At 41.1% G+C, this 241,029-nt stretch overlaps 1 protein-coding gene across 10 annotated transcripts; it reads right to left on the bottom strand.

The window, feature by feature from the left end:
* Positions 1-20,359: 20,359 nt before the first annotated feature.
* Positions 20,360-239,638, bottom strand: KIF13A (kinesin family member 13A). 10 transcript variants are annotated; one of them, XM_070405671.1, is made up of 41 exons: positions 239,533-239,638; positions 239,199-239,289; positions 149,269-149,281; positions 121,896-121,956; positions 101,949-102,041; positions 100,770-100,950; positions 97,656-97,743; positions 96,407-96,541; positions 95,507-95,619; positions 81,769-81,880; positions 81,202-81,414; positions 78,017-78,127; positions 76,282-76,416; positions 73,837-73,967; positions 66,060-66,146; positions 65,795-65,961; positions 59,194-59,404; positions 57,634-57,796; positions 56,445-56,585; positions 55,316-55,465; positions 52,613-52,774; positions 51,911-52,084; positions 49,527-49,678; positions 48,410-48,542; positions 48,072-48,218; positions 44,672-44,710; positions 42,992-43,091; positions 41,640-41,766; positions 39,601-39,656; positions 38,210-38,334; positions 37,803-37,979; positions 36,987-37,079; positions 36,675-36,831; positions 36,161-36,234; positions 33,145-33,192; positions 31,966-32,077; positions 29,651-29,802; positions 29,049-29,153; positions 28,652-28,693; positions 22,604-23,395; positions 20,360-21,038 (listed from the first exon to the last, which is right to left on the bottom strand). In XM_070405671.1, the coding sequence occupies exons 1-41, from the start codon at positions 239,585-239,587 to the stop codon at positions 21,012-21,014; spliced, it is 5,445 nt and encodes a 1,814-aa protein (XP_070261772.1). In that variant the 5' UTR covers positions 239,588-239,638; the 3' UTR covers positions 20,360-21,011. The 10 variants fall into 10 exon arrangements, with proteins under 10 accessions (XP_070261772.1, XP_070261773.1, XP_070261776.1 ...); XM_070405672.1 differs by having other exon boundaries at positions 31,972-32,077; XM_070405675.1 differs by lacking the exon at positions 28,652-28,693.
* Positions 239,639-241,029: the final 1,391 nt, after the last annotated feature.

Below are 241,029 nucleotides of genomic sequence, written 5' to 3'. Positions count from 1 at the left end.
ACAAGATGTTTTAAGCCAGTACCTATAACCCATGGCCTATGTCCTCAGTATAGCTCACCTTGTTGGGGTCCATTGTAAGTATTGTAGGATACAATCAAAAATGTGGTTCTTCAAAACCAAAAAACAAAGAAGACTCTTCAAATATTCTCCAAAGCAAATACAAGTGAAGTTATACTTCTCAATATTAAACAGGCAGTATTGCCAAACAAACAAAAGGTAACACTGCAAATATTAAGCAAAGCCTACTGAAACATACCACCACCCCCAGTTAGGGAAAATCACCCTGACACAGGAAGGTTTACATATACCACGAATAGAATTAAAACATCAAAGCAAACCGTCCATCAGTCTTTACAGAGGCCCTAACCAAGCAACAATCAGCTTCTACCAGCCACAATTAAATCCAAGCCACTATTTAGATGCTTTAAATTAGTAATTGTTAAACCAGCTTTTTTCCCCCCACATGATTGTCATAAAATCTTGTGCCCATTGTGAGTCACCTGTAAGTCATAAGCACTTCCTCCAACAAGCACTTGCTTTTAGACCCATTCCTTTCAGCTGAAGTGCTAATATCATTGATGGATTTTAGCTTCATGCTTGTTAACACTTGAGTATAATCCCTTGTGTCTCATAGTAGATAGTTCTATGCAGAACTGCGGTCACTCTGCAAATAGGTCGTGGTCTACTGCTGGGTGGGAGGAAATAAATACACAAAAGGGCACTGGGAGGAGACAGTTGGGAAGGAAAGGCCATTTTTCTGTTTTCACCGTTGGCCGTTGTGGGTATTTCTGTCCCTTACCCCCCTCATCATATATGGGCCTACGCTTTGCAGCTGCTTTTCCACAGAGAGCAGCGTCTTCCTTCTCCGATGGTTTGGTTTGGGTTTACCAGCAAAAGGGAACTGACTTTTCCCTTTCATTTGCTTCATCACTAACTTTAGAACAGAATCTTTTGAAAAATATTAAAAACTGAGATGGAGGAGAAAAAATACAATAGTTCTTGGAAGCTTTCTTTCCCAATTTCAAGCTAAGAAGGAAAAAAAAAAAAACAACCAAACTACAGTGGCCAGTTGTGCATCACATCTAAAGAAGACAGGTCGGGTCATTTGTTAGATTTTTTTCCCCAGGAACACCCACTGAACTTCCTAACTATGCAAGCAATATAGAAAAAGAAAAGGGAAATGTTTAAGGAGTGATATAAGAGAGACGAAGGGAGGGCTGAGATGAGACTGGGGAGAGAAAATTTTAAATTCTGACCAGTAGTCACGACTAGCCATTTCTGAAAACTCTCAAAACTTCTGCCAGGTTCATGGCCAATCTGAACTCACCTTTGGTGTGTTCACCTTCCATAAGTCAGTCTTCTGAGTCCAGATTGGCTCCTCGTTGACCCAAATTCAAGAGCTGAAAAGTAGAGGAAGGGAAGATGAGTGATACTTTGCAGGAATGGTGCTGCCGAAGTGCAGGGTATCACTTACTGACGTCATAAATAATGAAGGACTAATAAATAACACATTAGAAAGACACGACCCTCCTTAGTCCCTCTTCCTGGTTTCCTAACAATTTATATCCAGAGCACGAGACACACACTGGATAAATGTTTATTGGATGGATGAATGCATACTCATAGGAGGTTTTGCACTTGGTTATTTTATGTTATGGATTTTTTCTGGGTATTTAAAAAATACCTTAAGATAAAATTTGTTAAAATAATCTTTTATTGTTAGAACACATTTACTCTCTCCTTTTCTTTTTTTAAAATATGTATTTATTGATTGATTTCAGAGAGGAAGGAAGAGGGAGAGAGAGATAGAAACATCAATGATAAGAGAGAATCATTGATTGGCTGCCTCCCGCATGCCCCCTACTGGGGATCGAGCCCACAACCCGGGCTTGTGCCCTTGGCCAGAATCGAACCCGGGACTCTTCAGTCCGCAGGCTGACACTCTATCCACTGAGCCAAACCAGCTAGGGCTCCCCTTTTCTTTTAAACACAATTTATCTGAGACCATGTGCTAATTGTAGTGTGAGAGGTAAACCGAGGAAAATGTAATCAGAGAAAAATAGTGTTTTCCGTTGGGGATTGTAGAACCTGTGAACTGAAGGGCGAAGGGTCCATACTTTAAAACCAGACCTTTGGAATATTAATCAAAAAGTATTTACTGTATTCTGAGCTGTATGTTCTGCAGTAAACATGACGACATAGATCCTGCCATTTAGGGACATATATAGAAGTGGTTTGTACTGTTACTTTATTTTTAAGTATTTTGAGTAAATACTCATGCAGATCAATTTCCTTTGGGAAATGTGTTGCATAATTGGCGTTAAGTTTACAATCTCCCACATAAACAATTCATCAGGTAGACAGACTAAAAGCCACACAGAAACCAGCAGTGTCCCCATTCCCAGGCTCAGTGGAATTGTGAACAGAACACTCAAATAGGGAACATGAGTACAATTTCAGGATGTTATTCCTTTCTTTAAGTATAAATAAACTCTTCAGTATGAAAGACCAGGTTACAAGAAGCTACTATAAAACTCTATGCTTTAGACAGAGATGCATAGACCTAAGGTTACAATAGGACAAATTGTGTCCCTAAATAATTGGAATAACTAAGTGGGATCTTCTAGAGAAGTGGTTCTCAACCTTCCTAATGCCGAGACCCTTTAATACAGTTCCTCATGTTGTGGTGACCCCCAACCATTAAATTATTTTTGTTGCTACTTCATAACTGTGATTTTGCTACTGTTATGAATCATAATGTAAATATCTGATATGCAGGATGTATTTTCATTATTACAAATTGAACATAATTAAAGCATAGTGATTAATCACAAAACAATATGTAATTATATATGTGTTTTCTGATGGTCTTAGGCGACCCCTGTGAAAGGGTCATTCGACCCCCAAAGGGGTCGCGACCCACAGGTTGAGAACCGCTGTTCTAGAGGCAAGGAAGAGACCAAGGAATATGATTTGAAGTATCCTACACTCTTACTTAGTAACCAAATGCATGACATGACAGCACCCTGGAGTGCCCACTGTGTGCCACACACACCACTGGGTGTTCACATGCATGCATTATCTTCCATCCTCAAAATGAGTCTCCTAAGGAATATTCTAAAACAGAAGGGTAAGTAGTTCATTCAAAGTCATATACCTGGTAGTTGACAGGGTGGGCTCCGAACACAGATCTGACTGATTTCAAAACCCCGTACTTCTTTTGTTACACCAGGAAGCATTCTAGAACTTCCCACAGCCAATGGGCAGAGAGAGTGGAGCCTGAGATGTTTACGGAAACTGCCGAGCCCACTGACATTCATGCCTCTTCTCGTGGAGGTATGCCCAGCTGCTTTTCCATAAGGGCCTTGCAGGATTTCTGGGTTAGAAGAGGAGCTCTGCTGACCATATCAGAGTACATCGAAGGATGTCTTATTGGACCCCAGATTCCTCTGAGTTCCCTTCTTTGCAAAGTTGCCAGATAACATATGATGCCAGTTAAATTTGAACTTCAGATAAACAATAATGTTTAGTATGTCTTCAACATCGTAAATGTTGCATGGGAGAACTTCTCTGCTAAATCTAGCAGCCCTATTTCAAAATATCTTCAATGAGAATTTGAGAGATACATGCATACAGTGGCTGCTGACTGGAATTGTGAGAAACTCATCTGTAAGCACATCACCCTCCCACCTCCATGCTGTTGAAGGTTTATCATGGGATGCCATCATCATTCATTTTATGAGTTTCCAGTGCAGCGGACATAAATTTGTGTCCACAACCCAGGTATGTGAGAAATATAAATTTATATTTCTTTAACTCAACAGAATTTTTGTTTCAAAACCCCATTTTTTCAGAGCAAACAAGCAGAACATAAACTCAATCATGTCTGAATTGTTTCTAAGGGTTCACATAGTGCTGTGGGGTACCATTTGTTTGTTTCTTGTTTTTAATCCTCACCCGAGGATATTTTTCCCATTGATTTTTAGAGAGAGTGGAAGGGAGAGGGAAAGCCAGAGAGAAACATCAATGTGAGAGAAACACATCGATTGGCTGCCTCCCACACATACCCTGACCAGGGCCCTGGGCCCTGGGCCAGGGAGGAGCCTGCAGCCAAGGTACATGCCCTTGATGGGAATCGAACCAGGGATCCTTTCGTCCACAGACCGATGTTCTATCCACTGAGCCAAACCGGCTGGGGTGGACCATTTGTTTCTTGATGTCCTCTGTCTATGCAAATAGTTTTCAAGGCCCCTCTCATTCATTCCTGGCCTTGGCCCTTTCAATCCAGGTGTTTCTGTTCCTTCATTGTTCTCCTGAGGCACAGGCACCCTGCAGGTACTATGCATACCACGCTAAGGCTCCAAACCCTTCTGAAGTCCTTTAAAGCTCTGCCTGCTTAGGTTCACAGTGTAGACAGTCATCCCCTGTCCAGGTTTGTATTGCCCTGCAGGGCTTCTGCCCTTGGGGAGTGAAGCATGATACTCTTTGTCATTAAACTGTCTCAGGCTCTTCCCCCAGGGAAGGACACATAGTTCCTCCAGAGGACACAGGGGCACCTGTGTCCTCTAGGCTTCCCCTCCTCCTCTCCAAATGCTCTCTGCTAAGGCAATCTTTCTCAGTCTTTTTCTTCTTCATGTTTTTTAATCCGCCCCCCCCCCATTTTTTTTTTTAGGGATGGCCCACCCTCCTCAACACCCCCACCCACCAGCTCTCAAAAATTTTTCTTGTGTAATTCCCCTAAGAATCTTAGGTTTTGGGAAGACAATGGAAGGTTATTTCATTTTCACTGGCTCATCCTTTCCGTGGGCAATGAATACAAAAGAGTTAGCACCTTGAAAGGGGGAGAGAGGTTAAAGGGAGAACAGAGGGCCCTACTGGTTTGGCTCAGTGGATAGAGCATCAGCTGAAGGGTCCCGGGTTCAATTCCAGTCAAGGGAACATACCTCCCTTGCAGGCTCAATCCCCAGCCCGGATAGGGGCCAGTGTGGGAGGCAACCAATCGATGCGTCTCTCTCACATCGATGTTTCTCTCTGTCTTTCCCCTTCTCTTCCACTCTCTCTGAAAGTCAATGGAGAAAATATCCTCCGGTGAGGATTGACTACAGCAAAAGAGAGAGAGAGAGAGAGAGAGAGAGAGAGAGAGAGAGAGAGAGAGAGAGAACAGAGGAAAGTATTCTAATCAACTAACTTTAAATATCCTCAGTCCTTTTTTTTTTTTTTTTTCCCAAAGCACCAACTGTAGTCACCAAATCTTCCCTACGCATCAGATGAGAAACATTTAAAAGATGGGTTGTCAGGCCTCACCCCAGACCCGTAGAATCTCTAGAGTTGAACCTAGAAATAAGTATTTTAACAAACTCCCAACATTTTTCTTGCACTCAGTTGCACTGGTCCTCTGACCTGCTTTTGGGAATGGCTCCCTTTTCTTTCCACATCTTCTGTCTTCTTCCCTTTTCTTTTTTACTCCTGGAGTGGCAACATCCAGTAAAGTTCCCTTGCACAGAACCAAAATCTAGTGTGGAATCCTGTATCCACCTTAAAGGGAAGATAACCTGGAGGGTGTTCGTAGGTCTTGTCTCCTCTTATTTATTTTTTCTCCCATTTTTCTCATCCTTTGGGGCCCCGTACAGTTTCCAAGAAGAAACTCTGAGTGTAACCGACCAAACAAGACCATTCCAACCCACATGTCCATCTTATGTCAAATGCAAAACTACTTCCCAGAGGCCTAAATGCTGCTCAGATCTTATGGAGAATCATCAACATATTTAAGCATCCCAGTTTTTTGAGGCTTAGGCATATTTCTGCAGGAAAAGCCTAAGCATTTAAGATGTATTCACAAAGTAGATAAATTAAAAAGATTTTTTATTTGCCTGCATTGATTTGTTGAAATGGTTGTTAAACACTCTCAATTTATTTGGAGAGAACAGTTCTTTTTTTTTTTTTTTTTTTTTTTTTTAGTGAATATGGCTAGGTAGGACATGCCAGGCTGGCAATTGTATTGGCCTATTTTATTCCAAAATGGGGTTAGGAGAGCTGAGCTAAATTGGAGCTCTTAAAGGAACATATCATAGGGAGTGACAATGGACATGCTAACTGAAAATCATTCACAAGTAATGACTGGGAAGACTCACCCCTTGAGATGGTAGTTGGTATTTATAAAAGCCAGCTATGTTTATTGACTTGACTCAACAAAAAGTCCTGTTTGGTTATTATGACATCAGAATACTGCTCCATTTTAAATAACAGAGCAAAGGGCCTGAAAAATGAGGGAGGTGGGCATGCTCATTGGCAGGGATAGAAGTGAATACGGTCTAACCTGTTTCCAATAATTCCTTTAGTTTAGGAAAGTAAATGTATACTATCTTACTCCAGGTTTAAATTATTGAGAAATATATTTTTTCCTTAAAATTGATTAAGCAGCTGTAGCTCTTCAAAGCTGATTGATCAGGAAGTATAACAGATGCCAACCGTCGGCAGAGCACTCTGCTAGATGCTATAGGGAAACTCGTTTTCCTGCACAGAGTCCTTTTTTTTCCTGCAAGGTGGACACAGAGGTTGGATTAGGGTCCAAAGTAATCACACTTCCTGGGTTGAGAGGAGCTACCAAGTTTTGCTGGGCCAGCCCACAGCTAACGGGCAAGCGCTGTAAGTGCCCCTTCTGTGGGGCTTTATCATTTCCCCTGAAGGCCCCTGCTTCCTGAGGGTTGGAGCGTGGATCTGGCTGGGGACAGCCTTTATCGGTATCTCTTCATCTCAGAGTGGGACTCTGGAGGAGCAGGGCACACGGGGAGCAGCGTGCCTTTGGCCGTGGGCTGCTCTTGGTGAACTCTGGGATCTGCTCTAGGGACTCGGCCTGGATGAACCTGATCAGCAGGTCCCTCCAACACGTGTTCTCTTGGCTAAAAATCTGATCTTCCCTCAATGCTTGTGTTGTTTTAGGTATTTTTAGTTTAGATCTCAAACTTTGCCCTTTGTGGTGGTTTGTCCAATTGGGAATCACTTTTTCCATTTTGTTATTAATTCATTTGCTCGATAAGCTTTCATTGAGCCCCTATTGTGTTTCATTATAGGAAACTGAGGCCCAGAGAGCTTAGGCTATATACTCAAAGTCACAATCTTGTGTCTTAGTGATAGGATGGCTATTGCCTGACTCAAATTCCGTAGGTCTTACACTGTCTGGGGTGTGTTTTTTCTTTGTTTTCATTGAGTAGTTTGTTTTTTAAAATCTTATTATTTCTTCTTAATCTTCATAGCTTGTTTCTCTCTCATTAGTGGCAGCAAATGGTTAACAGCAACAGGACAACAGAGGAATAGAGAGGACAAAAGAGCACTAACATACATTGAAATTTTGCAATAGGCCAGGTTCACCAACCTCACTAGTGGCACGTCATTTCATTTTCACAACCACCCTATGAAGTATGTAGTATTGTTCCCATTTTACAGATAAGGAAGTTGAGGCTTAGAGATGTTAAATAACTTGTCTAACTTCACTTGGCAAGACATCAAGTATTAGAGCCAGGTTTTGAACCCAGTTCTTTAAAACTCTAATGCCATTAAATTATACTGCCTTGCATGCCCCAAGCAGAATAAATTTGATGTCTAAATGGCCACTTACATCCTAGCTGGTTTGGCTCTGTGGATAGAGCACCAGCCTGTGGACTGAAGGGTCATGGGTTCAATTCCGGTCAAGGGCTTGATCCCCGGCCCTGGTCAGGGTGCGCATGCAGGAAGCAACTAACTGATGTGTCTCTCACATCGATGTTTCTCTCTCTGTCTGTCACACCCTCTTCCACTCTTTCTAAAAAAAAAAAATAATAGTAAATAAGTAAATAAATGGCCACTTAACTCCAATTAGCTCTGCCCAAATTTTTAATGAACTTTAAGCGCCTTTGTTTTGGTCCTTGGTCCTGAGTTTAAATGACCAGAAGACACTCATACTCCCATGTAAAAAAGTTACTCATTCAAGTAACTCAGCATATCTACATGTGTTATTACCTAGCTCCAAAGATAACTGAAGACAGTTATTTGGACAAAGGAGTTACGATGTTTCCGAAATGAGTGATAGGGGAAGAGATACTAGAGTTCACTGACCACCTGGAATAGCCCTCCTGGGATTGTTTCAAAAGTTATGTTGTGAAAATTTAATTTTTTCCTGAGATCTTCCATCCATTGATCTATACACTGAGAATCACAGACCATTCAAATTCCTCTTCTATAACAATGCTTCAAGTGATTTGCACTTGGCTTTCGAGTTTTCCTAGAGTTTGACATGAGAGTATGGTATAGAAAGCCAAGTCAAGGGCTTCCAGTTAAACATAGCAGATTAATCAGGCACCTTTGTATCTTCCTCTTCCCCACTCCCAACATGTGTGACAGTAATGAATTAATAAAAGTATTAAACCACAAGGAAAAAGAAAGGAAAAGAAGACAACAGTAGACAAAAGGGTTTATCACAGCTTGGCGAGAGGGAAAGCAAAAGGGAAAATTAACTCCTTTTGCAAGGCAGAGAAAATTATAGCCAAAGGGCCAGGAGAGGGTATTTCTGACAAAATAGAAAGAGAACCTCTTGGGAGTTCCCAGTCCTGTTGGAAGCTGGAGAGTGGCCATGGCTGAAATGAGGAGGTAGGTTCAGTCTAGACGTCTCCTCTCCCACCCTGGGCAGCCAGGGAGCTCTCTTTACCCCCAAACTCCCACCTTAATTAATCCAGGAAGAAGAGAGAACAGTGCATTTGAAACAATGTATAGGGGCAGAAAGTATCTCTTTGAGGGAAAGAAGTCTACCTTTATTGAGCACCTGTCTAAAATAATCCATCAATCATCTTCTCACTCAAAGATGTTCTTTCCTTTGTATTCCTCATATCAGCAGTAAGGGATTAATCATTAAATCCAACCCCTTAAGCTAGTATTCATCCCCCACATTCTAACAGTCATTTAAAAATATATCTCCTTCCATTCGTCCTTCAACTGAACCAGTTCATATCCTATCGTCTTCTTAGTTATTCTAAGAGGCTTAAAACTGGCCTCGCTATTTGGAATGTCCAATCCCCCACTCCTCACCAGGCCAACTCCTAATTATACTTCAGGTCTTAGCTTAAACATAAATGCCTTACAGAAAGCTTTGATAATCCCCTAGACTAGATTGGGTTCCTCCTCTTGTTCCTAGAGGTATATACCTCTCCTTTGTACCACTTGTAAATGGTATAAATGTGTGTATGTATGTGTATATACAGGGTGCCCTAAAAAAATTTACACACACTTTAACAGCTGATAGCTCAAATTTGAAAATGAAATGTATTTTTAGTAAACACTGCCTTTATAATTATTCAAAATGTGTGTATACATCTTTTGGGACACCATACACACACAGAGTAGGTTTACAGTCATGAGTATGCAAAACCAAGTTAAGAAAGCTATTGTAATAATCACTACCTACATGTGTACTCATGACTGTACTCATGGGTGGGTAAACCTATTTTTGCCCACCCATGTATTTTATATATATATATACACACTAGTGGCCCGGTGCATGAATTTGTGCACATGGAAAGGAAATTAATTAGAAGAAATATTTTAATATTGCTATTCACCCTTTCTCTATAATAGAAGTGTCAACTAAATTCATGATTGACAATGACAGATGGAAACACATGCATGCGGTTGGTGCCAGTGAGAGCTTTATATGTATCACACATGTGCGAGCCAACTTAGCCTTTTAAAGATATAGACTAAACTTGCTTAATTAGACCTGCTTTCTGATTTAGCTAAACTTTTTCCAGCCCAGTGAAGCACCCCAACTTCTCTTTCAGGTAATTGTCAGCAACATAGCAGTAAATATCAACATGAAGCAGATTATTATTGTAGATCACGCAGGGAGAATAAAGGGTAAAACATTTAACTGCAGCAGTGTTTGACTATATTTTGCGCAGTGAGAAAACCTGAAGTCATTCTCAAGGTCCACCATTTCTTACTTCTTTTCAGTCAGGTCAAATTTCTAAGCTTTCTAAATCTCTGTTTTCTGGCTAATGAAAAGAAAATAGGATTCCATTGAGTCTCCTATCTACTTACTCCAGGACTTCTGTGAGGATCAAATGAGATGAAGCCTGGGAAAATGCTTCACAGGCATTTGGTTAGTGTAAAATGTTTCCACCTGGCTATGAAGCAAGTTGTTTTCCTGGGCTGAAGAAACTGCAAGGAGGCTAGTCGCTAGGGAGAGGAAGCCAGGCATTGCTACGTGATGTCATTACCCGGTGCCCACAGCCACCATTTCTGAGCTGGGCTGGGCTCTGGGCTGCATTTTGCGCCATGGCAGTATTGGCTGCGATTTGGTGGACTGTTGCTCTGGAGTGGTGGCAGGGCCTGTGTTCCACTTGGGGGAAGCCGAGTGTTACTTTGTTGGTGCCAGGTCTGTGCTGCGGTTTCTTTGTAAATGGCTAGTGTACGTCACGGCAGCTCCTGCGTTGAGCATCTGCCCCCTGTTGGTCAATGCGTGTAATAGCTAACGGTTGGATGGGCAGAGGGACACTTAGCATATTAGTCTTTTATATAGATAGATGTGTGTTCCTTCTCTCACCAAACTGTCTACTGTGTGACAGCAGGGTCAATGTCATATATATATTTTAAATGTCATATATATATATTTTAAATATATTTTTATTGATTTTTTACAGAGAAGAAGGGAGAGGAATAAAGAGTTAGAAACATCAATGAGAGAGAAACATCGACCAGCTTCCTCCTGCACACTCCTCACTGGGGTTGTGCCCGCAACCAAGGTACATGTCCTTGACCGGAATCAAACCTGGGACCCTTCAGTCCACAGGCTGACGCTCTATCCACTGAGCCAAACCAGTTAGGGCCAATGTTATATTTTTCAACACTGTACTCCCATGGCTTACTGCAGTGTCCAGTAGTAGGCTTTCAGAAGTTAGTTGTTAAATGGAATATATATAAAATGGAACATGTATGTCAAATGGAATATGTGTGTGTGTATGTGTGTGTGTGTGTGTGTGTGTGCATAATCTGTATAATTTTTTAACTTAATTTCCATTTCTGTTCCAGGATCACATCCAAGATATCACATTATGTTACATTTAGCTGTCATGTCTTCATAGGCTCCTCTTGGCTATGACAGTATCTGAAGCTTTACTTGTTTTTGATGTCTGACTGTTTTGAGGAGTATGGTGCCCTTTACTGGAATTTGTCTGAAATTTTTATCATGATTAGACTGGGGTTTTGGGTTTATGGGAGGGAGACTAGAGGTGAAGTGCCATTTTCATCACATCATGTGAAGGGTACCTGCTCTGAACATGACATCGTTCTTGATGTTGACCTTGATCACCTGAATGTCAGGTTTCTCCTCTACAAAGTTTTTTTTCTCCTCCTTTCCATATTCTCACACATAATGAGTGGAGAATCATGATACCCTATTCTTACCACATTTTAACTAGAATAAGCATATTATTTCAAATTATTTTTTTAAAAGATTGACCTAACTTACCTCTTTACAGGATCTGTATCAGGGATGCCCCAACCTTTGGTTAAGAACTGCCTTTCATCTCCTTGAAGGCTAGAGATCACCAAATAATGGAGGTACAGAGAGCAAAGTAGCTGAACTAAGAGAAAGGAAGGATGCCTTTTCTCCTGGAAACCCAAGAAACGAAGAGTCAATTATAATCAGTGGCAACCACTGTGCAGTTGTTCGAACAAGAGTTTGAGACTGACAGAATCTGATTAAGACAGTCTTAGTGGATTTGAAGACTGTCTTAATCAGCTCTATCATTTTCTGGTTTTTGTAATCCTAACCAACCCGTAACCTCTCTAAGACTCAGTTTCCCCAACTACACAATGGGTGTAATGTCGGCACCTACCTAACTAGGTTGTTGAAATTATTTCAGGAAACAAAGAAAATAAAGCCCTTTACACTTAACAAATAACAAAACAATGGAGATATTTGCAGTAATTCAGAGAGTACCTTTCCTGCTTACAAATCATGTAACCTCTGGTTCACCTCTTTGCGTCACTGGCATGCCTTTCTTAGGCACTGCCTTGAGCACAGTTTAGCTTTCAGACCTCATCAAAATGGTAAGTAAATTTAGCCATGTTTTGTTGAATGAGAACAGTTCTCTTATTTCGAAAAGCTCTCCTTTATATGTTCATAGCAAAGCTTGAAGATAATTTTGTTATAAGCCAAAATGTGGAGACATTCTCTATGATATAAAGGTGGTTCCCGAGATAGGAAGGAAAGGAGAAGGGAGGAATCAGGGAAGGGGACAAGAGAAGAAACACTGAGATTCAGAGGGTTCAGGCTGTGATGAGGATGCTTCCAATCCATTAAAAAGGCCATTCTCCATGTCCTGGTCTGGGGTGACAAGTAAGACATTCATTTAAAAGCTAAGACAGCTGGAGAGAGAATTTGAGGGTGCCTAGGCTGGTGCTCTGCTTCTCCCCGTTGGCACCCTATCAGCCTTACTTTGGTAGAATGGAGGGAATAGACTGCAGTGATGGTGAACCTTTTGAGCTCGGCATGTCAGCATTTTGAAAAACCCTAACTTAACTCTGGTGCTGTGTCACATATAGAAATTTCTTTATATTTGCAACCATAGTAAAACAAAGACTTATATTTTTGATATTTATTTTATACTAGAGGCCCGGTGCACAAAAATTTGTGCACTTGAGGGGGTGGGGTCTCTCAGCCCGGCCTGTGCCCTCTTGCAGTCTGGGACCCCTCGGGGGATGACCACCTGCTGGCTTAGGCCTGTTCCCTGGGGGATTGGGCCTAAGCTGGCAATCAGACATCCCTCTGGCAGCCCAGCAGCCCTCGGAGGATGTCCACTTGCCAGCGGGGAGCAGACCTAAGCTGCAGTCGGACATCCTTAGCACTGCTGAGGAGGCAGGAGAGGCTCCCACCACCACTGCTGTACTGGCAGCCATCAGCCTGGCTTGTGGCTGAGCAGAGCTCCCCCGTGTGGGAGCTGACTGACCACCAGAGGGCAGCTCCTGCATTGAGCGTCTGCCCCCTGGTGGTCAGTGTGTGTCATAGTGACCAGTCATTCCCAGTCGTTCTGCTGTTAGGGTCAGTTTGCATATTACCCTTTTACTATATAGGATAAAGGTCTGGTGCAAGGGTTCGGGCCGGCTGGTTTGCCCTGAAGGGTGTCCTGGATCAGGGTGGGGGTCCCGCTGGGGTGCCTGGCCAGCCTGGATGAGAGGCTGATGGCTGTTTTCAGGCTGGCCACACCCCCTTCAGAGTGGTGGTCCCCACTGGGGTGCCTGGCCAGTCTGGGTGAGGGGCTGAGGGCCATTTTCAGGCTGGCGGGCGACCGAAGCTCCCAGCCTCTCCTTTTCTTCTTTTTTAACTCTGGGATTTATTTACCTTCTATAATTGAGACTTTGTTGCTTTTGGAGGTCCGAGCCAGGCCAGGGCAGACGGGGAACCTTGGCTTCCTCCATGACTGGAGCAAGCAAGCCTCCTACTCACTGCAGCTCTGTGGCCACGGCCGGCTGAAAGCAGGTATCTGGGGTTTGTTTAGCTTCTATAATTGAAACTTTGTTGCTTTCAGTGTAGCTTAGTGCTGGCCGCGGCAGGCGGGGAACCTTGGCTTCCTCCAACACTGGAGCAAGCAAGCCTCCTGCTCGCTTCAGCTGCGTGGCTGCTGGCCGCCATCTTGGTTGGGTTAATTTGCATATCTCGCTGATTAGCCAATGGGAGGTGTAGCGAAGGTATGGTCAATTACCATGTTTGTCTATTATTAGATAGGATATTTAAATGCCATTTAACAAAGAAAAATCAACCAAAAAAATGAGTTCATGTGTCACCTCTGACACGCATGTCTTAGGTTCGTCATCACTGGAATAGAGAGATGGGCTCCAGAAAGCACTCAGCTGATCCTTCTTGGGGCACGGAGGAGTTCCTGGAAAACCTCATGAATGATGCAGAAGAGAGCTAAAAATTAAGAGTCACTGCCCAGGTTCGCCATGCATGAGCATGTTATAGGAGCACCACGGCAGGGCTGCCTGGTGGTAGCCCAGAGCTGAGAGCCAGAGGCAGGCAGAGCTGAGCCTCACAGTTAGCAGTGCGAGGCCGGCAGGGGGGACTTGGTCAGCAGTGGGAGTTTGCTAAGCTTCTTGGGAGCCACTGTCCTGCCGAAAGCTTTCCCAGACGACAGACCATTATTGACAGCAGTGGTGGGTGAAGCTGGGTCAAATGTCTGCCCAAAACTGAAACAAGAAAAGCTGCTCCTCAACCAGGGGTCAGCAGGAGGCAGCAGAGGACACAAGATTACAGGCATGGACCTTGGCTGATAGGACAACTAATGGTGCTTTCCAGACCCATCCTGGGAGGCCAGAAAGCTGAGGGACAGACCAAAGGCGGGGTGGGGGGGTGCGTGAGGGGGAAAGAGCTCCCATGCTGAGTTTGGATGAATATTTGCCTGAAAGAGTTGAAATTTAAACAGAAAGAAACTATCCAGGAATCCTTTTGTACGTACCTGCACCATTCTTGTTAGCCTATTTTTAATTTTTTTGTTACCTGTTTTCTTTTTTAAACTATTTTTAAAAAAATCCTTTTATTTTAAATTTCTTTTTCCACTTATTCTGTTTTGGATTTCAAGTTTCATTTTACAAACTTCAAGAGTCTTGAGCCTCTTTCGCTTATTTCCAAACAATTGGATCTATATAACATTTTAATAATAAAACAATACTATCTTAGTCAATCTCTTTAGCAAAAAAAAAATATCTTCATTCATAAACTTATTGGCAGTTTTATTTCTAAAGCCAATCATTACTATTGCTTGCCTTAATAAGCAAAGATGTGTTTGAATTTCCTAAGAGTTAATTCCTATTTTGAGCAAAGCCATCCAATATATTTATGTGCTTGTGCCTCCAATGAAGCAAATCTGAAAAGAATCCAATGTGAAAATATAACTGTTAAAGGCACCTCTCACCAACGTCAGAGAGGTGTTACCAGACAGGATGGCCCCTTGAGCCAGCGGGAGAGGGCTGTCCTCAACCTCGATCACTGTCTTCTCATGCAAATGAATTTATGTGAGAGACCTTGACTGCGCTGTGAAAAGCCAATTTATGAAAGCAATTAAAGCATGCACCTTTATTGAAAAAGCAGAGCAAGCAAACCTATACATCTGGCTTATGAAGCACAGACGGGCTCTCAGCTAATCTAAAGAGCAAGTTGGGTGGAGGTCTGAGGTGTTATATACGCACCCCCCCCCCCCCCCCCCACGCCCCAATCTATAGGTCTCAAAATTCCTCTGCTGAACATTTTGGTACAGATTAATTCTCAAGGTCCCTAATTTTTTACTTTGTTGTGGCCTTCCCAGAAATCATGAGAAGCACCTGGTAACTGTATCTTGCCAAACCTTGAGAATGCTGGCTTCTCTGTTTAGGGAATAAAACGGCCTGTTTTTCCTTTCCCCTTTCCCTTCCCTTTCTGAGTTTTCTCATTAGGGAGAGTTTTTTGTTTGTTTGTTTGAACTATGTGCTCTGTGTCCTTGGTTGCAGAAGATAATAGCTTGTTAGTTACAAACTGGCTGCAAATGGCCCACACTGTCTGGCCTTGTTTTAACTTTCCTGTCTCATTTTCCCTATTCCTTCTGCTCTGGAATCCGGTAACGTAACTATAACAAGAAGCAAACTTAGGTTTCTGATCATTTGCCTCTACCAGGAATATTAGTGGTATTTGATTACCAGCCCAAAACTCACACATTCAGATCACCCTAGTTCACTTTTTAATTAGTATCTCCTTTTTCTTCCATGGAAGTGTGGCTTTCCTTTACACCCTACTGTTTATAAATAAGAGTTGGATTCCTGTATTCACTCAAAGGTTCCAGTGAGCTTTGCTTTATATGGTCTTGACTATATGACTGTTAACTAGTTATGATGGTTTTAAATGTCTACGAACTCTTAGACTTTCCTCTTCCCAAAAGGAAGAGCTAATTCCCTTTCCTTGCGGGGGAAGGAGGGAGCTGGACTAGTAACTCTTTCCTAAAGAATTGAATGTGGTGGAGGTGACCAAGTGTGACTTCTGAGACCAGGTCATAAAAGGCATTGTATTGTGGCTTCTGTTGGCTCTCTCTGAACCCCTCACTCAGGGAAAGACAACGGCATGCGTGAGGACACTCAGCAGTGTGGAGAGGGGTGCATGGCCAGGAAGCTCCAGTGTCAGGAGGGGGAAGCACCCACAGGTGGGTTTCCCCAGTCCTAGTCACTGCAGCCCCAGGTGACCTCTTTTTTTAATGCTTTTATTGATTTTAGAGAAAGGGAGAGGGAGAAACATCAATGGGCTGCCTCCTGCATGCCTCCTACTGTGGATCAAGCCCAGAGCCTGGGCATTGGAATCAAACTCAGAACCTCTGAGTGCACTGAACAATGTTCAACCAACTGAACCACACCGGCCAGGGGTCCAGCTGACCTCTTGACTGTGACCTTATGAGCAATCAGAGCCAGAATTACCTAGAAGTACTACTCCTGAATTCTGGATCCATAGAAATTGTGAGGTGGTGTTTTAGGCTGTTTTAAGCTGCTGGGTTTAAGGGTAATTTATTTTGCAGCAATAGATTAATAACTAGCTTTCCCACTATAGAAAAAAGGACTAGAAAACAATTTGGGTAAACTGGCATTTCATATCATTAAGACAGCCTTGGGTTCAAGTGGTACTGAGGTAAGATCTTATATCCTTCTTCCTGGTAATTGTTCTTCCAGGCACTTACTGCGGCTAAGTATTTTAACAGCGGGGTTTGTAAGCAGCTTGGCCTACATGTGGTTGACCACACACGAGGTAAAGATTATGCTGATTCAAGATGGGTGAGTCACATGAAGGTGTGGCTTTTGGCTCATATGTACTTTTCTAAAAATTTTAGTCAAAGAAAAATACATCTACTCTGCTTGATATTCCCCCAAACTCATGCTAGACGATGAAAAGACAAACAATAACAAAGAAACCTAACAACATCTTTAAGTGGTTGGGTTCAGGCAGGTGTTTAGAAGATGAAGGTCCAAAATAACTGTTGAAAGTTGTTACAAACACCATTGTTTTCCAGTTTTAAAGTCCAAAGTTACAAGTGCTTTAGGTATGTACTGAGACAGGGTCAAGTTGGTTTGTGCTTTAAAACCAAACTGGGCATTTTTTTTCCTTTCTTCCAGTTAATCTTTTCTTCTTCCAGAGTCTCCAATTTCAAAACTTACTTTTTTCTTACAAGACATTCATTGTTCTATTAATGAGCTTGTCACTGTCTCTATGAATAGGGTCCCATAAGGATTTAAGAGTTCCTTTCTCAGGGACACTCTGGTGCTGAGAAAACCTGCAGTAAGCTCCAAGGGGGTGGTTGCTGCCAACTGGGCTCAGGTTACAGTGACTGAGGCACCGGAGCACCTTCTTGAGCTGCAGTCTTCTAAGAACTCCATGCAATAACAGAGGCACCCAGTGAGCCTCAGAGAAGGGAAAATAACTTGTTTTCCTAAGAATGCACAGAGGTGAGTGTGTGTCCTGGAACACCTGAAAAGTAATGACTAGGTTTTATTTCAACTTAAATTAACTCGTGGCACTTAAATCTGCAATTATCTCTCCCGAACCTTGAGGGGTTAGAAACAAATGACAAGCAGGTTAATTTAGACTCTAGGATTTTGTCTTCATTACTGTCAGCACCAGTTCATGACAAGTTAAAGAGCAGAGCCCGTGTCCCAGGATTCTCATGGAGTCCTCTCTGGTCCAGGTCCCCCACCACCTGGGTGTTGTAGCAACTTCCAGATGTCTGGTGGGACGCTGCTGGGCACTGCCTTTCATCTAGGTTAGGAAAAAGTCTGAAAACTAGATATGACTGATTGAATTTTTGTTGTCATTTTTTAATTTAGGAGGTGCCCTAGAAACGCAAGGCTATATTTTTGTTATGATAAAATGTGTCCAAATAACGATAAACGTGATGACAATGGTAGTAATGTACTTTGGAAATTAACTGTTAAACCCATGCTTATACTTAACTATCCAATAAACTATGTCTTAAAACCAGTTTGTTCTCCCACGTCATGACAAATGACAATGCCATTGATCTCACACTAGTAAAGGGAATAATAATTTGTCCATTTTGTCTTGAACTGTGTTCACATTACAGAGACTTGTGCTAGTGTGACTATAACAAGTTCAAAGCTGAATACAAAAAGCTTTCTATGTGACTACATATGGGAGCATCCTTTTCTGTTTTTAGCTCTTGGTCCAGAAAAGGAGATAGCAAGAACTGATTCAATTATATCTTCTATTAAGACTTTTTAATTATATGAATAGAAAGCTTTACTTTTAAAAATAAAGCTTCATCATGTAATTAGTTGTTTTTTCCAATACAGTTCTAAAGCTTGAATATTGTAATTAAAAAAAAAAAGTATTGGCTAGTGCAGGATAATTTAATAGAAGATAGCCTCTTGCCCTTACCTAACCCTAAAGATACTTTTATTAAGCTAGTCATTTTAGGGGGTGCCCTAGAAACACAAGGCTATATTTTTGTTATGATAAAATGTGTCCAAATAACGATAAATGTGATGACAATGGTAGTAATGTACTTTGGAAATTAACTGTTAAACCCATGCTTATACTTAACTATCCAATAAACTATGTCTTAAAACCAGTTTGTTCTCCCACGTCATGACAAATGACAATGCCATTGATCTCACACTAGTAAAGGGAATAATAATTTGTCCATTTTGTCTTGAACTGTGTTTGTATTTGTAATAGTTTACTTAAATATTATATAGCTGCTATTCACACCAACCCCTATTTTGTAAAATCCAAAGAAGTTTTGGGCTTTTTCCTTTCTATTTTTTCTTGGCAGAATATATGACACTTCTGTCCAGAAGTTAGATTTAATTCTTGATACTTCAGAAAGGCTATTGTAAACAACTGAGATTTTCCTGAAAAGATTCTATAATAGCATTTGTAGGTCAGTCTTTCATATTAAGCTACCTTTAACTACTATTTCATGGATGGCAGGCACTCTACTTGCTCTAAATATTTGTCTAAGCACCATGAGCAGGACTAACACATTCTGTCCTTTCCGCTGCAGATGCCCCACCAGCGTTGGTCAGTCTGGGACTTTGACACTCACCACAGTCCTGCCTGGCCCTCCATGATACGTCACCAGACAGAACACAGGTCGGAGGAGCTGCTGGAAGTGTGAGAAAAATCCCTCTCCCAGTCACTAACCTCTCCACCTCAGTTTTCCATTCATCAAACACACGGTAACAACAGTACTTACGGCATCTATTGCTGTGAGGATTAAAGGAGATAATAAATATCATATGTTGGGAACAGTGCCTGGTACTAAACCCTCAATGAATGTTGGCTGTGACTATTATTGTTTAAGCTGCAGGGACATGAGAAACACAAATGTGAACAAGCAGATTTGAAACTAATGGCAGAGTATTAAAGACAAACAACTGCTGTTTTAAAACCTGAATTAGACCATCTGTATTCTAAAACACACACACACACACACACACACAATCTGTACCAATTAAATACGATCAAGTTGAAAGGGGATATAAATTACAGTTTTTCTTTTTCAAAACAGACAATAGTAAAATACTACAGTCAGCTCACTATACACAAAAATCATGAACAGCAGCTTTTCATTTAAGTCTCCAATATCTTACTCACTTACTGATGCTAAGAACTTAAAGAACGAAGGTGCAGAGGGGTGTGCACCGTCCCTCGCTCTCACACACACCGACTGCTGTCCTCCAGGCCAGCTGCACAGGCATCTTCAGAACAGGCACATAAAGCACCTTTGTAAGACCTTCTGCACACACGCTCCTCTCCATGTCTCCATTAGCAGGAGCATTTTCCACATGGAGACAGAGACAGCAGGTCATCTGTATTCAATCGTCTCCTGCAAACACGGTGAAGTGAGTACTGTACAGCTCATTCCAACTCTTCAGCATTTTCCAGAATTAAGTACAATAGCAACAGTAAAAACCATACCACAATGAAACCTACCAATCCAAACAAAACCACGAAGAGACAAAAATCCACACTCCCTCCCCCACCCCAATCCAATTCTTGGTATGCCCTTGTGTTTCTACAGTAATACTGCTTTCCGCACTCTGCCTGCCTTGCTGGGCTGGACCAAGGTATGAGAAATGCTGGAGGCAGAGCCCCAGTCACCGGCAACGGTTATAATACAATGTCAGGTCAGCAGGTGGCAGGCCAGGTGGAAGACCAAAGAACACAGCTGTGGGAGTTTTCAGTGTGCTTCTGAAACAGGACAGAACGGCAGCACGTGGCCTGGTAGCCAAGGGGAGTATGGCACCAAACTTGCAGTCAAACATATATGTACACAGGAAATAAGAGTGGACAGCAAAATCGGTCAGTCATATGGAAGTTCTTTGGTTATAAAGAACGGCATTCTGTAACCTTTTCTGCAGAGGGATTTGCAACCTCCTTCTTAGGCAATGAAATGTCTCTCATCTGCTCGTGTATATGAGGTCGCCCCAAGGTGCTTTGTAACAAAGTCCAGTACCTTATGATTTCTACAAACCATTTTATCTGCATTTTAGTGTGCAGTTCTGTCTGTCCCAGAACAGACATACTATAGATACATTTCATATACATAATATATATTATTTATAAAAAAACCCACATTAGAGTATTGACTCCAGATTCTACAGTAAGAACTGATTAAAATTGTACAAGAATAAGTCTGTTTGACTCTGTGGAGGTTTCTACACAGTGCGGTGTGTAGTAAGTGCAAACAAAAATACTGCCACTTAATGAATCCAGGATTTTCGGTTTTCTGGCCTTTTAGAAGAAGCAGAAGCTGTCGATTCACCCAGGTGGCAAAGCACTGCTGCTGCTCCTTGCTCAGGAGGGGAGAGGTGGTGGCCCAGGTAGTGCATGGCTTCTCCATGCTGGTGTGAGGTCCTGCTGGGTGCAGCATGTTTTAAAGATGAGGCTGGTGCTTTTGAGGAAGACCCGGGACGAAGGTGCTGGGGCCTGCGGAGGAAGTGCTTGCTGTCTTTCACCGCGTAGTCGAGGTCATGCTCGCCTGGAATTCAGAGGCTAATGAGTTCAAGCTCCAGTTCCCACCTGCCCTCCCCACCCACAGGGACCACCCTCAGCCAGACGCACCCACCCTACACAAGGGGCTCTTCCTAAAGGGGCCCACAGGATTTGGTTTAAGATGGAATCCAGTTCTAAAATTTACAGTATAAAAGGGAGAAACCTGGCCCCCAGGGGGAGCTTCCAGAAAAGGTAATGGAAAGCAAGACCCAAAGTTAAAGTAAAAAATTGTTATTTCTGGGCCCACAGACTAAGTCATATCCAGGTGAGAACAAAAATCAAACTTTAATACTTAAAAAGTTCCCAAACTGTTACAATGTCAAAGCAACTTATGAAAACTAAAATAACAAAAATAGTAGAGCAATGAAGAAAAAGAAAAACCACTATAATCCCACATCACTTTAATACAATAAATATTTTCCTAAATTCCACCTTTAATCCAAGTATCTGGCAGGGACACAGCTCAGGAGACTTTCAAAAGCAAAAAACGAGGCATGCTTCCTGTTTGCCTGGCAATGAAATGAGGGGGTTGTTGTCTCTCTTCCCTCTTCTGTGGGCTGTGTCTCCCAGTGCAGCCCTCAGACACCCTGCTAATATTACTTCAGTGGAGGGGTTTGTGAAAACTTATCCTCCAGGATCCATCCCAACGGAAGGAAAATCTTAGGTGTGGAGGGCAGTGGCTCCTGGGAATCTGAATTTTTAAGAGGCACCCTCTCCCAACACCCCCAAGAGATTCACTGCACATGTAGGTCCAGAAGCACTGTTCCTGGGAAGAGTTATCCTGGGTTTCTTGTCCAAGCCCTTCTTGGAAGAGGGACTGGAAAGCTGACGTAGGCCAGCAATGCAGATTCTGCTTGAAGGTCAGTGTAGAGGAAGTTGAAGACTTTTGAGGCAACAAGTGTTTGGTTTGTAAGAACAGTTATGAGTAACTTTATTATTCTTCTTAAGTTGGGGAGAGAAGTTTCAAACTTCAGTTGCTCAAGCAGTTCACCTGTACTTCCCCAAAGCACCTTTTACCCAATGGACGCCTAATGACCACATTTTAGCAATTCTATGATGCATGTTATTTCCCCCAACATTTAACATCTCTGAAACTGGATTGTGTTTTACAACTTCTGATATGATGCAGTTTACTTGGAAGCATTTCTTCTTAATGATACATAATAATGGTGTATCTAATAAGCCAAGAAATCACTAATTTGATGAAATATGGCAGACACTACCAGAATTAAACATTTCAGGGAATGAATGAGGCTGACTGATCCTTATCCACATGAATGCTTCCTTCAACAAAACCCACATGCCAGTTGAAAAAGCCACTGCTCCTATGTATTTCCTAGTTCTACTCTGAAATTATGCAAGCAAACTTCTCCCCATACACAGACCCTGGGCAACATGTGGGCTTGCTCGCCAGGGGGGCCCATCTTCCCTGTCAGAAATGTCAAAAAGAATCTCTCCTACTAAGTACCCAGGTGAAGGGCCTCTGGGGGTTGGTGCACAATCAGGTGCGTCACTGGTAGAACCCGAAGGAATGCCTCTAGAATTTATTACCTGGTCATCCTCTGCCAAGGAATGCGGCTGGCCAGGGTCCTGGGGCTCATCTGAGACGCTCTCATTGTCCATTTTATTTGGTAGGTTCTTCCTACTTGAAATCTCTCCAGCAGCAGAATCTGTCAGAGCTTCGAGATCATTCCCGTCTGACGCGCCCATGAACTCTGTGAAAGAGTGGTCCTCGAGGACGTGTGTGGTGTGCTCCACAGTCACCTCCCGGGGACAGAACTCCCGGGCGGCGTGGCCGTTCTTGCTGGAGCAGGCATCTTGTTCTGAACATGAGCCAGTCCTACAGGACATTTTGGAGTTTTTCTCAGGGATGCTTTGGGATGATGGGCTCCCTTTGGCTAAGGCACTGTGTTCCTTGAGTGGCACCATAATGATCTTATCCTTTACCAAACCTCTTTCTAGCTCTGTCAACTCTTTGTTTGAGGGTGGTCTGAGATCGTGCCCAAGCGCTAGTCCAGAATGCTCACTGGAGTCTGTGTCTTTCGTCGGAAGGGCTAGCTGATCTGAGCTGTCACTGGAGGGGACCACCATGTCGGACAGAGTGGCATTGGAGGCACTGTGGGAAAAGTAGCCACTGGTAATACTGCTGGTGGTAGGGCTACGGGATACTTCTTTCTCCAAGACCCTTGAGTTCGTCAAATCTACTTTAGAAGAAAGCCACTCTTTGTTCTCCAAGCTGGCATTGTAAACACTGAAGTCAGCAAACTCCACGGGTACATAAGGCTGTGAGCCTGCCAGCTTCCTGTTAAGAGCTTCCAGGTCACTGTCCTCCTCCTCAGAGTCCTATAGAAGTGAAGCAGAAGTCAGCCATTAGCTCCTTAGAGCAACTGCACTATTCAGATATTTAAATACTTTACTACTACAGGCATTCATGCTTAGGGTTTATTTTTTTCCTTTTCTTTCGAGCTTGGTTAAATCTTGTCAACAGTATGGACACAGGTACCTTGTTCTCAGAAATGTGTGAACACAAACCCATTATCTCCTAATGTGAAGATTTATTTCTTCTATGCTCATGCCATGCTAATTAGAAACTTTTGCTCCCCTGGCTTAAGAAAAAGGTTGGAACAAAGTGCAGCGGACTTGAATTAGTTACTTGCTATTGGTCTTCAGCTGGGATGTTGTCCCTTCTCTAATTAAAGGAGAGAGGAAGAGGGACAGCGAGGGAGGAGCTTCTGCTCTACTAGTTCTTACAATCCTCGCCTTGGGAAGACAGTGCAGATAAACCGTAAGGTGATTTGTGAAAGGTTTCTGAGCTATTTTATGGTAGAGAGGGCAGTAAAATAAGGCCTGACAGCAAAAGGGCTAAGATCACAATCTCCACGCATTCTCAGCACTATACTAAATATTGGAAGGCTGTAGGTACTAGCATTACCTTTCCAGGGGTTTGGGGAAGCATGGATAGAGGATTTGGTTAGAAGTTGAGAAAGATAAGATTTAAATGGAAATCTCCTTTGTCAAATAGCTTTAGAAGTCTGTTTAAAAAGATTGGTAAATATGCAAAAGTGGGTGTTATCAACTCCCCAATCTCTCTCCCCAATGAATGATTGTTTTATATTTTGTGGAAAACAATGTAAAACATGAGTATATTACATTCAAATAAAAACAAATGACATTACTATCTCCTTTCTAATTAACCTTATAAACATTTGGTGACATTGCAACTATTCCTTTCCTCTTTTAAAATATGACTTTCATTCAACATTAATCTAGCACCCTCTATGTGCCAGCCATTGTCCCAAGAACTGGGAATACCAATGTTGAGCAACAATCTTGGACACTGCCTGGTGGATGGAAATCTCCTGGAACCAAACATCAACCTTATTGATCAGAGTGACACTTGGAGGGGATGAGGGGGTGGGGGAAAGGGGCAGAGAGAGAGAGGGTGCGGAGGAGGAAAAAGACCACACCCCACTGATATAGCAGATGGTAGTTCACAAATCAACATAAATTTCATCCACTGAATTTTATTGTAATATTTTCTTTTACATCTTATTAGATGCTAAATACCTCAAACTAGTTTAATACTCTTCAGCACGTTTTAGTTTTAAAAATAACTTGAGTATAAATTATTTAAAAGCATCAGTAATCTTAATTCCTTGGCTATTAATTAAAGGTGAATATCAAATATCAGTGATAAAGTTCCAGAAATCAGCAAAACATTTTTTTGGCAACACTAATCTCTTGCCATCTTATCTTTAGCTGAATTCTAAATTAAGTGGCACTGCTAACCAATGTGTGGAGTAGACTGCTCTTTCTCCAGGGTTGGGGGAGTGTTTGTAAAGGAACAAAGATTGGGAATAATTGTCTGGATCAGTGGCCTTTCTAGATTCTTCACTTGACTTGTTTAGATTCAAAACTGAATTGCAAGTGTTTGTATCTCTTAAATTTCCTTTTAACTTAAGCAAAGAAACATAACTCTCCAAGCCCAAGTAACTTTACTAAAGAGTTAATTGTTGTGAAATAAATAAAATTTGGGGCCCTTTTTATGCCTGAAGTTATTTCTTCTGAAGACTGAGGAAAGGCCTGTCATCCTAAAATAAAACAAATGAAATATTCAATCACAAATCTAACATGTAGAAACAGGTGTACATTTGTCAAACTCACAAAGATAAAAAAATTAGTTGTAAAGGATTAGAATGACCTTTAGTAAAACTTTAGAGTCTACAAAAACCCCCAGATGTTAAGTTCAAATAGAGATGAGTACATAGTTCTGCACTTGGGGTGGGGCTGGGGTGGGGAGAAGGGCTAAAGCGGCAGGGACAACTAATTCCAGAAAAAGAAAACCGAGTATGGAGGAAATATTTAACACATAAAAGGAGACTGAAAGTTTATCAAGTTATTGTCTTCAAAAAGAAAAGAGAGGACTTAATTGTCTTAAACTGTATGTTAAGGGAATTCGGTTACATAGACTTTTTAGTCCAGAAATATTATTTATCATTGCAGCTTAAAGAAGACTAAACTAAGCACCTTCCTACTATGTCTTAAAGGCAAAAAGAATGAAAACTATACTTAAAAGTGGATCATGGAATTAAGTTCTCAAGCTTCTCTATAGCTACAGTCTTCATGATTTGATTTTTGCAATTTATTTTATGCAACTGAAATTTACGTATAGAAAAAACATCTTGATTCTAAGAAGGAATCAAAACCCACATAAAACAGTGACTCTGCAAGGAGTTTCACTTGTTAAACCCTTTATAATTGGCTCTGTGTTGTTCATCAGGGAGACGGTCTGGGTCTTCAGAAAGATTGTACCAGCCAAGGACCCCCAATACGTCTGTCCGTGGTGCTAAGGGATGGGCAGACCTGTTAGAACAGTGGTTCTCAACCTTGGCTGCACATTAGAATCACCTGGGAATCTTTTTAAAATCCTGATTTCTGGGCCTCATCCTCCGGAAATTCTGTTTCTTTGTTATGGGGTGAGGCCATAACATTAGTAACAAAGAAACAGAATTTCCGGAGGATGAGGCCCAGAAATCAGGATTTTAAAAAGATTCCCAGGTGATTCTAATGTGCAGCCAAGGTTGAGAACCACTGTTTTAGAAAGTACAGCAGAGGAGCGACTGAAACTGCACCATCTCTGGGGTCACGGGGCCAGCCCAGTTCTGCTGAGGAACAGAGCCTTTGTTCCTACATCTCATTAACTGTGAGACCTTGGGCCAGTCACTCAACAAGTCTTTTGTTTCTTCTTACGAAAAATGGGAGAAATAAGCCACATGCTGTGTATACAAGACCTAAGAGAGGGAGAAATGACTTCCTTGCTGCTCTTCTCTCTGCTTCATGACTTAGATTCCGAATGCATATCGTTGCCTTTATCTTATTCATACATGACACAAAGTACTTGTCTTAAGTGATAATAAAATACTGCTTTAAAGGACGAAGCATAGCTATATTCACTATATTTTTTGTGAAATTACAGGTTACTTTGGGAATTAGATGGGCTAAAAAATAAAAGGAACAATGTCTCAATATTGCTTCTCAAAAATAATTTCAAACTCCCTTGATGAGACTGAACCATTGATTCAGTCTCTCATTTTTCAAGAGTGGAAAAAGAAAGTGGATTAGGAACAAAGGAAGAAAGCAGTATATATCCACTTTTAAGGGGAGAAATAAACTCTTCCTAAAAAGAAACTAGAATCTCAGGTCAAACAAGTGATATCCTTAAAGTCCACCAAAACATCCTGGAAAAGCTGCTATCTGAAATAAAATAAATAGTTCAACAGCTTCAGAGGAGAGCAGAGGCCCATCTCTCAAGTAAGATGGTACCATCGAGTCCTGCTAAGGGGTCTGGAGGCTCGCTGCTGCTTGAGACTTCCTGGGTCAAGAGAAGCTGGTCCCAGTCTACCCCTGCTAGCCAGAGGTCCTGAGGTAGGTTTTGTTTTAAAACATTGAAGTATAGAAAATAACTATTAGGCAAACTCTGAATACAGTGGAACTATCTGCTGGGTAGCCCAGAAGGGTCACTCACTTGTCTTTTAATGTGTTCTACCCAAGTGTGCCTATTGTAAAAATAAGTTTCAATGTAGTGCCTGTGCACCATGTGGGTAAGGGCCATGTCAACAAACAGATCCTATCAGCCATAGAGCCAAGAAATCTGAGGGTAACAAAGCCACCTGGCCTTTCTAGCCCAAGCTGCAGCCCTTATTAATTAAGCAGGGGGTGGGCAACCAAGTGACTGAGCAGCTCATTAAGATTCAGAGGAGCAGCTGCTGTTGTGCATTCTCCTCTCCCGCAGAAACTGGATGGGGACTTGGGGCTAGAGCAGTGGTTCTCAACCTTGGCTGCACATCAGAATCACCTGGGAATCTTTTTAAAATCCTGATTTCTGGGCCTCATCCTCCGGAAATTCTGTTTCTTTGTCACTAATGTTGTGGCCCCACCCCATAACAAAGAAACAGAATTTCCGGAGGATGAGGCCCAGAAATCAGGATTTTAAAAAGATTCCCAGGTGATTCTAACGTGTAGCCAAGGTTGAGAACCACTGGGCTAGAGGGACAGGGAGAACACAGCGGCAAAGGCAGCAGAGAAGGACAGAGAGGAGAGGGGGAAATGGTGCCTATTCTCCTTCCCTCAGTGCACAGGAGGAATGAGAAGGTCATTTCCTAAGATCCCCTAGCACTCCAAGCATGCAGCAGAGCGGCCAACTGCATATCCGAACTAGTTAGTTTCACACGGTGTGCATTAGCAGCATATTCCAGGACTGTGAAAGGGCCTCACATAATGAGCCTCTGGAATGGATCTCCCGTGGTGCGTGGTGCAGCGGGGAAGGGAAACTGCCCACAGAGCAGCCCGCACACAAACGTCAACGCCAAGCAGGCCCTCTTGCTCAAGCTGCTTTCCTTTCTCAAAGTCAAGGAAAAGCCGCTCGAGAGTGAAAGTCTAGAGCAGTGATGGCGAACCTATGACACGCGTGTCAGAGGTGACATGCGAACTCATTTTTTTGGTTGATTTTTCTTTGTTAAATGGCATTTAAATATATAAAATAAATATCAAAAATATAAATCTTTGTTTTACTATGGTTGCAAATATCAAAAAATTTCTATATGTGACATGGCACCAGAGTAAAGTTAGGGTTTTTCAAAATGCTGACACGCCGAGCTCAAAAGGTTTGCCATCACTGGTCTAGATGCAAAATTAGAGAATTCTTTCCAGGTCTGTCAACCCAGTTGTTTTTTGTTTGTTTTTTTAAAATAGAAGTTTCATTTATAATCCAAAGTACCTGGTATGCAGTGTTTTAAAAACAATTTCTCAAATTTGTAAGTTGAAAACCAAGTGCTGGGGAATGAGGATTTACAGGCAGAGTTCCAACCTACCTGTGGTAAAATACAGATAAGCCACCGGGAAGCGAGACTGACACCAAGGGATGTGGAATATGTTTGGAGAGCAAATTTAAAAGGCTATCCGGGATGTAGAGACGACGATGATGAGTGGGGATGATGGACTGGAGTGTGGCTACAAACTACAGAACAATCTTGGCAATAGCATCGAGCAACATGAAGAAAGCTTGCAAACATACCCACAGCTAGATGCATGATTACTTACTCCAAGTAAGTGCAATTCCTCTAGGTAGATTAACTTCAGAATCTGGCCAATATGTACAGGCACATCAGAAAGATTCAACATTAGTTAAAGTGATCTCTTTGGTATACTTTTTATAAAGTCTAGAATCATGAAAAGTGCCTTTTCCCCTTTTTTCTAAGCAAATTTATACTAAGTAAAAAAAATAAATTCAATTAAGTAGAATAAACATTTAGGAAAAAAGCACAGGTCACAGCCATGTTCATGCAAAATTTCATTACCGATGGTCACATTTAAAAACAACAGCAACAAAACAAAGACCCAATACATATCTTAATTTTTTTTCCAAGTATTTGGATGATTGTGAAAGGGCCTTAAACCCACCACCAGGCAATATGACAGAAATGGTTCCAGAACTTACAATCTTCTTCTCACGTTTGCTATTGTGTTCTACTGGCATGCTGCTGCCATTGCTTCCTGAGGGGACAGTGCAGCCAGGGTTATGTGCCTGAGATGGAGACATGCTCTGCAAAGGTTAAGACACACAGATGCATCACACACAGAAGATGGTAACAGCCAAATTACATATTAAATACGTGCAAGTTAGAAAAGCGATGCAAACACCGTTATTACATGTGAGTAGTGCAGCAAACAATTTCAGAGGCTCGAGTTAAACTACTAATGAAATCTGACAAGACTACACAGATTCTATGGCAAATAGCATAATTGGTTTTATCAAATGAAAATAAAGAAAGTCTTTAATATTTTCAAAAACACCCCAGGAACATCTCTTTCTCACTTGAAAGATAAAAAAGACACAAAGAAAACAACAGCAATTACAACAAATTAAAAAATGACCCTGTGTGCTTGAGAAAGAGATATTCCAGAATAGGATCCATGAAGTGATCATACAGGTATGTCTACATGCAGCATTCAACTTGTTAATGCAAACTGTTACTTCTCCACAGGCAACATGATTGATTCTTTCCTATCGTACATGGTACAGACAAGTCAAGCATTTACCTCCTGGCTTAGAAGAGGTCTTGCTTCAAGAGCTATCCTTTTCTTATGCTCCTCTTTTACAGGCATTAGGGGCTTGAAAAACTTTGGTGGCTGAGGAGAGAATGCTTTAAAAGGGCTGACAGTTAAGGCATGAGGATTCTCTGATGTACAACCTGGGGAAGACAAAGTCATAGGTTTATAGGCACAGAGCGCTTTAACCAATACATAGGAAGCAAGGTATAACCTAGCCTCAGGAGTATCTGGTATAACGAAGACATTAATATGCTAATAATTGGCTAAGCATTAAAAAAGAGGTAGAAAAGAATGGAGATACAACTACAAAATCAAAAGAGTCATCATAGAAATGAGAAACCAAATTTTCTACCCTTTTCAAGATCCAGCTTAAGCGCCACTTACCATACCAATTTAGACCCATGCTTATTTTGTTTCTCTGAATTCTCAGAGTTCTGAGAATGCACATGCATTTTAGCACTTTATCATTTAGTATCTAATTTTCTACATATCTCATTTCCAAAGTTAGACTTTAAGATCTATAAATGATACCTTCTTGTATCTTTCATTGCATATAGCAAATAGAGGCTCAATAAATAATGAGTGAACACTGTATAAATTTTCTTGCAAGCCCCCTTTTGCCTCAAGACTTCTCCATATGACTAAGGACAATTTTCTTTCTGGCTTTTACTCATTTCTTTCATTTTTGGGTCTCTTTTCCTCCTATATTTTCTCCCCAGCTCACTGGTACAATGGCACTTAAGTAAAATACAAGGTGTAAGATAATAGAACTGATTTGCACATCCACAGAATGCTGTTCCCATCAGGGCATTGAAAGATGATAATACTTAGGTAATAATGTTATCACTGATTAAATTATTTTCTGGTATCATTTTAAAAATTGGTTTAGGAATCAGAGACATGTTCTCCTAAACAATCCTTTAATTTGAGTACAAAAACATGACAGAAGTGGATATTCTTTTGGGGAAGAATGAAATCTAATCATAATGTAATAATATTTGTGTATATATCTCAAAACTGACTTCCAACCCAGAAAATGATGTATGAAAAATGATTTGAAAATTCTAAAGTGTTACACAAAAGGCCTATTATTTGAATGATACACTGCATACAAAGCAAAAAGAAATAAAATAAGTGAACATATGTTCCATGCAAGAAAATAGTTTCAGATTATCTAGCAAACTAGAATTTCAGCTTCCTATCTTATTATTTGCCATCTATAAAATAATTTTACTCCCTGCTTTTCCTGAGGAATTATAAAGAAACTAATTTGTAAACTAATTTGGCCCAGTGCACAAATTCATGCACATTGAAAGGAAATTAATTAGAAGAAATATTTTAATATCGCTATTCGAACTTTCTCTATAATAGAAGTGTCAACCAAATTCTCGATCAATGACAGATCAAAACACATGCATGTGATTTGTGCCAGCGAGAGCTTTATACTAGTTTGTACCACTCATGCATGAGTCAACTTAGCCTTTTATAGATATAGAATAAACTTGCTTAATTAGACCTGCTTTCTGATTTAGCTCAACTTTTTCCAGCCCAGTGAAGCACCCCAACTTCTCTTTCAGGTAATTGTGAACAACACAGCAGTAAATATCAACATGAAGCAGATTATTATTGTAGATTACGCAGGGAGAACAAAGGGTAAAATATTTAACTGCAGCAGTGTTTGACTATATTCTGCGCAGTGAGAAAACCTGAAGTCATTTTCAAGGTCCACCATTTCTTACTTCTTTTCAGTCGGGTGAAGTTTCTAATCTTTCTAAGTATCCATTTTCTGGCTAATGAAAAGAAAATAGGATCCCACTGAGTCTCTTATCTACCTACTCCAGGACTTCTGTGAGGATCAAATGAGATGAGGCCTGGGAACATGCTTCATAGACATTTGGTTAAAGGGTAAAATGGTTCCACCTGGCTCTGAAGCAAGTCGTGTTTCTGGGCTGAAGAAACTGCAAAGTGGCTAGTCCAGCCGTGGGCAAACTACGGCCTGTGGGCCGGATCCGGCCCGTTTGAAATGAATAAAACTAAAAAAAAAGAAAGACCATACCCTTTTATGTAATGATGTTTACTTTGAATTTATATTAGTTCACACAAACACTCCATCCATGCTTTTGTTCCGGCCCTCCGGTCCAGTTTAAGAACCCATTGTGGCCCTCGAGTCAAAAAGTTTGCCCACCCCTGGGCTAGTCAGTAGGGAGAGGAAGCCGGGTGTTGCTAGGTGACATCATTACCTGGATGGACACTTAGCATATTAGCCTCTTATATATATAGATAACGTAGAAAAACAATCTCACCACTACCTTCTTTACTCCTTCGAGGTGAATCCCTGGGTAAAGTCCCATAACACGCTACATCTTGATAACTGGAGCTGTAGTCAGACATGTCTAACTGGTTCTCTGGCCAACCCTACAAGGTAAAATGTGGGTTAAGCTGTAATGAATCCCTCTGAAGTGAAAAATGAAGCCTGATTTGAGTTTTTTTTACTATTTTTTTAATGGGATGGCAGTATGTACTTTTCTCTATTTTTTATTATAAAATATTTTAAACAGATATTAAAGTCCTAAATGTGACCAGTACTGTCATACAAGTACAAGGTATACTTAGAGTGAATAAATGTTAATATTTTATTGCATTTGTTCAAATTTAATAAAATCATTACAAATAGCGTGACTTACAGGTGCCATTCATCTTCCTCACTCCCCCAAAGCAGTCACTTTTATGAATTTGGTATGTATCTAAGGAGGCTGAATCACTTAAAGACCAAACTGAAACACTTTTTAGAGAGAAATGGTTCCATTAATAATTTTTCCTGGGTAGCAGGCACTAGCTGGGACAGCCCCAGGCAAACTAGGTGATATGGTTACTCTATGTATACCTGAGATTTAAGAGTATCAAACTGGCATAAGATACTGGTATCCTAAGGGAGAAAATTCCTCTTGTATATCGTACAAGTTTATTTAATTTACTTCAACTTCTCAGGAGTTGGTTGCCTCTAAGAACTAAATTTTAAACTTCTTGAGGACATAATCTGTGTTTACACTCTGAATCATCCACAGTCCCTAGCTTAGTAATTTACATACAATACATAATTAAGAAATGTTTGCTGAATAAGATGATGTTGCAAATGCCCTTGATTTTAAATCCCTAATTTTACACACTTGAAATAATTGTGATTTTGTTATGGTGGATGTAACACCTTAAATCGGTTAAAGTTAGTCTCATAAACACAGATATTCAATTATGTGTGGTATTATCCTGGTATGGAAAGCAGTGTTATATACTAAGTAACAATGTAACACTTAGAGTGCACAGCAGCAGTTTCATATCAAGTATTTGAACTTGAAAATGGATATGGAGACAATGATCTGCATAAGGTTAAGATGGGAAGTCCAGAAATTTTAAAAACACCAAGATACCCTACCTTTCCCAATTTAGAGAATGTTAATAAACTAGCCATGCCCATGGGTACACACCTTATCATCTTCATCAAAGCCAGAAAGGTCTGGTCGACTGGAAGAGACCTATAAAAGATGAATGGTTTTACCAATGTGGCTTATGTATTTTACATAAATTTTATATATACATGTATAAAGAAATATGATGTTACATATACAAGTGAAGCCTGTATGATCACCTCCTCTCTTCTTCTAAATTTGGGGTTCATTATTCCCATACAGGTTTTACGTAATATTATACATATGCCTATAAATAATATATAGCATTATTTTGCACATTTTTATAATTTATATAAGTAGTATTTTATTATATATGGTCTTCCTCAATAGTCTAATAATTTATTTTGTTGTATTCTAGATGGACATCCAGGCTGCTTCTAATTGTTTTTATTATAAACAATGATGAAATAAAACTTGTTGCTTCTGCCCCTAAGCACCACTCTTTCTATACACTACCAGTACTAACATGTGTATTATTTCAGCATCCTTTAGTCCTAAAAGTACCCCATGTATCTGAGAATCTCAGAGCATATATTGAGGCATGAAGTCTCTGCCTGTTGATAAGGTACATGCACCTTCAGTTCTGCTCTTCCATAGGGATTTTAGGATCAGCTTATCAAATCCTAAAATAAATTATGTTGGGAATTATAGATCAGTTTAAGAAGATGTGCCAATTTTTTTGATACTGTGTATTCACATCAATGAACATAGTCTCCCCATGAGTTGAGGCCTTCTTTATGGTGATAACTGGATTCAGATTTCCTATTTCTTCTTGCTTCTGTTTTTTTTTTTTTTTTTTTGGTAGGAAATTTTCACTTTGTTTAAACTTTTACATTTACTGACATATTAGTATTCACTAGAGGCCTGGTGCACGAAATTCGTGCACGGAGAGGTGGTGTCCCCTCAGCCCAGCCTGCACCCTGTCTAATCTGGGACCCTTTGGGAGATGTCTGACTGCCAGTTTAGGCCCGATTCCGGGAATTGGGCCTAAACCAGCAGTCGGACATCCCTCTCATAATCCTGGACTGCTGGCTCCTGATCGCTCACCTGCCTGCCGGCCTGGTTTCCCCTAACTGCCCCCTGCTGCTGGCCAGGTTGCCCCCAACTGCCCCCCTTGCCAGCCTGGTCACCCCTTACTGCTCCCCCTGCTGGCCTGGTCTCCCCCAACTGCACCCCCCCACTAGCCTAGATGCCCCCAACTGCACAACCCCTCCCCCCAGTCACCCTAAATGCCCTCCCTGCTGGTCTGGTCGCCCCCAACTACCCCCCATCCCGCCAGCCTGGTTGCCCCTCATGGTCCCCCCACTGGCCTGGTTGCCCCACACAGCCTGCTGTTCAGTCGTTTGGTCGTCCCTCACTAATCCCCCTGCTGGCCTGGTCATAGGTAGCCATCTTTGTGAGGGTGTGAGGGTCAATTTGCATACTACCGCTTTATTATATAGGATGGTTTGCTCTTATGATGTCTAAATCTCTGTTCTCTCTGTAGTGATAAGTCCCTTTTTATTTCCAATATTACTATCTTCTCTCATAGTTTCTTTTCTGCCCCAATCAATAAAAATACAAGTCAATTCATGTGACCAGTCTTTTTAAAAAACTACCATTTTTCATAGTTTTGTTTCTCTTTTATTTAATATACCTCTGTTTGATATTTATTTCCTTCTTTATTGATTTATAATTCTGTTCTAATACTTATTATTACCTTCTTTTAAAAATATTGATTTTTCTAACTTAAAATTTTTTTTCATGTTTCTCTATGAGTCTCTTAAAAATAAGTAATTACTTCTCCTCCTTTAAAAACTATAAGTAAAAAATAAAAACCATAAGTATAATAGCGTCACCACATTTTAAAAAGTTAAGTGATTCCTGAATAGTATCAGATACCCAGTCAGTGTTCAAATGTCTCATAAACATTTCACAGTTAACCCTGAATCTGGATCAAAATAGCTCATACATTGCAATTGGATATATCTTATCTCTTTTAATTTATGAGTTTTCCCTTCTGTCTAGGTCATTCTTCCTGTTAAGTTCCCCAGAGTCGGGATTTTGCTAATTGAATCCCCATGGTGTCATTTAACATTTTCCTCTAGCCCTTGTAAATATTAATAGTTAGAGCTAGAGCAGCGGTTCTCAACCTGTGGGTCACGACCCCTTTGGCGGTTGAACGACCCTTTCACAGGCGTCGCCTAAGACCATCCTGCATATCAGATATTTACATTATGATTCATAACAGTAGCAACATTACAGTTATGAAGTAGCAACGAAAATAATTTTATGGTTGGGTCACAACATGAAGAACTGTATTTAGAGGGCCAGGAGGTTGAGAACCACTGATCTAGAGCCTTGATCAGATTTAGGTTCAATTTGTATGTGTGCGTGGGGGGAAAGATAGAATACTTTATAGGTGGTTTTTCTTTCTTTTGTAAGATAGATGTTCCCCTCATTGTTTTTTACTCTTCTTTTTAATATAAGAGCTACAAATTTCCTAATAGTAGCTCTCACGCTTTCATTTTCTCTACTGTCTAGCTCAGCCATGGGCAAACTACGGCCCGTGGGCCGGATCCGGCCCATTTGAAATGAATAAAACTAAAAAAACAAAAGACTGTACCCTTTTATGTAATGATGTTTACTTTGAATTTATATTAGTTCACACAAACACTCCATCCATGCTTTTGTTCCGGCCCTCCGGTCCAGTTTAAGAACCCATTGTGGCCCTGGAGTCAAAAAGTTTGCCCACCCCTGGTCTAGCTCTAGTACAATGGTTCTCAACCTTGGCTGCACATCAGAATCACCTGGGAATCTTAAAAGATTCCCAGGTGATTCTGATGTGCAGCCAAGGTTGAGAACCACTGGTCTAGTATTTGCAAGATTCCACTAACGGTCCATCACGTTATACAGCTGTGCCCTCAGGTGTGCTTCCCTAGGACAGAGGAGCAGGCGTGGCACTTTGGGACGCCCACATCGGAGCCGAATGTTCTACCTATAAACCCCTCCTGTGGGACATGCCCGCCGCCCGGACCCTGCAGGGTGTGCTCACGTTGTGCACATTCGGTGTGCTGAGGCTCCTCCGCAGGTGCCGGGCTTTGGTGGAAAGTGCTTCTTTGACTGTGACTGCCTGTAAATTTGGAAATAATATTATTTTCTCTCCTTTGATGACAAAAGCAACACACGTTTATTGCGGATGACTTAGAAATACAGAACTAAAGATCATTTCAATCCCACACATGCTCCCCCATATTTACAAAACTGGTAACTTTTTGTACCCACTAATTTTTTTTGCTTAATCTATCAAAAATATTTTTCATAAATAAAACCAGGAAAATTGCTGAATTAAAGAAATTTATGTGTTGTCAAATTTTTTATAGATGAGCAGAGGAAATGTAGAAGAAATACCTCTAACTATATATTTTGTCAAAGTAACTGTTTTTTCTAATGAGACCGCTACTCAAGCGTTCCTTCTCGGATAGGTATAGAGAGAAGGTGTTTGGTAAATAAATTCATCTTTGTCCATTTGCAGTGAAGACTGGTGACTCAACCTCTGACCCAGTTACTTGCCTGCCGGAGCCGCTCAAGGCTCAAAATGTTCTCCACCTGCAGCACGCCACGCGTGTACTTCTCAATGTACGTTTCTCCATCTGACGTGCCTTCGTTTTCACTCCTTGCTGCCATGAGGGCCAGTGTCTCCCGGTCCTCAATCTCCTCTGTTGCCTAAAGTGACAAGAAGACAATTATAAAACTTCTAGATGAACAGTATATTTTTTTCATCAAGACTCTGGTGAGAAAATGATTTAAAAGTTTTGAGAATGAACATTTTCCAGTACTTAACATTGCGATCTTTTAAAAAAAGTAATATATATTTTTACCTTTGGTATATTGGATACTATTTCATAGGTTACACCGCAGGAATAAAATATGTTTTTCAATGACATTCTCCTCTTCAAACTCTGGGTGAAACTCTGGTAGAAAAGGAAAACTGAATGAAGTGATCTGAAAATATAAGTTATTTAGTTTTGTATAAATTGTAAAAGCATTACCAATCACTGTTTTTGATACACCCACAATACTCAAAATAGAACAATAACAAGAGAAAAGGAATAGAAAAAAAAACAGAAAAAAATCTCTGTGTCCACCCCTGAAGCACAATAATGTCCTGCTATTATTTGGGCAAAATATAGAATTTGCAGCCTCTCAGGGTTTTTATTGTGGTTGCTTCTCTCTCCCATTTGCTGCCTTTCTTCTGATCATGCCAAGGTTGAATCAGTCTATCCTGGCATCATCAGAAGAAAGCTGGACAGGATCAGTTTTGTGGACAGTGCCTCTGAGTTGAGACCTGGGGAGGCATTCGGATAGGGATTTATTTGGGGCCTGCATTTTGTCCTGCTTTTGTCACTAATCCTTTTGGACCTGGCGCTTAACCCTTTAAACAGTAAAATCTCATAGCTCCATTGCCTGCTAGGATTATGGGTCTCAAATCGATCAAGGTGGAAAGTCCTTGTGGATGACATTAACTTTGCTATCCTCAGACCCCACTATTATGGATAAATGAGAATCAGACTGTAACATGGCCAGTATGGTAACAATCTGCACATCCACTGTATTAACATCACAAACACTACTTTGTGACAGAAGGGAAAACTTTGAGCTCATCTATGCAACTGCTGAATCAGGCCCCGTACTACCTGCTTGTTGTAAATATTGGCTGCAATCCGTTTTCGTAACACTAATTCCATGGCAGCCGGGTGGCTGAGCTGGACTGTGGTCTTCACTATCAGGTAAATCCTTTCATTCTGGGGAGTGACCCTATTCAAGTGAACAGAATCATGCACCGAGGAGTCCCAAGAGGCTATGGCTGAAACCTAGAAAAGGGAGAAGGATGGAGAGATGGAAACAAGACACAAGTCAGGTATATCACCCACTGGAGAAAGAAAGTAAGTGCAACTCAACTGAATAATATTTTCCTCAACCACAAGTTCTATTTTTTTAAAATTTCCCAGTCCTCCTCCCCAAAGCAGACCATAGGAGTTTAATGGGAAGACAGGCCCACAGGTACATGAAGTCCTTAAAGAGAACTGTAGGGATCAATTACCTCCTCATCACTGTGCTTTATGATGGGCAGGTAGAAAAACTGGCTGCCATGCTCCTTGGGCAGGATGGAGTTCACGCCCGAGGCATGGGGGCCCACAAGCTGTTCATTGGCACTGAGGTCATCCGCTAACCAAGACCAGGGCACAGAAACAAAAGTGGGGGGAAAGTCAGTTTTTAATTAAGACCAAATAGAAGTTTACATGTAACACGTTCAATTTTTCTTTCATTCCTTATCCTGCAGTTGATATAGACTCCAATACTCCTTCACAATCATGTTTATTCTTTACAGACTCTACCGTGGGGCCAAAAGTTGCCTTTGTGAGTCTCCTACCAAATGAATTGAATATATTCTATATGGAGTCCAAGGAGCAAATATTTTTATTACATATATACAACTTAAAATTTTGCTGGTTTCTGCTACCAATTCCTCCTGTAACTGAGTGTTAGGTTTGTTGTCCTACTTATATAACTTACACTAAATTAGATTTAGAGAAGTTCAATTATCAATTTAGAATCAAACTCCTGAGCACTTTGGAGAAATCTGATAATCTTCCAATGTCATATCAAATCGGGATTCACCATTCACAAATCTCTGTAGGTGGTCATCCAGTTTTTGCTTATACACCTCCAATAATGGGGAACTCACCACTTCATGAGGCACAGTCTACCTTTAGGCTTTTAAAAAATTCTTCATATGAAGAGCCAAAGCCAATCTCCTCATGTCTGCCATCCATCCATTGTTGGACTTCCCTCCAGAAGAGAGGTTTTGAGGCTGTGTGCTGAGGATCCCAATGGCTTTGCACAAGGACTTGCCAGAGCCTCTCTATCCCCAAACTCAGCAACTCTGCTTTTGTTTTCTATGCCTGGGGTTCCATTTAAGACTTCATTGTGAAAATGGATTTTACTATTAAAACATATTAAAAACCACTGTTCTAGATTCACCCAGTTTTGATCTAATTGCTACAGTAAATGACAATTCTAACGTAGGGGGACCGTCATGTTCTGGTACCAGCACCACTGTGGTGGGAGCAAAGGACACTAGTCAGAAATGCAGATGCCTACTCCCTTGCAAAGCCTAGAGATCCAGAGTCTCTGAGGGTGATTATTTTCTCAGGTAATTTCCATGTCTGTTAACATTTCAGAGCAATAACTGCAGTAGTGTTTCTGTATGAAGTTCTCAATCTCTCTTTTAAAGATTAAATATCCACACCTTTCTTCCAATGCTCTACATGTCATGGCCATATACATTTAGTTGGACTAACAGTATCACCTAGCTATGGCATATGAGTAATTAGAAAAGTGATTCAATAAGGATCAAAATCATGTGGGTCCGAAGAGATTACAAACCTTAATTAAATGTGATAACCCCTAGACAGTTAGGGGTCTACTTACCGTTCAAATCAAGGAAGAGAACTGGTATGTGAGTTTCCATTCCAGGTGGAGGGATCCTAAATTTAATAACAAAATTTAATCACAACCAAATATGTGTTTTACATCTTGATAGGTCATCAGACAGCACAGAGGCACAGATGCAGAGGAGAACCAGGCTCTTGGAGATACAGGTTCCATTAATAAAACATTTTCACATTCTTGTCATTTCTATTAACATAAACCATGGGAATTGTGTGACTTATATAAAGAACTACCAGTTGTGTATATGAATTACATGTAATTAACTGAGACAAAGATTATTTGAAGCCTTTCAAAAAATAATTCTAGTGATGGGGAAAAGAGAAGGGGATGTTGTTACAGTGGGAATAGGGGACAGGATCAAAGACCAGAGAAAGTATACAAAAGAGACAATATTCAAAAGCTCAAAGAAGGAGAGAATGAAAGATGGAGGGGAGGAGGTAGAGTTGTGTGCAGGAAAGACCAAAGCCGTGTTTCATCAAAAACTTGCCCGTGCATCGGAGTCAGCTCGGGGGGTGGGGGTGGGAGGCGCTCTTAAAATGAAAGTCCTGGCACATCCTTTTTCTTCCAAATCAGAATAATTAGAAAGGGGAACAGGACTCTACACTTACAAATGAGATAAAACAGTCTAAAAGGGGCCTCAAAGAGCATAACACAATGGGACTGGGCTGGCTGTTTATCACAAGTGGTGCCACACGCTGCGTGTGACCTATAGGATTCCAGCACAGAGGAAAATCTGCAGGGAGAAACATCAGATTAAAAATTCTGTGCCTGCAAATTCAAAACTTCTAGTTACATAATCCCATGAAATCAATTACACTTCCATTCATCATTACAGACACAAATAACATCACTAATGTTTCTGCGCCTATCCAAAAGAGATGATCTGGCATGTGTTCAAAAGAAATCCGATTTCTCCTAAACGCCTAGGATATATTCTTAAGAATAAGAATGAAAATAAGCAGCAGCAGCAGTTACCCTTTAATGAATGGGCCCTATATAAACAACATATCCTATATAATAAAGAGGTAATATGCAAATTGACCATCATACCCTCACACAAGATGGCTGCCCCCATGTGGTCAAAGATGGCCACCACAAGATGGCTGGCAGGGGAGGGCAGTTAGGAGCGAGCAGGCTGGCAGGGAGGGCAGTTGGGGGCGACCAGGCTGGCAGGGGAGGGCAGTTGGGGGCGACCAGGCTGGCAGGGGAGTGGTTAGGGAGTGATCAGGCTGGCAGGCAGAAGTGGTTAGGGGCAATCAGGCAGGCAGGCAGGCAGGTAGGCAAGCAGTGTGGAGCCAGCTGTCCCAGATTGTGAGAGGGTGCAGGCTTGGCTGAGAGACCCGCCCCCCCCCCCCAGGGGTCCCTGATTGGAGAGGGTGCAGGCTGGGCTGAGGGACACCCCCCCCCCACCTGCAGTGCATGAATTTCATGCACTGGGCTTCTAGTTTTGTATATATTATCTCTAATCTTCACAACAGTATCATAAAGGTAGTCCCATTAATGATTAAGAATGAAGCCTCAGAGAAGGTAAGTGAACAACACTTAAGAGCTATAGCTGGAAACCATATCCAGATTTATTGGACTGCAGAGTCGAGGATATCACCCTGTTTCTTATGAGCATGAGGACTGACATATCAATCAATTAATTGATTGTAGTTTAGATATATCTTCTGCCCTCTTCGACTACACCCTGGAAACACTCTTCTTTCGAGCCGAAATTAAGAGAATTTCTGGAGATCAGGACACCACATCCAAGTTGCTCATGCAGAGGAACTAAGGAGTGTGGTATTAGATTCCTGGCCAGGTAATAAATGCTCTCTGGCTTCCTGTGAGAGAAAGTCGTCTGCGGTAGGGAGGAAAAAATGGGAATGTGTCACTGGAGATGGGTGCCCCTTCCCTGGGCAGCTCATGCTGTTTAGCATTTCCCGTGATAATCCGGGAAAGTCACTTGCGTGACTCCTGCCACAGGCCCTCTGAACCATCCTGTCAGACCTGCACAGAAGGAAGGGTGGACTTACCAGTCGGCAGGTGCCCCGGGGATCCCACTGCCTGGGGCTGGCACCAGCACCGCATTCCTTTCCTCAGTCAGCCCCACCCACTGCTCCACAAGCCGGGCTTCCCGCTCCACTTCGTCCTCGGTTTTCTCTGTGGGGCAGAATGAGGAAATGAGTACCAAGAACGGAAAAAGTACAATTTCTACATTTAAAATAGATGAGTACTTGGTGATATCCATACATGGCTTGAACATCTGCTACATCACAAAGGATTTGAGGCTTTAAAGTTCAAGCCTGAGCACCCAGTTGGGCTTGGAGAGGCTAGGACACTAGCTAATGAACCACAAACCAGGAGAGTAGAAGGAGCATTGGAATAGAGATTAAAAGACGTGGGTTATTTTACTGGTTCTGTAAAATTTGAGGAAGTGATTCAATAGATGAGTCTAGTTTCCTACTCTTTCAAAAAGGTATAATCAAGCCATATCTACTTCATGCACGTGTTGGAACGATCAAATAAAAATGGATGTGACATTGCTTTATAAAAACTATACACCATTTTATATAGAGAATTAAAGAATACCATATGCCGCACCCTGCAAAGCTAACTTTATTTTCCTTCATATTCATTATGAAGAGATTTTATTTGATATATTTTGAAATCCTCTTACCTATAATACAACTCTGGAACCACGGGGACATAGTGAGTTTTCATGAGCAGGTGGAGCACATGCACAAAGGACACTATGAACGTTGAGCCGAGATGTTGTATTGGGGGAGAATTTTCGCTAACTGCTTCATGAAGGGGATTAAGTGTGATGTGTTCTTTGGTGCCGAATCATCCGCAATAAGTAAATCATAAAGTGCGGATGTGAGACTACGGGTTTCAAGAGCATATTTATACTCTGAAATCCAGGAGGCAGTTGCCAGCATAAGCGGACTGCATTCTTGGAGCTCAGGCAGTGGCTGCAGTTGCAGCCGGCTTTGGCTGAGTGCATGGCTACCTCCCAACAGTAGCTGGGGCTGACCTGCCAAAGGCTGTGCTTTTAGAAGTGACCCTTTAGCTGCTGTCAGTTCCATGTTCTGAGCCTGAAGTAGCTCATTACTGAGTTATAGTATTGATCATATTTGCATTCATCAAAACATAATTTCAGTTTAACATTTAATATCACTGTTAACTCAGAGTTTTATAAAGATATATTAATTTCAAACTCAGAGCCTTCTTAAGCTAACACTGTACAATATGACACACAAATATTTATAATTGTTATAAGGTTAAAAACTAAGATACAATTATCCAACAAAGGGAAGAAAGCAACCCACTGCAATTGTCTACAAGTGAAAAAGCTACTCCCGGGAAAGAGTTTAATCTCACATACCTTTTTTATTGCTGATTTTTTTAATCTGTTCATCTAAGTATTCTCGTCGCTTAATGAGTGCATCAGACCACCTCTCTCTTACACAGTTTAAGTCTTCTTCCTGACATGAGGGAAGGGAAGCATTTTTCTGTAAAGTGCATAAACAACTAGTATTTCTTTTTTAAAAAAAGATGTTTCATTGATTTAGAAACTTTTCATTAGGAAAGGCCATTGAACATTGCTGTGTGATTAATATGCAAGAAAGCAAAGAGGCCTTGCAAACACTGCATGCTGATCGAGAATCCCGTTACTCAGAAATCAGAGCCCAAGATTTTCCAAAAGGATAATTGTACCTAAAAGCAAGAGAGACTCAAACTACACCAGCTGTTGGATGATTCCTACATGGTGTGTGTGTGCTTGTGTGTGCTGAAGCTGTAGCTATTCATTTGAAAGATTTGCAATTCTCAGCTGAAGGACACCACGAACAGAGCCCAAACCATGTAACAGCAAATGGAATGGAAAATGACAGGTATTTTCATAGTTCACAGTTCAATGGCCTGATGACCTGTATTTTCTGAAACGCAAAGGATGATCAGCAGAGAACCTTCAAATTTTCCCCTACCATGAGGTAACAAAAATCTCCCATGCAAAAACCCAACATGCAGTCAGCCATGCTCTCAGAACTCCCAACAGCAAGCCAATGGACTTCACGTGTATACGTGGCAGGAAGCGCAGACAGCTGCAGGAGTGAGTTAATGGTGTTGCTGAGACCCAAGGGGATCTTTCTCTTATACTTTGTTTTTGCTTGCTTGTTTCCTTTCTTAGTAAAATTATGATGAGGGAAAGAACCCATAATTCTATTCAAAATGTGCTAACTTGCTTAATTCTAATCTAACTCTTAAGACATTACATTCAGAGCAGACACCTGCAGACTTCTGAGGCTCTACCTACAATGCACACACATGTTAAGCACAGGAAGGCACACCAGGAAAACATGCTTTTGAAGTTTATGTGGAGAATTAATAGAGAGAATGGGAACCAAACCCCAAACAGTCCATCCTAGTTTGCTGCCTTGACCACTGCTATTATTGCTCATTCCACGATAGCAGGTCAGTCAGCGATGACTGGGTAAAACCTCACATTTGCATATATTAAAAAGTTGCGATTTAAATTCTCCAGGTTATAGGTAACTAAGCTTGGCCTTAATGAGAGAAGAAAACTGACTAAACAAAACAAAACTGTGTGCATAAAATGTCTTCAATTTTCTTATCCAACAAAAGTCTCTTAAAGTAAAATGGCATATTAGGACAATACTACTCTCTTGAATGTAAGGAGCTAAGTGTAGTTTCTCACAGGAAAGACAAGAATCTACTTAGAGAACATGGATTGGATAACTGCACAGATTTTAATGTCACCAATTTAATACAACAATCATGGTCTTGCTTAGAAAGGCTTTATAAGCTAGTAATTTGAGATGGCATAGCAAAATAGCAGTATTTGGTTATAAATTTTAAGCTGACAGAGAAATCTATATAGAGGCAGTATTGTATCCCTGATTACATTTAAAGCAAATCAAAAGCAAGTGAAAAACTGCATTTTCTTGCTCTACGCTCCTCCTTCCTCCTCCCTGCTCTCTGCTTTGCGGGTGCTGGCAATTAGCAGCAGCTGTGCCCCATGCCACAGGATTGACGGCAGCAATACCTGATAACTATCCATATCATCACCATCCTCATCATCTCTCTGGCAGGAAAAAAAATAAACACAAAGGACATGCATTTTGTTTCTCAAACAGCACACTTAAATAATTCTTTAAGCTTAACACACACATTACAATGGACAGCACACACATCAGCATCATAAAACATTTAATTGAAACTCAAAAAGATTTAGTAGATTTAATTAACTTGTCTATAATTACTTAAGAAATTTAAGTTTAAAAAAATAAAGAAAGGAGCCCCGCTCACGTGGCTCAGTGGTTGAGTGTTGACCCATGAACCAAGAGGTCACCGGTTCGATTCCCAGTCAGGGCATATGCCTGGGGTTGCGGGCTCTATCCCAGCAGGGGGCGAGCAGGAGGCAGCCAACTGATGATGTTTCTCTCTCATTGATGTTTCTATCTCTCTATACCTATCCCTTCCTCTCTAAAAATAATTTTAAAAAACATTAAAAAATAACAAAGAAAGAAATCATTTAAAAACAAGAACTCTCTTAGATGGGACTACCTGCCTTACTGCATTGTTATGCAAATAGTTGCTGTGTATTTGTGGGTGAGCTATTTGAGATTTAGAGTAGGTTTAGAAACACAGAATGACAGAGAAAGGACTTTAGAGATTCCATGGCTTGGCCTTTGAGTTTTAGCCAAGAGGCAACTAAGGCCCAGAGGATGAAGTGATTTAATGCAAAAATCACACACATAATGATAGGGGCAGGCCTGTAGTCTCCCACATCACCACACCACTCTCACTGATGAAATCATCACAGTGAAAGCTCACTGGGGAACCTAAATCTATCTACATTCAAGGTTCTGCACCAGACTACTGCAATAAAAGCAAAGGCCACTATTTTAAATATACGGATCTATCATTATTCACTATTGTGTATATCACCCTCCATACCAAACAGCTGAGAAAAATCAGAACTGTATTGAACCCACAGAAGTGTTTATAATAACATAAAATAACAATTTTGGCAAAAACACTTGTCAAAATAAAATCACAGTGTTGAAAAATAAAAGAGTTTTAGTTGAGACAATTTTCCTAAAAATAAGAATATGTAATGAAATTCCCATTTGTAGAGAATATTCATCCATATGGAGGCAGGTTCTATTCAAAATGAATACTGGGTCATGTAATAACTTCCTTTCATTTTTTTTCTATGGTTACTGGAAGGTTAGTATTCAAATAGTGGTCTAGTCATAAAAAAAGACAAACTGTTTTTTTTCAAGTTTAAAAACATAATTACATTATCCTCATAACCTAGGTATATTTCAAAATATACTGCTACTTAAAAGTGCTTTAAAAATAGTTAAAATTATTCTCTGTCTAGACTTAAAAATACACTTTGTTTTAATTTGGCAACCACCATTATTATTTGTGTAAGTAATTCATTAAATGCAAGCCAAATACTGAAATAAGTTTTCTTGAATTAACTCCCCATATTAATGAATCATTTATCATTATTTTTTAGATATAGGAGATACTGAAAACTAGCCTGAGCTTCTATGGTGGATAACTGTTGTGACACCAACATATTCTGGATTGGCTGAGCTACTGAATCAGAAAACTTCTGAAGTATTACATCAACAACAAAAAGTTACTGGATATGTCCTTGATTGGCCATGGCAGTAAAAATAAATAAATAAAAGCTTTAAAATAGCCACAGTTTAAATTTGCATGACTGGTACTAGGCTCTTTAAAAAGAACATTTAGTATTGGAGAAAGGCTGATATTTGAGAGCTTAAATCTTGACAAAAATCAGTTTTAACTCAAGAGGTATAGCTGTTTTACAAAGTGCAAATAAGCAGTCCTTATAATATTCCTAGAATGGGGCATCTAGTCAGTTGATATTCCATATTCTGCAGGTCACAGTTTAGGACACACAGATTCAAAGTTTTATTTAAGATCAGAAACTTGTTAAGCCACAAAATTTTACTGCAGAAAGGGAGCTCAGAGAATTAATAAGTCTACATCATCATTTTGAAGAGAAAAAGGGAACTTTTTAAAATTACCCAGTCAAGGCAACTACGCAGGAAGGCCAAATTAGACTTACGCACACAGGTCTCCCTACTCTAATGGTTTCTACGAGGCCCCGAGGCCACCTCAAAGTTGACAGCCAAGTGAGGGACTGAACTGGGATGAGAATACAGACAGTCCAACTCCCTCCTCCACACACAAGGAAAAGTCTTGTGGAAAAGACTGTCCCCAGAGTTTCACTCTTACTCTCCCCCAGGCCTTGGGAACTCTGGCCTGAGATAGGAAAGCAGTGTTTAACAAAGTTATTCTTCCCTGAAGGCCCGTGAGTCCAAGAATGTTCTTTTTAGCTTCCAGAAAAGTCTTTGCCTGAATGCCATGAAACCAAAAGGAAAGAGAGATGAAGGTGAATCATTCTTGGGATGGACTGGGCGTACGCCCAGACTCCACAGAGAAGTGTCCCCTCTCTCTCATGTCAGGGACAGTGCTCCCTCTCAGCTGACAGTGAGGGAGCCCCAACATAATGGTCGATTCGATTTCTCCCAGTCCCTAATTCATACCTGAGAATAAACTGGGGACTTGGGGAGGCACTGCCTTCCTTCAGGCCACTGGGGACCATTTCCTAATCTTAAAGTTTCTTTTCTTTTTCTTTCTTTCTTTCTTTCTTTCTTTCTTTCTTTCTTTCTTTCTTTCTTTCTTTCTTTCTTTTCTTTCTTTCTTTCTTTCTTTTTTTTTTTTTTAGGAATATAACATTATTTAATAAACAGATCTAAAAAGAAAACAATGACTTTTATACAACACCACTCAGTCATATATTACATGTACAAAATCTATTAAAGGTGGATAAACCTCCCAATATTTAGAGACAATTAAAGTTTATTTTCAAGGAGTACTCCTGTAATCTGAAGGTCAATTCCTAGAGGTTTTTATCTTTTAATTTTTAAAAATGAAAACACAAGATTTAGCAAGTGGAGAATTAACGGACAAAAATGATCAGGACAAATTTTAATTTTTTTTTTTTTAAAGAAAGCTTTTAAAGAACTGATTATTTATGCCAGTGTATGGGGGCAATTTTATGTTAATAAAAGTGGATCAAGCCAGGCAGCAATGTCAAATATCCAACATAATTTGGACCAAATGTAAAATAAAACCTGCCTAAAATAAATGAATACTGTAGCATTAAAATGTATATTTATGAATAAAGTAATTATTAATCAACACTAAGCCAATATTGTATTTTAAATCTAGAAAAAGGGCAATGGATGGAAATATGAGGGCAGGGACAAATAGATGGTTAAGGCAAGGAATTCTGTTGTATTCCCAAATAGGTGTCTCCATCACAGATCACAAACTTCCTTAATTCTGCATTAATCAATCTTCGTTAAATACTGTTTCAAACCTGTTGGTCTTACCTGGTAACTGTCCAGCCCTCTTTGGAGCTTGGTGGACCGGGCAGTCACACAGCCAATAGATATTGACAGGATGGCTTCAACCATAAGTGGCAGTGTCCCTGAATGCTGTACAGGTTTTACTGTGACTTGCACTCTCCGGGAATGACCCTGTAGAGGTGAGGGTGCCATGAGGGAGTGATGTGGAAATGCGTGCCAGGAATGGGAATGGGGAGTGAAGGGGGAAGAGGATAAAGGAAGGGAAACAAATTAGGGAACAAAGAGTCAAATAATGCAAAAATTCCAGAGACTGTGTGCTAGCGTGGGACAAAGAAACCATGAGACAAAAACAACCTTAGTACCTGTCTGAGCTGAAAGATGCCTCCAGTGTTGACGTCTTTCGCCTGGTGAAGCTCCACTGCAGCATATTCCCCTAACTCGTTCAGTTCTAATATGGAGATCCACATTTCTATTCTGCGAGTCACTTCATTCCACCTGCAGAACGCATTCCAACATACAACACTCTCATTGCCCAGGGACTCTATTAGGAATAAGCCTCCGTTCACTGACCACTTACTATGTGTTAGGCACTGAGCCATGGATGTTGCATACACTATTTTCTATTAACTCTCAAAACCTTTTGGTGTACGTTCTTTATATTTTATTGAGGTATAACTTACATTCAGTGAAATGCCAGATCTCAAGCACAGAGTTTGATGAGTTTTGACAAATGCATACATCTGTGTAAGTTATCCCACCGTTAACCTCAGAAAGTTGCTCTTGCCCCTTCCCATTCACCCTACAACCACCCCTCCCTGCAGCAGCCATGAAAGCTCATAGATTAGTTTTGCCTTTTCTAGAACTTCATATAAATGGAATCGTGTAGTAGTATATACTTTTAGTTCTGGCTTATTTGGTTCTGCATGTTTTTGAGATTCAGTTAAATGGATGGCAATAGTCTTTTTTAAATTTCTGAGTACTATTCTATTATATGAATACTACTACAATTTGTTTATCTATTCTCACATTAAAGGACACTTGGATTATTTGCAGTTTAGGATATTATAGAGTTGTCATAAACACTTGTGTGTACAAGTCTGCTTGTTTTCATATTTTTGGGTAAATACCGAGGAGTGGCATTGCTGGGTCATAGAACAGGCAAATGATTGACTTTACAAGAAGATATTTTCCTGTTTTCTTCTATAATAAGCTTTACAGTTTTATATTTATGGTGATGTAGTTTTGTGTATGTTGTGAAGTAAAAATTGAAGTTTTTTTTTTCCATATTGATATATAATTTTTCAGTCTTGTTTGTTGAAAAGATTTTCCTTTCCCCACTGAATTTCTTTGTTGCCCAGTAGTTCCTTTGATCATTCTCATTTCACAAATGAGGAAACAGGCTCAGAGAATCCGTTTTCTTAACTATTGTCTAAGTGCTACTCTTGGCCCCGTGTCTGAAGCTCACAGGAAAGTACGAACCTGTCATGCAGCGTTCTTGTCTTAGCATGAAGAGAATCCACCTCCCAGATGGAGCTACCGTTTCCAGCACACCGGTGGCCCCACACTTCAATCGCCAGTGCTCCATCTGAAATGAACTCCAGGAATTCCTCGGTTACGTTCACCACATAGTCCTGGGGTAAGCAGGAGGAAAGACAGAGCGACAAAAATTATACTTAAAGAAATCTGTGACATTTTTCTTTTTACCTTTTAACTGTATATAGATTCACTTTGGAGTACTAGTATATGAACTCGATCCCAATCTTAAAAACTATCTCTACTGTTTTATAGAACACCATCAAGAAAAAATAATATAAAATCTGAAAGTGATATTATGAGGTAATTTAACCCCACCCCTTTGTTTTATAAATGAAGACAATGAAGAATGCTACTTGTTCCACGTTATACTGCTTGTTAGTTACAGAGCTGATTAACTCTACGTTCCCTCAGTCCTGGTTCATCATTTATAGCTCCCCAGCTGCTCTGACGTTCAGCTGGCATAGACCAGTAAGCACATCAAAAAAGGAACATTCGATTGCTCCTTGCTATGGTGTAGAAGACTAATAACATTTTACATGATCATCATCATGATTCTGAGCTCTTGCTCCTAGACTCTCCCACCCCAATTCCTCATTTAAAACACAAACAGATGACAGTGAGGAAATGAATCCTAACTGACTTAGTAGTAGGGAACAAAGCCAATTTTCTTTCCATTCACGGCTCAGAGGAATCCTGGGTGAACACAACTCTGTGACTAACTTCTGGCAAGAGCTGATCCAACCTCACATTATTTACCGTCTTATTCATTTCCCTTAGAGAAAGAGTAAGCATTTCAGAAGAAAAATAAACTTAATGACCAATTAGTACAATCTACACACTTTAAAGATGAAATAAACCCCAAGGGCACATAATGATTCCAGGGGCCCTGAGACCAGTATTTACTAAACCAGCTGTTAACTAGAATGCACTTGAAATTCAGATTTTATCATTCTGCTAAATAGCAGCTTTGTAGATCCAAAGAAACACGGGGAATACAGAAACAAAAATGATTAATGAAAAATTTGAGAAACAGATTGGTGAGAACAGTAATAAATATGGGTTATTTTCAGAAATAGAAAGACTTGATAGTCTTTACATATGTGAAATTTTATAGGTGGTGATATGGATTTGTTTTCTAATTGTAGAACTAAAAGGAATAGGCACAGTTTACAAAAAATAAATAAATAAAAGGTCTTGAGTACCTATTAAGGATTGTCCAAGGAAAAACAAAATTACACAGAAAATAGAGTCTGTCGAAAATGACTTGTTGGCATTCCAATGTGAAAACCAGAAGGGCAGCTAATGTCCCAAAGTAGGTTTATGCAATATTCCCCCAAAAGTTTCTTTTCCCATTTTATATTTTCTTTCAAAACTCATATGGTAGCCCTAACTGGTTTGGCTCAGTGGATAGAGCGTCGGCCCCGTGGACTGGAGGGTCCCGGGTTCTAGTCTGGTCAAGGCACATGCTCTAGTCTGGTCAAGAGCATGTGCCTTGATTGCTGGCTTGATCCCCAGTAGGGGGCGTGCAGAAGGCAGCTGATCAATGTTTCTCTCTCATGGATGTTTCTAACTCTCTATCTCTCTCCCTTTCTCACTGGAAAATCAATAAAAACATATATAATAATAAAAGCATAATATGCTAATTAGACTAGACAGCCAGACATCCTTCCGGACGAAGCCGAGGCTGCGAGGGCTGAGCCCCTTGCATGAATTTCGTGCATCGGCCTCTAGTATTAAAATAAAATAAAATAGAAGACATAGTGATTAAAAAAAACGAAAACAAAAAAACTCAAGGAAGAAAAAAACCCTCATCTGATACATTAGAATGCTATGCTTAGAATTCTATACTATTTTCAAAAGAATGAAAATAGCTACAGCAACTTACATGTTAAGATATCCACATATATCAAAGTAACAAGATATAATTTTGCAATATGTATAATATAATCACATTTTTGTAAAAAAGTGTTTTAAGAAGTTGTGTGCATGACATTAAGAGTGTGTATCTATGCCCATTCATATGTATGAGCATATGTTTACCACACATATAAATGTTGTGGAATACAGAAAATAGTTTATCAAAATATGTAGCAAACTGTCATTGGTCATCACACCTCGGGGGAGTACGATATCGAGTATAGGTTTTTCAGATTTTATTTCAAATACTTTTAAATTTTTTGAAATTATACTGAAGTACACTTTGAGGTTATAAAGCCCAATAAACATATTAAGTCTATAAGACATACTTATGGAGAAAATTTCTAAAGTGCAAGTAGACTTTTAAACTACACCCAGATTTGTTGCCCCCCACATAACTCATTTCATACCTTACAGTGAGAGAAGGTCACACTATACTGGGCATCCTTGGACTGTGGGGAAGGCACCTCTGGGTCCACTACTGGGGCAGCCACTGTGGACTCACACTGGTCCCAGAATGTGTATTGACAGAAGACAAAATTCGAGAGGTTTAAGGGCAGCCCAGTTGCTTCTTTAATTTTTACCTGAAGAGACAGATTTTTAAAAATGCAACTATAACTTCCATAAAGAAAACATTAAACTATGCATTCTTTTCTTATTTCAGCTTCCCCAAATTTAAGATTAAGCGATGAAATAATTAGTCATCCACCTGACATCTGAAAATATTTGGCACCGCTTCATTAGGGTCCTATCTGTAATGAAATCTGTACCGTAGTTCTATAACTAGCATATAAACTTGGCAACAAATACATACCATGCTCTAAAATTTTCTTAGTAATTGAGTTTCTGATATAGATAAAACCTGTACTAGAAAAGTATGCTTCAACAAACAACATACACTCCTTGCATGCCAAATACACAGCCCTTTGAAATACCACACACAGGTCATCAGAAAGCGTGCTATACTTCTGGAAAAAGGACTGTTCATCATTGTATTTATTGCCAGAAAGTTTAACTTCTACTTTGCTCTGTGAAAAACTCATAAAATTTTCTATAAAATTGTTTTGAATTAAGAAGTCATTTTTCTGAGCCTCCCACCACTGTCCTCTCACCCGGCATGTCAGTTTTTTGACTCGGTGAATGACTTCCCCACTGCTGTCTACGACTTCAAGACTCCCACTCTCACTGGAGTTCTCTGAGGAGTCGTCTTCCACCACGCGCTCCGGGACAGCCCCTGTGACCCGCATCACTTCCACGTGGAGACGCCCTGCAACCTGGGTCAGGGGACCAGAGGACGTGGGGTTAAAAGGCATCGTGGACAACACAGACGGAGACAGAAAGCATTCTACAATATCCCGATGAGCAGCTACACAGCTATCACTCGGCCATCTGGAGGAGCTCAGCACTCCCGGAGCCAGTCCTTTCCACGCTTGCCCCTCCAATCATCCTGCCTGACTCTGAGCCAAATTTACCTGCCTGTAACTTGCCTTCTGGAGTCATCTTCATTCTTACCCTTCTTGTACAGGATAGCCAACACACAGCTTAAAGACTACTATCATATTCTACCTGGAGTCACCTATTTTCCATGTGTATATATATTAGTTCACCTACTCATGCTATCAAATACCTGGCCTCTTGAGAATACCAAAATAAAGACGCAGACTCTGCTGTCAGGGCGCTCAGTCAAGTGGGGAAAGACAGAGAAGTAAAAGCCCAATAACAACAGTGTAGACTAGCTGCTACAACAGAGATGATGTACCGGGTGTTATGGAATAAATTTATCACCTCAACAACTATTTGCCAAGAACTGACACCGTGCCAGGAACTGCACTAAGTGTTGTATTGACAATAGTGAAACAAACAGACGTGGTCACTGGGCTCGGGGAGTTTCTATTCTCCTGGGAGTAGAGAATGGGCTGTCATTCCCACTGGAGCTGAGGGGTGAGACCGACTCCAAGAGAAACAGCACACACACAGCCAGGGAGTTAGAAGGAAACAGTTCCTTTAAAATGGTTTTTCCAAAAAATGGGCTTAAAATATCCTCACTATCCTGGGGGTTCTCAGAATCGGTGCTAGTTTAATAGTATCTCTCTTAAAGTTGTTGCAGAGAAACAAATCAAAATTGTTGATATTTGCATTCCCAGAGTTGTAATTGGCCAAGTTATCTTTTATACAACAGCGTAAGGTTGTAATCACTGCAGCTGTGAAGGGTAACACATGTTCTGGCCGAGCCACTGTCATCTTAAATAGTGAGCTTGTTTTTAAAGGTAGCTCAGACCCAACTTCCACAGCAATGTGCACTGGTGCCAGGGACCTGGGAGATAGTGGCTGATGGTATTTGGCAAGGCAGACAAATATGAGGAAGTAGTAAGGGGGAGGGAGTGAATAAGAGAAATCAGAAGATAGTGATTCTTAAGCTTTTTTCAATGCTTTTTGAGAACCTAATACATTTTTAAAAATATATATTTTATTGATTTTTTACAGAGAAGAAGGGAGAGGGATAGAGAGTTAGAAACATCAATGAGAGAGAAACATCGATCAGCTGCCTCCTGCACACCCCCTGCTGGGGATGTGCTCGCAACCAAGGTACATGCCCTTGACTGGAATCGAACCTGGGACCCTTCAGTCCACAGGTTAAAGCTCTATCCACTGAGCCAAACCAGTTAGGGCGAATCTAATACATTTTTAATATAATTTCAGGGGATTCCTAGAACTCTAAAGCCCTCCATGGACCTTAGCTTAAGAACCATGACTTAGCCATTGGATCCCTTTGCCACAGGAATTGTGCCCATTTTTAACATGAGAAAAAGCAACTCCAGCCCACTGGTCTTTCCAAAGCAGAATGTTCATGGGGAGTTTTGGGGGGGCGGGTAGGGGGTGTTACGACATGTAGAAGGTATGCTATGTACTTGCACACCACAACTGGGAATCTAGGGTTGATTTTCTAGGCTTGCTTTAGGCAGAATGGCATCCTATTCTAACTAAGCCTGCTCTAAATATAACAAAAAATAACCTTGCATGTTATTGAAGGACAAACTAGGAAATAAGGATATGGTTAAACTTAAAATTAAAACATCAGTTGATGGAATGGAAAAAATAAAAAAGTCTGAACTTGAACATTTTCTGAAATGTCTTAGGCCTACATAAGGCCATATATCTAAATAACTGAAATATGAGAGTTTAAAAGGGGGTAACAATCCTGGCTGGTTTTTCTCTGTGGTTAGAGTGCCAGACTGAGGACGAAAGGGTCCGGATTCGATTCCCGGTCAAGGGCCCAGGTCAGGGTGTGTGCAGGAGGGAACTGATCGATCTTTCCCTCTCTCTCTGCCCTTCCCCCCCCCTTCCCACTCTCTCTAAAAATCAATGGAAAAAATATCTTTGGGTGAGGATTAACCAAAAAATAAAAAATAATAAAAGGGGGTAACAATGGGATAATGAAGCTTGTTTCCTTTGAATATTTTGGGTTTCAAATCTTGTAAAGACCACTTAGAGGCCAGGGGGGAACTAGAGTATCACAGAGGTAACAGGTTAAAAGAAATGAATGCGGGGCACAGAGCAGAATCTGGTTTCCAAAGATTTCTAATTTAATTAAAACAAAAAACTTATGAAACAAAAATATGAAATGTGTTATAATATTCTTAAAACCATGACTTAAGGTTGATAGTTTCTATTGATATTAATAGAGAAAAAAGAATGAGGATTGTGACTCTTTTGCCTAGTTTCTGAATCAACCTCAAGAACTTAAATAGAAAAAAAACAAAACAAAACAAAAATTTGAACCACCATCATTTTCTCTGACGCTGGCTTGTCCTTACCTCCCCCTGCTGGCTGATGATAGGAACTGCATACTGAAGTTTCACATCACAATAGAGACACTCCAAAAACACATTAGCCACACCGATGAGGTTGTGATTCTCTTGGGCTTCATAGAAGGGGTCACCTCGTTTCCCATAAAGTCTCTTTGCCTGAATGATAGGATAGGCAAGTAGGCAGCAGAGAAAGAAATAACACATCAAAATGAAATAAAATGATTTAAAACTAGCATTAACAATTTTTAAAAAGCATTTATTCTAACAAATTTAAAAAGTAAAATTAGAATCACATCACATAAATAAAACAAAATTAGCACATTGTTAGTTGGGGAACTAAGTGATATCGGTGTAGGCAGGGGTGGGCAAACTTTTTGACTCGAGGGCCACAATGGGTTCTTAAACTGGACCGGAGGGCCGGAACAAAAGCATGGATGGAGTGTTTGTGTGAACTAATATAAATTCAAAGTAAACATCATTACATAAAAGGGTACGGTCTTTTTTTTTTAAGTTTTATTCATTTCAAACGGATCCGGCCCGCGGGCCGTAGTTTGCCCACGGCTGGTGTAGAGGATCCTTCTTCAGTTATTGCCTCATCTTCCCCCCACTTGCAGCCTGCTTCATTTCACTCCCCATGCTTCGCCTCATTTCCTTCACCGAATCGTTTTGATCAATAATGCCCAAAAAGTGAAATTACGCTCTCTAAAGTTATTCATAGGAATCTACCCAGCCGTGATCACAGCTCGGGGAGCATGAACATATGCCAATGAATATAAAATCCGCACAGACTCCATCCAGCTGACTTCTCACAACACTGACGCAGCAGCACAAATTCACTTAAAGCAGCACTTTATTTCACTTAAAATGTAGTAAAAAATGCAGCCAAGTAAGAATGCACTGTTTTCTTCATTTGGTTCTACCTGTGTAGGGACTACATGTTATGTTACTAATCCAACTTAGCATTCCTTTCAAGATCACTTTTACTTTACTTTTTTATCTAAATGTCCAGAGCACCAATATGATGATTGTCAGGTGTGTGCACATGAGTGTGTATGTCTGTGTTCTGACAATTAAAATCATTTTTACTTTCTGCTTCTAACATGACCAAGTCTCCTTTACATTTTATCTTTTTTACCTCGGGGACTTTTTCCTTCCATTCTTGATAAAGGTCTCTCATATCAATTAATCTATTCTCCAGCTTCTCAATGGTCCAAACTTGCGTGCCTTTCCCTTTCCTCCTCACTTGAATAGCTGGCTCACTCACTATTGCTCCTCTCTGCAGAACAAAGGAAAGCAAAAGCAAAACAAACAAAACAAACTTGTTATAACTTTTTGGATTGTTAAAGCAATACACATTATTGTAAAGCAGCAAGTTTAAGAAATATAATATATGCAAATGATGAAATTCTACCACCTACAGAATACTTTGGTTTATTTTCCATCGTTTATGTATATCAAGGCACACACTTAATTTTTATCAAAAGCAGAACCAAACAAAATATCAAGTTCCTATTTCAATTCTCTCTCTACAGTTTTCATATTATAGTCCTCTTGTGTCCATGATTCTTCATAAACATGAATTTATAGGTAGCACAGCTATCCATTATTTGGATGGACTACTTTTTTGACTATTCTACTGCTCAATATTATGGCTGTCTCATATTTTTGCTATTATAAAGGACACTATGATAAGCATCCTTATACAAAAAGCATGTTTACGCTTTAAGTTCACTTCTATGACCATGGACTGAGGACACATTTCTCAAAGGAGAAGAACTTGGTCAAATGACCACAACCCAGAAGACTGATGAGACACTCCCTCACTCATTTCTGGCTTGACAATGAATGGATGAAAAACTATTCTTTTTCAAAGTTTCTCATTAAAGAGAAAAATCTTCAAGTTGAACTGATGGGAAACATCCAAATGGATGCAGAGTGCTCTATGAATGTAAAGACAGTTAGCATACCAGTCTTCCTTTCTGATAGAATTAATTCTGAAACTGATACTGCAACAAAACATACACCGAACCCTCATTTCAGAAGGGGGCGTTTATACAAAAGAGACAAGCAGGTGGGATTACTTATATACATTTCTAGTTTTAAAGAAAGCATTTAAATTAGCAACCCCTTCAGGCCATCCAAATTCTCATATTCTGATCATCACATATCTAAGGGCATATATACAAGTGAAGGTCTGTAGCAGAAGTTTCAAGAAGAATGAGAACTCTGGCTCACTTGCGGATCTCCTTGGGGAGGTTATCTTGGAGGTCAGGTTTACAGTCCATCTTACAGGATTCACTAATGCACACCTTGCTCATTCTCACCTTTCTATTGGCACTGAGGTTTGTAGCAGGGATCTGCAGAGTCACCTGGTAGTCAGTGAGTTTGCTCATTTCCTCGGCTAAGAAGTTTGCCTCCCTCACCAAGGTGTTAGCCTTAACTAGCTGCTCGCGCAGTTTTGCCAGGCTCTGACGGAAGAGTTCATCCCTGTGGTGTAGCAGAAAAGGACATGAGAAAATGGAAAAGCAAAGGAAACGGCAGTCGGTTTCTAAGTGAGTCCCCTTTTCTCCTCCCAGGGGTCATCTTCCCAAGATGTGGCTCGAGTTAATCATCTCTTTGTTAGAGAGAGATGCAGCGTGACTGCAAGAGTTATAGAGTAGGACATCTGAGGTCAGATTGCTCTGCCTTTTATCTCATTGGCCCAACTTACTAGCTAAATGACTGGCAAGTCATTTAACCTCCTGCCTCAGTTTCCTCATGTGTGAGATGGGGAGTGAAAAATGGTAAAATACAGCAGCAGACGTGAAGATTAGATAAATATAGGTAAAGCACTTAGTGACTGGCACATGATAAATGATCAATAAATGTCCGATGCTGCTTTAGTCCTATTAATTATTATTATAACACAGGAGTTTATTAATGGGTCTATAGACACACCTGGCTTTTTCAAATTCTGGGCTTTTCATTTACTAGATGGGTGATTGAGATAGAATATTTAAACTGATTCCCTGATCTACAAGACAGAAATAATAATTCCTATGGCATAGAGCTGTTAGGAGCATTAAATAAAATTAGACCATATTTAGATGTGGTAAGAACACAGAAGTTGGCAATATTTTATTGCTCTTGTTGTTGTTGTTATTGTTATCACTACCATTTCTTCTACTACTACCACCTCAGTTCTTTTTTTTTAAAAAAAAAAATATTTTTATTGATTTCAGAGAGGAAGGGAGAGGGAGGAGAGTGTTAGAAACATCAATGATAGAGAATCATTGACTGGCTGCCTCCTGCACACCCCCTACTGGGGATCGAGCCCACAACCGAGGCATGTGCCCTTGACTGGAATCGAACCTGGGACCCTTGAGTCCACAGGCCAATGCTCTATCCACTGAGTCAAACTGGCTAGGGTTACCTCAGTTCTGAAATAAATGGTTTAAAGTCACTGCTTCTCAGCTTTTTGGCTAAGATAAATGTTTTAAAGTCATAATTTAAAAAATTCACATTTAAGAGACTTCTTAACACTACATTATATTTAAATAGAATCTAAAGTAAGAGAAATAAAAAATAAGGAGAAAGGTTTTTATGCTAAGAATTATTCAAATGGAGTGAAAATTTCTACCTCCATTTTAATACCTGTCTAAGCCTTCAAACTTGGGACCATTTTTACTGCAGGTGAGGGGGTGGTGGTGTGTCTTTAACAACTAACTACAAACATACTAGGACGGACAGTATCCTTGGGAAGGAAAGCCAATTGCTAACAACCCAGATATGGGACTAAGATCTCCCTCTGTGCCAGGTCTGTCTCCCTTTACATGTCTCACAATCCTCCCCCAAAGCCCCACGGCCCTGAGCCTCGACTCTGGCTGACCGGGTTCCATTCTTACCTCTCCTCTGCCCACTGGGTCACCTTCTGCTGAGCTGTCTGGCTGTAGGCCAGGCGGTCGGGGCTGCTGCTCTGGGGCTGCCTCTCCGGGGAGAGCTGCTGGCGGAGCTGCTCCAGCTCCCGCTCATACATGAGCCGCTGCTCCTCAAGCGCACTCCGCTTCTCTTCCAGGTATTGTTTCTCCAGGACCTGCACCACATTTTGAACTGGGTCTGGTGAGCCAAGGGACAAGGCAAGGTGTCTTCAGTGGTGGCTAAGACAGGTGCCTGCCTGTGCTGCTTCAGCAAGAACCATCGACTTCCTCCCCCAGAATCTGGCCTTTCCTTGTGCTTCTGAGAGAGGCCTGAGTGGCCCTGTCAGATGGAACCCTCTCAGTTTCCTTTTCACTAACATTTTAGATAAATTTCCTATATGTAAACATGTTACTTTCTTCAATTTGATGAGCTCGCCCTATTGTTAGGTCATTAACCTACTATAAGCAGAGAGAAGCGGAGAAGGGGATGGTGTCCTATACACTGGGGAAAAACGTCATGAAATCGAGGACAAGGGCATAGACAGCCACATGAGATTTGATTGTTATGGTAGAGAATTTTTATGCCCATTTAGCATTCAGTTTTGGTACACAACAAAGGGTTTATATTTCTGATTTTAACCACAAATCACTCTACTCCTGAATTTCTCTAATGTGAGAGGCTATTTTTGTGTGTTTTTAACTGTTGCAGATCTAGAGCTCAGCAATGTGCACGTGAGTGAACGGCATAGAGATACTGACAGGTCATGCTCAGAGGGCCATTCTATGACTAGAGGTGGCTGCGATGTAGGTAAGACTTGGTCCTGAGGAGTTCACTGCTGAGGGAGGACATTCACTTGGTAACGACTAATGAACTCAAAGCCATGGAGAAAGATTAAGGTACTGACCACACATACAAAAAAGAATGTTACTGGCCTCTCTAAGCAAGTAGGTCATAGGGAAACAGTATGTAAACCCTCTGGAAAACCAGCATCACATAAATATTTCACTGCAGGACAGGGGGCCTAGATGAGATGTGCCCGTATCCTCAGACTAGCCTGGGACTTAACTACCTCCTTGTACATGAACACACTTGCCTGTTACTCAGTGCTATTTGTGTTGTATTTCTACATATTGACTCTCAGTTTAACTTCCAAAATAAGAGTGGGAAATTAAGATTTTGTATAATACCTGATGATAGCTACTTTTCCAGATGGTCCTTAACAATTTGGGAAATAAATGTGTAAGTTGCTAATTTTCTACATGAGCATTAAGAAAAAAAAAAGCATATTAGATGAAAAAAATAAGGTTAAATCATACAAAACCAAAAGTAGAAAGCAATTAAAATATCACAATATGCACAGTGTATTAAGTTGTTTTAATACAAATAACAACTGCAATGACAATAATGATTTATTAGCTATTGGCTTTATCTCAAGTAGAGGGATATACCCTATGCGTGCATCATCTCATGAAAGCTTTGCAGAAAACCTAAGAGTGGTATCATTTCCACTTTAAAGATGAGGACATTGGGGCTCAGGAAGGTTAAGTAGCTGACCTAAGCTTGCATCTGACCTCAGACCAAAGCTAACTGGCTGGGATAGACAAAAACTTAATAATAAATTAGTGTAGTCTCCTCACCTCCAATGTTTTGCTCAGAATTAGTACTCTCTTAAAGAATATAGGATGGGGCAAAAGTAGGCTTATAATTATTCATACAAAAAAATACAACAATAACTATTAATACAAGAATAAATTCTGTGTTTCACGTACTCATAATTATAAACCTTTTGCCCCACCCTGTATTTTAAAAAAAATTTATATCTTTGCTAATATAAAATTCTCAAATTCAGCATTTTTTTTTTTTTCAAAGCAGAATGGTTTTCTTTATAGAGTCCTGACATAGAGTTAAAAAAAAAAAAAGACCCTACAGAAAGGCACACTCTGAGTGGACATTTCCTATAGAGTAAAAATATATGTACCCCAGAGCATTAGAACTGACATAACCTAAAACTTCCAAAAAAATGTGAATAATATGAATTTTTTTTTTTGAGGGATGCTGTAAGGGCTAGAGAAGGAAAGTTCTCTTAGAATTAAAAAAATATATTTCTCAAATAGTATATTTTGTTGCTCTATTTAGATTTTAAGTTTAAAAAGTACAGAACAAGGTCCTCATTTTCCATTTACATTTATGCACAGCCTTATTTTCAAGAGTCCCACTTGGTGTTCGCGAATCTTTTCTAGAGAGAGAAAACTGGAAAACACACCACTGTATAAAATTATATGCTAGGGTTTTTGCTAACAGACACCGAATAAGATATTTCATCTTTATTTCTACTTGTTGGTCCGTGGTGTGTAGAAATGCGCATGATCCCAAATGACTGAAGCAGAGGGATTTTGCCCCAAGGTTCCCCACCACAGAGGCATGTGACTGAGGCTGCTTAAACTGCTTTAGCCGCTGCCATGACCGACACCCCCAGCACTCACCAGGCTTTGTCAGTGGCCACAAATCAATGTGCAGATATGGAGGACGGAGCTGCCCAAAGCATCCCTCCCCTGCGCCTGCCCCACTACAGCTGGCCAGGTGAGCCCTGCCTGGGACTTTGGGTCTGGCCATGCCACACAGCCCTGGTAGAGGTACAGCGGCTGAGGGTATTCTTTCCAAACTTCTGATCCTAACACATGTCTGGAAACACCTTTCTCTTACATATATTTGACTAGAAGGCCCACGCACAAAAATTTGAGCACTGGCAGGGAAGGGGGGGTCCCTCAGCCCAACCTGTGCCCTCTCATGGATCACGCTGCCTCTCGCCCTGTCCGCCCCGCCCACCTCGCCCAAGACACTGCAGGCCTGGGCCCAGACAGCAGCTTGGATCATGCTGCCGCTTGCCCCGCCCGCCCCGCCCAAGACATGGCAGGCCAGGATCTTGCCTTGGCGGTGCAGCAGGATCTGCCTGCAGTATGCAAATTAGCCGCCATCTTTGTTGGCGGTTAATTTGCATACCTTGCCGATTAGCCAATGGGAGGCATAGTGAAGGTACGGTCAATTTCAATCTTTGTCTATTATTAGATTAGATAACATTTTCTTTTCAAATAATTAACCAGTTTCAAGCCTTTATCAGTACCCGTATTTTTAAAAAAATAGATCACCCTAATCAGCAAGTCCATCTGACTCTATAAGATAGCCTAGGACAGAAGCCAAAGAGTATTTGGTTTATTCTCAAATGACCAATCAACTACCAACAGATTGTCCACAGTTTTAATTCTCCTTATCACTTTCCTCCTATTGAATGAGCTGTTTTAAAACTCAGTGAGCCTGGCGCCTAAGGCCAAGATACCAAGAGGTTGGTATTTTAGGAAAAGAAAAAGGACCACAGTGACTTTGGCACAGCACTTCTCTTCTTCATTAGTTTATTGTTTCCCTGGTATGTAACTATGAAATGAAATGAACTCAAACTTACTTATCTGTCCCAAGATGGAAAAGAGAGACTGGTGGTGAAGGTGATGGTAATTGGAGGGTATTTAAGTGATAAAGAGAATTAAGATTCATTCACACCAGGAGGCTCAAGGCACTAAATTGAAGGGAAATAAATCCCTTTGGGGAAAAAAACCTTTTAATCCTAGATGGAATAAGTGGGCTATATGACCCTTCACCACCCCTTAATTGCTCTTTAGACCTACCGTCCACTCTGTGAAATCAGATGGGTGTCTGATTCCTAATTTTGAACCCTTAGGAAGAAAGCATTATTGTCTACAGATACTAGATTTGCTCTTCCTCTTAATTAGAATGAATTGAGTTTCAATCATTATTTCCCCTAGTGACTCGAAAAGACATTATTCTAGTCTGTTACTGGGATAATGCAGGTAAGTGTATATGTAGAAATAAGATATTCTGATTGCTGAGCTGTCAACAGTAATGAAACCATCAGCAACAGGAGCAATAATGCCAGTAACACTTGCGTTGTTGGATGCAGAGGGAAACAATAGCTACCAGATTTTAACCATGGGGAAAGTAGTGGAGCTGGGACATGGGGAGGCAGGAGTCTTAATTAAAATGGGAACATCCCTTAATCAAGAAACAGAGTACCGCTGGCAGGCAGAAAAGGTCAGCTTCCCAATCACATTAGCTTTTGCCAAAGCATGGAGCACAAGCATCGCTCAGCAGCACCGCCAAAACCCCGTCACGCTCCCTCATGCTAATGCCAATCAGTTAAAACCTTTATCCCAGTGTTTGTGGAGCAGCTTCGTCTGAAACCACAGGAGAGGGAAGAGAATCTTCAAATAGGACCACCATGGGGACGACCACCAGGCAGACAGGCTTATCATCGGGAAGCCACCTGGCAGCAGAGGTGCATCGCGTCAACACTGTCCAGCCGCCTGCATTTCAGTACTTGCACCAGAGCACATCTGTGTGCCTCACAGGGAAGCCCATTCACCAATGAAATTGGGTAATCCATGGGGAGGGGAGGGGGAAACATTACTTTTAAACAGACAAAATCAACACTGGAGAGCAAGGCCAGATCTGGAATACAAATGAGTAACTCATGTTAATGCCATGAGCCAGGCCACTGATGACTAATTGGTTTGGCCGAGGGTTGAAGGAATTGATGAATGCTGACTAAATACTCATTGGTTATTCAGGGGTTCACTATGCATATGGCAAGAAGGTAGTAATTAGATTAAATTAGAAACCTGTGATATGGGATGATACAGGATTCGATCGATACTCTGCAGAATTACAGGATTGAGACATCTAGATTTCTGCAACCTCCTCGAATTACAGAATGGGAGTTCCTCCACCTGGAGTTTGGAGCTATAGCCTCCTGTCACACCCTGTGTCTCTCTAGGCCTCTAAAAATCATTCCAGGGAGGCCTGTTGCTCACACAGATTGTTAAACGATCTGTCAATGTGATCCCCATGCCTGAATGTCTGGAATTTTCCCACCTGGAGAGCAAGTGGCAGAGTGGACTGAAGAGTGATTTGTAGCTGTGGTCCACCCTGTGCTGCAGTGTCAAAAGCTCCAAGAGCTAATTTAATCCCTAACTGTAATTAACAATGTTTAAAAGGAGAAATTATCAAACTTTAGTAATGAAGTTATCTTTCCCCTTCCTTTTTTTGCTATTGCTACATTGTGCTGTTTCTCAATCTGGCCTTTACTTCATTTTACCTATTTTTATAATTAAAAAGAGGGGTCCTTGAGGCTAAAAATCCAAGGAGATAAATAAAAATATTTTTAAAAATTTTTATTTATTGATTTTAGAGAGGAGAGAGAGAAACACTGATTTGTCATTCCATTTATACATGCATTCATTGGTTGCTTCTTGCATGTGCCCTGACTAGGGATCGAACCCACAACCCTGGCATATTGGGATGACGCTCTATCCAACTGAGCTACCGAGGTAAAGCCAAAGATAAAAATCTTTATTCTTGCAACAGAATCTCCAATTTGATATGCCAGAGATCTGACCAACAATTCACTAGCCATATTCAAATTCTCCCCAAATAGGCTTATTCAGAGTAGAGTGAGGAAATAAATATTTAAGGAGGAAGCTTGACTGTGAAAACCACAATACTCTTTAAGCACACTGGCAGATAGAGGTTACCCGTCATAGGGCTCTCGGGGCTCCCGGGGTCTGCAAGTATCCAAAGAACAGATGAATGGGAAAATGAGGTTGGACAAAGTCCAGAAACCAACTTGCTCAGGTGCTCCTGAATGTAGCCTCAACTATATCCCTGCAAAGAAGTCCTGGTCTTAGAATGCAGTCTGTGCCTGGTAGTAAGAGAACTTCCCTGTTCTGCATCTAGTTCCTAGGTACTAAGTGTGGTGATTGGAAGACTGGGAGATGGGAAAAAAAAGGAGCAGATTTATAAAATAGCAAGCAAGGGGAAAATCTGGTGTGTATTTTACTGAACTCACAAAAGTGTGTATAAGCACAGAAGAAGAAAGGAGGGAAAGAACTTTCTTTTACACACAGATAGGAAGAACCTTAATATAGTCATTGAAAAACTTCTGGAAGGAGGGAACTAGAAATAATGCTTTAAGGAGACTCTCTTCCTTAAAGATCCGAGACAGGCTGAGTGTAGGTCAAGCAAAGAGCCCATAAAGGCTTTTGTTTTAGCCATCATTTAAAAATAAGTCTCTTTGGAGGTATCATTTTCAATTGAGTTTATAGTAAAGTGTTGTGACTTTTATCTCTCCATCAGACTCTATTTGACGTTCCAGGATTAGTACTCTCCTGGTGATTTTCATGCTCTGAAGGACTCAGAAATTATAGGCTCAACAAGGGGAAATTTGATTAGAAATTCATCACAGTCATTCAATACTCTAGGACCATGGAAATCTTACCACAACTAGCTTGGAAACAAGAGGTCTCAAAAAGATCCCACCCTCTTCCTGGTTACACCTGAGGGAGCCGACCAGGTCCTAGAATACTTTCATTAGCCCCTCACTTATGGCCTTTTTAAGGAATTAGCAATTTGCTGTGCCCAAGTGTTCAGGATGGCACAATAACTTTATACATACTTATCCCTCATTGAATGCTGTGAGATAAGGAACTGCCCAAGACAAAGAACTCTGAAGTGAGGCCTTACCGTTACTATTCAGTGTTTTCATGATAACCTCCATCTGTGCAAATTCATAGTTATAGTCTGGTTCCGAAGAAGCTTCACTGGCTGCATCCAGGTCATGCTCTGGAGGGCCTGTTTCTTTTTCGAAGTCTTTCAACCAATCTCGCCGTTTCCTCTTAGGTAAATTAATTCTGTGGGGTTTTTCACCATTAGAGAGAATCAACTTGCTTTGCACTCAGATAACAGAAAAAAATGTATATGAAAATATTAGTGAACACAAAGATGTTACCTAAAAAAGTGGTTATTTCCCCACAGGATTCTATCACCGTGCCACAGCTGGGTGGTATTGCACACGAGGGTACCATTTACACAGGACCTGAAGGAACACCAGGGAAAATGTCAGCTGAATGGTAAAGAGCACAAAACCCAGCCACAGTAGCTAAAGAGAATACTGGGGAGACTTGCTGATAACAGGAAAGTCTAGGACCAACAACTAGGCATCTTCAACAAATTAAATGCAAGAAAAAAGGGGGGAGGTGTGAGGGGAAGTATTCACGGGCTAAAAGAGATCGAAGACACACAATAACCAATGACAATGGTTGACTCTTATTTGGATCCTGATTTCAAAAAACATCTGAAAAAGAACATTTATGGGGAAACCTGAATACTGACTGAATATATAATGATTAGGAAGAAATTACTGTTACTTACTTTAGGTGTAATGGTATTAAAGTGATGTTTAAGAATATACATATTTTATTTTCTTTATTTTTAAAATATATTTTTATTGATTTCAGAGAGGAAGGGAGAGGGAGAGATAGAAACATCAATGATGAGAGAGAATCATTGATTGGCTGCCTCCTGCATGCTCCCTATTGGGGATCGAGCCTGTAATCTGGGCATGTGCCCTTGATTGGAACTGAACCTGGGACCTTTCAGTCCGCAGGCGATGCTCTATCCACTGAGCCAAACCAGCTAGGGCAAGAATATTCATATTTTAGAGACACAAGCTGAGATATTTATGAATGCAAAGATATAATATCTTGATTTGCTTTAAAATAACCCAGAGGGGAGGAAGGAAGAGATGTGGAGGACATGTAAATAAAACAAAATTGTCTATGAGGTGCTCATTTTGAAGCTGGATTATGGATATATGGGGTGTATTATACCATGCTTTTCACTTTCATATCTTTAAAATTTTCCATAATAAAAACAAGGAAACATAAAAAGAATACCATGTTTAAATCCAAAATAGTAACCCAACATCTTGTAAAGCAAAACTAACAATTGGGAGTGGGGAGGGGCAATTCTGTTCAGTCCGGGGTCATAGAAGGCCCTCAAAATCATTTGGTCTGTCCCCACCAAGGCATTAGGGGTGAGTTAATTAAATGCTTGACCAAATATAACAAGCTAATTTTCAAGTTGACAATTTTTTATGGCCTGCGAATGATGTTATAAATATCCAAATGGCCGCTGGCAGAGCAATGGTTCCCCACTCCTGCTATAAATGGGTCTGTGTTGGCCTGTGCATCTCTGACTTGTCTAAAACAAACTTTGAATAGGTAACTTGGCCCTGTGGACCTTCATAGGTGATCTTTCAGCAGTGGCAGCTTTTCTGACATTGCAACTCAATTACAGCTTACTATCAAGGGGCTATGATGTCAGCAGCCTGCATAACCCACTGGAAAAGCTTTCATATTAGATCTTATCAACTGATCCTTTCACACGGTTAAAAAAGAGTCACTGTGACATTTTTTATGGGAAAAGGAAAAGTCCTCCAGAATTTTTAATGCTGAAAATCTGGTCTTTTCATAAATGTTTCCTGAGAAAGAGATTTTGGCTTTTACAGGAAGAACTTTGCTCTACATTCATGGTGTCTGCCTTCAGTCAAGATTCCAAATAACTTGATTTGGGGAAAGAAGAGGAGCCCCACTGTACTTTTTGGCAGCTGACAATGCTTTTTGGGTCCTCCATGTGACAGAGAGAGTTGGTAAAGTGATAACTATTTTTGGAAGGTAAGTAAGTAACTGTCCTTTGGCATAAACAAGGGAACAGGAGGACAGAAATGCAAATTCTCAGTCATAGCCCCAGATCTGTATTAACTGGCAGACTAATAGAATGTTTCATTAACACTTATAAGGAATTACAGAAGGGAATGAACATGGGCAGGTCTACTAAGACAGTATGGTCCTTGGATCTAGGGGGCAAAAAAATTAAAACTAAAATGATACTTGGCCTTTTCCATCCTCAAAGTTGATTTTCTAACTGCACAGCTGAATGAACAGAAAGCAGAAGCCCGTGAGGATCGGGATGTCTTTTATTTAATTTAATTAATTAATTTATTTATTTATTTATTTATTTTTTATTTTATTTTATTTTTTTAAAAAATATATTTTATTGATTTTTTACAGAGAGGAAGGGAAAGGGATAGAGAGTTAGAAACATCAATCAGCTGCCTCCTGCACACCCTGTACTGGGGATGTGCCTGCAACCAAGGTACATGCCCTTGACTGGAATCGAACCTGGGACCCTTCAGTCCGCAGGCCGACGCTCTATCCACTGAGCCAAACCGGTTAGGGCGGGATGTCTTTTAATTAAAGATCAATTTCTAATATGTTTATGAAGTATAATAAAGATGACTATATACAAAATAAAAAAAAAACAAAAAGAGACACTTTGCTGGTATATTAAAACAAAACAAAAAATAAGGGGGATAATTAATTAAAATTTAATGTACTAAAAACTGTCAGGTGATGTTTGGTGGAGAAAAATAATGAATATTATTTTGAGTTTTAATTTTTCAATAAATTATTTTTCTCCTATATCATTATCTGGCTCCTAATACTTATAGGACTCTAAAGCAGAGTTATGGAAGAAGTGAACTCACATATGGAAATCATAACTCCTCTGTAGTAACATTTAAATTCAAGTGGCTAGGTTTTTATTTATAAAAATACTCTGGAAATACTGTTTTAAATTTTTGTAATCTGTCATGCACAAACATGATAAAACCTTGGTGTGCATATTTTACACTAACATGTTCCCTCAATTCCTTTTAAAAAAATTTTTTTTTCAGAGAGGTAGGGAGAGGGTGAGAGAGACAGAAACATCAATGATGAGAGAGAATCATTGATCGGCTGCCTCCTGCATGCCCCACACAAGGGACTGAGCCGGCAACCCAGGCATGTGCCCTGACTGGGAATTTAACCATGACCTCCTGGTTCATAGGTCGATGTTCAACCACTGAGTCATGCCGGCCGGGTGTGGTTCCCTCTATTCTTATTAACCAATTGACTCTCATCATTGTAACTCAAGCTTCAAATCTTGTGTCCCATATATTTGGAATTATGGACTAATTTATTCATCTGCAAAACTGGAAAATGAGATAAGAATATATATGTATGTCTACACATATATACATATGTATACATATACATGTACACATTTTTGCCAAATGATGATAACAAGTTTTTTTTTTGAAAAGTTTTATGGCATACTTTTCTACCTAAAAAACAAAAATTCATTAGTCACTTTTTTTTTTAATCCTCACCTGACTATATTTTTTCCACTGATCTTTAGAAAAAGAATGGAAGGAAGGGTGATGAAAGGGGGGAGAGAGAGAAAAAGAGAGAGAGAGGGGGGAGAGAGAGAAACACCAATGTGAGAGAGACACATCGACTGGTTTCCTCTCACACTCGCCCTGATTGGGGCCAGGGATAGAACCTGCAACCGAGGTATGTGCCCTTGTCTGGGAATCAAACCCCAGACCCTTTGATCTGCGGGCCAATGCTCTAACCACTGAGAAAAAAGGCCAGGGCTCATTAGTCACTTTTTACAGAAAATATAGTTTCCTAAGGTATCTGAATTCCTTCAGAAATTCTAGAAATAGCAGTATGGTCAATACTAGAAATGTGTCACTCTGTGCACTTTATTATTTTAAACTCAGAATTATAATTTAAAAAATTCAGTTCCTCATTCTCATTAGCCATATTTCAATGCTCAAGAGCACCATGTCACTAGTGGTCACCAAAGTGGTCTTAACAGTTATAGAATCTTTCTATTATCTCAGAAAGTTCTACTGGGCATTGTTATTCTAGAATGAAACTAAGAACAGTTCCAGAGTAAATGAGAGGGGCAGACAATAGGCTTTGCCTCACATATTGCTAACTTTTGTGATAATCTTTAGAGGACCCTGTCTAGGTATATACTCACATGCATGCACACACACACGCACGCATGCACACACATGGGTGCCCCTGAACACACATATATCACTTTGCCATTTATAATATGCTCTTATTACAGTAATATAAAAAAGAAAAAGTTAAGGGAACTAATTGGTTTATAAGTGTACCTAAGCCAAGAAATTAGCATAAAAAGTAATTTCTAGGTGGACATATGCTTGGAAAAAGCAAATACTAAACCTCTTCGCAGGAATTTATGTACCCTCACCCAGTCATGATACTCCTACAGATAAACTGTTGAAGATGAATGAATCTAAGAAATCACAAACTGCTTTAGGAAGCCAACTTCTCAGCAGATATAACAGATTGAGGCCCCAACAACTTCAAAGAACAAAATTATCAATGACAATAAAATATGTGAAAATCATTAACGGCATACAATGGATCAAAAACAAGACTACCAATAGAGAACATATTTGAAAATGGATCTCCAAAACTTGTACAAATGAAACACAAAGACACTAAATTAAGAACTGAATAGAATGATTAAGCAGCAGGTAAGACAGAACTATAGAATCAGTGGACTTGAAAACAGGTTTGAAGAAATGACAGTCCCTTAACCCCCTGTCCCTCTCAGTATGTCCTCATTCCTATTTCCATCTTCACAACCAAGACTCTTGACTCACTTCCTTACCTACCATTCTCTTTTCTTTGCATTGTTCCTTCCATACCCAGAACTACATGGTACCTAAATACCCCAAGGTTGCTAGTGTCTTCCTAATTGCCACATCCAATAAAGTCTTTCTACTAGCTTCTACTTTGACCTCTCCTTCCTTAAAATGTTCTCTTCCCTTAGCTCCGAAGACTGTATCCTGCTGTTACCTCTATTGACTCCCTTGTCTCAGCCTCCATCAAGGACTATCCTCAGACCATTCCCAAAACATTGGTTTAATTCTCACATTACACAATCTCGAGAGGCTATACTGATAATGCCCAAATTCTCTATCCTTAGTAGCTCTATAGCCCTAAATCCAATGTCCTAGTGGATGTCTCCATGTCGTCATCACAATGACACTTCAAAGTATCCCAAACTGAACTCATTACCACTCAGACCTATCATCCTCCAAATGGATTTCTCCTCTTGTATTTTTTATTTTGGTTTAGTGGCACCACTGTTTATGTTTATCTGGTCTCCCAAGATAAAATCCTGTAATCGTTGTTGACTTTCCTTTTCCTTCACTGAGTCCCCACTCTGTCCCCAAGCAGATCACTGAAACTTGTTGACTTTCAAATAATTCTCAAGTACATTTTGTTCTTCACCTTTACTGCCACTTGCTGTGTACCCATAGCAACATTATAATAAATACCCTAACTGACCTCCCCACACTTCCAGTCCTACAAACACCCCACACTTCTGCAGTGATCAGATTTGCAGATTATAAAGATCACTTTAGAAAAAGCATTATCTTCCTGTATAATAATTGCTTCCTATGAAATATTGTTTCTATACATTCTCTTCCACCAGGCTTTGGATTCCTATAGTTGGGCATTCCCAGCACAGAGCCTGGAGCATGCTGAATGAGTGAACTGCTACCCTGAGGTTCCAGGAAGGGAAGAGATTGGGCAGGGTGGGAGGAAAAAGAAGAATAGGATAAAAAGACATGAAATTGGAATTAAAACTGGGTAAAATAATTTGCTGATTAAAATCATTTTTTAGATACAGTGTTTGAAGAGAATATGAATAAACCATCATGTTGCACATTGTACATATATATAATTTTGTTAACTAGAGGCACAATGCATGAAATTCGTGCACGAGTAAGGCCTGCGTTCCCCAGGCTGCCGGCACCGGCTTCCTTCTGGCACCTGGGACTCGGGCTTCCCTCCAGCCACCGGCAGGCACCCGAGACCCAGGCTTCCCTCGTAGCCCTGGCTTTGTCTGTAAGGTCGTCCAGAAGGATGTCTGGTCTAATTAGCATATTATGTTTTTATTATTATAGATTATCTATATATGTATAAAACCCTAACATGCAAATAGACTGAAGGATGGAACAACCGAACAACTGGTCACTATGATGTGCGCTGACCACCAGGGGGAGCACGTGGAACATGGCGGGTGTCGGCAGCAGGTGGAGAGCGTGGGACACAGTGGGATGGTGGAGCAGGTGAGCGGGGGCGCCAGACCAAGGCAGGGTGCTGGTCGCTGTCATCGGGGTGAGCCTCTTGTGGTTTACTGAAAATTCTTTGCTCCCGCGTGCTATGGTCCTGCCGGATGCTCACACCTGCTGCCGGTGCCGGCCCCGCTCGCACCCGCTGCCAGCACTGGAGCCACCACTCGCACTCACTGTCGGCTGCCAGCGCCAGCCCCGCTCGCACTCGCAGCTGGCACTGGAGCTGCCGCTCGCACCCGCTACCGTTAGCAGGTGTGAGCCGTGGCTGCCGGCCCTGATTGCCCCTGAGGGCTTCTCCACCTCCCCTGCTCCATGCTGTCAGCAGGTGCAAGTGGTGCCGGCACCATCAGCACATGGGAGCAGTGGTGGCAGTGGTGGGGCTGCCAGCAGACAGGGAACCAGGGGCCATGGCAGAAGGGGCTGGGCTGGGGCACGGAGATGGCCGAAACCCACCCCTGTGCCCACCACAGCCTTGTGGCCCACGGTTCCTTTCAAGGAGCACCAATTTGTGCACTGGCCCCTAGTATTTCAATAAAGCCAAAAAAAAAGGGTATTCAAAAAAAAAATTCCAGCCCTGGCTGGGTGGCTCAGTTGGTTGGGGTGTCGTCCAAAAGGCTGCAGGTTCGGTTCCTGGTCGGGGTCACATCTAGGTTGCAGGTTCGATCCCCAGTCATCAGGCACATACAGGAGGCAACCAATTGATATTTCTCTCTTGCATTAATGTTTTTCTCTCTCTCTTTCTCTCTAAAAATCAAAGAAACATATCCTCGGGTGAGGATTATAAACACACTCAGAGCCTCTAATAGAGGAGGATATAGTATAAGGCTAAAGACTATTTGAACTTGGAATAAGTAAAATTAAGGAATAGTATCATCTCACCATTAAATATTTTAATGATCATCCCATACAATAAAGAGCTAATATGCTAATTAGACCGAACAGCAGAACGACCATCTGGACAACTTTCCAGACGACCTTCCCCACGAAGCCAGGGCTGTGAGGGCCGGCAGGGACTGCGAGGGCTGAGCCCCTTGCACAAATTTCATGCATCGGGCCTCTAGTATCACTGTAAGATCTATAAATGTTCATGCATCAGGTATGCTATTATTAGTCTCAGTTTTTTTTATCACTTAGACATTTATATGGCCAATATTAAGAGAATAATTTGAAATGAGTAAAACATTTTTCTCATAAATATGAATGTTCTGAATTACAGTATTTGTGTGTTAATAAATATCATTTAATAGAAATAAAAATGTAAATATATTGTCTTGTCAATTCTCCAATTTTTACATATTATAGCCTAGTTTTATAATTTTTCAAAACAATGGAGCTGTTTAACTGGTTTTTACACCATGGTTAAACTGAGTAACAACTAATTTTATTTGATATTTATTATGTGTCATGCATTGAGCCAAGGGATTTACATGTTTTGTTTACCATTAGCCTCACTAACCATAAGAGAAAATTGAAGTTTAGATAAACAATGTGTGTTCTCCAAAGTCCGTCCAGCTAGTCAAGGCAGAATCAGCCTGCCCCAAAGCTGGTGCTGGACTTGATGCTATCCAGCTCCATAACCGGAAAGCGATACCCGAGGACCCACTGTAGCCTTAACTCTGACGTAAGTGAGGCAAAAAGATAGAAAGAGGCAGTCTTTTTCTTCTGAAAATAAGGCACACGTGATATGTTCAGTACCACTCACTTTCCTTACCTTGCATTTTCTTTCGGAGTAAGAGTGATGTCGCCGTCGGGGGCGATGTCAATCTCGCAGTGCTCAGGCTGGATTCCTATACCGAAGAGCTGGATGTCCTGGGAGGTATCTGCTCCCACCCTTGTGTGGTCCTAGGAACAGAGTATTAAAGAAAGTAAAAACCGCTGCTTTCAGGAGCACTCCTAGTGCATTTCGGTCTCCCTCTCCCTTTCCCCTGGTGCATTCCCTTTGCCTTTCCCTCTCCTAAGCTCCAAGGGCCCTTCTTTTGCTTCTGTAACTTGTTTCCTGAGCCTATGCAGCCCAACTAGCTCATTTCTACTACCTTTGTAACTTTCTACGTAACCTTTCTCTTATAATTTGAAAAAAAAAGTAAAAACCCACACTGACAAGTAACTTAACAAAAACTTATCAGTTTCAATAACCCAACAGCAACTACATGACAATATTAAATGAATCAGACAGGAGATGCAAGATGTCTAGAACATTGTAAGTAAAAGCTTACCGTAACTTAACATGCTATATTTTTTTAAAAAAAAATGTTAAAAAAGGATTGGGGCGGGGGGGAGGGCTGATCAACAATGATTAGATACTGCTTTAAAATATAAGGAACTCACACTTGACAGAATAACTTGTGTTCTGATTTTAACTTGACAACTTAGTATGTATGTGGCCACAGGCAAGCCATTTCACTGAGCCTCAGTTTCCTGTTTTACAAAACCGGATAATAATATCAACTTGATTTATTTAACAGGATTCTTCTAAGGATCACCTGAGTTAACAGTGAAAGTGCTTTGAAAACAATTATATAAATTCAAGAACCACTAAAAGTAATTTCATGGAAAGTTATACTTTAAAATATATAACTTTTAACATGTTAAAAATAGATGAGTATTTACTACTAATATTAATAGAGTAGTGAAACCTGTAAGTTATACAATGTTCAGTTTAGTGTCGTGTTAAGGACCCCAAACCTCACATGTATGTGAACTGTGATTTCTAGTTATTCAGACCACTGCTCATCCCCTTTGCATTTTCTTTTGCTCTAAAAATCATTTAACTATTATGATAACAATACTCTCTATTCCACCGAGAAAGCATAAGGCCTGACCTCTCAAAATTAAGATTTCAGAAACAATTCCTTTCCCCTAAATCATTTCCTGAATGAACAGATCCTTAAGTGTTCCTGGACTCTCAACAAGTCAGGTATTATTTGTGCTATAAGTAGAATTAAAAGGAGGATAGAAGACTGAGCTCCTTGCTTCAATTCTAGCTTATTGCCCATTGCAGATCAGAATCCTTAACAAGGTGCCTAATCTTCACAAGGGGTAATTTCTCTTTATTTAGAGATTTATGTGTATGGACAGTATATACAAGCTGCCTTCAAGTCTTTGACAATTATTTAAATATGTATATACATACATTTACATACCACCATAACTCAGAAATTGTTTGTATATAATGAAAAATGGCCTCATGCTCAGCTGAGTGCCCTACGTCTTGCCTTTTCCCTTAACAAAATATGCCAGCATTTTTAAAAGTATGATTTGAGAATATGTGGGGTCTCTGAGAACCATTCAAGGGGCTCATGAGGTCAAAACTATTCTAAAAAAATACTATGATGCAACTTGCCTTTGTGCTCTCATTTTATCACAAGTACACAGTGCTTTCCAGAGGCTACAGGAGGTGAGATGTTGTGTCTTTGAAGATTAATGGACTGTATATTTGTACATGTTTGTGTTTTTAAATGGTCTCTATATTACCTAATACAGTAAGTATAGATAGATATAACTCTGATACACGGAAGTTCTTTGGAGTCCTTGATACATTTTTAAAGAGTGTAAATGGGTTGTGCAGGTTTGAGAATGGATGCAGTGAGCTATCCAACATGGTCAGTGGATAACCTGGGGCCAAAGTGCCAAATTCAAAAGGCCCCATCCCTTCTCCACACTAAATGGTGATTATGGGACCAAACATTATTTTCTGAGGATGTATGTCTAGAAGAGAGAGATATGGAAGAACCCTAGCTGTCTACCACAAGAGTTTGTTTTAGCTTATGCTCATCTTGAGATTGCCTTAGAATTGCTCAGAAGCCTAACTGTGACTCTCCGGAACTTCTCGGGATCTCTGTGATTGAACCTGAATATTGTCAGCATCTGTGTCGCTACAGCCAGAGATCACCTACCTTGACACCCCCAGTTGCCCATTACTGGTCCTCTGATGCTCATGCTCACAGAAAACCAGTCCCAACTGCATGGCCTCAGGAAAATACACAATAGCTGGTTTTCATTCTCAATAGTGACCTGACCATACTATGAATCCTCTTACTTTTAAGGAGGGCGAAGCTGGATACAAAAATCAAAATCATGGGGACAGATCCCCAGATTCAATTTCGAATTGTACATGAATGAATCAGGATTGCAGCTATGTATTTATATACCCTCTTACCTTTAAGTAGTAAACCAGAAGTTCATTGAGAGCAGGGTCTGCATTCAGGTTGACTAAGTAGCACTTGTCATCTCCCACCTTAATACCAGACGTCTCCAGGGAAATCCCCATACTTTCAAGTTGTCGTTGTCTCTCCTGTGCACAAAGCAGACAAAAACAGGGAACTCTATTTGTTGTTCTAGTCACCAGATGTATCCATGGAAAGTGTAAGTCACTGTTTCTGGGGACAATGCCAATGAAATTACACATTCCACTCAGCTCAACCAAGTTTCTTACAGTCTAAAATGTGTGGCATCTTGTGTCAGTGTTCTGGGGGCACCAAGGGTGAATCAGACACCATCTTGCCCTTAAGGGGCTTACCATCTAGTAGAGTGGGAAGACCACATAACTGGAGTCAAAAGAGGAGAGAGAACCCTGTGCCACTAGAGAGGAAGAAGGTGCTGTGGGCTTTGCAGGAGGGAGGTCATGATGGGTGAAGAGACCAGAAAGGCTCCAGAAAGAGAAAAAACTTAAGGTGGTTCTTGAAGTGTAAGAAGAATTTCAACAGGAAGAAATCAGGGAGTAGCAAGATAAGGGCAGGATATTCTCGGGGAAGGGCACAGAAAAGCATAGTAAGGACTCTGGGAATACTGGAGGATTTCAGGTGCCAAGAACCCCTAGTAAACATGGGAAAGTAGTGAGAGATGGGGCTGGAAGAGCAGATTGGGTCCCTATTGCAGAGGGCTTTGAATTCATTCATCCATTCACTCACTCACTCACTCACTCAAGACATTTGTGTACTAGGTAATGATCTAGGGCTAAGAATACCACAGCAAACAAAACAAAGCCCCCTCTTTCATGAAAACTTATATACTAGTGAGAGGAGATAGGCCATAAAAAAAACAGATGGGTAAATATATATAATTTCCAATGGGGTTAAGTGCTATGGAAAAATATAAAGCAATGTAAGAGGGATAGGAAGATAGGTATGTGTGTGACAGAGACAGAGAGAAGGAAAATATATATAAGAAACATATAAGCAAACAGCTGGACTAGGTCCCAGTTACTGCTTTCAGGCTACTTGATTGGGAAAGACATGAGCAGAATGAGTCCTTGCTTTATATTTTATCTCAGGTTAAGTTCAGATAGCATCAAGCCAAAGAATCATATACACTGAACAAACTATGATGCTCTGTATGTTACCAATTCTCTGTCAATCAGGTAGCCACGTGCTATGCCAAGTGATCTAGAATCAGAACAGATTTTTGTTTAAATGTGAAAAGCAGGAAATATTAAAGATATTTCTGCCCTAGCTGGTTTGGCTCAGTGTATAGAGCTTCAGCCTGTGGACTGAAGGGGACTCGGGTTCAATTCTAGTCGAGGGCACATGCTCGGGTTGCGGGCTCGATCCCTAGTAGGGGGTGTGCAAGAGGCAGCCGATCAATGATTCTCTTCCATCATTGATGTTTCTCTCTCTCTCTCCCTTTCCCTTTGAAATCAATAAAAATATATTAAAAATAATTTCCTGTGCCATCCCTGTTCAAATTCAGTGCTATCCAATACTTCTAGCAAATGCATGGACCAAACTGTACTTGGTCAAAGATATAAAGCCAGTGTCTAACTGGTCTCTGCAGCCTGTAGTTCAGCAGAAGGAGGTTCTCAAAAGAGTTTTTGAGGATGGCAAGTGACTGACAGTACAGAAAAGACAGCACATGGAAACAAATCACAATGTTTTAGGCCTACATTATCAAGCTACCTGTGCAATTTCTTCTGTTTTCCTCAGCTTCTCTTCCCAAGTCACTGTTAGTTCTTTTATCAGCTTTTCAGACTCTTCAAGCTTCTCTTTCAGTTCAGGGGCCTTCATAGCCTTTAAAATGAAACCAGAGCGATCTGATTTTCTAATTTTTTTCCACCATTATAACAAGACAATCACTTATTGTCTTTCTTAAGCGGTTATCAACAGTCTGCTGGAAGCAATAAAGTCACACACTGCCAGGGTGGAGTTTAGACCTTGATTAATCAAATGAAATTAAGAGGCAAATGACTGCTATTATTTAAAGGAGAAAAAGAAATACTAGTGCTCTGAATTAAATTGATAGAAATCATTACAGAGTAATTTTACCCATCATACTTAAATTTCGCATTTAAAGACTTAAAAGATACTAAAGTTCATCTTCAAAACATAAAGTAAGAAAAGAGGTTACTTAAGCAGATTTCTTTTTCAATAAGACAGAGATCAAGGCACATCACCAATAAAGGCATTCCAGTTACATTAACTTATCAGGAAAGGTGAAGATTCCTCTCATTTATTTTAAAATTTGAATCAGGCCCTTTAAATTACTTTTCTTATTGGTGGCATAAACTTAGTGTATTTATTATTCACTTGGAAGCCAGACATCTGGTTAAAAAAGCAGTAATTTCCCTCTGAGTTTGTCCAATGAGAATAACTAAGTGGTGTAAATACAGATATATGCAGCTTGTAAATCTTGGGAAGCCTTTACTTGAAACAATACACTTCGACATCCTATGATAACATCAGTATAATTCTATGAACCCTATGAACAAGAGTTTGGAACAGAAGTTGAAGGGGCGATGATCTACCTGGGGGCTAGCTGAGTATGTCTGAGTCTCAGTATTAATACAGCCTGAGAGGGACATTTGGTACTGGAGACACACAGGAACATTCTAGGTCAGGGGTGGGCAACCTTTTTGTGAGTGCGTGCCAAAACCAGCAAAATCTCTGACTCAAAATTCTTCTGCGTGCCAACCCTAATTTTTTGAGACCATGTTACACCTACTTGATATCTCTTAAGGTGTACGTATGTGAAGAACCTTGAAGAAATAATAAAATTCATTCAAGCAACAAAAACACAGTATATGATGATGAAAAATACATTTATTTTTTAATGTATACATGTACACTGATAGTCCGACAGAAAACTTTATGACTCCGTTTGATATTATCAGTGGGACTTTTGCTGCTGCATCACTGATGACAGAGATTTTACATCAGGTTTATATTTCGTGACCTTCAGAGATATGCACGAGCTACTACTTTCATCCATCAGGCTACTCCTGTTACGAGACTTAACAAAATTCATCACTGAGAACAAAGATTCACAAGCGTATGTGGATGAAACCAAAACACTGGTCGGATCTAGGAAGGCAGGGAGAGTTAAGGCAGAGGCATAGAAATTGCTCTTCCCCTCTCTTGTCAATCCATGTCTATGGTCTTTAAGATAACTTGTTATGTAAAATTATTTATTTATCTAAGATGCACCTACACTGAATTTATCTGAAAAATAAAAAAGTTGATATTAAGAAAAAAATTATAAATGGAAGATTATAAGAGAGGGTTTCATGTGCCAGCAAAAGTTACTGGCGTGCCATGTTTGGTACGTGTGCCAGGGGTTGCCCACCCCTGTTCTAGGTGAACCTGCTGTGGCTCCTCTCTCCTTTGGCTAGGCACTTTGCTACCCACCAGGCCTAGATGACATGGTCACAGTGAAATGGCAGATTCAGAGACTAGAGGAAAAAAGTAGAGCATCCACCTTAAACAAATTCCAGACGCATTACACTTTCCTCCCAGGATCAGTACTCTCTTCAAAGGTTATCAGCATTTTGGTTTTTCAGGTGTTTGTTACCCTTCATGGCATCAATAGAAAAACATTATGCTTGATGCCCTGACTGATGATTATAACGATGATAATAATAACAGCAATGTGTGTTGAGCATTTATGTGCAAGGCATTGTGCTAAGTGCCTTCCACTATCAGTGTTTCACTAGGGTTAGAAATGAAAAAACTTAATAAAACAGGTTTTTTGAACTATAGAAGCTCACAGTCTGAGAGAAGAGAAAGACATGTAAACAAAAAATTATAATATAACTGCCAATTAATTAATGGAGTACTCAGATCTCTGGCTTTACTCCTTTTTGTTTGTTATCTCCTTTTGATTACTTTGGTGATTAGATACGCCAGTAGATAAAAAGTAGTATTTAAACAGTGCCTGGTACACAAGTACACAAATACTCCACCCTGATAGTCTCCCAACCACCAGAAGAGGGTGGTGTGTGGAATGTGAACTCAGAAGCCTGAGGTACACACCCAAATCCGGCAAGTGGACACATGTGACTTAACCTAAGGAACTTGGCTCCCCCTCAGGCACACTACCTATTTCAAAGGGGACAGTGTGACTTGCCTAAAGCAACAGCTATTTGGAAGAGGATGCGATTATTAAAGTCTGGGTACAGTGAAGGAAAGATGGCAACAATGCACAATGTTGTTTCCTCTCAGGAGCTAATACAAATTTTAAAAATATGTATTTCTGAATTTTCCTAATATTTAATTATCCTTGATCATGCTATCTTCCATGACTTAAGGTGGAGATGACACACAACTAACTTATCTGAAAACTGCAGAGCCCTTTGGGAATACTGTTTACAATCTTAATAAAACATCACAATTGGGTCTTAGGATTTCACATTGGAAGAGACCTGTGCTCTCAAGGTCCACTGATTTCCTGCAGCAAACAACTTGGTAGTAGCAACAACTCTCTCTTAATTGTCTGCTTCCTCCACTATAGGTACCCAGCACAGAAGTCTGGTATTACTCATGTTGTCCTCACAATGCTTAGCACGTAGCAGACGCCAATCAACACTGAAATGTTGAGCCACATGGAGATGACCTAGAACTGCAAGCAAGCATGTCCTTACCACTCAGATATCACAAGGCAGAAACTTCGGAAACAGGGAGCACCAGGCTGATTTTTTAATTTTAAATTATTGTTGACTTAAAATATTATACTAGTCTCAGGTGTACAATACAGCGAGTAGACATTTATATACCTTACACAGTGTTCACTGCAATACGCCTAGTACTCATCTGTCACCATATATAGTTATTACAATATTACTGACAATATTCCTTATAATGTACATTACCTCAGCCTGCGAGAGCTGCTCTCTCAGTTTCTCGACTTCCTCCCGCAGTTCCCGGATGACTTTTGCATTGGGATCCTCATTCACAATGGCATGGTTAACAATCCTTTTGGCTCGATCTGCATATCGCAATGTGGAGAGGGTCTCCTCATAGTTGTCTGCTGCTGGGCTAATGGTGGCTATCATAGAGGTCTGGCTGTTGCCTCCCAAATTGTCCTGCAAAATTTCAAATAGCATCTTAGGAAATAGCACTTCATGCACAACATGTATGATGAAAGCAGTAAACATGCATGCATGATACTATGGTAATGGATTTGTATTTCACAAATAATTTTATGACAAGATGAAATGTGGTCTCTCTATATTCATAACAATGAATAATGTCCATCAAACATTATAATGAAATAAAAGGCAATGGAAATTAGTTTTCATTCTGTCTTCCTAGGACTTGGGATAGCAATACAATATTGTCAGGTGTTCATTGTACATTTAGCTTTGCACACACGTTTCAGCTGTCACCTCTGACACAGCTAATTTTTAGTTGGTAAAACACACTGGACGCTGAATTACCTTAAGAAGCCAAGTGAGGACTGAATCTCGATAAGGCACAAATTTGTTTTTACCCTTGCCAGCTGCCTGGTCAGCCAGTGATGAGATAACCAACCCCAAGGTTGTCAGTGATCTGCCAAGAGAATAATTTAAAAATTAGTTTTATAGAATGTTTATTTTGTTTTCAACAATCCTTATAGGTAATAAGTATAAAATATGCAGAATAAAGCCCTAAAGTTGATACAATCAAGTCTACATTATTTTGTCAAGAAGCTGAGACAAAGAAAAACAAAAAGTAACTCCATTAATTTAGAAGAATGAATTTAGAATTCCTATAAGAATCTCTTCTGGTTAATCACAGGACCTGTAAACATTCATTTCAGAACCTAGAAACATACATTTAAAAGATCACAGTGGAAAACTTTAATTTACTCCAAATATTATGACACAAATCTAAACCATTTACTCTTTGGGTCTAATTTGGGCCATATTGGCCTCTGAGTTTGTTTCCCAGAATTACCATGTGATTTGCAAAGTCCCCTTCCACTACCTATTATAAGGTATATAACTGTTCATCTGCTTAAACCTGGTAAGTTTACTTCACGTAGTTATTAGATCACAAAAACAAAGATCTACCCATGCAGAGGACAGCATATGGCTACTCTTCCAACCCTGCTACTCAAAGCAGCATTGGCATCACCTGAGAGCTGGCTAGAACCAACTCTGAAGACTCCCAGGCCTACTGAATCAGGACCAGTTACAGGGGCCTCCAGGTGACACATATGCACATTAAATTTTAAGAAGGCCTCGTTGAAGGCTACCCAAAATGATAAATACATTTAGTTGTCTTGGCCTATCTCAAAATGTGATCCTGGGATCAGCAGCATCAGCATCAGTGGGAACCTGGTTAGAAATGCATTTTCAGGCCCCTCCCCAGACCAAATGAATCAGAAACGTATAGTGGGGACCCAGCACGCTGCACTTCAGCAAGCCCTCCAGGTGATTCTGATGTAGGTTAGAGTTTGAGGACCACTGGTTTAGGCTACTGAGCTCTCCCTTGTGGCTAATACATGTTCTCTGCACCTGGAGAAAAGAGCATCTAGAAACAACAGATCGGTGGTACTGAGGGATGAGGGACATCCTCTGGTGACACAGTTACATTCCAACTGCTCTTGTAAAAGCAACTCAACAGGATCCCAAATTTAGCAGCCAGAAAAGAGCAGCCTCAGGTCTCCAAGGATTGCAAGGAAGGTTACATGATATAGCAAAGAGAAAGTGCTTTCAAAATAGTTTAAACGATCAGATGTTACTATTTATTATAAAAACAAGGCAGGGTACAAATCAGCCATTAATCAGAGGTTAACAAGTGAAAGACTAGATTGCTTTCTTTCCAATGCCAACAGGTTTGAAAGGAAAAAAGACTATTCCCCACAAAACATAATTAATTCCCCAAAGGTGACTTACTGAAAAGTCATCGAAATGCAAAGCAAATGCAAGAGACAGAAAATGAACAAGAATTTTAATAACTACTAGCTATTACCACAAGTAATATAAATATATACATCATAATTGACAGATATAAAAGTTAAACAAGAGAAATGAAACATGTCCACACAAAAACTTGTACATGAATTTTCATAACAGCATATTCATAATAACATGTGGAAACAGCCCAAATGTCCATCGAATGATGAAGGATGAGTAAAGTGTGGTATGTCCATACAACAGAGTACTACTGACTATAAAAGAGGAATGATACAAGCTACATGAATGAACCTCAGAAAATTATGTTAAGTGAAAGAAGCCAAACACAAAGGCCAATATCCTGGGTTGAATAGTCCCCCTCCCTCAAATTCATGCCCACTAGAACCTCCGAATGTGACCTTATTTGGAAATATGGTGCTTGCAGATGAAAGTAGTTAAGATGAGATCATACGGGATAAGGGAGGGTTCTAAACCAAGGACTGGTGTCCTTATGAGAAGGCCATGTGAAGACAGACATGGAGAATAGCATGGGAAGATGGAGACAGATTGTAGTGATGCATCTACAAGCCAAGGAATGCCAGTGACCACTAGAAGCTGGGAGAGAGGCATAAAATACGTTTTCCCTCTGAGCCCCCAGAAGAAACAAACCCTGTCGATCCCTTGATTTTGGATATCTGGCCTCCAGAACGTAAGAAAGTAAATTTTGCAACCCAATTTGTGGTAATCTGTTATAAAAAAAACCCACAAAACACTAGGAAAATAATATAGCCACATATTATCCGATTCCACTTATATGAAATGTCCAGAACAGGCAAATCTATAGAGACAGAGGTAGTAGCTGCTTAGGGATAGGGATGGGGCCAATGGGGAATGACATAGGCATGAGGTTTCTTTTGGGGGTGATTAAAATGTTTTAAAATTAGATTGTGGTAATGGCTGTACAACTCTGAATATAATAAATTATTGAAGTGTACACTTTAAATTGGCAAATTATGTGGTATGTGCATTATTTTTCAAAGCAGCTTAAAATTTTTTTAATAATTAAAGAAAAATCCAGCAAGTTCAATCATCCTCCCAAAGCTAACAACTTTAAGAAAGAAAATTGCCATGTGATATGTAAGAAATAGAGGAAAGTAAGAATTCAATATAAGGCAAAAATACATTCCTGCTTTAATATAGAATATAGGGCATTTTCCACATTTTACAACTACTGAAATAAATTTTTTAGTTGAAAACAATTCTCTGAACTAGCCCAGATTTTTAATACCCCAAATGAAGCAGGAGTTGCTTTAATTCTTACAAACTATAAAGAGCTCAGTGACTGAAAGGTCATCATTAGCAACTTTATGGTTCACAATGGCCCTTTATATGAAAACATGTTTTGAGGTTGTCATGGATTTTTCATCACTGAACTAAATTTTATGTTGTCTTGTGGCAAATACTTGTAGTTCCTAATCTGACAGTGTAGAGAGTAAAAAGGGAAAGTTTCTGTCACTCCTAAACATAAAACATAAAATCAAATGATCTGAGAAAAACTCCACTGTACCATGTGCTCTCTGGGAGCCCAGTGCAGCATGTGAGCTCAGGAGCAGGGGTGGAGCTGGATGGGAATTACACAACTCCCGTTACTGCCTGCACTTTGTTCTATAACTTACCTAGTTCGAGAAGTTTCTCATTAGTTGAAACCACACCCTTTTATCTAGTAGTGTGCACACATTCAAAACAAGAACGTAACCTAAACCTATTAGAGTCTCCTTGGAACAAACCGAAACGAATTATAGGATGAGTGGGACTCCAGGATGAGTGAGAGAGAGCAGGTTGTGACAAGGGGTCCACACCCCTACTCCCTAAAAGGCCCCACCCAAAAGCAATGATCCAGGGGCTCCTGGAATTCTAAAAGCTGTTACAAGCTTAATGTGTGAAAGGTGAGCAACAGGCTTACATGTTTAATGAGAACTTTATTCCAGGGAACTTCAAAATATAACAGAATCACTCATTATGGATCCTGCTACTATTGTCTGCTCATGCTGGGGGCCAATGGGCAGTTTTTGTGCCTCACAGGTGTCCAGAACAAGGTGGGGTTGTTTACCAATTTTCAGGGCTGAAAAAGTTATTCCAGAATTCTAATTCTACCAAAGCACTGCTCCTTCCCTGAACCTACTGGAGGTGGAGACAGCAAGGAAGCTCCTAATCTTTAATCTCTTAGCACAATTCTTGGGCTGGGATGAGAGTAGCAGGGGGAGGGGCTGACTTGGAGGTGAAAGAAGAGTTAGGCAAGGTGATAACATATATATGTATGTATGTATATATATATATATATATATAATATATATATATATATATTAGCTAAGTCTCCGTCCAGGTAATGATGTCACGTAGCAACGTCCGGCTTCCTCCTTCTAGCGACTAGCCTCCTTGGAGTTTCTTCAGCCCAGGAACACAACTTGCTTCAGAGTCAGGTGGAAACATTTCACACTGTAACCAAATGTCTGTAACGCTTTTTCCCATGCCTTATCTCATTTGATCCTCACAGAAGTCCTAGAGTAGGTAGATAGGAGACTCGGTGGAATCCTATTTTCTTTTCATTAGCCAGAAAACGGAGATTTAGAAAGCTTAGAAACTTGACCCGACTGAAAAGAAGTAAGACATGGTGGACCTTAAAAATAACTTCAGGGAGAGAACCAAGATGGTGGCATAAGGTACAAACCTGTACGTGCTGCCCCCCACAACAACATTAAAACCACAACTATAAGACAAAACGGCTATCATCCAGAACCACGGGAAAGCTGATCGAGTGGAAGTTCTACAACTAGAAGGAAAGAAAAAAGCGCTTTGAGTCTGAGTAGGAGGGGAGAGGCGCCAAGAATAGAGGTACGGAGGCGCCCGCGAGGCTGCTGCACCTTGGTGCGCGGTTTTTTTCAATTGGAAGGGGACAAGCTCTTGAATGCACTGAACTCATTTACGGCGAGACGCTGGGGTCCCAGGCTCCTACGGGGAGAAACGGGACTGTCTTGCAGCGGGTCGGAAAGCGAGGGTGACTTTCTCACAGAGCTGCTCGCAGGGATCATTGTTGCTGCGGGGGTGCACAGCACTCGGAGAGTCGCGGAGTCGTGGGGTCTCTGACGACACCATTGCTGTTTGCCTTGCCCTGGGAACTCTCTGAGACCCTGCCCCACTACATCCCCTCCCAAGCTGTGCTCGGCGGCACAAAGGAGGCACCTGAGCTTTTGCAGCCTAACAAACTGCAGTGAATCAGAGAGCTCCAAAACTTCCAAACTCCAAACAAAGAGGAGAAATCTGTTGATATTGCTGTAGCCCCTGCTGGGTGGACCCATACAGTGGTTGACTTGGAAATCCAGGAGCCAGGGTACTCCGGGTCAGATACTAGGCTTCAGCTCCTCACATCTATAAGGGACACACTCAAGAAGCAGACTCAGTGAGCACCAAAGCCCCACTGAAGCAAGTCCTACCACATAAGGATGTCTCCAGCACAGCAGTTCTTCTTATAGACACAGTGGCTCCTCGCAGTCAGCCAAAAATGTGAAGACAAAGAAACATGCCACAAATGAAAGAAATGGAGGAAAGCAAACTAATGGAGGACATAGAGTTCAGAACCACAGTTATAAGGTTACTCAAGAATCTTCTACGAACCTCCGAGGAACTTAGTGAGACCTTCAAGGATCTTAATGAGAATACAAAAAAATGGAAAAGGAACAGTCAGAAATTAAACATACACTGACTGAAATAAAGAATAATATACAGAGATTCAACAGCAGATGAGAGGATCCCAAGAATCAAGTCAAAGATATGAAATACAAAGAAGCAAAAAACACCCATCTGGAAAAGCAAAAGGAAAAAAGAATCCAAAAATATGAAGATAGTGTAAGGAGCCTCTGGGACAACTTCAAACGTACCAACATCCGAATTATCGGGGTGCCAGAAGAAGAGGGAGAGCAAGATACTGAAAGCCTATTTGAAGAAATAATGACAGAAAACTTCCCCTACCTGATGAAAGAAATAGACTTACAAGTCCAGGAAGCGCAGAGAACCCCAAACAAAAGGAATCCAAAGAGGACCAGACCAAGACACATCATAATTAAAATGCCAAGGGCTAAAGACAAAGAGAATCTTAAAAGCAGCAAGAGAAAAACATTTAGTTACCTACAAGGGAGTACCCATACGACTGTCAGCTGATTTCTCAACAGAAACCATGCAGGCCAGAAGGGAGTGGCAAGAAATATTCAAAGTGATGAATGCCAAGAACCTACAACCAAGATTACTTTATCCAGCAAAGCTATCATTCAGAATTAAAGGTCAGATAAAGAGCTTCACAGATAAGGAAAAGCTAAAGGAGTTCATCACCACCAAACCAGGATTATATGAAATGCTGAAGGATATTCTTTAAGGGATAAATACCACATGATCTCACTCATTTGTGGAATATAATGAACAACATAAACTGATGAATAAGGACTGATCCAGAGACGGAGAGGCATTGATTGGACTGTTGGGCCCTGGAGGGAAGGTAGGGGAGGGTGGGGGTAAGGGGGAGAGATCAACCAAAGGACTTATATGCAAGCATATAGGCCTAACCAATGGGCATGGACAACAGGGGGGGGGGGGGGGGGTAGGGGATAACGTGGGGATAAGGACACAGATGTAATATCTTAATCAATAAAAAATATATTTTAAAAAATAACTTCAGGTTTTCTCACTGTGCAGGATATAGTAAAACACTGCTGCAGTTAAATATTTTACCCTTTGTTCTCCCTGAGTGATCTACAATAATAATCTGCTTCGAGTTGATAATTACTGCTGTGTTGCTGACAATTACCTGAAAGAGAAGTTGGGGTGCTTCACTGGGCTGGAAAAAGTTTAGCTAAATCAGAAAGCAGGTCTAATTAAGCAAGTTTATTCTATATCTATAAAAGGCCAAGTTGACTCGTGCATGCATGATACATATAAAGCTCTCACTGGCACCAATTGCACATGTGTGTTTTGATCTCTCATTGTTGATCATGAATTTGGTTGACACTTCTATTATAGAGAAAGGGTGAATAGTGATATTAAAATATTTCTTCTAATTAATTTCCTTTTAAAGTGCACAAATTCATGCACCAGGTCACTAGTTTATAAATAGACTAGAGGCCCAGTGTGCATGACCCCAGACCCGCCACACTGCGCCATAAGACCAAGACCTGTCGTGCCAGGAGACCCATAATGCACCTCCTGGTGACCGGTCATTTGGTTGTTATGGTGTTATGGCCACTGGCCTTTTATAATATAGATAACCATGCTTTAAGATTGAAATTCTCAAAAATATACCTATTTTTATCAATGGACAATTTGGGATAAAAAAGACAGTGAAACTTGGGCGGATAAAAAACAATATGAAAGCTGCTCTAGTATATACAATCAATGAGAAAAAAAAGTCATAATTCAACTATTTTTTCTTCTTTACACGTTCCTCCAACCTACATAGCTTTCTAACCACCAGATTCCTGCCTTTAGGAGTAGATATTATGTGATATAAGTTATCTGTACTCTTTTGGATGGATTTCAAATATATTATTTTACCTATTTTTCCAAAGATCTTTTTCTAAGATCATAACTACAGTGTTTATAAACTTCATTAGAGTTAGCTGTATACAGACATACCTTGGAGATACTGCAATTTCAGTTCAGTTTATTTGAAATAAAGTGAATCGTAGTATTTTTGCTGCTGGAGGGTCTTGCCTTCAATTTATAAAAAACCCAACATCTATGAAATGTAATAAAGCAAAGTGCAATAAAACAAGGTACACCCATTTCTCCATCTCTTTCTACTTAGATTCTGATCATCTTGAGGCCATGGTTATTCTATGGCAATTCCTTCATCAATTACTGTGCCTGGCTTACAGAAAGCACTCAGTGTTTGTGGAGTAAAACAGAGTCTATAATACACTGAAGAACAGAACATGGACCTCTTTCTAAAAAGGACTAATACAACCATCACTGGTATGCTCTGTGGCTGCTGGCCCAAAATCCCCCAACCCCTTCTTATTAACAGAACCCTCATTTTATTGGGAAGGATGTGTCAGGCTAAAAACTCTACTTTCCAGAGTGCTTTGCAGCTTGAGGAAGCCATGAAACACAATTCTGGCCAATGAGATGTGGGGAGACATTACTGGGAGGGGCTTTGAAGGAAGCTATGTACTCTGGATAGAAAAGGTACAAGATTCAGCTGACAGAGCTGGTGGTCCTTTATCCCTTTCCTTTCCCCTTCTTGTTTGCAACACTGAATGGTAGAGCCATCTTGAGGTTATGAGGACAACATGAACACACACTAAGGTTAGCAGAGCTGTATGCCTGACAACATTTCTAAGGTTCGGTTTCAGCTTCTGAATTTCTGTTCAGTGAGAAAAATAAATACACCCTTTGGATCTCACTATAGCTGGTTTCTGTTGTTTACAGCAGAATGCAGCTCTTGGCTTTTAAAGAATTCCTTGAAAGATGACTAAATTAGTGAATTTGAGTTTAGTACTCCATAAGAGTGGGTAAGTCCCCACTCTTAAATGTAAAGGAGAAATGGCAAAATACAGGGAAAAGACAGTATCATCACCTGTCAAGAAAGAAAACCCTTATACCTATACCCTAGACCTCATTTCCACTCACCACCCTTTTCTGGTGGCTAATGCAAATCATTAAACTCAAATAATGCTCACCTAATGAGCTCACTTCCAATCTGGTTTCCATCACAATTGCTATGGTGTAATAATAAAGTATATACTAACATTTCCAAAAACAAGTTATTTTGAAAATATGTCCTGGAGATTTTAATATATGTTAAACCTAGAATTCTGTCATCAAATAAGTTCAGGAAATAAGTTAGAGTTATATGGTATTCATTACTCAGGTCTTCTCAGAGCTTTACCACTGTGAATATCCAAAGGAAGGTTTTACTAGGAGCCTTTCTCAAAATTATTTGTCCAGGCCTCCTCTTCTTCCCAAAGCCACTGGAGGAACTAGTATTTCACAAAAATGCTTTGAGAAACAGGTAAAAATGGCACAAGCTCCCAAATATATGGGAACTGTACCCCAAGGAGCAGAATTTTGCTCTGTCCTTTATGGGTCTCTCATGTTAAATGTAAAGATCTTTATTCAGATTTTTCCTGCAATGTACAAGTGTAAATATACAAGGATCTCTGACTGCTCTGGAACAATGAACAGAAGCAAGCCATTTTTATTCTCCTTAGGTACGAGTTCAGGCAATACCCATTTAAGTGGGGTTCCCAAGAGGAAATGAACACCAATCCTCCTGGAAAGTCTTCAAGAAGGAGAAAAGGAGGACTGAGTCACATGAAACATTGGAAACATTAAGCTTGTAAGTTACTATATTATTACAAATTATATAACAGAACCCTAGGAGTGTCACATACTAATATCTCTAGCACAAGTTCACTAGAACCCATTTTTAGAGATTTTCAGTATACACTTTATTATTAACCACAGTAATTGAAATGGAAGCGAGGCTGGGAACAATCCTCATTAGATGAACGTTGTTTGCATTTAAGGACTAGCCATTGCTGAGATTAAAATGGAACCAATTTCAATGACATTCCTTGGGGCATTAGAGAGTGTCCATGATCTAAATGAGTTCTCAAGGGAGCTGAACCAGCCAGATGCCAGTAGAAAGAAAAGGTTTCCTCATTCAACCCTCCATAGACAAGCGGAGCAGCAGACTGATTTTTCAGATCAGTCCCCTGTGAAGATGGTCTGCAGATGACTATCAAACCCTGAACAGGCTGTGGCGGTGAAGTCACACAAGCCTTAGCTCTAAAAATGAAGGAATCCTGCGCTTTAAACCTCTTAAGAGCTTAAGAAGAGATGAAGCTCCTAAATCCACAGCCCATTAAGCATACACTAACGTCTGTGTGATGCCCCTGACAGGTCTGCTTAAGAGGATTATTAATGTCCCATCAATAGAAGACCAAATAGGAGGCTGACAGAAAGCTTAGAAAACATCAGATTTTTCTTTAATTTTAGCACACAATTGGGTACTGATTTTAAGGCTTAAAAAGCCATTTGTGGAACGATCAGGCAGCGTTTCAATTTATTATATTATTTTACTTTATTAGTACACACTTGTATAGAGCTTGCTATGTCCTGGGCACTGTCATAAGTACTTTGCAATGAGAAACTAATTAAATCCTTTTAATAGCCCCACTCGTAGGGTTGTGTCCTCATCCACATTTTACAGATGAGGCCACTGAGGCACATAAAGGTCATAAGGCTAGTTTCTATAACCAAGAAACGACAGTAGCTGCTCTAGAAGCCCCCCTGATCTTCCAGCTGTATTGTCACCCGTGTTCCCTGTGCAAGCGTCTATGGCACTTAATGTACTAATGCTGCCCTTCCAAGGGGGCTCCCACTGGACCTTGAAGTCCCTGGGGCCAGGGTCCCATCTTATTCACTCATCCCTGTATCCTTATGCTCAGTGTTTAAACCATATTTTCCAAATGGATAAAAAAGTGCAGCTCCATATTGCTTATCTGTAACTCTTGGGGCTACATGTGTCTTAAAATTCAGAATATTTTGGATTTTAGAAAGTTCACACACTATACGTGACCACTGGTGGGATCTGGGACAGCAATCCATAGTAAAATACATGAACAATTCTACAGGTAAACTTATGAATAGTAACATTAAGTAAGTAATTAAATAAAGATTAGAAATATAGATAAAGACTAGAGATAGCCAAATGAGAGTTTACCAACAAGTGTGCTATGAAGGAAAAAAGCACTTTGGGAGTTTTGGGGTTTTGGAATCACAGGTAAGGGATTGTGAGTCGCAAGTTCTATGAAGGCCTCTAACACAGTTGTGCAGATTGCAGCACTGTCTTACTGTAAAAAAAAAAAAAGAATGCTCCGTTCATTCAGTTACTACGTACTGAGGACCATGCCGAGAACTTGGAGGACACCTGGTGGAGACCTGGATCCATACTGGGCTCTTGGCACATAAGTGCCAACTCAGGGAGATTAGAGAGATGTGGGACTAAAGAAGATAGCCCTGGACTAAGGCTCAGGAGAAAGGGTTCAGAGGGAGTTCCACTCCCTTCCAGCCACTTATTTTGGGGAGAGCACAAGACCAATTTGACAGACATCCACAGACTAGGAAAGGTGTCATAAAAAATAGTTCCATGCTTAAATGCTGGGATATATGGCATTTCTCAAGGTTATCCAGTCAAAAAATACTCTTTTCTTTCACTTTTTCAAATCAAATGTCTTACTGTTGTCCCAAACTATGCCCTCAAGGGCAGTAATCATACTGCAACAAATAATCATAAATGTAGAGGCTTAAAACAACACAATTTATCTTATAGTTCTGGTGGCCAGAAGTCCAGAATGTGTCTCATTAGGCTAAAATCAAGGTGTCAGCAGGGCTGCACTCCTTCTGGAGGCTCTGGGGGAGAAGCTGTTTCTTTGCCTTTTCCAGTTTCCATAGGCTGCCCACATTCCTTGGTTCATGGCCCCTTCCTCCATCTCCAAGCAAGCAAAGGCCACTGAAGTCTTTCTCATGCTGCATCAGTCTGACTCTGACTCTGGTTCTCCTATCTGCCTCTGTCACTTGTAAGGAGCTTGTGATTACATCAGACCCACCTGGATCATCTCCCCATCTCAAAATATTAATAACTTAACCACATCTGCAAAATCCCTTTGCCTTGTAAGGTAACATGTGCAAATTTTTGGAATTAGAACCTGACGTATTTGGCGGGGGCGGGGGGGGGGGGGGGAGGGAGCAGTGAGGCAATATTCTATTTACAACAATATCTAAATTCCTTTTGCACTCCCAGCATCTACTGCAGCGCCAGACACATAGCAGAGGCTTAAAATGTCTCATTCATATTACTTAAATGTCTCCAACCATCCGTTTCCTCATTTTTAAACAGAGATTTAAAAAAATACCTAGAATGAACCTTACATGAAATAATGCATGTGAGACTGGCCTGAAAACTATAAAGAAACCTAAATATGATGATTATATCCCACAGACTAACAGCAGGGGATACACACATCCATTTGTGAAAGTGCTAGTTTATATATATAAAAGGCTAATATGCAAAGTGTCTACTCGGGAGTACGACCAGGAGTTTGATCACTCGCTATGATGTGCACTGACCACCAGGGGGCGGCGAGGTACATGGCAGGCGACCAGCTGTGGTGGCGGCAGGGCGTTAAGGGAGCAAGGGAAGGAGGAGGTGGGGAGGCGGGGAACCTGATTGCAGGCCAGGCCTAAGGACCTTACCTGTGCACGAATTTTGTGCACTGGGCCTCTAGTATATAATAAGGAACGACAGCAGGATGCTAAGAAAATCCCATTCAATTCAATAAGTCATTATGGAAAAGAGTCAGGTGCTGGAGGATCACAATCATGTTATGGCCTTGAGGTAATCCAGTTTGGGATACTACATAATTCAGTGTCCAAATCGAAGGAGGCAATGGTAATATCTACTCCAGAACAAAAGTATTAATCAGAACTTCTTTCAGGCAAACAGAACACATGGTCACCCCAACTACAGCACAGCGGTGAGCCTGGGCTCTGCGGCCAGATTGCCTGTCCCCAAATCCAAGATCCACACTTAGAGCTTTGTGACTCTGGACACATTAAGTAACTGCTCTCTGCCTTGGTTTCCTCGTCTGCAAATGGAGTAACAGACCCCTTTCACAATGCTGAAGTGAGGACCAGATGACTTGCAACACAGAACATTCAGGATAATGCCTGGCACGTTGCAAGAGGTCAATAAGAGTTAGTGATCATTATACTTCAAGGCCATATTCTAAATTCCCACAATTCACAGCATAGAATCTTCAGCGTTTCCCCACAATCCCAGCCGGCAGGCAAAGGGCTGGTATGGCTCAGCACCAGCAGACAGGTCTCTAGGGCAGCTGATAGTCTCTTCCTTGGTACCTGCTCCCTCACACTCCCGTTTCTGCTTTCCCATTGTGGTTCCTGAGCTCATTTTGGAATGCAGAGCAGTAGTGCCAGCCTGGCTCCTAACATGCTTTGTCACAAAACACAGCAAAATCCTTTGTTATTAGAATGGGAGATTAACTCCTAAAGCAGCAGTCTTTGCAGTGAGTATGCCTATGTCCACTGGAAAGAGGGGGTGGTATTTTACTTCTAATTTTAAACTGGTGTAAACTAAAATTCTAATCTGCTAACAACATTTTAAAATGCCAGCTGTACAGACATGTTCCTGAATATATTAACTCTTGTCACCTTCTGTCCCAAACAAACCCCAAGTTATATGTTGCAAGACACATATATTACAAGTACAAACTAAACTGCTTTCTGCTGAACTTGGCATAAAGATAATGATTATACTGTTTATATGAATTATAAAAACAATAGCCACAACAATTAATTTTATTCAGTGCATACTATGTGCCAGGCATTGTTCTAAGCACATTGTGGGCATTTAATCCCAAACAATTCCATGAAGTAGGTGCAGTTATTATCCCCATGTTACAGATGAGAAACATGAAGCACGGAGAGGTGAAATCACTTGCCTATGATACTTATAGATGCAGTAAGTGGTGGAGGCAGGATTAACCTCGGGCAGTCTGGCCTGAGTGCACCCTCTTAAAGGCAAACTCCACTCCCTCTCCTGCTGGAAAGCAGGGAGACTTCCTGTTGCACAGCAGGAGCCACCTGGGACACTGCACTCCTGGAAGACAAGTCCTCACTGTCTGTGCCTGTGCTGCGCGCTCAGTGAGGATGCCTTCATCTCCTTTGTCTCCCTGGCAAACTCCTACACATCTGTCCCCCTCTGCTTCCAGCCTTCCCTGCTCACTGGGCACCCTGTAGGTCCTCAGGGCACATAGTGAGATTTCCGTTTGGCAGTTATTCAATAACTGGTAAGTGTTGTTGTTTTTGAAGTACTGATGTTTAAACAGTATTAGCCTTACGAAGAGATTCAAAGCAGACTTTCTTTTCAGCATAAGCTCCCTGAGTTAATTTACTATATGATTTTACTTATGGAATTGTGATTTGCACTTACCTAAGTCTACATTACAAACAATGATACACTAAATATCTGTAGAATGTTTGAGCAGGTTGAATAACTTGCTCGTAGCTTGAATAACTTCATGCACCTTAATTGAGGAGGCTGTTGTTTTTCCTCGACGCAGTTTACTAAAGCGGATAGACTCCAAACCGCCTGTGATCAGAGCCGTCTGACCCCCAACACACAGGCCACTGGATGCGATGCTCCAGGGCAGCACAGGCGCCTTACTTGTTAATGTTGCTGCCTTCTTTCAGTCGCTCTCCGGCGGCTCCTGTTTTGGACACTCTTTCGCTTCCAGCCAGGTCCACCAAGCTGACCTTACTGACTTTCTCTCCAGAGTTCTGGGTGCAGGGAACAGAGAGAAACAACGCATGTGAACACAGAAACCGAATCATTTCTCCATATATGTCAGCACTGTAACTGAGAGCAACCGAGCAGCCATCCGCTACAGAGAGGCTAACGTCTCAAGATCTGAAACGGTCAGTTATCTGGACTAGCAACTTATAGTCAAAATTTAAGTTGGTGCGGTACTGTAGCATTTTGTACGGCAGCTGGGAAGCAATCCAGAATGCACCCAGGAAGCTGGAGATTTTACGTGCCTATGAGGAAATACTAGGGCTCGAGGATTCCTGCGCATTCAGGTCAAACAGCTCTTCTTTTGAGAAAGTGCTCTTTAGGCTAAATGTTGAGGTTTCCTCTTTAATATCCCTTAATGACAGAGAGGTAGACTCAGCTGCTTTTAGGTGAGTTTCAGTATGAAAGAATACATATTAAAAGCTGTCTGGTGACATCATGATGCTCTTCAGAGAGTTCACACAAGAAATTCAATTAAAAAGAGTTATATATAGGTTGTCCTCAAAAATGTATACACACATTTAAATACATATAAAGTTTGTTTATTAAAATACATTTCATTTTCAAAATTGAGCTATCAGTTGTTAAAGTGTGTATACATTTTTGGGGGACACCCTGTATTAAGAAAGACCTAAGAAATTAAATGATTTAAGAAAGGTACGTAGAAGAGCCAGCACAAATTTTTCAGCTGCTAAACCCAACCACGAAACACATCACCCATGCAGATATTTTAAGATGTTTTACTGCCAGCAAAGGGTCTGCCCAGTCCCTCACCCCAGACTGCAAGTCATAAAGTGTCTGTGTGACTATGATGTTGAACACGGCGTGCGAGCGGCTACTTTCTTCATTCATGTTGGTAGCAGCTACCGTCCGAGACTTATTTCCCTCAGACATCAGTGACTCAATATCCTAAAGGCAAAGCACAAGGAAAACATTATAAGCAAAAACATATGACCACAGTCCTGCCCACTAGGTGTATGTATTAATTATGATCCTCTGACGCATTCGCCACCACCCTTTCATAAAAACCTCCGCCCTCCTTAACCAAGCATGGTTCAGCTTCCTCCTTCCTCGGTGCTTCCTAGTATATGAAATGTTCCCCCTTCTTTCTTACCCACAACTGTCTTCTTTCTCTGTTAATTAGCAATTCTTTCCTTTGCAAGTTACTAGGGAACAAAAGAGCTAATATTTATTGAGCACTCCAGACGTGCAATAATGGTGATTATCTTACTTTATTCGAGCTCTTTGGGCTTAACAACTCTCGCTATTTATGCTCACTTATTTGCCTCTATCCTCCAACACTATGGTTCTCCAGGGAATTTTCCTTATTCATCTTTGTAGACCTGCCTTACAACACTTGGAACCTATGGATTCTTATGCAATGTTTGATGAATGAACCTTATAAGGAAAGTATTCACAAGGACACTGAAGTTTGCAGAGTGATCACTCCAGTAAGTCTAGTACCCATCTGAAAAATGTCTTCATTTAAATGGCTAGAGAGTTACCTCATAGATTAATTTTAGTCATGCTGAGTGATGACAGGATAGGCACAACACAGAGATAGCAAAACTAAGTTTAGGGTTGTATTCGCTCATTCATTCATTAGCTTTCTTCAGCAACAGGTAGCAGTTTGTGTTATGAGATTTCCAAAGCAATGACAATAAAAACAAAGATACAACATCAAGTCAGGATGTAAGAAGGCATAAAAATCAAGAAGTAGGAAAATGGAGAGAGGACTGATTCCGAAAAATAGAAGAAACAGAAGAGTGAAAAGTAATGGAAACTAAGGCAGGGGACCCTATCAAAGAGAAAGGGTTGAGTTAAATACCAGATACTCTTTACATTTGAGGAGTGTGATGAAAGGCCCTTTCTTTCTGTTTGGGGTGTGTTGATACAGGGTTTTGGAGACCATGAATGATATCAATATGCTATAAAGCTTTCACATAAAAATAAATTCAATATTACTAACATACTTCAATTTACTGTCAGTTATTTAATGACATTTTAAAACAAAAACACTTACCTCAAAACTAGTGACAGCCAGTTGGGATAAACCATCTACATATGGTCCCAAAACTTTATGCTCTCGAACTTTAAGAGACTGTCTACTCCTTCAGGAGAAAGAAAAAAGGAATGAATGAATCGGACAAAACTTGGAGGCTTTTCTTTCTTTTTAAGTATTCATGAACCAAGATGGCAGTTTCGAAATAATTTTTTTAATAATAAAAAAATGTCCTAAAAGCTACTTTATTTAGATCAGCAAGACAGCATTCTTTTCCAGAAATGTCTTTTATACTCTGACTTCTATTTAAAGTAACTTGCTATTTTAAAATTTCTATCTCCTCTTCCAAACTAAACAGCTGGCACACAGAATACTAGGTTAGGCCAACTTGCTTTAGTAGATGAACTTCGCAGGAGGAAAAAAAAAGAAGACAAGGCGAAGCACATTCCAGAACTGAATTTAACAACTCAAGGCTATTTCATAAATAAGCACATTCTCAGTAAATAATATCTTAATATTTGGACCACACAGTAAACAATATTGAAGTGTTTTGTTTTATTTTTAATTTTCTCTTCCAAGTCTATATTGATTTATGCTGCTTCGATGCTGACAATTTCATACAGAAAGTGATATTACAGCACAGCAGTTGCTTGCAGTTACTGATATTTATCCTGCCTTTAGAATTGCCTCTGCTGGTGAAGATTTTAGGGCTCTTTTAAATTTTAAATAGCAAACATGGTTTGGGACCCATTTGAACAGTGTATCAACAGGTGATTGAGATGAAAAGCAAAGCGACACAGATTATGACTATATTGTCTATGTCAGTCATCTTTTTCATGGCATCAGATATCAATCACCTTTCAAATCAAGAGTCAGTGCTTAGCATCACTCAAGTGTGGGAAAAAAGATCTAAGAACCACTGATGCTTCCCAAGGCCTTCTAAGAACATTTTAGATTTCCCACTTAATCTTACAACCCTACAAAATAGGTATTACTAACTTTAATGATGGCAAATTCAATGTGACAATGAGCAATTCTTCTATACTCTAAACAGGGACAGACCAAATGCACACATTTACAAGGGCGACTTTGATGCACACAGACCCAGAACTCAGCTCACTCTGCTTGCACAACCAGAGAATCTTTAATGCTACTCATGAGCCAGAAAAAGTCAATTTAGCACAATATCAAGTGCCTGTGATGGCGTCTGACATCTGGAATTCGTGAACACTGCTGCTGGGAATGTGAACTGGTACAATCACTTTGGAAAACAGTCCCACAGTACCAAATAAAGTTAAAGATTCAGTATCTTTATCTTTGACCTACAATTCCACCCCTAGATGTAGTCCTTAGAAACGCATGCATTTGTACACCAGGAGAACTGTACAAGAATGCTCAGAGCAGCACTGCAGTGGTAAAAAGTGACAACTACACAAATGACAGGAGATGGGATAAATAAATTATGGTATAATCATACAATGCAATACTAAAGAGTAGTAAAAGGTAATGCCTTATTACTTAATATATCAAAATGGGGGTAAATAAATTATGGTATAATCATACAACGCAATACTAAAGAGTAGTAAAAGGTAATGCCTTATTACTCAATATATCAGAATGAACGAATCATTGAGTAAGTCACCAAAGGACACGTATAACTATGATGTCACACACAGTTAAGGATTATGCAAAAGTATGCATTAACTTTAAAGAAGAGGAAGATAAGAAGGGGTAGAGAATAGAATGAGATCCAAGAGGAACATATAGGAGGCTTCAAAAATATTGGTCATGTTCTATTTATTAAAGAACATGTAGGATAGTCTTTGGTTTTATTATTCTTTATATCTTACATGTGTTATAAATGTTCTTCCACATGCATTAAATAGTTCATAAACATTTCCTATGACTGGGTTACTCTTTACTACCCATAATTTTGATCTTATACCTTCGATTATAACCTTAATTATACAGCTGCTAAAAGCACTTAAAATAGTTTTAATAACAAGAGAAAGTGTTCATTATGTTACACAGAAAATTCAGAATACTGAATTATATTTAGAGAATGACTTCAACACACACACACCATAATTTGAAATACAGGATCAAAATGCACCAAAGTATTAACAGTGGTTATTTTTGAGTGGTGGGATTATAGGTCATTTTAATTTCTTCTTACATATTGCCCATTTTCTAAATTTTATAAATATATATTCCTTAAATCAGTAAAAAACATTTAATTAAAAAAAGTTAATGGCCCTCTCCTTCTATGAATCAAACTCATTTTGTTTTTATCACCTAGTTTTTTAAAAATACAGATGCATGGGTTTTCCCCTATGTCTACTGAATCCTAGCCTATGTGGGTGGGGCTCAGGCCGGTGTATCTTTAAAAGCCCTCCCCCTGATTTCAATGCATAGCCCGGGAAGAGAATGACTTGCCTGGGCTGGGTGATTTCAATCCTTCAACTACTTTACCTCCAATTTAGAGGTGCTGCTTCCCAATGCAAATGGAAGGACCAATGTGTCTTTTTTTTAAATCCTCACCCGAGGACATTTTCATTGGTTTTTAGAGACAGAAGGGAGGGAAGTGGAGGGAGGGGGGAGGGAGGGAGGGGGAGAGAGAGAGAGAGAGAGAGAGAGAGAGAGAAATCCATCTGTTGCCTCCCTTACATGCCCTGACCAGGATCGAACCTGTAACCTAGCTATAGGCGCTGACCAGGAATTGATCCCCTGACCTTCTGGTGTACAGGATGATACTCCAACCAATTGAGCCATACCGGCCAGGGCCAATGTGACATTTTAACTCAATTTTTATGAATAAACCATGGTGGCCAAAATAATACAAATAGCAAAAACATCTTTTTTAAATGGCATATATAAGCAACATTATACATGAATATGGTATAAACCAGTGGTCGCCAACTGGTGGTCCATGAGGTCCGAAAGGCTGGCGACCGCTGGTATAAACTATGTATACTGGGCATACCAACTGGCTTGGAGAGCTGATGATTCCTCAGTAAATGAACGGAAACCAGAGTAGTGACCAAGGCTCAAATAAATTTTCACTTGAAGCTTTAGCCTTAGGATCATTTAAAATTATTACCTCTAGTACAAGCTTAATTTCACCCACTAACTTACCCTTTGGGGTCCAAAAGATCTCGAACTTTCTCATTATAAATTTCCATATAGGATACTTCCACTTTAAAGGTCTGTGACTCATTTTGCTCCAGAGAGATCCTTTTAAATAAAGCACAGCAGAGCCTTGGGATGAGGCCCAGCTGCTCAGCATTGCCCATCATAGAGAAGGATTTTCCTGAGCCTGGAGAAGAGCAAGCAGAAAGAAAGGAGCATAAACAAGGAAGCAAAATGTAATGATTCCACCACATAAGTCTTCTACATATATCATCCAAGGTCACAGTGGAAGAGGCAAACTTGGCCTCCAGGGCCAACCCTCAAACAATACGGTTACTATTCTTTCTTTTTTAAAAAAATGTTCTTTATTGTTGAAAGTATTACAGATGTCTCCCTCCCCCTTCCCTCATTGACCCCCTCCACCCTGCTCCCCAGACCAAGGCTACTCTTCTTTCTATTACACTCATGGCTTCTAGTTTCACTCTCATTGTGAGATCCAGAGGGCACCTCATCTACAGGTGGAAAACACAAATATAACCATTGTAAGCAGCAAATATAGTATCAAGTAACATTAACAGTATTTATCCAAAACTATTTTGTTTGTGAAAGTGCTTTGATATATATTCTCTTATCTGAGTGTCCTAGTTGTCCTGCAATGTGACCAGAGGCAGTATTGTTATGATTGATGGATTTATTCTAATTTTATAGTTGAAATCATGGTGGTTCAGAGAATTAATGGCTGAGACACTAGTATGTTTTTGTTTTACTTCTTTCAACCAACTGAGCCACGAGCCTAGGTGTAGTAATCCATCATCATTCTGTATCCCAGCGACAGTCCTCTGTATAGGATGATGCCAAGAGTTTTTAAAAATAGTTTTTACTATAAGATTTGTACTGAGAAAATGGTAATTATTTTTCTAGTTCAAATACAAGTTAAAGCTATAATTTAGGAAAATTACATTTAATAGTTTGAAACCAGGTTTGCTCATTAACACTAAAATTACTCAATTACCAAAACTGTTGAGTCATCAAAAAGAGGGTTCCTTTTGATCACCTAATTCCTAATTCAGTTAAACCACAAAGGCAGAAGCATTTTTTCTGTTGCTTCCCAAAGTGTTTTCTACCTCTATGTTTTAAGAAATGCACATGTAATATCATTGACTGTAAATAAAAGCAAGGACTTACCTGTCTGTCCATAGGCAAAAATACAAGCGTTATACCCCTGAAAGGCTTTTTCAAGAATTCCTTCCCCAAGGCACTTGAAAACCACCTCTTGACCTACAAAAGAAAAAAAAAAAAGATGTTTCTTGACATATTTGTATTAATAACTGAGTCTCAGTTAACAGCATTCTCTAACTTCAAAACGATGTTAAAAGTGAATTATTGTGTGCCTACCATGTGTAGGACCAAGTTACTAGCTTAATGCATGCCATTTTATTTATTCTTCTTAACTATAGCTCAGTACCTGGATCGATTTATGATTCTACCTACTGCTTCCTTCTAAGGCAGTGGTTCTCAACCTTGGCTGCACATTAGAATCACCTGGGACTCTTTTTAAAATCCTGATTTCTAGGCCTCATCCTCCGGAAATTCTATTTCTTTGTTACTATTGTTGTGGCCTCACCCCATAACAAAGAAACAGAATTTCCGGAGGATGAGGCCCAGAAATCAGGATTTTAAAAAGATTCCCAGGTGATTCTAATGTGCAGCCAAGGTTGAGAACCACTGTAATCTAAGGCATTTCTCTTCAAGGCATTAAAGTTTCCTTCCCATTGTTAGTAGGCCATATGGAAGTATCATTTAAATTTGGTTTCATTTCTTCTCATGAGTTAGCATTAAAATGTCATGAAACATGAATTCTCTTATTTCCTCATCTGGATTCTGAGCTGGATTCTCATGATGAGGAACCATGCCATACACGTTTCGGTATATGCGTGCACCTCTGCACGTAGCATGGGGATAAGTACCTGCCATGTGCTTCGAAGCCGTTTATTGCTGGTGGAGGTGATGAGTTGAGCACAGACACCTCTCACCTGTGTTCTCACGGGGGGTTCAGGGACAAGCTCTCTTTGGTGAGCCTGTCTATAGCTTACTGCAGCTCTTGGGGGAGTTGTCATTTAATATACTAGTAAATATTACGATAGCATCCGTAGCATTCAGCTGAAAAGTCTGAAAATCTTTTTAAACACTTAAGGTTTCTTTTACCACTCTTTGAAATTGGTGATTCATTCCACCATGATTAAGAGAATGAAAATGGTGTTCTCCTTCTGCCATGCTCTTACAGTCCTCAGAACATCCACTATTACAGCCTTTGCAGAAACTACTGGTTTAAGTACCACTTGCCTACAATGGCATGATATCCTCTGACTGTGTCAGAGACTATAATCTGTTTATCTTTGTAATCCTGGTGCCTAGTACAAAATTTTAAATTAATATTTATTGAAAAAATGAGCCCATTTAACCTTTTTATCCTACATGACAATTTCTTTTACATTTGGAAATAATGCAACATAATAAAAGCTTTTGGGCCCAAGCCAGTTTGGCTCAGAGGATAGAGCTTTGGACTGCAGACCGAAGGGTCCTGGGTTCGATTCCAGTCAAGGGCACATACCTCGGTTGCAGGCTCCTCCCTGGACAGGCCCTGGTCAGGGCACATGCGGGAGGCAACCAATCAATATGTCTCTCTCACATCGATGTTTCTCTCTGTCTTTCCCTTTCTCTTCCACTATCCCTAAAAATCAATGGAAAAATATTCTCAGGTGAGGATTAACAAAACAAAAAATAAATAAATAAAAGCTTTTGGGTATATTTCTTCTTTTATGCAAAGTTGGATCTAATTTTAGCAGTCCTTTGTTATACTATGACATATCTTGGTTGCAGAATCGAACTCTTAAAAATGTGTAAATGTGAAATAAAATATATTTTCAACCCTTAGACTGACAAAAACTAAAATGTTGACAACATGAACTATAGCTGGTTTGAGGAAATAGGTATTTTCACAAGCTGTTGTAAGAATAAACAAATGCAGCCATTGTGAAGGAAAACCTAACAGCACCTATAAAAGGAAATCTTCCCTCATTGTCTGACCCACTGTGAGGCATCTAGCCTAGAGACACAAGGGACTCTTGTAAAGGATGCTCATAGCAGCATTATTTATTTGACTATAAGTTGGAATCAAGTTAAATGCCCATTTGTAAGGGAGTGGATAAAGCGACTATTTTATATGATATAATACTACAAGTCATGTAAAAACAAACAGATAAACCTAAGAATTTGTGTATAAACAATGCTAGAATTCAAAATCATTGTTGAATAAAAGAAGTCATGTTAAGACTGTAGTACATCTACACTAATAAAAGACAAAGATGCTAATTGACCATACCTTCGCTAAGCCCACCAGCCAATAAGAAGAGTATGCAAATTAACCCAACAAAGATGGCCGGTAAATTTGCATACTGCAGGTGGGGTAGGCAGTGCCAGACATCGCCCACAGGATCCGGGCTGCAGATCGGGACCAGGGAGGCGGGGTGGGCAGCGCCAGATGCCACCCGGGGAGGCGGAGCCAGCCCAGCAATCGCACAGGACTGGGGTCCCCTGCCCAGGCCTAACGCCCCGGTCAGAGGCCTTAGTCCTGGGCAGGGGCTGAGCCGGGGATCGGTGTGAACTACAGAGGAAACACCTTTTCTGACGGCTCATTGGCTAAGCTCCCTGTATGCCACTGGTAATATTCTTAGTAACTTGGGTAATAAAATCCAAGAAGGTGATATAGGGTTTTTCCACCTCACTCCTGGAGAAAAAAATGAAGGTCTGCTGCTGGAGGGGCTAAGAAATATCATATCCTGCCCTAGCCGGTTTGGCTCAGTGGATAATGCCTTGGCCTGCCTACACAGGGTCTGGGTTCAATTCTGACCAAGGGCATGTACCTAGGTTGCCGGCTCTTCCCTGGCGGGGGCCCAGGTCAGCACTCATGCAGGAGGCAACCAATCAAAGTGTTCCTCTCACTTTGATGTTTCTCTCTGTCTTTCCCTTTCTCTTCCACATTCTCTAAAAATCAATGGAAACATATCCGCAGGTGAGGACAAAAAAAAAATAATAAAGAAATGTCATATCCTATGAAAGACACATCTTGAAAATGCCTAAAGAAAGTTGTCATTTTTTCATGGTAAAGGGACTGGAGTCTGTGTTGATGAAAACACCTTGGTGGCTGCAGCAGCGGGGTGATGGGGCTGGTGCCTTCCCCTGATCAGCCCGGTCACCTCCCACAAAGGGAGGCCAGACTGCTGCTTAGGCCCACTTCCCAAGGGGAGCAGGGAGCGGGCCTAAGCAGTCACTATGACATCCCCTGAGGGCTCCCAGTATGTGAGAGGGGGCAGGCTGGGCTGAAGGATACCCGCCCCCCAGTGCACGAATTTCGTGCACTGGGCCCCTAGTATAATATAAAAACTTACATCAAATAGTGTGTGTGTGTGTGTGTGTGTGTGTGTGTGTATGACAGAGAGAGAAATCTATGGATACTAAAGTAAAAAATATGGATTGGAAGAAAATTTATCAAATTTATACACCAAATTTATATAACCTTACTTCACTATTTCTGTCTTCCAACAACCTAGCACAGAGCCTGGTATCTAAGAGGTATTCAAAACATGCTGGTGGAATACGTGGCCTTTTTTTATTTTTATTTTAAGTACAATTATAAGAGGCTTTGCTAAACACATGGTTTGTTGAGAAGACTAAAGAAGAAGGTATTGTCAAATTACTATCTACTAAACACACTTTCAAAACTGCTTTTATGTTAAAGCCTTGTGCTTACGAAGAAAATATTTGACCCACTCTGTTGCTGACCTTTCATACACATCAATATTTTTTCCCCATAGATTTTCTCAAAGGACCTTCCTTATTCCATAGGTATTCCCAAGGTCCATGCCCAGAGGCTGGCCTTACATTCAGAGCTGAGCACTGTGGTGTAGAAGACTGGGAATTAAACACAGGCTTGTGAGAAGTGAATGCAGTCCTCACAAGTACCACTTGAAGGCATTCTAACAGAACCACTCTCCTGGCACACAGAGATGACTGGAGCAATCCTGTGTGAACGTCCACAGTGGTTAACCAGTCCCCAGGAAGAGTGGATGAGGGTGGAGACAAGGTGCTTTAGACTTGGATAGTCAAACATCCTGACCATACACATGACTGCAATACTTTTATTTCTAAGACAGTAAGTTATTTTTATTTTTTTAAATTTAAAATGTTTATTGTTTGAAGTATTACGTATGTCTCCTTTTTCACCCATTGACCTCTCCCTGGCCATTCCCACCCCCAGCACATGCCCTCACCCCCCTACTGTCTGTGTCCATGGATTATGCATACAAGTCCTTTGGTTGATCTCTTCCCCGCCCCCCGCCTTCCCTCTGAGGTTGGATGATCTGTTCAATGGTTCTAGGTCTCAGGATCTATTTTTGTCCATCAGTTTATGTTGCTCATTATATTCCACAAATTAGTGAGATCATTTATCTTTCTCTGACTGGCTTATTTCACTTAGCATAATGCTCTCCAGGTCCATCCATGCTGTTGCAAATGGGAATTCTTTCTTTTTTACAGCAGCATAGTATTCCATTGTGTAGATGGATGTACCACTGTTTTTTAATACACTCATCTGCTGATAGGCACTTAGGCTGTTTCTAAATCTTAGCTATTGTAAATTGTGCTGCTATAAACATAGGGGTGCATATATCCTTTTTGATTGGTGTTTCTGATTTCTTGGGATATATTCCTAGAAATGGTATTACTGGGTCAAATGACAGTTCCATTTTTAATTTTTTGAGGAAACACCATATTGTTTTCCACAATGGCTGCACTAGTCTGCATTCCCACCAGCACTGAACAAGGGTTCCTTTTTCTCTATATCCTTGCCAGCACTTGTCATTTGTTGATTTGTTGATGATAGCCATTCTGATAGGTGTGAGATGGTACCTCACTGTCATTTCGATATGCATTTATCTGATGATTAGTGACTTTGAGCATGTTTTATATGTTTCTTGGCCTTTTGTACATCCTCTTTCAAAAACTGTCTATTTAGATCCTTTGCCCATTTTTTGATTGGATTGTTTATCTTCTTTTGTTAAGTTATACGAGTTCCCTATAAATTTTGGAGATTAAACCCTTACCAGATTTAACATTGGCAAATATGTTCTCCCATGCAGTGGGCTCTCTTGTTGTTTTGTTTATGGTTTCTTTTGCTGTGCAGAAGCCTTTTATTTTGATGTAGTCCCATTTGTTTATTTTCTCCTTAGTTTCCATTGTCCTAGGAGCTGTATTGGTAAAGATACTGCTATGATACATGTGTAATATTTTGCTGCCTTTGGATTCTTCTAAGATTTTTACGGTTTCCCGTCTTACGTTTAAGTCCTTTATCCATTTTGAGTTTGTTTTTGTGTATGGTGTAAGTTGGTGGTCTAGTTTCATTTTTTTGCATGTATCTGACCAATTTTCCCAACACCATTTATTGAAGAGACTATCTTGACTCCATTGTATGCTCTTGCCTCCTCTGTCAAATATTAGTTGAGTGTAATGACTTGGGTCAATTTCTTGGTTCTCTGTTCTGTTCCATTGGTCTATAGGTTTGTTCTTGTGCCAGTAGCCGGCAGTTTTGAGGACAGTTGCTTGTAATGTAGCTTTATATCTGGTATTGTGATTCTTCCAACTTTGTTCTTTCTCAGGATTGCTATGGTTATTTGGTGTCTTTTTTTTTATTCCATCTGAATTTTTGGAGAGTTTGTTCTAGGTCTGTGAAATATGCCATTGGTATTTTAATGGGAATTGCATTGAATCTATAGATCAATTCATATTTAGCAACTTGAAAGCAAGCAAGAGTTTGAGTTGATGAAAGGACTCAACTGCAGAGAAGAACTGGTCAAAGAGCTTACACCACTGGCTGCACAGAGCCGGGAGTCATTAACCAATTAAGAATTGATACCTCAGGTGGTGAAACGTATTACTTCTGGTTTCTGATGCTGAGAGGCTAAAATGATGAGGAATTATTTTCTTGATGTCCTTTCAAGGGAAAAATCACAATGTTTCTTTTTCCTTGGTAGGAATAGCCTTTAAATTAAAGATCATTACTTGAAAAAAAAGAAACAATGCTATAGAGATACATGAAATAGGTTTGTGATATGTCAAGTGAAAATAAAATACCAACTCAGAATGTGTACACTAAAACTGCATGAAAAATAAACCAAAAGATCAAAGAATTCTCCAGGATACAAAAATTTAAGAATAAACTTCAGTTTAGCCTAGGTCCAAATTACTGTAAATACTAAATAGGGTGTGAATTAACCTATTTAATTTGTATAATGTTATTAGTTATGCTACTGAGAAGAAGAGAATTTTTATCAACTGTTCTGTGTGTAGTATACATTACATATTTTATATCAGTGAATTCTTGCAATACCCAGGTAGAGTGGATATAGACTGTGATCCATAGGAGACTGGGGCTCTAAAAGAGTAAGTCATTTGCCAAGATCACACCACTGGTTTGTGGCAGGGCCTGGGTCTGTCTGTATTGGCTTCCGAATGTCAAGGCTGATGCCCATCCATAATTGGTGGCTTCATGCTCTGTGACATTGGAAATCAGCTGCTCCCTCCTCAGCTCCATGGTATTTTCTACAATCTCCCAGAACTCATCAGACAGCGCTATGTTTTTTTCTCTACCAATGCATTGCGAGCTCCTTTAAAAACAGGAGTTGCTGCATCTTTGCAGAGTGAGTGGCACACAGTAGGACAGACATTCCTATGTTGACATTGCTGTAAAGACTGACATTTAATTGGGAACCTCTTTTTCATTAGCGATGACTGAGGCATCAAAATATTGTGTGTTGAACTTAAAAAAGAAATATTTAATTGTACTACAGGTTACACTTTGGTCAAATTATGACTGTTTTTGAAATTCTAATGAGCCCCTAAAGACCACAATAGCCTTTGTTAACAATAAAGCACTGTGGTGTGAATAAACATGTCGACATGGTATGCACCTACTAATTGGATAATTGTAATTAAAAAAATCACAGATTATACTTTTGCTGACACATACAATAACCTCCTGAATCTTGAAAAAAAAAATGTGGGACTGAAAAAATAAGCTAATCTCTCTGATTTTCACTAAATATTTACATATGCTTTCCAAAAAATCAAATTCTTTAAGGTAGCTATTTAGTTACATTTGACAAACACAATATAATTCATGTTTATCATATTTAATAAAGGTTTAAGTTAGAGTAGGAAGTGAAAATTTGGAAAACACAAATGGACTATGAAAAAGTAGAAAACAATTATTCTGTGTTTCTGGAAAGAATTTTTCCCCTTTTCATTCTTAAATAACTATCTTGAAGCACAATTTGTAAAAGAATAAATAAAAAGAATTATTGTAAAGTTCATGTATTTTTTACAAATATAAGCAAGACTAGAGTCTAGAGAGACTGGAATACATTTTATATGGTTTCATGTCTCCAGGGAAATTTATTCTCTTTAAAGACAAGAAATAAGGAATACTCTCCCACCCCTGCAAAGATACATCAACATTAACATTGTTTTATAGCTGCTCAAGCTTTCATGGTATTTTTAGCAGATATAATCAGTTCTCTATTATGGATATTTAGATTATTTCCTTTTTCTTTTTTTTTCTGTAATATTCTTACATATTTACCTTTGTGCACTTTTCTATTGACTTTACTTGGCAAAACTCCAAAAAATCAAATTACTAAGTCCTCTTAGTAATGCATGAGTCCTTTTTGCTAGACCCTCGATACTAGCTATTATCATTCTTCCTTGTTTTGACTGTCAGTAGGAAAAAAAACCCTCCTGTTTTGTTAGATTAAAATTTTCCTTTTCATAGTTTATTGCCCATTTGAATTTATTCTTTAATAAATTGGTTGAGTCCTATGTTTATTTTAATAAATAAATTGGTTTTGTCATTGATTTTTTTTACTTATTAATTTCAAAATGCTCATCATATAGTAAGGATATCAACCTTTGATCTATTGTATGTTGTAAATATTTTTCTTTTTGGTCTTATGTTGTTCTTTATCATACAGAAGCATTTGGTCTTGCATATTCAAATCTTTCATCTTTTCCTTTATAATTTCCACCTATGGTATATGTTGTGATTCCTAAATCCTTTGGATTATACCAAATTATATAGGTATTCACCCATATTTTCTTCCAGTTTTGTTGTTTTTGTTTTTTACAGTTTTATTTCAAACTCTACTCCTTAGCTGTGTAACCTTGGGCAAGCTTTTCATTTCTTCATTGTAAATCAGGAATAATAGCTGCTACCTACTGGGCTGCTGTATGATTTAATGAGGCAATACAGGTAAAGCCCTTACCATAGTGCCTGGCCATTATAAGTCTGGAATATATTTTAGTTAATATTATTATTAATGTCACCCCTTAAACCTTTCATCTACTATAATTAATTCCGGGATAGAGAAGGAGGTGATTATCTCATTTTCCTTAAAAAGTTGCCCCATCTTTGCAACAATTTTTTGAGGTAATCCAATTTCAAAGATAAAAGACGCCTATTTTTGGAAAAAAATTAAAGGAATCATTTATTACCATTTATTGCTATTTCTCTAGATCCCATAGAGGTCCCATTTTTAAAATTCCATTGAGAAAAACAAGTGTGTATGGTGTGTGTGTGTGTGTGTGTTGGGTGTGTGTGTGTTGGGTGTGTTATGTGAGGGATATGTGTGTGTTAAGGGTATATGTGTGTTTTGGGTCATGATGAGGAGAGGAATAAGGAACCATTACTTGCCAATCCATGTTGTTCAGTGCAGGAAAAATATTTGCCATTCTTTTACAACATTAACATATCGCAGAAAGGTATGGGGGAAAAACAACCTAAGATCATATCAATAAAATTGTGACTAGAAACATATCCTTATAAAGTTTCCCTTCATTTTCTATTCCGGTGCCCTTTTAGCTGTATGAATCCTTGGCTGGGGTTATACTTCATCAAGTTTTTTGGTTTGGGGACTTTCAGGGCACCACCAGTACAATAAGAGACAACTATGAAAAAGACCAGGCTGCCAAACAAGCCTGAAAAGGCACCGTAGACTCTTTATACAGCCTCTTAGGGTCCTTAACAGGACCAGCTCGCCACGAAATACAAACGGTGGCTACAATTCACTCGGTGATAGAGAGAAAACATTAGATCTCAAAGTAGATCCAAAGAGAGTCTGATTTATCCAAAAGACTGAAGGTTTTTTGCTTTGTTCATTTCTATTTTTTAAACACAGCAGTCCCCTTTTTCATCATAGGAAAAAAACACTTGCCGACTGCTTTAAGAAGCCAAGTTCACATAAGAAAGGAGTATTTATACTGGGTGGTGGGAATCAAGAAATCCACAAAAGATGCACTATCCACACGCTAAATGTTTCCCGACTACACTTAAACAGAAAGAAGTGCTGTTTGTCTAGGGGACTCGGACCAGCCCATAAGGGAAAGTTCAGAAGTCCTGTGGGAAGGAGGATCGAGGAATATGCTTCTATCCCAGACAAGCCAAGTATAAAGCCTTGAGGCTTTTCAGCTGGACTGATGCCAGAGCAGAGGTGGCCACTCTGCAGAAGTCAGCTCCACAGGCCTGATGCAGGGAGCCACAGAACAAACCTGACCTCGCTTGTTAGTAACCATGACCAAGATGCCAATTTCCTCTGTGGGGTTTATGATTAGACCTCCTATAACTGTGTGGACAAGTCTTAAAACACAGGCATGCCCAAAGCAACCCATAACACAATGTCAGAACAGTAGAGAGGCTCCTGTGTAGAATTTCTGCAAGCACAGTTACCGACTGACCCACCCAGCCCTGAGTCACATGTGATACAGATCTTTGAAAAGCTAACACCGAGTCTCCACATTATGCATAACCTGCCCTACTGGGAATAGCAGCAGTGGACTCAAAGTTCCTGGCATGTGCTTTGGGAGCTCAGTAACCAAGGCAATTCCCTCCCCATAGCAGGGCCCTGACAGCAAAGCACAGAAGAAGAGAAATTAGGGATGGGAGGGAACATGCACCTATCTCCATATGCCTCACATCTGGCTACCGAAGAGGCACCAGGTGAAACATCACAGTGGGCTATGTTCTAAGAAATGGGAGAAAAAAATGGGAGGTCATACCCTGTCTTACTTGCAATTTGCGTTAAGCAAGGCAGCCTCATGTAGATCATGGCTGAATAAAATACGAGGTATGGCAATACAAGGCTGGACATGACATATACACAAAATATTTCTCATTTGCCTAAAGTAGCTGCACAAAGTGCACTCAAGATTTTAACACGATCAATCATTTTATCAGTTTAAACACTGTCTGGTTCTCATCGGAGTTAATGTAGAAAAAAAAAAGGTTAAGCTCAATATTTGTGATTTGGAATTCTTAGGCCTTCTCATTTGTGAGGGTGTTTTTCCACTTCTAAACAGGGCTGACAGCCATAGCAATTTTGATGAGTCTGAACTTGGCAGGTGGCTCAGCTCCAAGTCAGAGCACCTGGACGGCGCAAGAGCGGACAGGTCCTTCTCACATACCTGGGGGGATGAGGGATGCACCTAACTTGAACCAGGTTTCAGTAAACCCCTTTCTCAAACAGTGCAACTCTCAGAAAGTGTCACATGCAGTGACTTTAAACCTGGGTTAAGTTAAATGACCCAAAACTATAGAGTTCAGATAAAGGAACTAAGGCTTAACTTGGTGACATGAGGTTTAAGTTTTAATCAACTACAGTAGTTTGCCATTAAGGCACCTGCTGGTAAAAGGATCTTAAGAAACTGGGCCATGAGGGTAAAAGTTCCATGGTGGCATCCAAGAGCGATCAGCATTGCAGTCCCTGGGAGTCTGACTTGCGGCATGGCGTGGGTGACTCACCCAGATGGATGTTTCCACCCCAGTGACAGAGCTGGGATAGTCAGGAGTTGGCATTGAAGCTCGGCGCCTTTTCTGTTGCCAGAGGAAGTGGCTGACTCATGGGGGGTAATGGGGGGGGGGCTTGGTACCCAGGATGAAAGAAATAAATAAACCACCTTACCTGTGAATATTGTGTAATAGAAAGGTTGTGGAGTTATTCAGGAGGGTTTTTTCACATAAAACAACTGTGGAAGCAGCCAATGTTCTTTATTTCTACCTGATCAACAGTGTTTCACACTGTCTGCCTCTTATATAGAAGCAGGCTTGACTTGACATCTCTGGACTGTGGGGTGCACAACATCTACTGCACTTGAGGGGAGGCTAAGGCAAAGCCCAAACCAAACACAGGCATTTAGGACTCTGACAGGAGGAAGAATGCCATCAGTATTGTTCCTGGCTAGGTTCCAAGTCAGAGCACTCCTATCTGATTTGCTGAACAGAGCCTCTCTTGGGATGAGAGAAGAGAGGAGAGCCTGAGCTTGCGGTAGAATCTATAGTCTTCATGCATCACTGTCACTGACCAAAATCTATGCTTGCCACTGCATTCGGCTCGCTCACAGGTAGCAGGGGCTCTGAACCTCAGTTTCCTCATCTATAAAATGAGGACAATAAAGTTTCTACTCAGCTGGGTGTTGCAAAATGATCTGCTGCAGGTATAGAGATGTGCACAGTGCTGGGAGCCTGTTGCTCAGAGCTATGTTCCCCTCTAAATATAATTAAGTTACATGATGTCTCTGGGGGCCAATAAATATTATTCTAAGGAATATATACAGAGAAAGAAAGGAAGTGTGGAAGAAGGTGGGTGTGTGGATGAAAAAGGGGCCACATACTAAACCTGACAAGCTCAGGGGAAGCCTATATGAGGGGCCCTTAAAAAAATAACCATAAAGGATAGTCTGAACATAAAAATTTCTCACTAAAAGTGAGTTTTGGCAGTTAGTCACAACCTTGGCCTGCGGCTTCCTTCACAAAGGTCAGTCTTTACCTAAGTAGCCTGTCTACTGTCTTTTTTTTTTTTTAAACAGTGATCATTTCTTCTTTTTTAAAAAATATATTTTTATTATTTTAGAGAGGAAGGGAGAGGGAGAGAGAGTAAAAAAGAGACAGAGAAAGAAACATCAATGATGAGAGGGAATCAGTGGTCGGCTACCTCCTGCACATCCCACAATGGGGATCAAGCCTGCAACCCAGGCATGTGCCCTTAACTGGAATTGAACCTGGGACCCTTCAGACCACAGGCTGACACTATCCACTGAGCCAACCTGGCTAGGGCTCTATTGTCCTTTTGCATCCAAGATAATATACCTTTGAAATGTCAGAGTCATCCCCCTTTTCTGGACCACCTGGCATCAGAGCTGGAGACCACAGAGCCCTTCATTGTTAACTTGTTCCCCACACACCATCTCTATGTGCTGTAGATGATCATTATTAACTGTCCTGTACCCACCAATGTAAAAGAAGTCTGTGTCTCAGGCTTACTTTTCATCCAATCCCAGAGATCTCCCCACTTTGCTTTCTCCCACCTCCCTAACCTGTTACCGATGGATTTCATGTAACCTCCCTTATGTCTCCTCCTTTGATTCCAATGTATAAAATAAGCTGCAAAACTGCCATTGCCAGAAACATTTTCAAACTGTTTAGATTTTGCTTCTTGGCAATTGTAGTCAGTTTAGCTCAAATAAACTCACAAAAATTCTCTACAGATCTGGACGTTTCTTACGTGTGGACAAGTGGGCTTAAAAATAGCTACATATACGCATGCTTTAAAAAACACACAAAATATTAACTTAGCTCATTTATTTCAGAGAACTTTACTTAACTGACCTTCACTTATTCATTTCTCTGAATTAACCAGCATTCTCTCTTCCACGTGTAGAAAACACTGGAGCACGCCCACTGCATGTGAAACTGCCCAGCTGCGAGACTGCTCTCTGGACTCCACCAGCTGAGTTACGTTCTTACACAAGGTCAGTTGTGTTTGCTCCTAAACTGGTTTACGTCAGTAGTACTTCTCTGTAATTATATAATTTAGTTAACAAATGCAAAAAGTTGCTAATTCTAAGAAAACTAAGCTGAATTCTTAGGAGCAACTTAAGAAAGATGAGTCACTAAAAAGAACTGCCAAATTAGGTTTGACAACTTGTAAAAGACTACATAAAAGAAAAATCAAGAAGGATTTTGCAATTAAATTGTTTCATAAATGTATTTTAAGGTGGCATGCACCATTTATAATGAATCTAACAAACTTTTTAAGCAGTCAACCACCATAGCTCCTAATAACTACGATTTTGATAAACCTAACAACCAATGATTACTGAGTATTTACTCTGTGCACAGCACTTGCGGAGCATTTCATGTATACTTTAACAGTAAAAACATCAATACAGTATGCTAAAACAACTATTTTGGAACTCAGCTAAAAACATTAGTTCTATTTTAGCTACTGTCACCTTTTAGAATGCAGATTATGATACATGGTTAAACATTTTTAGAATGTAAATTTTGATGCACAGTTAAATAATGTGACACAGAAACCATTTCTACCTCTGTGCACATAAAATCTGCCATCATGGGAACAGAATCAAACATGGCTGCTCTCCCCACAGCAACGGCCCAGGCTGGGAGGCGCTCAGCTGCCCCCTCACAGGATAAAGAAACGCTAGCAGGAGTACCATCTTTCTCCTGAACTGCAGGGCATTAACTATGCCTGAAAACACATGGCTTCAGCAAATTTGAGCAACATGCCATATGGAAAGAATTGTTATATAATTTCTAAGTCAATAGTTTACCAGTGATGGCGAACCTCTGACACGTGAACTCATTTTTTTGGTTGATTTTTCTTTGTTAAATGGCATTTAAATATATAAAATAAATATCAAAATTATAAATCTTTGTTTTACTATGGTTGCAAATATCAAAAAATTTCTATATGTGACACAGCACCAGAGTTAAGTTAGGGTTTTTCAAAATGCTGACACGCCGAGCTCAAAAGGTTCGCCATCGCTGGTTTAGACTCTTTCAGGCCAGGAAATATTCATGCCTGCATTGATCCTCAGATATACCACACCAGACTGAGTTTTATTTTTGGAATGAAGGTTTACTTTCCATCAGTAGTGATGCAAACATTTACAAAGACCTATTATCTGTTATGATGCCCTCAAGTTTAACAGTATTTATTCTAATATAATAATTTTTAAAAAACATGTTTTTATTGATTTCACAGAGAGAAGAAGGGAGAGGGAGAGGGAGGGAAAGGGAAAGGGGGTGGAGAGAGAGAGAGAGAGAGAGAGAGAAAACATTGATGTAAGAGGGAAACATTGATTGGCTGCTTCCTGCCTGCCCCTTACCAGGGATTGAGCCTGCAACCTGGGCATGTGCCCTGACTGGGAATTGAACAGTGACCTTTTGGTGAATGGAACGATGCTCAACCAACTGAGCCACACCAGCTAGGGCTATAATATAATAATTTTATAATCCTGAATGTGTATCTATGTGCATGTGGGGTTGCAGGGGGAGGATGTGGGTTTATGAGAAATGCCATGCTTTGGGTGCTTAATTCTGCAGGTTACTTCTGTTTTTTCTTAGCCCTGGCACAAGGGTTTTTGCTTTAAAGACTCAGAATTATGTGCTAGACAAGCATTATTATGACTACATAACCAAAAGGTAAAACAAGAAGAAATAATATAGTTAAAATGTAAAATGTCTCAGAGCATGATTCAGTGTAATTCAAATGGCTTAACAAACAAGCCTTTGATTTGCCTCTGAAAAGTCCACTTCAACAGCTGTGTGGCCAGCATAAAATGTCTAATTCATGTTCTATCAGAAAGCTGGAGGAAATTTGAAATCAGTCTAGGCCAGGGATTTTTCAACCAGTGTGCTGCAAGAATTTGTAAAACATGCAATACCTGAATATTTAGCCAGGGGCACCTCTTTCCCCTTAGATTGTCAAATAAAAAAATGACAACAGTCAACACAACAATAGCCGTCTGGTGTAAATGAATCAAAATTATACCTATTTTTTGGTCAGATTGGCAAAACATATATTTTTTGATGTGCCATAGAATTTTAGTAGTTTATGTGTGCCATGAGATGAAAAAGACTGAAAATCACTGGTCTAGGCCATGTCTCCTCCTTTCTCAGATGAGGAAACAGATCCCCAAAGTTTATAGCTTGTGGCAAAACCAGGTCTTGTAAACACCAGTACAATGTATTTTCTTACCAAAGATGCTACTACCCTTACTCCTGAATTGTGACAATGATAAAGATGATAAATACTATGTGAGTTTTCCCTATGTGCCAAGTACTGGCTTAAAAACTTCACATGAACAGGTCATTTAGTCCTAAAGTCCGAACTATTATTATCTTTATTTAACATATGAAGAAACAGAAGCAAACTGAGATTAGTAACTCACCTGACCTTACACAGATAGAAGGTGGTGAAGCCATAATTTGAACCCATGTAGTCTGACTTAAGAGCCCACAGCCTTCAATCACTCCAACCCACTGCAATGCCATTACACACATTGTAGAACTAAGTATTTCTAAATCAGAAAGCCTGAAAGAAGTTCTTGCTATAGCTCTTAATGAATAGCATAACATAAACATAATTAAGAAGTGAACATTTTACACACCACATGAAATTTAGAGTCCCTGTTTTTTTCTGTTCCTTCAATCCACGCACTTACATTTCTCTCTCTCTCCCCCTGCTCTTTCTGCCCCCCAAGTTTTGAGAGCTGCCTTACAAGCTGATTCAATATTAATGATGCCATTATTCATTGAGCCCGACAAGTAGGTTGGTTTTAAAACACATGTGCTTCCCCTTCTCCATTTCCTCTATTTCCCACCAGAGAATAAATGCTTATATCTTAATGTTTCCATTCACAATTAAGAAGGAATTGCTATTTTTTAATGAAGATAAAGGAAATCAAATTACCCATCAACTAATCTATTAGTAACATATGTACTAGGCAGAGTACAAAGAATGTAAACTAACCTGAGAGGATAGCAAGCAAGATTTTACTTTCTGCTAAGGCAGTCATAGTATCTAACGAATAAGAAATTTTCACTCACAATTTTGTAAGTAGACATTGCTCTTTAAACCTAGAGAATCCTATTTCAGGGCTAAATGGAACATAGTATTTGATATGATCATACACACTAAAATTTAGTAAATTTTAGGCTATCGGTATATTTAAAAATCAGTTTTATCTTTAAAAATATTTCTGAACATATTATTTATGATGAAGAGGTACAGAAATCATAAGTTTCATACTTGAATTTTATCATCTGTACTTAATAAAGTTATTTTTAATTTAAAAAATAGTTTGTCTGCCCTAACTGGTTTGGCTCAGTGGACAGAGCGTCGGCCTGTGGACTGAAGGGTCCCAGGTTCGATTCCGGTCAAGGGCATGTGCCTTGGTTGCGCGCACATCCCCAGTGGGGGGTATGCAGGAGGCAGCTGATCGATGTTTCTCTCTCATTGATGTTTCTAACTCTCTGTCCCTCTCCCTTCCTCTCTGTGAAAAATCAATAAAATATATTAAAAAAAAAAAATAGTTTGTCCTGCCCTAGCCAGTTTGGCTCAGTGGGTAGAACATCAGCCTGAGGACTGAAAGGTCCTGGATTCGATTCCGGTCAAGGGCACATGCCGGGGTTTCCGGCTCGGCATGCAGGAGGCAGCTGATCCATGATTCTTTCTCATCGTTGATATTTCTATCTTTCTTTCCCTCTCCCTTCCTCTCTGAAATCAATAAAAATATATTAAAAAATAGTTTTTCTATATTCAAGGACATGAATGATTATTGCAGGAGGCTAGAATGGCCTCTCTGGGCAATAATGGAGGATGTGATCCCAGGAGATATGGAAAAGAGAAGAACAATCTTCCTTAGGCATTATTGTAATCACATCACTCCAAAAGTCCCCCCCCCTTTTTTTTTACCATATCAGTCTAAATTTCTTAGTCTAGCCTTTAAAATTTCCTATTATTTGGCTTCACTCAATATGTATAAATGGATCTCCCACTGCTTCCCCCAAGATGCACCTTCTGCTCGGATGAGTCTATACACCACGCTCTCTCCCACTTCTGCATCTTCACTTACGGATAATACAAATGATGTACTGTTTATGGACACCCTTCTTGAATCAGCATGTTAAGTTACCTATTTAACCTTTTTAATAGCATATGAGATAGGAACTATCATTTCCATGTTTCCCATTTTACAAAAAAGAAACTGTATCTCCGAGAGTTTAAATTGTCTCCAGTAGTCGGCAAACTGCAGCTGGCAAGCCACACGTGGCTCTTTGGCCCGTTGAGTGTGGCTCTTCCACAAAATACCACGTGTGGGCGCACACGTACAGTACAATTGAAACTTAGTGGCCCATGCGCAGAAGTTGGTATTGTGTGGAAGAGCCACATTCAAGGGGCCAAAGAGCCGCATGTGGCTTGCGAGCCGCGGTCTGCAGACCACTGGTCTAAGAGAATGAAGGCAGGCATCCTGAGTCGTAAACCCAGGTGTGATCTCTGAGTCCACGTGCTGTCCTTGATATCATGCCACTTCCTCCTACCTGGATGCCCTCTATACTAGTACTATCCTTTGGCTAAACCTATGCTAAGCGTCCATGTCTAGTTCCAGTCCCATCTCCTCTAGGATGCCTTCCCTGGCAATTGTACTCCTGCCAGATTTTGCTTCTCCTGGGTTTTTCCATAGCACTTAAAACTTGGTAAAATTTAGAGTTTAAATATTATATTAAAAATGTTTACTGTTGTTTGTTATGCAATCTTTTGCTTTCCAACTTAGTTTTTTATTTCTCAAAGGCTTCCTAGGCTGCATACACAGTAGGGGATTCATGCATATTAAGGAACTATTCTGGCTTCCTGGGTTATATTAGAGGAACAAACAATAACACTGGGCTGGAGTACAGAATGGGTGGTAGGGAGTCATGGAGCAGAGGGAGGGGTGTGTAGACTTGGGGTTATCTAATAAAGGACCTTAAATGCCATCCAAGAAGTACAGTTTAAATCTGTAAGAGATGAGCAGTCCTTGAATGTATTTGAGAATTGAATGAGAAGAATTCTAATTTAGAAAGATGTATCTGGCTGTATCCTGAATCACATCAATGCAACAGGATGAGACTGGGCTTTGTATAGCCATAGCATTTGTCCTCATTTGTTTCTGTTACAGTAGGAAATGTTTTACTTTTGTTGGTTATTTATATCCAAAAGCACACACCCAGCACAAAAATACACACAGCGCTAACAGTCAAGGCAGACTGCTCCAGACTCTGCAGAATTTATTTATTTAATTTATTATTTTATTTTTAAATTTAATTTATTGGGGTGACATTGGTTAATAGAATTATATAGGTTTTAGGGATACAGACTCCATGAAATTATTATCTAAAGTCCCAAAGGACCAATAAAAAGACACATTAATTATAACCAACATTAAGGACTATTCATTCACATTAATAAAATACACAGCTTAAGTTGTAAAACTGATGCTTGGAAAGAAAGACCAATTTACCCAATGTGAAGAGCTGAAGGAATTTTCCTAGTTCAAGATTGTTAACTTTTGAAAAATATATACATATCAAATAATTTCTCAACAAATCTGCTTTAGGTGGCCAGGAAAAGTCTGTCAATAAAATTCCTTACTAGCAAGCAACTTCCTTTTACTCTCTAAAGCAGTGGTTCTCAACCTTGGCTGCACATTAGAATCACCTGGGATTTTTTTTTAAATCCTGATTTCTGGGCCTCATCCTCCGGAAATTCTGTTTCTTTGTTATAGGGTGAGGCCATAACATTAGTAACAAAGAAACAGAATTTCCGGAGGATGAGGCCCAGAAATCAGGATTTTAAAAAAGATTCCCAGGTGATTCTAATGTGCAGCCAAGGTTGAGAACCACTGCAAAGCCTACATCCTCTCCTTTCCTCACTTTTTCTTTTTTTTAAGTAAATGGAAAAGTCACTCAGCTGATAGTCTTATAAGTAGAAATTAGGAGAAAACACTCATTATGACCATATATCCAGGAAAGGAGTACCCAATTGGGAGGGAAGGAATCAGACTCTCTTCACTAAATCAGATGCTTCACTCTTAAGCTGAAGCAATTGTGATTAGCTTCTAGGAAAGGCTAAGATGCACCTATGATCACAAATAATAAAATCTGCAGTCATTTATGTCTGACAGAATAGGGCTGACATGACTCATGAAAAAACCACTAGCAAAATGTGGAGCTAGGAGGCAATGTTTCCCTGAGGAAGGTGTGTTTAGTGCAGTGGTCGGCAAACTCATTAGTCAACAGAGCCAAATATCAACAGTACAACGACTGAAATTTCTTTTGAGAGCCAATTTTTTTAAACTTAAACTATATAGATAGATACATTGTTATTAACTTAATTAGGGTGCTCCTAAGGCTTAGGAAGAGCCACACCCAAGGGGCCAAAGAGCCGCATGTGGCTCGAGAGCCGAAGTTTGCTGACCACGGGTTTAGTGCATATCACCACGGACTGCTTCAGACACTCAGGTGCACGGGAGTTCTGGAAGCCAATGGCACCTGTGCTTTGATTAAAATCCAGTGGTTCTCAACCTTCTGGCCCTTTAAATACAGTTCCTCATGTTGTGACCCAACCATAAAATTATTTTCGTTGCTATTTCGTAACTGTAATGTTGCTACTGTTATGAATCGTAATGTAAATATCTGATATGCAGGATGGTCTTAGGCGACCCCTGTGAAAGGGTCGTTCAACCGCCAAAGGGGTCTCAACCCACAGGTTGAGAACTGCTGGCTTAACAGAGTTGTGCATTGGCTGAAAGTTAACAACAGGGAAAGGCATGGCACATTAAACCTCTTCTTATGTGACAATCACAACAGCTACCATGTATGACTTGAGGTGGTTCCCCCATTATCTCTAATCCCTGGAGCACCTCTGAAGATACTAATATTCCCTTTACAGGCTGAAAGCAATAACAACACCTGTCCATGGCTTTACAGCAAAACCACTTTCAGTGGTTGAGTCAAATCCTGAAATCAAATCTATTGACTGACTTCCAAGCCCGTGCACTAGACTGGAAAGAATGACTGTGAATGTTATGGGGAAAATAGAACTCCAGAATAATTAAAGAAAACAGGTGTAATGGAAAAAGAGGCCAGAGGCCCAACCATCAACTGCAGAAAGAGAGCCAACTTACCAGCATACTTTGCGGTGTTAGATTCATCCATGGACCAAAAGCAATAATCAAAGGCAAATACCTGAATAAAAGAACAAAATGTTAAACTTAAACATTAATTAACTTCTATAAATAAATCAGCCTGCAAAAAAAATTCACTGATGAAGATGAGAATGCCTGCTACTGTCACCTCAGGTTGGATGCTCTGTTAATCCTGAAGTTTCTTTTAGACTACAGTGATGGTTATCTTCTTAGACTAAGTTATATATGAAAATTGCTATTTATCCATAATTCAAACAAGCATACATCTTAACCAACATTTTAAAAAATGATACATTCAGTGAGAAAAAACAATGACTTCTCTCCAAGTCAACAGTTCCAACAGTCCCACAGTTCCAGCATCTGCTGTAACCCTCCGGCTGGATCTCCCAGAGCTTCTCAAGAAACACTAAGTGATCAACTTTCATTTAAAGCAATTCCTCTTTCCATGACGCTACTATTTCCAGCATAACCAAAGCTCAAAACCCTCCACACTGCCTTCTTGGACACCATTCCCTCTTCTGTTTCACCATGCAATCTTGGACCCAGGGGGAAGAAATCAATAATTCACTCTTGCATGCATTAATTTTCTGTATAGTTACTGAGCGCCTACTATGTTATTAGGACGGCAGATGCTGCTGCCCTAAATCCCTCATCTAATCACTGTTTTTCATGCATATGACCACCACTCAGGTTCTGGCCATCATTATTAAGTGCATAGGGCAACAGTCCCTAAAATGTGGTCCAAAGAACAGTAGTTTCTTGAGATAGTCCCTAAAAAAGATGAAATCATGTTAGAAATTGTACATTTTGCCCTATTTGAGGTTCTCAATATTAAAGGCTCTGAAAAGCTCTCCAGCAAATACATCCATTTAACTGTTTAACTTTTTATTTCTCCAATTAATTTTGGTGAGGAGGCCCTTTCTTGAGTAACACCTATTAACATGCCTTGAAATTAGTATTTCTCTATGAACCTACCTTAGCTAACTGGCCCAGATGTCTCAGCAGCCACTTTCTCTTGGGCTCCCTTTTATAGCCTTTTCACCATGTAGTCCAAATAGCAAATTAAAAAACTTCCACGGACAGAGACCCTTTAATGCTTAATCATTTCCAAGGGATCTTACTCTCTGAGCAAACAGAACCCAAGCTCTTTGACCTGGCATTTGAGACTGGCCACAATGAGGCCTTTCCAGCCCAAGTGCCCCAACTTCTTCATGCTTCAGCTGAGCTAGTCAGCATCTTGGAGTTACAATCCTATCTCAGTTGGTATTCTCTTCATTTCCACCCTTCACAATGCTTCCTACTCCTTACAGTCCAATTCAATGTATTTTTCTACTAGGAAGCATTCCTTGGTTTAATTCAAAGGAACTAGCTGTCTCAGCTCTCTCTGAACTCTCACAACACTGTTTAATCCTTTTTGTGACACCTAACCCAATTATTCTATTTTTCACGTATCGTGTATATTATCTCTGCATACGTTTCAAATCCACTGGTAGACTAAGTTCCTTGAAAGCAGGAACCAGACCTGATTCCTATTTGTATACTTCAGTGTTCAAAGTAATTACTTATAATTATTTATTGAACTAGGGGCCCAGTGCACGAAATTCCTGCACTGGGGGGGGGGGGGGGGGTGTCCCCTCAGCCCAGCCTGCCCCCTCTCACAGACTGGGAGCCCTCAGGGGATGTCCTACTGACGGCTTAGGCCCGCTGGGAGTGGGCTTAAGCCGAAGTCTGGCCTCCCTCTGTGGGAGGTGACCGGGCTGATCAGGGAAAGGTGCCAGCCCCATCACCCTGCTGCTGCAGCCACTGCTAGCCACCGCAGTCGCCAAGGTGTTTTCATCAACACAAACTCCAGTCCCTTCATCATGAAAAAATAACTTTCTTTAGGCATTTTCAAGATGTGTCTTTTATAGGATATGACATTTCTTTCTTTCTTTCTTTTTTTTTTATCCTCACCTGAGGATACGTTTCCATTGATTTTTAGAGAATGTGGAAGAGAGAGGAAAAGACAGAGAGAAACATCAATGTGAGAGGAACACTTTGATTGGTTGCCTCCTGCATGAGCCCTGACCTTGGCCCTGGCCAGGGAGGAGCCTGCAACCTAGGCACATGCCCTTGATCAGAATCAACCCAGACCTTGCAGATGGTAGGCCGAGGCTCTATCCACTGAGCCAAACCGGCTAGGGCAGGATATGACATTTCTTAGCTCTCCAGCAGTGGACCTTCATTTTTTCCTCCAGGAGTGAGGTGGAAAACCCTAGATCACCTTCTTGGATTCTTATTATCCAAGTTACCAAGAACATTACCAGTGGCATACAGGGAGCTTAGCCAATGAGCTGTCAGAAAAGGAGTTTCCTCTGCAGCTCACCCACAGAGGCAGGACTGCTGGCAAGCCTAGGCTGGCACACCCCCTGTCTCCGGGCCTGCTCAAGCCTCCAATGCAGCTTGGGCAGGGCCCTCCAGCTCTGCTCAAGCCTCTGCCCGAGGCTTGGGCAAGGCCACCCCCCACCCCTCCGCTCAGGCCCTGCTCAAGCCTCCGCTGTGGCTTGGGCAGGGCCCCCGGCTCTGATCAAGTCTCAGCTATGGCTTGGGGAGGGCCCCCCGCTCCTCTCTGGCCCTGCTCAAGCCTCTGCTGCCCTGCCCCCACGGTGCCAAGGCCCATAGGCCAGGAGTGGCCAGGGGTGTTCTGGGACCAAGGCTGCTCAGGGCCTACGCTGGGGCCTGCAGGCTCTGAGCTGCCTGGGTCCCTAGGATGTTCCCAGGACCTAGGCCCGCTGGGTGCCTGCATATGCAAATTATCCCGCCATATTTGTTGGGCTAATTTGCATACTCACTCCTGATTGGCTGGTGGGCGTGGCTTGTGGGCACCACGGAGGTGCGATCAATTTGCATCTTTCTCTTTTATTAGTATAGACTAGAGGCCCGGTGCACAAAAATTTGTGCATTCGGGGGTGTGGGGGGGTCCCTCAGCCCAGCCTGTGCCCTTTCGCAGTCTGGGACCCCTCGGGGGTGACCACTTGCTGGTTTAGGCCTGCTCCCCGGGGGATTGGGCCTAAGATGGCAATCAGATATCCCTCTGGCAGCCCGGGAGCCCTTGGGGGATGTCCACTTGCCAGCGGGGAGCAGGCCTAAGCTGCAGTCAGACATCCTTAGCACTGCTGAGGCAGGAGAGGCTCCCACCACCACTGCTGTACTGGCAGCCGTCAGCCTGGCTTGTGGCTGAGCAGAGCTCCCCCCTGTGGGAGCGCACTGACCACCAGGGGGAAGCTCCTGCATTGAGCATCTGCCCCCTGGTGATCAGTGTGTGTCATAGTGACCAGTATTCCCAGTCCTTCTGCTGTTAGGGTCAGTTTGCATATTACCCTTTTACTATATAGGATAGAGGCCTGGTGCACAGGTGGGGGCTGGCTGGTTTGCTCTGAAGGGTGTCCCGGATCAGGGTGGGGGTCCCGCTTGGGTACCTGGACAGCCTGGGTGAGGGGCTGATGGCTGTTTGCAGCTGGTCACACCCCCTTCAGGGTGGGGGTCCCCACTGGGGTGCCTGGCCAGCCTGGATGATGGGCTGATGGCTGTTTGCAGCTGGTCACACCCCCTTCAGGGTGGGGGTCCCCACTGGGGTGCCTGACCAGTCTGGGTGAGGGGCTGAGGGCCGTTTTCAGGCTGGTGGGCGACTGAAGCTCCCAGCCTCTTTTTTTTTTTTTTTTAATTCTGGGATTTATTTACCTTTATAGCTGTCACTGGAGCTGAGAGCCGGCTCCAGCTCTGAGGCCATGACTGGCTGAAAGCAGGTATCTGGGTTTGTTTAGCTTCTATAACTGAAACTCTGTTGTCATCACTGTCGCTCTAAGCTCTGAGCCTGCTGCTGGATGAAAGCAGGTATCTGGGGTTTGTTTAGCTTCTATAATTGAAACATTGTTGCTTCCGGAGCTCAGAGCTGGGCCGTGGCAGGTGGGGAACCTTGGCTTCCTCCATCACTGGAGCAAGCAAGCCTCATGTTCGCTTCAGCTGCGTGGCTGCTGGCTGCCATCTTTGTTGGCAGTTAATTTGCATATCCTGCTGATTAGCCAATGGGAAGCGTAGCGGAGGTATGGTTAATTACCATGTTTGTCTATTATTAGATAGGATGATTAATGACAGTGCGACCTGACATGAAAGCAGGCACTTTCTCCATCCGTCAAAAGATTAAGTTATGCTCTGAATAGTTTCAGCACTATATATATACTTCAGTGCTTTTAAAACAGATTCAGGTAGGCACACAACTTACATCATCAATCTCAAGTCCAAATTCAATTTTGTTACTTATACAAACATTCACTCTGGCCTTACAATAAACCAGGCTAGAATGAACAGCTATGAAACAACAGCCTCAGCCAACAGAGTGTGGAATATTTACTTCATTCAGAGGCTGTTGCAATGACTCCCGAGACCACACAGGCATAATCCAGTTAATCATCCTGCCTCTGGCAGGACTGAGCTTCAATACTTTTCCTGAGAGATGAAGATCTGTCTTATTTTTAAACATTTCCAGAAAAGGAGATTCCACAACCTCCTTTTAATGACATCTTATACCACTTACTGTTCATTCCCAGGGCATTTTCCTTTCCTTTTGACCTAAGTCAATTCTCCTTACTTTAAATGATCAATAGAGGCTACTTTCAAATTTTTGTGTATTTTACTGTTTTTTTTCTAGAGTCTCAATGAATTCCTCTTAGTAGTTGCTATATAAATGAAGTAACAATTTATCTCCTATTCATTTTGACATCTAGCTAAAACTTATTTTTTTAGTTTGCTGTTCTGCTAGACTCTACATTCTCAGCTAGAGATTTACATTCTCAGTGACGCTCCTTGAAATAAAATGAAATCCCCTCCAAATCTTCAGGGTCTACCTCTCAATTAATAATCATCCCAAAATTATGTTCCAAACCCCATTTCTAATAGTTTAAGGCTGTTTTGCTCATAGAAAGATCAACATTTTTATTTTAAGTGTTTGTCCCCTAATATTCAGACAAATGTTACAACTGCAGAGGAGAAAAGGGACTGACAGTACTGATAGATACAACTCTTCTTTGCTTTTCGAATACCAGCCTATCCCTGAACTGAATTATTCTAAAATTTCAAAGCCTTTGATCACAGGTGTTTTAGAATGCTCATCCCTCAAACCAGTCATGGTTATCATTTTACTAAACATTTACCAGTAAGGAAGCTGAATCCCAGAAATTGGTGGGATTTCCCTAAAGCAAGTGAATAAAAAAATTGTTATGATTGTTTTAATGCATGCCATAGTGATCATCCCCTCTATGGACTTCTACAGCACACTGCAGCTCCCGTGGCACTAGGCCACATGTTGTTCAGTGTGATCTCACCTCCACTCTAAAGGTGAAGCCATCGGGGGACTTCGGCTCACGCACTTCATAGTGCCTGGGTCAGTACCTCATACAGAGCAACAGCTGTACGTAGTATCTCTTCAATAACAAAACATAATACCAGAAGAAGGAGTTGGAATGCAGACAAGAATACAGAATGGATGTGAGAACTGTTCTGAATAAAAACAGGTTCAAACTGCAAGATATATTTTTAGGTGTTTCATTACTTTCAGATGCATGTTCTGGGGGAAACTTGGTTCCATCAATGGTTAAACACAGATTCGGTCACAAGATAAGCACTGGGATCCTCTTCCATACCATCATTCCATGTTTCATGTAGATGAACAAGTATGGCCACATCATGTATATAGTTTGCACAGAAATTAAAACAATTATTTGTTTGACTGTTGTTAGTTATGATTATTACTAAAAGAATTTCAAAGGTATTTAAAATAATTTACTTGTCTTATCATTTTCCTTGCAAACTTGTTAGTATTATAAACTATTCACAAAATGTTATCTTTCTTTTCATGGCCAAAATTTACTTAAAATTTAATCACAAAAGGTCTAGAACAAAAGGGAACATGATTTTCTTAGGTTTTACAGAAGTTCTGGTTTTCCAATACAAAATCCATTGATATTTCAAAAGAGATAACACTATTTTCTTGAGATTTTTTGGAAACTGACCACTTAAAAAAATTAATTTTTTCAAAGTCAGCATGTTAGAGAAATATGCTAAATAAAATTTCTAACTCGTTTCATAAGAATTCCTAAATGCTTATTTCATCTATTCATTATGGAGTCACTAGTATCTTAATGAGTGCGGGAGATGGGGGACTTCTTAATGCACAGGACGGAGTAAAAGAAATAAATGGATTTTGGAGACTGAGTGTAAATCTTATATCTCATCAATGCCAATCAACACTGTGATAAATTTATTTGTAAAGACATCCATACCTTCCAAGAGCCTTCAACTAGAAAAAGCCAAAAGTGCAGATGTTCTCTAGTTGTTTTTAAAATCTGAAAGCCATTGTCTTCATTGTTTCCAATAAAATGTGACTCCACCTCCTCAGAATCCCACTCCTTCCTCTTCATTTGCAACTTGTAAAATTCATAACAGCATCTAATTCCCTGCAGCTTGCAGTCTACATCTGCTCCACCTTCATCACTCTCTTAAAAATGTTAGCTCTGCATCTTTGTGAACCACTGAACAGCCAGTGAAGTTACTACCAGTTGTTTTTAATAAGGCAAATGTGTTGAGTGATATATATTCTGAGGAAAAGGAGTTCCAGGACTTGGGAGCAGGATGTGGCATAGCCAAATTCCACCCTTAACCAAAAGTCCAATCTCTGATGGCATTTCAGCAAAATTCCATTTGCAACTTTGAAAAAAAGGAAGAAAGAATCTTCTACGTTCCTTGAAGAACCAGAAGGCATCAACATGTTCTAAGAAATGTCCGGCTCAGTGATTAGAGCATTGGCCTGTGGACCAAAGGTTCGTGGGTTCGATTCCTGGTCAAGGGCACTACCTCCCTGCAGGCTCCCTGCAGGAGGCAACCAATTGATGTGTCTCTCCTCCCCCTTCCCTTTTACTCTCTCTAGAAATCAGTGGGAAAAGTATCCTCGGTGAGGCTTAAAGAAAAAAAAAAAAAAGGTGATCTGCTAGTCATTTTCCTGATCCATAAAACCAAATGTAAAGGTACTTTCCATGGCATTACCTCTGTATGTTTCCTTTCATTCTTTCTACTTGTATGCTTTCTCTACTACATTCTCCACTTGTAAAACGTTTAATCCAAAAAGCAATCAACAAATGCCTATTTGCCACTTTTCTGTTTTAGGTATCTTAGGAAACTCAAATATATATTAGGCATGTTTTTTTGTCCTCTAGTTGTTTACCATCTAGTTGAAAAGACAAAACATAAACAATTATTTTTAAAAATAAAAAAGTACACTTTTTAAAAAATTTCTTTATTGGTTAAGGTATTACAAATGTGTCCTCATCCCCCCAAAAGTACACTTTTTTCAAAATAAATTTAATATCTCTCACAACCCTTCTCCAGAAAGTGATAATTTAATTTTATCTATTCTCTAGATAATTTAATTTTATGCAAAGATATATTTCCGAACATAAACATCAGATTTTTTGCAAAGTGAGTCAAATCCTATTCCCTTTCAATTTGTCCTTATTAAAATCTTTCAATGTCCTCTCAAATGTCACTCCTTATGAAACCTTTCTTAAGGACACTGCTTATTACCCTGAATTTCATATCAGTCTAACTAGATTGTATATGAGAGAGAGAGAGAGAAAGGCTCTCTTTGTTCTGCTACATTACTAATTCTTAGAGGAGAAGACCATGGTTTTTCTAATGTTTTTACTGTCCATAATTCCACCAAACTAAAATACTCTGAGAAGGTATTTTTTAAAGCAACTTCTTGGTGAACTACCTTTTAATTAAATAATCTTGTAAAACTGTGTTTTCACATAGGATGGCTGCTCAGAATGCACATGGTGTGTGTGAATTCTCTGCAGCGCTGCAACAGAGTGGATAATACAGCAGCACTTTGTCAACCTCTCCCTTTTCACTTCATCTGGTGCCACCCATCAGACATTATTTGTATGTTTATGGAATTCTCACTCTTTTTCTAAGAAGATAGAAGAAAGCTCCCATATTTATCTCTATATATGTCAAGAGTCAGCCATCTCTTCAGCTCTGAAAACTTCCGCCAATCACCAAGAAATCCTCTGTGTGCATTAAGCACAGTGGAAAGTCCAGGAGGGAAAAGAAGAAAACCTAGACTGTATCAGGGAATCCCTTCTTCCTGAAACCTCTTCCCTCTCCTCACCTGCTGCCCAGTGAGCTACAAATCCTTCTTTAAGAACTACCTAAATGTCACCTTCTCCAGTGTTTCCTCAACATCTCTCCACATTTGTCACCCCGTTTTGTGCTGTTTTAGTTGATAGCTCCATCTCTCTAATAACTCTACCTAAATAACTGCACATTTTACATTAAAATAAGACTGTGGGAATTTAAACAAAATGTATACTAATTCAATGCTTGGTGCATAATAGTAACTCAGTGTAAGGCAGCTACTGTTATCAGTATTAACAGTCTCTACTCATGGGCTCCTCTCCCCAGTTAACAGTACAGCTACCACCTATGGAGTACTTACTAGGTACCAGGCACATCCTACGTACTTTATATTCTCATCAAGCTGGGAGTTTTCTGAGTCAGGGACTGTGCTAATTCATTTCTTTATCTCTACAGGTACAGATACAATTGACAGGTGCTCAGTATTTGCTGAATCAAATAGAGAAAAGAGAAAAGCCAAAAAGGTCCACATTGCCATGAGTAGAAGAGTTGCTACAGTTTTTGTGTTCTGTGACAAAAGCATCAATGCAAAACACACTACCTCCTAGCTACGAAATCCAGAATCCAAGGGTTTTGGGGGGAAAAACCGCACTCTATGAGAACTCGCTTTGTTTACACAAAGGATTGTGTCTCTCTCCTTTCATTCTATACTGTCATCCTTCTCCCTTTGCACAATCAATCCACTGTTCACATCTGCACATCCAGCTGCTATTAACAGCTTGTTCCGGCTACTATCTACTTTGAAAACTAAGCCCAAGATCTCTCCACAAATCCCCATTTCTCCAATTTTATAAATACTGGTTTGCCAATGTCCTGTTTTGTGGTTACTTTTCAACTTTGTCAACTTGAGAGTATAATTTATATAAAAGACACATGCCAAATTTGTTCACATCTCACCATACTGTGTTATGAGAATTGAGTCAGACAAAAAGAAAAGTACTATATTTCAAGTCAAGTTAAAATTTTCCTCTAATGCCAAGCTTCAAATTTTTTCTCCCTTTCTCCTATTATCAGAGATGTGAAGAATCATTTAAAAAAAAAGAAAAAAGAGTTAAACTTCATTCATTTTGGAGAAGCTCGACTGAAACTGAAAGGAATGCCCAACACTGAAAGCCTTCTGACCCCTAGAACTACCTTCACCACTGCTATTTGCGAAAGCCGCTCTGCCAGCAGCAGGAACTGTGCCTGTGTCTGTCATCTCTGCTGCGGGGCTCCAAGGAAGGGCTGTCAGGATGATCCCCCTCACTACCGGTGAGTTCTATGGACAGACACCACCTCCCCAACTCGAAAGCTGTCAAGACTGCTGACTTTTACGATGCAATGAATCGTTTCCTTTACATATGCCTATATGCCTATATGTGTACACAAACAATATCTTGAATTGCAGTTGATATTGCCTGACTGGGAAGATGTCAAAGCATTTTAAAGACTCAAACCAAGCCAACAGCCTCTGCTGCACATTTATCAGCAACAGGCATTACTCCTGATCTCAGGGAATTCAGTCTGTTTAGGAAACGACTGTGTGGAGAGTAGTATTCTTGATTGCAGTTTGAATTTCTAAGGGCTCATAGAGAATGTCTCTTCAAACAACTAATTCATCTTTGCATTCATTTAAAAGCCATTTACTGAGTAGCTATTATGTGCTAGTTAGGACAGAAATAAGAGTCCCCCAGTTATAAGGATCTCACACTCTATTAGAGGGAAGTAATCAAAAAAAGGAGAGCACAATATATAGAAGTCAGTATAGGGCAAGAAGGAATAATTACACTGCAGGGCAGGGGTGAGGGTGAGGTGAAAGGGGCTCAGGAAAGGTTTCTAGAAGAGGCAAAGCTTGGGCTAAATTGTGAAAGATAACTGTTGAGAAAACAAGTGGGAAAGGCATTCCAGGTAAAGGAGAAGCCAGCAAGCAACTGAGATGAGGAGGAGCTGAGCAGTGTGCAAAGAGCAGTGAGCGGGGAAGAAAGGGAACACCCAGGGAGTAGGCAGAGCTAGACCGTGTGAGACTTTATGTGCCTTATTAAGAAGCCAGGGATTGTTTGTTGGCAAATGACAACATCATATTCTTACTTTGGAATGACCACTGTGGCAGCAATGTGGAAGATGGACTGAACAGGTATAAGACAAGAGAAAAAAAGCCAATTAGCAAATAATCACGATGAAGGTAAAAGTTACCAATACCCAACTTCAGTGGGGATAGAGATGTAGTGAACAGTCACTTTTTTTTTTTTGCCTAGAATCACAGACCCCATTTATTCTAGAAATAGCACCTTTTCTTTGGAGAACTGTACTAACCTCCACTCCAACCATCTGGTTCCCATGGCTTGCTGCCATGTTTTAATAAGTCATATAAAAGGCTATGCTCAGGGGAGAAGGCAGGGAAGATGCACATAGGGGCTCAAGTTGGACCACTCACAGTTCCATAATCCCTTGACCACAGTTAACTGGTCCCAAGCATCTGATGGAATTTTTGGATTATGGACCAAGAAGTCAAACCAGCCTTTCTTTAACAACTGATGCTAGAATCTGAGTAAGGCTGAGGCCATGTTTCTAAGCACGTGGACTACAGAAGCAGACAGCTGGTGTGCAGTGAGAGAGAAAAATGAAGGGGACACACATGGGGACAGAGACAGAAGAAGGGGAGGTAGGAGAAGTGTTCGTATTTGAACCCCAGCCACTCCCTGCCTGTGAGTTCTTTGAGACATCCCGGAGTCATTTACCCTACTGTTCATCTCTAGTTTGAGGTCCTATTGTTTTAGATGAAAGACTCCCAATGACTATAGGAAGAAATAAATATAAGAGATGTTAAAGGAAGAAATAACCAGGCTTGATTATCCTTTGAATATGGGACTGAAAGAAAGTTATGAATATTAACAGTCCTGTGGGAAAAGGCACCAAAAGGAAAGTACCCTGAAAACCATTCAGAGTTTCAAAAAATTTTAAATAGTTACTAGTTCTACCAAATCCCAGACCAATATTTTGACAGAGCATAGAGCTTCTATTTAGCTCTAACTCAACTCCAACTCGTAATGCTTTATCATTCAGTTTTAAAATCTGCTTCACAGTTATTGAGGGAAGAGGGTTGGGATGTCACAAATCCACAGTCAGTGGCATTTCTGGTTCTTTTAAGCTCTGATTGTTTCTACTAAAAAAAAACCCCAAAAAACAAACAAACAAACAAAAAACTAGCCACCTAGATGGCTTCTCCAACAGCAGATTTAAAAGGTAAGGTGGGTGTTTACAAACACGGATTTACTCTTCAACAAAAACAGCCCAAAAGAGCCTGAGCTGAGTGGCTCAGCTGGTTAGAGAGTCATCCTGATATGTCAAGGTTGCGGGTTTGATCCCCAGCCAGGGCACATACAAGAATCAACCAATGAATGCATAAATAAGTGGAACAAGAAATCAATGTTTCTCTCTCTCACTCTCCTTTCTTCTCTAAAATCAATTAAAATAATAATAAAACAGTCCAAAAGAGAAGATGTAAATGTCTAGGTGTATATCATATAATCCTGTTGTCTCTAAATGATTGTTGTTGCTCATTAAAAAGGAAAAAAAATAAAACCATAAAACCAGGCTGAATTTGAGCCACCCTGACATCACCTACCAATCTCTGGATCTGTTTTAGGCCTCCAAACCAATACCTCACCTCATCACCCCCTGCTGGACCAGGCCTGGTCGTCCAGCACAAACAGGAGGCTGGGTTGACCCCAAGGCCACAGGCTACCAGGGTCACAAGAACGAGAGGGGTTCAGAGATTGCAAACATTTATTGTGCAGTCAGATCAAATTGGAAAGGTTGACAGAGTTCACTCTGCTGGGGATGACCCAAGTCTGAGGTCGGGTGGGGAGAGGTATTAAGTGGGATTCATGACACTGCCTGTTCTAACAGGCTTTCACTGCTCTGGATTTGGAGATGGATCAATGCCAAGAGGCAGGGGAGATGGATCTCCTTTTTATCTGGTCCTCTGTCAGTGACATCTTTAGGCACCTACAGGCACACAGCTGCAGTGGGAACACCTGGCTCTGAACAAAGCCAGGGAGGAGAGGGGGAGGGGCAGATCCTGTAGAAATTTCAAGTAGAAACACACAGCACTATGTTTCGAAAGATTTTTTTGTTTTGTGGGCATTTTTTTTTTTTAAATATTTTATTGATTTTTTACAGAGAGGAAGGGAGAGAGATAGAGAGTTAGAAACATCAATGAGAGAGAAACATCGACCAGCTGCCTCCTGCACATCTCCCACTGGGGATGTGCCCGCAACCCAGGTACATGCCCTTGACCGGAATCGAACCTGGGACCTTTCAGTCCGCAGGCCAACGCTCTATCCACTGAGCCAAACCGGTTTCGGCTTGTGGGCATTTTTTACAAATGTGGTTTACAATGACAGAGTATATTGGATTGTATTATTGTTCCAATTTAGTTACTGTCCTCCCTATAAGCAGATTACATGTCCCTGTGTGACTGCAGTGCCTCTGGTTGGGAGGAATATATTCCTGACCCCACTGACATCAGGTCTGACCATGTGACTTGCTTTGGCAGAGTGGACAGAGATGTATGCCAGTTCTGAGCAACAGCTTTAATAGGCCGTTGCAGGATTTTCTTTCTCTCCCTTTTCCCAGCAACAGCAAGTCCCAGATAGGGGCAATTCCTTCAGATTAGAGCCCAGATTGAAGTGACACAATACAGAGCCGCAGGTGATCTCTGCTGACATAGAACAACAGCGAAATAAACCTGGGTTGTCTCAAGCCACTGAACTTTTGAGGTTACTGCTGCTGCATCACCTAGCACAAGCTGGCTGACACACAAAGTGGTTATTACAAAGCAAACCCAGATTGCTATCTACCTTATGTTCTCCACTCACAATTTATCCTACATCCTGCAGCCAGATTAATTTCTTGCATGTACAGTTCTGACCATGTACCTCTTCTATACAAAAATCCAAAATGATCCTTCATAGCCTACCAAATTAATGTCAGATTCCCAACCCTCTGTAAAAACACAACTTCCTTTCAGGTACTCTACACTCTAACCAGAGTTTGCAATTCTAAAGATATCTGTAATATTGTAAGAAATATGTTTTTTGTTCATCGTCCCTGGTTCCCGACACAAAGCTCCTAAATCTTTTGGAATTTCCTGGGTGATAGAAACCTCTCCTGTTTTAATGGGGGCTGGGTGCCAAAAAGACCACATCGTGATGAGCCTAGAACTTTCAGCCCCACTCCTCGCTCTCCAGGAAACGGAGAGGGTCTGGAGATTGTGTTAATAATCAATCGTGCCTACATGATGAACCTCCATAAAAACTCCTAAACGACAAGGTTCAGCTAAGTGACTGTCTTGCTGAGTTTTGTAAGCCACTGTAGAAAATTACTGAACCCGAGAAGAGGATCTTCGGAAATCCTGATTTGGAGCAAAGTCAGATGGCAGTGTGGGTAACCAGGGGACTACTACTTGTAATTAGTATCTAAAGTGAGGACAATCTGGTGGGACTGAACCTTTAACTTGTGGGTCTGCGCTAACTCTGGGTAGTTAGTGCTAGAACTGAATTGCCTTGTAGGACACCCAGTTGGTGTCCAAAGAGAACTGGAGAATTGTTTGGTGTGAAAAACCCACCCATTTGGCGCCAAAAGTGTTGTGAGTAAAGAAAGAGTTTTCCTTTAACATCAATTACTTTGTTTCTGTTCCTCACAACATACATTGATCTTCATACCTTATTTCTTCCATTTGAAACCCTGCACATACCTGCCGGCCCTCCTCAAGCCCCACTTTTGGCTAGAAAGCCTTTCTTCCTCTGAAGTCAGAAAGTACTGAAACAAGGAATGATAATGTTTACCATAATTTATTTTCCATCACTTACAATGTTATATATGTTTAATCTTGCTGACCACAGCATGAATTCTAGAGAGCAGTAACAGCTTGAGCCCCCCAAAGTCCTCATATGATACTTTTCACAAATGTTCTCAATATTTGTCTAATTAATGATATTTGCATTCCTAGAAAAAAATGCATAGCAGGAAAGCTATGGTGCCATTTTGTTCAAACAGTTGCAACACTCATGGACCCAGATAGGAAGGCAGAAATGCCACAGACGAAAGTAGAGCAACTACATTTAACTGGGTAAGGAAACAAGCAAAAGCCTTAGGATGGATGCTGAAAAATGTTTCAGACTCAGCTATGTGTTTAGTCGGAAACAGTGCTGTCCACTAGAAATATAATACCAAATGTGTGACTTAAAATATTTTTGTAAACACATTTAAAAAGAAAGAGATTAAAAATTATTTTAAAAATGTATTTTATTTAACCCAATATAGCTAAAATACTTACGGTATCTTTGTGGTCTGGAGTGTACTTTATACTTACAACACATCTCACTTCAGACCGACCATGTATCGCATGCTCAAAAGCCACATGGGGCTGCTGGCTGCTGTCCTGAACAGTGCGGGTCTACAACTCATCACTTTTGAGGCCAACACTTCGTTTTCAGAAATTCACAAAATGAAGAGGTAGCAGCCACAGAAAATAATGGCAGTCACAGACTGCAAAAGAAATCTGAATGAAACTGCACTTCAGAAGGCATAAGCTGTAATAAGATTTTCCCTTCCATTTTTCTAAGTCATTTTAAAAAGCCAGGTTTTTGGTTTATCAGTATGCCTCTTTAAAGGATACTGCCTTCAAAAAACAGACACACAGACCAAGGGAACATAATTGAGAGCCCAGAAGTAAATCCATGCGCAAATAATTTTCAACAAAGGGGCCAAAAACATACAATGGAGAGAAGAAGCCTCTTCAATACATGGTGCTGAGAAAACTAGAAAGCCACATTCAAAAGAATGAAATTAGACAGCTATTTGTCACCATACACAAAAATGAACTCAAAATGGATCAAAGACCTAGTTATAAGACCTGAAACAATAAAATACATAGGAGAAAACATAGGTACCAAACTTATGGACTTTGGTCTTAGAGAAAATTTTATGAATTTGAAAACAAGGAAGTAAAAGAAAAATGTAAATAAACGGAATGACATACAACTAAAAAGCTTCTGCCCAGCAAAAAGAAACCATTAACAAAACAAAAAGGCAACCAGCCAAATGGGAGACAATATATGCAAACAACTCCAATAAGGGCTCAATATCCAAAATATATAAAGGACTCATACAACTCAACAACAACAACAAAACCCCCAAACAATCTAATTTTAAAATGAGCATAGGACTTGAACAGACACTTCTCTCAGAAGACATACAAATAGCCAACAGATATGAAAAGAAGCTCAACTTCACTAGCTATTAGAGAAATGGGAATCAAAACCACAATGAGATACCACCTCACATCGATCACAATGGTTATTATTAACAAGACAAGTAATAAGAAGTGTTGAAGAGACTGTGGAGAAAAAGGAACTTTCATACACTGCTGGTGGGTATGTAAATTAGTACAGCCACTGAGGAAAATAATATGAAGGTTCCTAAAAAAAGTAAGAATAAAGTTACCATATGACCCAGCAATCCTTCTAAGTATCTACCTGAAAAGTTTGAAAACAATTATTCATAAAGACTCATGCACCCCTATGTTCATTGCAGCATTATTTACAGTGGTCAATACATGGAAACAACCAGTGTCCTTTGATAGATGATTGGATAAAGAAGACATGGTACATATATACAATGGGATACTATTCAGCCAAAAGAAAAGATTAAATATTGACATTTGTGACCTGGATGGATCTTGAGAATATGATGCCAAGGGAAATTAATCAAATGGAAAAAGTCAAGAACCACATTTCATTCATATGTGGAATATAAAACTAAAAGTAACAAATGAACAAACAAGACAAACAAAAATTCATAGACACAGACAACAGTATGGTGGTTACCAGAGGGGAAATGGGTAGGGGAGGTAGAAAAGGAAAAAGAGGGTCAAAATATATGGTGATGGAAGGAGACTTGACTTTGGGTGGTGAACACACAATGCAATATCCAGATGATGTATTATAGACTTATCCACTTGAAACCTATATAATTTTATTAACCAAAATCACCCCAATAAATTTAATAAAATGATACTGCCTTTAAAAAGCAACCACTTTATTTTGCTGTAATGTCTTTTTCTTCTGTTTATAATTTTGAGGGATTAAACGCCTTGATGTTTGGTAGTGCCTCACCTCACCTGTAAATAAAACTTAAAAAAAACACATTTAAAATGAATTTATAACAAAATCAAATTGTTCAAATAAACCATACACTAACTTATAAGATATTAACATAATGATCATGAGAAAAAAAATGAGCAACTGAGCAAAAAAAGGATATTATCCTAAACAAAGGCATCTTGCAGATATTTACATTTTCTGAAACTCTTCTTTTTACTCTTTCCCCTCATCTTTGCCCCACAAAACGCACCAAATAGAAAAACAACTTTACAACCATGTGGTATGACAGAAAGTGTACCAGACTGGCACTCAGGAAACCTAGGGTTGGAGCTCTCCTCTAGATGGTCTTGGCCAATTAATTCCTTAAAGCATTGATCTCCTTGGTCTTAAACAATAGGGCTTGAATGGTCTGAGTGGAGAAATTTCTAGCTCTGCAGTGTTCGCTTGGCACACAGAAGGGGCTCAATAAATACTCAGGGAGGGAAGAAGAAGGCAGAAAGAAGAGGAAGAATTCATTTGTTTTTCTCTGCATATGTTGAACGTGGCTCCTCAGGAAGGGTAAGATAGTTGTGCCAGATAAGACAAAAGCATGAAAAGCGAAGAAGGGTCCTAGAATGCTCTGGACATTCTAGCAGCCATCAGGGAGACCAGGAACTGGGTTTCCGAAGGCAAAGCTACTATGACCAAGGACGTTTCCCTGTTCTTTCCCACAGAGCACACATAATGGCATAATTAGACAGTGATTCTCCACATATGTCCTTTTCCTCTGTACTACCTCCTGCCAAAATCCAAAGTTTATGAGAAGGTAGCTAAACTAACAAGCAATTTCCCCTTTCACTTCTACCTCTAAGACAAAAACCCTGGACTCAAAACTATAGTCGCACTAATAAAGAAAACACACCTACCTCAGCTCTGAAAATTATGACATAAAGACTTAGAAAAAGAAAAAGAAAAAAAAAAAAAAGAAAGAGGAGGCATCAAGTAAGTGTCTCCCTGTTTGTTTCTCTAGAACAGCATTTCTCAACCTGTGGGTCGCGACCCCTTTGGGGGTCGAACGACCCTTTCACAGGGGTCGCCTAAGACCACTGGAAAACACATATATAATTACATATTTTTTTTGTGATTAATCACTATGCTTTAATTATGTTCAATTTGTAACAATGAAATTGGGGGTCACCACAACATGAGGAACTGTATTAAAGGGTCGCGGCATTAGGAAGGTTGAGAACCACTGCTTTAGAAGCTTACTTTATTTTTAAGGGAAACAGAACACACTCTAGAACCCTGCCTACTATGCCGCTGTGGAAGAATTAGAAGGCATGCACTTGGCTTATGTTGAAATAAATGTTTCTCCACTAAGGAGTACATATTTATAAAAAGTAACACCAAAAAGAAAAATCCAAATACATAGTATAAGAGAATTTATAAACAAAGATTTATATAACCTTTCTAAGGCAGAGACTGCAAACCTTGTTAGGCATCTATATAAAATGCTCTGCCATCAATTCCAATTCATCCCACTCCAAAACTGAACCCATCAGCTTCTCCCTGCACCAAACCAGCTCTTTTTTCTTTAATTCCTGCTGAATTTTCAGTCACTCAGTTTCAAACTTCAGGGTTGTCTCTGACTCTTTGTGCCTTATTATCTTCTCCCATATGCTGTCGGCATCCAAGTCCTAGATTCTTTATTTCTGCAACGTTTTGATAATACTTCCCATGGCACCATTCCAGTGCAGGCCCTTATTACCGCTTTCCTGGCACATTTTATTGAATCCCACTTCCAGCCTCCCCACTGACCAAATCAAATTTATTCTGTGCTCTGCTTTCAGATTAACCTTCTGAAAGGGACCCTCAATGGCACCACTGCTTTGTGCAAAATATGCATTTGAGGCCCAACCAGCATAGTTCAGTGATTTGATTCCCAATTGGTGTCTGGGCACATGCCCGGGTTGTGGGCTCGATCCCCAGTTGGGCAGGAGGCAACCGATCAATGATTCTTTCTCACTATTGATTTTTCTATCTCTCTTTCCCTCTTCTTGCCTCTGTGAAATAAATAAAAATGTACTTTTTAAAAAAAGGCATTTGAGAGATTGCCGATAGGTATCAAGCTCCAACCCTGGCATCAAGGACTTCCACAGCTAGATTTGGTTTCAGCCTCTTTCTAGATGTGTCACCCAGGACTCTCCTTCATGCACCATTAGTCCAACTCTATGCCTTGTCATTCTCTGAACACAGTCAACACTCGTTTTTCCACCTCTTGGCACATCTGTCTACAATCAAATGACCAAACATGTGTGAGGCTTTATAGTTATATAATTATACCCCTAATTATTTAATGTTATTGAAACTACTGTGATTGGGTTTTTGTTAAATTTTCTTTCCTAATTGATCATTGCTAATATATAGAAACTAGAGGCCCGGTGCACAAAATTCGTACACTGGGGGATGGGGTTCCCTCAGCCAAGCCTGCTCCTCAGTCCGGGAGCCCTCAGTGGATGTCCTACTGATGGCCACAGTCTGGCAGCAGAGGCTCGGTGCAGCCGTCCCCGTGTGTGTGTGTGTGTGTGTGTGTGTGTGTGTGTGTGTCTGCTGGGGGCCTGCCCCCAGCCACACCCTGGAGGCTTGGAGCAGGCGCCCCTCTCTGTTGATCTCTCAGGCTCCTGGCCTCCACTGCATGTTGTACTCTCCCTTGAGCTGTGGCCAGGGTGGGGCGCCCTTTCCTGCTGTGGGATCGCCAGGGCTACCCAGGGACAGGCGCACAGGGGAGCTGGCTAGAGGCCGCTCTTTCCTGCTAAGAGATTCCAGGAGTGACTCAGGGGCAGGCGCACACAGGGGCTGGCTGCAGGCCGCCCTTTCCTGCTCCGTGATCACCGCGGAGATCCCATGGGCAGGCGCACACAGGGGCTGGCTGCAGGCTGCCCTATCCTGCTCCGTGATCGCCTTAGCGATCCCAAGGGCAGGCGCACACAGGGGCTGGCTGCAGGCTGCCCTATCCTGCTCCGTGATCGCCTTAGCGATCCCAAGGGCAGGCGCACAGAGGGGCTGGCTGCAGGCCGCCCTTTCCTGCTCCGTGATCGCTGCTGCGATACCATGGGCAGGCGCACACAGAGGCTGGCTGCAGGCTGCCCTTTCCTGCTCCGTGATAGCCGCAGCGATCCCAGGGGCAGGCGCACACAGGGGCTGGCTGCAGGCTGCCCTTTCCTGCTCCGTGATCGCCGCTGCGATACCATGGGCAGGCGCACACAGAGGCTGGCTGCAGGCTGCCCTTTCCTGCTCCGTGATAGCCGCAGCGATCCCAGGGGCAGGCGCACACAGGGGCCGGCTACAGGCCGCCCTATCCTGCTCCGTGATCGCGTGATCGCCGCAGCGATCCCACGGGCAGGCGCACACAGGGGCTGGCTGCAGGCCGCCCTATGCTGCTCCGTGACTACCGCGGAGATCCCACGGGCAGGCGCACACAGGGGCTGGCTGCAGGCCCCCCTTTCCTGCTGTGGGATCTCTGGTTGCTCATCCCTGGCGGGAGGGCCTGTTGGGGGCGTGACTGCTGGCTGACGGGCAGCAGTCCCCGCCAGTGCCAGGGGATCTCCCGAGGGAGAGCCAGTTGGGGGCCTGGCCAGTGGCAGATCGCTGGGGTCACGCCCGCCAGCCCTGGGTCAGGTTGCACAGGGGTCGCCCGCCATCAAGGTCACAGATACCAGGCCCGAATGGCGGCGGGGCAGGCAGAATAGCGCTGTCCCATCCTGCCTGCAGTATGCAAATTAGCCGCCATCTTTGTTGGGGGTTAACTGCCATCTTGGCTGGCAGTTAATTTGCATATCGCTCTGATTAGCCCATGGGAAGGGTAGCGGAGGTATGGCTAATTACCATGTTTCTCTTTTATTAGATAGGATACAATTTGGCCCTCACCAGTTTCGCTCAGTGGATAGAGCGTCAGCCTGCAGGCTGAAGGGTCTCAGGTTTGATTCCAGTCAAGAGTATATATACCTCCGGTGCAGGCTCAATTCCTGGCCCAGGCCGGGGCATGTGCAGGAGGCAATCAATCGATGTGTATCTCTCTCACATTGATGTTTCTCTCTCTCTGTCTCTCCCCTCCCTCCCACTCTCTTGCTAAAAATCAGTGGAAAAATATCTTCATGTGAGGATTAATAACAACAACAAAAAGAAATACAATTTGTATTTTGACCTTACTTCCTGCCATCTCACCACCTCAAAGTTCTAGGAGCTTGTTTGGAGATTCTTAATGTTTTCCAAGTATATGACCTTAGTGTATATAAATAAAGATGTTTTTTGTCCTCCTTTCCAATCTGAATTACTTTTATTTCTTTTTCTTTATGGCCCTGTTAGGAACTCCAGTCAATACTGAATAGAAGTGGCTAGAGCATGAACCTTGCCTTATTCCCCATTTGAGGTGGAAAGTGTTCAGTCTTTTAAAATTAAGTATGATGACAGCTGTAGATTTTTAACGGATGTCCTTTATCACGTTGAGGAGGTTTCTAAAATATATTTCTTTAATGATTTCAGAGAGGAAGGGAGAAGGAGAGAGAGACAGAAACATCAATGATGAGAGAGAATCATTGATTGGCTGCCTCCTGTACACCCCCCACTGGGGATCGAGCCTGCAACCCAGGCATGTGCCCTTGTCCAGAATCGAACCTGGGACCCTTCAGTCCACAGGCTGACACTCTATCCACTGAGTCAAGCCAGCCAGGGCGAGGAGGTTTCTACATCTAGTTTGCTGCAAGTTTGTATCATAAATGTTGAATTTTGTCAACTGCTTTTTTTCTGCCTTTATACTGAGATGAGCACATGGTTTTTCTTTTTTATTCTGTTAATATGATAACATTATTTTTTTCATAACTATAAAATACCTGTTAGACCTCTGCATAACAGGAGGGTATGAATAGTGACAACTCAACCAAATATTCAAAACAACAGCCCCTCCTTCCTCTTAACCAGCATTACCATCTCGAACATTTCTCAGTAAAATGCACAAAAGCCTTACACAGGTAGGTGAGTATTATTTACCATCATCACATAATCCTCCAACAGTTGCTCAAGTACAGACTACACGCAAAAATACTCCTCAGGAAAACACAAATTAATGACAAGAAAATCCAAGTTAGTGGTGATATTTGAGTCCAGTGGGCACTTCCCCTTTGGAGTTAGGCCAGAGACGAGCATCAGCATCATGGACCAGCCAGGCATTTAGGTCTTCTTTATTTTTTAAAATATTTTTCAACATCTTTATTATTGAAAGTATTACCTATGTCTCCGTTCCCACCATTGACCCCTTCTAACCCATCCCCACCCACCACCCCAAGCCTTCACCACCCTATTGTTTGTGTCCATGGGTTATGCATATATGCATACAAGTTCTTTGGTTAATCTCTTTGGGTAATTTTTTTTTAAAAAGAAGAAAAGGGGGAAGAAGAAGAAGGGGGGAGAAGAAAGGGAGGAGGAGGAGGAGGAGGAGGAGGAGATAATATTAGGGCAGAGAGTGTCCTCTGGCTCAGTCTCCAGCGAAGGGGCTCTGTCCATCAGTGGAGATGACCAATAATACAGCTGGACTTGAACCTTCTTTCTGCTAAACTGGTGAATGTCCTTCTGCTCTAGCAGATCTTTATTTCCTTTCTTCATTCATTCAATAGTCATTGTGTAGCTGCCATGGGCTATGGGCACTGCCCCAGATAAACGAGTAACTTTTTAGTTTTGCCTTTTCCAGAGTGTCATATAAGTTGAAATCATATAGCTTTTTCAGACTTGTTTCTTTCACTTATCAATATGTATTTAAGTTTCCTTCATGTCTTTTATGGCTTGATAACTTATATAATGTTCCACTGCAGAGATGTACCACAGTTTGTGGTACTGAAGGACATCTTGGTTGCTTCCAGTTTGGAGCAATTACGAATGAAGTTGCTGTAAACTCTCATTTGCAGGTTTTAGTGTGGACAGAATTTTTGACTCATTTTGGTAAATACCCAAAAGCACAATTGCTCATTCATATGATAAGAATATGTTTAGCATTGTAAGAAACTTCAAAGCTATGTTCCAAAGAGGCTACACCACTTTTCATTATCACCAGCAACAAACGAGAATTCCTGTACTTCACATCCTCGCCAGCTCTGGTACTGTCACGTTTTTGGATTTTAGTCATTTTAATAAATGTGTAGTGATATCTCATTGTTGGTGTAATGTGCACTTCCCTAATGACATATGAAGTTGAAGATTTCCATGTATGAATTTTCCATTTGCATATCTTCTTTGGTGACGTTGCTATTCAGGTCTTTTGGCCATTTTTTAATTGGATAGTTCATTTTCTTTTTTTTCTTTTTTAAATATATTTTATTGATTTTTTACAGAGAGGAAGGGAGAAAGATAGAGAGTTAGAAACATCGATGAGAGAGAAACATCGATCAGCTGCCTCCTGCACATCTCCTACTGGGGATGTGCCCGCAACCCAGGTACATGCCCTTGACCGGAATCGAACCTGGGACCCTTGAGTCCGCAGGCCGACGCTCTATCCACTGAGCCAAACCGGTTTTGGCGATAGTTCATTTTCTTACTGTTGAGTTTTAAGAGTTCTTTGTATGTTTTGAGATAGCACTCCTTTATCAGATGTGTTTTTCAAATACCAGGTGTACCAGTTAATAATGCGGATTTTTTTCAATACATGGAGTTACACATATGTTGATATATATGCAATTTGATATGCATGCTATATTGTTGTATTGACAACAAGCTTCAAAATTTCGTATGTCAAATTTTCTGAAGGTGTTAACATCATAGATATTGTTATGCTTAAAAATTTTGAATTTCATGCCAAAAAAGAGCATTTGTGGGAAGTTTTAATTCATTATTTTGAAGAAAAGTGCTGCCGAAAGTTATCGTATACTTCGGGAAGCTTATGGTGAACATGTTCCATCTCAAGATACTTGTGAACGCTGGTTTAAACACTTTAAAAGTGATGATTTTGATGTGAAAGACAAAGAACACCCAGGTCAATTTGAACCACGCTTTGATCGTGAAACGACCAGAATGGGCCAGAAGACACGGCAAAGTAATTTTGCTTCATGATAACACACCATCACATACTTCAAAACCAGTTAAAGATACGTTAAAAGATCTTGCCTGGGAAGTATTAACCCACCCGCCATATTCACCAGACCTTGCTCCTTCAGATTACCACTTGTTCTAATCGATGGCACACGCACTTTCTGAGTAGCACTTCAAAACATACGAAGAAGTGGAAAATTGGATCTCTGAATGGTTTGCCTCAAAACCAGAAAAGTTCTATTGGGACGGTATCCACAAATTACCTGAAAGATGGGGGAAATGTATACTGTAGCTGGCGATGGACATTACTTTGAATAAAGCACTTTTGATGTTTCTCTTGAAATTATCGTGTTTTCTTTGATTACAAAATCCACATTATTAACTGGTACACCTGGTATTTTCTCGAGGTCTGTGGTTTTCTTTTAATTCTCTTAACAATGCCTTTGTAGAGCAAAGGTTTTTAGTTTTAACAAAATCCCACTAATCAACTTTAATTTTATGGATCATGCTTTTGTTGTATCTAAAAGTGATCACCAACCCCCAGATCTCCTAGATTTCTCCTATCTTATCTTCTAGAAGTTTATAGTTTATAGTTTTGTATTTAGGTCTATGATCTACTTGAAATAGTTCTCAAAGACAGACTTAGGATTACATTTGCTTCTGCCAAGTGCCTAAGGGGACCTGCATTCTAGGATCACCTTGATCCAATTTTAATGTTTGAGATTTCCTAGATTACACAAAGATCTTGAAACCACACAGCAATAAAAGTAAGGACTGTTTTACTTCTGTTTCACCTTTATACCCCACCCAAGACTGGGTCTCAATCCACTTTGCCAGCCCAAAGTATAAGTAGGTTACCAAGGACAACAACTCTGGCAGACCCTGACATGTGTGTCCCCGTAAGTCCCCCAGGCCCTGTAAGGCTATCAAAAACACTGCACTGCTGTTTAGTTGCTTTTATTTGGAAGGCATGTAGTCAAACACCAGGTTAACCTCTCTAGTTTCCATCTTCTCTCGGATTATTAATTTGGTATTTCTCCAGTGCCTTCAAGCATAGGTTTTTAATATTTTGTCAAGTCTCAGCTGTCCTCAGTTATAGGAGTCAGAACATGATCCTGCACCCTATCAATTCCACAAATATTTTACCTCCTATAGTTCATTACACCGTGTATATGTTCTCTACCCTACTTCTGTTAGAATGCTACGATCAGGGCTGATTCAAACCCAGAATAATTATTTGTTCAATTGAACCAAAAGTCTTTCCTGATACTTGTGCTAATTATTCATGTCAAAATCTCATTGTTTTATTATTTTTAAATTTAAATTCTTCATTGTTGAAAGTATTACATATGTCTCCTTTTCTTCCCATTGACCTCTCCCTGGCCGCTCCCACCCCCCAGCACATGCCCCCACCCCCCTACTGTCTGTGTCCATGGATATGCTTATATGCATGCATACAAGGCCTTTGGTTGATTTCTTATCTCCCCACCCTCCTTCCCTCTGAGGTTTGACAGTCTATTCCATGCTTCTACGTCTCTGGATCTATTTTTGTTCATCAGTTTATATTGTTCATTATATTCCACAAATGAGTTAAGATCATGTGATATTTATCTTCTCCAACTGGCTTATTTTGCTTAGCATAATGCTCTCCAGGTCTATCCATGCTGTTGTGAATGGTAAAAATTCTCTCTTTTACAAAAATCTCATTGTTTTAAATCAATAAAAAAAATTTTCTTATATAATCATTAAAAGTATCTTTCCTTCTCCCTGCAAAACAAGGCCTTATCTACATGTCTTTTTAAACAATTTAACTCTGTGTCACGTATTTGATTTAAAGATGATCTTATACTTTACAGATGTTTTTTATGGCATCACACACACACACACACACACACACACACATATAAATGTGATTTAACATTCATTTTATTTTGAAAATTTCATGATACTTCTTAGAAACTATCAACAGGATAGATTCCTAATGAAACCACTAAGCTATATACACTGGATAGAAAGGCACCAGAACATTTCTCTGTATAAAGAATTACTGATTTTTAAAAAATGTGGTCTTGTGCCTCTTTTCATTTCAGTGTTTCTCCTTCACTAAGTAGCCACATATGGAATTGCTTATGATTTCATTTTTCTGTGGGGAAAGAATTAAATATATTACAAGGTTGTCAGTCTGTTCAGAAACCTCTAGGAACCAACAGCAAGGGAAAGAAGAGCCACTTAAGAGAACTCACATCTTCCTGAGTAGCAGGGATACTTCTTTGGTTGCTAATTTTAGGAACTATAGCCACATCAATAATTGCTCCTTTCCCCCCAAATTTGGCCAGGATGCCAGCACTTACACTTCTATAATAGCATGTATTTCCTCTTTAACAGGTCTGATGCTATTTGTTCAATGTGTGCCTTCCTTGCTGGAGTTGAAACTCTTAGTGCCAAGGACAGTTTCTAAATTGCCGTAAGGATAATATTTAGCATTTCAGTGGGTTTCCTTACTCCAAAAGCTAAATTATATTGTTCCTCATAACCCCAGAGTCAAGCATGCCTAACTATTCTGGATTCCTTACCTTCACCCAACACATCTTAGACTCTGACATATTATGTGTATGGTTGTAGCCTGTCTTGATCGCATCTCAGAAACGAAAGCTATAACCAGCATCACTGGTCAGGGGCTGGTCGAGTTTCTCCTTCCTTTTGGCACTAAGTATCCCTTTGATACCCAATAAAATGCTAACTGGTAACAAAATCAGCCTTCAATTATTCAGGAGTTGGTCATTCAGATCCCCTGCTTCTCATATTCTTTTTCCCACTTATTCTCTAACTTTTGGGCCTCTCACTGGTAAATATGACGTCAAAGGCTGGCTAGAGCAAGGGGGATGACTCCTACTAGTGAACTTTGTGATTGGCTAGAAATTCCAGTGGAACACACAGAGCTGGTGGGTGGCTGAAACTTTATGTAAAAGGTTGGAGAACTTTTCTGATGATATCAACTATTCTAAGGAGGACACAAAAAATACAGCTGGTCCAATCAATAATCACAGTTAACACTACAATCCTATGATGTTACTATTTTGTCCTCACATTTTCTAGGTGGTGATACTGGACAGTCCGAGCTCCTCCATCTACCCAATCTGGGAATCAAACATACTACTTCCTCTCTCTGAGCCTCATGTCATCCTATATAATAAAGAGGTAATATGCAAATCAACCATCACACCCTCACACAAGATGGCCACCCCCATGTGATCAAAGATGGCCACCACAAGATGGCCGGCAGGGGAGGGCACTTGTGGTCAATCAGGCCTGCAGGGGAGGGCAGTTGTGGGGGACTAGGTTGGCAGGGGAGGGCAGTTGGGGGTGATCAGGCCATCAGGGGAGGGCAGTTGGGGGCAATCAGGCCAGCAGGGGAGCAGTTAGGTGTTGATCAGGCTGGCAGGGAAGGGTTAGGGGGTGATCACGCTGGCAGGCAGAAGCAGTTAGGGGCAATCAGGCAGGCAGGCAGGTGAGTGGCTGGGAGCCAGCAGTCCTGGATTGTGAGAGGGATGTCTAAACCGGCAGTTGGACATCCCTCGAAGGGTCCCAGATTGGAGAGAGTGCAGGCTGGGCTGCACTCTCCCCGCCATGCACGAATTTCGTGCACCAGGCCTCTAGTCATTAATAAAATAGAAACAGTAACCTGACAGGACCACAGCATTAATAACAAGAATAAAATGTATGAAACTGCTTTGTAATGTAGAGGAGCAGTCTAATTTTATATCATTACCAACATTAATTGCTTGTTCACAATTTAAGTTTTACATTAGAGAGATGATTTTTCTTCTCAAGGGGACAGGTGTTCCACATGGGTTATTGTAATGGATAAAATCCTGGATTTTTACACACTTAGTACGCATGCCACACTCCATAACAGTGCTTACCTTGGGAGGTTTCCTTAATGATGCAAACAAAACATTTCAACAGCAGAAGTAGAGAGGGTTGTCAACACAGCAGCCACATCAGAAGGTAGCAATGAAAGAGAAAAAAACGTAAGAGAAACTCAGCATCCTGATAACATGATCTGAATGATATTGCAACTTCAAAAAGATCAGAGGCCAAATTCATTTCACTGCTTGAAGTGATAAATTTTTACGTTTGCTCAAAAATATAGTACAGGCATAATGAATTTCTTTTCTGATTTAATAGAACACATCTAGTTGTTCAGAGACAGTTTTAATGATTCTAAAAGATGCCAACAGAAGAGCATCAAAATAAAGATACTGCAATCATACTGCATGGGGTCAAATACTTTTAAATCAGTCTCATATTTAAATTTTTCTTTAATTGTTATTAAAATGTATGTATATTTCCTTTGATAAATTTTAAAGCCATAGTTCTGGATGACAATTTTCATATATTTCAACTCTGAACAGAAATTTAAAAGCAAGTTACATGCTTCCCTATCACATGTGCCATTTTTAAATACTCAGTTTTGCATGTTAATAACTCAAATATGACTGAAATTGCACCTGGAGAAAACTCTGAAAAGGAAATCATTCTGAAAGTAACAAACCATTAGTCTGCCTTGCTTTGTAAATGTTTTCCTTGTGTACAAAATTAAGGTGCTGCACTACCCTATATAATAAAAGCCTAATATGCTAAGTATCTGGTGGTCTGGTTGGCCATTCAACCAATCAAAGTGTAATATGCTAATGATATGCTAAGGCCACTCAACCACTTGCGATGACGTGCACTGACCACCAGGGAGAAGTCGACCGGTTGACCAGTTGCTATGGTGTGCACTGGCCACCAGGGGCAGACGCTCCAACCAGTAGGTTAGCTTACTGCTGGGACTGAGTAAGGTGGGCTGGACACGCCCTGGAGCCCTCCCACATCCCTCCCCGGCCCCAATTGTGCACCAATGGGGTCCCTCAGCCTGGCCTGTGCCCTCTCACAATCCGGAACCCCTCGGGGATGTGAGAGATCCGGTTTCGGCCTGATCCCACAGGCCAGGCCAAGGGACCCTGCTGGTGCATGAATCTGTGCATTGGGCCTCTAGTAATTTTATAGTATGTGATCCTGTGACAGTTCTTGGCTTTCCTGATGTGATTATTCTTAAGGAACCTCCAATATCATCAATTCATTAAATGTAAAATTATTGTTAAATAGATATGGGGGAATGTTTCCCATGGCTTTCATCCTTAACAGGGAACAGAATCATGAGGGTACAGGCAAACAGCAAGTGTCCTTTCTCCATCACTGGGTACAATAGAGCTCTGAGGGCCCCAATAAAACCCAGAGCTCAGCAGCAAGGAAAGGCTGTCCATGGATTCCAGAGTCAGGTAGACAACTCAAAACTTCTAAGTCTAGGGAAGGAAAACCATGACATTCCTATGGTGATGAAACTGAAAATTCATCTCCTTGAATTTTAGGAATTAGCTGAAAGGAAATGAGACCTAGGTCAATACGGCAGACAGTTAGGCACAAAGAGAATGTGGTTTTTATATTCAGATTTTAGAGGGAAACGCTATCTAGAGAAATGGGTTTCTCTGCCTGCTTCCAAGCAAATCTCAACATTCTGTGTCTACCCTTTAAAACAAGATAAACATTTATAGTTGTTATAATAAAAATGCACAAGTGTTTTTAATTCTAAGAAAGCTGTGGATCTCTGCTTTGTGGATAAAGCTTGAGATTTCTGCCAGGAAAATTTCCTTAAGTAGAACACTGCTCTGGAAGGCATCTGTCTGAGCCGGTAGTACAACATTTAACTAAGCCTTCTCTGATTTTGCTTCGCCATTTAAATCACTGCTTTATTTAACAAAGGGAAGAAAAGTCACTTGGATTATAACAAGGCATGGACCAAGTTTGTAAAACATACCTTCACATTTAGGCTACGATGTAACAGGGGCGGGGCAAGCCAACAGGAACCCCAAGGCTCTCTCTGGAGTTCTCCTGTGCTTCCTTTATTCCATGACTGAACGATAATCATTACCAGCATCAAAGAACAAGTGCTGGTTTGTAGCTAGTAGCTGTCCAACAATAAAGCTATACTTTCTTCACTGACATTCCAATGTGACCTTCTTTATTCTTTTTAAGAAACAAATCCTACTTCAGCATTTTAAGTACTTGAAAAGTGTATCCCTTTCATTTAGAAAGAGAGCACATTATATGGGAATGCCAATATAATTCTGCTACCTTCTTTTGTGTGTGTTTCTGTTTGTTAAGAATAAATGGACACTGGGCAGCAGGGAAAAAGGGGAAGCCACTAACTTCATCTGCTGCTACCCAATTACTAGTCATTTAGTTTAGCACAAGGACCCTTACTATAGAAAGCAAAGGAAGTCAGGACTTCACAGCAGTACTTCATTAATTGCTAAACCCTTCCTGATGTCTGAGTTAGATCATAAGCAACTAAGTCATCCTAATTCAAACCACAGTTTAGTGCCCCAACCCCAAGAGCTTATACACAATTATTTGGTAGTTGTGAAGAAAATTTTCCCATTATGAGTAAACCTGACTATAATCCTACATAATAAAAGGCTAAAATGCAAATAAACAGAACGGCGTAACAACCGAACAACTGGTCACTATGACATGTGCTGACCACCAGGGGGCGCGTGTGGAACATGGCAGACGTCGGCAACAGGCGGCAGAGCAAGGCGGGTGTCGGCCGCAGCAGGATGGTGGAGCAGGTGAGCAGGGGTGCCAGACCAAGGCAGGGCGCCGGTTGCTGGCATCAGGACGAGCCTCTGGTGGTTACTGAAAATTCTTTGCTCCCATGCACCATGGTCCTGGCCAGCACTCACACCTGCTGCCGGTGCCGGCCCCACTCACACCTGCTGCCGGTGCTGGAGCTGCTGCTCGCACCCATTGCCAGCCCCCATCGCTCAGTGCCATCAGTGGGTCTAAGTGGCGGCTGCTGGCCCCAGTCGTCCCTGAGGGCTTCTCCACCTCCCCCTGCTCCTGAGGGGTGAGGAGCTGCTGGCACCAGCCCCAATTGCTCCACGCTGTCAGCATGGGAGTGGCAGCAGCGGGAGCAGGGCTGCTGGCAGACAGGGGTCTGGGAGTCATGGCGGGAGTGGCTGGACGGGGTGTGGAAGATGGACCAAGACCCTCCCCTGTGCCCACTGCAGCCTCGTGGCCCACAGTTCCTTTCAAGGTGCACAAATTCGTGCACTGGGCCCCTAGTCAAATATAGTATGCTACCCTTTGAAACAAACTAATGTGATATTACAATATAAAGATAAAAGTTTTATATATATACTAGAGGCCCGGTGCACAAAAATTTGTGCACTCTGGGTGGGGGGGTCCCCCAGCCTGGCCTGTGCCCTCTCGCACTCTGGGACCCCTCGGGAGATAACGACCTGCTGGTTTAGGCCTGCTCCCGGGTGGCAGAGGGCAGGCCCAATCCCTAGGTGCAGCCCCTGGTCAGGCTCAGAGCAGGGCTGATTGGGGAGTTGGGGCACCGCCCCGTCATGCACAGAGCAGGGCGGATCGGGAGGTTGCGATGCCACCCTCAGTCATGCTCAGGGTAGGGCTGATCAGGGGGTTGGGGCACCGCCCCCTGTCACACTCAAGGCAGGATCGATGGGGAGGTTGCGGCGCCACCCCGTCACGCACAGAGCAGGGCCGATCAGGGGGTTGGGGCGCTGCCCCCTGTCACTCACAGAGCAGGGCCAATCAGGGGGTTGGGGTGCTGCCCCCTGTCACTCACAGAGCAGGGCCGATCAGGGGGTTGGGGCACTGCCCCCTGTCACTCACAGAGCAGGGCCCATCAGGGGGGTTGGGGCTCCGTACCCTGTCACACACAGAGCAGGGTCAATCAGGGGGTTGGGGAGCTCCCCCCTGTCACTCACAGAGTAGGGCCGATAGGGGAGCTGGGGCACTGCCCCCTGTCACACACAGAGCAGGGCGGATCAGGGGGTTGGGGCGCTGCACCCTGTCACACTCAGGGCAGGGCCAATGGGGAGGTTATGGCTCTACCCTGTCATACACAGAGCAAGGCCCATGGAGGGGGGTTGGGGTGCCACCCTCTATCACCCACAGAGCAGGGCCGATCAGGGGGTTGGGGCGCCGCCACTGTCACACTCAGGGCAGGGCCGATGGAGAGGTTATGGCTCTACCCTGTCACACACAGAGCAGGGCCGATCAGGGGGTTGGTGCGCCGCACCCTGTCACACACAGAGCCACAGGGCAATCAGGGGATTGGGGAGCTCCCCCCTATCAGGCACAGAGCAGGGATGATCAGGGGGTTGGGGCGCCTTCCCCTGTCACGAACAGCGCAGGGCGGATAGAGAGGTTGTGGCCCCGCCTCCTGTCACACGCAGAGCCTCAGGGTGATCAGGGGGTTTGGGCGCTGCCCCGTCACGCTGATCCCGGTGCCAGGGGCCTCGCTGCTCTGCTGATCCCGGTGCTGGGAGGCATATTACCCTTTTACTATATAGGATAGAGGCCTGGTGCATGGGTAGGGGCGGGCTGGTTTGCCCTGAAGGGTGTCCTGAATCAGGGTGGGGGTCCCCACTGGGGTGCCTGGCCAGGCTGGCTGAGGGGCTGAGGGCTGTTTTCCAGAAGCGGGTGACTGAAGCTCCCAACCGCTCCTTTTTTTCTTTTTCTTTTCTTTTTTATTCTGGGCCAGCTTTAGCTCTGAGGCCTTGCTGCTGAAAACATCGATACAATGTTGCGGTCCGGCTGGCTGAACCTGGCTGAATGAAAGCCGGTTTCTGGGGTTTTGTTTAGCTTCTTATTTGCAACGTAGTACATAGTTGCTTAGAGTTGCAGCTGAGAGGCCGGCAGCGGCAGGCGGGGAACGTTGGAGTCCGCAGTCACTGGAGCAAGCAAGCCTCCCTGCTCGCTTCAGTGCATGGCTGCCAGCCGCCATCTTGGCTGACAGTTAATTTGCATAAGGATATGCTGATTAGCCAATGGGAAGGGTAGTGGTCGTACGCTAATTACCATGTTTCTCTTTTATTAGTGTAGATGAAAAAGGATGAATATAAATATCTATCAGAAACATAATCAATATTGAGTGTGTATATTTTTTATTATGACCTTGTTGATTATATCAATAAAATCTTATCAGCAAAGATTTCCGTCAAACTCTCAGTCAGGCCCAGCCTATTGCTGAGATACCTATATTACAGAAAGAGGTACTATCCCTGGCGAAGCAAATATCCTATGAATTACAAAGAACATCCCTTCAAACAGACTGAACAGACCTGCAGATATGGGTATGGCTGCTGACTTATTAGAACAGAGCATTCCATTGATTCTTGGCTAAAGGCATGTTGCACTCCTGACCACTCTCCACTGCCCACCTTCTCATTCATCCTCAAAAAAAGTCCATTTTAAAGTATGTGAACCTTTCAGGAGATAGTGTGTGCGTGTGCGTATGTGTGTGTGAAAGAAATACACTGACCACTATTTGACATTTTAGACACCAGCAAGGTAATAATGTCTCTAGCGCCCAGGAAGAAAAAAAATAGGAGGTACAGTTCTACACTAACAGTATCTCTATTTTACAAAACCCCAAAGCCTCTTCCCTTCTCTCTCAGGACTGGGAAGTCAATGGATCTCTTCAAGTCAGTCACACCATTTGCGTTCACCACCAACGCATGCAATTCCAATGCTTTTATCTCACTGTTGTCTCCCTGCTCTGCTTGATCCAATCTTCCTACTCTCCAAGACCCAGGTCAAGGCCCAGTTTTCTCAGCTCCTCATCCAACTGTTCGAGGCCACCTTGGCATTCACCCCTTTGATACTGCAGTATTCCTGAGGTCAACAAAACAGCTTAGCTCTGACTGGTATATGTAAAGTAATCTCTGTTCCCAATTCCACATACTCATGTAGGATGGAAAACACTAAAAGAATTTTTACATTACAGAGTTAAAAATAATCCAGATGTGAGAATTTACTTCGATCACCAACCAGTCCCACAACCCCATGATATTAGGGCAAGATTGCTTGCATTTAACAGTAGTGAAACCTTAGAGATTGTTAGAAAATACAGACTATTTTCAATGACTTACTTAAAAATAATTATTTCTCTAGACCAGTATTTCACAAAGAGAAGTTCAATGGAACGTTAACAAGGGTCAAACCCTCAAAAGTTTCTGAGGTCCACTAAGTTCAGAAATGTACGCTCAGTATCATGAGACTAGAGAAAATACCCTCCTCCCCCCACCTACACACACATACTCTAGTAAATAAGATTGTAAAGATAAGTTGGGTCTATACTGGGCCATTGAAATGAGAGTTGGTACTTAATTTAGTAGGTAGTATGGACCTGGAAAGTTTAACAGCAGAATGAAATAAAGAAAGCAGTATAACAGTGTATCACAACAACCCTATATAGCTGGAGTTCTTTCCCCACTTCTCACACTGAAAGATTTCTGGGTCAAAGAGTCTTTTGTCCGTATTTACAGCCTCTTGAATACAGTTAGGCAATTAAAATTTAGATGGCCAACGGCCCTGATGTGCACAAGCCCTAATAACCAGTCAATGTTTAAGGGACATGAATGATCAGTGTGTGCTTCTAAACACAAACTTCGCTTCCATGTATTAATTATTTGATCAATGATTGTTGGAAAATGCCATAACCTGTATCTGAAAGATATATATAGCTAACTGACATTTGACTCCTGAAGATCAGTCTATGGGCATGACCTTTAGCCCTTGATGATCGTTTCCAGCTTGGAGAACTATATCCTGGGTCACCTAAATTGTCCAAGAACTCTGCTAACCAGCAAGTATTTTCTGAGTACTGATTCCCACACTGCACATTATAGGTGCTTTGAGGGATATGAATGGAGCATAGTCTCTGACCTCAAGAAGCTTACGACCTTGTGAGAGACATAGGTGCGCACATGAATAACTGTTAAACAGTAATAAGTGTCACAGCAGATAGCAACAAAGAGCTGTATTCTGTCAACAAATATTTAACACCCAGTGTGATACTTTGTCGAGCTACAAATATAAATTAAACATATTGCCGATCAGACAACAATATACTGAACTTGTACACACATATTACAACAGAATATTATGTGCACAGCAGTAGCCTCCAAAGAGGGCAAGATCAAGTGGAAACAAGGCAACGTATTTTCTCTCTGAGGAGAAAACCCCTGAGCAGAATCTAGAGGGCTGAATAGTCAGGAAGCTGAAAAGGCAAAGAAATGGCGTCTCAGGAGGGGTAACTGTCTGCACAAAAGCATCGTCAACACAGCCCACTGAGGACCAGAAGACTGTTCTGCTGCGGAGTTCACAGAAACACAGACAGTGGGACATGGGATGATACAGGTTGGGGTTTTGTAAGATAGGTGGGTATAAAAGTCCAGCTTCAATCAGCATTAATTAACTGTAGTCTGAAGATGAGTTTATACACTTGTAAACCAACAAGTTAACATATCCATATATTTAAAACATATAACAAGCATTTCTATGAATTATAAGTAAAAGGGGTTATATATGCATTTTGAAGAGCCTCTGAAACCTATCACAATAAGAATGTTAATGCCCAAAACATTAAATGCTTATAGGAAGCTACAGCAAAATTTTCTGACCATGTGAAGAAACCAATTCATTCAATCAGAACATACTTCTAACATCAATATACCTGGTTTGCTTTGGAAGAGTATGTCTTTTAGACTATTTTGGTTTAAGGTACATCCTCAATGTCATTTAAAAATTGTTTTTATTCTAATCCCCTATTTCCTATAAGACTTTCATCTTGCACCTATGAATTTTGCAAACTAGGTGCTTTTCAAGAACACAGTCCCTGTAGCTGGCTAGGGTCTGCTCTGGATCAATGGGAAGACCCAACAGGGCATGGGTTGGGAAGAGAAAGAAGAAAAGTCAGGAGGAGGACAGACTGGGAGAAAACAGCAAGGCAAGAAATGTGTGGTCAGGATAAAGTTAAAAAGCAAAGATGCTGATTAGAGTGGATGAGATGTAATATTTCAGATATAGAACGTTTCAGGGTGGTAAACTCTAACCTAATCACAGCAGAATCTCTGTAAAATGGAATGAATGATCATTAATAACTAACACTTATGCAGTTCTAACTATGTTCCAGGTATGTTCCTGTTAGCTCTCCCTGGTTTAATGCATTGAACATATTTGATAACCCTATAAGACTCTCTTTATTATTGTTTTTCAAATGAAAAAAAACTGAGATACAAGGTACAGAGATTGTATGACTTGCTTACAGTCACAGTTAACTGGCAGCAGCAGCATGATGCAAGACCGGGTATTCTCTGGCTACAGCACCCCCCATTCTTAACAGCTACAGTGTATTGTTTCTCTGAATCTACAAGAATTTAGTAAACACTCTTTTAGCCTAGGCTAGGATACTGGATAGCAATCCATGTGGATGCTCAATGATGTGAGTCATCCATGTCTGCATGGGTCATCCATGCAGTTAATGTCATCAGCTAGCCCTGTCTGTGTCAAGGTCCTTCATGAGTGTTTAAGAGAATCTCAAAGGAGGAATGTCTTTTACATGAAATAAAGGGATGTCGCAGCAGTGTGGAGTCCGAGGAAGGCTGCAAACTTCCACGTCCCGTAGAGAGGAAGAAAACGGATCACCACTGGAGAGGGCTATGAATAAAGCCACAAAAATGTGCATGCAGATGTGTTGGGAGCAAAACTTAGTCAGGAAACAGCTAAAATAAAGTTGGAGAGCAGAAGATATGTTCATGGAGCAGTAGGCAAACAGAGGTAATTGGGAACTATAAGGCAGAAATAATATATAGCAACCACAGTGCAGACAGCACAGAGTGCCACGCTGACTTTGACTTTTTTTAGAAGCGATTGCCACGGATGGCTTGTGCAATGAGAATAACACGGTGAGATCTGTTTTGGGAGCTATGATTGAGGCCACGCCACCTGCAGAATGAACAGTGAGAGATGTCCTGATGACCCTCTACCTAGCGCCCACCACAGCCTTCATGGTGTGTGAGCTGGCACCACTGCAAAGGCAAGAGAAAAATAGGATAAAAAGTAGAGAACAAAGAAACGATCTGAAGGCAGAATCTGTAAGACTTGCTGTGTGATGAGCCACCCACTGGGCCTCCCCACTCCATCTGTAAGGATGGAAACACAGCTGTAAGGTACTTCCATCACAGACCTTGCAATGAGATGAATGAAGGGAAAAACGGCTTCAAGTACCTCAATATTTAATATGTTGTTGAGTTAAAAAAAATTTTTTAAGAGAAGAGAAGGAAAGCTTCTTTTTATATATATATATATTTTATTTACTTTTCACAGAGAGGATGGGAGAGGGATAGAGAGTTAGAAACATTGATGAGAGAGAAACATCGATCAGCTGCCTCCTGCACACCTCCCACTGGGGATGTGCCCACAACCAAGGTACGTGCCCTTAACCGGAATCGAACCCAGGACCCTTCAGTCCGCAGACCGACGCTCTATCCACTGAGCCAAACCGGTCAGGGCAAGTTTAAAAATTTTAATTCCGAATATATTTACAATAAACAACTAATAGTACCAAAACTCATTTAAAGAAAACTAAACTGCATCTTTTTAAAAATTACCATTCCACTTAACTTGCTCTTATTTTCAATAAAAGTCAAAAGGAAAACTGAACCCATGTTGTACTTGTGGAAAGACTTGTGGTTTGATTTTTTGGTGTATTTGGACTACATCCTCCTGGCATAACTAAATTTGGCTGGAATTTCTATAATAAGTAATATAGGAGAGTGGTGAAGAGTTCAGGATTTGGAAAGTCTAGCTCTGCCACCGTCTATGTTGATCTTGGGCAATTTTACTGAACTGAGCTTCAGTTTCTCTGGCTATAAATTCAGGCCAGCAGAGCACTCCTTCAGGACTGTTGAAGGGTTACATGTGATGGCAAGGGTAACACGCACACCATTAGCACATAGTTATTGCCCAATAAATGTCAGATGCTATCGTTGTTACAACAAAGAGCCCTCCCCGATAATACATGCAAATGTCAACACAGCAACAAATTTCATCCAGGAAAAAGTTACTTGGAGTTGAAAAATGAGCGGACTTTTTTGGCAATAGAGAAAATTTATTTTCACAAAAAAGAAAGGAAACATGATGTTTAAAATATGCTCTTCAAACAGGGACAGAGGATGTTGACAATTGTGGGAGCACACTATTGGATACGTGAATGGTCATTATACTCTTCAAAGAAAGTGAAGATGCGCAAAATGTTTTCAATGCTCAGAAACTGGCATTACAGAAAAAAGAATACCCAGGATAAAAGTGAATGCACAACGTTCTGAGTCTCGAGTGTCCTTGCTGGGAAGAGAGGAATGACTGGGAGGGACAGCAGCAGAGAGGACTCCCTGGCAGTGCTCAGGCCTGAGAGGAGACCCCAGGCCTGGAAGGTGCCATTCTATTTACCTCAGTGATGGCATACCTTAAAGCAGCGGTTCTCAACCTGTGGGTCGCGACCCCTTTGGCGGTTGAACGACCCTTTCACAGGAGTCGCCTAAGACCATCAGAAAACACATATATAATTACATATTGTTTTTGTGATTAATCACTATGCTTTAATTATGTTCAATTTGTAACAAGGAAAATACATCCCGCATATCAGATATTTATATTTCGATTCATAACAGTAGCAAAATGACAGTTATGAAGTAGCAACGAAAATAATTTTATGGTTGGGGGTCACCACAACATGAGGAACTGTATTAAAGGGTCGCGGCATTAGGAAGGTTGAGAACCGATGCCTTAAAGGGATGTATAAAATTAAAATCTTGAGGAGAAAAATGCTCACTGTGTTGTCAATGACACAGTGGTTTTGGGCTATGAGAGTATTTCATGCGAGAAAAAGTTTTGTGGTTTTTTTTTTAAATATATTTTATTGATTTTTTACAGAGAGGAAGGGAGAGGGAGAGAGAGTCAGAAACATCGATGAGAGAGAAACATTGATCAGCTGCAGCTGCCTCCTGCACAGCCCCTACTGGGGATGTGCCCGCAACCAAGGTACATGCCCTTGGCCAGAATCGAACCTGGGACCCTTGAGTCCGCAGGCCGAGGCTCTATCCACTGAGCCAAACCGGTCAGGGCGAGAAAAAGTTTTTTAAGAAAATATGTACAGGCCCTGGCTGGTGTGGCTCAGTCGGTTGGTGTGTCCTCCCGTACACAGAAAGATGGCGGGTTTGAATCCCGGTCAGGGCACATACCCAGGTTGGGGCACGTGCAGGAAGCAGCTGATCAATGTTTCCCTCGAACATCTCTCTCTCTCTCTCTGTCCCCCCCCCTCCCTCTCTCTCTTTCTCTCTCTGTCTCCTTTCCTCCCTCCCTCCTTTCCCCTCCCCTTCTCCCTCTCTCTAAAATCAATAAAAGCATGTCCTCAGGCAAGGATTTAAAACAAAACAAAACAAAACCCACATGTACAACAAAGGGAGGGAAAGAATAAAGAAAATAAAAACCTTGGAAACATTTAGGTGAACATTTATAAAGTTGGGCACCTTTTAATAACCAAACTATGATATTAATGTTTCTAGCAAAGAGCTGAGAGCAGGTGCAAAACTATAAACACTTCAGCATACTTCAGAGGGCTGATCATATGTGACATCTGGTCCCATGTACTGCTACATGGATACAACAGAATTCCTATGACAGCTGACAAAGTGGCCACAGAAGTGACTTAAATGATAAAGATAAACTTCATTAAAAATGGCCTAATATTTAAAATTCTGTCATTTATTTTGTCTATAAAGAAGTGGTTATTCATCCTACCTCTCACCGAAAAACCTAGCAGCACTGTTTAAGGATCTGAAATGCCAGCAATAAAAAAGGTCAGGGGTCACCATCAGAAACAGAACCCAAGGGAGCAAACAGTTTTGGTTGCTTTTTCCAAAGGGACACCTGGAATTTTCAACTGAGTACCAAAGAGCAGAATCACTCTGTCAATGTAAGATGTGCTCAAAGGACCAGGATGGACGTTGATAGCTTGACAATTTCACTATTGAACCACTAGAATGAATTGTGAGACAAGGTGATAAAGAAAAAAGCCATCCTGTTAGTCTTTTCCAAAACATTTTTTTGCAATAAAAATGCCAACTTTATAGTAGAAGCAATAAACTTCTGAAATAAAGTGAATAAAAACAGCAAAGTCTTACAATTCCTACTGGAGGTTTCCTAATCAGTTCAAATTTTATATATTCATTTTATTTTAAAACTGTGATGATCCCCAAAATGTTTTAGGGTTATAAGAGTTTATAAATATAATGCAACACAATTTCATTTTTAAAAAATCATCATTTTCTTTCTGCACAGTGTGTACAACCTGTGTGCTACCGAGCAAGACAAGTTTAGTGGTATGGGTCATACCATCTCCACAGACGAGGCAGGAAGCACACAGTGGTGACCCTCCACGTGGAACTGACCACAGCCCTCATGTTACACATCAAGTGGCTTGCAAATAACTAAATGAACTCTTGTTAAAGGACCTAATCAACCAATCTGTGTTACAAACTCTCTTAATATCAGGTTCATCTCCACTATGACACTAGTAACTGTAAATACGCTTCTAATAAAAATTTTATTGCCTAAAAATATTTTAAATAAAAATAACTGAATGTCATCCAGGTTGAGCCTAAAATCTAAATACCCCAAGCTTGGAGGAGGGGAGCGGGGCTTGAGGTTGAATAATCACCGATAGTCAGTAATTTAATAAATCATGCCTACACAGTGAAGCTTTCATAAAAGCCCTAATAGATGGGTTCAGAGCTTCCAGGTTGCTGAACAGGTGGAGGTGCTGGGAGGAAAGGGTGCCCAGAGGGCATGGGAGCTCTGAGCCCCTTTCCCGTGCCTTGCCATATGCATCTCTTCCATCTGGCTGTTCCTGAGTTGCATGTTTTTTATAATAAACTGATAATCTAGTAGGCAAACTGTTTTCTTGAATTCTATGAGCCATGGTAGCAGATTATTGAACCTGAGGAGGGGCTCATGGTAACCTTCCACTTATAACCAGTAAGTCAGGAGACCGGGTGACAATCTAGAGTTGTGACTGGCATCTGAAATGGGGGTGGGGACAGTCCTGTGGGACTCAGCCCTTAACCTGTGGGATCTGATGCTGATTCCAAGTAAAGTGTCAGAACGGAACTGAATTGTAGGACATCCCATGGGCACTGCAGAGGATTGGAGAACGGGTCTGTGGGAAAATCCCTGCACGTCTGATGGCCAGAGTTCTGAGAGTAGAGAAACACAGAGTTCTTTTCCCTTTATGGTGGTTACTACCTGGACAAAATCTGGAAGTACCACCAGGCCCCCTGCTCCTCACAGTGCAGCCTGAGGATTCCTGGCAGTCAATGCACTGTCTGTCACTGGCCTTGGAGGAGATAACACTTTCTCTTTTTGTTGTTGTTGTTTATGTACCTTCTTCCTTTTTTCTTTTCTTTTTTTAAAAATATAATTCTTTATTGTTCAAAGTATTACATGTGTCCTCCTTTCTCCCCCATTGACCCTCTCCAGCCCGCCCCCACCCTAGGCCGTCACCACCCTATTGTCTGTGTCCATGGGTGATGCATATCAGATTTGTTAATCTCTTCCCACCCACCCATCCTCTCCTGCCTTCCCTCTGATATTCCCCACTTAGTTCCATGATAAGACTCTCTCCACCCTGGCCCTCCTTCAGAGGTAAAATGTCACCATGCCCTCCTCCTCCAACATTTACAAAAGTGTCCATCACTAATGGATTGTAATTAAAAAGGAAAAAGAAATGTCCCTCTGAAAGTTTTAATATTGCTTCTCAGAAGCCAACAGGAAATTTTCATTTCTATGTGATCAACTGGTTAATGAAATGCAAAACGTGAGGTGAATACATGAGTATATCCTCAGTAACTACTAATCCAACATAATGACATTCATATTATATATATAAGTGTGTGTGTGTGTGTGTGTGTATTTCCAAAAGTAAAATGGGTACACAAAGCAAATGGAAAGTCTTACAAGTTCTATGGCATTATTTTAGGCGATCATTATCCATTTATAACAGCTCTTCTGCCCTTTTCCCAAATATTGTCAAGGAAAGTACCACCTAAAAGTTCCTCCTGAGTAACAAAACACAGCACCTGCAGCCATGGGCCTCAGCCGCCAGGAAGCCCGCGGGCAGGGTCATCCCTATGGAGGGTTCTCGGGCCACTTCATGAGCTCCCGCTCCATATCACCATGGCTGCAATTCCCAGTCCGGGAGCCTGGCAAGAACTACACTAGGTTAACCAAAACAAACTGGGCAGAGAAAGCAAGGCTCTTGTGCAATTTTCTTCCCATGTCTTCAAAAGTGAGGCTTTCAAAAAAATGCAGCACAAAGTGCCAATTCTTGATTTAAAATCAAAAGAATTAAAGCACCTCTGGGAAACACTCTCAGGCTAATTCTCAGTCTATCTGCTACTACTAGACCAATTAATATGTGGTTTGGAAGAACCGTGAGTTTAACTACCTTGTTTTATTCTTATTTCCAAGATTAAGTTTCCATTTAAGTGAGTTTGTATCTTGATGCCATATATTTATCACAGCATGTTTATGATGGCATAAACAACATTGAAATGTTCCACATTAGGGAGTCAGAAGCAAACAACATGCTAAAAGCAACAGCTTAACAAAAGCAGGAGTATTGGCTGAAAAATCCCAGTAGAGATGGACAAGGGCCTTTTATGAGAGCCAGTCCAGCATGGTGGTTGCTGGGGTCTAACCCCAGCGGGTCCAGGGATCCCCAAAGGTGTGGACGGAGTCGGCAAAGAAGGAATGACATGGAGGCAGCGTTCAGTTCATCAGCATAGCGAGGTTCTCCCTCCAGGATCTCCAGCGAAGTACTGGTCAGGATCTCCAACCAAGTTCTGGTGCCATGTTCTCTCGCTAGGTTCTCCAGCTAGGTTCTCCAGGTTCTCCAGCCAGGTTCAGCCACCAGGTTCTTTAGCCAGGTTCTTTTGCCATGTTCTGTCTAGGTTCTCCAGTGAAGTTCTGTAGCCAGGTTCTGTCCAGGATCTTTTGCCATGTTCTCTGGCTAGGTTCTGGTTAGGATCTGATGAGGATCTGATGATGAGCTGATGAGGAGCTGATGAGGAGCTGATGAGGATCTGATGTTTGTTGTCTTGTTACATCCGTATTTATACCAGCCGATTTTAATCCTGTCAATTTCTATTACAAAGGTTAGGGCGTTTCTTATCTCCATTCCAGGGAGTAAAGATTATGTAGCTTAACTACCCGCCTGGCACTTAATTAAGGGGTTGTATCCACTCCCTAACCTCAGGGAAAAATCCCCACCTGGGGAAACAACCTTTCTCGGAGAGGTGACCTTGGTTAAAACACATGGCACTAAGGAGAGCAAACATATTAAGAACAATATGCTATATATGCCAGGTCCCTTGAAACATATGCTGTGCAGATGTTTCTTTCCTGCAGCAACTGTGTCAAGCAGCAAGGATGGACCGGCTTCCGGCAGGTGGTTAGAAGCAGAGACGCAAAAAAGCCATTCTGCTGGGGTCCAACTCTTGCCTCCACCACTTTCTAGTAATATGACCTTGGATGTGGTGTTTAAGCTCTCAGTACCTTGGTTTCCTCACCTATCAAACAGAGCTGTTGTGAAGGTTCAACAAATTAATACATGTAAAGCCTTTAAAGGTATCAGGGTAACACTGCTGATTGAAAAATCTCCCACTTCCAGCCATTTTTTACTCAGAATCTTTTTCTTTCCATTTGCCATAGAAACAGGTGCCATTGCTGACTCTGGATGCTCACGAATTTTAAGAGCCTGCCAGGCCCACCACTTTGAGAGCTGCGGGATCAAGACACCTGACTCAGCAGCCCGTGTGCTGTAAGATCATCTGTGTAGAACCGTTTAATCTCAAAGTCACACTGAGTCGAACCACAAAGGCAGGAAAATTACAATTCTAATCAATCCCACTTCTGATATGAAAGAGATTTTATTTTAGAAAGCTCGCTAACTACACAGGATGATGTTTCTCATCCCCATCCCTCAGATAATCATGGGAGCTACATATGAGCTCCTGCCGAGAACATGTCTCTGATGAGAGCCACTCCAGCGGTAAGCGTTCATGGCTTTACTATCCTCTGTATTAGGAAGCATGATGTGGTCAGTAGACCAGAACAGTCTGTTCTAGAACCCAAATATATCTAAAAGCGTTGGCAGAGTCCACGGGTCAATTTTAAATTCACAGCACTGAAAAGGAATGAGCTTTCAAGCCACCAAGGAAACTTCAATGCATGTTACTAACAAAGAGCTGATCCGAAAAGGCTACATACTGTATGATTTCAACTGTTTGATACTCTGGAAAAAAGCAAATTATGGAGAAAGTTAAAAAATCAAAGATTTTCCGGGGGGCTGCTGGGGGATGGAGGGCAGGGTCTGAATAGACAGAGCACAGAGGATTTCTAGGGCAGTGAAAATACTCTGTTTGATATAACGATGGATAGATGTCATTATACATGTGTCCAAACCCATAGAATGTCCAACATCAAGAGTGACCCCTAAAGTCCATAAGTAAACTATGGACTTTAAGGGATGGAGCTGTGTCACTATAGATTCAACTGTAACAAAAGCAGCCCTCTAGTGCAGGATGTTGATAATGGTGGAAACCATGCATGAAGACAAGAGTATATGAGAAATCTCTTCCTTCCACTCAATTTTGCTGTGAACCTAAAATGGCTCTTAAAAACCAATTTTGATTAAAATATTTTTTTAACCTAAGCAAAAACAAACAAAACCCCCTTTCTAACCATACCCCATGTGTTAATTTCCATATAAGGCCTGTCACCATCTCAGAGCAGCAGGTCTGAGACTGACCCGGCAGGTTTAGGATGGCTAAAACAAGGTTGCATTCATGCTGCAAACGCCTTGAGGACAGCTGCCACGTTTTTTATTATCCCCAAACCACTCTGCAGCATTTTCTTTGCATGTACTATTTACATGGTTAAAAAAAATAAATAAACAAATCTTTTCCCCACTATGCAAACTCACAACATGGGCCCAATGAACACCATTATCATGGAATTCTTGAGACTTAAGTATTCTTCTGAGATTGTATAGGAAACTCATTACAGATTCAAAACAACAGGAAAGTCCAAGTAAACTGACAGGTAAAGGAGTGTCTTGAGTCTAAAGGACAGTCCAAGGTATGAGCAAGGGACAGGTTTAGCAGGTGTTTGTCCTGACACACAGTCCCCCACTGACGATGGTTTGACTTAAGATTGTTTTTTTTTTACTTTATGATGATGACCAAATGATACACATTCAGTGGTAATCATTCCTTGAGTTCTCAATTGTGATTTTCCTGGGCTAGTGACATGTGGTACAACACTCTCTCGTGATGCTGACAGAGCAGAGAGCACAGCTCCTGGTCAGCCACACAATCATGAGGGTCAACCACCAACACTTTACATTGTACTGTGCTTTTTTGGATACTGCGTTTTCTGTTTTCACATCTACAACATGCCCAACTGTGTCTCCTGGTTCTGGTGACAGGACGACGAAGGCAATGACTCTTGAGATGAAACTCAAGTAACTGCCCAACTGTATGTTAATGCAAGTGTTCTAATCACGTTTAAGGTAGATGAGGCTAACTATAATGTTTGGTAAGTTAGTTGTATTAAATGCACTTTTGACTTATGATATTTTCAGCTTATAATTCAGTTTATTGAGACGTACCCCATCATAAACTGAGGAGAATCTATATAACTGAGAATTATCAATAAATGAGCAACAGTAGCACTGCCTTAGCAACTTAGTTCTCGCCTTCAAAAGGCATCAAGAAGAGGGGGAAAATCAGTTCACTAAACTAAAGTCAGAATCTCAGTTGGAACAAGTTATTATAAAGCCACCATTAATAATCCAATACTGGAATGGGTCAGACCAATCTCAGTTAAAAAACAAAATGTTCCACAACAGACACTTTACCCATCCCCTCGTGGAGCTACTACTGGGCTCGGTGATGCTGTCTCTAAGGCCTCTACGGACGATTCCAGAACACTGTACTCACATACTCTGCTCTATGGGAGGGAGGGAACCAATGTTATTGAACATATTCTGTCTATTACACATGGTTCTGGACACCTGGTATTATTCACTCAGTTGTCAACACGTGAGGAGGAATTTATTAGCCCCATTTCTCAGATGAATAAACAGTCCACAAGACTAAGTAAATGGCAGAGCTAGGATTAAGACTGAGTTCATGGCCTTTCTAGTATATTCCTTTAACCCCCCATCTAACCTTGCAACCAGAATGACCTACTGAAAATAAATTTCCTATCGTTCGCCTGGTTTAGCATCCTGCCAGGACTTCCTGTTACACTGTAATAAATACCAAATTACTTACTGTCATCTACTGGAAATGGCCTATGGGTTACCTTTCCCACATTCCATCTCTTCCTTTCTACCCATCGTGAGTTCATAAAACTCATTCCTGCCTCAGAGCAACCATACATGCTCTTCTATGCCAGGAATGTCCCCTCTCACCTGCAGTTCTTTTTCACACCTGCCATGAATGTCACCTCCCCTAGGAGGCCTTCCCTGACCTCTCCATCCAGAGCTCCCCTGTTATTTACTAACAATTTTCCTGTGACACCTATCACACTCTGTCAGTATTGTGGCTTACTGTGTCTGTTGCGTCCACTGTGAGGTAAGCTACACCAGGGCTACGCCAGGTCTGCTCTGCTCACTACCATCTACCCCATGCCTGGCACGTGTAAACACACCCATCTCTTCCCCACTCTGAGTGCCTCCCAGGCAGAGGCTGGGTCACACTCGTCCAGGTTCTTCCCCGCTGCACAGTGCTTGATATGCAGGAGGGGGTGAATGTTCACTGAAGAAACAGACACAGGCACAAAAAAACAATCCCAGAACCACACACTGAGAGAATGTGATGTCCCAGACGGCGATTTATGACAGTCATACAGGAAGGGTAGCCTATTCTTATGTGAATGACTGGATTCATTTACTTACTACTGCAGAAAAGTGATTGTTTTGGCTGGTTAACCACTATTTGAAAGTCCTTTTAATAAAAATGTGTTTACTGGCTTGTTCATGGGATTGCTCAAAAGCTCTTAACATCGCAGGTAGGGAGTAGGGAAGCTAATTCCCAGTTCTGGGCTTCAGTGGGCATTTGTGTCAGGTGATCTGGCTGGACGGTGTGTGCTCTCTGGGGCCCGCCTACCTAAAGGTGGCAGCATCACTCAGAGAAGAAAGCATTCACACCCCAGGGTGTCTGCATAGGAAGCCTCCACCCCCACACCCCGCACCTCCCTACCTATCCACTCATCTCATAGTACTCTGCTCTGTTTTCCTCTCTGTACCTTTTACCATTTTAAACCACTTTACTAATGTACTTACTTATCTTTTTTTTTCTTCTCCCTTTGCCCCCACCTCCACCCAGCCTTGCCCCACCCCAGGCTTTTACCACACTATTATCTGTGTTCATAGGTTATGCATATATGCGTATTAGTTCTTTGGTTAATCTCCACCCCCATCCCCCCCACCCACCCTTCCCCCCCCTCACCCCCCGCTGTCCTTCTGAGATCTGTCAATTGTTCCACGCAACCCGCAACCCGTCTTTGGACTATTTACTTACTTATCTACAGATCTCCCTTGGATCTAATAGTTATAAGAGCCATGAAATAGGGGCTTGGTCTATCTTGTTCTCAGTTGTGTTCCCAGAACCTAGAAACTCAGGCATAAAACAAATTCATAAATATCTGTTAAATGAATATAAGAGGTCTTTGGCTCATATCACCAGGTTACTAGTAACATTTGAGACAATGGTTATGTTCCCCACACTAACTCTATTTTTCTGGGTTTGTCTGAAGACCAAATATATATGCAGTGTTGTGCCTTTTTCAACAATTACCAATACATGGCCAGTCTTGTGCAAGTCAAGTACACTTAATGCTCCTGAGATAGGGCTATAAGATAATTTCAAAAGTGATACTGATGTTCAAACCAAGGTGGATTCATATTCAATTTTAGAAAACAAACTAGTAGATTTTAAACTTCCAAAGGGCTCATGTAGGTTTTACATGGTATCTCAGCCCTCCTGCATCCACAAGAAAACCTGTGGGCACCAGAAATAGATGTTCAGCAAGCCCAGGGGGTCAGCCATGTCTCCACCCCCAATGCATTCACTCTGTGACTGTTGTACTCACTCCAATCTGACCTGCTCTGCTGTCTGGTTTTGCAGCACACAGCAGACAGGACAGCCAAATGCAAGGCTTGGAAGGGAGGCAATAGCAGGGTGGGGTCTTCTGACAGTCCAACACTGTGGCTAGAGACAGGAAGCTGAGAACAACCCAAGCTCCTTTCACCACACAGAAAATAATGAATCATGATCATGTCCAGCAGCCTCTGGCCACCCACAGCTTAAGCCAGAGGGGGAAAGAGGACACTGTCATTAAGAACTAGTGTCTGAAGGAACAGCTCCATTTATCTGGAAAATAAACATACAAAATACTTATGGATGCAGAAATGTGAGCAGCAGGTACAGCTGAAAAGTTTTGTTAGACTAGGAATTATTTTAGATAAAGATTCTAGACAATTTTCAATTGTTTGGTATTGAGCTTCTCTGGTGTTTGGTTTAGTATTTTGATTGAAAAGGTGTAATTAGATATAGTTTTCATTTCAGTCTCGGTTTCTTTCACAGGCCAAGAGAACACGGAACAGAACCAACAGAAGAAAACATATGCTCAACAAGGCACAAAATAAGATCTAATACATTTCCAAATCAGCTGGCTTAAAAAAAAAACAACAAAAAACGGGCCCTGACTGGGTAGCCCAGTTGGTTAGAGTACCATTCCCAAAACATCATAGCCCAGTTGTAGGTTCGGTCCCAGTCAGGGCATATATAAGAATCAACCAATGAATGCATAAATAAGGGGAACAACAAACTGATTTTTCTCTCTCCCCCCTTTCTCCTCTCTCTCTCTCTCTCTCTCTCTCTCTCTTTCTCTCTCTCTCTCCCCCTCTCCCTCTCTCTCAAATCAATCAATAAATTAAATAATAATAAAAGAAAAATAAATAAATAAGATCTTTCAGTGTTCCTGGCAGCTTCATCTCCACTTCTCCCCACTTATTAAAAAGAAGGGGAAGGAAGAAGGGCAGGAGGGAGGGAGGGAAGAACAGACACTGGGAAGAACAATCATTTTCATTAGTGTTTTTAAGCACAAAATCTTTCTCTGCCTGGAGACATTCACAAAGAGGTAATTTTGGTCTGAGCCCTCTTGTTACTCTCCTACCTTTGTGGAATATAATTCCAAGGGCAATGAATATCTTTTTAAAAGCATCAATTTCCAAAACTACTTCTTCACCTTACACACACACACACACACACACACACACACATTCTTTGGCCTAAACATTCTGATTTAAAGGTTCACATCCTCCGTAAAGATAAAGAGACATATCTAAGTACTAAAAAATTCCCCTACAATCCTGAGATCCAGGTCGAGAAACAAGGCAAACAATGGAAAATATGTTGATGATGCCTTTCCCAGAGTACTCAGAGGAAGATCACCCCTGCCAGATATACCACAATCAAACATGTTTTTGAAATTTAAATGTTCACAAAGCATGACTGCATAGCAAAGGCTCTGCAGAGAAAGAAAGAAAAAGGATCTACCTTTTATTGCAGAATCATTTTTCCCTTTATGGCAATCATTAACATCAGTTTAAGGGAGCACATTTTCAGGAAAGCTAAACAAATCTCAAGTATCAATAAACAGTTAATATAGAAAAACACACTCACATTCTCCATGTTATGAAAGAGGAAAAACATACTCAATCAGAGATCTCCTTCCAAAAGTGTCACAGGACAATAATGACACCAGTAACCACTTAGAACAATCTTACTAGAAAACTTTCCTGATCTATCTATATATATAAAAGCCTAAGCGACCAGACGACAGGCCGGTAGCTATGGCATGCACTGACCACCAGGGGGCAGATGCTCAATGCAGGAGCTGCCCCCTGGTGGTCAGTGTGCCCCCACAGTGGGAGCACTGCTCAGCTGATAGGCACCAGACACGGGGCTGAAGGCTGGGGAGAGCAGCTGCTGTGATGCACGAGCCTCCCCCACGGGCACTCCCCCTGCACACCTGAGCAGGCGGCACAGAGGGTCCAGGATGCGCAGGAGCAGCTCCGCGCACAGCATGGCACCCAGCCTGGCTCCGGGTCCTCCCTGGCCGCCTGCCACTTCGTGCACTACTTCACGCTGTGCGGGATCAACGTGGACAGCGGGCTGGAACCCGAAGAGCTGGCGGGTTAGGCTGGGCTGCTACGAAGCAGAGGTCACTGATCCCTGCAGGCCAGGCCGAGGGACAGATTCATGCATTGGGCCTCTAGTTTGAAAATAAATGTAACCAGCTGAGGTTTTATTAAAGCTTTGCTCATTTCCACAGGGGTATTTTAAAACTAAACATTGGGAGTTCACCTTAACCAACTCCCTTGACAATGCAACAGTCTGATAACTGATGAGAAACTGGGTGGGGAAGGGAGAGGAAGGTAGAACGCCCTTGGAAAGCACCGGCAGGAAGAAGAAAAACTCTGCGTCTTTCTATGATCTAAAGACTAGTCTGGTTCTAGTTAAAGCATTTGGGTGTCTAGCTGGTGATCACAGGGAAGGCTCATCCACGGGATCCTGCAGGAAACAGGGCTTTGATTCCAGACCTAGGAGGACGGAGAGTAACAATCCTGGAGAAGTCAAAGCAAGTCCATTCTCTGGGTGGTCTCCAGAAAGGAGGACATCCCGCATGCCCACTACTGAAAGCAAACCACCTGAAACTCCCCGCCCAGACTCAGGGGATGTGGCCAGAAAGGAATCAATCCTTGAAGCTCTAAATAGCAAGTTAACTTGCTGAATTTGGGGTCCATATTGTCTTCCAAATATCAGTGGAGAAACAAAGTTGAAGAATGGGAAAGCAAACCATAGCAATCCATACCATGCAATCCTTTACAGCAGTGCAAGCGCATGAACTACTGTTTTACACATCAATGTGGATGACTCTCCAAACATAATGTCAAAAGGAGCAAATCGAATGATGGATTCAGCATGATTGCATTTACATAAAGTTCCCCCCAGAAGGGCAAGATTAAACAATATATTGTTTGGAGATATATAGCTAAATATACAAATTATTTTTTTTAAAGCCGAGACATAATGAACACAAAAATCAGGAAAGTGAGGATACTCCTTTCACGCACTCTTTTAAGGTGCAGGTAATCTGTTTCCCCGGCTGGATGGAGGTTACGCGGGTTTTCATTTTTATTATTAGTCTTTAAATACACATGTATATTTTATACATTTTTGCCGATATCATAATTTTTAAAAATAACCAGTGATTCTCCTCAAGTCTTTAATTAAACAAATGTGAAAAACAGAGTGGATGAGTCAGGAGACCTCATCAACCACAGTGAGGTTGAGAATGCCCCTGGAATTCAGTAAGTCTTTGCAATTAAAAACAGGAAATCCCATTGCATCTTCCCTGTTCTAGGGGCCTGCCCCCCCCTCCCCCCCCCTCCCCCCACCCCCTCCCCCAGAGGAGTCCCTGGGGATTTTTTAGTGGTTGGCAGTCTAGATTTTTTCATGTTTTCGGGAAAACAATAGATGGTGATCAGGGGCAACCCTCTTCACAATTACTGCATTAAGAAACACACATTTCCAAATGACTCACTTAGGCAAATGATAAGGGACAGCAGAAAGGCAGCAGAGAAAATCCTCCACAAGCTGCACCCGAAGGCTCACATAAATGTTCTTTAACCCTTTCCCAACTTCCTCCTCTTCTCCAGTGACCTTTCACCAATGCCTCAGCTAGGAGCATGCTAGCAGTCCTCACTGCTGATAGCGGACGGCAGTGAGGGCTAAGCTCTCAAAAACCTTTCCCTAAGACACGTCCAGCTTAGGAGCCCCAGGAGGATAATAACCAGTATTTCCACAGTAAGCTCTCAGGTCAGCCATGTCTCAGTCCCACAGTGTCTTCTGCACCTGCACCAATATCTAATACATGAAGGTGCTCGAAATCCTTACATTTAAAATATGATTCCCGAGTTTTAAAATTATTTATATTTAAAACTTTTGAAAAAACTCAGGATCACTGAATAAGTGTTTGTTAAAACTGAAATATAACTTTGTGAGTTGAGATTATATTTCTAATTACATAATATTTGAGAAACCATTTATTAATATGCTTAGAAAAGTCACATACACAGGTTCCAGCAGTGCTTGTACTTGATTTGGAATGACTTCCTGCCACTATTTACAATACTGGTTGGAACTGCTTACAACAGACATTTTTCGGATTTTCTGCACAACTTTGAGTCTTGGACTATAGTTACGCTCTGATCCATATGATGCTCTCAAGCTGTTAACTTAAAGTCCTGTATTTGTGCTTTGTTCTCCTCTTGTCTGATTTAAAAGTCTAAGTTTCTCATTGGATTAATCAATAAAAGTACAGTACTTTTACAAATAAACTGCAGATTTTTTAGTCACTCAAGTAATAGGACTTGGCAAGTAAAATGAAAAGTCTATAAGTAATAAAAACATTTTTTTCCTGAGGTCAGCCCTTCTTATATGCAGCTTGCATTTATGTTGAAGTAAACATTCTTTCTCTGACAAAAGAGAAAATGTACTGCCCTTACAAACACAACAGAACAAGGGCAAGGAGTTCTAGGAAGGACAGACTCTGATCTGAGAGGAAGTAGATCACAAGGGTAAGACAGAAAAAAAGGGGGAAAAAAAGCTTTATTAAGCAGCAAAGTCTCCCATATGTAGGTAGAACTGTACTTAACATAATTATTCTATTCCGTGCACAGTTTTTTCTCTTATTGCTGGTTGCAGATAGGAACGAAATGAACACTTAGTTGGTTCAGCAGTGACAGCAACAAATTCCTACAAAACCTGGGTTAACTGAATTCCCCTAAACTTATGATGCACAATATCCAAGAAATGGATATATTCTTTAAGAAACATTATCTTTACACACAAACTTCAAGTTAGAATAAAATTAAATGCACTTCTTCCTTCAAACATGCTTTTCAAAAGGAAAACACAATCAACAAATGCTTCAAATCTGTCCATCAGATATGTGGGAGGAGAATATTCAAGGTGGAGGGACTGACAAGTGCACAAATACCAAGGCAAGCACAAGCTTGGGGACGGAGGTGTTAAGAAGCAGACTCATTCAGGACATAGAGCTAATGACTTGATGTAAGGTATGTGGGTAAGAGAGGAATCAGTGAGAAAACAAATGTTTTACACCTGAGCAAGAGGAAGACTGGGGCTGCCTTTTACTAAAATGGGAAGTCTGAGGGAAGAGCTAGTTTGGTGAGGGAAATCAGAGGTTTGGTTTTGAGCATGCTAACTTTGAGATGCCAATTAGACATTGAAGTGGGAGGGCAAGTAGGCAGTCTAGATACACAGAGGCCAAGATAATGTTTAAAGCTATGTACCCGGATAAGATTATATTCTGTCTTGTGTAGAGCAGACCTGTCTACTAGCCAACGTGAAGTAAATACACATGGTTTCTCCATCACGTTAAAGAGATGGTCCAGTGGGAGTTTCACAAGAGGAAGCAAAAGACTTCCTACCCACTTGACTTAGGAGGTAACATAAACAACACATCCCCGCAGGCAGGGGCAGATAATCAATAATGTGTATGCATGTGTACTCTGCATTTAAACAAAGCTCATCACCTCAACACAATTAAGAAACATGTTTTGATTAACTGCAGTCATTCACCGATAATAGGGAGACCACCGCAATAATGACAAAGGCAAGCAGTGTTACCTCTAAGAAGGGTTAAGAAGCACTTAGTAAAGAGATACTCAGATGACAGTTTGCTCTAGAAATTACTTACTAATGAAGAGGATCCCTGGCTAGGACAGAGGCAAATAAAAAAGAAAATCTATTTAGTAGTACAAGTAGCAACATTTACTAAAGATGTCAGTTATTTCTACCCTGCCCCAACCCAACTCTTAAGAGAAGTTGCTGTGACCACAGCACCAGAAAAGGCAGCCATATATATGACATCCTTGTGCTAACTGCCCATCTTCCTGCAAGGCAGCCCTCACAGCCCCTCACAGCCCTGGCTTCGTCCGGAAGGTCATCAGGACGGTCGTTCTGCTGTTTGGTCTAATTAGCATATTAGCTCTTTATTATATAGGTTATGTTGGAATCAGACACGTAATTGAAGTGGTCATTATATACTGTTCCCAATAATTCAGAAAAGAAATGCATGGTTCATCTTTTGTTAAACTACAGGGCTAGCAAGAAATTCACTTCTTGTAAAGTTCAATGAGTTCCTAAATTTATCAACTGATGTATAGTAGGCCCCGCCCCCCCCTTATCCACAGGGGATTGTTCCCAGACCCCGAGTGGATGCCTGAAGCGACTAATAGCACCAAACCCTACATATACTATATTTTTTCCTATACATACATATCTATGATAAAGTTTAATTTACAAATAAGGCACAGTAAGAGAGATTAACAACTAATAAGAACAATTTTAACAACAATGTAATAAAAAGTTATATGAATTTGGTCTCTCTCTCAATATCTGGAATTTTCCATTTAATATTTGTGGACTGTGGTTGTCCGCAGGTAACTGAAACCTTAGAAAGCAAAACCTTAGAAAGCAAAACCACAAAGCATGGAAGCAACCTAAGTGTCTATCAACAACAAAAAAATAAACAAAATGAGGTGTTTACACACAATAGAATATTATTCAGCCCCACAGAAAGAATTCTGACACAAGCTACAACATGGATGAACCATGAAGATATTAATGATAAGTGAAATAAATTAGGCACAAAAAAGAAAAATATTGTATGATTCCACTTATATGAAATGCTTAGAATACTCAAATTCATACCAACATAAAGCAGAATAGAGGTTACTGGGGCCTACGAAAGGGAACAATTGGAAGTTATTGCTTAATGGGCAAAGAACTGTTTGGGATGATGAAAAAATTCTGAAAATGGTGATGGTTACACAACATTTTAAATGCACTTAATGCCACTAAATTATACACTTAAAAACAGCTAACATGGTAAATTTTATGCTATATGACTGTTTATCACAATAAACAGTCTAATAAGAGTACAGGTGATTCCCTACTTTCATAATCACTGGTACTGAGACAGATAAGAGGAAACAAGATGGTGAGGACACAGGGAGGCTGGCCTAGGCAAGCTCTTGGCATAAACAAGCAGTGTGAGCCCCAGAGCCCCAACTCAAACACCCCAGAGGCAGACGCTGGCAAGGAGGGACAGCAGTTTGACTTGCATAGTCATCAGCCAGAGATGTGTGAGAGAGGCTTTCAAGAGAAAGGCAGTTTAGAATCGTCTTATCGGGTATAATGTGCAGAGTGCCGGCTGTGAGAAAATGCACTCAAGGAAAGCTGTAAATCTCTAGCAGAAGTTCAGGTTTTTATTTCCCAGACTGGTTGAAACATCTACATATATAAAACCCTAATATGCAAATAGACCAAATGGCAGAACCGAATAACTATGATGTGTGCTGACCACCAGGGGGACATGGCGGGAGTCGGCAGCAGAGTGCGGAACATGGTGGGCATCAGCCATGGTGGGATGGTGGAGTGGGTGAGCGGGGGCGCCAGACCAAGGCAGGGCACCGGTCGCTGTCATTGGGGCGAGCCTCTGGTGGTTACTAAAAATTCTTTGTCCCATGCACCGTGGTCCCACCAGGGGCTCACACCTGCTGAGCGCCTGCTGCTGGCACCCAGTGCCAGCCCTGATCACTTGGCGCCATCAGCGGGTGTGAGCGGCACTGCCAGCCCTGATTGCCCCTCAGGGCTTCTCCACCTCCCCCTGCTCCTGAGGGGTGATCGGGGCCAGCAGCTGCCTCTTACACCCACTGCCAGCACTGACCCCGCTCGCACCTGCAGCCGGCATAGGAGCTGCTGCTCACACCCATTGCCGGTGCCCAGCCCTGTTCTCAATCGCTCGGCGCCATCAGTGGGTACAAGTGGCAGCTACTGACCCAATCGTCCCTGAGGGCTTCTCCACCTTCCCCTGCTCCTGAGGGGCGATCAAGCAGCAGCCACCGCTCGCACCCGTTGAGGGAGCTGGCCCCACTTGCACATGCTGCTGGAGCTGGCCCCAATCACTCTGCGCCATCAGTGAGTGCGAGTGGGGCCAGTGCCATCAGCGTGTGGGAGTGGGAGTGGGGCTGTGGGCTGACAGGGGACTGGGGGCTACAGCAGGAGGGTCCAGGTGGGGGCACGGAGGATGAGCCAGTTCCCACCGCAGCCTCACAGCCCACAGTTCTTTTTAAGGTGCATGAATTTGTGCATTGGGCCCCTAGTACAGTGATGGCGAACCTATGACACGCGTGTCAGAGGTGACACGCGAACTCATTTTTTTGGTTGATTTTTCTTTGTTAAATGGCATTTAAATATATAAACTAAATATCAAAAATATAAATCTTTGTTTTACTATGGTTGCAAATATCAAAAAATTTCTATATGTGACACGGCACCAGAGTTAAGTTAGGGTTTTTCAAAATGCTGACACGCCAAGCTCAAAAGGTTCGCCATCACTGCCCTAGTAGGAAATAAACAAAAGTCAGTGAGCTAATAAGCAGGGCCAGCTCCTTGCATTTCCCTCAGACTTTGAACAGGATGGGTTGATGAACCAAAATAAACAACACTCATAGATGTATATGCTTCTGTATAGCTCAGGTATGCTGTGTGAACATATTCTTGGAGTTTCTTATCCTCCAAAATTGAATGAAGTACTCCAAACCAGTCTCCGACAAAGTTCAAAGAAATCTTTCCACAGCAGTCAGAATAAGTAACAGGAGAGACTCAAGACACTCGCATGAGGACTGGGGATGGTGACAGCAGGTTCAGGCAGCTACAAACCTGGGGATTCGGTGAAACAACCCACCTAGAACCTGGCAGTACCAGCTTCTTGTTTGCTACCTCCGAGGCCACCAGCACAGGACAATTTTTGGAAATGGAAGCCACAATTAGTTGTACTTCACTGACCAAAGTGGTACTTAGGGAGCAAGAGAAAAGGAAATTCATAGTTCATTTTATTCTGCTATATGTATTATGTTACATGTAGACTACAAAACAGTGTAAAGCCTCACTATAAACACCTTCTCTTTGCTGCTCCGTATCATGCTGTCCAAAACATCTTAATATTAGAATAGTTCAAAGTGAGAAGTTGTATTTCTCTGGTCTAAGTAAGGCCACATATGTTGAAGGGTACAGATTATGCCACCCAGGATTATTTTGAGAAACAGCAGATGTGGGAGAAACTTAGAAAACAGAGAAGTTATCCTTTTTAAGGGGCATTTGCATTTATTAAGGAAATATTCATTTGTAAGAGTATCCTCCTCACTGATATCAAGAAGAAAAGGATGACCCTCAGTTACAAGAAACTCTTACTGAAGAAGGCACGGACTTAAATCTGCCTAAGACACCTTTCTCTTGTTTATACCTTGCTGTTCCCAGTAACCTCCCATAATTGTCCCCTATGCTCCCCACCCCCACCAACACACACACACACACACACACACACACGCACGCACGCGCGCGCGTGCACGCGCCTTCCTTTTATCTTTAGCTGAAGATGGTATTAAGGTGGTGGCTTAGGCCGCCTCAGGGAGTTACTCAGTTTTCACTGGGTATTTCCTATGTATCCATAAGATATACATGTTAATAAATTTGTTTGTTTTATTCTTGATAAACAGGGGCCTCAGTCAAGAACTCGAAAGAATAGAAGGAAAATTATTTTCCTCCCCTATAGCATTAGATGTCACAACTATCCAAAAAGTTATGTTTAAAAAGATATTAGCAAAAACACTTAATGAAGGTCACATCAAGTCTTAAACTTCAACTTCAGAATAATCAGAAAAGGTGAACTTAGACCAGTATATAATGGAAATGTTGAAGAAGATTTTAATGTAAGATCACAGACACCATAAATAACATGAAAGCTAAACACGAGATCACAAACAATTTGACTATGTAAGCATTCCAGTACAAGCTCATGTCACAAACGGTAACTCAAAAGAAAAGAATTTCTACAACAAACAAAGCAGCCCTTCAATAAAAGGTACAAGACCCTTATAATTAATTTTTAAATTAACTGCCTTGTAAGGATTAAAGTACATTTTAGGTTAAAAACTGTATTCTAGACAACTAGTCTTACCTTTTTGACCTCTTTCTCTGGCAAGAATGAAGCACTACATGTGTGAACCTTAGCCAACCTTCATGACAGCAGTAAGCCCAAAACCACAGACCACAGTCAACAGCACACAAGCAGACTGTTACATGAGACTCACTAACTCTTCAGTCAAAGAAAAGGAACGAAAAATGGGGCTACAATTTGCCTGCAATACTTAAAAAGATGATACCATTAGTGAACTGTATTATCCTTTTGCTCTTTGCAGGACAAAATGAATTCATTGGTGCCTAAGTTTAGCCAGGTGCTATGGTAACTAAAAAGCAGAGCAAAATTACCCCATTTCCTGGAAAAAATTACAGTTGATTTTGAAATTTTCATCAATATACATCAAACCATTACAAAGGGTTTACTTAGAAGTAGAGCAATTGTCAGGCTAGCTGGAACTGTGAAGCACCCTAAGAACTTATGAGGGAGAACTCACTAAGGCCTAACTCCTTAGCTTTCTAACAGAGGGGTGAACAATACAGTGACAAATTCCTCAGGTGAGATCATTATTTTACATAACAGACTCATGGATTTCCATAGAGACTGTAACTACTTTAACTTCCTGGAGACACTAATTGGAAAGGCACTTATGGCCTTATCAGGAAAAACACTTCAGAAACTACCTTGCTGTTCCTAAAGTTGTCTGACTTCAGAGTTCATACAAAGGCTAGTAAGTGTTACTGCCAAACTGGCTGGGTGAGATGGAAGGTAGACAAGAACCTGGATCTACCAAACTCTGCCCTAACCTTCTCTAAAAGCATAGAGACCAGAAATTATGTAAATTTCCACAACAGACCACAGGGCAGGGGAAAACAAAGAGGCAGGGTGATTTCACTTTTCACACAACACCCTAACCAGCTTTTTCGACTGCTGGCTCGGAGATCACTATGACAATCCCATTTACACACTTAGGTTTTAACCCAAGGGGCTACATAATTTGCCTAAAATTTGATAGAATCAGACCTAAAAACTAGTCACATCTGGATTCAAAGTCCTGTGTGTTCTCAACTAACCAACACTTGAATTTACTTTCAATTAAGAGAGGGCCTTCCTAAAACACCGATGAAACTCACATGATACCCTTGCTACTCTTTCCTGGGAAAACACTGCATTCCTGGGGCTTTGATATTCATGTTTGGTGTCATGCACATATTATTCCTAAAACTGTAAAGGGCAACCATGGAGAGCTTTTTACATGATAAAGTGGTAGTTCAGTGCCAAGTTTCTGTTTTGTTTTTGATTGGTGGTTGGTTGATTGCTTTATTCCCAGGTCTAGAGAGCCAGATGATCATTTTGGTCTTGACTTATTTTGTTGCCTAAGACAAATTCTTCACTCTTCTTTCAGATTGTGAGGAGCGCTTCCTCTTCCAAAGGGATATCAAATATAAGTTGTATTCATGAAATACGATCCCTTGGGGTTTCAAGAGAGGTAATGTGGCATAAAAAAAATCTGATTATTCTTCTTGAGCTATTGACAACCTACTGAACACTTACCACGTGTTCAGCACCAGGACTGAAATAAGAACTCCATGTGACAAACACACTCTTCTGAAAGCTCACATCTTGAGAAGACAAAATAAAAATAAGGGACGCAAAACACGGAATTCCTGAAACTTTGTTTTTAAAATGGCAGCAGTGTAAGACTGGACAATGGAGGACAGCAGCAGTTATATGTGCTCCTGAGAATAGCAGTACTAGAACCTCAAAAAATGTTAAATGCTATTTCTTCTGATAACAGTATTGGTCACTGAAAAATAATGCAGAATGGTGTAAAGAAAAAAACAGAACCCCTGTAACTCTACTACCCAGAAATGAAATAACTACTGTTAACATTATGGCAAATTATCCTTGTAGACTTTTCCTATGCTTCTCTTTGAGAACCACAATGGTTCTCAAAAGTTGGTCCCCGGACTAATACCATCAGTATCTGAAAACCTGTTAGAAAAGCAAATTCTCAGGGTGCAACCCAGACTTACTGAATAAGAAACGCTTTGAGTGAAACCCAGCAATATGCATTTTAACAAGTCTTCCAGATGATTCCAGATGATGTGTGCCAAAGTCTGAGAATCACTGACATATGCTAAACATCACATGCACCTACATACCTCCCCCTACAAAAAAATGGAGTCATGGTATACATATTGTTTAAAATTTAAAATCCATACTTGGCACCAAGCTTATATTTTGGAAATTACCAAATAGTGCGTAAATCCTTTACTACATGCGTGAATGTATTCTGCATGGGTGAAAAATATCACAAAATGGTTCATGTAACAAATGCAATTAAACATTAGAGTCAGCCAGACTAAACTGATGGCTGAATAAACAAGTCATTTAGCAATGTGAGGACCTAAGGAAATCCAGTTAAATCTGAGTAGTTACATAAGGTGCTTAGATCTTTTTTAAAAAAATAAGAAACATCTGTATTAGCTTCTCTATCTTGCCCGTGAATCTATTTTGGGGTTACTTAGAAACTTGCTTTTGCTTTCCAACATCCCAGCACCAGCAAATGGTTCCCTGACCCACCGATCTGCACACACAGGAAGAGTCACCCAGACAACTCCAGCTTGCGTCACCTCCATCCACCCCACCACAGCAGACCACGACTGCACAAATGCCAGAAAAGCAATGCAACCTCTGGGAGCTTGCATACAAGCCCGGGCCTTTGACTCAGATAAGTATGTGGAATGGAAAGGGAAGAAAACTGGAGTAAGTAGCACCAACATCCCTTGGACACTTTAATTTTGCCGAATTATTTTTTGAGGTCTCAATACACAGCTTTCAAAAATTTTTGTCAGTTCCAGGGAAACCCCGGAGGAAAAAGTCAAGCTTTTCATTTGCTCCAGGTTATCCAAAAAACTTAACTGGAAAAAAAAAAAAATCAGTTCACAGTAAGATAAGAATATCTCAAGTATATCATTGTTACTTTATTACACAGATAACTGTGATCTTGGGCACCTTGTTGAACTTTTCTGGGCCTCAGCTTCCTCTTCTATAGGAGTGACATGATTGGAGAATATAAACTTTAGAGTTGTCAAGTGATGGCAACAAAGAAAGCCCAAGAAAGTGCAAGTCTAATAAGATTTTACAGCATCTGTAAAGGATTTATTGGATAGCAATCTCTCATCTCAACAACAAAGAAGAGCACATTCCAACTGCATTCTTCCTTGTTGGAAACTTCACAAGTGGAGCTAGATATGGTATAGCGGGCACAGGATGAAAGGAATCGTGAAGAAGCAGTTAACAGGCAGGCTGGAGCCAGAATGCCCAGGCTCAAATGCCAGTCTCACCATTTATCAGCTGGATGACTTGGGCAAATAGCTTAGTTCCACTGAACCTTGGTTTCCTCACTTAGAAAATAAGATTAATAGAGTTTTGTGAAGATTAAAATGGCTATGTAAAGCACATAAATTCATATCTACATGTTTTAGCTGTTATTATCAACTAGAGGCCCGGTGCATGAATTCGTGCACCAGTGGGGTCCCTCAGCCTGACCTGTGGGGTCGGGCTGAAACCAGCTCTCCGACATCCCCCGAGGGGTACAGGATTGTGAGAGGGTGCAGGCCAGGCTGAAGGACCCCACCGGTGCATGATTGGGGCCGGGGAGGGATGCAGGAGGTTGGCCAGCCAGAGAGGGACCGCAGGAGGGCTCTAGGGCATGTCCAGCCCATCTCACTCAGTCCTGATTGGCCAGACCCCAGAATCAAGCTAACCTACCTGTCAGAGTGTCTGCCCCCTGGTGGTTAGTGCACGTCATCGCAACTGGTTGACCGTCTGCCCCCTGGTGGTCAGTGCATGTCATCGCGAGCAGTTGAGTGCCCTTAGCATATCATTAGCATATTACGCTTTGACTGGTTGAACGGACAACTGGACAACCGGACACTTGGCATGTTAGGCTTTTATTATATAGGATATTATTATTAGTGATATTAGATGATGTACTCAAGAGGTATAGTCTAGAACAGCCGTGGGCAAACTACGGCCCGCGGGCCGAATCCGGCCCGTTTGAAATGAATAAAACTAAAAAAAAAAAAGACCGTACCCTTTTATGTAATGATGTTTACTTTGAATTTGTATTAGTTCACACAAACACTCCATCCATGCTTTTGTTCCGGCCCTCCGGTCCAGTTTAAGAACCCATTGTGGCCCTGGAGTCAAAAAGTTTGCCCACCCCTTGTCTAGAAACATCATTAAATGTAACATCAAATATGTACCTAGATGACCAAGGGCCACCAAAAAGGCAGACAATGGATTGAGTCAGTTAAGTAGGCATGCTGGTTTAAATCCTAGCAGAGACTACCTACCACGAGCTTACTACAACAGTATTGTCCAAGGGACAACATTCAACTCACAATTAGGGATCAAAGGCAAAGTAGCTCAGAGGAAAGCTTCCAGGCTATGGGTTAGAATAGGATCTGGGTTCAAATCTCAGCACCTCTACTTCTGAGCTACGTGGCTTCCAACAAATTACTGAAGCTGAGGTTTATGGCCCGAATCTCATAAATGATATACTTTCACTCACCCTACACAGGTGTTATAAACCTGGCACTGAACAGCCACGGAGCAAGTGATCAATAAATGTTAGTAATAATGGTTAAGTCTTAAAAGGAGGTAATACCTCAAATAAAAGCTCCATTTAACCTACAATGAATCTTAAGGAGAACAAATAATTAGTCAGATCATCCGACCTTTTTCTGTTTTGATGCAGAAAGTGGAGAGTGCGTGTAGATCACTAGGCATCAGGAGGGTGACAGCAGCCTACTGAGGCAGAGGTGGATAGCCCAAAGGATGGCACTGGCCAGAACCAGGCCAAACCACAGAACTCACAGCTCTGCTCAGAGGCTACCCTCCTTGAAAACAAAACTGTGCACTGAAATATTTTTTGTCTTCGGGCTACAAAATAGTTTTGTTTCTTCTATCTTAAAGTTTTTTTGGTTTTGTTTTGCTTTAATTGCAGGCTTTGTTTCTTTAGAAAGTAACTATTTTACCTGTATTAATAATAATAGCAATTTACTAATATCAGAAAGTATATACTGGGACCAAAATTAACGAAGCCATCACTTCTCATAACAAATAACCAGGAAATTAATACAGAATATAGCTTTGCTCATGAATGTTTTCCCCATCCATGATTTGGTTGCTCTCCTTACCATGAGGTGATGTGACATGGTTAATTAAGAGTTTCATTCTTGGGCCCTAGCTGGTTTAGCTCAGTGGATAGAGCATCAGCCTGCGGACCAAAGGGTCCCGGGTTTGATTCTGGTCAAGGGCACATACCTAGGCTGCAGGCTCCTCCCTGGCCCAGGCCCTGGTCCTGGCATGTGCAGGAGGCAACCAATCTATGTGTTTCTTTCTCATCGATATTTCTGTCTTTCCCTCTCTCTTCCACTTTCTTTAAAATTCAATGGAAAAATATCCTAGGTAAGGATAAAAAAAAAAAAAAAACCCCAAAAACAACTCACACACAAAGAGTTTCATTCTTGGAAAGCCATTTCATTTGATTCTACAAAATTTTTTTATCTTTTACAGCTGTTTTTCCTGCAGTAGACTGATTTCGTAGACAACTCAGGAAAAACTAATGAGAACTGACCACAGAAAGACTGGCTTTAAAAGAGTAACAGAAAATTGAAAGAAAAACTGGAACTCTAATATTTAGAGCCTTGCTCTGAAAAACAAAACATGTTTATAGTACATTTTATGTGAAAAAGATGAAGAGTTCTGGTTTTGACTCAGAGCAGATACTCCCTAGAATTAGTCACAGAAAAAAAAGAAGTAGAAGAAATTTTATACTTTTCTTCCTAAGAGAGTAATTCAGATTTTCCAACCTTATTTTTTTTCCTTAGACATTTTATTTTATTAATATGCCCTTTTAAGTTGATGACATGGCTAATAAATGGTATCCTTCTTCTAGATGGGTGTTTAAAAAAAACTAGAACAGAAAATACCTTCAGTTTTTTTTTGCGAATTATTTAACTATTCTCCTACAAAGCAGATTTAAAGAAAACAATGATCACTGAGCTCAATAACTTCAAGAATGGTAAAACCTCACCAATGGTCTGCCTAAAGTTCTGCTTCAAATTCTAAGAACATCTTCAGTGTTGTTTATATTCTCATGTATCACATATGAGAATACAGCTGGACAAAAGGTTGCGGGTTTGATTTTCAGTCAGGATATATACCTAGGTTTCGGGTTCAATCCCTGGTCAGGGCATGTATGGGAGGCAACCAATGGATGTTTCTCTCACACTGATGTTTCTCCCCCCCTGCTGCTCCCCCCGCACCCCCGCGTTCCTCCTCTTTCTATAAAATCAACAAATATATTCTGGGGTGAAAATGGAAGGAAGGAAGGAAAAAAGGGAGGGAGGGAGGGAAAAAAGAAGGGAGGGAGGGAAGGGCTGAATGAACTGTGATATGACCAAATTATATGAAACTTTACAATTAGGTCAATCTCCAGAAAGCAGCATAAACTAATCTACAAACGTTATCGAGAGGCAGGCAAACAAGCATCAATTACCAACTCTACGAGTGGTATATTTACACTGGTCCAAGGAGGAGTGATTTAAAGGTAATATACACAAGGTTGATGTCCTATCAGTAGCAACCCTTGATTCTACCCCTTTTCAGGTTATATTACATTTAGAAAATAAACAAACAAAAGAAACCAATTTGGATAGCTTCACACTGTCTTGTTTTACTATTAAAAGCAACAACAAGCTCTTCAAATAGAAAACATTTTTGTTAGAATATTTTTTTCTAACAAAATTTCCTCCCCTATCCCCACTCTAGTTCACATCAAGTAATCCGATCACAAAAGCATATTAAGTAACCAATGTTCATTTTCAAAAAATGAAACAAATAAGCAAAAAGAAATGTTTGGACCAAGTAAAATACACACTCAGCCTAAGTCTCCAGGATTCTTGGAATAAAGAAAATAATGAAATAAATGGAAGCTAAAAAGGAGTAGAATTCAGAATAATCAAACCAGCAATTTAGATTTTGACGTTTACTGATTTCCTACATAGGGGAAAAATACTGTGTACATGTCCAAAGGGAACAACTTTAGCAAACTGTGTGTCTAGCTATTGGTGAAATATAAACTCCCCAACACAGAAGCAACAGTCTGAGTTTCCTTTTTTACCATTTTTACCTTAAACACAAACCATGAAAAATGCCTTTTTTTCCATTGGGAAACTTCAACCCACTCAACCTGCCTTCCTAGCTCCTGACTAAATGCCTGGCACGGTGGCTTTAAAACCACATTTATCTCAGTCAACTTCTGGAGTGCCTTTCATATCTATCCTTTAGTCTGACTTTTATCGTATGACAATGCAATGTAACGATGGAAACACAGGATTCAGAGTTATATTTTTTCCTGCTGCTTTTTATAATTCAACTAGAGGCCCGATGCACGAAGATTTGTGCAAGAATGGGCCTTCCTTCCCCTGGCTGCCGGCACCACCTTCGCTACGGCCAGAGCCTCCTTTCCGCCTTCCCACACTGCTCAGAGGCCTGGAGCGGCTGGGGTGGTGCAGAACACCTGTGTCATCGCCATGGTGATGACACAAGCATCGTCCCCGTCCGCTGGGCGCCTGCATATGCAAATTAACCCGCCATCTTTGTTGGGTTAATTTGCATATTCACTCCCTATTGGCTGGTGGGCGTTGTGAAGGTATGGTCAATTTGCATCTTTCTATTTTATTAGCGTAGATTCCATGGGGAATTGTGTAATTTAGGGTCAATTTTATTTTTTAAAGGTTGGAAGAAATAAGCATTTAAGTGGAAAAGCATAAAAAGATCATTTCTTAAAATCCAGGGCAGATTTTCTTTTTTTTTTTTTTTTTTTTTTTCCATTTAATGAAAGCTAGTTTTATTTTTTTTTTATTTTATTATTTTTTTTTATTTTTTTTATTTTATTTTTCGCTTAAAGTATTACAAAGGGTATTACATAAGTGTCCTTTTTTTCCCCCCACCCTTGACAAACCCCTACCCTCCCTTACCCCCCAGTGTCTTATGTCCATTAGTTATGCTTATATGCATGCATACAAGTCCTTCGGTTGATCTCTTACTCCCCTCCCACCTGCCCCCCAACTCTCTCTGGCCTTCCCACTGCAGTTTGACAATCAGTTTGAGGCAGCTCTGCCTCTGTATCTATTATTGTTCAAAAGTTTGTAATGGTCTTTATTATCCATGAATGAGTGAGATCATGTGGTATTTTTCCTTCAATGACTGGCTTGTTTCACTTAGCATAATGCTCTCCAGTTCCATCCATGATGTTGCAAATGGTAGGAGTTCCTTCTTTTTAACAGCAGCATAGTATTCCATTGTGTAGATGTACCACAGTTTTCTAATCCATTCATCTACTGATGGGCACTTAGGCTGTTTCCAGATCTTACCTATGGTGAATTGTGCTGCTATGAACATCTGGGTGCATATATCCTTTCTGATTGGTGTTTCTGGTTTCTTGGGATATATTCCTAGAAGTGGGATCACAGGGTCAAATGGGAGTTCCATTTCCAATTTTTTGAGGAACCTCCATACTGCCTTCCATAGTGGCTGCACCAGTCTGCATTCCCACCAGCAGTGCACAAGTGTTCCTTTTTCTCCACATCCTCTCCAGCACTTGTCGTTTGTTGATTTGTTGATGATGGCCATTCTGACAGGTGTGAGATGGTACCTCATTGTTGTTTTGATTTGCATCTCTCGGATGATTAGTGACTTTGAGCATGTTTTCATATGCCTCTTGGCTTTCTGAATGTCCTCTTTTGAAAGGTGTCTATTTAGATCCTTTGCCCATTTTTTGATTGGATTGTTTATCTTCTTTTTGTTAAGTTGTATGAGTTCCCTATAAATTTTGGAGATTAAGCCCTTATCAGATATGACGTTGGCAAATATGTTTTCCCACGAGGTGGGTTTTCTTGTTGTTTTGTTGATGGTTTCTTTTGCTGTGCAGAAGCTTTTTATTTTGATGTAGTCCCATTTGTTCATTTTCTCTTTAGTTTCAACTGCCCTAGGAGCTGTATCAGTGAAGAAATTGTTTTGGCATATGTCTGAGATTTTGTTGCCTTTGTATTCTTCTAGAATTTTTATGGTTTCCTGTCGTACATTTAAGTCCTTTATCCATTTTGAGTTTATTCTTGTGTATGGTGTAAGTTGGTGGTCTAGTTTCATTTTCTTGCATATGTCTGTCCAATTTTCCCAACACCATTTATTGAAGAGACTATCTTGGCTCCATTGTATGTTCATGCCTCCTTTGTCAAAAATTAATTGAGCATATTGGTTCGGGCTAATTTCTGGACTCTCTATTCTATTCCACTGATCTATATGTCTGTTCTTGTGCCAGTACCAGGCAGTTTTGAGAACAGTGGCTTTGTAATACAGCTTGATATCCGGCATTGAGATCCCACCTACTTTGTTCTTTCTCAGGATTGCTGCAGCTATTCGGGGTCTTTTTTTATTCCAGATGAATTTTTGGAGAGGTCGTTCTAGATCTTTGAAGAAGGCCATTGGTATTTTAATGGGAAGTGCGTTGAATGTATAGATTGCTTTGGGTAGTATGGACATTTTAATGATGTTGATTCTACCAATCCAAGAACATGGTATGTTCTTCCATCTGTTTATGTCTTCCTCTATCTCTTTTTTCAACGTCCTGTAGTTTTCTGAGTAGAGGTCTTTAACCTCTTTAGTTAAGTTTATTCCTAGGTATCTTAATTTTTTTGGTGCGATGGTAAATGGGATTGTTTTTCTGATCTCCCTTTCTGAAAGTTCACTATTGGTGTATAGAAATGCCTCAGATTTCTTGGGGTTAATTTTGTATCCTGCTACATTGCCAAATTCATGTATTAAGTCTAGTAGCTTTTTGACGGAGTCTCTAGGGTTTTGTATGTATAATATCATGTCATCTGCAAATAAGGACAGTTTTACTTCCTCTTTTCCAATTTGGATGCCTTTTATTTCTTCTTCTTGCCTAATTGCAATGGCTAATACTTCCAGTACTATGTTGAACAGGAGTGGTGAGAGTGGGCATCCCTGTCTTGTTCCTGTTCTTAGGGGAAATGGTGTTAGTTTTTGTCCATTGAGTATGATGTTGGCTGTGGGCCTGTCATATATGGCTTTTATTATGTTGAGGTATGATCCTTCTATTCCCACCTTTCTGAGAGTTTTTATCAAAAATGGGTGTTGGATTTTGTCGAATGCTTTTTCTGCATCAATTGATATGACCATGTGGTTTTTTTCTTTCAATTTGTTTATGTGATGTATCACATTTATTGATTTACGGATGTTGTACCATCCTTGCATCTCTGGGATAAATCCTACTTGGTCATGGTGTATGATCCTTCTGATGTACTGCTGGATCCGATTTGCTAAGATTTTGTTGAGGATTTTGGCATCTATGTTCATGAGGGATATTGGCCTGTAATTCTCTTTCATTGTGATGTCTTTACCTGGTTTTGGTATTAGGGTGATGCTGGCTTCATAGAATGAGCTTGGAAGCGTTCCTTCCTCTTGAATTTTTTGTAGTAGTCTGAGGAGGGTAGGTTTTAGTTCTTCCTTGAATGTTTGGTAGAACTCCCCTGTGAAGCCGTCTGGCCCTGGGCTTTTGTTTGCTGGAAGCTTTCTGATGACTGCTTCAATTTCTTCCATAGTTATTGGCCTATTGAGGTTTTTAGATTCTTCCTGATTGAGTTTTGGAATGTTGTATTTTTCTAGGAATTTGTCCATTTCCTCCAGGTTGTCTAGTTTGTTGGAGTAGAGTTGCCCGTAGTATTGTTTAACAATCATTTGTATTTCTGTGGGGTCTGTTGTTATTTCGCCTCTATCATTTCTGATTTGGTTTATTTGGGACCTCTCTCTTTGCTTCTTGGTGAGCCTGGCTAGGAGTTTGTCAATCTTTTTATCCTTTCAAAGAACCAGCTCTTGGTTTCATTGTTTTTCTGTATTGTTTTTTTGGTCTCTATTTCATTGATTTCTGCTCTAATCTTTATTATCTCCTTCCTTCTGCTCACTCTGGGGTTTTCTTGTTGCTCTCTTTCTAATTCTTTGAGTTGTAGAGTTAGATGATTGACTACCATTTTTTCTTGTTTTTTGAGATAGGCCTGTAGAGCTATAAACTTTCCTCTCAGGACTGCTTTCATTGTGTCCCAGAGGTTTTGGATTGTTGTGTTCTCATTGTCATTAGTGTCCAGGATGTTTTTAATTTCTTCTTTGATGTCATCGGTAACCCAATCAATATTTAATAACATGCTATTCAGCTTCCAAGTGTTTGAGTATTTTGGGTTGTTTTTATTGTAGTTTATTTCTAACATTATGCCATCATGGTCTGCGAAGAAGCTTTTTATGATTTCAATCTTCTTGAATTTGTGGAGACTTTGCTTGTGACCCAATATGTGTTCTATTTTTGAATATGTCCCATGAGCACCTGAGAGGAATGTATATTCTGCAGCTGTGGGGTGAAGTGTTCTGAAGATGTCAATTAAGTCCATCTGATCTAGTGAGTCATTTAGGATTGCTGTTTCTTTGCTCAGTTTTTGTCTAGCGGATTTATCCAGTGATGTCAGTGGTGTATTAAAGTCCCCTACTATGATTGTATTGTTGTCGATCTCTCCCCTGATATCTTCCAGAAGTTTTCTTATGTATGTGGGTGCTCCTGCATTGGGTGCATATATGTTTACCAGGGTTATATCTTCTTGTTGTATTGATCCCTTTAGTATTATGAAGTGGCCTTCCTTATCTCTGGTTATGGCCTTCACTTTGAGATGTATTTTGTCAGATATAAGTATTGCTACCCCAGCTTTCTTTTCCTTTCCATTTGCGTGAAAGATATTTTTCCATCCCTTCACTTTCAGTCTGTGTGAGTCCCTTCTAATGAGGTGGGTCTCTTGTAGACAGCAGATGTATGGGTCATGTTTTTTTATCCATTCAGCCACTCGATGTCTTTTGGTTGGAGCATTTAGTCCATTTACATTTAAAGTTATTATTGAAAGGTACTTGTTTGTAGCCATTTCTTTTTGTGTGTGTGTGTGTGGCTGTTTTCTTTCTGAGCTTGATATTTCTTCTTTTTACACCAGTCCCTTTAGCATTTCTTGCATGGCTGGCTTGGTGGTGATAAACTCCCTTAGCCCTTTTTTGTCTGTGAAGCTTCTTATTTCCCCTTCAATTTTGAATGATAGCCTTGCTGGATAGAGTATTCTTGGATTCAGTCCTTTGCTTTGCATCACTTTGTAGATTTCCGTCCATTCTTTTCTGGCTTGATGTGTTTCTGTTGAGAAATCATTTGATAATCTAATGGGAGATCCCTTGTATGTTACTTTCCGTCTCTCTCTTGCAGCCTGTAAGATTCTCTCTTTATCCTGAACATTTGCCATGGTAATTATGATGTGTCTTGGTGTGGGTCTTTTTGGGTTCACCTTGTTTGGGACTCTCTGGGCTTGTGTGACTTTTTTCTTCCCCACCTCAGGGAAGTTTTCTGATATTATTTCTTCGAATAGGTTTTCTAATCCATGTTCATCTTTCTGTTGTTCTGGCACCCCTATTATTCGTATGTTGTTTCGTTTCATGTTGTCCCAAAGCTCCCTTAGGCTCTCCTCCTGTCTTTTAATTTTTTTCTCCATTTGCCGTACATTTTGAGTGTGTTTTGCTTCCTTGTCTTCTAATTCACTAATTCGGTCCTCCGCTTCTCCCAGTCTACTGTTGATACTTTCAATGGAGTTTTTTATTGAAGCTATGTCACTCTTCATTTCTTCTTGGGACTTACTTAAGTTGTTGATTTTTTCATCTGTTTCTTCTAGCTTCTTGCAGAAGTAGTTGAGTTTTTCATCTGTTTCTTCTTGCTTCTTGAACATCTGGTGCATGTACTCTAGGAACCTTATTCTGAATTCTTTTTCCGTCATGTTGCATATCTCTGTCTCACTTAGCTGCTTTTCTGGCGAGTCCTCCTTTTCTTTCCTTTGGGGGTTTCTTTGCCTACCCATTTTTGATCTCGCTGACATATGTAGATGTTGAGATGTTCAGTGGCTGCTCCCTGGGTGGCAGGTGCTCCTTGGGTTGTGGTTGCTGCTCAGACGGTTGCGGTAGCAGCTGCTTTCCAGTTGGCAGCAGCTCCTCTGGTGGGTGTTGTTCACAGCTGTGTTGGCTCTTCTGGCTGGTGGGGGGAGGCTTCACGTACAGCTGCTGTTCCACAGACAGAGGGTGTGGTGATCAGGAGGCTGTGGTGATCAGGAGGCTGCGGTGATCAGGGGGCTGCTGTTGCTTGGATCTGCTGCGTTGATTTAAAGGCACAAAATACAACAGAGCAAGGCACAACGTACCAGGCACTGAACACAAGTATATTCACAATATTAATAACCCCAAATAAAGGTGACCACCCGAATTAAGAGAATTAGGGGATAAGGGAGAAAGAAGAGAAGAAGATAAAAGAGAGAACAGAAAAGAAAAATAAGAAAAAAACAAACAAAAAAGGAGTGCAAAAATAGAATTGGGAAAAAAGAGGGGGGAAAAAAAGAGAGCGAAAAAAGAGAATGAAGTAGAAGTGGGGAAGAGACTATTGGTATGAGGAGCAAACTCCAATAGAACTGCCACTAATCTCAACAAATTCCAGCAACAGATCCCTGGAGATGAATGCAAACTACAAACCACCAATAATATCCAGAGGGGTAAGGGAAAACAGAAGCACAAAAATAACCGGGGTGGGGTGGGGGAGGGAAGGGAAAAACCAGCAGAAAAAAAAAAAAAGAAAAAGAAAAAGAAAAAGAAAAAGAAAAAGAAAAACAACCTCACAACCAGTCCTAAAAAAGAAGAAAAAACACAAAACAAAACAAACAAACAAAAAAAAAAAAAAAAAAAAAAAGCCCAATATATTCAACAATCAAGAAAACAATAGAAAGATAAGAGAGAAAAAAATGTTTGGAAAGTGAAGAAGGATAAAGAATAGGTGTATAAGGATGTAGAGCAGTAGATTGGAAATAGGATATATAAGTAGGGTGGAATTAGACAGGGGGTAAAAAGAGGGAATTGGGAAAGTCTGGAGCAGGAATAGGGTAAGAGAAACAGGACACCAAAAGGGGAAAAGTAAGGAAGAGGGTTTTAGCAAAGAGGTGAAATTGAGATAGGGAAAATTAATGCTAAAGGAACGATGAAAATAGAATGGAGAACACTAATCCCAAAAAAAAATAAAGAGAAAATAAAATGGCACTTTAAAAAATGGTAAAATGGTAGCAGTAATAATACTGGTTAAAAATAAAAATGTGGTAATTGAAAGGGTAAAATCAGGTGATGGAAAAAGAAGAAAAAGAGAAAAAAAAATTGGTTTCTTAGTAAAAAGGTGAAAAAATTAAAAAGAAAAAGAAAAAGAAAAATTTGCAGTAGTGATGGTCTTTTGGTTCTTCTACTCTTCAGCCTGGTTCGCCTTAGTCCTGCCAGGTATTTAGGAGAGTGTTGAATTTGCCTGCATTACACTGTTCCTCCGTGTTGTAAATCACAGTCCTGATTTTAAAGCAGGCCGTATTTGTGATCCAGTCTGCCTTAATTTGTATTCCCCTAAGAGTCAGTTTGTGGCTCAGCCTCTGGGTGGCAGTGTTTTTGGGTTGGCCTCTGAGGCTATACAGCTTCTCTATCCTTTTTTAATCCTTACCCTGCTCTGTGTTGTTGGTGGGACTGAAAGTCCCTCTATAGGCCAGACCCTGGTAACTCCCAGGGACTAATCAGCTTGTTTTAATCCTTTATCTCATACAGGGTGGAATCTGGGTGTGGCTGTGCTCCTTGCCTGGGGGGCTGGAGGGAGGAATTCCACCCTCTGGAGGAATGGCTGCCCCAGTCCTGGGCCCAGGGGGGTCTCAGCACTCAATTCGCTGCCACCTCCTCCGGCTCCCCCTCTTTCCTCAGCCTCTCCCTAGATTCCCCTCGTCTGCACCTTCGCCCTCTCTTCAGCACAGGTGAGTGTCTGTATCCGAACTGTCCTATGAGCAGGGTTCAGTGAAAACAAAGAAACAGACAAACGCCGGCCGGCCGCGGAAACGCTCCTCTCTTACCGGTCTGGGAAACGCTCCTCTCTTACCAGCACTGCATGGTCTGGGAAACGCTCCTCTCTTATGGGCACTGCATGGTCTGATCAGTTCCTCAGGATGCCCCCTTTAGTCTCAGTTCTCCGCAATCACAAAATCCAAATCTCAAATCTCCTGGCGCCAGCAAACCTGCGGAACTCCTTACCCTGGTCAGGGTCTGTGTCTGTCCCAAGAGACGCGGCTGTCTGCCATGCGGTCTCCCTCCGACCCTCTGGGCTCAGGTCTGGCAAACTTTCCTGCCCAGATCCCTGGTTTTTAACCTTTCCAGGGGAGGTCTGCCCTTCCCGGCTGCAAACCGTCTCACCAGCTGAGTAAATTTGCCAATTCGGGGTGGGTGTTATTAGTTTCAGCTGCTTACTCCGTTTGCTCCGGGACAAGACCTGGGACGCGTCTGCCTATATCGCCGCCATCTTGCTTCTCCCCCCAGATTTTCTTTATAATTATAAAAAGTCCTACTCGGTCACTACTGCCTAATGGCCACAGGGTGCTGGCCTTCTTCAAATCCCTAAGTGACCCTGGTGGGGTCAGAGTAGAGGCCTAGGCTTGCAGCCCTCACTCACTTGCAAGTGGTCATGGGAAAAATCGAAGCCAGCTGCTTACCAGAGACAAGGGAGGCTGAACACAGGCCCATTCCTAATTTAGGAACTTTGAACTCTCCCTGCACTGCAGGCTTCTGCAGCTAGAAAGTCAAATAAAATATCCTGGCAAGTAGCATTCTAATATCATAAACATAGACTCCCCAATAATGTCATCATAAAAAGCAACATCTGAAAATACTACTCTTGTGCTGAGTATGATAAATATGGCCACTGTCCAATGTAGAATGTGACCTAGTTTTTTTTTTCCAAAGCAATACACAAACACAGGGTGTCCCAAAAACTTATACACACTTTGAATAATTATAAAGGCAGTGTCTATTAGAATACATTTCATTTCCAAAATGTAACAGAATCTACAGACATATAAACATATCCGTCTCATGGGGATTAGAATCCCTCACCTTACAATCAGGGAGATCCTGTATTGGCTTACTAGTTGCAACACCTGAAGCAAGTTCCTTTATACCTTAAACTTCAGGTTTCTTATCACTCTAAAGGCAACAGCAACTTGACATGTTGGCCCAAAATAAATATTCAATAAATGAAGGTTTATTTTTGGCTATTTTTGTTATTTCCATTGTTTACCTAAGGTAGATGGTAGAGCATTAAAAGTCCAAATGTTAAAGGTTGTTCTCTGTCTTAGAGGGGGGAATGCAAACATTTTTTAAATTCTTGTCTGTGCTTTTCTCTAGCTCTCAAGTTTTCTACAATGAATATTTTAATGCCTTAATAATTTTTCTATTAAATTAGTCACTCTCCCGAATTAATATCACTATCAGATTCTAAAGAAACATTTATTTTCTTAAAAAAAAAAAAAAAGGTTCCTGCTGTACCTCCTCCTGTCCTCCTGCTAAGGATGTCAGTTCGAGGCCCAAGGCAGTAACAAGCTGACAAACCCAGAGTGCCCAGGGGCTCAGTGAGGGAAATTCAGTGCCACTGACCCCTGGCTCAGCTCCAGCTCTGCTGGGGGAAGGGGTGTAGGGAGACCTGGGCACACAATCCTGCAGCCAGCTGGGTCCTCACTGCAACCCCCAGAAAAGCAATGCATCTGCATTCTTCTGGCCTCACCAAGTGATCAAGCTCTGGAATGGGGCCTGTGCAGAGTATTTTTTTACCCTTTGAGACAGTATGGATGGACCCGGAGAATATTATGCTAAGCAAAGTAAGCCAGTTAGATTAAGACAAATATCATATGATCTCACTTATAAGTGGAATCTAATGAATAAGATAAACTAACCAACAAAATAGGCCAGGGGTGAAACCATAAAAGTCCTAAAAGAAACCAAAGACACCAAAATCTCAGACATCTCTCGTAGCAATATGTTTATAGATACATCTCCTACGACAATGGAAACTAAGGAGAAAATAAACAAATGGGACAACTAGTACATCAAAATAAAAAGCTTCTGCACAGCAAAAGAAACCACCAACAAAATAACGATAGCCCACTGCATGGGAAAACATATTTGTCAACGATACATCCGATAAGGGGTTAATCTCCAAAATATATAGGGAACACATACAACTTAACAAAAGGAAGATAAACAATCCAATCTAAAAACGGGCAAAGGACCTAAATAGACACTTTTCGAAAGACGACATAAGGAAGGCCAAAAGACATGTAAAAAAATGCTCAAAGTCACTAATCATCCGAGAGATGCAAATCAAAATGACAATGAAATATCACCTCACACCTGTCAGAATGGCTATCATCAACAGATCAACCAACCACAAGTGTTGGCGAGATTGTGGAGAAAAGGGAACCCTAATACACTGCTGGTGGGAATGCAGACTGGTACAGCCACTATGGAAAACAGTATGGAGTTTCCTCAAAAAATTAAAAATGGAACTCCCATTTGAACCAGTCATCCCATTTCTAGGAATATTATCCTAAGAAACCTGAAACACTCAACAGAAAGAATATATGCACCCCTATATTCATAGCAGCACAATTTACAATAGCTAAGACTTGGAAACAGCCTAAGTGCCCATCAGTAGATGAGTGGATAAAAAACCTGTGGTACATTTACACAGTGGAATACTACACAGCAATAAAAAATAAAGAACTCTTACCATCTGCAACAGCATGGATGGGCCTGAAGATTATTAAGCTGAGAAAAATAAACCAGTCAGAGAAAGATAAGTATCACATGATCTCACTCCTATGTGGAATCTAATGAACCAAATAAACTGATGATCAAAAATAGACCCAGAGTTATAGAAGCATGAACAGACTATTGAAACTCAGAGGGAAGGCAGGGGAGGGTAGTGGGCAGAGATCAACCAATGAAATTATATGCATATATGCATAACCCATGAACACAGACAATGGGGTGGTGAGGGCTTGGGGGTGGGGGGAGCGGGCTGGAAGAGGTTAATGGGGGGAAAAGGAGGACCTATGTAATACTTTCAACAATAATGATGAAAATAAAAAACAAAACAAAAAAACAGCCCAGAGATATGGATGCATGGAACAAAATAAAATACCTCAGTGTGGGGGGTGGGGGGAGAGAGTAAGGGACAGGAAGAGATTAACCAAAGAACATATATGCATGGACACAGGCAACAGCATGGGGAAGACCTTGGGAGAGGGGCTGGAGGGAGGGTTAGGGTTAGGGTTAGGGAAGTTAACAAACATCCTGAATCAACAATGCAACAATCTCAATTGTCTACACTCATAAGCAAAATCAATGAGTAATACTAACACATCAAATCCCACAAGCATTATGGGATTTCTATGAAGCCAACGTATGTGTTACATTTAAATGTGTTTGCATTCCCTCAGGAAAAGACGCCTAATGACAACTGGAAAGTTTGTTAGGAAAAAAGGAAAAGGAAGTCTGGATTGGCCACCAGTAATCCAAACTGGAGAACAGCAATTAGAAGTGTCTGGTAATTCAAAGAGTTGTTATTGCTGGCTGGTCCTAAATCCAAGGGAAAACATGCTTTGATATGGATTACAATCCAAGGCAGCAATGACTTAGCAGTGACCTCTAACTGTTTTACTCCTTCATCCCGTTTCTTCTTGGAACCGCTCAGCGTAGCTTGCAGGAGCTTATTCCACAGTCCTGAAGACACAGTTATGTCTTATTGTGTTATCTGGAAAAAGTGTCAACAGGTCTCTTCATATAGTTATGGGATGCAAAGATGCCTTTTACTAGTAACTGGAGAATTGGTGTGATTTATTCAGGCTTTTGGGGTAAGTGAAATTATAAAATTCTAGAAATGGACAGCAGCACCTCAAGCACTGCTTTCATTTGACTAATCGTTGTTCAATATAATAGTGTACAAGAATCTATGCTGCTTGTAAACAGGTTACATTCCAGTTAGGAAGCACAGCGCCTAACACACAGCAGGTGCTCAACAAAGGAAGACCTGTTGGATGAGTGAAGAAAGGAAGGAAAGGTAATGAAACAAGCATACAAAAATAAATAACAAAATGTGATCAGTGCAATGATAAAGGTATGAAGTATTCTTGAAGTTTGGAAAGTGGAGACACTGCTCCCAGCAGAAGTCATGAAGGTCTTCATGAAGACAGACTATATATGGTCCTAAAAGATTAGGGAATTTGTCAGTCTACCCTATTCACCTAAAGAAGCATAGGACATGTTATTTCGGTAGCCTTGAAACATATGCTTGACTTGATCTAAGACAAATATTATGCAAAAAAAGCATTAACTTTTAAATATCTTTTCCCTCTGGAAATCTGGCAATTAAATCTCACTGAAATGTCAGAAACTAATATCTCAGTTTTCTGAGCTATAATGGATTCAATATGGTACTTAAAAAAAATCTTTCTTCCATCTTTCTGCCACATGTAGGTTGTCCTTGAATCATTTATTATCTTGGAACTGAAAGTCTTTAGAATTTAACTCTTTTGAAGGCAACATCTTTATCCAGCAAAGAAAATGTAGTGTTTTTATATCAGGGATATACTCAATTAATTTTTATTTACGCATTCTGTAAGACCAGTTCAATTTAGACAACCAATCTCATGAAATTTTATAGTCTTGCATGTCAAAAAAAACCCCATGATGATAAGGACAAGAGTTGTTTAACTCTAATACACATGCAATTGCTACGCAAGCAAGTTGGCACAAGTTCCTTCTTCTTTAAGACCTCCCTTATTTGTTCCAAAATAATAAAAATTCAAAGAGAAACAAATTCAAATCTTGGAAAAACTCTAAGGTGCTCTCGAATGCTTTTCCATCCTCTCCCCTGCGCCCCTCCCCATGCATCTGCTATATATTAACAACACTAAAGCAACAGGAGATATCTATAAACAACATTTCCTGCAAGGAAGACACAGACATTCTGGTGGGGTATCTTAGGAACAGATGTTTTAGTACATCTGAAATCCAATATTCAAACAGTGATGATATACTTCACTGTAACATAACAAAGAAATATGTTGTACTTGATTTGTTTCCCTATATAATAGCTCCTCAAGGCCATCCTAGCTCAAGCTCATTATTCAACTGTCTTGCTGTCACTGAGCACAATCTTCTTCAGAATCTGAGAGTCTAACCATTTGCAATGGAAATGAAGTCTCACAAAGGCTGTACTGGAATGCTGCACACACTCACAGGATCAGAGAATACCAGCAAGTATCAGTCCAATCTCATGTCACAGGTATGAAACCTGCCTAAGTCAGCGTGACTAGTCAAAGGCAGACAGGACCAGGGCCCAGGTTTTGGGGCTGCCACTTGTAACAAACACACATACCCAATGACTCTTGCAACTGGAGCTTTCCTGGTGAGGATACTACCATTTCTATTCAACAGAGAAGTGCTGATCAAAACAGACCTTGAGTTTCTCCATGGTAGGTAAGCAAGGAAAAACATGGATGGTCCTGAACACTTTTTCCCCACTAAGCTTTCAAATACTTTGTTACAGTTTTGTGTTTGTTTCAAAGAGGATTTTAAGTTTGGGTGAATTATCTGGTAGGTTGGTATGACAGCTGTGTTCATGATGAGAATTGCTCTTTAAAAGTAATTACAACATCAGAAGTAGGCATTTTCCTAGACTGGCTAACTGCTGTCTGGTTTGGTTGTGGTGGTAATAATTCACAAGGACAATAACAACATAAGTGAACATGACTGAACTTACTGTGCCCAGCAATGTTCTAAGAACTCTACGGATATTAACTCCTTGAATCTTTCAGCACTAAGGTGTTATCCTCATTTATACATAAGGAAACTGAGTGGAAGAGAAGGTTATACTGTAATGAGCCACGAGTCCTCTGGTATTCTGCTTAGACCAACCGGATATACCACTGGAATGGAAAACTTTGTCCTTCCCATCACTGTTCCTCTTCTTTCAAAACGCACCAACAGAGTTCACAGAGAACGCCCATTTCCCCTTACCAGACACAGCAAATGGGCTTTCAGTAGCAGATCTCACAGGAGGGGCATTTGTAATAGGCAGGCAGGACTCAGAGTAATTATTTGATGTAAAACAGGGTGATTTGCATTCCAAGTCCTAAAGTTTCTTTTCCCCATGACAAGAATTCCTGCAGTTAGCAGTTTTTGATGACAAACTTTTTAATTGGCTAGGATTAACATATATGACTCTAAATCCTCAAAGAAGTTTTAATTGGTCTTTGAAGAATGGAACTATTTGCTACGGAAGTACTGCATTATAATTACTCTCCTAAAACCTATTAAGAAAGCTGGTTTGCTCTCACCCCCATTCATATGTTGAAGTCCTGACCCCCAGTACTTCATAACATGACTAGATTTGGAGATAAGGGGTCTTTAAAGAAGTGATTAGATTAAAATAAAGTAATCAGGGTGGAACCTAATCCAATATGACGGGTGTCCTTATAAGAAGGATTAGGGCACAGGCACACACAGAGGAATGACCAGGCGAAGACACAGAAAGAGGATGGCCATCTACAGGCCACGGAGAGAGTCCTCAGAAGAAACTAATCCTACCCACACCTTATTTTCAGAATTACAACCTCCACGACTGTAAGAAAATAAAGTTCTTTTATTTAAGCCACCTGGTGTATCGTACTTTATTACAGCAGCCCTAGCAAACTAATACATTTGCTTTTTGCTTTGATTCTCAATTCAAACTGAAATACAGCAGAAGCTCACTATACATATGATTCAGAAAAAGATGGGTCGTACATACTATTCATTACAAACATTATTAGAAACGTTGGCACATGAGGAAGCTCATGGTGAGAATTAGGCAGCCTTGCCATAGATACCAAATTATTTATCTCTTTATACTCAACGATGCAAGGTATCCTATGTCAATATACATATTTCTGTTCACTGACATTTAAATTATGCCACCAGCAAAACCATCTGCAGCCTACGAAGTTTAAATTTTGGTGCTGCCATTTAATTGGCTGTTCAATCTCCAAGTTTGAGCCTCACCCGATCTTTAAAATGGGTACCTATCTCATAAGTTGTGATAAGGATTAAATGAGATAATATAATTCAGAGAAGACACTGGCTGAGCAGCTCTTCCAGTACATATTAGATGCCTATGAGCCATGGTTATTGGATTTAGCAAAAACAGTAAAGTCCAGCCAGTGTGGCTCAGTGGTTAAGCATCAACCCATGAACCAGGAGATCACAGCTCCATTCCCAGCCAGGGCACATGCCTGGATTGCAGGATCATTCTCCAGTAGGGGGCATGCAGGAAGCAGCCAATCAATGATTCTCTCTCATCATTGATGTTTCTATCTCTCTCTCTCCCTTCCTCTCTCTGAAATCAATAAAAATATATTTTAAAAACAACAACAAGTCATAGCTCTCCTCTCTTATGTACTGGCTCTGGCAGCTGGATAGTAAGTTGAAAAACTAGAATAAAGCAAGCAATTATAAAAAAAAAAAAAAAAACTAGAGGCCCGATGCACAAAATTTGTGCAAGAGTAGGCCTTCCTTCCTCTGGCACCTGGGACCCGGGCTTCCCTCGCAGAGGGAGGTCCTGTCCACCCACCACAGTCTGCTGGTTGGTGGCCTGGGCCTCCCTCTTTGGGGCAATCATAGAGCCCCCCGATTGATCACCCCACCATCCGGTGGCCTGGGCGTCCCTCTGCAGGGCAATCATGGGGCAATGGCCGGGCCCCCAACCAATCGCATCGCACTTGCCTTGGCTGGACTGGCACCAGTGCGTGTCATAGTGTTGTCCCGGATGGTCGTCTGGATGGTCATCCGGATGGTCGTTCCGCTGTTCAGCCAATTTGCATATTACCCTTTTATTATATAGGATGATACTTGTACTTTTAAACATTTTTATGTTAATTTATATCATATAAAAGTTCATTCATTGCCGGGACCAGTTTGGCTCAGTGGATAGAGCGTCGGCCTTCGGACTGAAAGGTCCCGGGTTCGATTCCGGTCAAGGGCATGTACCTGGGTTGCGGGCACATCCCCAGTGGGAGATGTGCAGGAGGCGGCTGGTCGATGTTTCTCTCTCATCGATGTTTCTAGCTCTCTATCTCTCTCCCTTCCTCTCTGTGAAAAATCAATAAAATATATTTAAAAAAAAAAAAAAAAGTTCATTCATTCATCAATATTTAGATGTGAGACAAAGGCTACTTCTTTGAGAATAGTGTGCTGAATGGGCTTCTGGTTGTCTTTTCTAAGTAAACTATAACACAATGCAATATCAATTTTCAGTTTCTGTTATTTTAAAGAGGATCAAAAACTAAAAGATCTTTAAAAAATAATCTGAATGCAGGAGCCACCTATATTTTTGTAATACCCATCTTCCTGTACTAAATTCACTGCAGTATTTTTCAGTACAGTGCTTCTCAAATGTTAGCTTGCTTCCAAATCACCTGGAGGGTTTGGTAAAACACATTTCTGGGCCTTATCCACAGAGTTGCTGATCCAGCAGGCCTGGGGTAGGGCCTAAGAATCTGAATTTTAACAAGTTCCGAGAAGCTGCTGCTGCTGCTGATGTAGGAAGCACACTTTGAGAACTCACCCTCACTGATCCTATTTTTCAGATAAAGTGCATTCATATTTCATCAATTTACATAATATTTAATTAAATTCCATCAATTAAGGACAAATACCACTGATGCCTGGTAACTTACAACTCCACTGGGAGGGGTGGAAGTACTTGGGGATCCAACTGGGATGTCCATGGTATACACTGTAGACCCTGAGAAAGAAGATACTTACTAAGAAGGTCTCCCAGTGGCTAACTGGCCTCAAATATAAAGAACAGGGCCTACCAGCCATTTCTACACAGGGACCTCTCACGCAAACTGCACTTCACGGAGAAGCCTGCATTAAACTAGCTACCTCTTCACTGAACTGCCTGCTGGTATTTCTGCCCTCTGAGCCAGCACTTCTACAGGAATTCTTATAATCCGATTTCAACCAATACGACTGAAACTTCCCCCCATCCAATCAGAGCTAGCTATATCCCCATCAGCTTTTTCACCAACCAATCAGAGTAGTTCCATTCTGACCAATCAGGACAGTGCCTTTTGGACCAAACTGTAAGGATTTGGAGTCTTCATTTGCATGAAGATGGGCCAAACTAGGGATCAGGGGTGGGTACTTCTGTTTATGGGAACACACTTTCCCTTTCCAGCAAAGATTGAAGACTGTGTTTCCCAGGCTGAAGATGATTCACCAGAGTGGAGAAGACCAGCTCAAGGGCAGAGCTGTTTAGCTGGAGAGAAGCCAGGCCTCAGGGCTACCTCACCCAGTGCCTCCTAACAGCCATGTGGTGTTGTATCACAGTTGAGTTATTTGATTAATAAAGTTTCCTTCTTCACTGCACCCCAAATTGGAGATTCCTGTTGGTGTTGAATTGACCCCAAGGACTCCCAGTTGTCAATGGACATTTGACCCACCATGGAGATTAGTTGACTTGTTACAGAAAAAAATAGAGAGCACCAGTTAATGCAGTAAATTGGGTAAATGGAGATCAGTTGAGAAAACTTCTAGGGTATTAGGCTGATGCTTATCACTTTCCTGCATTCACCCTCAACACATAAGAGAAAAGAAAAATGAGCTAGAAATATGTGCTTTTCTAATCACATATTTCATACTGTTCTCACTACTCTGCATCTCAGGCTATAATCATATTAGTATGCTTATATAGTAGTATAAGGTGATCAATCCAGCTTTAATTTTAAGTATGAAAAGACCCTTTTGAGAGTTGACTGGGAAGCTTTACTCCTTTATCACTGTCATCTTCTGAGAAATCAGATGACAATTCATGATTCAAGACTTTTGTGACTTTAACTTTCTTTTTAAACCTCACACTGTTTTCCAGGAGGAATTTCAATTGATCCATATACTCGGGAGTCCTTCAAATGCAGACCCAGGACAGTGGAATTTATTTGTGCCTTTCTGGCATCAGTATGCCCCAAATCTATTGTTCATTCAATTCAACAACACACACACATGATAGAACACAAATTAGCCCCCCGCCCCATATCTTTCAGACATCCAGTTGCACTGATAAACCAAGGAGAGAGTAATCAACTGTGACAGCTTGTCACAACCCCACGAAAGAGATTCATCTCCAGCTGCACACACATAAACCGGAGATCAAAGACAAAGAAGCCATGGCCACCTGTGGTCTCCTTCTAAACCACACAGACACTGGAAAACTGCAGAACCCCAAGGCTGTAAAAATTACAACAGAAATTCCAGTTCAATTTCACTTCCAAAATCTAAAGAAAACCTAAACTTATTCAGAAAATATATATCCTGTGATTTCTGCATCTGACTTGTTTTATGTTTGTTCTCTTCTCAATCAAAAGAAATGAAAGACATAAGGACCAGGAAAAAAAGGGCACTATCATTATTAGCAAATAATATGACCATTTAATAGAGTCCAAAACAATCTCCAAAGTGGTATTAGAATTAATGAGACTTTAGCAACATTACTGCCTATAAAAATCAGCATATACCATAGTCAACAATATTATTCTGAGCTACAAAAAAAGCTCAGGAATGCAATCTAAAATGATCACTTGTGCTATATTCACTTGTGCTATACAGCAATGAGAATGACAAACTACATCTAAGTGATCACAAAAAATAACACCAACCAAAAGAAGCCAGATACAGAAGAATAAACACCATGGTTCATTTACATAAAGAACAAAAACAGGCCAAACTGACGCATGCATTTGAACGTCCAGACAGTGGCAGCCCTTGTGGGCATGGCAGTAATCGGGAAGGAACAGGAGGGGGAACTGCTAATGTGGGTGCTGGTGTTTAGTTTTAAAATTCAGCACGCTGTACATTTATACCTACAGAAAAATGCATGTATTACATTATGTATGTCAATAAAACGTTTTTAAAAACATACAATGCGAAATAGCAAAATAAAAATGTTAAGTACTAGGCCTCGGTACAAATCTGACAAAAGATACATTTTTAAGGAGGTATACCATATTCTCAGCTTAGGATATTCAATACTGTAAAGATATCAGTTCTTTCCACATTGAGGTATACATCCGGGGCAATCACAAAATAGTTTCTGAATGGAAATCTATAAGAAGGACCAAGCTACTCCTGAAGCAGAACTGTCCCTGAAGTTACCAGTAAAGCAGAGGATGTGGTTATGCCTCAGGGACAGGCAAACAGAACACTGAAACAGAATCCAGCACTGAGAAAATGATCCTCAGTTATCTGGAAACTTTATATGACAGAACTAGTATCACAGATAAGTAGTGAAAGGCTGGACTATTCAATAAACAGTGCTGGGGCAATAGGTTATCTATATGGAGGAAGAAATTAATACCTACCTCATACCATATTTTTAAAAATCAATTTCAAGGATTTAAATGTGAAGTGCAACATTTTAGAATTAGAGAAGAAAATACAAGAGAATATTTTTGTGACCTTCGGGTAGTAAATGACTTTTTAAGTATGCACATAAGACATTAACCTTAGATAAAGGTAAAAGGTAGATTTGAGTATTTTTAAATTAGAACTGATAATCAAAGAAATTAAAACCAACTAAAAAAAGAAACTTCAAGTTGAGAAAAGATATTTGTATATGACTAAAGAGTAATATGCAAAATATGTGAATAACACCTACAAATCAATTAGAAAAAAAAAGAACAAAATGAGCAGGTATTTTACCAAAAAAAGCAAATTAATAGCCAACAAAGATATGAAAAGATGTTCAATCTTATTAGTTAAGAGGGAAACGCAAAATGAAACAAAAATGAGATAGCATATCAATGCTCTAAACTGATAAAAAAATTTAAAGTCTTATAATATTAAGTATTAGTATTATAAGTAGCATCACAATCATATACTATATATACCACATATACAGAGTAAAGTTCAACATGCACATATCCTATAATCCAGTAATCCCAATATGCAAGGATCATTGTTCATAAAAGCTCAAACCTGAAAACTACCCAAATGTCCATCAACACGAAAGGATAAACTGTAGTGTATTCATACAATGGAATACCACACAATAGCAAAGTGCATTATGTACAGTTACATGCATAAACATGGATGAATGAATCTCAAAAACAGAGTTGATTGTGGAGGTGATTGCACAACTGTGAATAATTACCAAAGCTCACCAAACTGTACATTTAAATGGGTACATATTATTCTGTATAAATTATACCTCAATGAAATTATTCCTCCAAAATTGAGCAAATAAAGTAAGGAGGGGTGTGCAAAAATTACTCTTTACAGAAAGATCAAAACCAGACAAATACAAAATAAAATGTGCTTACATTATTTTTTAAATTAAGAGAAAAAGATACAAAATTCAGAATAGCAATTTCCTTTCAAGGGAATGGAAAGGAATAGAACTGGGAAAGTCATACAAGGGGCTTCAAAAGTATAAAATGAGTGGTGATATAAGGTACTTACTTTTAACTGTTAAAACCAAATACATAAATTATATACTCCTTCATTATATATGCAATGTTGCAAATTTTTTAAAAAATAAAATAAATTTAAATACTTCCATTTTAGAGAAATAATCAGAAGAAAACAAATTCATTTTAGCAAAATCTGACCATGAAAAATAATTAAGACTAGTTACTTTGTTTTACTTTCAGGTTATTCCTTAAGTACAAAATTTCAAAACTTTGATTGGCTGATATTCTAAATTTGGTTATATTTGGAGAAAAAACACCTTTACATATTAAGGGATAAAGGACTATGACGTGTACAACCTACTTTCAAACAGTGCAAAAAGCACATTATTTGTACACATATCCTATACAGTGAGTGGGGCCTTGACTTACGAGTTTAATTCATTCCGTGACGGAGCTCGTAACTCAAATTACTCGTATGTCAAATCAAAAAGTGAACGAGTGAGACACGTGATGCTGGACTGACGTTGTGGCGTTCACTGTGACGTTCGCTGCGCCAACTAGCGGTGGGGTATCTGAAGCTGGCTCGTAACCCGAATTTTAGCTCGCAACTCAAAGCAAAAAATCAGCCGAGAGACGGCTCATATCTCGAAAAACTCATTAGTCGGGACACTCGTAAGTCAAGGCCCCACTGTATAATAAAAGCCTAATATGCAAATTGTCCCCTCAACCGGGAGTTCGACCACTCGCTATGACGTATGCTGACCACCAGGGGGCGGCGCGGAACATGGTGGTCAGCATTAGCAGCGGGCCGCAATGAAGGCGCTGCTGGCCCCGATGGGCCCCAACAAGAGCGGGATCATGGCAGGATGGTGGAGCAGGTGAGTGGGTAGCGCCAGGCCAAGGCAGGTGTGAGGCCTGATCACCCCGCAGACGGCGACCAGCAGTGGCGGCGGGAGGTGGGGCCACCACCTGGCTCCTCAGTGCTGAGGGAGCCAGGCAGGGGTCCGATGACTCAGGTGGAGGGGGGGGCATGTAGGGGCCTTGGGGCCCAGGTGCTGCCCAGGGCCCAGAGGTCAGCTGGGACCTGCCCTTTTACGCCAGACACTCACGCATCGATTGCCAGCCAAGCCTACAGACCGCACCCATGCATGAATTTTGTGCACCGGGTCTCTAGTATATTCATAAAGAGATAATAAACCAAAGGCAGCAAAGGTTTCTTTTTTTTAAACCTTTACTGTTGAGAGTATTACAGATGTTCCCCTTTGTCCCCTCCACTTGGTTCCTGCCCTGCCCCAGGCCTTCACCACCCTACTGTCGGTGTCCATAGGTAATGCATATATGCATATAAATTCTTTGGTTAATCTCTTCCATGTCCTCCATCCCTTTCCTCTTCAATTCATCAGTCTGTTCCATGCTTCCATGCTTCTGGTTCTATTATATTCATCAGTTTATTTTGTTCATTAGATTCCTTGTTCGCTTATTTTGATTTTTAGATTCAGCTGTTGATAGGTATGCATGTATTGCCATTTTATTGTTCATATGTTTTAGGTTTTATTTCTTCTTCCTCTTCTTTGTCTCTTTTCTTCGTCTTCTTTCTTGTTCTCCCTCCTTCCCCTTCCCCCTTTCCCTTCTTCAAGAAGACCCTTTAACATTTCATGTAATACTGGTTTGGTGGTGATGAACTCCTTTAGCTTTTTCTTTTCTGTGAAGCTCTTTATCTGACCTTCAATTCTAAATGATAGCTTTGCTGGATAGAGTAATCTTGGCTGTAGGTCTTGGCTTTTCATCACTTCGAATATTTCTTGGCACATCCTTCCGGCCTGCAAAGTTTCTGATGAAAAATCAGCTGACAGCTTTATGGGCGCTCCCTTGTAGGTAACTAACTGCTTTTCTCTTGCTGCTTTTAAAGTTCTCCCTGTCTTTAACCTTTGGCATTTTCATTAAGATGAATTTTGGTGTGGGCTTCTTTGGGTTCATCTCGTTTGGGACTCTCTGTGCTTCTTTGACTTGTATGTTGATTTCTTTCACCAGGTAAGGGAAGTTTTCTGTCAATATTTTTTTCAAATAGGTTTTTGATTTCTTGCTCTCTCTCTCCTCTTTCCGGTACCCCCATGATGACAGTGTTGGTACACTTGATCAGAGGCTCCTTACACTACCTTCAGATTTTTGGATTCTCTTTTTGCTCTTCTGATTGGGTGTTTTTTGCTTCCTTATATTCCAAATTCTTGATTACATTCTCATTGTCCTCTACTCTACTGTTGATCCCCTGTAAATTATTCTTTATTTCAGTTAGTGTATGCTTCATTTCTGACTGGTCCTTTTTTATGTTGATGTTTTTAATAAGTTCCTTGAAATTCTCACTAACTTCCTTGAAGTTCTCATTAAGTTACTTGTGCATCCTTATCATCATTGTTTTGAACTCTGTATCTGGTAGTTTGCTTGCTTCCATTTCATTTAGTTCGTTTTCTGGCGATTTCTCCTGTTCTTTCATTTGTGACAGGTTTCTTTGTCTCTGAATTAGGTAGATCTGCTATCTCTCCCAGACTACAAAAAGTCATCTTGTGTAGTATGAGCTACAAAGCAATTTGCAGATGACTGCTACTTGTGTTGGACTTGGAGGTGCTCAGGAGAGGCCAAACTGTGAACCAGGGTGGGCTGTCGCTAATGCTGGGCCTGGGGCCATTTATTGAGAGGTACGAGGCATGCTGATTCCAGATGCTGCTTGTTTGAGAGATTTTAGGAAAATCCAAAGCATGAGACAAGAGAGGCCAGCTGTATGGAAAAGCCACTGGAAATGACTTGGATGAGCCTGCAAGTAGGCAACGTCGGGGTCTCAGGGAATCACCAGGGTGGGGCCAAAAGTGTGAGCCAGGTTGATGGAGATTTAGATATGACACAGCCTGTCAGCTCTGTGGCAGGAAGGGTTCAACAAAGGAACACTGGCCTCTGCCAGCACTTCTGTCTGGGAAAAACTGCCCCTCCAGCTCTTGGCCTTATTCCAGACAAGTTACTTTCTCCCGGAATGTCCCAGGTTCCTTTCAAGCTGCTGCTCTGGCACTGGAGCTCAGAGGGAGTAAGTCTGTGTGTGGACCCTTTAAGGGGAACTGCCTGGGACTCCAGCAGCCTCTGTGTCACTTAGCCACAATCCCCGCTGGTTTTTACAGCCAGAAGTTGTAGGGACTTCTCTTCTCAGCACTGGGACCCTGAGCTGGGGGCCTGGTGTGGGGCAGCAACTCCTTACTCCTCAGGGAAACCTCCACAGCGAAGATATCTCTCTCGATTTTAAACTACCACATGTGGTATGGAACCAGCTGGTTCTGCAATTCTGCCACTGATCTCTGCCCCTTCTTCTAGTCTTGATGTGCTTCTTCTTTAATTCCCTAGTTGTAGGACTTCTTTCAGATAGATTTCAGGTGGTTTTGAATAATGGTTGTTCTGCATTTTAGTTATAAATTTTTATGTGGTTGTGGGAGACGGCATTTAACTACACCACCATCATAAACAGAAGCTCCTAAAAGTATTTTGGCAGCAAAGGTTTAAAATGTGAAAGTTTCCGATTCTTCCAACTTGACATTTTTTCAAAGTTAAAAAAACAATTTAAACTGTTGTCCAAGGACAGACTAAAAATTCAGCACAGGAAACGTCATTTTATATTGAGAACACACTTTAATGCCTCTATCCTATTGCAACCATTTGTTTATGGTAATGAATCATGTAACTGAGTTACTGCTCCCTCCCACTGGTCTCAGACCAAAGGTGCTAGAATAACCACACTGAAGCATTGAGCAGGCTGGACTTCATTGCTAAAGTGTCATTGGCTAAAATTAATTTGCACCAAGTAATGAAGTGTTTAGTATGGAACCAAAAGTGGTGACACTTTGGGAGTGGTCACTGCAGATTTACAAATTTCTGTTTAAAAAGAGTATCATTTTCTTTGGGAAAAAAATACAAAGAGCCAAATGTCTCCCAACTTCCAAAAAGAAAAGAAAAAAAAAGAGACAGAAAATCAACTCACTGTCTCAACACTATAGATTTTTCAAAGGAAAAATTCATTATGCTGCATGAACATTCAAGGAGATGATTTTGTTCCAAAACTTGACACATATTCTATCACGAGTCATCTTTTACAATAAAACAGGGCTGTGCAATAGTGGGATAATATAAAGCGAAATCCACACTCTAATAGATATATATTTTCTAAATATTGATAAGCATCCTCTTTCTTTACAACATTATATTCAATATGAACACACAAGTCAAATGTACAATATACAATATGACCTCAGGAAAAACAAGACCAGATGAGATGGAGTGTATGCCACCTCAAAGGAGATGCTGAAAACTCAGCCACCACTATACATCATAGCTCATTAGAAATTTACATTAGCTTCCTCGGGGTCAAAAAAGCTCTTTGCATAACAAAATTTATTGTGCCCTGGTTTGCCATAAGTATAAATCTTTTAGGGAAAAGTCACCAGAGTGTACCATAGCTCATTGATAAGTTAATTAGTAGTGAGGCAAAGCATGTGACCAATGAATTTGGGGAAGGCCTTGCTTAACATTTATTATAGGTACCACAAAGGCCTTCCTGCTGTGAATGAAAGCCACCCACAACATTTTAATTCTGGCTACTGAGCGATTAGAGAAATAACAGGCAGCTGCTGATATATTTCACCACTTTAGTATAAACAACTGTGACAGTCTGGAGACCTTGGCTATATAAGGGGACTCTAAATGTATTTTGTTGTTAGTGCAGGATTCATAAGGAGGGGAAAGTAGTTAGGATAGAAAAAGAAAAACATGCTTCCAAACACAACTGTAAAATATACCTGACACCAGTGTTCTTAATATTTTAGAGGGTTTGTGAAACCCTTTGAAGTTCTGATTAAAGATATGAACTCTCACCCTTGGAAATTGCACATGCATCCACAAACACATCATTTTACATTTAATTTCAGGGGCTCACTGACCCCAGTTTAAAATACCCTGTACTGCATAGGTAGTCATAATATTGCATAACACAAGGTTTAAAAAAAATAAAAAGTGCCAACTCAAGCTATTATGCCCAAAGAATGACAAATTAAGAGGTGAAGCCAAAACTAAACACAGTTAAGAGATGACAAAGATATTACTGGTGGACTTTAAAAGTAATAATTATAATGGTTTTTATATTAATAAAATTCACTAATTAACTAACATGATACACATACACAATCACAAACTTATTTTAGCTAGTTAGCTCCCTTCTTCCTAAACAAAGACTTGTACTCAGACAATTATTAATTACAACCAATTTACTGGGCACTCATAATGCAAGAGTCTGTTGAAGACAAAAACTATTGACCTGAATAGTTTTCCTAGGATATAGTCTTTAGCATACTGCTCTAATTGTTTAACTTAATCCTTGTTCTTTTGTAAATCCTTGTTCAAATGTAAATTACATCTGGCAGAGTCTCAGAGTGTGGGATACCTAATCTTTTCTGTTGATCAGCATAAATACAAAATTAGAAATCTCTACTTCCTAACTAATAAGGAGAAGAGCTGAGAGCAATCTGATTCAAGTCTAACAAATCAGAGAGGATTTAAACAAATATGAGTGCAAACTTTATTTCTCATTAGAGAAACAGAAGATTAAAAATATAATTACTCAAATACATCTTATGTTATAAAATGGTTTATTGATGGATTACAAAATAAAGCACTGTAATTATGGATTTCATTTGTCAAGTTTACCTTCTTAAACTCTTTAGGACCACAACAGATAGTAGACCATATGTACACAAACACAATCCTGTTTTATACACTATTTTCTGGATGAATGCCCAATGGAATTTTAACAAAAGCATTATTTATTCAACAGTTGAGCATCTTACACAATTACAAAAGCAACAATGATCTCTCAATCTTAGGAATTATCTTTATTTGTCTAGTAATCCTCAAAAACACTTTTAATCATACCTAAACAAATCCTAATGAAACATTTAAAAATACTTGAAGATTAAAATACTCCTTTTAACCACCCACCTAAAAAAGCCTGAGGAACTTTAAATTTTTTCTTAACTTTATTTTTATTTTTCTAATCCTCACTCAAGGATATGTTTTTGCTTATGTTAGAGAGAGAGGAAAGGAGAAGAAGAGAGAGGAAGGGAGAAAAAGAGAGAGAGGAACGTCAAATGGTTGCCGCTCATATGCTCCCCCAACCAGCGATTGAATCTGCAACCTGGGTATGTGACTTGACCAAGAATCAAACCCAAAACTTTGAGTGAACAGGACAACACTCCAACCAACTGAACCATACTGGCCAGGGAAATGTTTTTCTTAATTTTAAATTTCATTAAAAAACGTCTTAAAGGAATACAATACCGTTGGCTGTGAACGATGAAGACCTGGAGAAAGGAAGATACCTACTAAGAAGGGCTCCTAGAGGCTAATTGGACTCAAGTTTAAAAAACAAAACCTAGCAGCCATTTCTACACAGGGACCTCTCACGCACACTGTACTTTAGGAAGAAGCCTGCACTAAACTACCTGCCTCTGCATTGAACTACCTGCCTGTTTCTGCCCTCTGAGCCAGCCCTTATAAAGGAGTTCCTTAAATCCTAGTTCAACCAATAGGACAGAAACTTTCCCGAGCTCTGCAGCTATATCCCTCCCCCACCTCCCACCCCCATCAGCTTTTTCACTGACCAGAGTGAGTGGCTCCATTCTGACCAACCAGGACAGTGCCATTTGAACCAATCAAACTGGAGAATTTGGAGTCCTCATTTGCATGAGAATGAAGACCTTTTGTGTACGGCCTATCTAACAGCCAAACTGTCATATGCTTACCATCACAGTGGCTTCACACACTTTTCCAAAAAGCTTTAAAAGGACACTCTGAGGTCTTGGGCCAGCCTTCCTTTAGGAAACATTTAGAGAAAACATTTTCAATACAGAAATGTCTCTGAAAGCTGTCACCAAACGCTACTACTGAAGTAGTCTTCGGTCTGATAACCTGACACAGAAATAGAAAACTCTTCATATAACAGGCACCGCCTCTACAAACCATTAAGCTTTCATCTAGTTACAATGATACCTGTGCACAATGAGGAATTTAACCAAAGAATAATCACCAACCATTCTAATCAATTGAATTTGTCTTCAGTGACACTAATTTCATTTACTATCTCCAGATGATCAACCTAAATTCCTCAAAAGATACTGAAGCAGCTTGCAAAAACTCTTCTCTGAAAAATGTTATCTCTGACCCTTCATTCTTCTTAATAGAAATATTATTTTGCAATTTCTCTTTGAGAATAACTGTATTTGCATAGAATGTTCTGTATCACACACATCTAACTCTGCATCTGGTGAAAACTAGATACTACAAACTTCTTAGTATCTGAAATTAAGCAAAAATGTCTATAAATATCCCAATACATAGTTTGTTGCTTATAACATTGGCTCTCAAGCTATAAATGGTAAAAGATTATTCTCTGTAAGTGTAGTGCAGCTGTTACTTGAATTTGAGAGACAAAGTCTACAACAATTGGGTATTCTAACAGCAATTTAGTTTTCCCCATCACTATCCTTATATTTCAAACTGGAAAACTCTGTTCAATTCCTTCATCTTTACCTTGAATGCATACTGTGATCTTTTCAATTAATTCCTGGTATATGACTTTTTCTTAAATTTTAATTTCATTTACTCCATCTAATCTACTGTCACGGCTTTATTCATACAAACACTAAATTGATTTTCATCCACTATTTTCTTGAATGTATAAAAACCCAGGTATACAATTATTTGGGCAGTGCTAACATTTATTTCTAAATAAAAAAAAAAACTACTATATTGGTAAGCTATATACAAGTCACTATTTAAGGAGCTACTGATCATTCACTCAATGTTTATTGTGAGGGTTTGTGCCAGGTATACCATTGACAAGCACATTACCATGATGCCTGAAGCTTTGTGGGAGCTCCCAGAGACATTCTCATTTAGGTTTATAGAGTCTGCATGGATAACTTCCTACCCATACAGAGCCACGTATTTTATGTATATTTGCACTTACTAATTGAGCTACATCATGCCTGGGAGTCACAATGTAGAAAGAAGTTTATAAAATATTCAGTTGCCACTAAAAATAAAATTCTTGGCATACCAGATGTTTCTCCGTATGAACACATCCGAATTCAGAGTTGGACAACAGGAGAGGAAAGAATGTGTTATTCTTAGGAAAATAAACTGGCTAGAAACAGCAGTCACTGTAAACAACCCTAAAACAAGATGATTTCAATATCTGTTCTATACTCTGGAGCACTCAGTGTTTGGTTAGTGATACTGTCTTTCATCCACATTTTAATATTTTGGAATTAGGATACATCTTACAATTAAGGTTTAATGGCTCAATTAACAACAGTTTCTTTCTTTTGTGGCACCTAAATACATTGTGATGTGTCTTATAATCAATACTATTTTAGATTCAGTGAAAATATGGTAATAAATTGAACAATAGACTTGAAACAGCCATAACAGGTCAAGCTTTTTCTGCAAAGATTGAAACACAGGAGAGAAGCAAGCAGTAAACCCTAAAGGAGGCCATCAAAGAAAAGAGCCCAGGAAAGATACATGAAAGCACCTGGCAACAGAGGCAAAAAAAACAAAAAAAACAAAAAGCAGAGGACATGGGCCACAGGGATGAGAATGGCCAGGAAGCTACAGAAGACAGAAAGGCTAGGCTGGGGGACGAGGAGCCAGGCACAGGCCCTCCCTAGGGGAATAGCTGATGCTGGTGTGGGCACAGCAAGTGTTTGCCTGAGTCTGGAGGTCAATGACAGGCACACTAAAGCAGCTGGGCCACAGAGCCAGGCATGACTGTTTTGTCTATTCTGTCCTGACAAATTCCCAGTGCTCCTCTCTCTCACTCCTTAGGGCCTCCAGATGTTGGAGGTATAACATGGCCAATCAACATTTTTCTTTTTTTGTTGTTTTTTGTTAATCTTAACCCAAGGATATTTTTTTCATTGATTTTTTTATAGAGAGAGTGGAAGGGAGGGGGAAAGACACAGAGAAACATCGATGCATGAGAGAGATACATCAATTGGTTGCCTCCCCCACACACCCCACCAGGGCTGGGAGCGAGCCTGGGGTCAAGCCTGCAATCAATTTATGTGCCCTTGACCAGAATCGAATGTGCAACCCTTCAGTCCCTGGGCTGACGCTCTAACCACTGAGCAACCGGCTAGGGCCAATCAATACTTTTCCATTCAGTTTGGAATTGTCCTCATGGTTGACTCAAATTCTATTTCTCCAATTAGTTCTGGCTTATTAATGACAATGCAGTGAGTAGAATCAAGCTCACATTATCAGCCAGCCCCAAAGTGTCTAACATATATGCATGATTCAGTTGTTTAGATCTAAGGTCTATCCCAGTGGTTCTCAACCTTCCTAATGCCATGACCCTTTAATACAGTTCCTCATGTTGTGGTGACCCCCCAACCATAAAATTATTTTCGTTGCTACTTCATAACTGTAATTTTGCTACTGTTATGAATCATAATGTAAATATCTGATATGCAGGGTGTATTTTCATTGTTACAAACTGAACATAATTAAAGCATAGTGATTAATCACAAAAACAATATGTAATTATATATGTGTTTTCTGATGGTCTTAGGTGACCCCTGTGAAAGGGTCATTCAACCCCCAAAGGGGTTGAGACCCACAGGTTGAGAACCGCTGGTTTATCCTCTCCTACTACACAGTCACGTTAAAATTCACAAGGACAATCCTTAGTCCCATAGAGTACAATTACATAATCACTGCATCTAGACATCAAAGGCTTTTGTTTCCCTTTCAACATTGTGACCAACAGAAATGGGGTAGAGAGGGAGCAAGAGTGTCAAGTGAGTAACATGGGGAGGAAAGGGTTCACAGTATGAAAAATGTATATGTATTACCAATGACTACAAAAGGCCCCAAGAGAGCAATCTGGGTGATGGAAATGCTTTATATTGAAATGGTGGTGGTTACACAGGTGTATACCATCATAAAAATTCAAGAAGATATACACTTGAAATGGGTGCATTTTGTTGTAGGTAAATTATACCTCCATTAAGTTGATTTTAAAGAATATTATCCAGGAACCAATTATTCCACTGACTCTATTGCTTTTCTTTTAGCTGTTCATATTGTAGCCACCTCACTAATTCTCACAAAACACACTTGAAGAATGGGAGATACAATGCAAATGATATTCAAATAAGTCATTTTTCTATACTTTTTGAAGCTAGGATCATTCATTGGCCTAAAAGGATGTTTTAATAAATCTTGCTGTTGGTTCTAAAAAATTGACATTCAAGAAACTGAACCTTAATCTCTATTGCCCTCAAATGTAAAAAAAGCAAAGCAAAGAAAAAGTACTGAACTTAATCAATGGATAAAGTACAAATATATGAAATTCATAAAAACAGCAGAAAATTTCAGTAGTTATACTAAGAAGGAAAATATAAGTAGAATGCTGTCAAATTATATACTGGTGCTGCTTCCCTGAAGAGGAATCCAGAAGTTTAAGGGATTTTTGTTGATAACATGTAAAAGTGGACAAAAATAATACTAGCCTGTCAAATATTTCATGGGCTTAGTTTATCACCACTTGTGGAGCTTCAAAATTGGCTTGATTTTATCCCAGATAAAGCCATAAAAGCCATACAAACCATCCAAAATTTGACCATCTGAGTATAGTATTCAAATATGAAAAATCATACGAAGAAAGAGGGAGAGAGAGATAGGAATATCAATGATGAGAGAGAATCATTGACTAGCTGCCTCCTGCACTCCCTCTTATTGGGGATCTAGCCTTCCACCTGGGCATGTGCCCTGACCAGGAATCAAACTGTGACTTCCTGGTTCATAGGTCGATGCTCAACCACTGAGTCACACTTACCATGCAAGAATAAGGATTTTGTTCTATTTAATTCAAATCTCCTAAAGACCGTTTTTATTGGCCAATATTTCAACAATTGGGAGAAATTCAGAGTTTAAACATAGAAACTGGTTCTCTGATCCTTACAAACTTTCACATAACTTTTACTGAGTCAAAAGTTCCATTCTCTTTTTAGAAGCAGGAAGGAAAAAAAATTATTACAAGTGACTCAAAACAAAGTAACGTAACTGTGCTTCATTAGTGAGATGTTTTCCGAGCACAGCCACTGAAGACATAGGTGATGTTAAATCTTATGACTTATCCAGTAGCTTTATTATCAGGGCTGATATTGACCTCATTGTTTTACTTTATTTTTATCTTTGTGGTCATAGATAATGCATACATTTTGGTCATAATTTTAGATTAAGGAATAACCACATGCTCATCAAATTAAAAAGTACAACTTTTGAGATTAAAAACTTTCAAATAAGTAGGTGTAAGAAAGGGTAAGGTTAAAATGAAAGTTATCAATATCAACTCATAAAAATTGTGCTTAACCTATCTAATAATAGACAAAGATGGTAACTGACCATACCTTTGCCACGCCTCCCATTGGCTAATCAGCGCGATATGCAAATTAGCCGCCAACAAAGATGGTGGCTAATTTGCATACTGCAGGCAGGGCAGGACAGCGCGAGCCGCCATCCGGGGCCCTGTGTGCAGCCCTGGGCAGCGAGGCTTAGGGGGCGATTTTGCGCCGCCTAAGCCCCACCCCCAGCCGGGACCCCCGTGTGCCACCTAAGCCCCGCCCCCAGCCAGAACCCCATGGCAATTAGAGAGCAGGAAAGTGCCACCCACAGGCAGCACCCAGCAGGGCCTGACCCCGGGTGCCCTGGCAATCCAGCGATCGGTGAGCAGGAAAGTGCAGCCTGCAGGCAGCTCCCGTGTGCGCCTGCCCCTGGGTCCCCGCGGCGATCCCAGAGCAGGAAAGCGCGGCCTGCAGGCAGCACCCCACCCTGGCGACAGCTCAAGAGAGAGTACAACACGCAGTGGAGGCCAGGAGCCTGAGAGATCAACAGAGAGCGGCACCTGCTCCAAGCCTCCACGGTGTGGCTGGGGGCAGGCCCCCAGCAGACACACACACACACACACACACACACACACACGGGATGCTTGCTCCGAGCCTCTGCTGCCAGACTGTGGCCGTCAGGAGGACATCCACTGAGGGCTCCCGGACTGAGGGGCAGGCTGGGCTGAGGGAACCCCACCCCCCAGTGCACGAATTTCGTGCACCAGGCCTCTAGTATCTTTATAATTCCATCTCTGAAGAGGACTAACATAGAAACTTTAGTCCTTAAAAGAAATGACCTGGTATACTCATTAGAATCTGTCTCTAATGTTCCCCACACACATAAAAAACAAAGTTATATACTGAAAAGTAAGTATTTAATATTCTGGAGCACTTTTGCCAGGAATAAGTACACTTTTAAAAGTTCTGACGAACAGGTGAAAGAACAAAATTAAGATGCTCACTGGTCAAGATGTGACAATTTGAGCATTTACAAAAAAGGAGGGTGTAAATAACAAGTGTCTACTAGGTCTAATTCAAATAGGACACAATGCTTGATTGTTTCAACACAGATCAGGCATAGATTCACTTGACTGTACCCTCCCCTTCGGATAATTTGAGACATTATCAGTATTGTTCTAGTCATCATTGTGCATCATACCACTTCAGCACCATCCCTCTGTCTATGGTTCTTACTACTGCATTAATCTATATATATAAAAGCCTAATTGACTGGACGACGTCATTCAGTTGACCAGTCACTATGACGCACACTGACCACCAGGGGGTAGACGCTCAACGCAGGAGCTGCTCCCTGGTGGTCAGTGTGCTCCCATAGCGGGAACGCCGCTCAGCTGACTGACAGGCACTAGACGTGGGGCTCGGGGCTGGCGAGCGCAGCTGCGGGGGTGCAAGCCTCTCCCAACTCCGACTCCGAGGCAGCGCTACTGAGCAGTGGCAGCGGCAGCAGGCACAGCGGGGAGCAACGCAGTGGGAAGCAGTGCAGTGGGGAGAAGCTTGGCCCAGCTCAGGCTCCTCCCTGGCCGCCTGCTGCTTCATGCACTACTACCCCGCCTTTGGGGATGTCAGACTGCCGGTTTCGGCCCAGTCCCCAATCCCCAAGGGGTCCCAGATTGCGAGAGGGCACAGGCCAGGCTGAGGGCGAATCCGTGCACCGGGCCTCTAGTAGTAATAATAATATACTAATAAAAATAGCTAACACTTATTTACCATGTGCAAGAAATTAGGTACAGTGAAATTAAGCAGCTTGCTTGAGACCACCCAATTAGTAAGAGCAGGTGCCAACATTCACACCCAAGGAGCCTCCTCACGCCACTTCAGCAATGGGGAAGGAAAATTCTAAACATGCCCGCGGGATCTCTCTTGGCTAGTGAACATTCTATTCCCTTTTTGTACTGAGCACTTTCTCAGGGGAAAGGCAGGCTAAGAAGAGGGAAACTTTGATGAAGGGAGAGATTAAAGATAAAACCAACCAACCAAACAAACAAAATCAATGAGTTAGAATTTTGAGTTGGACCAATGCTTTACTGAACTTAGTATTCTAAATTTTTAGATAGTGTTACAGCCTAGAAGCATTATGCAACTGCTGTGTTTTCATAACCTTAAGAAATAAGTTCTTCATCTCAGCAGTAAAAATATCATGCATAGAAAAAGGGAAAGGCATCAAAATGTTAAGAGATTATGAGCAAATTTTGTTTGATTTCTAACATCCTACATTTTCTAAGTTGTTTAATGGTGAATGGGCATCGCTTTTATAATTAGGAAAAATTGTATATTAAACAGTTATTGGAGATTTCAAAAAGAGAAGAAAGGATATATGCCTCTCACGTCACTTGCATAAAGAGAACTTGAGCCGGCAAAAGTTAGCTGCAAGTTCCTAAAAAGTCAGTCACACAGACCCTTGGATTAAAATAATAGAACAGTTTTCTTTGTTATTTTGTCATTTTTGAAGTGTTGTGAAGAAAGAAAGACAGTAGGGGCCCTCTTATACTCAACTGCTCAAGGATTGGAAAACTAAACTTGTCCAAGGCAGAGAGCATTATCCAAAGCCTTTCTGGGAGGGCTGTAGGTTCCAGGAGTAAGATGTTGGGTTATCTCCAGAGTTATGAAAAACCCACCAGACAGACTGCTATTAGCAACCACTTCCTATAAGCTGCTGCCCATCTCTCACCCCTGCAGGTAAGACCTCCAGAGTGGGTTTTCTCCTGCTCTTGGCCACTGAGTCTTCTGCCTTCCTGCTCTGATTTCTGAACCATCAAGGCTCAGCCACAGTACTATAACTCCTTAAAGTTTGGTAACTATTATCAAAAATAGCTTGTTAATAAGGTGCTTATTAAATAAAATTTGTAATGGCTTATTTAATAAAGTCTGTGTAGTCTTAATAAAGACTAAAGTCTGCAATGGCTTACTTAAAAATATAAATTAAAACAGACTCAGAGCTATCCCTGTAGAATGCCATTCTCATGTGACTTCATTCCAATGTGCATTCTTGGACAGCATGCTATGAATTTCCTACCACCCTTAGTACCTCTGGGGGACTGACATACTCAAGAGCATCATTGACCTCTGTGTTTCAGTTAAAAAAAAAAAAAGTAACACCTACCACAGGGTAAGCAGAAGATGCAGCATTAACCTAACTGCCATTTAGGAACCAGAGAATGAGAAGTGCCCTTACCCACCAGCAGAAAGAAGAGTAAGCAGGCCAGCAGCCCCTGCCCCTAAGGGAGCTGTCCCTGGTTAACAGGCACCACACTCTAATATCTTCCCTTTCTCCCAACTCTGTACCTCCACCCTTCTCAGTCCATGACAAATGGAGGAAACACTTCCCATAATCCCACTCACACCGAGGCCAACCACATTAGGCTGGTGCAGGTACACCCAAGGCTGGGAACACCCCACTTCTGGTGCAGACAACAGCTCTGGCACTATAGGAAGTGAAACATGCCTCAGGCCATGGCGTTGCCTACGACAGAATTCTCTTCCACTCAGACTTGCTGCTGAGGCTGCTATCTAGGTTGTGCACCAAACATTAAAAATGTAAACTTTGTCAAACTTTGTCAAAGCCTTGGTGAGCCCTCAGCTGGATCGGCCTCTACTTATCCCAAGTAGTGCTAACAGAGATGACCTCTGCATGCAGCCCTAGGCAGTGGTAGTCATTTCTACTGTCTTATCCAAAAATCCCACACCACAGTGCACAGCCTGTCATTATGTAATAATCTAAAGCAGAAATTAAAGGTCTCGTAAGACCCAGTCTAGAAGCGGTAGAACCACAAGTGGTGTGAAGGATACAGCCTGAGGATCAAATAATAACACTCCTCCCACAGACTCACGTACCAGGGCATAAAATGCATATCCACACCTTTCACTGTATCCAATCACAAACATGTGAGAACATCTACTATGTACAGGCATGGGCCAGCTGCTGGGGGGAAAAAGTAGGGAAGAAACAAGATACATAAGACAAGGGGCTCTGCTCTCGAGTTTATAGTCTAGAAAAGATGCTGAGCCATTTGTACAAATTCTTCAGGACATGGAGTTAGTTATTATCTTCCATTCAGATACTTGGAAACATTTACTCATTACTCTATGACTAAACTCAAAGAGCTATAATGAACCGTCAGTGACTAAATGCCAAGGCACTTTATGAGTATCATTCTGCTTGTAGATAGGCTAAATAAAAGTGTACATGCACGCACACACTAACAAAACATTAACAGTCAGCTGTGCCTCTAACCCAGTGGTTCTCAACCTTCCGGCCCTTTAAATACAGTTCCTCATGTTGTGACCCAGCCATAAAATTATTTTCGTTGCTACTTCATAACTGTAATGTTGCTACTGTTATGAGTCGTAATGTAAATATCTGATATGCAGGATGGTCTTAGGCAACACCTGTGAGAGGGTTGTTCGACCGCCAAAGGGGTCGCAACCCACAGGTTGAGAACCGCTGATTTAGAAACTAGTGAAGGACCAGAAGCCTGGAACATCTCTTCACAGACCCACGGCTCAGAGCACAGCTGCCCAGCTGTGCCTGCCCTACCACGGGGATCAGCTGGGAGGTGTACTCGGACAAAGGGTCCTGTATGTGCTCTATCTCCTCTTCACTATCCACAGAGCTCCTCAAGTGCCAGTGGAAGCAAACAAGAATGGACAGTTTAAATAAAATGTCAAGCTCCTTCCCAAAAGTATAGTCCAATACTGAGGCTGCAGCCTGGCCAAAATGAGAAACAAGTGCTTCAAGTTCTAAAGTTGACATACTCTAAAGATCGTTCACTGAGTTGGTGCAAAGCAGCACAGAGCCCTGCCGGCACCTCTCGGCCCCCCAGTCAGAGCGTGTGAGATGTCAGGCAGTTTTCACTTGAGTACGGGCCCAGAGCAGGTGGCACCAGACAGTGACCAGGGCTTCGGCTCCAGTAACAACGGTCACACAGGGACACTTACAGTCATGACTCTCGCACCACGTGGCTGTGTGCACTGATGTAATACCCTGCTAAGCGATGAGGAGTCTTTATTAAAGGGCCACATTATGCAAGCGAGAATCCACAAGCAACTGAAGAGCTCTCATGAGAAACAGCTTTTCAGAAAACTGGAAGTAGGAAGCATTATTATTTCTCCCCCCAATTTATAGGCCCCAAAAGGCACATCAGCTCCTAAACTACAGCTTCTCTCAACCCTACCTCATTGGCCAAAGGGCAGGCTGGGAGGTCCTAGCGATACAGAGCACCTCTGGGACGGCAGTGAGGCAAGGGCCTTCCTGCACAGGACTGCAAGGCTCCGGCCTGCAGGCATCCTGCACTGGAAACACGGCAAGAAACAAAATCCCTCTAAAACTGCCTTATTCTACTCCAGGACTTGGTAAAATAGAGGAGGAGATGCTGTTGAAAAAGGTAGCTTTGGTTTAAGTTTCCACATGTTAACTTCCAACAGTTTTCAGTCCTCCCCCAAATACCACATCTCTCCTACTTGTCCAACTCTAAAGCAGACTAAAAGCCAGTCTGCAGGTTGGTGAACATACAATACAATAAAATACACAGACGATGTGTTATAGAATTGTACACCTGACACCTGTAAAATTTTATTAACCAAGGTCACCCCTATCTATACTAATAAAAGGGTAATATGCTAATTAGACCGGGTCAACCAGACATCTTCCGGACGTCCAACTTCCTTCCGGAAAAAGCCACGGTGGCAGGGTCCGAGGCAGAGGTGGTTCGGGGTGGCCAGGCCGGCAGGGGGGCAGTTAGGGGGTGACCAGGCCGGCAGGGGACCAGTTCGGGGGTGATCAGGCTGGCAAGCAGAGGCAGTTAGGGGCAATCAGGCAGGCTGACAGTGGGGCAGTTAGGGGCGGCCAGGCCAGCAGGGGAGCAGTTAGGGCAGTGGTTCTCAACTTTCCTAATGCCGCGACCCTTTAACACAGTTCCTCATGTTGTGGTGATCCCCAATTTCATTATTACAAAGTGAACATAATTAAAGCAATAGTGATTAATCACAAAAACAATATGTAATTATATATGTGTTTTCTGATGGTCTTAGGCGACCCCTGTGAAAGGGTTGTTCGACCCCCAAAGGTTGAGAACCACTGAATTAGGGGGTGATCAGGTTGGCAAGCAGAGGTAGTTAGGGGCGATCAGGCCGGCAAGCAGAGGTGGTTAGGGGTGATCAGGCAGGTGAGCGGTTAGGAGCCAATGGTCCCAGATTGCGAGAGGGTGTAGGCCAGGCTGAGTGACCTCCCCTCCCCCGTGCATGAATTTTGTGCACCAGGCCTCCAGTGAATTCAATAAAAAGTAAAAAACAAGATTATTAATTTTGATTAGCCACCTACCTTTAAAATTCTACGTATAGTAAAAGTTCTGTTAGCTCTTTTATAATATAAAATAGATAAAATATAGAACTAGCAGGGAGAAAAAACACCAACGTGCTTACATTTTCACAGCAGCCCATCGCAGGCACACACCCGCGAACTCGCCAGCCTTCTGAGCACTTCTGTTAGTCTTTATTCAGGGCAGCAGGCTTTGGCCACGCGAATGGAGGAAGGGCACCAGAATAAGGAGGAAGGATTCATGGCTTGTCGATAGCTAAAACCTATTTCTGCTCAGCACTCTAACCAGAGCCTATCACCGAAGCCCTAGAATGAATTCACTGAATAAGAGGCTCAGGGAGAAGTTCCTTGTTACTAACACCCACAGTCAGGGCTAGCCAGGATCCAGACATTTAAGTCAAAGACTGCATTAAAATTAAATTTTTTTTAAACCAAAAACCTGGTCATTGAAGCCAGTAAATTGCTGTGAGCATATAACTGATCTGAAATCTAGTTACTTTCAAATTGCCATTCAATCCTCTCAGAATCCTGAAATAAAAGCATTCTTCTGCCCTCAGTGTCAGACCTGGAATGACACTTTCTGACAGGATCAGGTACATGCGGAGTAATAGCTGTCTAATCACGAAGGCTGGCTAATCGAGTAAAAGGCTTTATCTTTCCAATTTAAAACTGAAGATATCTAGTACATACCTCAGACATTTAAAAATATTCACCCAACCCCCCCCCCCCCCCGCCCCCCATCTAACCCTACCACTGACTCCAAGGCTGCTGGGGAGGGGAGGGGGTGCGGGACAGTGAGGATGCTGGTGCTCAGGGGCCAGGCCTGTTCCCTTCCCATAATCCCCCCCCCTTCTCCACCGCTCCATCCTGTTCTGTGCTTCCAGGGCTGAAACAAGGGGCAAAGCAGCAAACTCTGAGAGCACAGCTGAGAGCGGGGAGAGGCAACAAGAGAAACACAGGCCTATACTTTCCCCACTTACGAGGCCCCAGGCTGTGAATGTTGGCAGAGGTGTTTTATGTGCAGAGAAAAAAAGAAAAGCGCAGTACACACTTCATGTTCATTCATGTACACCTACAAAGTATTTAGTGTAACAAAATGTTTTGTTTTCCTCTTTAGTGTTAGTGTATTTCTGCATAAAAACACACACGAAAATGGATAAATTGGTCAAAATTTCTGAGAGGGCATGCATCTTTCATTTATAAAAATATCATAAATATGCATGCATCTACGTTTGCTTGATATATCTCTTGAAAAAGACTTTAAGAAAATAAATAGTGGCCCTAGCGGTTGTGTATAGGGCAGGGGTGGGCAAACTTTTTGACTCGAGGGCCACAATGGGTTCTTAAACTGGACCGGAGGGCCGAAATAAAAGCATGGATGGAGTGTTTGTGTGAACTAATATAAATTCAAAGTAAACATCATTACATAAAAGGGTATGGTCTTTTTTTTTTTTTTAGTTTTATTCATTTCAAACGGGCCGGATTCGGCCCGTGGGCCATAGTTTGCCCATGGCTGGTATAGGGTATAGCCCAGTATATAGTGTCAGCCAGCAGACTGAAGAGTCCTGGGTTCAATTCCGGTCAAGGGCATATACCGGGGTTGCGGCCTCGATCACCACTAGGGGGCATGCAGGAGGCAACCAATCAATGATTCTCATCATTGATGTTCTCTCTCTCTCTCTCTCTCTCTCTCTCCCTCTCTCTCTCCCCCTTCCTCTCTGATCAATTATATATATATTAGCCCTCGCCAGATTGGCTCAGTGGATAGAGCATCAGGCCTGCAGATTGAAGGGTCCTGGGTTCAACTCCAATCAAGGCACTTACCACAGTGGCAGGTCTGATTCACAGCCCTGGTCGGGGCACGTTCGGGAGGCAACCAATTGATATGTCTCTCTCACATCGACGTTTCTCTCTCTGTCTCTGTCTCTGCCTTCCACTCTCTTTAAAAATCAATGGGAAAGAAAGAAATAGTAAATTCAAAGGAAACTAGAATGTTTCTATGAAATAGCCTAAATATATTTTTCAAATCTTAGTGTGAAAGGAAAAGAATACCAAAATAAAAAAGATTATCAAAAATAAATAAATAAAAGAGAGTTCAGGGATAAAATATATCCAGGGAACCAGATATACAAGTAAAAATATTTATCTATTTTGAATTTTTAATGGAGAGGCCCTGAGTCCACCTTTGCAATATGGTAAGCAGAACAAGAGTTACCAGCCTAGGGCCTGGGATAATAGTCAGTTGCCTCAGGAAGAAAAATGAAGTATAGCAACCCAATGTTACTGAATGCAATGTTTTCGTAGCTTCACACAGTCATTTTCTCAGAAGTCAGTTTATGATTAGGTAGTACCATCCACCTATGATTCCCTATACCAGGGGTGGGCAACCCCTGGCACGCGTGCCAAATACGAGTGCCAGTAACTTTTGCTGGCACGCGAAACCCTCTCTTATAATCTCCCATTTACAATTGTGAATCTTTGTTCTCAGTGATGAATTTTGTTAAGTCTCGTAACAGGAGTAGCCTGATGGATGAAAGTAGTAGCTCGTGCATATCTCTGAAGGTCACGAAATATAAACCTGATGTAAAATCTCTGTCATCAGTGATGCAGCAGCAAAAGTCCCACTGATAATATCAAACGGAGTCATAAAGTTTTCTGTCGGACTATCAGTGTACATGTATACATTAAAAAATAAATGTATTTTTCATCATCATATACTGTGTTTTTGTCGCTCAAATGAATTTTATTATTTTTTCAAGGTTCTTCACATACGTACACCTTAAGAGATATCAAGTAGGCGTAACATGTTCTCAAAAAATTAGGGTTGGCACGCAGAAGAATTTTGAGTCAGAGATTTTGCTGGTTTTGGCATGCACTCACAAAAAGATTGCCCACCCCTGCCCTATACTAACTAAAGCCTCATAACCATATATCCAATCATTAGAAATATAATTAAACACAACAAACATTTACTGAGAATGTACGATGTCTAGGGTAGCAAAGGAGACCAGCACCCAACAACTAGAACAGAGTTGAAGTTCTAGAATTAGACTTAGAGCCCATCCCTATGACCCATCAACAAGCCCTCATGTTAGCTAGTGTGACAACAGGTGAAATTCCAGGCAGGCTATTTGCAGTAGTTTCCCCCTTCAGCTATTATTCCACAGCTCTGCTGCACCCTCCCATTACCAGGCCCCCTTCTTTGCACACACACTTTTAAAAACATCGCAATGTTTTGTCAAGAATAATTACTTCTCACAGGTATTCCATATACAATTTCTTGACAAAAATTCTTCACCTAAAGGAACGACTGCCAAATGACCAGAAACTGGTGAACATTTGTTATAGAATTTTCTTCTCGACAAAAATGATCATTATGTCCAGCTCAGCGAAGCTGTGCTCCTGTGTTCTGTCAGCTGAGACGGTGAAATACTTAATTTGACATCATAAAGGTGGTCTTTAAATTAAAAGTAATCAGAAAATTCTTAACACTTAAAAGTTAGAATGTTGAGACTTCCCTCTTTAATTGCTCTTTTTTAGGCATTAAGGTAAATGAGCTTAAAAGTTCCATGGTAATAAAAAGAATGAAATTATCCATGATTAGTGTATGCTATGTACACCCTAACCCATGAGGTCTGAACTTTTATGATTCCCACTTTACAGATAAGGAAGCAAAACACAAGGGTTAAGGGACTTGTCCACATTTCACAGCTAATGAGCTGCACAGTCCGTTTTAAACAAGAGCAGTTTGCCTCCAAAGTCCACTCAATGGCTCTTGGCTACTACACTGTTCTGTCACAATACCTGTAGTGTTTCACAAAACTAGTTATTCACACCCAACTGATGGCCACAGAAACACTGTTAAAGGCAAATAAAAGATTTTCTTACTTGAGAGTAAAAGCTCTGGCTAAGCTACAAGGAAATTCAAAATAATGAAAATGTAAAGCTTATTTAGGCTGTTAAATAGATTGGTGAGGATAATTCAATATATCACACTACAAAAGCAAAGATGTAACCTTCTATTTAACAAAGTCAATTATACACCAAATAAGAACAACGCTATTTGATTTTTAAAAGAAAAAAATCCTTTAACCATTTGGACCTTAAGGACCAAAGGAGTCTAAGAAGCTCAAAAACTCTAATAGTTGATTTCCAATTAGACATCATAGGCACAACTGTACGTCACAGTCCACGGGTCACCTGTAATGGTATGTCCATTCGTTTCCAGCAAAGGATAAAATTAACAATGTGGTGAATTTTTTGCAAAACTAAATGTACGCAATGTTTAAACTCTAAATATGCCTTTCCTTCTGTTGTCCTGTATTAAATGCAGTATCAAGACATAATGGTGTTTTTGTTGTAGTGTGCTTCTCAGCATATTTAAAATAAGTTAGAAACTCTGCTTATCCAATTTTTTTTTGTTCTACTGGCTTTTAAAATTTTGGTTCTCAACTCTAGGAACCAATCAATGGGCAAGAAGAAGAGTAAATCACCCTTGGGAAAAAACTAGTTAATAACCTGCCTAAAGAACTTTTTTTTTAAGTCCCTTAAGAACACAGTAGATCAACAATTTTGGAAAATTATTTCCACTGAATAATTCATCAGTGGAATTATTAAAAATGCAGACTAAGCTGTCATCCTCAAGAGAGCAATATAGTTCTAACTATCAAAGCCAGCAACACTTCAAGGCTTAAAAAAAACGTAAAGTGGCATTACCATGCTAATGTTACCTATTTGTACTGTAACTCTAGATCAAAAAAGCAGATGTTTAAAACTGGATAAGGCTGCTCAAATTTAACACCATTATCTTGATAAGCTTTCCCTACCACACTCCTCCCTACTTTTAAAACATTACCCAAGCGAAACAAGTAATTTTAAGGATCTTTCTCAATGTAATAATGTAACCATCCCTGTTACAATTTGTGTGGCGAATACTAAGCTTTAATTAATTATATAAATAGAAGTAGTCACTGATAGAAAACACAAAACAACACAAAGAGCCAACAGTAAACAAAACACCCTAACAGTCTGTTATCCAATTTTAAAAAGGGCAGTTACAACTGCAAGTTCAGCTGAAAGCCTTTTACACAGCCTCTGCTTAGCTGGGATAATAGATATGTTCACACACTAAGCATCAATTCTGAGGGCTTGTTTCATTAAATCACAGAATGGAAGTATATTTAAAGGCTTGTTAATCTGATCAACAAACTACATGTGAGTTTGGCCTTCAAACTACATGGATACAGCCTTCCCAAAATTGGGGATAAGTCTGCCCCATGCTCACAACAGGACGCCTGTGCAGTTCACTACTATTTGCCCTTCCTGATTTTCTTCTGAGGCTCCAGCTGGAGATACATGGATATTTGTGGTCATTCATGGTGGGTGTAACAATCTAGGGAGTGTCTCCTCAAGACAACACAAAGAGCCAACAGTAAAGGGAAAAGCTTCCTTTAACTCAAAGGCTTCCTTCCTGTTCCCTGTCTTAAAAAAACAAGGCTCCAAACTTCTTCCCTTAAAGGAACTGCAACCAGAGGCTGTCCTCACACCTCTTCTGGCAGCACCGAAGCTCATCACACCTACAGAACAGTCTCTGAAGGACCCCACATAATCCACAACTCCACTCTGCTTTCAAAAGGAAGGGTAAAGACGGACGGACAGACACACACACACACACACACACACACACACACACCAGAGTTGGCTCACCACCGAAGATCAGAAATACTGGGGATTGACCATAGTTTGGTCGAGTTGTAACAGAATGCTCAGAAACAAAATAAGCTGTGCTAGGAAGCTTTAAGCTAACAGCTCTGGAAATGTCATTTCTCCACCCCCATGCATACATACTTATTGCATAAAACAGCTGTATGCCTGCAAGAACAGCTTAAAAAGCACTGGGTCCTGAAAGAACACAACTGTACATGATGAAAACTAATTGAAAAGTTCACAAGGCCCCCAGCCACATGTGGAAGCTGCTGTCCCAGTGAAGGAAGGATGCATGTGAAATGTCTAAGGACCCAGGCTCCTCGCTCGCTGATAACGACCTCGGGTATCTGGGGCTGGTGGCTGTCTTATTTCACTTGACACCTTCAATTCTCTCATCAGCTACTGCAGGCAAACTGAGCCTGCCGAGAACAGTGACCCTGTCCTCCGCAGCTTTCCCAACACTCTGACAAGAAGTAAATTACAAGGCAACCCTTTTCGGCCTCTATAAATTGTACCTATTTATTCTATTTGACTCTATAGTTAAGTACAGTTGGGATGAACTGAACTTCAGAGCCTAAAAGAAACAGATGATCTAGTATAGCTCTCAATTTTACAGATGAAGAAACTGGTGGAAAAGCATTATGGCTAGCACAAGGATATAGACCAAGATAGAGGCAGAACCAGAAGGCACACATTCTTCCTACCCACTTCATCGTGTCATGCTGATCATCTACGTAGGAGGGGGACAGGAGCTGAGGTTGGTATCACCACACAGTTTAAGGGCTAACACAGGGAACTGTGGTCCACAGGCCACTGGGAAGTAAGACGTCAGTATCAGGTGAAGGAATAGGCAAGTCCCCTGCATCTGCACAATTTAGGTAATCCCTTTCCCCTCTGCTGACATTCAAGTACAAACAAATAAGGAGAAGCTTTATGATTAAATGCACCTGGCAAAGAGTAAGAGGCTTTTTTCTAGAAATGGGAGAGAATTTATTTAGCTTTCAGAGGCATTACTTTCACAACAATACACACTCTTAACACAGGAAGACCCTATTGAAGTTCCACAAATTGCCTTTAATAAGGTAATTATTAAAGTGCTAAATATTTAGGCTGATTTTATGAGGCTCTCAAACATTAATTTTGAGAAAGTTAGTGGTTTTGAGGATTTGCATACATGATCACAATCAAATGGTAAAATAAACCAAACAACAACTTGTGAAAGTGGGCGTTAAAGCCTGGTTTATTACACTAGACCAGTGGTTTTCAACCTTGGCTACACATGAGAATCAAGTGCCAACCATGTGAGACAGTCACCATGGCCAGTCAACCTGGTCAAGCCTTTAGATGACTACACCCCCAGATTTCTAGTCATCACAGATGAGGCCCCACACATTACGGAGATGAGATACGTCATATCTACTTTGCTCTGTCCAAATCCCTGACCCACAGAATCCATGACATAAGAAAGTGGTTGTTTTAAACCACTAAGTTTTGGGGTGATCTGTGTAGCAACAATAGTAACTGGGACACATGGGAAGTACTTAAAAATCCCAACATCAAAGTGGCACTGTAGCCCAATTAAGCCAGAATCTCTGGGAGCAGGGGGGACCCAGGCATCTATTTTTAAAGCACCTCAGGTAATTCTAATGTGCAACCATGGTTGAGAATCCTCTTTAGGCCTATGCTGTCCAATGCAGTAGCCACCTGTCATATGTAGCTATTTAAATTAATGAAAATTAAATTTAAAATTCAGTTCTTTGATTACATTAGCCACATTTCAAGTGCTTAATACTCACATATGGTCAGTGGCTACCGTATTGAACAGCGATATACAGAACATTTCCATCACACAGAAAATGCTATTGGAAAGTGCTGGTCTAGACCAGAAGCGCTCAAAGTGTAGTCCTGAGCTAACAGCATCACCTGGGAATTTGTTAGAAATGCAAATTCTCAAGCCACACACCAGTCCTGCTGGACAGAACCTTTTGGGGTGGGACTCTCCAGATGATTTTATGCACACTCAACTGAGAAAACCACTGCTCTTGTTACTGTCCATACAAAATATTTTTTCCCATGACCTAGCTCATACTTATATCTGAAAATGATCAACTTTTAACTTCATTATAATAAAAGAGAATAGTTTATATTGTCATAAAATTTTAAAGATATGTTTTCATATTAGCAAGCTTGTTTGAGAAGAAATGCCTTTCAATTAACAAAGGAGTATGAAAAAGTTTGGCATGTGCATGGCAGGTGCAATTTTGTTGAAAATTGGAAACAATCCAAGTTATACATTTATCACTAACTAGATTTTGCAAGACGAAGCCAAATTAAGTGATAAGATAATAAACTGGTCAGTTTGATAGCATTTTGAAAAATTTTCCCAGCCCATCATATATATATATATATATATGTATATGTATATATACACACACACACACACTTTTAATTAAAAATTTCTGAACTAAAATATTTGCAATAGTGACACAAAAATAGGATTTTTTCAAAATCTTCCAACTTTCTGTACTGACTAGAAGTAATTATCTTCATGAATTGAAAGTTGTCTGGGGCAACTACCACCTTCAATTCTAGCATTTACATTTGCTCTAAAGAGAATCACTATTTTTATTTCTAATCCTGAAAGTTAAATAAAAAGGGAATTTGATAGCATCTTCTAATAGAAATAAAAAAATGTTAATAGCAAAGATCATATACAAAATACTTTCTTTATGCTGGGCATTCTTGAATCTAGGCACTGAGAATACAAAAATAAATAATAAATAGTCTTTCCCCAGAGAAACCTAGAATCAACTGAATACAGCTACTCCTGAGATAGATCCTTAACATTAAAGACAGAGACCAACACAAACAAAACAATGCATTATGGGCAGGCAGAGGGGTGAACTACTTAGGGGAGTCTATCATTAATGTCCTCAGAAAGAGGGCAAAAATACCACAACCAAGGAACAAGAATAGGATGCTATTTTTTTTTAAATTTACGACCAAAAAAAGAGCTCTTGAAAATTAAAAACATGGTCGCAGAAAAGAAAAATTAAACATAAGGATTGAAAGATAAGTGGGGGAAATTTCCCAGAAGGTAGAACAAAAAACAAGAGATGAAAAGTAGAAAGGGGGGAAAAAAAAGTAATTAGATGACCAATTCAGGAAACTAACTCCATATCGAAATAAGTATTGGGGGGGGGGGGGGGCACAGAATGAATAAACAGGTGAATTTAAGATTTTTAATTTTTTTTTTTTTAAGAACCAAAGGACATGAGTTTCCAGGACAAAAAGGCCCATTATGGTGATTTCACATACAAACAGGTGAGTGTGTGTGTGTGTGTGGGGGGGGGGGGGGGGGGGGTGCAGAGAATATTCCACAAGATTCAGAGAGGAAAAACCTAGGTTACACACTAAGGTTTAGAAATCCAAATAGCTTTGGACTTTTCAACAGAAACACCGGAAGGTAAAAGACATTAGGGCAACCAACATCTTTAATTTGATACCCATCCAAACTATCAATGAGGTGGGTGGGTAGAACAAAGATATTTTCATGGTTTTAAAAGCACTTTACCGCCAAAACCGGTTTGGCTCAGTGGATAGAGCGTTGGCCTGAGGACTGGGGGGGTCCCGGGTTCGATTCCGGTCAAGGGCATGTACCTGGGTTGCGGGCATATCCCCAATAGGAGGTGTGCAGGAGGCGGCTGATCGATGTTTCTCTCTCATCGATGTTTCTAACTCTCTCTCTCTCTCCCTTCCTCTCTGTAAAAAATCAATAAAATGTATTTAAAAAAAATAAAAAATAAAAAAAATAAAAACACTTTACCTCCTCAGCACCCTTTCTCGGGAAAATAGTAAAGGATGTGCTCTATAAAACTGAGGCAGTAAACTAAGAAATTAAAGGGAAACAGAAAAACAAGACATTCCACAGAGAAAACAGGTAAGGGGAATCCTCAGAACGATGTGACAGAAACCTGAGGAAGGTGGCTAAACCAGGCAGAGAAGGCCATCAGTTCATAAAGGAGCATGTAAGAAGGGTCAAGCAGAAATGTTTCTAAGAAAATGAAATCAAGAGAGTACCTGATATGTTTGAATGTCCTGAAATGAGGCAAGGGGCAGATAATGTAAATGCTGAATTAAGAATAAGTACATAGAAAAAGCAGCAAATTAAAGGAAAGGGAAAAAATAGAAATAATTGTTAACTCCCAGGAAAGCAAAAAGTTCTGTATAGAAAAGAGATAGGAAAAGAGACCACAGAAGAGTACATGGTTCAACTATAAACAGTGTTCTATTTGGTCATATAAATAATGTAAACACTAAATACTGATGCAACCAAAATTACTATATTGGGAAAATGGGGAATAGGAAGATTTGGGGTGGGCCGGGGACAGCACATAGAAAGAGAACAAAGAGAGAAATCAAACACTAGCACTACCAGCATGTTACTCAGAAATATGGAGGGAAATTCCAAAAGAATGAGCTAAAATTGCTATATGTGGCTGCCTCTAGGGAAAGAAATGAAAAGAATTATTTTTTTTATCATAGCCTTTATAAAAGATAGACCTACTTTATACTGTCAACTATGTATACTGATTTAAATACACAGGGTAGGGCCCTGGCTGCTGTGTCTCAGTTGGTTGGAGCGTCATCCCATACACCAAAGGTTGTGGGTTTGATTCCCAGTTAGGGCACATACCCAAGTTGCAGGCTCAATTTCCAGTTGGGGAGCATACAGGAGCAGCTGATCAATGTTTCTCTCTCACATCGATGTTTCTTTCTCTTTCTCTCTCTCTTTCACGCGCGCTCTCTCTCTCTCACTCTCTCTCCCTCTTCCTCCTTCTCTCCCTTCCCCTCTCTCTCAAATCAATTTTTAAAAGAACACATCCTCAGATGGTGATTGAAAAAAAATTTTAATAAAAAAAATTTTTTCACCTTTGATGGGTGAAAAGTAGGTTTACAGTTGGCTATATGATAAATAATACAATAATAAATAATACAAGAATGAACTGTTTCACAATCAAACTGTAAACATACCTTTGCCCAAACCTGCATATATACATATATACACATAATATTTATTAAAATACATATAAACAATATATAAGTGTGTATCTGAAAATATGCATGAAAAATAAATGACTGCGGTTATCTTTATTTTTGAGAGGTGAGGGGATGGGAAGAGTAGGAGTGACAGCAGGGGTGAAAGGAAGGCTTTTCACCATATGTCTCTTTATACTTTGATTTTTTAACTATAACCCATTTTGGCAAATTAGGGGTTCTCATTCTACTCCCCCTTCCCGAACTGAACTGTGTGTGTGTGTGTGTGTGTATACAATCACCCAGAAGAAGGTATGCTTTAACTTTATTTGACAAGGACTTTTTCCTGTCCTTGCTACACTATTAGCACCCACATGGCCAGCATAAATGCCGCCTGTCTTTGCAGGGTGCCAGACCCTGCGTCGCTCCCCCAGCCCCTCCTCAGTGCTCCACCACACTGGGAACCTAAGCGGCACAGGTGTTTGCTGAGCACCTGCTTTGAGCCAGGTGCTGCTTAGGGGCACGGGTCACAAAGGTAAGTAGGACAAGATAGTTGCCTTCAGGGAGCTCACAGGCTCAATGAGGAGAACGAAGAGGAAATAGGTGATTTGCAAATAATACAGTGCATGCAAGGGCAAAAGTATAGTCCACATAAGCTACCACATTGTTTTTTTAATGTTTCCCCCCATCTCTCAAAGGTGAGACGCTCTGTCAGGCCCACAGTTACTGGGCCTATAGTTACCTTTGGATCTCCTGTGCCAAGTATGGTGTCATATGTCTCCTGCATAGTAATACAACTGCATTTTAAGAAACCAATTCAGCCCTGACTGGTTTGGCTCAGTGGATAGAGCGTTGGCCTGTGGACTGAAAGGTCCCAGGTTCGATCCGGTCAAGGGCATGTACCTTGGTTGCGGCACATCCCCAGTAGGTGCGCAGGAGGCAGCTAATCGATGTTTCTCTCTCATCGATGTTTCTAACTCTCTATCCCTCTCTCTTCCTCTCTGTAAAAAATCAATAAAATGTAAAAAAAAAAAAAAAATGAAACCAATTCATATGTCTTAAATGTTTCAGAATAGCAATGGTATGTATACACATCAACCATTAATCTGGACCTCTGGACCTCTGCAGTATATTATAACCTTAGAGTATCAGGACCAAAACAAACATTTTAACCTCAGAAGCCCTGTGATCTTTGTCCTCACCGTGTAGTCTTGGCTTTGATTCCATAAAGTGGGAAAATTATGAAAGCTAAGCCCGTCTGTTTCTTTTCCTGGAAATCAATGCCCTCTCACTTGTTTTACTGGTAGGATTCAAAACTTTCACCCAGTAACTTAAAATTTCTATTTATGACTAATACATTAATAATTTCTTGCAATTTTCAGGAAAATGACACTTCTCAATTTGATACAGGTTTGCCAATATTACTTTAAGTGCTTCTAAGACATCAAACCTTGGACTTCTAGGTAAGAAAGATAATATTTTTGCCTTTCCCTGAGCACTATCCCAAAACAAATGATAGAAATAAATTGTAAACATAACATGAAGCACTATCGCAATTAATCAACCCAGAGCCCAAGGGAGGAATTGTTTCTATTTTTAAATGCACTGTTGCTTTAAGGGAAAACCTGGTGGAGAAACATGAAACCAAGCTGCATAATGAAAATCAAAATGCATTTGGTGTCTCCATCCTTGCAACACAGTAATCCTAACCTACAAGCAACACTGTTGCATTGACTGACCCCTCTCAGTTGGTCTGTAAATTAAATGACTGGTACCCAGGCAGAACCCCACAGAAAGAGCCCATCTACCACTCAAAGAATCAGATCTGTCAGAAAAAGAAAACAAGAGAACACCCATATTTCAATGCTATTCTTACAGCTTCAGAGAAGGGGCTATTCCAATAAGCAAGCAGATGGATAAATCCCGGAAGCATTACAAATGTTTACTTAAAAGATCCTGATTAATGATGGCAGTGGCCAGGAAAGCCCTAAAAATGATCAACTGATTATTTAGCATTTCTAATCAACTGTCTACAGTTATAATTACTACCCAAATTCCACAAATAAATATTTCTCACCACAAATGATAAAACTTCATCTCATTAAACAGTACCTAACAGTAGCATTCCTTATGGTTAAGAGTGACAAGGAACAGGTGCAAGGAACCAAAAGAGAAACAGCAGCTACATAACAGCAGTTAGAATATTCTACCTGTTTCCCAGACTGCTTTAAAGAACCTAACCCAACAGAATTTTTTTTCTGAAACAATAGAAAAATATTGTTTGGGGGTGGTGGTGATATTTTCATGTACTCAATGAGTTTACTTACTAACCATGAAATGTACAACTACACTGCTAAACATGTATCTAAAATACTATATTTAAAATGTATCTAAAAATATTACCCAAGGATACATCCATCATTTAAAAGTATTTAACACAACATTTTAAATACAACTTAGCTATTTACTATAACCATAACAATCTGCTCTAGGTAGCAAAATATTTGCAAACTTGCTAGCTTTGGTACTAAAAAGCAAAAAAACAACAAACAAAACACCAAATCTTACATCCTGATAATTTCTTCCCCCAAATTTAGCAAAACTGTGCCTGAACGCCACATGATTACAGAATGGAGGCAGTTGCTTCCTTTAGCAATAAAGTAACAAATCCTACTTCAGAGTCTCCATTGAAAATCTTTGAAGAGCAAAAATCACTAAATTGTAGCGCATCAGTCAACAGGTGACCAGGAACACAAACTCATACCGATCTCTAGAGGAATTAATTTTGCCAAATCTCCCGGTTTTTCATTCCTATATTTTGTAAGCTAATGCACTGCTATGTTGAATGAATTCCAACCTTTTTCTTCTCAAGGGCTTACCAGAAAAATGCCAAATATTTAAATTATTTTAGGGCATTTTCCCATACTGCTGGGTGGAATAGAGCAGAATTAATAAGGATCCAACAGTTACAACTTTTCAAATGCAAATAGGTTGCCCTCTGGTAAACGCAGCCCCCTTTTAAACATGCCCCCCCAGTGTCTACACAACTAGGGCAATACTTTTGTTTCCTTGAAAATCAAACTTCGCATATTACATTCAGGCATTATCTCAACCCAACATCACGATCACCAACAAGATTTTAAATGGTCCAGGCCTCAGCCTAGATCTTACAAGACTGTTTTTTGCTTTATTGTGGGGTCCTCTCTCATGTTACACACAAAATACTGTCAAATGAACAAGGCAGTGCAGCGGTGGAAAGAAAGTGGAACACTGGGTCCCCCGAAAAACAAGGTCTTGGGGTGGTCACCCGCCCACTCTGGCCTCAGTTTTCTTATCTGTAAAATGTGGCTGTTAGACTAATCATCTTTAGGATCCCACCCATCCGGCCCCTCTATGTCCGGGTGCCTCTAGGCTTGGGCCTGCCGGGGACACAGCTGACTGGTGCGAGCTCCAGCCAGGGTGCCAGCCGATGCCGCTCTAGAAGGGGGGGTGGACGGGGCGCGGGGAGGGAGGAGAGGAACTTGGACTTGCAACAGCTTCAGACGGGAGCGTGCGACAAACTTGAAGCCAATCCCCCTAACAATAGGAAAGAGACTCCCATTTTCCTGGCTCAAACTTGGAGACTGCGAGGTCAGGTCCTCCTCCCGCCCTCCGTGCGCCCGCGTTACCTGTCTCCCTGTTTGGTGTTGGAAGGAGGAGGGTGCAGGACCGTCTGATTCCCTTCCATCTCCACCACGCACTTGGTGTTCAGTTCCAGTTCTGAAAGCACAGGGAACACGAACGTTGCAAAGTCGAGCATCCCGCCGGCGCGGGCTCTCCCGGGAGGCGGCCGAGCCGGACACCGGCGCCCGTGTCTGCACGGCCGGTGCGGGCGCCGCCTCCGCCCGGCTCCCCGGCCTGGGCTGCGCGCTCGCCGCCCAGCCCCGCCGCCCCGCAATTGCCAAAGTTGCCCCCGCCCTCCCCGGCCAGACCCCCGAGAGAAACGCGCGGAAAGCTCCTCACCTCGTCGGTTCATGGGCCGGACCCGGACGGCAACTTTTACCTTGGTATCCGACATGTTGGCGGCGCCCGCGCGGCCCGAGGCGGCCCCTCACGCGCCGCGCCGCCGCCGCCACCGCCGCGCGCCCCCCGAGCGCGGCCGCCGCCGCTCCGCCGTGAGCTCCGCGAGGCAGCGCCGAGGCGCGCGGGCCATCCCGGGGGAGCGCGACGCGGGGCACGGCCGCGGCCCGGGGAGGGGCGGGCGCGGGGCGGGGCGGGGCGCGCGGGCGGGGAGGAGGCCGCGCCGGCCCAGGCGCCTCTCTAGCCGCGCGGGCCCAGCCGAGCGCGCAGCACCGCGGCCCCTCGCGGCCGCCGGGGGCCCGGCCGCACCGCCATCTTCGCCGCCCCGCCCGCCCGCCCGCCGGGCCCCAGGCTCGGGGAGGCCCGACTCGGCCGCGCGCGGCGTCCTCCGGAGCCGGCGGGCCCGGCGATCACGGGGCTGAGGCCGCGGGAGTCCGGGGCGGGACGCCTGCTGCCCCCGGGCGGGGCGCCCGGACGGAGCTTGCACCGGCGCCCGCGGGGACCGCCGTGGACCTGAGTCCCCTTCGGGGGCCGCTGTCACCGCAGCCCCGGAGCCTGGGCGTGCCGGGTGGGCAGGCCTTCCCCGGGAGCTCAATGCGCCTGAACCAAACGCCGCGCGCCGGCCCCTCCGCCCGCCCGCGCCGCGCCGCGCCGCGCCTGCAGCGGTGTTTTAGGATCGTTGTGGGGAACCGAAGCTAGAAATTAATCTGTGCATCTGCCACCGAGAGAGTATGTGTGTGCGTGCGAATAGTGCTTTCGCTTCCTTTCCCTTCCCTTCCACTTCGCTGTGGTGGGAGGCATGTCTAGTGGGCTGGGAGGTCATTAACTCTTACATAAGACTTTAATGGCAGTGGATTCTGTTGTCCTGCCAAGTGCAGACGTCGCTGCCAGGGCGGAACTGGGTGAATCTGATTTATTCTGTTTGGTTAAACAAGGGCTTTTAGGCGCCATGCGCCGGCAGGCGCTTTGAAGCGTACAGAAGTGTAAAATCCAGAGTTTCGATCTGGGAAAGCCTTTCGATGTTGCGTATTTGTAGAAATTTAATTATGCATAAGTTCACCGAAAGTTGTATTGGGGGCCTACTGTGTGCAACGTGCTGTGGAGGACACGCCCAAACATGAATGAAGTTAGGTCTCCTGTGCTCCAGGTGCACACTACGGTAGCCAATAGGGTGGATATAATGCCAGGCTGCAGGTGGTGTGAGAGAGGCTGGGTTCTGTCTGGAAGAGGTGCCCATTATGGGCTTGACTTTAAGTGATGCTCAACTGATGCTACTTCACCCCTGTCATGTGCCAGGACCAGCTAATTTGGTCCACCTCTGAACGGGCCTGTGGCATCTACTTCCTCCACCCTAGTCAACAAATGTGTACCCAGCACCTATGATGTGACGAACACTGTCCTAGGTTCTTGGGATATATTGCTGAACAAAAGAGTTAGAAT

This window comes from Myotis yumanensis, unplaced genomic scaffold (assembly GCF_028538775.1).
Source record: "Myotis yumanensis isolate MYYU_CA2020_CCGP unplaced genomic scaffold, mMyoYum1.0.hap1 SCAF_2, whole genome shotgun sequence".
NCBI lineage: Eukaryota > Metazoa > Chordata > Mammalia > Chiroptera > Vespertilionidae > Myotis > Myotis yumanensis.
The sequence above is the reverse complement of the archived record's forward strand: the minus strand, read 5'-3'. Positions and strand labels throughout refer to the sequence as shown.

Excerpts from the sequence above, each read along its gene's own strand:
- KIF13A (XM_070405671.1), bottom strand. The coding sequence starts at position 239,587 with ATGTCGGATACCAAGGTAAAAGTTGCCGTCCGGGTCCGGCCCATGAAC. Across the intron at positions 76,417-78,016 it reads AAACAGAAGAAATTGCACAG|GAGAGACAACGACAACTTGA; the intron begins GTAGCTTGATAA and ends CTTTGTGCACAG. Across the intron at positions 36,235-36,674 it reads TGAGCGGCTCCGGCAGGCAA|TCACAGTCAAAGAAGCACTT; the intron begins GTAACTGGGTCA and ends ATTTACAGGCAG.